Source organism: Vipera ursinii, assembly GCF_947247035.1.
Source record: "Vipera ursinii genome assembly, chromosome: 2".
Classification (NCBI taxonomy): Eukaryota; Metazoa; Chordata; class Lepidosauria; order Squamata; family Viperidae; genus Vipera; species Vipera ursinii.
Genome location: NC_139513.1, coordinates 117,832,974 through 118,121,331, shown reverse-complemented (window position 1 = coordinate 118,121,331; position 288,358 = coordinate 117,832,974). Strand labels below are relative to the sequence as shown.

At 40.4% G+C, this 288,358-nt stretch overlaps 7 protein-coding genes and 1 long non-coding RNA gene across 28 annotated transcripts; 3 read left to right on the top strand and 5 right to left on the bottom strand.

Moving 5' to 3' along the window:
• Window positions 1-2,708: 2,708 nt before the first annotated feature.
• On the bottom strand, window positions 2,709-25,611 carry ST6GALNAC1 (ST6 N-acetylgalactosaminide alpha-2,6-sialyltransferase 1; the record flags this gene model as incomplete). Its single annotated transcript, XM_083354985.1, has 9 exons — window positions 2,709-3,432; window positions 5,247-5,346; window positions 8,559-8,645; window positions 10,313-10,416; window positions 10,630-10,768; window positions 14,034-14,205; window positions 16,543-16,711; window positions 17,931-18,702; window positions 25,499-25,611. 9 exons carry the CDS (start codon window positions 25,609-25,611, stop codon window positions 3,262-3,264), a joined length of 1,827 nt encoding a protein of 608 aa, XP_083211111.1. The 3' UTR covers window positions 2,709-3,261.
• Window positions 25,612-48,009: 22,398 nt separating this feature from the next.
• Window positions 48,010-55,333, bottom strand: LOC310636832 (uncharacterized protein). 3 transcript variants are annotated; one of them, XR_014491805.1, is made up of 3 exons: window positions 54,451-55,333; window positions 49,673-50,617; window positions 48,010-49,596 (listed from the first exon to the last, which is right to left on the bottom strand). XR_014491805.1 is itself a non-coding variant. In XM_083356943.1 (2 exons), exons 1-2 carry the CDS (start codon window positions 54,764-54,766, stop codon window positions 50,022-50,024), a joined length of 912 nt encoding a protein of 303 aa, XP_083213069.1. In that variant the 5' UTR covers window positions 54,767-55,333; the 3' UTR covers window positions 48,010-50,021. The 3 variants fall into 3 exon arrangements, 1 of the variants encoding a protein (XP_083213069.1); XR_014491806.1 differs by having other exon boundaries at window positions 48,010-49,591; XM_083356943.1 differs by having other exon boundaries at window positions 48,010-50,617.
• Window positions 55,334-67,960: 12,627 nt separating this feature from the next.
• Window positions 67,961-120,811, bottom strand: MXRA7 (matrix remodeling associated 7; the record flags this gene model as incomplete). Of its 4 annotated transcripts, none has more annotated exons than XM_083354989.1 (5): window positions 120,024-120,811; window positions 91,461-91,515; window positions 82,153-82,249; window positions 69,343-69,737; window positions 67,961-69,209 (listed from the first exon to the last, which is right to left on the bottom strand). In XM_083354989.1, the coding sequence occupies exons 1-4, from the start codon at window positions 120,600-120,602 to the stop codon at window positions 69,698-69,700; spliced, it is 771 nt and encodes a 256-aa protein (XP_083211115.1). In that variant the 5' UTR covers window positions 120,603-120,811. The 4 variants fall into 4 exon arrangements, with proteins under 4 accessions (XP_083211115.1, XP_083211116.1, XP_083211117.1 ...); XM_083354990.1 differs by having other exon boundaries at window positions 67,961-69,229; window positions 69,347-69,737; XM_083354991.1 differs by lacking the exon at window positions 67,961-69,209 and having other exon boundaries at window positions 69,429-69,737; window positions 82,153-82,246.
• A 112-nt stretch (window positions 120,812-120,923) lies between these two features.
• On the top strand, window positions 120,924-136,286 carry LOC310635755. Its single transcript, XR_014491508.1, has 3 exons — window positions 120,924-121,046; window positions 123,128-123,462; window positions 134,333-136,286. It is a non-coding gene; the product is annotated as an uncharacterized lncRNA (long non-coding RNA).
• On the bottom strand, window positions 124,776-142,392 carry JMJD6 (jumonji domain containing 6, arginine demethylase and lysine hydroxylase). 4 transcript variants are annotated; one of them, XR_014491505.1, is made up of 9 exons: window positions 142,167-142,392; window positions 138,078-138,466; window positions 136,720-137,006; window positions 134,275-134,410; window positions 132,830-132,968; window positions 130,071-130,198; window positions 129,764-129,910; window positions 127,258-128,034; window positions 124,776-125,010 (listed from the first exon to the last, which is right to left on the bottom strand). XR_014491505.1 is itself a non-coding variant. In XM_083354986.1 (8 exons), the coding sequence occupies exons 1-8, from the start codon at window positions 142,293-142,295 to the stop codon at window positions 124,968-124,970; spliced, it is 1,398 nt and encodes a 465-aa protein (XP_083211112.1). In that variant the 5' UTR covers window positions 142,296-142,392; the 3' UTR covers window positions 124,776-124,967. The 4 variants fall into 4 exon arrangements, 2 of the variants coding, with proteins under 2 accessions (XP_083211112.1, XP_083211113.1); XR_014491506.1 differs by lacking the exon at window positions 129,764-129,910; XM_083354986.1 differs by lacking the exon at window positions 127,258-128,034.
• A 258-nt stretch (window positions 142,393-142,650) lies between these two features.
• METTL23 (methyltransferase 23, arginine) lies at window positions 142,651-151,331 on the top strand. Of its 3 annotated transcripts, none has more exons than XM_083352980.1 (7): window positions 142,651-142,689; window positions 143,820-143,907; window positions 143,986-144,161; window positions 146,155-146,259; window positions 149,817-150,054; window positions 150,897-150,981; window positions 151,140-151,331. In XM_083352980.1, exons 3-7 carry the CDS (start codon window positions 144,051-144,053, stop codon window positions 151,306-151,308), a joined length of 708 nt encoding a protein of 235 aa, XP_083209106.1. In that variant the 5' UTR covers window positions 142,651-142,689; window positions 143,820-143,907; window positions 143,986-144,050; the 3' UTR covers window positions 151,309-151,331. The 3 variants fall into 3 exon arrangements, with proteins under 3 accessions (XP_083209106.1, XP_083209105.1, XP_083209107.1); XM_083352979.1 differs by lacking the exon at window positions 142,651-142,689 and adding an exon at window positions 142,755-143,000; XM_083352981.1 differs by lacking the exons at window positions 142,651-142,689; window positions 146,155-146,259 and having other exon boundaries at window positions 143,372-143,907.
• Window positions 151,332-151,709: 378 nt separating this feature from the next.
• SRSF2 (serine and arginine rich splicing factor 2) lies at window positions 151,710-155,101 on the bottom strand. 10 transcript variants are annotated; one of them, XR_014491250.1, is made up of 5 exons: window positions 154,175-155,101; window positions 153,578-153,887; window positions 152,577-153,314; window positions 152,421-152,465; window positions 151,710-152,123 (listed from the first exon to the last, which is right to left on the bottom strand). XR_014491250.1 is itself a non-coding variant. In XM_083352983.1 (3 exons), exons 1-2 carry the CDS (start codon window positions 154,534-154,536, stop codon window positions 153,584-153,586), a joined length of 666 nt encoding a protein of 221 aa, XP_083209109.1. In that variant the 5' UTR covers window positions 154,537-155,101; the 3' UTR covers window positions 151,710-153,314; window positions 153,578-153,583. The 10 variants fall into 10 exon arrangements, 2 of the variants coding, with proteins under 2 accessions (XP_083209109.1, XP_083209110.1); XR_014491253.1 differs by having other exon boundaries at window positions 151,710-152,465; window positions 152,577-152,687; window positions 153,211-153,314; XR_014491254.1 differs by lacking the exon at window positions 152,421-152,465 and having other exon boundaries at window positions 152,577-152,687; window positions 153,211-153,314.
• Window positions 155,102-161,333: 6,232 nt separating this feature from the next.
• Window positions 161,334-191,304, top strand: MFSD11 (major facilitator superfamily domain containing 11). 2 transcript variants are annotated; one of them, XR_014491243.1, is made up of 15 exons: window positions 161,334-161,500; window positions 161,625-161,798; window positions 163,091-163,146; window positions 164,064-164,171; window positions 169,581-169,660; window positions 170,782-170,878; window positions 173,750-173,808; window positions 177,244-177,382; window positions 178,020-178,060; window positions 178,459-178,524; window positions 180,662-180,787; window positions 184,198-184,372; window positions 186,073-186,208; window positions 187,934-188,412; window positions 188,549-191,304. XR_014491243.1 is itself a non-coding variant. In XM_083352915.1 (14 exons), the coding sequence occupies exons 2-14, from the start codon at window positions 161,703-161,705 to the stop codon at window positions 188,087-188,089; spliced, it is 1,335 nt and encodes a 444-aa protein (XP_083209041.1). In that variant the 5' UTR covers window positions 161,334-161,500; window positions 161,625-161,702; the 3' UTR covers window positions 188,090-191,304. The 2 variants fall into 2 exon arrangements, 1 of the variants encoding a protein (XP_083209041.1); XM_083352915.1 differs by having other exon boundaries at window positions 187,934-191,304.
• Window positions 191,305-288,358: the final 97,054 nt, after the last annotated feature.

The window sequence follows — 288,358 nt, the reverse complement described above, 5'->3', positions numbered from 1 at the left end:
TGTTGAGCTTAGCTCTGCTGCCCAGTGGAAATGTCCGTCTTTAGAATCAGGTTCACTATATTCTCTTTGTCTTCCTTCCCTGCCTCTCTGTTCAATTTAATCATGTGTTCTTGGGCTGTTTATAAAACCCATTTTTCCTGCATTTTCATAACAAGCACTAATAAAATACCCAGAATCAGAAAGGTCATCAAAGATCATCGAGACCAAACATACAGTAGTGCAGATAGTCTGCTGCAATAGGATCTTAGATTGTCAGCCTTTGCTTGAAAGTCTGTTGAGAATTCATCACTTCCCTGGGCAGTGGCTGGATTCCTGCATCATGCTAAGGCATATTGGGTTTAAATATGGTTTGTACTGTTGTGTATGTTGGAGTTTTAATTGGTATATGCTTCCGGAAACATACTGTTTAAAATTTCTATCAAGGCTTCAGTGGAGCAGATGGGAGAGTAACAGACTAACAGAATAATAAAGTTGGAAGGAACCATGGAGGTCTTCTAGTCCAAACCCCTTCTAGGCAGGAAACCCTATACCATTTCAGACAAATGGTTGTCCAGTCTCTTCCTATAAACTTACAGTGTTGGAGCATTCACAACTTATGGAGGCAAGTCACTTCACTGATTAATTGTTCTGACTGTCAGGAAATTTCTCCTTAGTTCTAGGTTGCTTCACTCTTTGATTAGTTTCCATCCATTGCTTCTTGTCCTGCCTTCAGGCACTTTGGAGAATAGCTTGACTCCCTCTTTGTGGCAGCCCCTGAGATATTGGAACACTGTTATCATGTCCCCCTTCATCCTTCTCTTCATTAAACTAGACAACATCTTTTTTACATCGTGGTAACCAAAACGGGATGCAGGCTTCCAAGTGTAGCCTTGGAAGGCTTTAAAAAGTGGTATTAACACTTCTATTAACTAATGTTCTTTGTCATGTGCTAGACTACCTATAACTGGATAATACATGTATAGATTAGCCCAGAATACAAATAGAATATATATTTTTACTGATTGTGAAAAAATGGGGATCTGGCCTTGGAAAGGGGGAGGAAAGCAATGAAATATTAATGGAGAAGAAACAGCAATTTAATTGTGAGAAAAATTCAAAATAGCCCCACTTTGATTCTGTTTCATGGGATAGAGAGAAACTCTGACAAACTTCAAGATTCTGTCATTAGTATACCCTAGAACAATAAAATAGCATTTTTAAAATCTCCACCGCTTGTTCTTGACATGGCAACATGCATGGACTGAAATTGAGTAATGTATCTTCAATAACTAGTGATTTGTGCTGCACTTATTTCTGTCTGTGCATTATTGAAGGCCAGTAAGTATATGCAGTATATCCCAGGTACCTGAAACAGGGGTGGGTGGGTGTCTCTTTACACTGGACTGCAGCAGATGGGCAACCAATAGGAAGAGTAAAAAAAAATCTTGATTGAAAATCTCTGCAAACACTGTAACCATTTGTAAACCTGGCATGCAATTACATGTTTGGATATGACCTCTTGGTAAATTCAGTACCCCTCTTATTATAAAATAGAATCTAACTATCCCCAATATCAGCAGACTGTTTGTGACATAAAATTTACAGAGTTGACCAAATTTCCAATTTTACCATAAAGATCAAATTTATGTGATATTTTAACTGTTATGAGATCATGATTTCTCTTCCATTAGAGCTACTATTCTTGATCTCAAACCAATTATGTGATCTTGTATGAAACAATATAGAGATGGTCTGGGGCCATTCAAATCATCTTTGCTCATGTTTCTGTACTCTTATTTATTCCAAGGTTTGTAAATTACTTTCTAAAGGACTTTTCCACCATCTTCCATGTTGTGAAGGAGACTAAGATTAATGCCCTCTCTGCAATGGAAAAACACAAAGGAGAAAGGGGCCTCTATGGAGAAAAAACATTTGGGGAAAAAACTTATTGGGAATTGTAAAGGTCCTATTCAATCTTGAAGAATACCAGGACAGAGTTGTCACTTAGCAACCTAGAGCAGTATGGCATGATTTGGATTCCAGAGTGGGAAGGTAAACAATAACTCCTTGCTACCCTACTGAGAACTCAAAAGCTTGAGGCTCTCTTACTCTTGAGAGCAAGCAACCAAGTGTGAAGGATGGGGTAATCTCTTTCTAGAGAACAGTGGAGAGATGGCAAACATAAGAAAAGGTTTTGCAAATTCCCACCTCACAACCCCAAATATCAGGCTTTACTGTACTGTTGTTGTTTGCTGTTCTCCACTGGAAATCAAAAAGTTAAGCAAATCTAGAAAGTTACATTAATTCCCAGTAGCAAGAAGAGAGAAATAAACTTTAGTCCTCTCTTCTCTCCAACATAGGAGGGTCCCTTAATTTAAGTAGGGCTTTTGGTCATCTTGCTCAGTTTTGGTCATCTTACTCAGTTGTGTCTATTCTGTTAAGCAGCAGCTTTGCAGGGAGTCATAAGATAATTTTTTGTGGTCTCTTAAAACTCCAGGGATTAAATGACACCCTTTCATGTGCAAAATATGAGAGCCCCTCTGTGAGGGAGATGAGTGGTTAAAAAGTTTGATTTATATAAATAAATAAAATATCTGCTTCACCATTTTTTCCTAACTTGATTCTAGAGTAAAGACAGAGAGAAAGAAAGAACACTCTTCACAATCTACATATGAAAATTTTTCTTTACTGTTAAACCAAGTCCATTTTCATATTAAAATGTAATGGGTTCACATTAAAACTAAACAATAATGGTTCTTGTTTCTCTACTGAAAAAGGAAAAAAAAGGCTCACATTTATGCAGATAGGGTTCAAGACTAGTATTTCAGGTAGGACAAGTATATCAGGGCTCCAATTATCGGGAGGACCACTAGGTAGCACCTAAGAGTTTTCTGTATCCCTTTGTTCCCATTTAGTGGTTATCTGGACTCAGGCTTAATAGTTCTAATCTCAAGTATCAAGAATTTCCTTGTCTGAACGCTTGGAAAAAAGTGGTCAGACATCATAAATTGCCTGTGACACTGCATTTCTCCTAAGTGTAATAAAATACCCAGGATTTAATTATTCCTATATTAAAATATGCTCTTAAGTTGCATAACCTTTTTTGTATCTTTTTGTTCCTAAATGGATAATAAAGTTTATGGTGTGCATATTTTTGGAAATACCTTAAGCCTTATGGAACCATTTTAGATAACAGCATGTCCAAATAACATCTATGATTTCCGAGTTTCCGTGTTATAGCAGAACAACCTAGCCCAGTCAGGAGTTCATAGTCTGCTTCTGTTAGGTTCGTTGGTAGAGCTTCATAATATTTGCATCATGAAGTTGTTTCCATACCTTCCGTTCCAGATCAAAGTCATGGTTGGCATAAAAGATTAAACGCTTCCAATCTTTATCATAATAGTGATCTGAATACTTTTGGTATCCTTCGGTGATATACCCATAAGCGCTTACCTGGGAAAGCAAAGGGTTATCATTGGGGAGGGAAATAAATCTGGTTGATTTGAAAAAAGCCTTTCATGAGAAATACTTAATATATAAATCCATGAGCTCACTGGATTTACTTAGCTTCTTCATTATCATTATCTACCAATAACTCCATGGGAAGTTTTTTTGAAGGCTGGGGTAGCAATTTGCTCTTCCTCTCACCCTGGGGTAACAATAATGAAGGAGAAAAGGCAAAACTACAATAAATGCTATTCCTATGGGGTTGGGGCAGGAGATCAATCCTCTCCAGAGCACTGGCTCCCCAGTCTTAAAGGCAGCTCTTATAACGCAATGAATAAATTGCAAGAGATGGTGTAGAGACAACTGACCTAACCAAGTATGGCACACATTATTTATTTATTTTTATTTATTTTAATTCCATTTATATCCCACCCTTCTCCGAAGACTCAGGGCGGCTTACAAGCTTAGCAGTAGCCTTCATTCTATGTATATGGCTGCTTATTAGGGCTTTCACACACACACACACCAAGCGGCATTATTACAAAGTCAGCTTAATTGCCCCCAACAATCTGGGTCCTCATTTTACCTACCTCGGAAGGATGGAAGGCTGAGTCAACCTTGAGCCTGGTGGGATGCGAACCTGCACTAATTGCAGGCAGCTGGTGTTACTTAAGGAGGCATTAGCCCACTGCTCCACCAAGGCTCCCTCCACAGACCATAGAGCTTTGATTTGAGAAAATGGAGAACTACTTGCTGTTTAAAGGCAGTGCAGATGGATGAACACATACACATAGATATATGCATGTTTGTTATCAAGATAAAACATGCATTCCTTAAACACCAAGAACTACGAGCTGTGACCAAAAAGCCAATATTTTAGGAATAGTCAATCATAAGCTTTAATATAATTAAACCATTAAGATGTTATGTATTCTTATATCTCAGTGATTAACTAACTGGACAGCATTCCCATGAGTAATGTGGAAACAGCTAACTTCAAACCAGCTACAGTATGTAAAGCAAGTGGGGAGAAATATCTGTGCTAGGACAATTATTCTTCTGCAACTGAGTATTGTGGCTTGATTTGAGGAGATGAGGGGGAAGGATAGCTCATAACCTTGGGAAGGGTACTTAAGAATTGATATTTGAAAGAGAAAATGGAAGAGCAAAATGGCAAGATTATTTTAAAGCCTTTTGGAAGAGTGGAAGATGACTTTGTCCCTATATGGATATGGTGAATTAACTCTGGAGATGTCAAAGGAATCCAAGAATTTCCGAAGCTGGAGAGGAAGTTGAGGAAAGAAATGAGCTTATCTCATTGAAATCTGCTATCCAGGAAGCCTTGGGCATATCGGGACTTTCAGAGTTCCTTCAAACATTTTTTTTACTGAAATTAACTTCATTAAGGCATGCAACAGAAAAGGTTTAACCATAAGTTAGGCATTAGAACTGCATTAGGTGGCTGGCATGCAGATGTGGCGTTCATGAAGTAAATCAGTGTCAGGATAGCTCACTCAGGCAGAAAGGGTTTTAATTTGAGGTTTCTGTTTTTTTAAGTCAAGAAAGGAAGGGTTGAAAGAATATGATTAAAGGAACAGCAGCACAAAATGGTCATGCAAGGGGACAAGGACTAAAAGCATAGGGCCCTGTCCTGAGGCATTTCTCTAGTGAAGTAGAGAAAAAACAAAAAAACAAATGTAATACCAGCAGATCCACTGATTGCTAAATAAGTGTTCCCTAAACGGTGGTGCAAGAGACAAATGTGTCTGTTAGCTTTGTGGCTCACCTTTAAATTCTATGCAGCATCTTTGAACCCTTACCTGATCACAGAGGTGGAGTGCAGTCAAAAGAAGGAAGGCACCTGTTGTAGGTCTATAAATGCGCCAGTAGGGCTTTTCTAGACTTTTGGACTTCAAAAACCTGGGGTGGGTTATAAAATCAGTTTTTAAAAAGTAGCTCAGGGGGGAAGTGAAAGCTGAGCAGGTCTCTCCTCTGAGGTGTTATCAAAACATGAGCTGCCATTCAGCACTCAACAAACAGGTTGAAAGGCATTTATGAGGCATTCTTAAAACTGGCAGTAGATGTACACTCACAGTGAATTGTGTCTGGTTTTAAAGTTGCTTTGGGTTCAATCTGGTAAGGGGTTCTTTACCTTTAAGGCTGTGAATGAGGAATACTTTCAGGAGACACACTAGTTTTTCACAGCTACATTCCACACAAATCTTGCTTAATGCCAGTCTGATTACTCAAAGCCCAGGAATCCCATCATGAACTGAATCCTGCAGCTGGGGATGGCAAAAAGTTCCAACCTTGGAACAAACCAAGCACAAAAGAGCCATTTCAATGTTCTGAGTGCAGGTGCCTTGAGAAATTTATTCTGCACGTGAAATAAAACTCCCACTGTTTTGTTCCAAGCGAGAAAGAAAACCCAACAATTTCAAGAGGCCTAGTTCGGACGGTCCTGATTGTTCCAAACACTGGGATGGAGTTGCTGTTTTGTGGCTTGTGTTTGGGCTTCTTCCTTCGAAGTTTCATACTGGCTAGTTCAGAAGTTGGAACTTCTCATGTTCCTGCTATTGTTGTTTGAGAGTGGATGGAGGGGATGGAGCAATATGAGAGTGGAACATGAAAGGAAAAAAAATACAGGTAAATACATGGCAGAAGAAGATGGCTGCCCAGGGTTGCCTGTCTGCCTTCCAGATTAGTATGGTTGGTTGGTTTTTAAAGAAACTTTGTTCTGGGGAAGCTGGAGTTCATGTAGGTGGACTAATCATCCTATGGGAACAGAGCATCCCCCCACCCCCACCCCTAGGGAAATAATGCAAAGGGAAGATACAGAAGTTTGTGTCATCTCCACAAGAGTTGTTACTGTACTGCTCCTGAGGTGTAAGTATAAAGGTTAGTAATACATGATTCGCATACTGAACGTTCTGTATGTGTATGTCCTGTACATGCTCTCGTATCTGATCGTAATATTACAGGATTATTCTTCCAGTTAGGAAGCACCAAAAAACCTGCTGGTTCATCCCAAAATGGAAACAAAATCATCAGAAAATCATAATGTTGCTTTTGTTAGGTTTTCACCTGGCCAACAGGCTGAAAAATAAAAACAAAATCTGTGCCTTCTGAAACTTGGCTAAGGGAATGTAAACAAAAATATAAACAAATTTTAAGAGAACAAATTAATTACCAAAGACTGAAAGAAATGTTAGAGAGCTTAGTTGCTTTCTTCATTTCCTAATGTGGTAAATGACCCTGAAGGTTAACTTAAAGAAACTGAAAAAAGATTATTATCTGTTTTTTTCTGTTGAGACTGAGGCGGGGGAGAGGATAAAGAGTTGATAACACATACTAATCTAAATACCATTTTCAGATGTTTTTGAAACTTGTTTCTACTCTTTTCAGCAGAGATTGGTTGTAAAAGGTTAATGTTTTTAAAATCACAAGTTTGGTCAAATGTTCTTCCAGTTGAGCGTTGTGGAAATTCTTTTGTTGCAGCATCTGCCCTGTGGAACAGCCTTCCCCAATTTAGTTTGTCACCCTTCAAGATGGCCCTGAAGACAGAGAAATTCTCCCTTTAGGCCCTGGACCAGGAAGTTGGAGGATCCTGCTGTGCAACATAACACTACATATCTGGTTGCTGATATAGTGTGTTTCACATTGTATTTTATATTTTATCATTTTCCTTGTCCTAGATATTTGTAATCCTTGTTAGCCACCCAGAGTCATTTAGCAAGAAGGTAACCATATAAATACAGGTAATCCTTGACTTATAACAGTTCACTTAGTGACCATCTGAAATTACAACGGCACTGAAAAAAGCGACTTATGACGATTTTTCACTTATGACCATTGTAGCATCCTCATGGTCACGTGATCAAAATTCAGGGGCTACCTATTTTCACATGTGGTGGACTTGTAGAAATATAAAAGCTTTTTGGATCAAAATTTGGTGGAACATTCAAAAGATTTTTAAGAGAAAGATAAAGTTTTCCCCGCAATTGTTTTTATTGGGCATTGTTGTAGATTGTGATGTTAAAGAAACTAACTTGATGTTGAACATGATAACAGCAGCACGGTTACTGGTGGGACAATATTGGAAGAAGGATAGTTTGCCCACTGTAGAAGAATGGGTGTTTAAAGTTTCGAATCTTGCAGAAATGTCTAAGATTTCTGCTTATCTGAAGGATCATTCACAGGAAAGATATATTTCAGTTTGGAGGAGATGGATAAATTATATTCAAAACAAATATGGGACTAAAAAGTACCATTTAGCTTATGAGTAGATTTTAGTGGGATATTGTTATTGTTACGTTGTTTGTAGTTATGTTAAAAGAGAGTTAAAGCGCATTATGAATTTGGTTAATTGTATATTATGCATAATTTTTATTTAGAATATGATTATTGTAACTATAATCCTGTATTTAGCTCTGGGAAGTGGGGGGGGGGAAGTGAGGGGGTTTGGGGTGGGAGGGATTTGGGGATATATTGTAAAATTTTGTTTTTGTAAAACTCTTTAATAAAAAAAAAATTCAGAGGCTTGGGAACTGACTCACATTTATGACCTTTGCAGTGTCCCAGGGTCATACAATCACCTTTTGCAACCTTCTGACAAGCAAAGTGAATGAGAAAACCAGATTCATTTAACAACTCTGTTACTAATTAACAACTGCAGTGATTCACTTAACAACTGTGGCAAGAAAATTGATAAAATGGGGCGAAATTCACTTAACAAATGTTTCACTTAGCAACAAAAATTTTGGTTGTAAGTCCAGGATTACCTGTAGTTTAAATAAATCATTGAAATACCACCAACACCAACACCACCTTATTCTTATAATCCTAGAATGAAATAAGGCAGTAGCAGCTGGCTCCCAGTTCTCATTGTTTCCTATAGTCAAACACAAAATATTTTGGGTTTTATTGTGACAGATGTTGAATGCTCAACCTGTTTTATGTTTCATTCCAACAGAATACAGGCAACCTGTAATAATTTTGACCAAATGTTTTGTTTTGTTGCATATTTAAAACAAGACATTGTTTTGTTCAGCTGTCCATACTGCCAACACTGCTTATGTAAAATCTTGAAACTGTTCCTGATGTTTGAAATTCACTTCACTTATGTCTCTTACCTGTTTTTAGTGTATCTGAGAAAGTCTGGATGAATCACAAAGTACTGATCCAAGTTGAAATTGTCAAATTTATCCCGGGGCCTTGGTCTATAAAAACAAAATATATCTTTAGACAAACTATGTAGAGTTCAAATCAAAGCTGGTTTGGCCAGCTTTTCTATAAGTTAGGGTGATGATGCAAGGTCTTGTCTTTTCACACACTGTATCTAAGATCAGAATGGGGAAAACTGAGGATTTGAAGTGTGCGTATATTCTTGGACAGTATTCTTAAGTTAAAGTCACATTGCAGTAAAGTAACATCTATTATTAAAAGGAAATGTGAGAAAATGTAGTGGGTTCACAGAGAGACTTTTTTGAAGACAAAAGAGAGAAGATGGAAACAAAATTAAGGAATGTGATTGTTTAAAAAGGGGTCAGAGGCATATGACAAAATGTGTGTGATATAATACATGTCTCGGGATATATGCATTTAATGGCAGTGTTTCGATGATGATAACTTGATGTGCATTTTGGCTTCAACAACCTTTATTTGTGTGTTTGTGTGCTTTTCCCCTCCTTTTTGGAATGATTCAAGTTGTTACTGTGATGGTAGTACCTTTGATCTTTGACAGAATTGTGGGGGACTGAAAATTGTAGGCAAAGAAACTGGACCATTCAACAAAATGGAAATGGACAATTGAATAAGAGGAAGGATCCCAGTCTTTTATCTTCCTCAATTCTGCAAGTATTCATTTCCAGGCATTTCACAACATACATCTTTAACAAGAAATGGGGAGGGCCACTTCAGTGGGGAAAGTCAGCTGGGCCACCAACTTCAAAATGCTCTTAAAGCTGCTGGTCAAAGTACCATATAAGTCCCCAATGGGGGAGGGAAAGGGCACTTGAGGATAAGAAATGGGACAGTGGTTTTCAAAACAACACGCTTCACTCCCATTGTAAGAACAGGAGAAAGCACATCAGAACAAGGCTGTAGGGATCAGCCCTACAAAAGTCAATAGAAATTGTTATACTCAAACTCTTTTTTTATCTCTTTGCCATTTATTTTCATTAAAAATTAACTGATGAGCCACCAGAGATTCTTGAAAGCAGAACTCACAAAATTAATCTAAATTTTGCCTAGTTTATCTCCTGATTATTCATTAAAATATTGAGGGTGGGGGAATGTTTTCAAAGTTCTTATTTAAGAATGTAATATTTCTGTTAAGCCAGTTGAGATGTGGGCACGCTGTACCAAAATGTTAATAAATTAGGAAAATGCAGCCATCCGTATTCATTAATGTTGTACACACAGTGTTCGCAAGGAGTCAGCAATGCAAGGTCAAGAAAAACTCCACACTGCTGAGGCAGAAAAATTGAAAGATATTAAAGAAAGGCCCACTTTGTCTAGATTCAGATATACTTTGGGGCTGATCTGAACGTAACCTGGATAATATATATCTAAATAAAGGCAGTACATATAAACCTCTGTATCTGGACCTGCTTTCAACCGAAGATGTCTATTATGCTACATTATTTTTATGCATTTCAAAGGTGCATTTTCTTCCCATATTCTATTCATATACATTTCTGCATTTTCCTCCTCAGCAGCATCCGTAGTAAACCCCATAATGACACGGCAGTGTCATCAGGCATATCTAATACTTTTATGTACTTGCAGTCCAACACCTGAGGTTATGAGATTATGCAAATCACAACATGCCCCCCCTTGCCTTCCATTGTGGGTGCCCTGATCCAGAAAGCACAGCACTACTCACCCATAATAGTCCAAAAATCCTTTCCTGACATTGGTGTTCAGAAGAAGAGCTTTCAGCCATTCATAATCTCTTGCCCCTTCCAGGAAGTGCAGATACTTGATCTCCTAGGAAAAATGCCACAGATACATTTGGAGCGAGGCACAGCAGATGGAATGCTACAGCATAAAAGATAGGGCTGGGCTGGTCTTAGGTGAAAGAGGGATAAATCAGAGTTGGGTTGTGAAACTTGGTGGAAGGTTTAAAGTTTTCTAATGTAAGTTGCTCTCACAACTACTGTTCAACTAGGAGGAGGAGAAATATAAGGATATCTGCCTTACTTTTCCTTCAGGGATCTTCTTGAATCCGCGATTCCCCAGAATCATAACTGAAGTCACTAAGGAGAAGGCTGTGAATCCATAGAAAGAAGTTCTTGTGCCCACATCTTTCTCGTAACCCTTGATCACAGCTCCACTCACTCTGGTGAAAGAGACCATATAAAATCACCAAGTTAGGTAGGTGGAGCCACTTCAGGTACATATGCATACTTTGTGAGATTCCCAGGAAAAATAAATAAATTAGTGGAATCCTGATTTTGATAATCAGAATTCCAAATTGGCTTTGAAGCAGAAAAAAAATGTTTTTCTATCATTTTAGCAAAATTAAGAGTCAGTACTCAAAACATGCAATTCTCCGGCAGATTCCAAGGGAATGTTAAGATACATTCCACACATGCATAACCATCAGTTGATGAGTGAGAATTGCTGTCATAATTCCAACTGGATGTAGGGAATGTCTTCCCTTTAAGCTTTTCCCAGAGCACTACTATGGGCTTCTTTGCTCCTCCAAACACTAGCAACAATTCCCCCCCCCCACTATCTAATTTCCCCAGTGTCTTCCAATAAATCATCCTCTGGTGCCTCCAGCTGGCCAATGGGAAAAAACTAAAAAGCAGCTAAACAGCTGTTTGATGTGAAGAAGAAAAAAATACTCCAAGCTAGCCAGTCACTGTGGACAAATTGTCTGGGAAGAAGATGGTGCCACCTCTTAGGATGCGGGAGGAAATCGTAGGCCCCAGGGAGCAGAACAAGATGAAAGTTTCCACCAAAGGGAATCCATCTTCTTTGCTGCTCTAGGAGGAAACTTGCAAAACTGCCCTGCTCTGGATAAAGAACTGAGCTGATAGTTAATCAGCTCAGTGTCCCAAGGTCTTTGCCCACAGGGATAGGTATGAAAGAAACTTCAGCCTATCAAATAGTACAACCAGAGTAATAATCACTTTGTTTTTCAAGAAAACCTTAAGAAAATGTATTATTGTCAGTACTATATTAGTACTGACAGGGTAGAACTTAAGCTGGCTCCTGTTTGGGTAAAACTAAGGAATCACCTGGACATCTTGCTTGCCATGGCATGAAGAAATCCCACTGTTTGGGGAGGATGAGAACACACAATATTGTCTTCAGTCTATCTAGTCTGCCCCTCTGCAAAGGCAGCCCCTGCTTTTCCTTCAGTTGCTTCAGGTTGTATTTGCCAGCTTCTTCTACCAGTAGCCGTGCACCTGGACTGACAGACTGAGCATCAGACTAAGGTAAGATTAGATGCAGGGACTACTGGCCCACTGAAGCTGCTGAAGACACAAAGACCTTTCTCTGGTCTTTGGCCTCTGATTTTCAGCTCCTTTTGCTTTCTGGCACTGGGAGAATCACAGCTTCCACTCTTATGCTAGAACACCATCTCTCTCACTTCTCTTAATAATAATAAAAAATATCTCCCATCTTTTTAGTAATCAATAGGTGACCAGCAAAGCAGAAAGAGGAGGAGGAAAGTAAGTATATTTGGTACCAGTTCTCCTGGTCCCCCCAAAACATACTTCTCTCCATAGACTGGAAAATGAAGAGCCATTTACCAGTTCTGTTCCTCTAACTCAGACATGTCAAACACGGGGGCCGGGGGCCGGATCCGGCCCACAAAGTGGTTTCATGTGGCCCATGAACCCATCCTGGAAACAGTGAGGGAACGGCCCCCGCTCCCTTGGCCCCGGCCCAGGCTGGCCGGGGGCCAATGTACAATTTCATGGTGGCCATCTATGCTGAAATACATTCAGTCTTAGCTCCACAAGGCCGTCTGGAAACAGCGAGGGACCGGCCCTTGCCGCATCGGCACTGCCCCCTGGGCACACACTGGGGAGGTATCACCCTTTGCGAGGAATGAAAAAATGCACCATCGCCTGGAAGTAGCCAGCACATGGCCCTGCCTACTTTGGGCAGCATTGCACTTCTCTTCAGATCCATGCCACCTGGCACAGCCTCTCGGCACTGTGTGGAGAGCACCCCACTGCCTGCCAAAATCGGGCAGGTTGGGGGCTGGGCAGCATTGAGCAGGTAACATCGACTCTCATGCTGTTCATGGCATCCCCTCCAGAAGAGCCCACCAAGCCGGATATGTGAAGTAGGTGAGGGCCATGTGCTGGCCACTTCCAGGCGATGGTGCATTCTTCATTCCTCACGAAGGATGACACTTCCCCAGCTGTGTTTCTTGCCTGTTTTTCTCCCTCCCTCATCTCAAATATTTTCCCACCACTCAAGGAAGGAAGGAAGGAAGGAAGGAAGGAAGGAAGGAAGGAAGGAAGGAAGGAAGGAAGGAAGGAAGGAAGGAAGGAAGGAAGGAAGGAAGGAAGGAAGGAAGGAGGGTCTGAGGGAAGTCCTGCCCTTTCACCATCCCCTTGCCCCTCCTCCTGGCCTATCTTGGTGGGTCTCCCATCCTATTGCTAAGGAAGCTTTGGATACAAAGCCAGGTCTCCTCACATGGAGAGGGAGTGGGCTTCCCTCTTGACTTTGCCCTCGTACCCATCATGGGCAACCTGGATAAGGAGAGCAAGCACAGCAGCAGCAGCAGCCTTGAGAAGGAGGTAAGTGCTGCTGGGCACCCCCTTGGGAAAGTGGTGCTGGGCTTAGTGCTGTAGGTGCTTGAGGGCTGGGCTGGGCATTTGACCTCCATGCCACCATCCAGTCCCCCTCCCCCCACCATCATGGCCTGAGAGAAACAGTGAGGCTCCTCCAGTGGACCATGCCTTGGCACTTGCCCTGGTCCCATCTCCTTCTGCCAGAGACCCTCAGATCTGTCCCATTCCTGCCCAGGCCCCCACAGGCACCCTTGACACGAACGATGTAGAGCTGGCCATGCCCACCCAGTAGGCCACACCCACTCCAGCCACGCCCACCCAGTAAGCCGTGCCCACCCTGGCCACACCCACCCAGCCCCCCAAGGGCAACCGCAATGAAATTGAGTTTGACACCCCTTCTCTAACTGGATGTAAGAAAAGTGGGGTGGAAATAGCCAGCACCTCAAATCTTGCTGTAGCACAGAATACAAAGAGGATCAATACAGCTATCTACTCCAGTAACCTTGGGGAGGGGGTGGAGGTGGGGGTTGCTTTTTATTCCTGAGTCTAGCAGTCTTCTGAAACGGGCCTGGCTACCTGAGTAAAGAGTCCCTGCTGTGATATATACTGCTCAAAAAAATAAAGGGAACACTTAAACAACACAATGTACTATATTTAATAGTAGGATGTCTTATCTTGTGTTCCCTTTATTTTTTTGAGCAGTATAGATGATACAGCAGCTAAGCTAGAGGAGAGGAGGTAATTTATGCTGCAGGAATGACAGCAGAAGAATTGTGACTGTGCAGGTGGCATCTTAAAGCTCCATACAACTTCAGGCCTTTGCAGAACTACAGTTCCTCTTACCGGAACACATAATCATGAGAATCAATTTCCTTGCCCATTCTTGAATTATTCAGTATCCCTCCATTTCCTACAACTGCACAAGTGATGCACTTGGAGGTCTGACTGTCATTCCTTGCAAAGAGAATGTGATGGTAAGGTTTAGGAGGAAGCATGGATATCACTTCTTTTACCACTGGAAAGAAATGAGACACAATTATTCAATGGAAGAGGCTAGCAGGTTTCATAAAATAAGACAGCTCCAAACTGGGTAGGACATAATAGACAATTCAGGCATAACACAACAATTAAATTAGAATATATTACATTGACTATCTTGTCCTGGCACTGAAAGTTCAGTTGTGCATAGAGCTTGTGATCTTCTCTGATATAAATTGAATTTGGAATTGTCAGTGCCCCTACATGGGCCTGACCAGGAAATAAAAAGCTAAAATGTCTTCCCTAAATCACTGGGGTATAGGACGGAGAAAGAAGTGCGACACTGACAGACATGCAGGATTCTATTATTATACAGGCAGTCCTCAGATTACAATTGTTCAGCAGCCACTCAAAGTTACAACGGTGCTGTATGAATGGTACTTACAACTAGTCCTTGAAAATTCTGTCCAACCTTCTGCAGTCATGTGATTGCGATCTGGGCACCTGTCAATCAGCTCCCACATTTAAGATGGTTGCAGTGTCCCATGGTCATATGATTGTCATTTGTGACCTTCCCTGCCAGTTTCCCACAATAAAAGTCCATGGGGAAGCAGGCAGAGAAGACTGTAAATCACTCCTAGTCCCACTGCTTTTTCTCCCAAGGAGCCTGGCTATGGTGTACGAGATTCCAGGAGACTTGTATTTCCTAGCTTGTAGCAGTCCCTCTGCCTGCATTCTGTAATGTCTGTCCACAGATGCCCAAAAAACCTGAACCATTTGCTTGATACTATCATGTGCATAATTATATCATTACATTGTAATGGACCTTGGTCCATTGCATGCCAGGTCTATTACATGGAGGCATCACTCTATTCTGAATGAAAGCCAAACACCTTCATTAATGTGCTTCCTATGGAGTATGTTCCTTAGCCTGGTAACCATGTAAGAGAACGTGCTTTTCCATAGTTCCAAAAGTTTATTTTCTAGCAGCAGGACCATCTTCAGATGAGGTTTTTTTCCCAGCTGAGTAAGTAACCTGATAAGTTCATAGCAGAAGCAGTGGTCCTACAGATAATTATGCCCTAAGACATTTAGAGCTTTACAAATTAAATTATACCTAGCAGATAACTTGTAACCAGGGCAAATCTTTCAGCAGAATTTTATTTATGTCCATCTTTCTCAACATATGAGTCTGGGCAGCTAACAACAATTCAAAGCAGCAAAAATAATGATAATAAATAAAATAATAGTACATGTAATATCCAAATACTGCACAACTCATTGGGGTTTAACTAAAAAAACCCCAACACTGAGGTGGGGTGTTTCCATAAAGTAGGGACCATGACAGAGAAGGCATACTTTTGGAGTCCCATTACTCTGTTTCATAGACAAGACTTGGAGCACCCCTGCTGTGTCAGATCAGGTGGGATGGGCGGAAATAATTGGAGATAAGTGGTCCCACAATTAACTTAGTTCTGTGCCATAATCATATGAACCCATACCTTGCTTTAGTCATCAGGGCAAATACTACTATTTGCCCTCATTGTCTTTCCTTACTATTTTTCTGTATGAAGGATCCTTTTCCACTCATATGTTGTGTTGTATTGTACTTAACCCTGAGGATCAGTAATATTGCACCTAGGTTTTAAAGCAGAACACCACTGGGAGATAAGACAATTTAAGCCATAGAAAAAGGCAGCACTCTCTATAATTATTGGCATCAGTCTAGGCTGCATATTTACACCGATCCTATTATTGCCAATAAATTTTGTAGTAGATATTAATGCAGTCACATGACATTAATCTAGGGATTTTTGTTTCTCCTTTTCTTGGGTTCACGCTGAGACTATGGACTTTTCGCTTATCACAAGATGAGGAAACATGGAGCAGGTTTTGGGTGAATGGACTGATAACTGGCTCAGTATATGACTTCTAGTAACTTCTACCAGAAGTAGTAGTCTTGCTTTTAACCCATACTATGCACTATATAAGGGTCGTGGTGGCTCAGTGGGTTAGGACACTGAGCTTGTCGATCAGAAGGTCGGCAGTTTGGCGGGTCGAATCCCGAGTGCCGCGTAACAGAGTGAGCGCCTGTTACTTGTCCCAGCTTCTGCCAACCTAGCAGTTCGAAAGCACGTAAAAATGCAAGTAGAAAAATAGGGACCACTACGGTGGGAAGGTAACAGTGTTCCATGCGCCTTTGGCGTCTAGTCATGCCGGCCACATGACCACGGAGACGTCCTCGGACAAGCGCTGGCTCTTCGACTTTGAAACGGAGATGAGCACCGGCTCCTAGAGTTGGAAACGACTAGCACGCATGTGTGGGGTAACCTTTACCTTTACCTTATGCACTATATACTATAGAGATGCTCACATGAGAAATTTAGCTCCATGAAGCCAAACGGTGGAGCAAAATGGTCCATACGCTTCCATTCACTGTCACTGAAGTGATTCCTGTCCATGAAGACTGTGATGTTGGGTAGGAAAATATCATGTAACCAATCAGATTTGGCAGCCTTGTTCCTCAGAGAATCTGGGCAGGTCTAAGAAGTGGAGAAAGAAGGGAAGAAAAGTGATGAGACAACTGTTTGAAAAAAGAGTTTTGTCCAATCACAGCAGCTTTCCATTCTTGTTGACTATTTTACAGAGTTCCAACAATAATAGATATGAATGAGATCTCAAAGTAAATATGATCTGCAAATTGTCAGGTATTCTAATAAATAATCCTAAGGCTGTATTTTTAAAAAACTAAATGTTCTCTTGCTGATGTTTCTCCCCTATGGAATGTTCCTTTTCTTTTTCTTTTTGATGATGGCGGTAGAATATTTCCATATATTAAGTTTTCCTTAAAGAATTCTATGAGGGGGTCGAGATACCACTCTCCAGTTGTAATCTTCCAATGCTCTTAATATTTTCCTACTCTTCTCTTAGCAAAAATTGATCTGTTAAAAGTAGCAAAATTCCTTGAGACTGGTAATACCAGAAACCATCTGTCTGGGAACACTCTTGGTTAGGCATCAACTAGAATCAGTGAAATATTTGAGAAAATTGATCTGTTAAAAGTAGCAAAATTCCTTGAGACTGGTAATACCAGAAACCATCTGTCTGGGAACACTCTTGGTTAGGCATCAACTAGAATCAGTGAAATATTTGGGAAAATCTGTGCAAGGAATCCTAGTGTAGATGCTAGATTAGAAGAATATTTAATATTCATGTCTGTATATGGAAAAATCACTGAATTTCTACTTCTCCCCAGCATGGTAGAGCACAACCACAACAAGAACTAGTCTTCAGATTCATCATCTGTGGATATTGTTACAGCATATCTTTAAGAAATATTGCTCTTTTCCCATTCCATTAGGTCCTTTGTAACCCTGTCCAGAGTGATTTACTGTAGATAGCTAGATGGACAATGCTTAAATCTGATAAATAAATACAAAATTAATTTGGATTATTTGGTTGGAGAGTTGAATTCCAAAGCTGTCTGAAACCTGGAACATGTGGCAGGCAACCATGACATTTACTCTGCTAGAAGTTAAGTTAAGCCGACGTTGCAGCCCAGAATGGGCCTTCATAATATATGGTTTCCAAGAAAAATTAAGTGAAATTAAGTGAAAAGAACAGGAAGCGTCATGTATCATAATAAAACCTACCCCTTGTTTGATTATACCACAGAACATAATTGTTAATATGTGTGTAATGCACCAAACGCACATGGTTGTTAAAGGAAATTTATGGTAAGATCATGCAATGGTTACTTACTGACAGTGGTGTTGAATTATCCAAGAGATAAATGTCATCAAATTTCCAGCGGGGCTCAGATTTAAAGTCAGCTGCTTTTAACCTTTTAGGGGTTGTTGCTGGAGGAGCTGGATGTGTGACTTGTTGCACATCAGGCACCGATGCCTTGGCAGAGTGTTCTTTAATTAGGTTTATTTCGTTGGATTGTTTCCTCAGGTGAGTTTGATTTGTTGTAGAGGGCAGTGTGGCATTTTCACCGTGAAACTGTCGTTGTTTGGCTGCTTTTCCTGCAGACTGCTTTCTTGGGGGTACTGGTGTCACACGTTTAGCCTTTGCTTTCTCCTTTTCTTCATTGCCCGGCGCCATATATTTTTTGGTTTCTCCCTTTTTGTTGGAAGCTGGTGTAATACTCTTCCCATTAGATGACTGGGTGTCAACCAAAGATTTGGCATGGTTTTGACTTGCTGCAGGTATCTCCTTACTGTCTTTGGTTTGAGTTTTATTTAACGAAGGCCTTTCTTTCTTCTCGGCTGACTTTTGACCGGTTTCCACTATGATCATCCTACTCCTGGTCTGCTTTTGAAGTGATGTTGATGCATCTTGGAACTCAGCCTGCCTCTCAGGGGAATTGTAATTTTCCAGTCTGTTCACAGGATCTTTCTGCAGTGAAGAGCTGCCTGGTCCCGCTCTTGTATCTGGAAGCTCTAATGGGTTGGCAACTACAACTTCTTGAATATCATTTTGGATGTCAAACAGAGGCACATTTTTGATAAATTGAAAACTAAAGAAATGGCTGAAATGCAGTTAAAAAGATAACTTATGTTCAGAATGTATTTAAAGTAGTCCATACGTATGACATTTGGAATGCAGATGCTTACATATCATAAAACCAAAAACCTAAGTAAATCTCTCAAACCCACCTGGATTGCAGAGTTCCTATTCAGTTAAACTTCAGAGATATTTTGGAATTGAAATGGCCGCCTTTAAGTCACCCTCTTTAATCATTTTAAATACTGCACCTGATTACAAATTTCTGTAGGCATAATTTTAGTATCTAGTTAATTCAAGATAATTTCTTTAATTTTAAGAAAAAATACCCATGAATGGTATAGACTAGAGAGAGCATATGGAGCAAACTATCTTGGCTATTAAATTTTACATTCTCTCTTTAGGTCACTTGAAAGTACTTGGGTATCTCCTTCAGAGCCAGAATAACTTGGCATTTATTGATTAAATATTATTATTTTTGTTCTGACTTCACCTACTTTTTTCATTTATCAGACTGTGTTGGCTTTTGGTCTTCTCCTGATCATTCCCACATATCATTACCTCAGCCTTGGTACATGGCAGCTATATTAGTAATAATCACTAATAGTACTTTTGCCCTTTAAGCCAGTTATATTTTGATTGGATTGGCTTTGCAATTTGTTGTATGTTGGATTTGGCTTTATTATGGACAGAAGAAATAACTAGTAAGGGTTTTGGTTTCCCTATGAATCCCCCCAAAAAAGCAGATAATGAAGAAGAGATAGGAAGAGGGGTACAAAAGCTTTTCTTCATTCTTATTTTGACCCTTTCTTCAACTATCAGAATTTGGGTTGCCCTATTAAACTTGCCCTCTAGATTTGACGTGTGAGTGGGATGGAATGAATCAGACCTAATTTTGTCTGTTTTAAAATATGACACAGAACTTATTTAAGCTGGAGCGTATCGGGAAGGACTATCATGTGTATCTACCACATTGACTTTATATCCCACATCTACTGCTGGACATGTTCCCACTCCTCAAACCACAGCAAAATAAACTAGGGCCCAAACACAGCTAGCAGCCCAAAGCTCACTTATGGAACAGACCAATTCACACTCAGTCAAAAGTAGTAATTTGTTGAAAGCATTTACAAATGATTAAGGATAACAATGGAGAAAAGTGGACTACATTTTCTATCCATTGGAAATGCTTTGCAATCCAAACTGATTGTAGCAAGGAATGGATTTCTAAGATCCCTTCCATAAGGTTCTTTCTTTTCTAATCAAGAGGCCAGACCTGTAAAAGAATTGAGAAATCACGTTGGGGAGATGGAAGGAAAGAACAAGCAGTTAAGGAAGAACTTTCACAACAGATTACATGGAGTGTTGAAAGAGGGAAGTTTGAAGAAAAAAATGGGAAAGATAGAAGAGGAGGATTGCCAGCAGCAAGATGGATGGACCCAATTACAGTGATGGTGAATGTACCAATGGAAGGCTTGAAGCATCGAGTCAGGAACAGATTATCATAGAGAAAAACTAGCTATGTGGTCATTAAGTCCATAACACAATAATAGCATATAATTAATAAAAAAACAGCAATGAACATTCTTGGAATCCTTACAGTGCCAGTTTGAGTTCACAAGACCACTCAGTAATGCATTTTGTACTTGGCTTTAGAATGCAAATGTGAGGAATGTACCAAAAGATGTGATAATGATATATTTCCTGGGGTTCTCCACCATAATTTATAGGGTGGATTTTCATTTAATTTAGTCGGTGGGAAAGATAAGCAAAACGTCTACTTTTTTATAGTGACTATAAATTTGATACATCAGTATCTCGCCTGGTAAGAAAGCATAATCAGACCAACTCTCCAGATACGTTTATATAAATATATTTAGATATATGTATCTATATTACCTAGATTTATTTATATGCAGTAAATTAACAAAAGGCAAAAAAACAACCACCCAGTGTACAAATACTGTTGCCAACTCTACAACAAACCTGGCTGCAGCCATTTTGCTGGTTCTAGGTTGCCACAAGAACGGGAGGGGGTGTGGAGGATCTCTACTAGTCTAAACATTTTACTATCCCGTGGGAACCAGTAATGGTCATTTCTGTCAATTAGATGGGGGTGGGCATGAGCATTTAGTTAGAAAGCCCGCCAAACTCTTCTATTGGAGAATGTAGCTGATTGCATAGCATTGGGATGGGAAGTTCAACTTTGTAATATTGTCTCTCTTTGAAGGGAATTTCAGACTTGGTTTCACTTTTGACCATGCTGATACTGTGTAACCAATGAACATGTTCTTTGAGGAAATCTCAAGCCTCGGAGTTCTGATTTGTTTGGTTTTGTCTATCGGAACCTTGACAACTGTCTAGTAGACGGTTGTACGTGATCTACAAAAGCAGTTTTTCCCTCTTTTATAATTATCTAGGATTGCCATTGCAGCTCTTAAATGACATTTGAAAAGATTTATTAGCTAGACCACAGGTCTGCAACCCGCGGCTCCGGAGCCACATGCGGCTCTTTCAGCCACCTCCTGCGGCTCCCAGTCCTCTGCCATGTGCAGTCCCCCCAAAAAAAGTGGGACTAAAAAAGTTCAACCAATCAATTCAAATATGCAGAGTAGGTGCATATCTCGCCTTGGCTCCACTTTTCAAACCCTGTTCTACGCATGTGCACACATTTTTTGCAGCTCCCAGTTTTTCCTTTTGTGAGGGAACCGGTTCCGAGTGGCTCTTTCACTGTTTCAGGTTGCTGACCCCTGAGCTAGGCAAAGGGACAAAACCTGATCTTGATGGGAAATAGTTTACAATGATTGACATGTTGATATAAAGTTAAAGAAAATCCGGTCAACAACCAACAGTGTTTTTATGCCTCAACTACCATGGTTTTGAAAAACAGGGTTATGATGATATACCCATTTATCATTCACATAACTGCAATGAAAACACATTGCTAGTATTTAATAGGCTGAGGGGCTGGCCTTTTTGAAAATGAATTCTGTGAGAATTGTTGGCCTCTCCCTCACTCACAATCCTGTGCCTGCCTGTCATGAATTTTCACCTCCACTGCGTTGTTGCAAGAATGCTGCCTTGATAATACACAAATCCAGTGCTATGTAGTATACTATTTTTTATGATATGGGAAATTTAAAATACTGGGATGATTTAAAATATTTGGATATTTAAATATAATCAATTTTGAGAACATTATAATTGACAAGAAATATTTTGATTACTGAGGGAAAATTAAGCTTAAATAAGAATTCTGAAAACAGCACCTATAGCGATTTACATAAGATGATTTTTTGCAAACGCAATTGTAAAACAAGCTGATTAGAAAAGATGCTACATATTGATGTTATTGTTATTCGTATAAATATTAGAAAAATCTTTATATTCAACTTTATATGTATTGAAAATACTATGCTATGCTATGCTATGCTATGCTATGCTATGCTATGCTATGCTATGCTATGCTACAAATAGGCTTATAGAACCCAAAATATGCAAAACAGAGGAACTTTTTATGTGAAGTTTTCCTCCTATATATGCAAGAAAAAGATGGAGGCTGACTGTTCGGACCACGGCTTCAGTTTTATTTTTCTTGGCAATTTGCTTCTGAGTTCAGAAATGCTGAACTGTTTCCTAAAAGATTATTATTCTGAAAGCAATGTTATTGCTTTCTTTTGTTTTCAATTCTTCTTGGACATGGTCCATTCCAACCCCAAGTTCAGTACTAGACAGAGTGCTATTTTCATGCCAAAATAGTACAGTAGTGGTGGAAATACTATTTTGATCCAAGAGCATTTCCTTTGTGTTTTGTGGCAAATTCTGTAGAGCAGGGGTGTCAAAGTGCCAGGCTGTGGGCCAGATGCGTCACGCTGAAACCGTGCCCACCCCATTGCTGGCAATGGGAAAAAAGTCATGATACGTTGCGACACATCACATGACGTCGCGAGTTTGACACCCCTGCTGTAGAGGCTAAACTCTACAACAGTTGTTTCCCAATGTGAGAAGTCAGCCCCCCGCCCAGAGAAAGAAATATGCCAAGGGCAGAATATTATATTTCCTTAAAGGATCTTAAAGAAGCAGAAAAGCATGCCTAGTTTTCCTTAATAGCCCGAAGTCTGACTTCTCACACCAACCATGCCAAATTTAAGACATGTGGACTTCAGCTTCCAGAATTCCCCAGCCAGCATGCTGTAAAGTATAATCAAATTGTAGAGACAAGGCATTATTGATTTATAAAGAAGTATTATTTCTTCACTCTCTGAAGATCATGCTACCCTTCTTAAACCTTAAGCACACACTCCTTTAGATCACAAAGTTTTTCTAAACCAGGGGTCTTCAAACTTGGCCCTTTTATGACTTGTGGACTTCAACTCCTAGAATTCCTCAGCCAGTTTGAAGACCCCTGGTTTAAAGGAATGGAGGATCTTAGGGATACTGTTAACCAACTTCAAACTTAAAGATACCAACTTTTAAAACAGGATACAGGATACAGGTATAAAAGCTTCTAGTTACACATAGGCATACCTTCAATTATTAAACACGTCTGGAATATTTAGTAAATATTGAAGCATCATATACAAACAGATTCAAAGAACATACAATTGCTCTCTCTGCCAGTCAGGTGAAATAGTAAATATTGCAGCCAAACATTGCAAGAAATAACAGGCACGAGTAACACTTCTTCCTCTTGTGGAGGCTAAAAAATTGGCTGTTGCCTTCTTAGAACAATGGAAGAAGAACCTTCTACAGCAAGAAGGAGGAAAAGGTTTTCTATGCACTTTAAATCCTGTATTTTCTGGCATCACTGAGGCTTGCAATATGTCTATCTCTATTGCTATCTCTATAATTAGATTCCACCTTTACCCCTCACAAACTGTGAATACAAACTGTTTCAACTTCTCCCCTCAGGATGCCACTATAGGGCATTGCATGCCAAAACACCCAGACAGAGGGACAGTTTCTTCCCCCATGCCATGACTCTGCTAAACACCTAATTCCCACATATGCCTAAGGATATCTTATGCCTAAAGATATCTAACCACATAGTAGGGCTGTATTGCTATTATCCTTCTCATCTTTTCTATTCCATACTGCTATTGATCTCTTATAAGTTATCACATTGTTCTTGTATCTTATGATTTATGACTGTATCTTATGACTTATGACTTTGTTGCTTGTATGTACACTGAAAGCTTATGCACCGGAGATAAAGTCCTGTGGTGTGTCCAGTCACACTAGCCAATCTATGCTGTTCTGTTCTTGCCTATGCCTATGTCTACAAATAACTCCAAGTGGTGAACATATCCAACACTACTACTTCTGTCTTCTCCACAACAACAACCCTGTGGAAGGGGTTACTAGAGAGAGAGTGACTAGAGCTAGATGGACTTTACAGCTAAAGCAGGACTAGAATTGCTCCCAGGTTCATAATTCTTGACCTAATGGGCACATTAAAAGATTTTCCTGCTTTTTAATCTAACAACCAATTCCAGCTCATTACTTAGAAGAGTTATACTCATGCTCATTATTTGTTTCTGACTGAAAATATTCACACCTGAAAGTGCTATACTTTTATAGTTAGGAAACTGCATCTTTTGTTTTGTTTCAAAAAAATATTGGGATGTAACCAGGGATCACTACCAATAGTCTAGGAAAATTAAATGTCCTTTCACTTCATAGCTGCAGAACATATTTGGGTAAATTATACTTGCTGCACTCTATTATCCATTCTTCTTTTGAAACAAAGCTTATATCCATCATTTAGCTCAGCAATCTGGTAAGCTACATAAATTCTACCATGTCCCTATTGTTTAAGGAATATGTTACAAGTAGGTGAGAGCTTTTCAATTAAACATGTAGAAATACATACAGAATGGAGACTGACATATTTCTAGACCTAATCATTCATATACAAATTGGTAGCTTTGTGTATACCCCCCCACACACACATACACATTTTAATAAGTTTTTACATTTCTGCTTTCTCTAGAATTGTGTCTTTATTTCTGCCCCAATAAAAGAGATTTCAGGAAAGACACAGAAAAGCAAAGCAAGAACTGAATCTCTCCAAACCCCTTTAAAAATGACCACAGTGATATTAATGATTGGAAGATGGCCACTTTCAGCCCATGGGCAGAGCAATATGATTTTCAGGGACATTCATGGACTGAAAGAGAGAAGGGTGAGGTAGAAGAATACCTCTGGGAGCAGCATTATTTTTACTGATGTTTTATCTATAATTATGGACAAATTTGGGGAAGGGATTGCAAAGTTTGGGAGCAAAAATTACTCACATTGCTGGGACCTATCCTGATAATACAAAAGACACAACTTGCAAGAAAAAACTGACCCCACGGAAGATATTTTGTAACTTGACATGTCACAAGTGCTTGCCTGGAGAACATATTGCCATATCCACAAAAGAGAAGGTATAGATAGATAAGTACGACATACAGTAGAATAGAATAACAACTTTATTTTCACTTTGAATGCACACTAATCGGCATATATTAAAATGAAATTTCCTTGCATACAGCTCTCAGAGGGTCACCACCACCAATATACACTACATAAAGAAGACAAAAATAAATACAGAATTATGCATATCCCCAGTTATATTATATGACACAGAGAAACAACAGTCTTAGTTCGGGCTATGTATACATGTGCATGGTGAGAAAAAATGAATCTTGCGAGTTTATCAGACAGATGGCATAGGGAACAAAGCTATATAGTGCATCTCAATACCCAAAGACCAGCTGATCATGTTAGAGCAAGCAGTATATAATTTTCATTTGAGAAGATGAATTTCTTCTTACCTGTATGGATATTTTTCAATAAAGCCAATGTAAGCAGAAAATGACAGAACGAGTAACAAAAAGCCTAGGAGAAAGAGATGGGATGATGTAGGAAACTTCCCCCCTAACCTCATGGTGTTATCTTGAACATTCAGGATCCCTCTACCTGTCCTGGCTCCAGATACAGTGTAGATTGGCTAAACCCACAGTGTTATTCCTCTGATATCACCTGGCTAGGGAGGCAGGGAGGGAGGGGGAGGGAGGGAGGGAGGGCAGGCAGGGTAGAAGCTCCCTGCAGAATTTCTAAACTTCATTCCTTCGCCAGAAAGACAGAGGAGACTACTTCCTCCTATTAGAATGACTGTTCTTGGAGGCAGACTGACCAAATGGAAAGACTCCCACAAGTTAAATAAGTAGGTGCAAATATTTGCTTAACTGACAAAATGTGTGTAGTTAAGATGAATGAGTTGTGAAAGGAACAGGGCTCCTTTGCAAAGTTGCAAGAGATGCAATTTCCCCCCCCCCAAAAAAAAACTCTGCTCAAATAAGATGCACCTGCCCGAATCCTCTCCTCTAAACACAACTCCTTTTCTGTTATAAGCAATGACTCCTTTCTGATGACTAGAAAAAAAATATGGGGAATTTTGTTAAGGAGCTCACCAAGGCAACTGCCACAAGCCTGGAAACTACTGAAATCCTCAATTATACTGAAAACTACAAGACATGAGCATGAAGACAATCCTCTTCCCCCTTCCATTGAACAGAATGCTGTAGCGGCAACAGACAATTTCTTAGTTGTCACAGAAGAAAGAAGAGTAATTTTTGTCCACTGCTTCCTGCAAAGTTTGGATGCAATATATGACCATTCAACTGATTTTCCTCAAGTACTGGCTCCGAGTGAGTATGTGAAAGAGAAGGAGGAGGAGGAGGAGGAGGAGGAGGAGGAGGAAGAGCACAGGTTAACATTTAGCAAAAATGCATAGGGTTTTATTATGCTACGATGCCATGCACATTTTTGGGGGAGTAGGACCCACCCAACTCTTTACTCTTTCAAAGTAAACACGAACAGAAAGAACCAGGGAACACTTTCTACTTTTACTTGAAAGAAATAACTTTCTATAAAATAACCTATTTTTTAAAAAGTCAGTATTTACTTTTCTTGAATTGCTGTTTTAATTAACAAAGCCTATTTTGTTTTGGATTATTTCTGGGTTCATATTGCACACTGACTAATAAATGGATAAATAGGCTGGGTTCTTATTAATATGGCAGGTGCATCCCGTGTATACAGGCTTTATTTGCACTGAAGGTAATAATTTTGAGGTAGATTTCATTACAGACAAGTTTCATATTAATGTACACTAGGGAAGCTAACATACACAGCCATGATAAAGAATAGATTTTACTAAAACATTCTTTAGTCTCATCAATATAAACTGATGGAACAAAACTATTACATTTTTTCAAGAAAGAAATTACAATGCAAACTTCAAGATGAGAAAAGCCAAGTGTAATGACAAGGCTAAGCCAAGTCCCTGGCCATTTGCTTAAATCTGTCCTTTTTACAGCCCTTTTCTAACCACACTCAATTCAGTGAGGCATATCATCCAAGGTCTGAAGGAGTCCACTATTTTTCCTCCTGCAACAGAGCAGAGAACTAATCTGATTGAAATACAAGCAAAATAAATCCATGGCCTCTTGTGGGGGGGGGAGGAAATACATATAATACAAATATCTCCCCCATACAACAGTTTGCTCAAGCCACAACATTTCCTAGGGATGCTTTGCTCAGTTTTTCTTGGACATGAAAGTTGTACTTGCCTGAGGTGGTTACTCAAAGATAATGTACTGAGTAAGGTGTTGGAGCTAGGAGCAAAGAGACCCAGGTTCTACTCTTCCTTTAGCCATGGGAACTCATTGATTGATTTTGGACCTTTTCTCTCTGCCCCACCCACCCCACAGAGTTGTTAATCTGGGGAAAAATTGAGGAGGGTGTTCTACAAGTAAGCCATCTCAAGTTTCTTGAAAAATGGTGGGCTCTAACCAAGATGTAAATAGTTGTAGTAAAGTTGTAGCTGAATAGTAAATATTTTTGGGATTTGTATACCACACTGAACCATATATTAACCATTTGGGCTAGAGTTGTAAATACCACTTAGGCCAAAATATGGCTGACTGGTTCAGTATTTGCTATGTCATTCAGACAGAAGTATTATGTGTTACGAAGAGAGAGCATTCTCTATGGAGGAAATCCTTCTCCACTGAAGTGCAGTTGGGGATAATTTCACAAGTTTTCCACTTCAGATTAAAGCTTTATTTAACTGATCATAGTCGAGTTGGTCTTTTTGATTTTACTTCTTCCTAAACTGCATACAGTAACTGTTCTGGCTTTTTTTTGTTATTGTATTTCAGAATCATAAGTTGTCAGTGAGGATATATTTACCAGATCACTAGAGAGTTTTTGGATTAAAGGCAACTGAACAATCTAGTAAGAATAGCAGAAGAGCTAGGGGATAGTGGAAAATGGGATCATTTCTGTTTTTCAAAGGAGTATATTTAACTCCTTTCAAAATTACATTTTGCACCTTATTTTTTCAGTTTGGACAATAGATATTTTAAATTTAAAGTGTTTTAGCAGGATGCATGCATAAAAATGTCTATTGGGGAGGAAAGCAGGGCCAAGGTTACTGTCAATTACCATAAGTGAAGATACTATAGTCTTAGTATGTAGTAGGAAATTGTTTTCCCTAGGACCGTGATGGCGAACCCATGGCACGCGTGCCACAGGTGGCATGCAGAGCCCTCTCTGTGGGCACGGGCACCGTCGCCCCAATCCTAGGCTTTCAGCTGGGTTTATAAAACCTTTTCGCTTTAGGCTTCCACCGCCATGTGCAAAAAAAAAAAAAGGTTCAATCAATCAATCAATTTCAACTTCTCGTGGGGAAAAAAAGATCTCGCAAAGTTGGAATTGATTGATTGAACTTTTCAGTCTCACTTAGTCTGCCATTACCACCACAGCCATGCCCACCCAATGAGCCACACCCACCCAATGGGCTACACCCACCCAATGGGGCATGCTCACCCAGCACCCGACGATATATGTGGGTTTTGGGTTGCAGTTTGGGCACTCCGTCTCTACAAGGTTTGCCATCACTACCCTAGGATAATTTGTCCCCCACAAGGTTGCTTTCTCTTTGCATAACTCGCTTCATTCCTAAAATTCTTTTGTTCTTCAGAAGTACCGGTATTTCTTTTTATGAGCCTGAAAAATAAATTATGTCTCTGATAAAAGCAGTTGAGCAGCATCCTAATGCGTAGAGATGTTCTCACTAGGTAAAAGCCCTTGGACTGTGTTTGTCTTGTTGTGAAATACTCTTGCTGAGCAGGGTGGGCAGGAAACAGCCTTCAGTAAGCTTAGCTAGTGATCACAACACGACAAGACCAAGACCGGGTTCACAGATTTCAGGGAGATCCTGATCTGGGCTACTCATCCAGTAGGGCAGGGGTGTCAAACTCAATTTCACTGAGGGCCGCATCAGCATTGCAGTTGCCCTCAGGGGGCCGGGTGGGTATGGCCAGGGTGGGCGTGGCCTACTGGGTGGGCATGGCTAGAGTGCGTATGGCCTACTGGGTGGGCGTGGCCAGCTCTACATCGTTGGCATCAAGGGTGCCTATGGAGGCCTGGGCAGGAGTGGGACAGATCTGGGGGTCTCTGGCAGAAGGAGGGTCTCTGGGCCAGGGCCAGGGCCAAGGCAGCGGGGGCCGTTCCCTCACTGTTTCCAGGATGGCTTCGCGGGCAACATGAAACCAGTTCACGGGCCGGATCCGGCACCCGGGCCTTGTGTTTGACATGTCTGCAGTAGGGTGTTGTTGATACCTGCAAGCAGTAAGGATTGGTCTTCCATGTAACAGTATTCTCCTATGTCTATATTCAGAGCTTTACCTTCAGGCTGAGAGTAAAAGCCGCCTTGTTCTTCCTAAAAATAAGTGAGATGCTATGGGAATAGGATGGGGGGGAAATAAGCAGCTGTTCATAAGCATGGCTATTCTAGAAAGAACATTTTATCCATTGTTTTTATACACATCTTTGTATTTTATTTCACAATCTGAAGAGCAACATGGAATTACATATTTCTGTTTATTTTGAAATACCTTAATACTTTTTTTGTTCACACATTGATGTGATGTATCTGGAAAATGGATACCCAACATTTTAAAAGATAAACCCAGAATCTGTGCTCTACATGTCATGGATGAGCACATGGAGATGGAAATTATTATTCACTCCACTCCCTGCTTCTGTTTTGGAAATTAATTCAGAGCACATAGCCATTTGTGTTAACCATTTGCCTCGTTATAATGTTTGATTAAGGCTCCCTGAGGCTTATAAGCAAGGATTCCAAACAATTGCAATTGCAATTGCAATTATAATACAAACTTGGTTCCAAGGCATTTGTTACAGTTAATTGCTCTGCCCATTTGTCTCCAGCTTTCCTTGTTTGCTTGCCAGTTTGCTATTACATTGAACAAAAATAATTTAGCAGGACATCCTTGACCCAAGAGAGAAAAAGGAGGGCGGGTGCCGTTGGAAGCTTAGGAAAAGCATCTTTCGCTGCTCCAGAAACTGCTTATAGAAGCTTTCCATGTTCTTCCTCTGCGCCAGCAATTAGAGGTCTCTTTTGATTGCTAGGCTCCTATAGATAGCAAGCTGATCCGATAACTCATAGATTATCCGATAATTCGCATGCTAGAACAGGAGCATATTACTTTGGGGGAGGGGCTGAGGAGTTGCATTCAGAAGACTGAGTGAGGCCAAAACAAAAAAAAAGGGGGGGGGGCTGCAAGGATTTAAACTAGACCTGCTTTAATTTAAATTTTTAGCCTGATTAACATCAAATTGATCAAGTGCTGTTAATATGAGGCTGCCCCAGTTATTTCAAACTCAAATTCTTTATTACAGGCCAGGGATCCAAACTAATCAGAACGTAACTAAATAAAATCTACGAAGTGGAACATACAAATAAGGTATGCAAAATAAAAATATTTGCAATCACGTTTGCGCTATTTTGCCAACAGCAATGCACAAGTTTTACAAGCCATGAGAATAAACCTTGCAATGAGTTCTTATCAGCTAGTAAACACTGAACATAACATTGTTCAGTCAGTCCCGGAAATGTTGTTAGAAGGAGTGGTAGGAGTTCTTTGCGTGCATCTCAATAGATCTCATATCGCAGAATATGAGTTTGTGTTTCTATGTCACTATCTTTACAAGACCAAGCCTTTCAGGATAAGGGATTTTACAGAATTCTCCCCCAGCTCTGCTGATGTGTAACATTTAACTGTAGTAATGTAATACTCACTGAGATGTGTGTGTATAAATTAATACAAATTTGGAGGGTTTTGTTTTATTGATTAAAGCTAGCTGTGTCAGACCTTGAGGTTTTTAGCTGCTATTTAAATGCATACCCATATTGTTTTTTTCAGCTTTTGTTAACCCTGCCCTCTAATGCAGGGCAACGTTAGGCATGTGTCTTCCCACTTAGAATAGCTTTCTTAGGAAATTTGACTGCATCCTTCTCAAAGTTTGACAATTAATTCCTAGATAGAATTGGGCTCTGTGATTTGGATAATAATAATAATAATTAATAATAATAATAATAATAACAACAACAACAACAATAATAATAATAATAACAATAACAATAACAATAATAATAATAATAATAATAATAATAATAATAATAATAATAATAATAAAGTTGGAAGGGACCTTGGAGGTCATCTAGTCCAACCCCCTGCTCAGGCAGGAAACCTTATAACATTTCAGGCAAATGGCTGTCCAGTCCCTTCTTAAAAACCTCCAGTGTTGGAGCATTCACCACCTCTGGAGGCAGGTTGTTCCACTGGTTAATTGTTCTAACTGTCAGGAAGTTTCTCCTTAGTTCTAGGTTGCTTCTCTCCTTGACTAGTTTCCATCCGTTGCTTCTTGTCCTGCTTTCAGGTGTTTTGGAGAATAGCTTGACTCTCTCTTCTTTGTGGTAGCCCCTGAGATATTGGAACACTGCTATCATGTCACCCCTCACCCTTCTCTTCATTAAACTACACATACCCAATTCCAGCAACCGTTTCCTATATGTTTTAGCCTCCACCCCCCTAATCATCTTTGTTGCTCTTCTCTGTACCCTTTCTAGAGTCTCGACATCTTTTTTACATCGTGGTGACCAAAACTGAATGCAGTATTCCAGGTGTGGCCTTACCAAAGCATTGTAAAGTGGTATTAGTACTTCACCTGATCTTGATTCTATCCCTCTGTTAATGCAGCCTAGCACTGTGTTGGCTTTTTTGGCAGCTGCAGCACACTGCTGGCTCATATTGAAGTGATTGTCTACTAAGACTCCAAGATCCCTCTCACAGTTACTACTATTGAGCAAGGTACCACCTATACTATACCTATGCATTTGATTTTTCCTGCCTAAGTGTAGAACCTTACTTTTTTCACCATTGAATTTCATTTTGTTAGATAGTGCCCAGTGTTCGAGTCTCTCCAGATCCTTCTGTATCTTAAGCCTATCTTCTGGAGTATTGGCTATTCCTGCCAGCTTGGTGTCGTCTGCAAATTTGATGAGTTCCCCATCTATCCCCTCATCCAAATCGTTAATGAAGATATTGAAGAGCACTGGGCCCAGAACAGAGCCCTGGGGCACCCCACTGCACACTTCCTTCCATGTAGATGCGGTTCCATTGAGGACCACACGCTGAGTACGGCCTGTCAGCCAGCTACGAATCCATCTGGTGGTAATGCTATCTAACCCACATTTTTCTATCTTATCAAGTAGTAAGTTGTGATCTACTTTATCGAATGCCTTACTGAAGTCCAAGTAAATTATATCTACAGCATTCCTCTGGTCCACTAGTTTTGTCACTTGGTCAAAGAATGTAATAAGATTTGTCTGGCATGATCTGTTTTTGACAAACCCATGTTGACTTTTAGTGATGATTTTGTTTGCATCAAGGTGTTTGCTGATTTGTTGTTTGATTATCTTTTCCAGAATCTTCCCAGGTATTGAAGTCAGGCTGATAGGTCTGTAGTTTCCTGGATCTATTTTTTCCCCCTTTTTTGAAGATGGGAACTACATCAGCTCTCTTCCAGTCCTCTGGTAGTTCCCCAGTGCTCCAGGATCTTTGAAAAATATAGTTCAGTGGTTCTGAGATCACATCTGCCAGTTCCTTGAGAACCTTGGGGTGTAATCCATTTGGTCCTGGTGATTTGAACTCGTCTAGGCTGGACAGGTGCTCACTTACCATTTTCTTGCCTATCTTAACTTGCGTTTCTATTCTGTTTTTTACGGCACTGGTTTGGGTAGGTTGGACTGTTTTTTCCCTTTGTGTAAAGACAGATGCAAAAAACGAATTAAATAGTTCTGCTTTCTCCCTGTTGCTTGTCACCTTCTTGCCACTTTCCCCCACTAATGGACCAATCATTTCCTTAACTTTTTTCTTGTTTTTTATATGTTGAAAGAAGCATTTTTTGTTATTTTTGACTTTGGTCGCAAGCCTTAGTTCATTTTGAGCCTTAGCTTTCCTCACTTCATCTTTGCAGGCACGGGCTATTTGCTGATATTCTGACTTAGTTATGTGCCCCTCTTTCCAATTCTTATACTTGTCCTTTTTATCTTTCAATTTATCAGAGAGTTATTTATGCAGCCATGCTGGTTTCTTTTGAGAGCTGTTATTTTTCTTCTTTGCTTCTTCTTGGCTCTGAAAAGCTTGAGGGCAGCTGATATGCACTGGACACCTCTGTAGAAGATGAAAGAAGGGATTGCTGAGGGACTCTTCTGGGTGTTTGAAGCAACCTGAGCAGTGTCCATATGGTGCCTCCCAGATATTTGAAATCAGAGCCTGCTCTATTTTATATCCTCCAGGAGTCCGATGCAATTTTTAAAAAGCCCATGTAAAACACACAACCTTTGTGTCTATGGAGATCCTGTCAGAGCTGAAGAAGCTTCTTGGATGAGAAGCGAAACGTCTTTAAAGAAAAACAAGAAAGTCCAGTTGCCTCTTGAAAAAGCACCTTTGTGGCAGCGTTTTTTCATAATTTATCAGATAATAATAATAATAATAATAATAATAATAATAATAATAATGAATAAATAAATAATAATAATAATAACAATATAATAGAAACAGCTAGAAACAATAATGAAATATCATGATTTACACATTGAAGTTGAGTGATTGTGGAGGAAGAAATCAAAGGTTGCACCACTAGTAATAGTTGCCCTTGGAACAATACCCAAAGGGCTGCCTAGATACATGGAAATTTTGAACTCATCAGACCTGAATATTCTGACTTTGCAAAAAACCACCCTACTTGGAACTCCCTATGTACTCAACCGTTACCTTAATACAGTAGCTCTTAGGTCCTTGGTTAGGACTTGAACTGTTAAGTTTTTATCAGTCCCAGACTGTGAATTGAACTGAAGATTAACCAATAATAATAATACTTTTTATTGTAGTCATAGACCAGCATTACGAGTAGGAATGAATGTTTTATACAGAAGTGGGCCTGCATTATCTGCATAAAGCAGTGCACATACAGGTCTTCTGTCCAGTTTGGGAGGGATGAAAATCTCCCTTAACGATATTAATCATTGTATTGATATAATAATTCAAGAGTAAAGGAGCGAGGATACACTCTTGTTCAATCCCCTTGGGATATCACTGCGTTTGAGAGATGCCCAGCTATGCTACATTCCCCACCCTCAGATTGGATGATTCATGATAGAATCAAACACTTGCTTAAATTCAGCAAGTAGGACATAAAGAACCACTTTTGTTGGCTGAGTGTATTTCTCTGTCAAGCAGGAATCAGTCCTTGATCTCGTCCAGAGCAGCCTGCTTAGAATCTTCCCTCTCCTGCAGTGAGGAAGCTCTCTTTCTCCAATCAGTCTAAACATTTCCAGTAGATGAATCTGGCATAGGTCTATTTATTTATTGCTTTTAAAATAATGACAAAAAAACGGAAAAACAAAACAAACCGCACAGATAATTATGGCAAATATATATACATACATTTTATTTTATTTTATTTTATTTTATTTTAATTCCATTTATATCCCGCCCTTCTCCGAAGACTCAGGGCGGCTTACAAGCTTAGCAGTAGCCTTCATTCTATGTATATGGCTGCTTATTAGGGCTTTCACACACACCCCCAAGCGGCATTATTACAAAGTCAGCTTAATTGCCCCCAACAATCTGGGTCCTCATTTTACCTACCTCGGAAGGATGGAAGGCTGAGTCAACCTTGAGCCTGGTGGGATGCGAACCTGCACTAATTGCAGGCAGCTGGTGTTACTTAAGGAGGCATTAGCCCACTGCTCCACCAAGGCTCTTTTTATTCCTTTGACAATTTGTGTCTGGCGTATATCTTACTGATTACACTCAGAAGGCTCACTGGGTGATAATTTGTTGGTACATCCGTTCTAGATAGAGACAATAATGCTTTTGCCCTAGTCATTAGGAATAATTGCTATTTATTGATATGGATAAAAAGAGAGGCCAAGGTCCATCAGTCAGGATATTCATTCCAGAGGTATTAAATCCTTGCACGAGAACTTTCCAGGTTTAATTGCCTTATTAATTCATGCATTACTGACATTGAAACTGGGAAACAATCTGGTAAATGTGTCTCCACCCCCCCCCCCAAACCCCCCCCCCAACAGTTAACTTTTATGGTTTTCTTTCCAGCAATACAAAGCCCAAAAATAACTCTCCCAAATCATTGCAGGAGTAAACTTCTCTAAGGGGAAGAGTTAAACTTTGGGCCTCCCCCAATTAAATGCCAAAATTTGGCAGAATTTGTTGCTTTTTGCCATAAAATGTGTTCAGGCTCCATGAACAGCCATTTTCTTTTGAGAGAAATTATGACTTTCTTCTTAAAAACTTCCATTGTTGGAGCATTCACAGCTTCTGGAGGCAGGTTGTTCCACTGATTAATTGTTCTAACTGTCAGGAAAATTCTCCTTAGTTCTAGGTTGCTTCTCTCCTTGATTAGTTTCCATCCATTGCTTCTTGTCCTGCCTTCAGGCGCTTTCGAGAATAGCTAGACTCCCTCTTCTTTATGGCAGCCCCTGAGATCTTGGAACACTGCCATCATGTCCCCCCTCGTCCTTCTCTTCATTAAACTAGACCACAGGTCTGCAACCCACGGCTCCGGAGCCACATGCGGCTCTTTCAGCCGTCTCCTGCGGCTCCCAGTCCTCTGCCATGTGCAGTCCAAAAAAAAAAAGTGGGACTAAAAAAGTTCAACCAATCAATTCAAATATGCAGGGTAGGTGCATATCTCGCTTTGGCTCCACTCTTCAGTCAAACCCTGTTCTGCACATGTGCGCATGTACACGCATGCGCACACAGTTTTTTGCGGCTCCCAGTTTTTCCTTTTGTGAGGGAACCGGTTCCGAGTGGCTCTTTCACTGTTTCAGGTTGCTGACCCCTGGACTAGACATACCCAATTCTAGCAACCGTTCTTCAAGTCCCCTAGTCATCTTTGTTGCTCTTCTCTGTACTCTTTCTAGAGTCTCAAAATCTTTTTTACATCATGACAACCAAAATTGGATGCAGTATTCCAAGTGTGGCCTTACTAAGGCATTGTAAAGTGGTATTAACAAAACATAACATGTTCCCTCCCCCTGGTCATGATGGGCTTTTTTTGTATGCACTCTTATTCTCTGGGGACATGAGCAAAGAACCTCTTAACTCCACTCCAACTCTGAATAGGGTGGCCATTTGTGCCTGACCAATAAAGTGTGTGTAGATTTCTCCAAATTTTTATACAGTATACTTATTTACACCAATATGTTCACTGAAAAATCTTTCCCCCACTTTAATAGAAACAGTGTTCATTTTATCATAGGGAAGGCTGTGATCTGTGCACCTGCTCAGGTTGAAAGGCAACTTCAGGTGTCTGCCTCCTCCTTCTAAGGGCTGTTAAGAGGACCATTCTTGGAGACTCACTTAGTAATATTTATATATTTATAGTTATTAAATTTTTATACCGCCCTTCTCCCGAAGGACTCAGGGCGGTGTACAGGGCAATAAATATTAAAAAACAAAGTACAAAAGTTAAAAAACAATTAAATAATTGTGCCCGATATATACTATAATTAAAACCATGTTAAAAACCCAACCCCAAACCCATCAAACCAGGCGGGATTGCTCAAATAAGTAAGTTTTTAGATCCCGCCGGAAGGAGCGAAGGTCGGGGGCCATCCGGAGCTCAACTGGCAAGTGGTTCCACAGGTCTGGCGCGCCCACCGAGAACACCCTCCCCCTGGGGGCCACCAGTCGACATTCTCTGATCGGAGGCACCCTGAGGAGGCCCTCTCTGTGGGAGCGCACTGGACGGAGGGAAGTTGACGCCGGCCGTAGGTGCTGCCGTAGGTAATCCGGACCCATGCCATGTAGGGCTTTGTAGGTCATTACCAGCACCTTGAATCTCACCCGGAGGGCAACCGGCAGCCAATGCAGCTCGCGGAGCAAAGGTGTAACATGAGAGTATTGGGAGACTCCCAACACAACTCGCACGGCTGCATTCTGCACCAGATGCTTCAGGTGCAGTTGCAGCTCTTCAACAGAAAATGGCCTTCCTTAAACTGTATCCTGGCTAAGGGATGCTCCTTTCCCAACAGATGCAGACAAATCACTAAAGGAACAAGTTGCTTTTGTCATTTCAGTTGCTGGCCTCTTTGTTACTGCTGTGCCTTCCTATTCTGTGTCTCCTATTGAGAGAATTTGCGATTGCCTGTGTGCCTTGAGTCTGCCAGTAAGAGTAGAAACAATGCGCAGATGTTTATCATATTCAAAAAAAATGGCACAGTGTTCAGCATTTAAAGTTTAATGAACAGTTTTTAAAAATCCAGGCAAGTGACATTGCTGTAAGCTTGAAAGAATGTGAGTGGATGGTGACTAGGAAAAAAAATACTATTATGCTTGGCAGGGCTGAGACAAGTAGAAGGGCAAGACAATTGATCTTACAGAAGAATAGGAAGAAAGAAATCGCAGGATGTCTTGGGAAGAGGGACTAGTTCTTATTAGAAAGTGGCAAACAGTTGACCATGCTGATATTGTCAAGGTAAAAATCACCTTAGTAGAGGGCGAAGGACCGTGCTTCAGAGAATGCATGATGTGCATGAAGGAAGGAAATAAAACACGACGCATAATCTTACTAAATACCTTTTAATTACAAAAATATAAAAACTAAAATATATATTATAAAGAGAGCTAGCTGATTACATCCTAACGTAACAGACAGTAACAGCAAAGTGAAAAACAAAGAAAACACTATGAGAACTTTTTCTAGACATGCGCACTAAACAGACTGAAACCATAACATAACTAGTCATATGGGATTCACTATGGTTACGAGATATGTTATCACAACAGGTGCAGAGAGCAGGGGAAATGTACAGTTAGAAATGAACTTTTCTGACGAACAAAAAAAACAACGTGCAGTGACATTCCCCTTCTTTCATCAGCAAAGTGAAGACTCAAGTAAGGCACATCTTCTCACGCAGATACTCATGCTGGGCTGTAGGAAGTGGTTTGTTCAGCATATCAGCAATTTGATCACGTGTAGGCACATACTGTAATGTCACAAAACCTTGTTTAACCAGTTGCCTTATGTTTTGATATCGGATGTCAATGTGTCTGGACCTTGAACCTGTAAAACGTGTTTCAGAAATATAAACCACAGATTCATTATCTTCCATCACAGTGATCGGTCAAATCGGATGTGTCCAGATATCTGTGACTAAAGCATCAAACCAGGTTAAAGAATTGCATGCATCAGACACACAAGCATACTCAGCTTCTGTAGAAGAACAAGAAACAAAATTCTGTTTACGCACATGCCAGTAAACAGGACATCCATTTAAGAACATCATGTAACCTGATGCTTTAGATACCTCAATAACTTTTTAACACATGTCCAATGAAACTGTTTTGCCTTGCCTACATGTCGTGATAAAAGATTAACACTAAGTGCAATGTCGGGTCTAGTCCAACTACTAGTTGGACAGCAGCAGCGACCCAATGACTGAGCGATATAGTGTTTGATCTTCGAACTCAGGACTTGGTTCATGTGCCAAAATATGAAAGTCAGTTTGCATGGGTATACTCACAGGCTTAGCGTCCTCCATGTTACAGTGATGTAACAGTTGTTCAATCTTCTCTTCTTGTGTGAGACTAAACCCCTTCTGAGTTTTGACAATTTGAACACCTAAATAAGTGTTAATACATCCTAAAGACTTCAATGTGAAAAACTTTTGTAAAGCTTTAGCAAAAACCTCACTCATCTGCTTATTTGGACCAATGTAAACAATATCATCGACATAAACAAGAATCATCTCATACCTATTATCAGATCTTTTAGTAAACACGCATTCATCTGTTTCGGACGTAATAAAGCCCATTGAATTTAGTTTGTCAGAAAGACATAAGTACCACATTAAACCAGACTGTTTCAGACCATAAAGACTTTTGTGTAGGAACCAAGTATCCCCTTCTTGCTGTCTGAAACCTGGAGGACCTTTCACGTAGATGTCTTCATCAAGATCAGCATGTAGATAAGCCGTTTCAATTTCAAACTGGAAAACTTCTAGACCAAGAATAGTTGCAGTGGCTAAGGCGATTTTCACACTCTCAGTCCGCACTGTGGGTGAGTATGTATTTGTATAGTCCTCAGGATAACGTTGAGCGAAACCCTGGGCTACAAGTCTGGCCTTGTACAACGAGTCACCATTCGGCTTCTTTTTGATCCTGTAGACCCATCGAGTACCAATAACTTTCTTGTTTGCTGGTGGACTTGCAGGCGTAAACACTTGAAGTTTCTTTAGACTGTCCATTTCAGCCTGCATTGCCTCAAACCATTTATCTTGTTCTGATTCAGGAAGATGTTTGATCTGTGTGAACTTCTCAGGTGGAAGTGTAACATTACAAATCAAAGGTACAGGTGTTTTTGTTACTTGCCACGAATACCGTTTTGGAGGGATTCCCTTTGTGGTCCTCTTGGAACGTCTCGGGCCAACCGTCCATTCTTCTTCCGTGTCCTCATCTTCATCATCGTCGCCAGCTGAAACATCGGTGGCTTGCGAAGACGAAACAGTAAGTTGAGAAGAACTCGTGGAAGGAACATTATCCTGTGAATCTTGATCATCAGGTTGTGTGGCATCAGCAACATCATCTCTAGGAAAATAAACTCCAGGATCGTTAGAATGAATCCTGGACCAGTCAGCATCTTCCTCAAAAGTAGCAGATTGTGAAACCACAATAACATGATGAGAGTCAATGTATTTGCTCCATTTTGAATTATCATCAATGCCCATAAATCTAATCCTTTTTGCTGCAGGACCCCCTTTCTTTCTTTGGGCTAAAGGAATATTCACCATAGCATATGAACCAAAAATATGGAGATGTGAGAGATCAGGCTTGTGTCCATACAACATGAAATAAGGGGTCTGATTTATCACACTACTCCAAGTGCGGTTGATGATATGGTTAGCATATTTGATAGCTTCACCCCAGTATGGAAGACCAAGGTTGGCATCTTCAAGAAGGCAACGCATCATGGTTTGCAAAACCCCATTTCTGCGTTCTGCCACTCCATTTTCAGCTGGAGTATAAGGAGCAGATGTCTGATGTACTATCCCATTCTTACGCATCCAGTCCTGGACACGCTGAGACATGAATTCAGCACCACGATCACTCTGGATTCTGGCAATGTTGACATCGAATTGGGTATAGACAAGACTAGCAAAGTCTTTAAAGATCTGAAAGGTCTCAGATTTTTCTTCCATAGGATATACATATCCATATCTAGAATAATTATCAACAATTGTCAAGAAATATCTTTTACCACCAAGTGTTGGTGCAAAAGGACCAACTATGTCAGTGTGTACCAAATCAAAAATGCGTGTTGACAGGCGTGTAGCGCGTTTTGGAATTGCTGCTGCCTTGGATTTGGCTTTCTTGCAGACAGCACAGTCCAAGAACACCTTACACCCCTTTAGATCCAAACCTCTTGCGAACTCTGGCATCTTCTTCAGAACACGGAAACTGGCATGACCCAATCTTCTGTGCCACTTATGGATACACCGGGAATGCAAAGGTTTACCTGTTAGTGAATTCTCAACATTAGCATTTTTATTAGGAACCCCAGGCTTGCTGTGAGCAAACTGTGTCTTTTTTGTATCTTTATCATTATTAGGAACCTTTGGAGTAGCAACAGGATCTCTCTCTGGGACGTCACTCTCTGGGCCTGTGCTTTTTGGAACGTGTATACTTTCCTGCTCTTGCTGCTTAGACTTTGGTTTTAAGTAATAAACACCACCAATCAACATGGTTTCAGCAACAATATCTCCGTCTTTGACTATATAACTTGCTTTTTCAAGATGGTGGACCGGAAAATGAGAAAACCTAGACAAATGACTCTGACTAAGCAAGTTACTACTGGCAGACGGAACATAGTAAACATCTGGAATGAGAGCACCGAGCTCTTCAATATAAACAGTTCCTTTTCCCATGACCTGAACAGGATGATTGGAAAAAGAGTAAAGTTCACGAAGTTCAGGTTCAGGCTCGTGCATCTCTGTGTAAAGCTCTTTTCTGTAGGTAACATGTAATGTTGCTCCGCTGTCCAAAGTCGTCGTCTGTCGTAGTCTGGTTGAGGCTGTGGATCGTTGGTCACAACCAATGTGACAAGTGGAGCTTGTGGATCACGCCTGGAACGACGACCACGACCTTGTCGTCCGCCTCTACCTCTGCCTCCTCTGGAATCTGTTCCTCTGGGCTGGTATGTGACGGGCGCTGGAACTCATTGGGGACAATCCCGGGTGGCATATCCCACACGATTGCAGATGTAGCATCTTGGCATCCTTGGAACATAGGTCCTTCCACGGAAGGCACGCCTCGCTGAAGCTCTTGATGCAGGTGGTTCCCTTAAATGTGGCGCAGCTTGCATAAGTGCCTCTTCTTCGGTTAAAATTCTGCATACATGATCCACTGTGCGTTGAGCAATAGGCACTTAATTGATCTTGGAAATAGCATCTTTCCACTCATGATTCAAAGAATTGATGATAATGCTGATCATTTGAAAATCATCAATAGGATAGCCTTTTTCACCCAGTTCTTTTCTAATACCTTTCATTTTAGTCAAATGTGCTCCAATATGTTCACCAGGTGACGAACAAAAAAAAACGTGCAGTGACATTTATATTATAAAGAGAGCTAGCTGATTACATCCTAACGTAACAGACAGTAACAGCAAAGTGAAAAACAATAAAGAAAACACTATGAGAACTTTTTCTAGACATGCGCACTAAACAGACTGAAACCATAACATAACTAGTCATATGGGATTCACTATGGTTACCAGACAAGTTATCACAACAGGTGCAGAGAGCAGGGGAAATGTACAGTTAGAAATGAACTTTTCTGACGAACAAAAAAAAACGTGCAGTGACAGATATCTGGAATCAAGAGGACTTAACGGCAGGAAGAATAATAGAGCTGTGCTTTGAAAAAGAAAATGAGAGGAACCATACTTGATAGCTGGAAGTAGTTCTAATAAAAGTTCCAATAGAAGAGAATATCTGCAGCTCAGGATTGAGCTGTGGAGTCCTGCTCTCTGAATTTGGTTGGTTTCTTCCAGACATTTCATTACCCAACTAGATAACATCAGCAGCGCTAACAAGTGTGGGTTTTGCTTCTAGTTTATATACAGTTGCTTGCCTTGTTAATGTTGGTGAGGATGTTATTTAAAATATAAATGTATAACATGTTCTGAAAAGGCAACGTCTTGGGTTCTCCTCAACTCATCCGGTTTTACAAAAGAAGAATCTTTGATTATTTATTTACTTGAAGAATTTGCTTTCAAAGGCCCTGCCAGTTTTTTAGAATTATGTTTTGCCATTATACATGTTATGTTTTTATTTGTTCCAAAATTTTACTCATGCATTGGGCAGGCTTTGTAGAATCTTCCTAGGATCACAGCTGGAAAACTCTTATGTTATCAACGATAACTGTATGGCCCATATGGTTTTGTGAATTGTTTCTGCAGCATTGGAAGAGCATGAGGGAAGTACAACAGAATAAAACTGCTTGGATAGGTGGGATGGAAAGCTGACACAATGCTCAAGGTTGACTCAGCCTTCCATCCTTCCGAGGTAGGTAAAATGAGGACCCAGATTGTTGGGGGCAATTAAGCTGACTTTGTAATAATGCCGCTTGGGGTGTGTGTGAAAGCCCTAATAAGCAGGCATATACATAGAATGAAGGCTACTGCTAAGCTTGTAAGCCGCCCTGAGTCTTCGGAGAAGGGCGGGATATAAATGGAATTAAAATAAATAAATAAATAAATAAATAAATAAATAAATAAATAAATAAAATTTACTGTCCGCTGGTTATTGTAAGTTTTCAGTCAGAGCAGCCATGCTTCTTATTTCTTCATAACAAACAAGAACTTAGACTGGCACAAGACCTTTCCCCACCATAAGTTAAATTGCTATTTACCCATCTTTGAGTTGATAGAAAGAGGTACCAGCATAACATTTTCTGTTGATTCATATCTTGCCTCTATTGCCTCTATTTAGTATGCTTTGATTGTTCACCTTTCATGTGTGCCGGGCATGATTAGTCAAGTGATTGGTTTAACCTCTGCTTTTGTTGCCATCCCTAGCTTTGAGGATCACCTGCTGATAGGAAAGAGCCATCAATCCCAACAATGGAGGGATGGAGTTGGATTTTGGGTAGGAAAGAGGTTTTGCCTTGACTTGCTTTGTACTTTAGCAAGCAGACTTAATAGAGTTCAGTGGGCAGAAGGAAGTAACAGGCTTTTACAGGTGACTTAATCTGCATATCCTTGTAAAACAAGACAAGCATCCATCTATCTGACAACTGTTCAATGGATTTATGAAACTGGAGTTGCTAAAAGAAAATATGTTTTCCTTGCTTTCAAAACTCAGCAACCTCGAGCTCTATGCCTCAGTAAGGGCCAAAAAAAAAAAAGCCTAACAGAACAGTGGTATGCTTTAATATAATCTCCCTCTTTGAGGGAAATGGGAAGTTCAGTAATCTGAGAAACAAACAAACAAATGGTTTCCGGGGACTGATCCTGACTTCTGTGGGTCACTTAGCTGGACTGACACCATGGACAACCCAAGTACTCTGTTTCCCAAAATTTGAGATCCGGACTTATACTTTTTTTGCCTCCAAAAAAGGCAGTAGATTTTATTTGGGGGGGGGATGTCTTTTTTCCCAACACCTGCCTCACCTCGCGGCAGTGGCACCAACAGTCCTGTCCAGCAGGAGCCCATGTGGCTGCTGGCCCACTTCTGCAGCTGCTTGCGGCAGGAGGCCGCAGGGCCCACCACACCATGCCACCGCCATGAGGCGAGGAAGGTGGGGGAGGGGGTAGAGCTGCCCCTGGCACCCAATAGGCACCCAAACATTTTTACCCAGAGAGAGACTGGAAGCTTTGTCTGCTTGCAAATGGGTGCTGAGAAACCAAGCAATTTGCTCCATCTCCAAGCGCCCCATTTGCAAGCAGACAAAGCTTCCAGTCTTCCTCTGGGCAAAAAGTGTGCATTGCGTCCGGATTACCTGTCTCCACCCCTGCCTCTGCACTTGGAATTACTTGCCCTGCACCAAGGGGCTGGTGCTGTGGCTGCTACCGGACACCTTCAGCCCCCACACACTCACTGCCGCTTGTGCTGGCCACGCCCACCCCGGGCTGATTTTTGGGGTGGGTCTTATTTTCAGGGAAACACGGTATGTCCCTTTCAGCACACCTTAAAATCATGAGAAAACTTAATACAGTAATGACAAATGTGGCCAAAACAATTGTAGTTTTGAGAACAGAACAATGCTACGGTGCTATTCATTAGAAAGCCCAATAAGATTGGCATTGTATGCTAAGCAAATTTGTACTTGCTTGTGTTCTGTGCCAAGTAGATTATTAAACATCTGGTGTCATGTACTGCTCAAGATCTCAGGACCTTTGCCCTTGTAACAAGGCAAGGAAAGAAAACCCTCTAAACAAAGTAGTGTTCAATGAGTCAAAGTTATTAATTGAACATAATGTGCCATAAAAAGCTCTCTTGTGCTCTGAGGCACCCTTAACAAAGAAGAGAGTTTTGAATGCTTTTTGCTGCAACAAAAGATTTCTGCTCAGTTCAAGAGATTCCAAGACTACAATCATACCTGATAAGGAGAAAAGAAGTTTTATTTTCCAACCTTTAAATTTGTATGGAAGGACCCAGGGTGAAGAGAGCTGTTTGGGCTTGGTGCAGTATTCTGGGCGCCACAAGTGAGTCTCAGTGCCCTACATATTTGCATACTATTTTGGTCATGTAATCTTGTGACCCAAACCATACTTCTGGCTTACAATCACTGTCTAAAATATACACTTACCAATCTAGCACAGGCTGATTCTGTGAGTACCATTCATCGTGTCATAAATGCTAGCAGCTTGCTCCCAATCACTGTGGAATCAGCCATTTTATCCTACTAATAAAGAGATTTATCAGGCTGACTTCCAGGTGAACCTACAGGTAGACCTCGACTTACAAGAGTTCATTTAGTGACTGTCTGAAGTTAGAACAGCCCTGAAAAAAGTGACTTATGACAATTTTTCACACTTATGACCATTGCAGCATCCCCACGGTCATGTGATCAAAATTCATTCCTCATAATACTATTAAATATTTTCCTTCATATAAATATATATAATAAAATACATTATTTTAATATAATAAATGTCAGGGGGTTGAATAGATCTGTAGCTTCAAGAAAGGTTCAATAAGCTGAAGACTTTGGGGACCCTGATCTAAACCATAAAATATCAATGTTGTATGTTGCACAGTATTTATTTCAATAGGGTTGTTAATCTGAGTTGCTAATTGTTTTACACTGTCTTGGTTAGAAAAACTATGCTGTATTTTTTACTATTCATTTTCATTATTGTATTTTAAGACAATAGCTGAAGGAACCCTTCATTTTTTAAAAAAAATCAGTGCTTTTATATGGCTTCTCCACTCAATGAAAAGAGAAGGCGTATGCTTACTGTTTATCAGAAAACTCCCAAATCCTTTTAAAAGCAGTAATATGTGTGTGTGTGTGTGTGTGTGTGTGTGTGGATCAACACTCACACACACACACACACACACACACACACACGGTTTTACTAGAAGCTGAAAGTCAACATGGTTCCCTGTAAAACCACATCAAACACATCTATGGAGATTCTCAGTCATCCAGTTCATAGTTGTCACAAAGATGCTTTTTCAAGAGGCAATTGGACTGAAGAACTTCTTGGATGAGAAGCGAAACGTCTTCAAGGAAAAACAAAGAAAGTCCTCTTGAAAAAGTATGTTTGGGACCATATCAAACTCATTACAAAGTATAAAAATGTTTTGTATCTAAAAGAAAGATGTTATTTCAGATGAGTAAAATATCTATCTTTGTCTTAACAACCAACAACAAGTCTTATATAGACCTTGTTACCATAATAACATCAGGAGGTAATTAATATATGTTATAAGCAATGCATGTAACTGTAATAAATCGAATTTTGGGTGATATTAACAAGAAGTATCAGGAGCAAATCATGCAAAATGCATTTATTTAGAATTAGCACCATCCAGTGGACTAGGAAAGTCATATCAATTTAAAATGTCTGACCGACTATCATCAAAACTACTTAGGAGTTACGATCCTTAGACGACTTATTCTGCACATAAAGCTTTTACTACTTGGGACTTCTTAGGCAAAATGCAATATGTACTAGTGAAGCTACTTCCTAATATATGTGGATATTAGATTGTTTTTTCAACCCCCAATATCCACAGCATTATTACTAAGTGAAAATTACAAGAGAGCAGCTGTGTGGGTGAGAAGAGAAATGCTTTTTTATGAAGTCACTATAGAAGCTAATAATGATACAGTTGAGGGACGACCACAAGGGCTGAGGATAGCATGTCTACTTGCTTATTCTGAAGAAATCTGCAGTCTTTCCTGATGAGATGATGAGAAGGCTGTGGAGAGGCCCACAGTACCCAGTTCAAGCAGCTTGGCCAGTGAAAGAAGTTCTGAGTAGATTCCCAAGGCCTTGTTAGTACTTGCTAACAAGAAGCCACATCCATTGTCTTTTTGTTCACTGCGATGCACATACTAAGTCCACTTCCTTCTCCCTGGAGCAAGTACAAGGGGTTTTCTTCCCTTCCTTTTTTATGCATCATGAAATCAACACCAAATATTGAACATAAAACAAATGGTGGGAGAGAGAACTAACATCACCATCTCGCATACCATCAGACCCAAGCACAGGCTAAGCACTGAATAGTTCTGCAATAATGTTAAGAGCCAATGTGTTTACATAAGATGGCCTTGCCCCATTCTCTCTCATTCCCATTGAGCATTGGGGTGAGATGTTAAGCGGCAGCCCGGGTTTCTCATGTGGCCCCTTTGGAAAACTGTGCTCCTCCCAACGATACAGGCAGGAAAGGATTTACTTTGTATCAATCTTTTATCTATCATCACACTTTGTTTTAAGAGATTGCTAATTTCAGATCATTTTCTTCTGCTTTCTTCACAGATATACACACACAGAGAACATGCTCTTAGACTCTCCTTATGATATAGTTAGCTAGGTGCTGTCCATGTATTTCTTGTAAATAAATCCGTTGTTATAGAACCCACTTGAATTCTGTAATCAATGCTACAAATCGGACTCTTGTTCTCAAAGCACTGTTGCTGTTGTGATTCCTCACCAGCCAGTGGATCTAGCAGCTGAGTCTGAGGAATCAAGATGAGGAGGAGGGGCCTGGAGTGACATTAGAGTCAGAGGAAGGCTCTGAGGAGCTCCAAGACTTACAGTTGGACGAGGAGCCTGGCCCCTCTACTCGCACCCAGGCTGAGACACAGCTGTGCTGGGAGCCTGAGTTGAACAGTGATGAAGAATAGCTGGGGAAAAATCCCGGATGCACGAATGCACAGGCAAGAAAAGCAAGTAGGACACAGGAATGCAATGGGGTGGCTCCAAAGGCAAAGGAGAAGGCATTAGGAAGCCATGCCTTGGCTGAATTATAAAAGGGAAGGTGTGGGAGGTGCTGGTTGCTGGTGCTGGTTGCTGAAAGCAACCGTTCATGTTGAGGATTGAGTTTCTGTGGACTGTGTTTGTTTGCCTTGGACATTGACTCAGGTTTGTAAGAATAAAAGGGGTTGGTTGTTTCTTGCAGTTCCTGCCTGTTTCTTGGAAGAGGGGTTTCTCCTTGTGAGCATAAGAACTTACGTAGGCTAGGACAGAACAATTGCACCCATATAGGATCCAGGTTCCTGGCTGATTAGAACTCCCCTACTCCTAGTAATTATGTTTATGATTGCAAATAAGTAAACATACAATCTTACCAGTGGTAGTCAAATACGACAAAGCTATCAAAAAAAAGGTCTGACTGAAAAAATACATATTTGTATTCTTTTGTGCAATAAAAATACACTCTTTATTCCCAGAAAAATGCATGTCAAATAAACGTTCAAATAATTGCATTAAAGACATTAAGAGAGAACCACTAATATTAACCTAAATACTATACATTTTTAAAAAATCTATCAAGGTACACTACTCTGTAAAAATCACTCTGCATTATTTTACATTTTACAGAAACGTTAAAGATGTAATAGTATTTGGATGCTGCTGGAACTTCTGTTTACATTCCATAGTATTCCTCACACACATCTATATTCCTCACAGATTATCATAATTGCATTCCTATAGTATTAGTATAGTATTAAAACTGTACAAGGATTAGGAAACATTTGTCACAGTCAATTCATAGATAGATGAACCTATTATACTGTAAATCTGCTTCATCTATTCTGGACAATGCCATGACTGTCAAAAGAATTAAACAGTGATGGCTTCTGATTGTTAACGCCAGTTGTCCTACATATATATTGATAGGTGGCATATCAAAGTTTCATAATCTTTCTGGAATATTTTTCCCCAGTGTTTGACATCTGCATGGGAACATCATCAGTCTAACTAAATAAATGCTAACAAATTGCTGCACACATTTTTGGCTATTATGTAATCTACAGTATATTCCAAATTCTCCCAATGAAATTTGTAGAGTTATAATGAAAGTGATAAAGAGGGCATACATAACCTGATGATTCTTATAAAAACAACAAACAAAAGGATGGTTTTCCTGTCATTTCAACTAACTATGGAAATAACAGCTGCAGCTAGCTTTGAATGCTATCAGATGAAATTGGCAAGATGGAGGGGGAAAAAAGAAACAATGTAGTACCCTTTTAAATGCATATCCATTTTTACCAGCAACATTTTTTTCTTTTTCATTTTTTCTCCAGCTTAAGGAGCAATTATATGAAATCTGAAAGCTAAGTCACTATTACTAAATTTGTAGCTTTAGTTGCTGTAGCTATTTGTATTTTCTTTGACAGGCCAAATAATCCACTTGGATTTCTTTTACTTGTTATGGGTGTTATAGCTAGAGATTGTTTTTTTAACCACTATTACTGATGAATACAGTTTATACAGAAAATTCCTAATATTAAGCATTAAGAAAATAGAATCCATAGCCTTAAAGTATTTAATCTTATAAGCATCCAAAAATAAAATGAAGTAAAAAAGTAAAACATATGGGATTTGGTAGCATATTGCCCTGTATAATTTTCTATATGTGCCATACTAGAAAATAGCTTTTGTTTGGCATCATGGCTATTGGTTCAAGTCATCTCTTTTGAAACAATGCTGCTGGTTTTGGACAAATTCCTAAATGTCTTTCTAGGTAATAGCCTTCAACAGCACTAGGCTCTTGGATTAAGCCATTTGTTAACTGAACTTCAACAGGCATGTTAAATATACAGTATCTTGAAAGAGTTCTTTACAAAATATTATTTCATGATGATGAACCTCAGCCATTTCTTTCAGATATTAATGGAAGAAAATCCCCTAATCAATATGTTTCTACATATGTCATGATATATTAGTTAAATAGCATAGGAACTGCTTCTTTAAAGACTAGGACAGGGATGGGGAACCTTGGCTCTTTTATGACTTGTGGACTTCAACTCCCAGAATTCCTGAGCAAGATTCCCCACCCCTGGACTAGGATAAGAAACAAGGCACAAGCAGGTATAAGATGTGTGATGTTTTTCATTACAGCACTTTACATTATGATGTTATTTTACAATAACCATTCAAGGGAATAAAATACCCAGTTTCATTAACACGAGGGCACACATTTGAAGTCTTCATAATGTCAGACAGACCCATTTTTTCATTTGTTACAGAAGACCATCATCTCAAAACTTATTTATAAGAACAGATCTATTAATCTGTGACATATCTGTCAGAGAAAATGTTAAGCTATATTGTATATAGTCAGCTCGTGTCTCCCTTTTTTAGGTAATAATAAAATCAATCTTCCCAAACATTATATTACACTGCTTTTCAAAAACTCTTTCCCAGCTACTGCATAATCTCATACAATCTTAAAACTTTCTTCAGATCTGCTATGAAAATATCAGCTCCCTCATCAGATAGATCATTGACATCTGGCAAGAAAAGGTTTGCTTTATCAGAGGTAATCAAATTATGTGACAGAAAGTGCACACCAATTTTATTGCAATAGTTTACCATTACCTTGTTAATATCTTTTTGGACTCGTACCATACATTCAGGCTTCTGATTTTTTCTCCAATTATGTCTTGGTAACAGTGAAGACCAAACTATAACAGTATCTGGGAATGCTCTTTTAAGAATGCCTAAATCATTTCTCATTGAGATAATGAATGAAGTATTATTTGAGTGACACAGATCATCTTCACCAAGATGAATTATTACTACTGATGGAGGAGATCGGAGATGATAAATTTCATGCAAAAGAGGCATAAGCTGATTCCACCTCATGTTCGGTATCCCATGCCAAAACACATTCGCCCGTGAAGTTGAGATGCCCAACTGCAATCCATGAGGGTGACTTTCCGCTCTTTTCTTCAATGTCAAGATCACAGAATTCCCACATATCCATATTTCCTTTGGTGCAGGTTGCAAATTTGCAATACCTAAAGACAAAATACCACATTAACTCCTTTAGTTCAAGTTCTACATCATTCCAACATCAGAACAGCAATAATCCCCCACTTCCGGTTTGACGTCATGGCAGGACGGGTGCAGGAAGACAGGGTTCTGTCTTCCGCTTTCGATTTTGACCCGCTGGGGACCCTAAAAAGGGTTGAAAGTCACCCTGAAGAGGCAATGAGCAAGGAGGGGTCCCTCGTTGATCGCGGGAGGGTGGCAGCCTTTCCGTTTGATCCAAGGAAGCCCTCGAAACCGGTGGGGGAAAGACTGGCTACATTCGTGTAGCCAGTTAGAAGCTGCTGACAACCGAAGAAAACAAACACCAAGTAACTCTTCAGCAACATGGATGAGACCTTATCCTCTCTTTATGATTCCAAGACTTCTTCCTGAAAAAACTGCCCAAAGCACTCCCGAGAGGCAAGGGGAATTCTGCCCAATTCCCTCAGTCCCTCAGGAAAAGAAAAGTGTCTGCTTTTCATATATATATATATATATATATATATATATATATATATATATATATATATATATATATATATATATATATATATATATATATATATATATATATATATATATATATATGTTTTCTGAGGTTTTCGCGGGTGCCTGTATGTGGATCCTTGGTTTTTCGGGTTTTTCCCCACGTAGAACTAGAGGTGTAGGCGCAACGTTTCGACGGAATCCCATCCGTCATCATCAGGCTTTAGCTTCCTTCTTCTGGGAGAAGCATGTGGCTGTTTGTTCCTCTTTTTTAAACTGCCAGAGGGGGTGTGTTCTGTGGAGGTGTGCTCTGATTGGGTAGGGGACCAAGTGTGTTCTGATTGGGTGGGAGTGTGTTTTGAATGGTGGGTGTGTTCTGATTGGGTGGGGGGGTGTTCTGAGTGGATGGGCTGGTCTCAGCTGCCAGCTCCAGACCTGAGCTGGTGAGTTGTGCTGCTTTTGTTCGGCTTCGTGTTTGTGGTGGTGACATGTTTTTATAGTGGGTGTCAGTTTGCTTATTGTGTGGTTTGGAGGGGTTTAAAGTGGCTGATGTTGCAGCTGTAGTTAGGTTTCTGTTTTGTGGTTGTGTGTCTTTATCGTTGTGGGTTCGGATTTGCTTTTTGAATGGTTGTGTGGTGGTGATGTCATGTGATGTTATCATGAGTTTGGGTCTGGTATCATTCTTGGTGGTTGGGCCTCGTCTGTCAATCAAGGCGGGTTTCCAAATGGCTGGTAGACGAGAGGTATCATCTCGTTTATTCATGCTGTGGGGGCGTTTTTCTATCTCAATGGCTTCTCTGATTATTCTGTTGTTAAAATGTTCAATTTTGGCGATAGTTTTGGTTTTTTTAAAATCAATTTCATGTCCCGTGGCTTCAAAGTGTTGGACCAGGGATGAAGTTTGTTCTCCCTTTCTGAGTGAGTTTTTGTGCTCTTCAATGCGTGCACTCTTTAGTTAGTTCCTCTTTAGTTCTACGCGGGGAAAAACCCGAAAAACCAAGGATCCATATATATATATATACATACATACACATACATACATATACATACATACATATATACATACATACATATATACATACATACATATATATATATATACACATACATACATATATACATATATATACATACACACACACACACACACACATATATATATATATGGCTCTGAAATTTGGGGACTGGGTGTTTTTAAGATCTTTTTTTTTAAAAAAAGACTTGAAAAGTTTGCAATATAAATTTGGATTTAAAAAGCTGAAAAAGTGTTAATGACATCTAGTGGTGAGCTATGGCACTACAATTTATTATGCCTAAAAGAAACCTGGCTCAAAGCCCAGACCTATATAAGACTCTGGCTGGCCACAGGTTAAGCATCGTCATCACCATTAATTTTTCACCCAGTAGCAACAATAATATATAAGCAAGAAAAGTTAAAAGAGCAGTGCTATTCATAGATTGTGATCTCTCATAGTGCTGTCTCCTATGGAACAGTCTCACATCTTTCGAGATTTAAAGAATCCAAGATCTCTTAGCCTTTTAAAAAAAATGGCCTTTCCCATACACATTACAGCCAGGGCCCCCAAAATATGTATATTCCATATAATGCATCGATGGTTTTTCTATGAATTTATTTTTAATATTGATCATGGAGTTTTTATAACAGCTTTGTTCCATATAGAACCAAGCTTGTTAACTGTCAAGATTCTTTTTCCCTCTATGTATACAAAATGGACTGTAATTAATATAGGTTTTGGTGTCATTTTTGTAACTTGGCATTTTGGTGCTGCTGCTATTATATTATTATCCTTGGGATGGTGACATTATTCGGTGGATGGCTTTTCACTCTTTTGAGAATGAATGTACATAGTACATTAGAATTTCATTTTAATATGTTCCATTGTTTATACAGGTAAATGACAATAAAGTCTAATTATTTTTTGCACTGCTTGCCGCCGAGAATTGTGTATTTAAGATGGGTAGTCAGCCATTTTGAGACCATCATGTGTGTAAATGTAGGAAAAACAGTTTAATCTGAACTAGAGAGAACATCACAGCTGTATTTGTGGCATCTCTCTGGGGCTCAAGAATCAGAAATTCCCAGCTATTTTAATCTGAGCTTAAACTGTGATTGTTTCACTATTGTAAGAATCACAGAATCTCCACAAACATGTAAGAATCACGCTGTCTCTCAATTCTGAAAAGTAAGATGAAGGGGCAGGATTAAAGTTTGAAAAATGGTGGTGGGGGGGACAAAATAGCAAAGATCCAGTCTAGCATTAGTATCTAGGAAGATTCTATAGCAGATCACAAAATATCTGATTTACACGGACTTTGAAAACTACAAGAATTATGGTAAGTCAGCAAGAATTTATCAAGAACGAATTTCCTAGAGTAACCATGCTTCACCAAACTCTACTGCTTTCTGTCTCATTCTGAGCACCACACTTGAAGGATTAGGAAATATCAGGAAAAGTTCAGAGATGGGGGACAAAGATTATCAAGGGACTATAATATAAGGTTATGAAGAGAGATTGAAAGAGCTGAAAAAAAGACGACCGAGGTCAGTATGGTAGTACTCTTCAACTAAAAGATCTGAAAAGATGCTACACAGAAAAAGATCAAGACCTTCTTGCTTCAGAGTACAGGAATAATAGATTTAAACGACAAGGCAGGTTCTGATTAGAAAAAATAGATATTGGGGGGAAAAATCATAGTATTCAGAGAAGTGGTATGCTCCCATTCCTTGGCTACATTAAAGCCAAAGCAGTCATTTGTCGGAAACAGATTGGAGGACCAAAATACCCCTTTCTAACTCAATGATTCTAACTCTCTGTATTTCCTAATCTTGGTAATTTAAACTGAAGCTGAAAATATGATTGGTGGGGGAGAGGTGCAGTTTCCAGATTATTACAATTAGTTACATATTATCTTGCCTTTTCAACAGGTATTGCTTATCAAAGGACTAGAATCAAGTCACCTCACATATAGGAATGTATGGATTGAGAGGTTTTTCTATCCCACTAACTCGTGCTAGTTTTTCTGACACGAGATACGAAGTCAACAGAAGTCCTTGCACATTATCATGACAAGGTATAGAGATTTCTGTACAAGAGAAACACAAAAGATTGCCAGACTCACTGGAAAGGCGGTCTCAACAATTCTAGTGCAGGGGTAGGCAACCTCGGCTCTTTTATGACTCGTGGACTTCAACTCCCAGAATTCCTGAGCCAGCTTGGCTGGCTCAGGAATTCTGGGAGTTGAAGTCCACGAGTCATAAAAGAGCCGAGGTTGCCTACCCCTGTTCTAGTGGGTCGCCTCATTTTTAACTTACCCTCCTCCGCTGAGCACACGACAGTTATTACCGCACTGCGGTTCTCATTGACTACCTTCTTCCTTTTGACTCGTCTTGCCGGAAACGAGTTCTCCAGAGTAGCTGCTCCATTGCAACCATCCACGCTCGACGCCGGGACACTTTCAGCGGCTACCCTGCCCGCTGGACCTAGCAAGCCCTGACGACCAGCTGCTATAACCGCCTCCAGGGCTTTCACAAGGGAGGGGTTGGGCGGGGGGCCCTTGGGATCAGGGGGCTGCTTTCCCACGGCGTTAGGGACACCGAGGCTAGCGTCGTTGGGCCTGATGGGTACCATGGCAGAAAAAAGTCAGGCCGCTCGGGACGATTGCAACTTTACCGGCGGAAACAAAGGGACGCTTCCCCGCCCCTTGAAGTTGCCTTCCCCAGTCCAAGGACCGTGCTTAGTAGTTAGATAAAGGCCGACTTAGGCTGGAGAGGCGGCGTGAGCGGACCAAACGCTGCAGCCAAAGTCCTGGCCTCCACCCTGCGACTCCGGGGCTTCTCTGGGAGGACAAGGCCCCGCTAGCATCAGCCGTTCCTGCTAAGATGGCGGGGGCCGGAGGAGCCCGACTCCGAAGAGCTTCGTGACGGCCGAGTCTCTGCCCGGCAACTTTGGCGCGACAGGGACTTCTTAACAACGTCCTTTCCAGCGGCTGTTGCAAAGGTCACTCAAAGCCGTGTCTCTCCATCGAGTCGTCCACGCCGCGGGTGGAGTGGGGGGGGGGAGAGCGGTGTGGCCAAGCACAGCGGTCCGTTACCCTGGAAACCACTCCCCGGTTACGTTCCCTCTTCTAATCCCGACCGAGCTTTTTAATCAAGAGCAACAAAAGAGAAACAGCGGGATCGAGAGGAGAACGGCTCCGCCCGGCCGCCGTAGCTTTAAAAATAAATAAATAAATATCTAGAGCAGGGGTAGGCAACCTCGGCTCTTTTATGACTCGTGGACTTCAACTCCCAGAATTCCTGAGCCAGCCATGCTGGCTCAGGAATTCTGGGAGTTGAAGTCCACGAGTCATAAAAGAGCCGAGGTTGCCTACCCCTGGCCTAGAGGCTCAGAATTACACATGCGTATTAGCTTCACTGGGTTCTAGAGATGAGTAAAATAGAAGCTCCCAGTTTCTTTAAATCCCATTGTCTCCTGGGAAGAATCGGGCCCTGTAATAGAAAAAACAGCGGACCAATCCAGAATTTTATTTTGTTCTTATTATTGCAAAGCAAATAGTCCCGCTTAAATTATGTGAAGCAGTTATTTACCACAGCAACATTAGCTATGGTGCTTCGAATTTTTTAGTCTTAGAGGAGATATATAAGCAGGGGAAAAAAACCCCGATAAGTTGAACGTTGCCCAAAGCCAGCAAGCAGCAAAACTTAACTTCCGCAAAGAGCATTATTACTTGCTGGGTTTAAATATGTTTAAATATTTCTAACATTTTTAAGAAATCCAAACACCAAAACATGAAACCCTAGTAAGAAATGACGTGACTCTTCCATCCTTTTTAGCTAGTTTATGGTTTGTTTTCCCCGTTTCTTAAGAGCAAATCCCACTTCTTCTAGAGCAGCGTTTCCCAACCTTAGGAACTTGAAGATGCGTGGACTTCAACTCCCAGAATTCCCCAGCTGGAATTGAAGTCCACGCATCTTCAAGTTCCTAAGGTTGGGAAACGCTGTTCTAGAGAAGAGGAAAATTGAGTAAACGACCATCTTAAAGCAGGAAGTTGTAGTCGGTGGGTTGTTCTTCATTTTCTTAGATCTACATTCCGCTTTCTTTGAACTCCGGAAACATCCGCTGCGCGCCGTTTCCCATGTGCAGATCAGGAATCGGCCTGAGCGCTACAAGAAGGTGCATGCGCAAAAGGAAAGATCGTTTCAAAGAGAGAACGGTTTTTTATATATTGCATCCTTTGCAATATATAAAGTGTCTTACTGGAGTTTAGGCTAGCTGGATTCTTTTTTTTTTTTGGTGATACTGTGCCAGCATATCTGCCTGATTCACAAACGCACTAAACTACAAAGATTGTGTTTGCATGGGCATCTTATCCTCGATTAATTAATCTCAATCTGATTTTAATTGAACGGAAAAATTGTTCCCATTACATAACAGAATAAAATGTTACTGGCTACTTTATGGCTCTGTATTCGGCAACCTCTGCTCTGAATAGGTGAAGGCTTCAAGTAGTTGTGACTATAGCCTTCCTTGGAATTAATTGGGACCATATGGTTGACATTAACACTTATGCCATCTCAAAGGCTAATTGCCTTGGTAAAAGGGCAAAACTTAATTTGACTCTTGCCTTCAAAAGGGATTTGTCAAGGTGAAAAAAGAAATCTTTAGACAAATATTTAGGAAATATACACTACTGCAATTAAAAATTGATAGTAAATTCCACTCTGGCTGTAGCATATAACAATGAACTGCAAACTAAGCAGCCTACATTTGGCCTATTTTGTGGGGCAGCCCATCTTTTATATGGTTGATTATTCTATATGTTGTATGAACGCAACTAAAAAGTGATGCTTTTTGAAAAACAACTTTACATAAACTTATCTGGTGGAAAAAAAAGCAAAATCAAAGAAGTGATGGAAGACACTGAAACTGACTTGTAAAAAAAGAGTAGAGTTTTCATCACAACATTGTAAAACTTGCCTTTTTTGATCCTTTCCCTCACTTCCAATGGACACCATTTTCTTATAATGTACAAACTCATGCATAGATGAATCATAATTTTGTCTTTGTTCACTACACTACCAACCTAAGGGACTAATATTTAGACTAAAAAGGCAGAAATATATATAATTAATTCAGAGGCATTAAAATATCTTAGTCATTTTAGAATAAATGTTATAGATAAAATAATTACTGGAATTTTTTCCCCTTTCTCATTTTTTCTCCTTCAGTGTTTCCCCTTCTTTCTTTTCTAATGCAGTCAGTGCCTAGATGAGTGATTAGGCTTAGCAATGAGTTATTTCTTCATAAACATGTCAGTGTATTGGTAAGTAGAGTGAATGTCTTATACATGATAATTAAGTGGGGTAGTTTATAACCCAGAAGACAAAAATAAAATTCAAAACTATTTTAATATATTTGGCAAATGGGCTAAAATATCATTAAGAAATCTAGCAAATACAAAGTGGTGTACTTCATATGCAAAAAGCAAATGCACAGGGTCAGAATGGGAAATATATGGCTTCATAAGTAATATTACTTGTGAAAAAGATCCCGAAATAATATTTGATTGCACACAAAATAGCAATCAATTCAATTCAATTTATTTGTTTGCGGTCACAGACCAAAGTACAAATACAACAAAAGAAAAACATAGAAAAAGTAAAATCATAGACAATTGGATACCAGAAGCCTTGGCTGAGGGGAATTACAACATTCTCCTCTAATAGTTACAGCTCTTAGAAAAAATTTAGAGACCTGAGAAGTAATATATGAGGAGCCATCCCCTAAACAATATTAAGACCAAATTGCTAGCATTGGGACCAGAAGGGTCTATTTTAAGGAGAGACAGTAATTTAGTTCTGCCTGCGTTATACATAGGGCAGCATAAAAAGACATGCTCCACAGTTTCAACCTCAGCCCTATCACAGGGGCATAATCGCTTGCTAATCGGGAGCCTCCTAAATCTCCCGTCCAGTAGTGCTGAGGGCAAGACATTGAAACGGGCTGAAGCCATCCTCAGTCCATAATTATTAGATTGGCTGAAGATCAGAGGGGAGCAGGGTTTGTTAGCTCTGGCTCTTAAATATTGCAAATCTATGTCTACAAGCCATCGGACTACCCTAGATTGGGCATCCTTAAGGCTATAATCTCCCAAGGCATCACCCGAAAAACCTAGCAGGTGGAGTTTCTTCGTCAGCTCCCTCTCCCAACGAGAAGTATGAGGGTCAGCAAACACCAGGGAAAGGTAGCTACCAGGGACTGCCGAGAAGAGCACCCAAAACCACCATTTAAAGGTGTTGATCCACGCCATGCATTCGATTGAACGAATGCCCAGTTCGAGGTACATCAGAGCAAAGCCAACACAGGGAGGGAGATCCAGAAGTTTCCTAAGAAAAACAGCCTGGGTTCTTTCAATACGATCCTTGAAGCCCCGTATCCATATGGGAATTCTGTAAAGAGTTTGGGCCAAGGTTTTGGCTTTATATATACGCAGAGCAGAAGGGATGAATGCCTCCTTGAGTAAAGAAAAATCTTAGAATCTGTTGATGGCTACAGGAAGCCAAATTCAGCACCTGGGTTCGATGTCTGGTCCAGGCGCCGGTATTCTGAAATTGAATACCTAAATACTTGAAATGGAAGACCTGCCTAACAGCATTACCATTAATAGCCCACTTGTATAACTTCCGGGTTCTAGAGAACACCAATACTTTACATTTGTCGTAATTAATGGACAAGTGGTTCTCGGCACAGTAGGACCCAAATGCAGAAAGTAATCTTTTCAGTCCTAGTCTTGATAGTGATAGAAGGACCGCATCATCAGCATATAGGAGAAGCGGGATCTTCATAATTGACAGCTTTGAGGCATGGGACTCAATACGTCCAATGTAAGAGGCCAAATCAGATAAGAATAAATTAAACAAAAGAGGGGCCAGGACACAACCCTGCCTTACTCCGCTCTTAATTGGGATAGCATTTGAGAGTTCTCCCTGCAAGCCGCACCTGACCTGGCTGGAGGTCTGATTATACAAGGATCTAATTAGGAACAAAAGACGTCTATCGATGGAACTTTTGCAAAATTTTGACCACAGCAGTTCCCTAGGGACTGAGTCAAACGCTGCCTTTAGATCAATGAAAGCAGTGAAAAGTTTGCCACCCGGTATAGCAATCAATACTGTGAAAGGGCTTCAGTGATGGTAAAATCCAATTTTGGACATCAGCAAAAGCATAGTTTCACTTTATTCTGTATTTATTGTACCCACCTCAATTTAATGTCCAGTAATGAGCATCACACTTTTAAGAAAAATTCAGACAAACGCCAAATGTTTCATAAAACATTGAACATGTAATGAGCATGGTTAAAGGAATAGAAAAATGTTAGGAAAGTTTGAACAGTTTAACAAGAAATAGTGTACTCCATCAGATCTGTCCAAGCAGAGGTCAAATACCTATTTGTCGTGGTATTTTAATTTAGATTCTTTCATAGAGTAGACAATTGGATTTGAGGTCACAGAGCCTCTTCTGACTCTGTAGTTCTTTGATTTCATAATATAATTTACATTATTTGAGTCCAACCATTGCAATTTAATAACCCATGGTTTATGTCTTAGTCTGGCATATGAATTCAGTTGGTTATGACTTCATGTGATTTGTGAACTCAAGTCAGTTTAGGTGGAACTTACAATGTCAACTTTAGGACTGGTGTAGTTTAAAGCTTTAGGGATTTGTACATGGAACAAAACAGTTCACAATCCTGTGGTTCAATGCCCTTTTCTGATATGACTCATTTGCAAGGCTACTGTCACCAGTAGTCCTAAATTATCCTCCTTGAGAGTTGAGGAACCTCCTTTAAAACATTTTTTCTAGCTGCCTGGCATATAAAACACTAGTACTTAACTACAAAGTCCTCATATGTGTCGTGAAATATTGAGCTCTTATAGTGCATCCTTGGTGCTATCAGGAAAGTAAGCCTGAAGTAAAAAAAAGGGGGAAAAAAAGCCAAAATGCTGATTTACTCAAAGCGGTAAATTTAGGGCAATTTCTGTGTCTGTGCAGTTTTCAGTTTCTCTTTCCTTACCTTAAAGAGCACAAAGAGAAATACCAAGCTTGCCGGCAATGGGGTGGGCGCGGCTTCGGTATGATGAAACGGTCCGCGGCCCTGGAGTTTGACAGCCCTGAAGTAGATAGTCAGTTGGATAATAATAATAATAATAATAATAATAATAATAATAATAATAATAATAATAATAATAATAATAATAATAAAGTTGGAAGGGACCTTGGAGGTCATCTAGTCCAACCCCCTGCTCAGGCAGGAAACCCTATACCATTTCAGGCAAATGGCTGTCCAGTCTCTTCTTAAAAACCTCCAGTGTTGGAGCATTCGCCACCTCTGGAGGCAGGTTGTTCCACTGGTTAATTGTTCTAACTGTCAGGAAGTTTCTCCTTAGTTCTAGGTTGCTTCTCTCCTTGACTAGTTTCCATCTGTTGCTTCTTGTCCTGCTTTCAGGTGCTTTGGAGAATAGCTTGACTCCCTCTTCTTTGTGGCGGCCCTTGAGGTATTGGAACACTGCTATCATGTCACCCCTCACCCTTCTCTTCATTAAACTACACATACCCAATTCCAGCAGCCGTTCCCTATAACATATACATATCATTTTGCCACCAGTCTTGAAGTATGTGTAACAAGAATTCTTTTATTTAAGAAAAGAAAAAGTTCCAGAAATAATTAAAACAACCAAACATTCTTTCAGCAGCATACCTATTCCCCATTGTAGTATAAATTGTTGGAGAAATACTCCTAGATCTAGAGAAACCCACAGGGCTCCTCTGTCTTCTCGGCCACCTGGGTGATGAGGTTTGAATCTGTTCTTCTACTGCCAGGGTACAGCTCAAAATCTCCCAAACTTTATTAAGAATCTGCACAGTCTTAGACAAACAAGGACTTGTTTGGTAAGTTTCCCAGGTGAAAGTCCCTGAATCTACATACAACCAAACTTACATAGTAAATTTCATACAAAGCATTTCAAATGGTGCCATAGCATTGGCTAATTTACATTTGATCATTTACACATTTCTAAGGAAGTTAAAAAAAAATCCGTCAAAAGTTTACATTTGACAATCTATCATAATTAGGGCATTTCCAAAGCAATCTTCTAGAGAGATTATTTGATTATAATAACAGCCATTTGTGATACAACTTGCATCTCCACTGCAACCTTGAAACTGCATAGTCAGAGTACCCATTTGCTTTTCTATTCAGGGCTGTTTCAGCTAACTTCGCATCCTAATAACAAAGTCCTTTTGGCCTCTTTATTAAGACTAAATTCCTCATTAATTCCTCCCCACAATTCCTCTGGGTCCATCCATCTACTACAAAAACCAGTTATTAAATTATCTCTTTAAAAAGAAAATAGAAGTATTTGCTGTTCTACTTCAGCAGATGGCAGCACCAAATCAACTTTGCTGACCTTGGATGTTAAGTAAATTCCTGGGCTGGGGAGTGCCTTCCAACAGGGTTGACTCCTGCTGACTTCCTGGACTGCATCTGCAGTTTTTCTGGCAAGTTTTTCAGAAGTTATTTGCCTTGCTGCTTCTTAGGACTGAGAAACAGGGACTAGCACAAGATCCACCACCACCCCCACTCCTTGGCTGTTTTTTCCGCCTAAGGTGGGACTAGAACTTAGGAGGCACTACACCAACCTGGCTCTCAAGTAGGTTTGGCCCTGGGTTTTACTTTAATTGCTTTACTTTAAGGAGCCTGGTAGCACCTTTTCAGAGTAACAGAGCTTTTGTGAGCTACGGCCTACTTTAACTCAAGTCAGTAATAGAATCAGTAAAAGGGCTTTTTGTTAGGCTGAGAAGCTGAAAAAACACACACCCCACACTAAGGCAATGCCACTTCTGTAATGTTGCTTTAAACACTGTGGATGCAGTAATCAGAAATCTTAACAATTCACACATTTGTCGTCCATAATCCCTATCCAAATATTTCAGTCAAAAATGTATACAAAACTATGTAACTTCTACAGTTGGACACTTTTTATCTTAAGTATTTACATAGTTAATCTAGAACACAAATCTCTTTGAAAACAAAGTTGAGTAAAATGACAGACTGCTTACTTGTTTTTAGATTTATAGTAGTGTTTCTGATATATTAGCTCCATTTATCAGACTCCCGTGGTTACTTATATTTTATCAAGACAATTCTTTTTGAAAATGTCTCCATCATGTTACTGATAAGTTCAAAGACAGCTTGTCAAATATCATTCGCTGCCTGTAACATATCTGCCAGCAATAGGATATTTGCATTCAATAACAGTGTAAGGTCATTGTAAGAAATTACAACAGCATTTGGTATATTTTAGCTCCTTAAATATTGATTTCACACAAATAAAAGACTTTTATTCTTTCTAAAAATCATTTTTATAAGATGAAATACAATAAAAAATATTGCATTTTCATATACAATATATTCTAATCATGTTGAAAACTACAGCGTTTACACCTTTAGTATACTGAAAGGGGGAAAAAACTTACAGTCTATATGTCATAAAGCTTAAGTTGTTCTTTGATATCAGTTTCAGACATCTCTCCAAAAGTGTCTGACTTTTCCTTTAGAAGGGTGAAGATGGCAGCCAGCTGCTCTCTCTGAACTCTGCCAAGAAGAGAAAGGAAAAAAAATGGAGATACTTTTGTTCTGAGAAAGATAGTGGACTTTGACAAAATAGCTTACAGAATGGGATATTTCCTGTCTGAAATTTTAAAAAACGTATTTATTTATTTTATTTATTTTATTGCATTTATATACCGCCCTTTCCCTGAGGACTCAGGGCGGTTTACAGGGAGTTAAAAATCAACCATACAAAAGTTAAAACCCAATTTAAAAAATGATGGTATGTGAATAAAAGTTTTTTTTTCACCCTATGAATAAAAGACTGCACACATTTGATCAGAAATGCTGGCAATCTTGGTTCTGAATCTCCCATCAAGAATGCTTATTTATGTGGAATGGCCCCACATACTTTTATACACACATTTTCACTTCTAGCAAGCTACCCCTTGTGTGGATTCCTTGATACCATGAATTCCAAGTATTTTGGGTTGTGAAAAATTACACAAGACACTAAGACTATTCATCTACAAATTAAATAATTTAAATGGGTGAATAATCTCTTCTAGTGAAAAATAGCACATTGTAAGGATCATTTTCAAGAACAAGCAACATCTAAGACAGGGATGTCAAACTGCCGGCCCATGGGCCGGATGCGTCACATAGAAGCCGCGCCCACTCCAGATCCGGCAAAGAGGGGAAAAAGTTGCGATATGTCAAGACACATCACGTGACATGGCGAATTTGACACCCTGATCTAGGATACAGTATCCAGTAGGCTTTACAATGTACTAGTATTGTACTACCACGTTATCACTATTTTCTGATACTATTAATAAGGAGATCCACCAACTAATCAGTTGAAATGTGGACACAATTAGAGGCAAATGAGGATACTTGTGCAGTACTGTCATTCAGTGGATGTGGGCTTGAATATGACATTAGATGGATCTCAGTCTGGGATTATCTTACCTACCCTCTTAAGAGACAGCCTCAGTCCATCTTCTAACAGGTAGCTCTCAACTTATCACTATAACTGGGATCAGATTTTCCATCATTAAGCTATGGAGTCGTAAAGCATAATGTCACACTGCATCACTTTACAACAGCAATACCAGCAGTCCTGGTTGCTCCAGATGTATGGGTTGTTAAGTGGGAAGCAGAGGGAGTCCATAAAGAGGATGGGGCTGCTGCAAGGGGGTGGTTGAGGCCTAGCACAGGCAAGCCATGCATGAACTCAGGGAGGCCAGGGAGAGAGTGTATGTGGTATGTGAACAAGTGCGCAAGCACAGGGAGGCTGGGGAAGGAATAGGGTGTGGTTCAGGAGACTCTCAGTCTGCAAAAAGCTCCTGAGCCATAGCGCAAAGCCACAGCCAGCCCTGGAAGCCTCTGCTGACCCAGTCCAATAGTGCTACGCAAAACCATTATGCTAAGGGAAGTGCCAAGAGCATGGCGCAAAGCCACAGAATTCCAGGAAGCGTCAACAGCAGGGGTCTTCAAACCTTGCCCTTTTATGACTTGTGGACTTCAACTCCCAGAATTTTTCAGCCAGGCATGCTGGCTGAGGAATTCTGGGAGTTGAAGTCCACAAGTCATAAAAGGGCCAAGTTTGAAGACCCCTGGTCAACAGCATGGGGCAAAGCCACTGTGCCCCAGAAAGTGCCCAAGACGCAGCCACAGTTGTCTTTGCCACTCTCCATTCCAAGCCCACCCCCCACCCTTCAGTCTGCTGCACCACAGAAAGCACCAACAGCATGGTACAAAGCCACAGCGTCCCAGATATTACCCCTGCTGCACAGCTGCCCCTGAACCCCACCCACAAAAAGAGCTAGATGGGTAGGGCGAGGTGAAGCAACCCCTGAGGCTGTAAGTGCAGGCAGGCTGCCAAGTCCCGTAATTTGACTGTGAAGTACTACAACAACCATAACTGTTAGGTCCCGAAAGAAATGTATTGCTTCCTTTCTTATAATATACTTGCTTTTATAACCATTTTTGGGGTCCTGCCATTCTGTTGGGAGGGGGCAGTGGTGGGATTCAGCTGGTTCGCACTACTTCGGCAGAACCGGTAGCTAATTTTTTGTTGCCCAGGCCCAGAATGGACTTCCGGAAGCAGCATCGACACAGAGAACAGGTTGTTCACATATTTGAATCCCACCACTAGAAGGGGAGATGTCTTGGGGATGCTTTGCACTGTCTGGCCACTATGCCCTTCCCCCAGGAGAAGGAATGCACCATCCTTATCTAAGAGACGGTTGGCACTTGGAGCCAGAAGGAAATGAAAGCAAGAGAGACCTTGAAGAGCAAGCCGTCAGAGACAGTTACCAAAACATTATGCCACCTGTGGATTGGCTGGAATTCAGACCAACACTGGGACTCTGGGGAGAAGAGTAATGAATAGTGGTTTTAATAAACTGCTTGCACGAGTTTTACCTCAGATCTAACCTTGTTTTCCTTGCTATCACTAGCCCCTAATAAAAAGTTCCTTTTAAGACAATCCCTGTTTCAAGACTTCTGCTTTCTTGGGTGTCTTAGCTGAGGTAGGTCCTTACAGTAACTTTGGGGACTGATTGTCAGTCACTTTTTCAGTGCTTCCGTTCCTTCAAATGGGTGCTGAATGAATAGTTGTAAGTTGAGGATCGCCTGTACTGTTTTAACATTAAAAGAAACATTTTTACCCAGGGCTTAGAAAGTATTTCCCTTATCTTATCAAGAGCCTTGGTGGAGCAGTGGGCTAATGCCTCCTTAAGTAACACCAGCTGCCTGCAATTATTGCAGGTTCACATCCCACCAGGCTCAAGGTTGACTCAGCCTTCCATCTTTCCAAGGTAGGTAAAATGAGGACCCAGATTGTTGGGGGCAATAAGCTGACTTTGTAATAATGCCACCTGATATGGGGCCGAAAGCCCTAATAAACAGGCATATACATAGAATGAAGGCTATTGCTAAGCACATTGATTTGTGCTTTAAATTGTAAGCCGCACTGAGTCTTCGGAGAAGGGCGGGATATAAATGGGATTAAAAATTTTTAAAAAATAAAATTAAATCTTAGTTTCACAGGGGGGATTCTTGGCTTTCTTTATTTTTCCAATGTTTGCTTGTTTCTGCACTATCTGCTGAGTACTATATATGTGTGGCACAGTATTCAGGTTTGCTGCTAATGCTGCCTTAATTCTTGAACAGGCTGTGGCCTCCTGAGCCCTTTTTTGCATTCACTAATGCTTGTTAGACCTCTTATAAGTAAGAGGGTATTTTTAAAGTTTCTGAAGTTTCTCTCTGATCTTTGGGTTTTTCTCTGGATGGCCACTGCTCCCTTTGATGCCCTTCTTCCTACTTCCATGCTGACCAATGCAGATCCTTACATACTTGCTCTCAAAAAGCGCAGGCGTCAAGTTGCAGATGCTCCTAGGATACTTTTTTTCTAAATGCTTATGTGCCTATAGCATCATACCTGTCAGTCCACCAAGAAGGGGGGGGGAGGGAAAAAAACCCCCGACAAAATCATGCCAAGTCATAATGTGGCATATCTGGTTTTTTAACACAGTGTAAAAATGTCATTCCAGTTGCCCACATAGGTAGGCAATTTTTCCCCTTGATGTCTTCTTTAGCAGTTAAAGATAAAAAGTAAAGGTTCCCTCCCTTGCACATGCGTGCTAGTTGTTTCCGACTCTAGGGGCCGGTGCTCATCTCCATTTCACAGCCGAAGAGCCAGCGCTTGTCCGAGGACGTCTCCGTGGTCATATGGCCGGCATGACTAGACGCCAAAGGCGCACGGAACGCTGTTACCTTCCCACCGTAGTGGTCCCTATTTTTCTACTTGCATTTTTTACGTGCTTTCGAACTGCTAGGTTGGCAGAAGCTGGGACGAGTAACAGGCTGAGCGCCTGTTACTCGTTACGTGGCACTCGGGATTTGACCCGCCAAACTGCTGACCTTCTGATTGACAAGCTCAGCGTCCTAACCCACTGAGCCACCGCGTCCCTATCTTTAGCAATTACAGTGGTAGAAATTATGCAGATGCATAGAAGCAAACTGTGGTAGAAAAAGTATTCTCAGTGGTTTACCCACCAGTGATATGTAATATTAGGCTGAAGATTTAGGATTTAGGAACTGACATTGGGAGGAAAAAAAATCACTGGAAACCCTCTTCCTTTTTTATTGCACTTCTAAAAAGACTTGGATTGTCAATGAGCTTGGCTCAGAATTACTACCAGCTGTGAAAAATGGCCAGCAAAGTTTACCTGTATGCAAACATTCTTAGTTAGGATGGTATTACTCTTGTAATTACATCTATACAGTTGTATGCAAAAGTTTAGCACTCTTGATCAAACTGTGTTTCAATGAATCCCTAAGTGAACAGAAGCTAACAGAACCCTTACATAGTACAAAATTAAATTTTCTCTGCAAATTTGAATGCAAGCTTACTATTTATGTGTAGTTAATAGATTCAAAACAAAACAATGGTGAATATTACAGGTGTGAAACATTTGGACACCTTTCCAATCAGTATTTTTAAAACCTCCTTTGGAAGAAATAAACATTTCCAACTGTTTCTTGTAGCCACCTAAGGATCTTTCTATTCTTACTTTTTAAATGTTTTCTCACTCTTCTTTGCAGAATATTTCAAGCTCAGAAATAGTCATAAGTTTCTTTGCATGCTTTGCTTGATTGGGATCTCTTTATAAATTTTCAGTAATATTCAATTCTGGGGACTGTGAATGACTTCCTTTCTTGTAAGAATTTAAAGTATGGTTTAAGGCAGACATGTCAAACACAAGGCCCGGGGCCCAGATCCGGCCCTTGAAGTTGTTTCATGCGGCCCGCAAAGCCATCCTGGAAACAGTGAGGGAACGGCCCCCACTGCCTTGGCCCTGGCCCAGAGACCATCTTCCTGCCAGAGACCCTCAGATCTGTCCCACTCCTGCCCAGGCCCACATAGGCACCCTTGATGCGAACGATGTAGAGCTGGCCACACCCACCCAGCAGGCTGTACGCACTCTAGCCATGCCCACCCAGTAGGCCACGCCCACCCTAGCCATACCCGCCCGGCCCCCTGAGGGCAACCGCAATGCTGATGGGGCCCTCAATGAAATTGACACCCCTGGTTTAAGGCCAAGCAATCAAATTTTCTAGTTCAAATTTAAATCTGAATTTATTGAAAGCAAGAGCTATCTGTATACTATGCATATTTACAAACACAATGACCAGTCATGAAAACTATTTAAATGTTTATTGGACTGAAAAATGGCAATATACATTTTGAAACTGCTAGAAATTATATAATCCTTTGTACAAGATCTACCTTCATATTTAGAAAAACAAAAAAACCCCACTCAGATAGCATTATTTGTCATTATTGACGAGATAGCTTTGCTCATTGCCACTAGGCATTTTCCTTATATATGTATTGCTGCATACTGAAAGATTATATTGTATATAAGGCATTCTTTGCATAGTTAATGGTGTTTTGAACACTGAGTCTATCAATGTGAATTGGAGGCAAAGTGGTTGCTAACAAATATCTCAAAGCAGAGTGTCCTTATATGAATGGGGTTGCAAACTGTACTATATTAGTGAAAAAAGATATAGGAATGGAAGCTTGCCATTTAAAAAATAATTATGTCAAAGCTTCCTGCTGTTTCTTAAATAAGCCTGGCCTTGGGGGGGGGGAATTAGTCTAGAGAAAACAGTTCTTAAACCTATGTGTCCCAAAGAATGACTGACTAAATAATTTCAAGTATTTTCAAATAATTAAGATTTTGTTTCAAAAAGTAACTGGGGGTGGATTATGAAGCTTTCCCTCAAAATATAGGAGAGCAACATCAAAAAAAATATCCAATCTATCAAACAGGAAGTGATTATCAGTAAAACATCAAAATTGATGCGATGACAGAATAGTGACACAACATAAAAAATGGATATATCTTTAATCTTATTTAGGAAATGTAAAATTGGTAACCAAAGGGCCATTTTACATTCTATAGCTCACATTTTCAGATTCCATTCTTGGGAACAGGCTTGAAATGTCAAGTAAACAAAAGAATTAGCTAATGAAGTGCTTTCAATCATTGTAATTAAAATTAGTCACAAACTGTTATACTAAGACTGCAATCCTATACTCTTATTTAGGAGTACACCCCACTAAATTCAGTGGGACAAACTTCTAAATGTATGTGTATATGATATAGGATTATAGGGTAAATCTTTATTGTTTCTTAGGACTTCCTTCTATCCAAGATGAAATACTGTTTCATTTTCAAGAGGCCAGAGTCTGTATCATGCAACCAGGCTTCCATCTGTGGGTGGAAGGAACCTTCAGAAGGTTTTATATATTACAGCTCTGTCTTCAAATTTATCTAGAAGGTGTTTTGGTCCAGGACAGGGTGGTGAAAAGGGGTCAACTCTAGCATGTTCTACCATCCAGACAGAAAACAGGTCCATTGTACAATAACTGATCACTTTTGTCTAGGTCAGGGGTAGACAACCTCGGCTCTTTTATGACTCGTGGACTTCAACTCCCAGAATTCCTGAGCCAGCCATGCTGACTCAGGAATTCTGGGAGTTGAAGTCCACGAGTCATAAAAAGAGCCGAGGTTACCTACCTCTGGTCTAGGTTATCTAGTTAATCTTTTTTCTTTTTGTTTTGTTTGGGGGAGGCAGCAGATATGGAGTACCGAACACAACAAAGTCTGCTTGTTTTATTCCCCCAGAGGTCTTACTTTACATCCAAGAACAGAACCCTCACAATGTAGTCTGTTATTTTCTCTAGTCATACAATTCTCCAGACCAGACACCCCAACTTGTTCCGATCTTGATATTACAAGGAAGGATTCTGAGGAACTCAGCTTCAGCCAAACAGAAAGTCTTATATTTTGAGGGATACTTTTCGGTTGTGTTTGGGGTTTGGCCCTTTTATTTTTCCTCAAGCCTTTAAAAATGCCAAAAGATAAGTCTTAGGAAGAGTCTAGGGATAACTTCATATAGTCTTCAGTTCTGCAAAGAAAAACAAGAAGAAAATAAAGAGAATACATTTTAATTGTGCCACCTTGGGTTAGTTATATATTACTAATGCTTTTATTTTTTTAATAAGAGGAGAATAACTCAGTGCAGGGAAGGAGTTTTAAGGAAAGTTTCTAGACCTTTTGGGCATACACAAATAACATAAGGATGCCTCAAGTTTTAAGAGGTTACTTCATCATTTGCAGCAGGATAGCCTATGCCAAAGAACATGAGTATGTTATCTACATCACCTCTCATTTTCCATCAGGAACATTTCACATTTCTTTCTAACCCTATCAAGTGAAAACTGACAAGGATCTCTTGGACATTTGGGGAAAGGTTAAATACAGAACTGTGTCTGTACTAAGTACTACCTTCTTTAGCAATCCCATGATTTGTTGCTCAGATTCATGAACCAGCCCTATGGGTTCAGATGTGGGGATTAAAATATGACCTGTTCTATTTGTCAAAAACCAGTCTTGCTAAGCCCAGAATTGGAACTTGCAATGAATGGGACTGTCATACTGCACAGCTATCAACAAACTCCTTTTTGTACTGGTAGCAAACACTTTCCAAAAATGTATCCAGTCTAGGAATGCTACTTTCATTTTCAATTGTGTGTTTTTGTAAGTCAAATACTAGGTTCATAAATATTAAGAAAACATATGCTTGGTGAGGATCATTTGGTGATGATGTGAAGACTTGTAAACCATTTATCATAGACTGCTACTGAAATGGCTGCTGATTGTAAATAACATCCAGTTCTTAAATATCAGGCAATGCATAAAATGTAAATGCTGTACTTTTTAAGTTGCAAAAAGTCTTACTGCTGCACAACCTTTTTTCTCTTTCAGTTGAGGACAGCTAAAGCAATATTTATGAATTAATGACCATCTATAGTTATGCAGCTCCTTGGCAGTTAATGAGATTAAAACCTAAAATGGACAATCTGAAGCTCCAGGAACAGATGAAGCCTTCAAAACTCTCTTCTGCACACACACACACACACCACCTCCCAACAAATTTTCTTTGTCTATACAGTTGCTGTTAGTTCCTTAACATTTTGAGGTAGGAAACATGTGGACATGAAAGTATAAGATCTAAAATAGGGGGGGGGGGAAGGCCACAGACCCAGGGAGAAGATTGGTTCACATGGATGACAAGCTGCTACTAATCTCTTTGGTCTTTTTCTTTTTCTTCCCAAGAAGAGCTATTTCAACAGTTAGAACTGAAGAAGCTTCTTGGATAAGAAGCAAAACGTTTTCAAAGAAAAAATGAACAAAATCTAGTTGCCTTTTAGAAAAAGCACCTTTGCGATATTTCAATAGACTATTGCTAGTTGCTAAATTTTATTTTAATAGATGATGGATATTAAAAAAATGGGCCATCCAAGAGTTCCAGCTATAAGTAATCAGAGATTAGCTCTGTAAAAAAAAGTGGCCAACTAAAAACCCGCAGCCAACAAGCTATTCTATACTGTACTGTTCTGATATCCCTGTGCTTATGCTTTATTTTTAAGTGATATATAGTGTGCTTGTTTACTGTTATATTCTGAATGGCCCATTTTGTAAAGTAACTTTGGAGCAAGCAGATTGAGTAACATTTGGAAGTCATTATTTTTAAGCTGTCATTAACATTGTCATTACATTAATAGCTGTGTTAAAGCTTTTTTAACTCCATCTATTTCAGCTGAAATATTTCTTCCCAGCACATATTATAACATCAGTTGAGAATGCAGGCAGAAGGAACTCACTTGCTTTCATATGTTAATTCAACAACACTACAACAAGTCATTGGTATGCCAGGTTGACATCCTAATACTTTAGCCCGAAGCTACAGAAATTTTTGGAACCTTCAGGTCATTATTGTTTACTATTATTGCAAACACAATACCATAGTAAGAGCAGCAGAATTCTCTGACTGATTTTGGGCTGAGAGAGGGGGAATATTTTCCTTGGACATGTAAAGTTTATTTTCAGATTTAATTTACCAATTTCCCCCCTAGGTTTGCTGTTAATTTGCTGCTGAATTACCTCAGTGATCTGAAAACCTTCAGGGCTGCAAAAACTATAGTTAGGGGATCATGCATAGCTTGTAGTTTACACCCCATCTACCATCACTCCAAAATGTTTATTTTTGCTAACAATTATTATTTAAACCGGTGGCTTTATGTTTTACCTGAGAAACCCTAAAATTGTCTGGAGTAATTCTTCGTTATAGAACTGTTTAATATGATGGAATATTATCTAATTCTTATCATCTCTTTTATGAGGACATACTTAGAAAATACAGGTCAAAGCTGAGAGCTGACTTTCAAACTGAGAGCTTCCAAGTTTACATCTGGAAAACAAATTCATCCAACTGCCTTCAACATTCCATGAATGAAACAGGGTGGTAAAACTTTCATTCATACAGTCCCATGGCAGATGCTAATTTTCAAATGTCCTGATAGTTTTCTGATTTTGACTCGCCTTTTATCCCTTGCTATCAAAGAACTGCATCCACAACATCTAGCTGCAGGCAGAAAATGGCTGACTATGACAGGGTCAGAAATACGAATAAGGAGACAAAATTCCTTGTGTGTCCAATCACACTTGGGCAATAAAGAATTCTATTCTATGAAGTATAGAAGAATATACTGTGAAAACTGCAGATAGGCTAATGAGAACTAGAAGCTGAGCAAAAATGGAAAGCAATCAAGGACTCAAAGTAGCTTTCCTTGTCATCCTCCAACCCACCCCCTTCTCTTGAGCAGAATACTGTAGTTGTAGAGAAAAAAAGAATATCCATACAATTCCTGTAGAGACTTATGGAGATGGTCTTGAGGGGAATATTCAGCAGCCATCTCTCAGACCCAGAAAAAAAAAAGACAGAAGCAATCCTTAAAGTATGGGGGAAAAGGTAATATTTGGAAGAGATTCAGGCTGGCTCCTCCTGGACTCACTAAGTGGGAGGAGAAGAAAAACACAACCAGATTTGCAAGGTTCTGTTAATATAGCTTATTTCTATAAAGCTGACTTCTAATTTTCTTGTGGAATCTGTTTCCTGATCTAGACAACCCGAAAAGGCTAGAATTTTCTCCAGTGTGATTTATTTCTTAATATAATTTTTTTTTAAAAAAAATCCAAGATCAATTCTATGCCAGGCACATTTAGGAAATGTGTCACAAAAGAGAATCAGGTACAGGCATTAAAAAAACCATCAAATTTTTATATGCCAAAATACAACATCAGACTGTACTTACTACTGCTTTTGAAAAATAATAGCAATTGTAAAAGCACAGAGCAATCAGCTACTTTGTAGTCCAAAGCATCTTTTTGATTTGCCAGTTCTTTCCACACAATGTTGCTGAATTTTTCACAAGGTGTTCTGGTGCCCCAGATAACTGCTAGAAGAACTACGTCTTGCTGCCAGAAAATATTGGGTGAGCCAGATTGCTGATATTTGAGAGATTATAGCTGATCTGCTTTTTCTATCCTACTTCTTTAGTAAATAAAATTTACTAAATGTATATTAGGCTATTTTCACAAATTATACCTGCAGCAATATCTGGGTCTTTCTACTGGTTGGATCAGGTCATTGCTAAAGTTACTCAAAATCACAATCCAGATGAAATAGCTTACTGAAGCCTTAGTGAACCTATTGGACAATGCATGGGATTTCACTATGACTGGAAGGCACCCAGGTGAAAAAGCTGATTTATGAAAAGTGGTCTGGTCTGGAAATCTTTCATGAGTTAACAGGGAGGTCCCCAACCTTTTGGGCATCAGGAACCAGTTACGTGGAGAGAGGTTTTTCCACGGACTGGAAGGTGCATAGTTTTGTGTGCTGCCTGCATCTTGCAGATGGGGCTTTGCTTCTTTGTGCAAACCGGTGGCTGGCATGCCGTGGCCCAGTACTGGTCCACGGATCGGGGTTTGGGGACCGCTGGGTTAACAGACTGAACAGCATTTAAACTTAATTTGAAGAGTAACATTTCCTACCCTCATACCCCACAGAGGACAAGGGTAATAACTGAAATTTGACAACAATACCTGTTGCCCCCAATCTGGTTTGACTGGGAATAAATAGTAACTGTATTCCAAGACATCCAGAAACACCCAGGCTGGGGAAAGGTACACTTGGCAGTTTTATTGAGTCCACCAACTCCCCCAAAGTGTTTGTCCATCCTTCTTGCCCAACCTTCTATCGTGCTGCAGAAGATGAAATGAAAAAAAGGAGCAGAAACTTACCAGCCTCTCTTATCCCAAAGAAGCACCATGCTGGATAGGAAAGCAAAGGAGTGAGAGGAGGAGGAGGAGGAGGAAGAGGAGGAGGCAAGTGTAGAGGAGGGAAAGGACATGAAGAGGTGAAAGTATTCACCATCCCAAGGCAACACATAAACACACACCGTTTCAGCAAGCAAAAATTATGGGGAAGTTAGCAGAAGAGCATGCACTGAAGAGCAGGATTAGCAGATGCCAAGGGGTAACTGTTCCAAGAGATCCCCACCCTTATGAAGGCTGGTGTTTGGGAAAAGGGAAACTGGAAAATTTTTTGGATGCCTTGATTAATCTTCTGCTCCTTTGGCTTATATACAGGAGCTGTTATGAATTTCCAGTCCAAATTTAAGTATAGCTTACATACTGATTTGTTGTTATAAGAAGACAATCTTTTTCTTTTTTTAAAGAAAAGAAGAAGCAGACCTCAAATGGAAAACTCTGCCCTCTCTTACTGTACCTTCTTGGATTTCACCAAGGGATTATGGCCCAATAGCTTTTAATGACAGATGTTGTTCTTTCATTTAGGTGATTTGAGTTTCAGATTGTGGTATCCAATTTGCTGCAAGCTTTTCTCATCGCTGAAGTTTAGATGAAAGGCAAGGACAATTGGAAGAGCATCTCTGCCTTACTTTATATCTCACTCCTTTCCTCGTCTGATAAATGAATGCCTATTGGTAAGCAAGTATTTGTACATCTTCTCTCCCCCAAGTAGCTAACAGAACATGTGATACTGCTATAACGATCTTCATTCCATATTCCCCATCTCTGGGGGAATGGAATTAGGAAAGCATGATGACAAGGAAAGTTCCTCCATGCAATATAGAAGGGGAAGAGATCTACATATGTAATTATATTTCTAAGAAGCCACCTAAGCAGGATTTGAGGATATAAGCTCTCCCACTGTTAATTCCCAGCATCCAGTCTTCAGATGTATAAATCTCTAACCTGGAGGTAATACGCAAACATAATAATTAGCAATCATTGTTCACTTTCTTTTCTATTGATTTCTAATTTTCCACAAACTTGGAGGGTGTATTTGTGCTGGATGTTCCGTAATTGGGAGAAGCAATTTTCTGTCCGATTCTCAATTTCTCTCACCTACCCACCACTGAAAGAAAAGTGATGAAGTTTTGCAGCAAATGACTAGAAGTACACATTCGGTTTGTAAAAACAGGTTTCCCATTCTAAATCTGTTGTATTATTGTTACTTTAGCAACAGGTAGAGCATTTACAAAGCTGGGAAACTTCAGTTCTATAAATGTTGCTGAATTACAACTCCCAATATGTTCCCTTCTCCCATTTGCCCTGGGTAGGTCTAGTGAAAATGGTTAAAAAACAAAAGCGCTTAAAGGACCACAGGTTCCCCATCCCATCGAATAAATATGTACAAATCTGTTATGTTCTCAACTTCAGTAAGGAACAGCAGTTGGGGAGATTTGTCTCCCCTGTTGCTTAAAATAATACTAAACACCTTGTATTAATAGCAATAGCAGTTAGACTTCTGTACTACTTCACAGAGCTTTGCATCCCTCTCTAAGTAGTTTACAGAGTCAGCCTATTGCCCCCAACAATCTGGGTTCTCATTTTACTGACCTTGGAAAGATGGAAGGCTGAGTCAACCCTGAGCCAGTCAGGATCCAACTCCTGGTGCTGAGCTGAATTAGCCTGCAATACTGCATTCTAGCCACTGCACCACCACAGCTCATAATACCAATTTAATCTTCAACAATTTGCCAAATAAGCTAGGAAATATACATTTGAGAAATGTTATGAAAGATACAGCAAGCCACTCCAAAATTACCTATCAAGATTCCTCTGGAAAAGGCTAGTTACTAAAAACTGAAGGAGATGTGCCCAAATAATGCAATTTAGCAAAAGGGATTTTGTTGGCAATTTCAAGTAAGAAAACATCTTCATCTTATGAGAGGCCTTCATAGTGTTGTCTTTCAAGGAAAAATGAAAAATACAACATATAGTAACTAAAAGATTAGAATTGCAAATATGCAGGAAACCATTGTTCAAGCTTCAAAGCGTGCATTAAAATTGTTTTATAAATAAATACATAATACAGGTCCTATTGGAATTAATTGGATGTACATTTGTAGGCCTGGAACTGACTCAACTTGAATTTAACCCATTTGGAGTGCATTAAATGTCTGCCATTTAATGAAAAACTGCAGCTCCTACCTATAATCTAAACATTATTTATAGACTTGACTGAATAGGCTGAAGCTGGTGCCTCAGTAGGGAGCTATGAATAATCCTTGGAGCCTCTTTGACTGACTGCTCTCCCTCCCTGTTGTTTTTCTCCCTCTTCATGTTGCCCAATTCCTGAAGGAGTACAAGCAAGCTTGGAGAGGAGCAAAAAGAAAGAGCAATATCCTCACTTTTTCTGGAAGACCTGCAACTCAAGCAAAGAGCTTTCTCTGTAAGTGGGTAGGGGCAGCATGTTGACGAAGCAGGACAATTTATTCTGATGCCTATACAACACACTAAGGACTATTATTCTCTGGTGTCTGCAAAGCCCTTATAAATAGGCTTATAAATACCGGAGGGAACATGGCAGACACTGTATTTTGTCAGGCAAAATATCAAAAACCTACAGTACCATCCATGGTGCTCAACAGATGCTAATTTAAACAAAAGAGATTGAAGCATGTGCTTTGATTGATTATGCCACCGATATGTCACAGTAGCTAAGAGCAGGACCTTTACATTGAAAAACAAAACTTTTCTACTGATATCAATGTACTGACTCTCAAGCAAGCCACTCTCTCAGCCTTAGTCTCCTCCATAGAAACTGTGACCTACGACCGATTTGGACAGACAGTTCCTCCAGGCCCAAAAGTAGGGAACTGCCACCCAGTACTCACTGAATTAGCCAAGTTGCCCAAAGTTCAGGTTTCAAATTGGAGGGACAGGTTGGTCCCCTTAGCTAAAGACTGTGGGTGAGGTAATAGATGGGAAAGGCCAGCAGCATATGTTCCACTAGGCAAAAGTGCACCTCTTTGTTTTTCCATTGAACTGTGGTGCTCCTGATAAATGAAGTGGGGCACAGAGGAGAGGGAGACTTAATTTATTAGTTATGAATAGGGAGAAGGGGAGGAGGTGCAGGGGGAGGGGGAAACACGGTCAGCTTTAGTTTCCAGTCACATTAGCAGAGGTTATAGGTGGAACCACTACTTCTAAGAAGTATCGTCTCCTTACCAAAAAGATTTGCAAGAAATGTTTGTGGCCGAGGACCTAAGGTACTTGCTACAGGGAGGTGAGGTCAGAGGTCAGCTCAATCCTGCAATATAATAAACGCAGCAAACCTGGGTCACATCAAAATGGCAGCAATGCCAGGCAATGCCCAACAGGAAAGAAAGAAAGAAAGAAAGAAAGAAAGAAAGAAAGAAAGAAAGAAAGAAAGAAAGAAAGAAAGAAGAAAAAGAAAAAAGAAAGAAAGAAAAGAAAGAAAAAAAGAAAAAAAGAAAAAAGAAAGAAAGAAAGAAAGAGAAAGAAAGAAAGAAAGAAAGGGTGCACACGTAGGCACATGGCATGAAGAACCAAAGGCTCGAAGGGCGGATGGCATGGCTTTCCTCAGCTGATTCAGTGTAGCTCCTTACCTGAGGGCAGCCCTGCCCAAAGAAACCACAACAAAGGAGGAGGGTTTGGAAAAGCCTGAAATGGAAAACTGCTGGTGCCACCACCAGCTCTCCGAGGGAGGGGGGAAACAAAACAAAACAAAACAAAACAAAAAAGCTGGGAGAAACAAACACAGACAGACAGACAAGGTCACAATGACAAGAAACAGAGAAACCGTTAGAAGAAATGCAACAGTCTGCCAGATGCCCATTAGGACAAGAGGTGGTGGGGGGGGGGAGAGAGGGAGAAAGGAATTTGCAAACAGCTCTGCACAGGCCAAGGCAGCAAGCATTAAGTAGGGAAGGTGAATTTGGAAAGTGGATAAAGGACACAGGAAACCCTGGTCGACGGTGTAGCTGCAATCAAGGTGTAGGTGGAAAAGGTTGTTACAAACCCTTTCTTTCCTTAGGAAAGTGCTGTCCTAGGAAGTTACTCAGCTTTGTGTCAAGTAAAAGAGGAGTTTGGGTTATCTTTAAACACTTGTGTAACAAAGGTCAGGGAACCCTGCTTAGTTATCGTTGCATTTGTATTAATTTTATTTTACAAAGCCGCCCCAAGTGCAACCTATTCTGAGGGACTCAGGATTCCTGAGAATGTGCCCGATAAATTAACATTTACACTTGATTTCTCCAGTGTGTAATTCTTCAGATGTGCGGGATACAAACCCTTAACATTTCCAACCAAGGTGGCAGATGGAATACATTTGGAGGGCACCACCATCAGAGAAGGGCCGATTTGCACAATTGTCAAAGCAGGCCTGCGTAGCACAGTGTCTGGAACTGATGCAGCATTTGTAGCTGTGCATTTAGTCCCAGAGGGCTCAAAGTGCGTTTACTGGTTTGTTGTATAATGAGATGAAATATTTAATTCAAATAATAGTCATATTTGATCAGCTGCCTGTGGTACACAACTGGTTAAGTATTGGCACACCGGAGCATGCTGGGCATGACTGACTGCTATAGAGCCACAGCATTAGTTTATAGCTATAGCCTCTAAAGGCCCATTGATGCCACTTTTCTCATAGTGCCCAATAGAACCAAATAAATAATCTAATGCCCAGGAAGACAGTTTCTAGTCATGACTAGTCAAACTAGAGTCATCAATAGGCAGAGGAAATTGAGAAAATAAATATGAATCACACCGTTCACAAAGCAAAAATGAACACAGCAATGGGATAATTATTTCTAGACTCTCTTTTGCCTGCCAGCGATGCCTCAGTTAAAAACTAGCTAATAATTCTGGAAATGATACTGTATTGGTATCAGTAATAATGATAGGAGTCCAGCATATTGGACTCTGAGAACCGTTGAATATTTGATAATGGAGGAATGCTCCAGGAGCCTTGATTTGTTGGACGGTGCAGCCTATAATTACAGTTTTTACAAAAAGTACAATTAAAGGAATGCAACTCATTTGGGATTCATACATGAATGCAAATATGCCCTGTGCCCTGAATGTTGTGAGTGCAATGGAAGAATGGGAGGTAAATAATACTGCAGATGGCTCACAGTTTTGATGGTGATATACAATAGCCTTATTTAAAATGTATACCAAAATGAACATTGATTGTTCAGAGATGAACCTCAGCAAATAATTAAAGTTTGTGCATTTGTATCTTTGCTGTACTGTTAAAATTACTGTAAAACTCTCTCCTAAGGAAACATTGCACTAACAAATGTCTGAAGGCATTTCAACAGAACAGGGAATGAGTTTCTCTTTGATCAAAGAGACCATTTGTAAGACATTCAGTGGAGCTGAAAAGATGACTCCCGGTCTCTTCCTGACCTACAATTCAACTGATAAATGCACTACACCCATACTTTAGGAAAGACTGTTTTTTTTCCATTTGTCTTAGTAGTACACCCTTCTCCAAATTAGGACTAATAAAAGGATTATCTCTATACTTAAACTGAATATATACACTTTTAGAGAAAAAGTTTTCCCCTGCCCAGTCATGTTCAACTCTAGGGGAGCAGTGCCCATCTCTGTTTCCTAGCCAAAGGAGATAGTGTTGTCGGAAGGCACTTCTGTATGGCCATCATGGCTATATGCCAAGGAATGCTGCTACCTTTCCATCAAAGTGATACCTATATATCTACTTGCATTTTCATGCTTTTGAACTGATAGGTTGGTAGGAGCTGGGGCAAAAATGGGAGCTCACTCCATCATGTGGTACTTGGATCTCAAACTGCCAACTTTCCGGTTACCAAGCCCAACATCTTAACTGCTAGGGCACTATGCCTCCTATACAATACACACATTTAAAACCTGCTAAAGTCACTCACAGATTCCCTTGTTTTCTCTACATGGTTACGGTACATAATTGCTTAGCCCTGCCAAAAAAATCCACAGTATAAATGACTAACCACCAGTTTATATTTTTGGGGTGAAGAATTAATTTTGTTTGTTCGTGTACATCTTAGATCAAGAACTGGGTAATAGGAGGCACATATGCACTGACAACTTGACGTTCCTAGTTAAACAGGAGGAACATTGGTATAGGCTACTTCTCACGCTGCAGCACTGAAGTGTTAACAAAAACTGCCTTGCCTGAAATTCTACACAGCTGTTCAGCAGAAAGAAAAACTCATCCGTTGGATTTGATCCTTCCTAGTAGAAGTATGCACAACTCATGCCCCAGATTTACAAGTAATCCACCCCCAAATGATAGTAAGACTCCAATTCCTCCCTAGTTTTGACAAATACGGTAATTTTTAATTTAGTATATAAAACCAAATACACAGTAATAATCATACTATGGCTTTGTTTAATTAATGGTATTTAATTTCAATTAACTTTCAATTAAACCAAATTCAGTTTTGTGTTTCATGCACCCAATTTTTTACCATGGCCCTTTCCCCATCCAAATCATGTTACTCAAGAAACGTGCAGCTTTCTGAGCAAAAGAAAGGATCCACAAAGGAGCCAAATTATTTGTACTGAAAGCAACCAAATAATACTGAATTTAGCGGCTCATCTAAATCTAAACCAAATGGTTTGATAAAAACTTATTTCCTTAAATGTTCCACAGAACTTTTATTTTGTGATGGTCACATTAGATTTGATTACCTATTTTTTTATTATTTTAATTCCATTTATATCCCGCCCTTCTCCAAAGACTCAGGGCAGCTTACAAGCTTAGCAGTAGCCTTCATTCTATGTATATGCCTGCTTATTAGGGCTTTCCCCCCCCCAAGCGGCATTATTACAAAGTCAGCTTAATTGCCCCCAACAATCTGGGTCCTCATTTTACCTACCTCGGAAGGATGGAAGGCTGAGTCAACCTTGAGCCTGGTGGGATGCAAACCTGCACTAATTGCAGGCAGCTGGTGTTACTTAAGGAGGCATTAGCCCACTGCTCCACCAAGGCTCTTGGCTATTATAATTATGAGTTTATATGTTATTTCAACTTTTTTCCCCTTATCAGAACATTCTATTCCAAAACATACAATTTTTATAGATTTAGTAGAATTTTCAGCTGAACTCGGATAGATGAAAGAACAATAGTTTTACTTTTGTATATCCTAATAGTTTAGAAGTTTTATTACTGAAGAGCTAAATAATGCAACAATGGAATTGTTGTAAAGAACGTATTTTTAAAGTAAGGGTTGGGCTTTATGGGGTTGATTAAATTTGCAAGAACATGAACCTCATCTGGTCAGATCATTAATGGATCAGACTTTGGGTCTCTATTTAGAAACACATTTTTTTTAGCTCATAGTAAACATAATGGAGCAAAATCTGTAAGCAAATTTTAGCAAAAAGCTAAGTAACAATATAAGCCAGAATTGTAAGACCTTTACAAAAAGGAATACAGTGTTAATCTATTTTTTAAACCAGAAAAGCAATGTTCTAAGCACATTCTATCAGTATATACTTATTCCTAACTGCATCTGTGCTGCAATTCTTCTACCATACGATTCCTAAACAATTTCTGAGATAGCAAGTAATTTATGGAACTTATTGCTGAATAACCAAATGTCTGCAAGTCAGGAAACCATTACAGTTTTCTTAATGGTAAACTGAAATATTTGACCCGGGTGCTTTTTGGCATTTATGGTGAGTAAAAACAATTTTTGTAAATGTTAGAATTGGAAGAAATTGTCATTTTTTTATGAGGGACATGAAGACTTGTACTGTCATCACTTTAATGTGCTTGGTAATCATAATAAGGACCAAGGCATAGAACTACAAGATTTATGGTGAGTTTTGTTTAAACTGAGCTTACTTAGTGGTTTTGGCACCAGATCATCCACTGTAAATCTTGCTACTTTGACAAATGCTCTGTGAAATAAGTAGCAGCCAACAGATCCATTTCCAAGGGAGTGGGCAAGATTCTCCATGACTGAGACATCACCCAAGAATTAATCTTTGATTATTAAGAAGACTGTACTGGTTCAACTGGGAAAGCTAAAAAAACCTAAGACCAATTATACTTGATATGACACTGCAACTTAGAGGAAACAAGAGGGGTCAGAATCTTGAGTGATTCTGTTGAATTTAAAGAAAATCCAACTTACCTTTGTTCCTCTTCAAGTTCGTCTTTGGTCATCATTGTTTTATACTGGTTTCCTCTCAGTTTGCCAGGGCTATATTTAAAGGAGAACTTTTCATCTGCTACAAGAGAATGAAAGAAAGAAGAGAAAGGCTATTTGCTGTGGTAAAGTCCAATGAAATAGACCTTTAAAAATTTAAAAAGCTAACATTGGCCATGAAAAATTAATTGTTGGAAAGGAAAGGGGTGAGAAGACATGGAAGGGCTGATCAAGTGTGAACAAGAACTCCACTCCTACGTTTTGTTGTATAAAGCACCCAAAGGCAAGATGAGAAACAATGGATGGAAATTACTCAAGAAGAGAAGCAATCTAGAACTAAGGAGAAATTTTCTAAAGGTGAGAGCAATCAACCAATGGAACAACTTGCCTTTAGAGGTTGTGGGTGCTCCATCACTGGAGGCTTTTAAAGAGAGACTGGAAAATCATTGATCTGAAATGGCATAGGGTCTCCTGTTCAAGCAGGAGGCTGGACTAGAACAGGGGTAGGCAACCTCGGCTCTTTTATGACTCATGGACTTCAACTTCCAGAATTCCTGAGTCAGCTATGCTATGCTGACTCAGGAATTCTGGGACTTGAAGTCCATGAGTCATAAAAGAGCCGAGGTTGCCTACCCCTGGACTAGAATATCTCCAAAGTCCCTTCCAACTCTATTATTCTATGTTCTGTGTTCTAATTAATCAAGTTCAGTCATCTGCAAGGCTCTGTACCATTTCAGCCCAGATTCTCAGAATAAGCTTAAGGTTTATTACAGACCATTTACAAAGTTTCTGATTCTCCTAGCATGATTTTGTACAGTTTGATTTATTTTAGGCACCACGTGAAAGTCCTTTAATATGCCTTTTTATAGTAGAGTTTTAGGCTGTAAATAATACAGTGTAATTCCCATTGATTCATATAGGCCTCAGTACTGAATTGACTTGGATTTTTATCATCTGTAAATGGCTTCCACAATTATTTTAATATCACTGTTCTACATCGTTTGAATTTCTAAATGGTAGCTTTGTTTAAGGATGCTGCAGAAATAGCAACAATAAATTTGTGGTGTCTTAAAAAACAGGAGTGTGTAAAACATTCAGACTTTGAGCTGCTTCATTGTACAAAACAGGCTGTTCCACTCAGATGGGAAGGGTTCCAATCTTAAAATAACTTTTAAAATAATGGTTAGTCAGAACACATCTAGTGAAACGATAACAATTTGATTCAAGCTTAGAATAGAACTGAAACATAATGTACACCTCTCCTTAAAAACAAACTTTACTGCAGATTTATTAGAGTATTATAGCCCATACAAATGGGCAAGTACATACAAATATCTTATTGTGTGAACAAAACAATTGTTTGTTAATTTGAGTTTAGGACATAGCACAGGACAACCAATAATTTCTTAGCCTCTTTTTTATGGCCTTTAGAACTGAAGGATCACTGAACGAAGATGGTTGAGGTGATTTACGGTAGTCATAGAAAAAATGAACGACGGCAAATATACATGTCCCAGGATAATGTTCAACCTAATCGATCCAGATTGGATCTTACAAAATGAACGAGTACTGAACTGTAAAACAAAAAAATGGAAAAAAAAAGGTTTGAAGAGGTTTGAGAAAATCAAGTTGGATAGAATTAATTATATTAATTATATAATATAATTATATAATTATATATATATATATATATATATATATATATATATATATATATATATATATATATATATATATATAAAATATATATTCTAAGATCTAAATTGTATATTCTGGCAGAATGAACTCTGAATATGGCATCCTTATCCGCTATTTGAATAAGCCACTATTGAGTTCTTACAATGTGCTAAGCCAGAATATATAAAATATGATGGCTAGATTTTATACAATGTGGTAAAGGCAAAACAGAACAAAGGAGATTATGGTTTGTTATGAGTTGTGAAGTAGGCATATCATAACTAGGTTGCAAAAATCTAGATGACCACTAAATGGATGCAGATACTATTGCTCTGGTGTCATAGTATGGTTATCTAAACCTCTGCAGCGCATACATAGTACAATTACTAGGAATGGAGGCATTTTGACTTTGAATTATAGGAGCTGCAGTCTAATACATCTTGAAAGCACCAGTTGAGGAAGGCTGATGCAAATGAAATAGATACTAAAATGTCAGATGGAATTCAACTGTATCTGATTTTGGCTGGGGAAGAATCATGTCTCTAGGACTCGGATGAATGATGGCAATAGCTGTATCAAAGTGCTGATCGTTTTCCATCTATCACCCCAGCAACTAATTTTAACACAAAATTAAAATACAGTCCACTTGTAGAGCAATCAGTCAACATGGAAACAATTTAAATTACTCCAGACCCTTTTAAATGTATTGAATAGGTTATAGGCCTCTTGCAAAGCCTGTTTCTAATTTAACTCCATGATTCTCTTTCTCTTTTAATATAATATGAAAAAGCTCCCATCTATGAACATCACAATCCCACTTCTACCATTTTGTGCAAAGTTGAAATTATCCTTCAAGGACATACAGGTTGCTAAGTTTCGTTGATGTGCTCTTCAGAGTTGGTGAAGAAAAGGCAAGGGAAATATGCATTCAGGTCTTGCCTGCATCTAAATTTCAGAACCTCATTACAAAGTCTGGACTTGGTGTATGTGTAATGGGAGTGAAATGACCTACTTTAAACAAAGCAATCTGGAAAGAGACATTTTTAAAGACATACCTACCCTCCATTCATTAAAAGCCTGCAAGAAGATGCATCACTCTTTCAAAGATCATTTCCTTGCAGCCATTTTTTCAACAAAGAGCTTCAGTTGAAAGACTTTTTACTCATTGTACATTATGCTATTAACGCCTAGTTACTCAGAGGTAAGCCCAATTAAATCAGCAGCACTGATACAGACTGTTCTATAGCTTAAATACAATTAAGCATGTAGCTATAGCTGTGATTTTCTAAAAAAAAAACCTTTTGTGGATTTCTTCTGTTGAAGCTGGACTCCAGCTCATGTTCAGAATCAACCAAGATAAAAATATTCCATTTTAAAAATAAAAACTAACAAATTAAAACAAGAACAATCAGGCCACATACTTTAAAGACAAAAATAATAGACAGATTCATTTAAAACAGATGCTTACTATTGTGGCTCCTGCAGAAATAGACATAAAATGGATTAAGGAAACACTACATTTGCTATCTCACCATGTGACAGCTAAAGACCTCACTTTCCTTGTCTTACCTTTGAATGTGTCTGAATTGTGTAACTTCTCACTTGAGGAATACATCAGCTGATACAACTATAAGGGTAGAGTCCAAAGATTTGATAGGATGTCCAGAAAACAAAGCCCCTGAACACATGTTCCCTCCACTACTTCACACCATCAGCATCACTTCATTTATCCTTTGGATAAATTATCTGATGCTGAGCTCTGGTAATCAAAATTAGATGTTCTTTGTTTCATTGCATCTCAAGTAATCAGTTCCAAATGTAGTCTTTGGAATCACATCTTGCTAAACACTATGTAGAAGTGGTAACAGAAGAGAATATTTGCAGCTTAGGGTTGAACTTGGGAATCCTTGGTGTTCTTTGAGCTTGATTGTTTGCTTGCAGACATTTCCTTACGCAGCTAGGTAACTTCATCGGCAGTGGTGAATGTGGCGTTTGTTCCCCATTTACGTACAGTAGCTTGCCTAGCCTGTGTAAGTGGGGGTGTGGTTTTCACCTTGATAGTTCCTTGATTAGGATATTGTTTAATTGTTTGTCCTTGCTTACAGTATCTGGGTGTTGGCTGCTAAAGAGGACGTGTTCTGGTCTTTTTTGTTTTCTTCTTAGCTTTTTTAATTGATTCTTTTGAATGCTGTGTGAATGTGGTTTATCTCTTATATTTCTACTGATGGCTGATTTGTTTGAATGCCAAGCTTCCAAAAATTCCCTAACAGTACTGGACTTAGCTTGTCAGTAAGATGTCAGTTTCCCAATTGAAAGCATGGTTGAATTTGGCCAGTGTTGTGAGATCAAAGTGTTTTTATCATGTCTTCTGAATTTTAGTTGATTTCATGGGTGCCTTCTGCTAGTCTCCTGCTTATCTGTCCTACTTAGAGGCTATTACAGTCTTTACACTGTATGTTATAGATCACTCTTGTTTTCTTTCTTCTTGAAACTAATGGATCTTCTGGTTTACTTAAGACAGACATGTCAAACTCGCGATGTCACGTGACGTCGTGCAACGTATCGGGACATTTTGCAATTGCTGGCAATGGGGTGGGCATGGCTTCTGCATGACACATCCGGCCCATGGGCTGGCAGTTTGACACCCCTGACTAAAGATGTTTTAGAGGCCTTTAGTTGATTTGAGTGCTATGGTAATGTCATGGGTTTGTAACAGTCTGCTGGTTATTTCTGAGATGTTTTTGATTCATGTCAGTGTTAACTTTTTCATAGCTTGCATTGATTGTACTGTGGTGGGTTGAGTAGTCAGGCATTTTTGAAAGTTGCAGGGATATCAATTTTGTTGGAAGATTTTGTATAGGTGGCCTGTTACCTTTTTCTGGTGTTTCTTGAAAGGGATTAACATCAGACAAACAATCAAGTAGAAAACAATACGCTGATAAAGGAACTGGCCAAGAGAAAACCATACCCTAGCAACACTGGCAAGGCAAGCTACTGTATATAAATAGGGATCAAAGCCTGTACTCACTTGCATTGATGTTGTTACCTAGTCAGGTAATGACATATCTGCAAGCAAATAATCAGGCTCAAAGAATACCAAGGACTCCACAGAAGTGGAAATTTTGGGAAATTGCAATTCTCACATCTGCAGGCCAGGGATCTCTAGACCAATCAAGCCTCTTCAGTTCTGAAATCTTCCAGGAATCTGCTGAACTACTGAGTTCTGGCTCCTTTTTTTTCTAAATTAAAGGTTGAGAAGGTAAGTGTGTTTCAGTAAGTGTGGTTTTTTTGGGGAAAGGAATGTGGCTCAGTAGTAGAGCGAATATTTTGCACGCATGGCTGAATATCCTGTTATATCTGCCAAGTTATTAGAAAGGCTGGATCTCATAGCAGACAATAGAAATGCCTTTACTGAAAACCCAGGAATTAGCCCATGGAAACAATTCTGGGCCACAAGATAAGCAATTGATTTCTTCCAAATGCCATATGGATTCTTATATCTTATTTAGAAAAATGGTCTTGCACTTTTTCTTGCTACATATGTATACTTTCCTGGCTTGGAAATGAGAAATATTACTTTGCTCCTGGGTATCAGAATGAGAATTAAGATATATGAAGATGGTCAGTGAGCAAAATGGCCATTTTTTCTTCCCTGTAGGATGGTCTTGCTATAGGAACTGAAGCGTAGACTGTGTTCCTCCTCTGTAAAACAGAGAATAGATATGATGGGATGTGGATGAAGGACCGTTTAGAAGCGTTAGAACTGTAATCTGCCTGAGCCATTATGTTTACAGCCTTAAAATACTGCAGGAAAGTGGGACAAAGGAGCATAGTTCCTATCTGTTATTCTTCCACCTCTTTCTGTGGGAATCCCCCCACATTTACAATACAATAATTTATCAATCTTTTCAGCTAGGACTTAGAAATCTGTTTCAAATGATTGGCTTGCACTGAGGACTTTTGGTTCATAGCATAAAGCTTACAGGTCAGGTCCAACAGAATAAGAGAATTGCCCCACTCATCTGGTGATGGCTGCCACGGTAGAATGTAGTGCACTGGGTATCACACACAACTGGCCCTGAATCCTTAAATTAGGTTATTGCTTCAAATATGATGTGTATACAACATAGAAGTGGGTTTGACTTCCCATCTGGCAGGCTTCTGGGTACAGCATACTGATGAGGAACTCTCTCGTCCTTTTGTTAAATATCCCTGGTCATAAGTGCATGATATATGATTCCTTTACTGATGAACATGGCTGTATGCATCACCTCTGGGTCTCCTTACGAAACTGTATCTGCCCAATCTTCTAACTGAGAGATCGTAGGACAAACTGGCGCACCTTTGTGACTACGTTTTATAAATTGACTCCTGTTTCCAGGACAGTGTCCTGCCATTTTTGTTGTGTGCCTCTATCTTTCTCTTCCTCTTTTCATTTATGGTTCCTTATTCCTTGCCCTTTGCTGTCTTATTCGAAAGTTGTAACGTTTGGCATTCTATGGGTGTACTTATGTATCCTTTCCTCTTTCTTTCGGGGGGAATTTAAAATTAGGGATCTGTGAACATTTTGTTTTCCTTTCCATCTATAGTTGGCAACCAGAAGTCTAATGCTTAAGGTACAGAGGCTTCATACAGTAATGTTAATATGGAGTCAAAATGAAGGCTCCTATGCTATGCATACAATATCGTTGTGATTGGGGACTATTTGAAAGATAACATTTCTTCCCCTCTCCAATGGGCTAAACTGAGACTGTTATTTTTATAACTGGCGGTAAGACATCCCCAAATCTTTCTCACATATCTGGGGTGACGCCGAGACATCTGCTCCAACCATGGAGATTTTGCTTCACTCTTCATCAGCTAAATGAAATATTTATACTGTGCCTGATTTCTTGTCATTCTTCATTAATTCTTTCTACTAATTTCTATAGTAATTTTAGAATTATATGCACACTTTTATGTTTCCTCTTTCTCATAAAATAGTGGCAGCCTAGGTAAAACTAGAGGATCCTTCTCATATCCTTTTCGGTCAACCGATTCTGTTCATCAGAAAGCGGAACTAGTTGAAAGCTACACACTGTCTCCCTCTGAAATTGGCAGTCCATCCTTCTTACATGAATCCACTGACCTCTTCTAAGCTGATTTTGTTTCAGTCAGCTTGCTGCTTCAACAGTGCTTGCGCTGCCGGTTGTTCTTGAAAGAAATTCATTGGGCTAGGAACTGACCCTTGTCAGGAGGTTGTAGGTAAAAATCTTGGGTGTTTCCCATAAAATGCTTGGAAAGAATTCATAACAATTGAGGAATGCACAGAACTGCTATATGTATTCCTGAGGTCCAGCTTTGTAAATATGCGAGCCTTCTGCAACTTATCTGGTATATGCACTATTAGAGGAAGTGGATAATGATCCTGGACTGTGATCTTGTTGAGGTCCTTGTAATCATGGACTGTGCACATGGGATCTTCCCCTTCTGGGTTTTGAGCCCCAGCTGCTTGTGAATCTGGCTGCTTCTTAGGAATGAAAAACGTAGGTGTAGAAGATCATGATTTCATTGGCCTAATAAACCCCTTCTTCAGATTAATATCCATATACAGTTACAACATCGCTAACTCCTTGGTTGACATTGGATGCTGCCTCTTGGCTGGGAACTTTGCCTTTGGATTCAAATCAATAATACAATTACAGTCTATGCAATGGAAGAGCTGAGGCTTCCTCTTCTCCAAATACACCTGCAAAATCAGCATAGTTGGCTGGCAACTGTACACTCCCTGCTTGGAGTCTAATAAGGTGGGAATCCTTATTGTTTGCGCTCTATGATGCTGGCTAACTGGAGAGGGAAAGGAGAGGGTTCCCTTCTCTCAATCCACTGAAGGGTTATGAAGCCTTAGCCACATTGATCTCAATATAACTGAAATTGTGGGTTTGTGTGATGTGAAGAGGTAAAAGCTCTTTGTGCTCCCCAACAGTTACCAACAAGCGAACTGTGGACTGCTTGATGGGACCCTCCTATGATGATTGTCCAACTATAGTCTCAACTTCCATGAATCTTGGCAAGTCTACTATAGGCAGCTACAATCTCCTTAAAGGTTCTAGATATATAAAGTTTGTGGTTGCTCCTTAATCAGTTAAGAGCCTCCAGCAGTTCCTCAAGCTGTGATGCTAAGGATAATGTGATGAGGGGGTAATGAAAATACATGTTGATTACCTTATATTTGAGCCCTTCTTAGTTGTTGGATGACCCCTTCTGCAAGCTCCTGTGAGGGAGACTGCTGGAACAAGCAAGCATTTCTTGGCATCTTGACCAGAGGCCCTATTTCCTCCCTATAGATCTCTGGCTGAGCAACCTCTGACCTGGATCTCCACATTAAAATAAGGACCTTGATCCCGTTACCTCTGCCTCTTCTTGGAGAAAACTGCCTCTAACTGCACTGACTCTCCCACTCATGGGTCTCTGTGTGAATTGTTAGGGAAGGCCTGCCTTTGCCCTCTTGCTGTCTACCAGGCATTCTAAGCTTCGCTGTCTCTTTGCCCGCTGGGAACAGCCCCTCCTTCCTGTGACTCCATTCCACTACAGAATAGCATTAAAACCATGTTTGAAAGGAGCCAAACCATCAAATGATCTCAGCTACTATCCTGGCTCCCTCTTAATACAATCCCCTCCAAGCATGGGGGGCAAACAGAACAAATTATCAGTTGGCCAAATTTACTATTTTAGTCCCCAGCCAAAACTTGCCTTCTCTCCCATCTCAGCCACATTCTAGGAATTTGAGAGCAATTGATGGATGTTTTTCTACCACCTGTAACCATCAATTGAAGGAAAAGTGAAGCTATTACTTTCCTTCATTTGTTCCACATTAAAAGTATAAGGGAGGGGTCTTCAAACTTGGCCCTTTTATGACTTGTGGACTTCAACTCCCAGAATTCATCAGCCAGTGTGCCTGGCTGAGGAATTCTGGGAGTTGAAGTCCACAAGTCATAAAAGGGCCAAGTTTGAAGACCCCTGGTGTAAGGAGAACAACACTAACTGGTCTTATCATTGAGGCAGGGTTGGAATCAGCATCAAGACTTTGTAGTTCATGCAAGGATGACTTAATCTTCCACCAGATTAAGGACTGGAGGAAGCACTTTAACACTTCCTTTGAGAAAAAGTCTATACTAGTATTGCATTCTTCTTAAAATTGAGAATGTATCTGCTCTTAAGTTCATGCTACATAATTCAAGTCCAAATATGAAGGCTGTTTTTCTAGGTTTTTTTCCATCATGTATTCTCTAAATGAATGGGTGGATTAAGGAATGACAAAAAATGGCTTTTTTTCTTCATTAATAACATTAAATATCAGGGCTTATCTTGGGTGTCTCCCATACATGCTTAGAAAGGGCATTCATAACAATTAAGGAATGCACAGAATTGTTATATGAATTCATGAGATCCAGTTTTGTAAACATGCGAGTCTTCTGCAATGTATCTTCCAGTAGATTCAATATTAGAGGAAGTGGATAATGATCCTGGACCATGATCTTGTTAAGGTCCTTCTAATTGTGGACTGTGCTTATTTGTGTTAACTGTCACCTCCCATGTCTGACAACATTCTAGATATTACAAAAACCAAAACTTACCATCTTCAGGTTCCTTTACCACTAGTTTCTCATTTTCTGATTCTTGATCTTCCTCCTGAAACAGAAACATTAAACTATTGCTTAGCTATTAGCAAGAAAACCTCCCTTCAAACCAACCCAATAGAACATCACCCAAAATTATGGAAATTTTTAAATTGGAACTCAAGAAAGGATCCCACAATAACTCTTGCTTAAAGAAACTCTGAATTTGCCTACATTTCCCCCCCAGATGTTCTTAGGGACAAGAGGAGTGGGCAGCTGCAATGTCTATTTATGCTTCTTTCAAATTTATGCTTCTTTTGAACATATTTTTTCAAAAGAAGAGGACTCTAAGGGTAAACATTTAGTTCTGCCATATTTTCACACCTTTTTTGGCTGACATGTACGTTCTTTTTCTTTCTCAAATTGTCCTGCTTCACATCTGCTGTTATTATATAATAATATAATATATATTATATACCGTAATATATTGTTTTTATTACTTTTATTGTTCATCTGTAGACCTTCCTTCCTCTGTACACCGCCCCGAGTCCCTCGGGAGAAGGGCGGTTTATAAAAACTAATAAATAAATAAATAAATAAATAAATAAATAAATAAATATGCATCCACCTTTGCTCTTCAATTCTTAGTCCCACCTTTTCTACTCTGGGTTGTTTGGACCAGGCTTTTCCACTTAAATGTATATACATTCCCCCTCCCCATATATACATATACTGTACTCACATACTTCAGGAATTTAGGATTACTTCTATTTTTTCTCCTCAACAAAAACAATCATTTGCAGGGGTGGGGGGAGACCAAGGTAGCATTGTGAACATTCAGGTGCTCGTGAGCATAAACTATGTAGAAGAACTTTCCTGTCTGTCTATATACTGACAAAGCACTTCCCTGTCTGTCTATACTGACATACTACTAGTGCATAAGGCAGTGCATTAGAACCAGGTTGGGGTCCAAAATTCATGATATGGACACTTTGTTAAAGAAAGCTGGTCACAATTTGGTCAGTTTGGGCAACAAAAGAGCCCAGACAGACCCTGGGTTATTTTTGGAATTCCATGGAAGAATGGTAAACAAACGATAATAATCTGATTAAGCTTCTCCAATCTGTCCCCTTCCAGCTGTTTGGGTCCAAACCTCCCAGAGCTGGAGCCAGCCAGCAAACTGGGCAATCAATAATACTTAATGCCCACTAAAACTACTCCATTGGTTGGCTCTAAACAATCTTCACTAGTTGTTCATTTATGCAACCTAAAAAAATATGCTTTAAAATTCTATGGGCATGATTAATAACTTCAAAAAGAATGAAAGCAGGGAAAAAATCAGCTTTTGAACAGCCTGGAAACTGAGGCACTTTGCAATTTTGTATTTATGCAGCAATTCACAATTATATTGTTTTGTTTTTTAAAAAAAATTCCCTTTCTTGTTTTTGGTTATTCTGGTTATTTCACATTACACAGATAGTTATTTCACATTACGCAAGATAGTTATGAAGGGCCATAATTAGGGTTAGGCCAAATGAAGAGTACATGCTGAAGATGGAAATTGGTTTAATAACTGAAGGGAAAGATTCTTCTCTTGACATTTTGGAATGGAGCAATGGCTCCCTCGTGGTATCAAATCATCTTCCATCATCCTGTGAATAGCTGGGACTCTATTATGAAGCATCTCTTCCCTCTCAGTGATGGTGAACCTATGGCACACACATCAAAGATGACATGCCGCAATGTTTTGGGTGTCACACAAAATTTACTAGCACGAAAACAACTCTTCTTGAAAGCCTGCCCTTTTTTGAGGGATTTTTGGAGGCTGGGGGGGCTGTGTGAGAATGGAGTATGTTCTCACATGGCATCCAAACCCACTGGAACTCGTACAAGAAGGCTGCACAAAGAGTACTGGAGCACTCAAAAATCATGCAAGGACAGAGTTTGAGGGTGAAGGTTCGTTCTCCCAGCTTGTGGGTTGGTCTTCGAATGTTTCATTACCAGGCTAGGTAACAACTTCAGCGGCATTTAGGGGATGCAAGTGTCAGTGCTCTTCTGTTTATAAGGGCTTCAGGTGTGGGTGTATCAAGTGAGGGTCTTGTGATGGGTCAGGTGTGAGTCATCAGAGAGAGGCTTGTGATGGGTCTTGTGATGGGGAGGTTACTTCAGGTTAGGACCATTGGAAGGTGAACTGCTGAGGAGGGCGAGGGGTCTTGCATGGGTCGGGGCTGTCTCTGGCTGGCTGTGCAGTTGATTTGGATTCTGAGGGGTTCGAAGGCTGGTTGTAGGTCAATGTGTTGAGGGAATTGTTTGTTGAGTGACAGGCTTCGATGAACTCACGAGTGTGGTGGATAGTAGCGTGGCCGATGATTTTAGTGTTGCTTCAATCAAACTTTGTTTGGTGTCGGTGTGGTTAGAGATTAAGGATTTGGGATCTTAGTGTTTGACTGCTAGCCAGTGTTCATGGATCCTGGTTTTAATTGATGTAATGTCAGTTAAAAGCAAATTCGCTTTCACGGGGTGCTTGGAGCCTACAGAGGCCTCAGAAGAGCATTCTCCAAAGTCCTTGTGAAATCCAGAGGAACCTTGGGTAGGCCTCAGTGGCCTGTCAACTGAAAGAGGACACCGCCTGAAGATAAGTGGCACATGGTAGGTCCTGTGGGATCACACACATTGATTGGACTGTACTTTTTAAAATAAATATGTAAATAAACGTTCCTCTTTTGTTTGGCAGTATGTGTGTGTGAGACACACCAGCAGTGTCAAGTTAGGCATTTTCTGAATTGTTGGCACATCCAGTCAAAAGCTTCACCCATCACTGTCTTAGGTTTTTCCAAACCTGAAGAGGTTTCTTCTTTCCCGTTTGAAATCTTTGGCTATTAGAGCAAGCAAATAAAGGCACAAAAGTCCCTCAATGATTGGGTGGTTTGAAGAAAAAAATAAGGGAGATAGGAAAATAATCTGAGCCCTCCAAATGTTGAACTGAAAGAAAAAGCAGAAATGATCTGTTTCCCTTTCCTCATTTGATAGATTCTAGATATGCCCCAGAACTATAGGGAGATGGGGCCCTGACACAACACCAACTCTCGGAATAAGAAGTGCATTTTTGAGAAGTACATTTTGAAGCTGTCTCTTCATCCATAGTGATCCCTAAAAAAATGAGAGCTACATAATGAGAACTATATAAGCATGAGATGGAAACTAGATATCACAGGATTCTTTAGGAAATGCTTCAACCATTTTAATTCAAAGTGGATTTGCATATAGTCTGGCTCCAAGTTTACAATCAGAGCATCTCAGCAGGCCAATCAATTCATTTTTTTATACTTAACACAAAACACATAGGTAAGGGTATGTATGCATGTATACACATTCACTTTTTCATTGGTACCTAAGTGCCACATTGCAAAATAACAAGGCAGCAAGCTGTACTCATTTTTTCTGGAAATGAGAGGAAAATAGAGGAGCAGTCACTCAGATTCCAGACGATGGGTGGGCCTGCTTCTTTCCCAACACCTTGAATTGCCCTGGTTGGGTTCAGGGGGGCCTGACAGCTTCCACCAGTTCCTATATTTATTTGTACAGGAGGGTGTGCACAGAGAGGGCCACCAGAGGAGACTGTCACTTCCAGTTAAGAGGACAAAATCAAGATGAAAAAGAAGCTAAAAGCAGAAGGGAAGGACCCTGCTGTTATCAAGATGCGATAAAACAGACATATTCTTTGCATCAAATGTCTTGGGAATTTAGAAAGTAGTTGTATAAAAACCAGGGATCCCTGTTTATCTGCAGCTCGGAAATCAGGGTGAAGGGGGTCACGAGGAAAGCATTGCACTGAATGCTCCCCAACTCACCAAATCCAGCATTATTACTACCTATATACTGTACACGTATCAATTTTCATCAACATTTTCAAAACCAGAAGCTCTTTTTGCCTCTTCATTAACTTCTTATGAAGCCCATATTTGGGGGAAACAAAGTGTTACCCTCCCCTAGCTGCCTTTGTTCAGAGGATGTGCATTACAACTCCTATGATTTCTCCTCACTACGGTCAGTGCCTTTCTTGGGAGCAATGATTGGGTAGTGGCTCCACATTGGGAAATGGGGGTTGCTTTGTACTGAGTTGAGCTCAATTCTGTTGCAATCTTTATAGTTCAAGGCTACAGCCTTTCCATCCTTACCTGGAGATGGCAGTGATTGACAGTGGGCTTTTCTGCATGTAAGTCACCCAGGCTATTCCTGACCTAGAATGAAAATTGTCTGGGGAGAAGTTTCAGATGGGTTCTTGTTATTATGCATACCTATTTTTTATTTATGTATTGAATTTATATGGTTTATATGGCCACCCACTCAACTTCAGTGACTTCTAAGCAGCTTAGAAAGAATAAAAACTCAACATACAAAGAATAAAAGAGTATCTAGGTAATGGGAAAAAAAGATCTAGAAATCCTATTAATGGTATACTGAATATCCCTCGCCTTATTACAAATTTGTAAAACTAATGGTCTTATTAATTTTGATAAATTATGAAGCTTTTAAAAAAGGAAGTGGTTGGGCTAGCTCAGGGGTCGGCAACCTCGGCTCTTTTATGACTCGTGGACTTCAACTCCCAGAATTCCTGAGCTGGCTCAGGAATTCTGGGAGTTGAAGTCCACGAGTCATAAAAGAGCCGAGGTTGCCGACCCCTGGGCTAGCTGAACTAACCATTAGCTAACCTCGCCTGGCAGGGCCATGAACAAAGCTTTATGGTTAGTGGGTCTGTTTTGGAACCCACTTAATGGGTATAATAAGAATTTGGGTTCACTAACTAAACTGAACCCTTGTAAAACCTTTTTGACCATATTTGTTCCAGCCGGTTCCCAAATGGATGACAACACAGCAGTAGCCAAATTGTTCAGCTTCTCTTTGTGGATTAATCTTAGCAACATTCATATTGGAAGCCTGAGTCATCTGCTTATAATTTCTTCCTCTGCCTGTTTTGCAACAAGTCATAGATATTGCTGCAGAACTGCCAGCTGAGCCTATTTGAGTAGTTATCTACTTTTGTAAAGGGTTACCTCTTTTCTAAAAGTGTTTTAATCCACCTATCTCCTCTTCACTCTTAGTTCAGTCAATTCAACCTAAAATAAGTGCTAAGTCAAACCAGATTTCCTTGCAGAGGCTTTAATTATGTTTCAGGTTCAACTGCAATAAACCAGTTATATTGGTGAGTATAAAATAAATTCAGTGAAGCTCAGAATATACAAATTCAAAGAGTCTTGTTAGTAAATTCCAAAGGGGGGGAGGAAGAGGATCCCGCATATAAAACCTAATTATCCTTGGAATTCTTTGCTACCAAAGATGATGATGGCCTCCAAGTTGGAAGAGTTTAAAAGCAGATTGGATGTACATAGAGAAGACCAGCTTAATTGAGGGTGATTTCTCTTGAGATTCATTGTTTTTGGGACTGGGGGCAGCTGGCCTTCAAATCCTGACTTCACAGATTTTCAGAAAGACAGGGCTACCTACATCTGGACCTCCTGCTTGCAAGGACATCAAACAGGCCATTGTGAGAAATAGTAGATTACGATGGAATTTGGGCTGATTTAGCAGGGCTTTTATCACGTTCTTATAGCAGGGTGACCATGACAAGTTTCAGCCTATTGCTGACAGATCCGTGGCTCCATTTTGCAGCAAAGTGGTAAAGCTGCCCTAAATTCACTGCAGAAGGAAGACACACGAGGGAAATGAAATTTTCCTCCCACATTGCTGTTTACACACACACACACACACACACACACACACACACACACACACATTCTTTCCCCAATCTATATCTATATACGTGTATATGTGTGTGTATATGTATATATAATGAAGTTGCAATGCTGAATACAGATATAGATTGGAGGAAGAATTTTGCAAGCTTTTTATCCCAGAGAAGGGGTGTGAAAGGAATTTAAACCCTGAGCTTGGTAAGTTTTTTTTTTTTACAAAAAACAAAACAAAAAAAAACCTACAGGGTGGAAAATAACTCTTGGCTATCCTTTCTAAAGTGTGTCACATGTTGCCATTTAAGGCTCTGCTTTTTTATCCTTGCCTGATGCAAGACACTGCAAGAGGGAAAAAAAAAAGGGGGGGGGAAATTAGCCTGAAATAAAGCCCTGCCCCACAAAGTCAATGACATCATTTGCTGTTCCCTTTCAACCAAATCCTGCTTCTTGAACTCTTCATCATTGTAATGAAGGAAACAGCTGCTAAAGCAAACAACTCCTCGGGACTATTGGAATAATCAGTGCTAATCTGGGGGTGGCTTGAGGCTGGGTGTGCCTCTGAAAAGGGATAAAGACTTCTGCCTGCCAAGAAGTCGAGACTGTTATGCTGTTATGTACACAGACAGCAAAACGAAATGGAGAATTCAAGTGAGAGACATCTGCAAGTTGGTATGTTACATGCCTCGTGCCTGAGTAGACACACTGAAGTGAGAAGAGAGTTTTTGGTATAAACTCATTGCTATAAATTAATCAGTTATATTCACTGGTACAAGAAATAACCAGTATCAATCAATTGGATATTGAGGATTTGTTTTTCAAAAACAAATAAGGGCATTAAAAATGGTCACTCTTGTTTTACTTAATCTTATAAAAAATATTATCTTAGAATATTAAGGAAAACAAGAATAGTCAAGTTTTTAACATAAAAACAGTATTGTACATAATTCTTCAGAAAATACAGCATGTTCATTTTTTAAAGAATCCAAATACGTCAATTTCATTGTGAATTAAAAAAAATATTACAGTGGCTGTTTTAAGGAAATCTGTTGTGTTAACTAACATTGATAAAGAATTCCAGAATAAGCTTCAAGTTACCGGACTTCACATCAGCCTAAGTGGAATAATTACCATGACACCCCTGAAAAAAAATCTTAATTATGAAGTCAATCAAAAACATTATAGGAAACCAGCAATGGTGACAACAACATACAGCCAAGAAAAATAGAGACATTCAGCAAAATAACTAAAGTGTAGCTTAAGAGGGCAAAATGAATTTAAAAACATTTTCTACAATTCTGTAGCAGACTTTGTACTCCCCAAAAGTAGTTGCCTGTCCACACCAGCTGGGGCCACTATTAAGAGCTCTGGCCTCATATTTATAGTCTTAGTTGTGCATGCACAAAAGTTTTTACAGCAGCAAAAGTTGAGATGATGGCTGAAACCTAATGAGTAAAGCCACATCGCTTTATAATGTGCGCTGTGACACACATAAAAATGGGCAGGACAGCAACTGCAATACTATGGACACCTCCTTGAATTTGTCCTTTTATAGTAGGCTGCTGCTGGAATGTAGAGCAACGTGGTTAAGGTATTAGAATCTTGAAAGCATGTGAAAAGTTCTACTTTAATGGGAGTGGTTTTGCATTTCTTTTTCTCATGCTTTCTACTTTCCCAGGACTGAGAAATCTTTTTGCAATGGCTCCACATTTTTCTATCATTCAGCAACATCATCCCAGCAATGCCACCTCCTCCTGCAAATGTCACAGCCACTGTCAGACTTCCCCGATAAGGACAGAATCCCAGAGAATTCCCAGATTGTGCACAAAGTCCTGCAGGATGTATGCAGATCCAGTTAGTTCTAAATCTCCATCCAGACTAGTTGACACCCTGACATTTATTCCCTAAACTACTTCTAAACACTAGCCCAAGATCTTGCATCAGAAAGAGGCAAGCAAACAAATATATTTTAAGAACGTTTTCATCTCTAAATCTTTTTTCTTTGTCTTATCTGACAAGCTCCAGCCTGGTACTGCTTCCCCTGTACCTATGGAGCTTGAAACATTTCTCCCATCCCAAGATGTTATTCTTGAATCCAAGGCAGGTGCTGACCTTGGAGAAATTATGAAGAAATGGTTACAAAAGCTAAATTGAGAAGAGGGAGGGAAGGGAAGACACTGTTAGGCTTTCAGGATTATATAACTACAACCTATATACATTATTAATACAGTATAATTATATTCAAAGTTGTAGAATCTGTTTCCTGGCATTCCTTGAAGGGCTGACGGGTGAGGAAAGGCTCTCTCTTTCCACAGGCATCCTGTAGTCTCAGTGCCCAATATCTATACAATAACTTTTTGACAATCAGATTTTTTCCCAACTTGTTCCCGGCTGATGGCATTCCATGTGTGGAAATAGGCTGGAATACCATCAACTTATACTCTTTGATCACCACCATTTCAGTAACTCATTAGCTAGAGGGCTGGATTTACTTGAGCCCATGTCTCTGTTATTATAAAATTTTTGGTGGGTCAGAAAGCCCCCACTCCTTCCCTTCTCTATACAGTGCATAAAGGCTTATTTTACTGTCATGTTATATCAAGGAATGACGGCCTTTTCAATGTTGCTTGCTCAAATAACAGATTTTACAAACAAAACTGAAATACTATTTCTCCCAGGAACTATTATCTACAACTGCATCAAGGTGCCAGCATTTCCTAGCTGGGTAATTAGAACCAATTCTGGAGAAATTATTTGTTATCTAGTAAGTATACTATTTCTTCCCCTTCTATATTAGTCTCAACTCTCTATGCAGTAATAAGGAAAGGAGCTGACACGGACTTCTGGGCCTCGCCTAGCCTCTTGAGATGCTTTGCAAGCTTGTTTGGGCCTGCTGTTTTTAACGCATTTCTAATCTAGTTCATTAACAGCAGACCTCCAACTGCATTTGCCTAATGATAAACATCATTTCACCTGGGCATTGATAGCATAAATATATTCCACGTCAGCTTAGAAACCAGAAATTGCTGAATTCAACCACTCAGGATTGTGAGTCCAAAAGAATCTACCTTCAACTCCTAGATTGGCTGCTTGGTGACTGACTATGTTGCCTTGAAGATTTCCCACCAATATTCTTTGTCTTTATTACTTTTAACTGAGAAAAGCTTTCTGCAGATATCAATGGATAAGCCTAATTCTTCTTGAAGAATCTGTTTCTTTTATCCAGGAAGTCCTTGACTTACAATGGTTCATTTAGTGACTGTTCAAAGATACAGTGGCACTGAAAAAGGGACTTACGACCATTTTTCACACTTACGACCATTGCAGTATCCCCATAGTCAAGTGATCAAATTTTGGGTGCTTGGCAACTGACTCATATTTATGATGGTTGCAGTGTCCCGGGATCATGTAATCACCTTTTGTGATCTTCTGGCAAACAAAGTCAATGGGGAGATCAGATTCACTTAACAACCAGGTTACTAACTTTAACAACTGCAGTGATTCACTTAATAACTGTGGCAGGAAAGGTCGTAAAATGGGAGAAAATTCACTTAGAGTTTCACTTAGCAACAAAAGTTTTGGGCTCAATTGGGATCATAAGTTGAGGATTACCTATAATGTTTGAGTGCTAGCAGTTCAATATCACACATTCCTTTTTAACACATTGGTTACTGCTCATCGAATATTTTTTCTTTGTCTTCAAGACCTTTGCAGAATCACAAGCAATATTTCCATTTTATACCCAGAAAAATACAGGTTGTTCACATATAAAATATTATAGGATGGGCTGCAATTTCACTTTGTAAAGTCAAATATTTAGATTAGGATTCTTGTTTTCTTTGAGAAAGGATATTCATGTCATAATCTTGCCAGAATTCAGTGTTTGGTTGTTTTAAACCAGGTGTCTTCAAACTTGGCCCTTTTATGACTTGTGGACTTCAACTCCCAGAATTCCTCAGCCAGCGTGCCTAAATTCCTAAATTGGGTCTGAATTTGGTTTGAAGACATATCATGCACCCCTTGCTAATGGTCAAGAGGGTTGGATTTAGTTGGCATGTGGAGACCTGCCTCTATTTCTTCTTGAGCTTCATTGTGGAAGGAAGGCAGAAATATATTACAGAAGGTGCCCTTTGCAACAAAGGGTTAGTGTGTAACAGCTGGCTTATATGAAACTCCCAAGTGCACTTCCACAGCCCCGAAACCTTTCAATATTGGCTTTGTTTCCTAATATAAAAGCTGGTCCACATTTTCCCAATGTATTCAAATGTGTAATATTTTAGAACAGTGTATTTCGACCTTGGCAACATGAAGATATGTGGTTCAGGGACATGCTGGCTAGGGAATTCTGGGAATTGAAGTCCACGCATCTCCAGGTTGCCAAGTCTGAGAAACTCTGCTTTGGAAGAACTACATTTCTTGCTTTCAGGTGATAGGATTTGGAGAGATAATTTGGCAGTGCAGACCCTGGGATGCTAATTTGGAATGAACGTTACTTAATTTAGGAAAGCGAGCTAAACACAATAGTCAGATACTTGGATTCATTTATTATTACTTTCATTAGATACAAACCCTATCACTTTTAGCATCAAGATGGAAATTGTAGTCATCTATATTAAAAGCTGCTTTGTTGAAAAAGACTACCTTAATAGTCTTATATAGTCATGTTAATTTTGGAAAATGCCTGCAGGAACATGTGGCTTGTTTCCCAGAGATGTTGTGTTAGGAGGAAATCAAGCATTATTTCCTATGTACACAGGGACTAGGTTTGCAGAGTTTCCCAGCCCCTAAAAGAGAATGGACAATAGCTTATTAAGGCCCATCTAATTGGACTCACTGCTGGCATCTGGCATCCATCCTAGCTGCTCTAACAAAGGAAGGCATTACAACAGCCTGGATGTGTGGCCTGATCTCATCATTTTATATTTGGGAGGGTGAGCTACTGAGTCTAGCCCCATTTGCTATCAAAGATTTTAAAATCTTTTTGAGAAGTATGCAAGTATGCCTACAAAAACCATCCAGTTCGTGAAGGCCGAGAAGAAAAAAGAAAATTAAACAATTGACTAGAATTGGAGTGGTACTGAGAAGGAGACCACAATTCTGGTTATCCACTATCAAAATTGCTGAAATGCAGTTCTCTTTTGCCATACCTTTTGTATTTACTGTACCTTTTGTAGATAAACTAAACAATTCTGCAATGCCGAAAGATGAATTTGCTGTCTTTTGTAAGTATTCATCTATACATTTTCACTAAAATCACACAGGCTCTGTATTTTCTTGTTAAATGGAATATGCATGTCCAACAATACCCCAATTCTTAATTGGACTTCTCTCAGCTGAATTATTTGATCATTTCTCTTATTTTTTCCTCTGATAATCCATGTCTAGTTTAATGCTCAGTCATAATTCCCAAAGCTCCTCCCTACTAGAATGCAAGTGAAAAAAAGGGCTGTGTGGAATTTCTCCCCCCCCCCACCTTTTATACAAATTTCAGGCTGGCTGGCTATTGTGATTTGAAATGAAAAGATGTTTAGAAAACAAACATTCTGCAACCATCACTACCACCACCCAGCATAACAAAGGTTTAGATATATTAAAGAAAGGACTATCTAATATCTCTGATTCTTAAAACTCCTTCCTACCCCAAGGAGAGACTCCTTTAGAGCAGCTGGAATAACATCTCCCCTTTGCTCATTAATCAGAACCTTGTCTCCTTGAAAAGCAAGGCAGCTGACTCTGCAGGGGGGAAATGTCAGTTTATTGGAAAATGAGACTGCTGTTGTCTAGCACAATTCATTTTCCACATGGCTGTGCCTGTCAGAGGTGGTCTCTGCCTCTGAGGGGCTAAGGCTGCCTGCTGCCCTGCATTTGGACATCTTTGCTTGGCTAATGACAGCCAGGCACCATCTTCCAGATCACTTTTTAAAAGGAACCCTTGGCAAGGCAGAGGGCTAACTAATGAATACTTCCCTCCACTCACATGTGCATACAGCATGCACCCATGCATAATTTCCTCTGGGGGCAAAGTGACACCTGCCTGTAATGTTTGAAATAGTGAACTGCCCTTGTAGAAGCTGTCACTGGATATTACAATCCTATGTATGAATTAATCTAAAGTCGCATTGATCTCATCCATTTAAAAACCTCCTTTGGTTTGTTTCGGATCAGGTTCACAATCTCTCTAGGCCAGACATGTCAAACTCGCAATGTCACGTGAAGTGCGACCTATCAGAGCTTTTTCCCCATTGCCGGAAATGGGGTGGGCATGGTTTCGTCGTGACACATCCGGCCTGCGGGTCGGCAGTTTGATACCTCTTCTCTAGGCCACGTGCAGCTTAGTGTATTTTGTGAATCCAACCACGGTGCTACACTTGAATTCTGCAAATTGCGGTTTATTCAGTAAACCATAATTAAAGCAAACCATGACTTAACAAGCTGTAGGTTCTTAGCCAAACCCAGAATGAGCCACAATGCTTAGACACAAGAGTTACTCTGCAGTCTACAAAATAACTACTGAAATGTGAAAGGTGGAAAATGGTAAAATAAAATTAAAAAATGTTGCAATGCCAAACTGAACAACATGAGGGGAAGACAAATTGTTTCATTGGTAAGAAAAAACAGTGGGTTCAACAAGAGAAGTGCCTCAGAAGTAATCAGTGAAATTTGATTTTCATTCACACATTCTATGAAGTATATAAAATGTTTCTCTCTGACTACAGTACCCCCAAATACTTAGTCTATAACTCCCATCATCTCAGATTCTGACAACGTCAGTTGATGGAAATTGAAATATCCAACCTTTGGAGAGATCTAGGTTAATGAAAAGTGTCATTCATTGGAAAGTGTATCAAGCAAAATCTTTCTGGTTGCATATCTTCCTTTCTCTGGTCTCATGTGTCATTCCATTTTGGAGAAAGCCTTGAGGGAAGGAGAGACAAAAATAAGGTGAGGAACAAGTCTCTCCTTGGATATACTAAGACAGCTAAATCAGGGGTCCCCAACCCCCATTCCGTGGACCAGTACCGGGCTGAGTCATGCCAGCAACCGGTCCACACAAACAAGCAAAGCTCCAATTGTGGGATTCAGGCAGCACACAAAATCATGCGCCCACCGGTCTGTGGAAAAACCTCTCTCCACAGAACCGGTCCCTGGTGCCCAAAAGGTTGGGGACCTCTGAGCTGAATAACATTTGAAGACTGAGCTGAAGGACAACACAGTGCTTCCTTCCCAGTCATTTGTATTTCAGTGCAGGTGATGAAACATCCGACTGTGTGAGAGGGCAGGACAAGCCATGTCATATACAGAGCCCTCTCCCTCAGCACTTCTGAGGCCACCTTATTCTTCTGAATGTTGCACTGCCCTCATCCTAAGCAGCAGGAAACGGTCTCACCTTGCCTAATTGTAGAGCCAGAACCTTCCTCACTCTGCTTTGCTGGATATATAGTGGCATAAAATCAACCAACAGTTCCAAATGATTGAGGGACATTGCCACACTTCTTAAACTTACCATACTGTACATGTACAGAATGCTTCTAGATGCAAATATCATCAATTTATATCAATTCTGTGGTGGCACAGTGGTTAGAACACAGTACTGCAGGCTACTTCTGCTGATTGCCGGCTACCAGCAGTTTGGCGGTTTGATTCTCACCGGCTCAAGGTTGACTCAGCCTTCCATCCTTCCGAGGTTGGTAAAATGAGGACCCAGATTGTTGGGGGCAATAGGCTGACTCTGTAAACTGCTTAAAGAGGGCTGTAAGGCTCTATGGAGTGGTATATAAGTCTAAGTGTTATTGCTATTCTTGGAGGCCTTGGGCTTAAAGAAGGAAGTTCATTCAATTCATATTTGTACCCTTTCTACCTGCCTCCATATTCACATCCTATCTTAAACTACATTGGATATCTCATTGAGATGAGTAAGGTTTCATTGTTGTCCTCTTTTTAATGATCCTGGTACAAGATGGTGTCTTTGCATCGCATCTAAAAACTTCTCCCTTTGCAATGGGAAAAGAACAATATTGAGCAGGATTGTGCAGGTTAGATATGGAGCCTCATCCAAATCTAACTGTTCTAGTAATCTTGCGCTAGGTTACTGAAATTCAGCAGGAAAATGCCTACCAATTTTCTGCGCTCTGCTACAAGCTGACAAACTGAGCAGCTGAGATATGCTTCCCAGGGGCCACTCTCTTCCAAATAGGGTTTATACAATCAGAATCACTAATTTGAGATGGGCAAATTGAATCAAATCATAAAACCTGAGTTTGGATCTTAGAGCGTGTCTTGGTAAATATCCTTTACTCCAATGTTCCAGCTGTTTCCTCACTCTGAAAAAAGGACAATCTGTCCAATTCCTTCATAAGGAAGTGATGAAAGAGAAGGCTTTGTGTAGTAGTATATTTTAGGATTTACATAATTTATGTTGATTTACAAACATATAACAGTCTGTGGCCATATTATGCTTAGAAATATCAAATGTCACCAGATGGCAAGCAAAGTTTTCACATTCAAGGCAGAACTGAATGGCTAAGTAGTTAAGCTAGGCCTTGTAGGAATCTCGAATGTATTATTCCTGCCTCTTGTTTGGTAATATACAGGTAGTTCTCGACTTAAAACTGTTCAAAGTTACAACGGCATTGGAAAAGTGATCTATGACCATTTTTCACACTTTCAACTGTTGCAGAAACCCCTGCTCACGTGATCAAAATTCGGATGCTTGGCAACTGATTCATATTGCGGTGGCTTGGAGTCATGTAATCACCATTTGAACCCTTCTGACAAGCGAAATCAATGGGGAAGCCAGATTCACTTAACAACCATGTTACTAATTTAACAACTCTGACAGGAAAGGTCATAAAATGGGGAAAAACTCACTTAACAACTGTCTCACTTACCAAGAGAAATTTTGGGCTCAAGGTTATACGTTGAGTACTACCTCTATGGCCAATGATGCCGAGTAGAAAAAAAGCAATATTGGTAAAGCATTGCAAGCACTTTCCACCAAGGTAACTTTTATCTGGTATATAAAATGACAAATAATCTTCTGTTTCAAGATGGAATTCAGAATTTAAATAGGTGTTTCCTGACCTGATGCTCACTTCAGCTAGGCTGCACTTTGGTTCCCATTATCCCGTCAGCACTGCCATCATTACAGAAGACAGTAAGTAGGAAACACTGTTTTAAATTATTCTATTTATAAGAGTGAGCGCCTGTTACTCGTCCCAGCTTCTGCCAACCTAGCAGTTCGAAAGCACGTAAAAATGCAAGTAGAAAAATAGGGACCACTACGGTGGGAAGGTAACAGCGTTCCGTGCGCCTTTGGCGTCTAGTCATGCCGGCCACATGACCACGGAGACGTCCCCGGACAAGCACTGGCTCTTCGGCTTTGAAACAGAGATGAGCACCGGCCCCTAGAGTCGGAAACGACTAGCACGCATGTGCGGGGGAACCTTTACCTTTACCTATTTATAAGAAAACAAATCCCATGTCCACATATGATGTGGATACCTTTATTAGAACCAGTTGAAAGGCTGCAATTAGCATCCCACCTCTTTCCAGAATTTTTCATCAAACATGCTGATAAATGAAGTAAAAAACAATGTAAAACATTGAGAGATTGTGGGGAATGGGGCAATGGCTAAAACAGGGTCTCTGTTTTGTTAAAACTACAATATGCCTCTGAAAGCTGAAAGATTACACGAGTTATGACATACACACTCTCTATCAAAGGCACTTTGTCAGAAGAGGACATGAATTCCCCTGCCAACTGGCCACTTGGCAAAGGTGAACTGTATTTTATTTCTGATTCAAGGTAAATAAACTATTGGGAGGGAGGGTAGGTCATTCATATAGTATTCACTAGCAGATAAGCCAATATGCATGCAAAAAAACAAAATGCCATGAAAAATACAGGTCAGCTTATCTGTGCATGGTGTATTTTTTCACAGAATTTTGGATAAAAATTCAAGGATTAGCTTATCCACAGATGGGCTTCTCCATGAGCATATATGGTTCATTCAAGGAATTGTGTCTATGCATATTATGTGAATGGGCCACCACAGTTCAAACACCATAAATAGAGCTCAAATGCAGTACTTTTCAATAGAGGCAACTGATTTACCAGTGAGTCATCTACTCTGAGTCACTTGATGAGTTTTAGGCAACAAAAGAATGTGAGGCTACACACTGGCATATAAACTCAGCCAGAATGAATCATACACATGATAAACATGCAAGTATGTTGGAATTTGTCCTGAATACCGAAGCCAGGCTTCAGTATCCTGCATTCATTGATTTTTATTCTCACATGTCATTCTCACTTATTCAAAATCCATTCTGATTTACTCAGATCCCTGACTTAAAATTATGAACGGACCCATTTGAAAAATATTACCTTTGCTGAAAATCAGGCAACCAAAGTTCATTGGTAGCAACGGGCCTTTAATTGGGTTGCATGATCACACACGTGTCATGAAGCCAGGCTTACTTACTTTATATGGTGATATCTTGATAGACATGTTTTGATGCCACCATGCCTTGTTACAGGTTCCAATGCTGGTAGTAGCTTATTCAGGCAGACCATTATTTTCTGTTGCTGAACATGGCAGCATCTGGGCATGGCCTCTTTTGCATGTCTGTTATCTACATTGCAAAGTACTGCACTTACAACATTATCAAGTACAATACAGGTAGTCCTTGGCTTACAACAGTTCATTTAGTAACCACTGAGAGTTACAACGGCATTGGAAAAAAGTGATTTATTTCATGGTTGCAGCATCCCTGTGGTCATGTGATGCAAATTCAGATGCTTGGCAACTGATTCATACTGATGACAAGTGCTGTCTCTCGAGATCATGTAATCACCTTTGGCAAAGTCAATGAGAAAGTCAGATTCACTTAACAACCATTTTGCTAACTTAACAACTGGAGTGATTCACTAACCTGTGGCAAGAAAAGTCATAAAATGGGGCAAAATTCACATAACAAATGTTTCACTTAGCAACATAAATTTTGGGATCAATTGTAGTCGTAAGTTAAGGACTACCTGTAAAATTGTAAAAATATGCACGGATAGCTACCCAGTGGCGTAGCGTGGGTTGTCAGCACCCGGGGCAAGGCAAGCCTTGGTGGAGCAGTGGGCTAATGCCTCCTTAAGTAACACCAGCTGCCTGCAATTAGTGCAGGTTCGAGTCCCACCAGGCTCAAGGTTGACTCAGCCTTCCATCCTTCCGAGGTAGGTAAAATGAGAACCCAGATTGTTGGGGGCAATTAAGCTGACTTTGTAATAATGCCGCTGGGGGGGGGGTCCTGAAAGCCCTAATAAGCAGGCATATACATAGAATGAAGGCTACTGCTAAGCTTGTAAGCTGCCCTGAGTCTTCGGAGAAGGGCGGGATATAAATGGAATTAAAATAAAAAATAAAAAAATAATAATTTGCGCCCCCTAACCTGTGGATTTTAGCACTCGAGTCTCTTCCACTAGCTCAGGAATTCTGGGAGTTGAAGTCCATGAGTCATAAAAGAGCCAAGGTTGCCTACCCCTGAGTTAGGTTCAAGGCAAAAAAGGGTCTCTGGAGAAGAGGGAAAATGCTAGTTTAACACTGAAACAAGGCAACTTTAAGGTGCCTCAGCTGTGATTTAGGATGAGACAAAGAGAGGACATGGCGTTGAAAATGGTTAATGGGGCATGTTTGTTCCACTCTTAGTGGACGTCAGGATAAACCCCACGAGAGAATGACCTTACAACAGATGTGAATAGGCTTGGACTACGTTTGTAGATTGAGTGCATACATCACATGGAGCGATGATGGGCTTCATCAAGATTTATGATCCCACAATTGGCTAGTTTTCTCCATCTTGTCCTAAACCCTGGATACCAACCACGGTTTATGGCTTAGCATGTGGCGTGGGGTTGACCCAACATGTTAGGCGACAAACAATGACTTCCAACTTACAATGCCTCAGCTTCCCAAGGTTATTCCAAAGCCGGAAACGCCAACCAACCCACCCTGCAGCTTTGCCTGCTTAGGCTGAACCCCAGGAATTCATACTTGCTGCGGCGCCCGACCTATTTTCTGCCCAGACGCTGCTTATCCAAGCCAAGCCGCCTCCTTCTCTTTGGCACCTCACCCCAAAGATTCGCCGGCCTGGCTGGAAACTCTCGCTGCTGGCGACGTGTGTCGGGGGGGGCGGTCCCGATCGCCGATGCACGGTTGGATCGGCAACCTGCCGACGCAGCTTTCGTTCCAGAGCAGGGACCCCCGGAGAGACGCTGCAGCGATCCTCCCCCCGCGGGAAATCCACCCTCTTTCAAGCCCCGCCGCGCCTTTGGCAACCCCGGGAGCGCCTTGGGAGAGCCTCCGCAGCGGAGCCCCAGGCTTGCAGGAGGGCCGTGCTCTGTGCACACTCAGGAGCCGCCTTCTCCTTTGCGGGGGGGGGGGGGAGGAGGGAGAGAAGGCTTCCGTCCAGCGCCGGAGCGAAGGCGGAGCGGCCCGAAGGAGGAGTCACACTGTGTGGTTGTGTGTGTGTGTGTGTGTGTGTGTGTGTTGCGCCGTGGGGCGTCAGACCCTTCCCGGCTGGGGCTCCGGTGCCTCCGCCCTGCTGGATCCCGGCGCCGTCGAGCGTGCCCCCCCAGAAGTTGCGGCCGGTGCGGCCGGCCCCCCCTGCACCCCCCACGCTACGCCACTGTAGCTACCCTCAGCTCCTTATATATGAAGAAGGGTGATGCTAAATGTATACATATGAGCAAACTCTTTATCCATAAATTCTGGAGATTAATAGTTAATATTTGTACTGGATTCACACATATCCTGATAAATGATACCTCCAGCCTGTTAAAAGGAAAACAGACCCATTGTTTTGTCTGTCTCTTCTGATATAATAACAATCCAATTAAGAGAGACCATCTGCCTGTTTAGAAAAGCACTGATATTGCTGGAGAAAGGACCTTATGGCACTCAGGTATCTAAAAAGTAATAAATTATTATTGTAGAATATTCCTGAATAGATAAGGTTCTTTTAATGCAAATCATGCCTGTCTAGATAGATTACAAATTGGCCAGGAGACATGCAATGTCATTATACTTGCATAATATACAGTACATTATACATGTACTGTAAATCTTTCTCCAATCCTTTCATAGCCTTCAGAAGTAGTTAATGTGGTCATATTTCTCCCCAAATAAGACCTAGATGACAAAAATTTACATTCCTCCTTTGGGAGCAACTTTTCTGGCTCCCCCCCCCAACATTGCAGTATCTGACTCACTTGTGTACCATACTCCCTAACCTGTCCTCCCAATATGATTTTTTGTTTTTTGTTACCTTTGTCGCTACTTATTTATTCTGAATAAATAAGTATTTTCAAAGCTGTAGAAGCAATTTTATAATACTGTAATTTTTGCCGTGAGGCAGACAGCTTGGGCAAGGATTTTGTGTCTGTTTTCCATTTCCTCTCTTTGGACAATGTGGTAAATGCTCAGCTATTATTTTATTTTAGAGGAACCTGATTCTCAATTCTTAACTATAAAGTTCCTGCACTGTTTTGCATGTGTTTATTAAACATTAGAATGAAGTGAACAAACTGTGATGTACCCCTTATTTTTGTATGCTTATAATGCTAAGTATAGTCCTTTATGAAACACATCTCTGAACATAAGACTTTCAGATTGTGCCGAAAGTCTATGTTCAGAGAGATTCAATCCTGACACATCTCTTCTTCCATCTCTCCTTTCTCAAGAATCAATGTGTACTTAATTTTTTTCATAAATTTCTGTTAATAATGGTTTGACTTGACATGGCAAGGAATACATACCTCTTTTGTGGAACTAAAAACAGAAGTCCACACGAGCAAACATGAATCTACCCTTTTAAATACAATTAACTTGGAGTGCCTCTGTCTGGATTCCTATAATACTATATGTATTTACTCAAAAATCATCCCCACTGGTTTCAATTGCGATTTATCCTCAGATGAATTAGAATAGGACTGCCGTATAATATCTTCCCAGAGGTTATCGACCTTACAATGATAACAATAACATTAGCACCTATTTGCATTTTGAAAAGGCTTCCAGAAAATGACCGCATGAAGTTGATGACCCAGTGAAGAAATGCAAAATTAATAACGTTGGCCAAGACAACATGACATAACTACTCCACAATGAAACTAGGCCTGAAAGGAAGAATGAAGATCATCTTTCAGTAGTTCTGCAAGCATAAGATCCTAAATTTAATCCTTTGCATGTTAAGATAAGAAAAAGCTGCCAGGGATTGGAAAGCAACTACCAGCATGGACTAGCTTTGTGTCCTCCTCCAAGACAACAAATTCCTGAGATCAGGCAAATAGATTCTGAGGAAATTGGGTTGAGATAGACTGCATTGGAAAGACTGGTGCAAAGCAATATGTTTCGAGTTTAGAAAATTCTTCTTCAGCCTGTGGTCAAAGATTATGACAGGAAATCACAAAGAAGAGGGAGCCAAGCTATTCTCCAAAGTGCCTGAGAGCAGGACAAGAAGCAACGGATGGAAACCAGTCAAGGAGAGAAGCAACCTAGAACTAAGGAGAAACTTCCTGACAGAACAATTAACTAGTGGAACAACCTGCCTCCAGAAATGGTGAATGCTCCAACACTGGAAGTTTTTAAGAAGAGACTGGACAGCCATTTGCCTGAAATGGTATAGGGTTTCCTGCCTGAGCAGGGGGTTGGACTAGGTGACCTCCAAGGTCCCTTCCAACTTCTTCTTCTTCTTCTTCTTCTTCTTCTTCTTCTTCTTCTTCTTCTTCTTCTTCTTCTTCTTCTTCTTCTTCTTCTTCTTCTTCTTCTTCTTGTTGTTGTTATTGTTGTTATTGTTGTTATTGTTGTTATTGTTGTTGTTGTTATTATTATTATTATTATCTGTTCCAAGGCTTTAACATTTCAACTATTTTCTTTAAAATAAGCTTACTTTAGCTCCAGCTAAAAACATTTGGGATGTCAAGTTTCTAAAGGCTAAAGGGCAGCTCCACTCCTACAGTATTTTGACCAGAGCCACCAACTTTGAGCTCACTTTACAGAGAGCTAAACAAATAGCTTGCTCAAGAAGACACTTGGCACGTGCCAGCTCACACCGAGCCCCACCAGCCCAAACCTTTCAAGCACTTAAGTCAATACAGAAAAATGTTTCTCCCTCCGGATGCTGGTCAGGCACAGCCTCCCTCTAAAGGCAGCCAAGAAAAGCCAGGCAGATGAAGGAATTTAAATAGGGCTATTATTCCTACTACTGTGGGGGATGGCAGAGAAGGAATACATCCATTTTTTTCTTCCACTCCTGCTTTTGAATATACAACGGAGTGGGATAGAATCAGAAGGGGAGACTAATGTTTAAAACTATCTTCTGCTATTTCAATCTAAGTTGTTAAAAAAAATATTTAGCAATCAAATTTTAGTGGCAATAGCGAAGGGAAACACACCCCAGCCTCCTACCAATCAGCAGGTTTTTAAGCCAGCACATTCCTTTTTTCCCCCAGCCCTTTGATCAACAGCCTTGAAAAATCCCAAAGAATGTAGGCTGAAAACTTCAGAAAGAAGAAGGTCTGGTTTAGCTATATGTTGCATTCCCTTGGAGTACGATTTCTAAAATTGTAGCATATCCTTCATAGCCCAGGACTTTTTTCAGAACTTTGTTCTTTTAATACATTTGATTATTCTTTAAAATAGATTTTGAGCAGTTTAGACGAAACAGGGACAACGCCAACCAGTTAAACCAATGACCTAAATAGGACTGGATTAGCCTAAATCAAAATGTTCTGATCCCGATTCCAGCCAAGCTCGTTGCTCATTCATCCCCACAGGGCCTGGTTCTTTTACTCTGGTGCACATTGTTCCTCTGATTCTTCATATCATAAGTCTGCACTGATTTTTCCTCCAAAGTGATAAGGATACTACATTTCCAGATCCAGATTCTCTTTTAGTTGTTCTGAGTCACACACCCTCAAGCAATAACTGTTGAGGCCATCCTGTGAATTGCTAAGTTTATCCAGATATAGTGGTAGGTACGGATAACATTTATTTTCCCCTTTCCCCCAAAAGCAGTATGCAACAGTATGGACAGTGATTTTTTTTGAAAATGTACTCCTGATACGAGGCTGCATAAAGACTGCAGGCTACGTGTGGAATGCCATTCCATACCCATCACCTTCCAGATGCATCGGAATACACTGTAGACTCTAAATAGCAGTTTTTTTCATCCCCACTAAGATCATTTGGGATCTCTGGTATTAGACTAAACTGGAATAGAGCTTATTCTGGAATAACCTGGATCAATTCACTTGGAGAAGATAAGTCCCTAAGCCAGCCCACAAGGTCCATTTGGTCTAGCAAAGGGGATGGGCAGCTTATCTCATATGACTGCTCACCAAACCTAGTCCTATTTTGGTACAGTCTCCATTGCTGCATAAAGTGCAACTGACTGCATTAAGACAAGTGAATTGTATTAAAAATAAAAGGAATAACTGAAGGATTTGGGGATTTCCTTTTCCTCCTGGCCCGTTCCACTGCTCAGCTTTAATAAATAGGGTTGATAACGAACAAACAAGGCTCCCAGCCTGCAACTGGCTCCAAGTCCCAGACTCAACTTTCCTTATATGGGAACCTTTTGAAGGCTGGTTACAAGCTTTGGCTGATGGCAAAAAACTGCACTGAGGCTTATTCTTGGGGAAGAACTGGTGGAAGAAGACAGTAGAGTAGCACCCTGGGGTCTCACATAACTATTGGTGGGGGCATTTCACTCCTAGGATTGATCAGGCATTATTTTTAGGCTTGGTAATAGCCTTCTCCAGTCTGGTCCCCTCCTAACAGTTTTAAGTATAACCCGTCATCAATAGCTAATGGACATTATAGCTGGAGAAGGTGGAAGCCATCTGAGACATTTGGAGGCAACCAAAGCAAGCAAAGCTGCCCTAGAATGACTAGTCCCTGTGCCCTCTATGGGGTGGGTGGGTCATCTGGTAGACTCCTGTTCCCACTGGCCAGCTTTAAGGATGCAGCTTTTTGGTGCCTGGATAAATCCCTGCAGTTTTCTTGGCTAGATAAGTGGTTTGCCTTTGCCTTTTTCCTGGGCAGAAAGGGAGTGACTGACCCAGCTGGCTTTGTGAAAATGGGTTTTAGGCGAAAAGAGCAATCAGAGATCTGATGTGATATGAAGAAAATGCTATTTTGGACATGCACAGATAGAAATTAACAGATAGCTTTACTTTATAAAACACAACTTTTCTCAAAGAACTCTCGGTCATAATGCTGAGGAACATCTTTTTGGAGGGTTTAGGAAAAGAGATGTGGTTTACTTAATGAACCCAAGTTCCTTAATCTACCCGACATCGTGAACCTTAAATTAATCATGGGACTGGATACGTAATGTACTAGGCTATAATTTCATGAGTTAGTCTGCAGGGGTGTTTAGACTTCAAACTCAGACAAAGATCACAAAACAGTCATTTCCACTCCAGTTTTGCTTGTGAAGAGAAACTCAGTAGGTTAAGAGACAAGGTAAATACTCTTTCAGTCTGCACCAATAATCATATAACAAGTTATAGCAGCAACCTACCAATATTTTCATTAAGAGGTAGTAAATATTGATCAATGTTGATACCATAGAAAGTCTACAGGGAGGAGGGAGGGAGGAGAGAAGAAGAAAAAGAACAGTCATTCTTCTAAAAGGAATATATGTTACTTCTGCTTCTCTGAGATTTTTGCAGTCATTGCAGGAGAGAGGCTCCACCTAAGCATTTTTTTACCTGGGGGGGAGGGGCTGCTGGTTAATGTGTGTTACAGGCTCTGCTGTGAATTTCCACCTAGGGAGGCTGGTCCATGCTCTGCACCTTGCTGGTAGCTTCAAGCAGTGCTAAGAAGACCAGCTGGCTAATGGACAGCTTGACCAGCAGACTTGCTTCAGGCAACTTTTCCATGTTACCAATGCTTCTCCTGGGAAATTATGCAAAGATAAACAGATCCCTGAGGCAGAAGCACAAGGCTGGGGTATGAAAAAAAAATCATTCCAATTATTTTTGAGATGGAGCAATTAAGGGAGAGGAATTTCATTTTCTTGCACAATAGGGTCTGGAGCCAAGCAGCATGTTTTTAATGCAACTGGCTTGACGCTCATTCTAAGAAAAGCAAAATAAGTCTTAATCTGAGCTGAAAAGCCATTGCTTAAGTCAGGGGTGTCAAACCGCCGGCCCACGGGCCGGATGCATCATGCTGAAATTGCACCCACCCCATTGCCGGCAATGGAGGAAAAGTCACGACACGTCACGTGACATTGAGAGTTTGATACCCCTGGCTTAAGTAGATTGCTTAAATAGATAGCCATGTCTGGGCTCTGATATTAAACTGGTTTCGGCCTGGTTATTAGTTAGATGGGAGACTTGTAGGGATTTCCAGGATTGCAGGCAAGATGGGAAAGTTAATAAACACCTTACAGCAGTGTGGACTTCAACTCCTAGAATTCCCCAGGCAACATTCCCTGCCTGGCTGGGGAATTTTGGGAATTGAAGTCCACACAGCTTAAAGTTGCCAAGGATGAAAAGCATTGCCCTGGAGTAAGGTGATGACAAATCGCTTCCAAGTTTTGCCAAGAGAGATTCATAAGCTTCTCCATTAACAAAGCAGATGCTGAATTCAACTGGAAATAATTTTAACTTATTTATGTCAGGCTTTTTCAAGCACAGCCTTAACATCTTTTTCAGTTTCTTTCAAACACTATTGTGCTATGATTCCAGATCTCAAGAGCCATCCACCTCTTATTCTGGAACAGGCTAATCAGCAGAAGTCTCACAAACACATTTGGCTAAAATAGTTTCTTTACTGCAGCAATGAAGTCATAGACACACAAAAGATCTGCCTAATGCAGAAAACAGAAATCAAAGTCTAAATATATCTCTGCTCCAGAATTTAAATTCTAAGCCTTTTTTCTTCCAACTTTATGAATCAATGGATATTTGGTCTTTCTTTTCATGGCCTCAAGACTAGGGAGCACCTGCTGAGTTCTGACATAACAATTCTGTCTGGCTTGTGAATCACTGATTCCCTTTTCATTAGCCTCATTTCTGCTGTTTTAAAATGGGGGACCCCCAAACTCCAGGCCGTGGAGTGGTACCAGTCCGCGTGGCCTGTTAGAAACCGAGCCATGCAAGCAAGCAAAGTTTCATCTGCACATGCGCAGGGTCTAGATAGTGCATGAAACACACGCGCACGTGCACACACACACACGTGAGGATTATTTTTCCATAGAACCGGTCCCTGGTGCCCAAAACATTGGGGACTGCTGGATTAAAAGATGCTGAAGAAGCAGGGAAGAGAAGTAGATGAATCGGAAACAAAATAAAAATAGCAAAATGGATGCAAGATACACTGCCAATAGACTATTCTTGACGTTGCTGTCCAAATGGACTTTGGATCTCTGCAGATCTTTTGCATTAAGCAAGATCCCCCTCACTCTTATTGCTGATTATGTTGTCATAAAGCTGAAGATCTAAGCTGAATCAAAGTATTCTGGGACGTGTCTCAGTCAAGTCTCTCATTAATTATATCCCTCAAACATCTGACAAAATCACATTCAGATTTCAAGCCCTGCTAATAAAGATAATTTGGTATAAGTGTAATAATATGGAACTCACATTGTCTACAATACAACACTTCTGGCAACACCAATATTTCCATATAGTTGAAAGATCACAGGATGAATTACTTTTATACAGTACAGATACAATTTCACATTTTGTGAGGGCAGAATTCAGGTGACAGAATCTGACACCATTTCTACTGCAGGTATATAATAATGCATAATTATCCTTCAGAAAGTACAGGGATCATTGGTCTCTTACAAATGGAAGGGGCTCATGTCACAACTGTTTCACGGAGGTGAACTCTTTGCCACCTTCTGGATCTTTTTATTGCTGGCTTCTGATAATGTAGCTCCTTCATGGAGCTTAAGGTCTAACAGATATAATTAAGTTTACCTATCTCAAGAAGTTAGCTCCATCTATGTTGTAGCAGACTAAGACTTAATTGTGGCATAAGAGCTTAGATGGTTAAAAAATATGCTTAAGATGGTGTACATATCCTATGCCAAGCTTTCACCAGTGGTAGTATTGCAATTTTTGAAGGCCGCATAGGGTGGGGCTTCTGGAAATTTCTCTTCCAACACATCTTGAGAGCAACAGTTAGGAAAGGTTGCTTTAAGCCTACACAGAGATGTTTTTAAATGAGGGAATTTTCTCATGCCTGATATTTGAGGGAGGCCTATATCTATATTGTCACTTTAATGACATATAGGGCAACTATACCAACAGAAGGGAGGGAATTCAAACATTTACCTTCAAACTTCTCAAAATCTTCAAAATGGCCAGCCTGGTTCCATCCAGTGTGTTATTTGTGTATATTTATAATTATCCTGGACCTTAATCTTGACTTCACTCTCTTAAGCATGGCTTCCCCACCCCAGTTAACATGGCACCGTTCATTTACAAGAGAAAAACTATTAGGAGGCTATAATACTACTCTCTGCCATCCACAACAAACAAAAAACCCATCCCAGTATAGATTGAGCATGCTATTCTCAAAACAGAAAAATAAAGATTTGAGAAAAGAAATGGCATATTCTGAAAAGGGCAAGGCTGGCACTTTGAACATCAGGATTTGAGCTAGCAGAGACATGTATTTCAATGCAAATCCAGAAACATGTACAGTAAGGGGACAGAGGTATAGAGAATGAGAATTCATCTGAACTTGTAGAAAGGAGTCTATTTAATCGTCAATGCCACATCTGAGACCAATACCACATTCAGAGGGATTACACTTCTAGAATGTTTGAGCTCAAACATCTATATAAGTCTCAAGTGCTTAGAACTGTTAATATTGAACCTTTAAATACGTTAGCTCCTCTTAAAATGAAATTCCATCCTTTTTTAGAAATGCAAAGAGAACAGAACTGTGCAAGCCACCAAAGATGGAAACATCGTGGGAAGATATCTGTGTTATTCTGTGATGGGGAAAAAAAATCTGGCAGTATCTTTTCTGACTAACAAGTTTAAATTTAAAGTGCAACATTAGTCTATAGCTGCTTTATGCTTCTAATGATGTCTTTTAATAAAAGTTGTCAGCTAGAAAAGTGCTACCAAACTCCTGTGCCACCCAAGCATATTTAGGGTAGAAATGGTAAAAGTCTGTTTGTTGCTTTGTGGAGCTGGCCAAGTATAGCTAACTTGGTGGAGCAGTTAGCAGAGCCTTGGTGGAGCAGTGGGCTAAGGCCTCCTTAAGTAACACCAGCTGCCTGCCATTAGTGCAGGTTCGCATCCCACCAGGCTCAAGGTTGACTCAGCCTTCCATCCTTCCGAGGTAGGTAAAATGAGGACCCAGATTGTTGGGGACAATTAAGCTGACTTTGTAATAATGCCGCTTGGGGGTGTGTGTGTGAAAGCCCTAATAAGCAGGCATATACATAGGATGAAGGCTACTGCTAAGCTTGTAAGCCGCCCTGAGTCTTCGGAAAAGGGCGGGATATAAATGGAATTAAAAATAAATAAATAAATAAAAAACTTCCGTTCTTAAAAACATGGCAAATCTAGCATTTCAGCAAGGCATTCCCTTTCTCCCTTTCAGGATTGCTAGTTTCTTTTTAAGTGGTTACAATTCAGCGCTGCACGTTGTAGAGGGTATTGATAACCTTTTTTTTTTTGAGAATGCTGTTGCCAAGCTAAGCCAGGGCACATCCCTGGACTGTCACGCACTTCCTCAAGTATGAGAAAAAATACTAACTGCAGCAGGGAGATGTAAGTTCTCGAGGCCAGAAGGGGCCACCAGAGGGGATTTTATTAAAAACTATTGCCAAAAGGCAGAAGGGAGATTTCGAAGTCCTTCCCCTCCCCCCTCCTCCTCTTTGCAATTTATCTTGGAGAAAACTCTAGGCTCCTCCTAAAAACAGGATTCACTGAAATTAGCCCAAGCCAAAAAAAAAAAACAAAACACCAACCCAAAAACCACACCTTACTGGGTATGCGTATTTCTGTTACACAGGCAAAGCCGTGCTAATCATCCCCCCCCTCCTCCCTCCCCAGCTAAGTTGCACGTCTTTTATTTCTTCCAAAGGGAGGAAAGACGGGCTGCGAGGAGGACTTCCCAATCCAGCCATTTTTAGAGCATTCCCTCGTTCCCGTCTTCTGGAACAACAGGTGGCTTTCCTGAGCCGGTTTCACAGCAAACGGTGGCGGGGTAGGGATAGACTGCAGGGGTCTTCAAACTTGGCCCTTTTATGACTTGTGGACTTCAATTCCCAGAATTCCTCAGCCAGCAAAGCTGGCTGAGGAATTCTGGGAGTTGAAGTCCACAAGTCATAAAAGGGCCAAGTTTGAAGACCCCTGGGATAGAGGACAGCAACGGACAGATTGGAGGGGGCCGTTGGGTGGGTGGCTGCCGTGGCGCCTGCCGAGACAGAGCAAGGTAGTAGTAGGCGAGGCTGGAATTAAAAGCGACCAAATCCAGCCTGGCTCTCAAAGCCTCCCTTCCCACTCTGACGCAAGAAGCCCGTGCGACCCAAAGTCCTCGATTAAGAGAGAGGAGCTCTCTAGTCTACAGGGCTGTTAAGCGCGGGGGGGGGGGAAAGGGGAAATGAGAGCATCTCCGCCACCTACTACCCCCTTCCCGGGATTTTTCCACTGTCTTGCAGAATTTGCTTGGACGGGTCGAGCGTGCTTGTCCTCTCTCTCTCTCTCCCTCCCTCCCTCCTGGCGTGCTTCGACGCAGACGCGCGTAGCGCCGCGGGGCCTAAGGCAGCAGCGCCCTTGCCCGCTGCGCGGCATCCTTACCTTGCTCTCATCCTCCTCCTCGTCGTCGTCGTCCTCGTCCTCCTCTTCCTCCTCGTCCTCCTCCTGCTCTTCTAAAGCCACCGGAGCAGCGGCGACCGCGTCCCTTTCCTCCTGACCGGGCACCTTCCGCTCTTCTTGAACCTGACTCCGCTGTTCTGCTTTCACCGCCTCCGGGGCAGCTTCGTCCTCGCCCTTCTCCTCCCCGAGCCGTTCTTCCTTTTCTCCGTTCGTCCCCTCTTCGGCCCTTATTTCTTCCACGGCGTCCCTTCCAGCTCCTCGGCTTATTACCGCCGCCTCCTCCTCCTCCTTCTCCTCCTCTCCTTTCTCCTTCCGAGGCTCCGCTCCGGCCGCCTCCGGTTCCCTACCATCCTTCTGGAGGGCTTGGCCGGCCGTCCGCTCTATCGCAGCAGCGCTCGCCTTGGCTTCCCCTTCTTCCTTTGCTGCTGCTGCTGCTGCTGGAGGCTCCGTAGCTTTGTCCTCTTCCGAGGACCTCAGCTTGACAAAGACCGACGCTAGAATAACAGCCAGGACCGTGAAAAGCAGCGGGACTGCAACGTACAAGTCCACCGCTACATCCATGCCTCCGGCGGCTCTGCGACCCGAGAGCGCTGCCCGCAATTGAACCGGGGAGCTGCGATGGCGACTCGTTGCCTTCTCGTGCTTTTTCTTCCTCTCCGCTTTCTTGCCGTCGTCGCCGCCGGGCAACTGAGCAGCTAAACTGAATTCAGCTGCCTGGAAGCGGCGGTCGGTTAAATCCCTTCTCTTCTGAAGCCGAAAGCGGGATAGGGTTTCACAACACCCGCGTCACTACGCCGGGGCCCGCCCACCTCGGCCTCTGGTGCCACTCCCGGCAGGCCGAGGCCGCCGGGATGGCCGTTCCCACGTACGAGTCTTAACACCGGGGAAGTGGCGGGGGAGAGAAGGGAAGGAAAGACCAAAGGCGGGAAAGGAATATTTGTTTTGAGAGGAGGATACAAAGCCATCTTCAATAATATTGGATCGTGCAAACTTCCCAGGGAAAAAGTGAGAATTGGGTTACAAACCGTGGTTTGTTTATATATATATATATATATATATATATATATATATATATATATATATATATATATATATATATATATGTGTGTGTGTGTGTGTGTGTGTGTGTGTGTGTGTGTGTGTGTGTGTGTGTGTGTGTGTGTGTATATATGTATATATGTATATCACTCCACAGTAAAGCCAAACATTTTGGGTCAGGCTAACCCACCTGCCCTGATCGTTCTCTTAGAAAGTAAACACTTACTTCTCTATTATTTTTCTTCCTTTATATTTCAAATGTGTAAGCCATCCAGTTCATAGCAGCAATCAATGCAACACAAAAAATTAATAATCTAGAAATCAATATACTAATTAATAACATTCCCATAATTGACTCGTGTCTTAAGTTAGCATGTGGGGCAAATATTTGGTCTTTAGGATGGCAGGATGGGGTGACCCAAACCTCAGTGGGGATCCTTTTCCAGAGGATAGGCTCCATGACAGAGAAGGAATGACATCCAAGCCCCATCAGATGACCTTGTTTTAACAATAGGACTTTTCAATAGTGCAGTTTGAGCAGCATAAGTTATTAATTGCAGTGTATTGAGATACATCCGTAAGTGTTTGTGCTGCTATAATCTGGACCAGTTATAGCTTCTGAGGGATTGTCTTTGTTGATTCTCAGTCATCCAGGTCATGGTTATCCCAAAAAGCTTTTTCAAGGGGCAACTGGATTTTCTTGTTTTTCTTTGAAGACGTTTCGCTTCTCATCCAAGAAGCTTCTTCAGCTTCGACTGGATGGTGGGGCATGGAAGGATTTATACTCCTTGCAGGTAGCTGGTCATTTGCATTCTTTTGGAGTCATTGAAGTCACCTGAAGGCTTATCTGTGTCAGTCAAGGTCACTGAGAGGTGCAAATGGGTTTGGAGCCTTTTTGGAACTGTTGAAAGGACTGCGTTGTAGGCTGGAGATAGATGATGCTGTATCTTTCCCCCTCTGTTGAGAGAGGTTTATTCAGTTTTGACATAGATGGCCTCTTTGACCCCCTTTTCAAACCAGTGGTCCTCTGTCCAAAATGTGGACTTTTCTGTCTTCAAAAGCCTTTGTCTTTTAAATACAGATGAGCTGCTGAATCTAGTCCTATCTCCAGTCTACAACACAGTCCTTTCAGCAGTTCTTAGAAGGCTCCACCCCCATTTGCACCACTTGGGTGACCTTGAGGACACAGATAAACTTCCAGGTGGCCTCAAGAACTATCTAAAACAGACATGTCAAACTTGCAACGTCACGCGTCATCATGCAACCTATCGGGACGGTTGGGGTGGGCATGGCTTCCATGCGACAGCATTCACAGGCCAGCAGTTTGACACCCCTGCTCTAAAAGAATGCAAATGACCAGCTAGCTGCAAGGAATATAAATCTTTCTATTCCCCACCATCCAATCAGAGCTGAAGAAGCTTCTTGGATGAGAAGCGAAATGACTTCAAAGAGAAAAAAGGAAGTCCAGTTGCCTCTTGAAAAAGCACCTTTGGGATTTCTGAGTGATTGTTGAGGGCAGCCCCATATGGAATACATTTCCGTAGTTGATATGTGAGGTAATTGCAGCATGAGAGACTGTGAGAAGGATCTGAGAAGGGTTATCTAATCTAGGAACAGCTTCAATTGGGACACTAGGATCCTTTCCGCTCATATTTCCATCTGCTTATGGAGCTGCAACTGTGAACCTACTAATTTCCCTATTGCTTACTGTATCTGTCTGGGGAAGAAGAAACTCATCCAGAGATGGGAGTGGAAAGCCCTTGCTGTTGAGAATCCAAAACGCATAATCACCAAGTCTTGTCAGAGTTCACCTTTAGCTGTTCCCTCCCCAGGCAGGCTCCACCATCTTCAGACGCTAAGAGAAGATTTTGAAGGCATTAATGGGTTAGCCTGTAATTCAGTTGAATATCATCGACATGTTGTTATTTGACCCCTGGCCAATGGATGAATTCACTCAGTGGCTTCACGTAGATGTTCTAACAACAGTGTTGAACCTTTGAAAATCACATACATAAAGAACCTCAATCAAGCTTGACCTCTTTCCCCAGCAATACCAATTGGAACCAGCCATGAGGAAAAGAGAACACACTGCCTGCTAATCCCTGCTTTGCCCTAGTTCAGGGGTAGGCAACCTTGGCTCTTTTATGACTTGTGGACTTCAGCTCCCAGAATTCCTGAATTCAACATGGCTTAAATGGATACCATGATTGACGATACCGAAGGCTGCTGAGAAGTCAAGAACCAGAAAACTGAATACAAATCTGCCAGAATTCACCTATAATAAAGATCAATGCCGCTTCTGTGATGAGTTATGGCCTGAAATCCAGCCCAAAAGTATTCAAATAATCCACAGTGCATCCAGGATCAAGAGGAAGGTATCAAGGTGACTGGGATTTTGCTTCGTTTGCTTAGTACCTAGCATTTTCTACTTAAAACAATGTGATGCTTTATGCTGCAGTGACAACTTGTGAAACTTGCTGATTCACTAACTGATCACAAGGATTAAAATCATGAATCTTAAAGAGAATTTCTAGACAGGTTAGAATGTTAGAGGTCTTTGCCATTGAGGGCTTGAGGGCTCACAAAACATATATTTTGTGAGATAATTTTGTATGATTGCTAGCCAGGGGGAAAGGCCACCATCAGTAATATGGAGTGATGTGTAACCAAGCTATCAGGTAGCACTGCAGCTACTATATTTTTATTAAGAGTTAAACACACACACCTGAACTACATTCTTAATCACAAGTTTGAAGGCACAAATTGTGCCTTCTACCCTCAGCTGTTAAAAATGCTGGGCTTTTCAGCTGGAAAACTGACAGCTGAAGTTTGAGACCTGAGCACCATGCAATGGGATGAGCTCCTTACTTGCCTCAGCTTCTGCCAGCCTAGTTCAAAAGCATGCAAATGTGAGTAGATAAATAGCTATGCCTAAGCATAGTCATGCTGGTCACATGATCACAGAAGCATCTTTGGATAATGCTGGCTCCCTCTGCTAAGAAGCTGAGATGAGCACCACCCCCTAGTCAGACAGGAACAGACAGGGGAAACGTTTACTTTTTTACTACTTACTTTTACCTTTATAAAATAAGACTTCATTCTCAATGGTCACAAGCGCACCCAGCAATGATTTCACAAAGGTCACTTTTAAAATATTGGTTCTGGAAGAGTCCTGCCTTACTGAAACTACATTTCATTTTCAGTTGATTTTAATTCTGCAATGTCTCAGGTCAAAAACTGCATTTATGTTGCTTGAAGTAGATGCTGGCAATTTTTCTCTTTGAAAAACCTCTTTCCTTGTTGCATTCTTGTGTTTATTCAAGCTAAAGCTTCCTGTAATCCAGATTTCTCAATTTCTGCATTTTGTTCTTTCTAGATATTGCATTTCACCTCTTGTAATGTACCACCAAACTCCTCAAAGTCTCTACTGCATCTATAGTAGCTGATACTCATAGGATATTACTAACAGGCATTATCGTGCTATTTACTGGATGATAGCTAAGCATCTATTTGGCAGTGTCCGTGCCTATTTGGAAGTAGTTGTTTACCTTCATGTGTGAAATACAGCACATCCTATTACTTCTATATTAGTAATGGGAGGCTACCTCCTCACATTGCACTTTATCTAGCATTCCAATTTCTTAAAATTTTTGACTATCATATAAAGACATGAAATTTAAATCAAAATATGTTAAATAATAGAAAATAAAACTTTTATTCTATTTTGTTAAAAATCAAAATTCAGAGCATTGCTGGTTCCACTCTTAGGATGGATTTCAATACAAACCAGGTAGTTGGGCTTCAACTTTAGAAGTGCCAAAAAGATTTGGTAAAATGTGAATTAAGCTCTATGGAAAAGTCTAGGATAAGTTGACACAATGTAATGAACTAGTTGCTCAGAACATGTATTTTCTCAGGTAACTGGTGACTTCTTTAAAAGAGAAAACAAAGTGGAAATAATTACCAACTAGAAATTAACTTTGCAGCAAAAATTATTTTTAAAAAATTCTAGGACTGAGTTATTATACGTGTGGTTCCTTCAAAACACGTATCTTCCTGTGATCCATAAAGATAATTTACAAGAGCTACTATTCCAAACACTACAAAAGCCCATCTTAGTGTTTAGCCTAAATACATTGTTTAGAGGACCTTCTTATAACTTGGTAGCCTGGCTTTAGCTTAATAGGATAAAAATATAGGAGACAAAGCACAGCTGAACCAAATTAGTCACCACATAAAGCTATAATTGTTAGAGTATTGGAGTCAAATCCTAATGTAAGTTTCTCTCACGTACAAGTATGGCCAATTTTATAAATAAAATTTAATTTTTTTTAAAAGAAGGAATAACCAAGTTTATTTATCAATTTGGGAATCTGAAATATAAAATGTAACATCAGAAGCAAACAGCTGTAAACAAACCTCATTATTAAAAGATTTAAAAACTTATAATGCCATTCCACTACTGTCTGTGGCTACTATTGCTAAGAATGCCATTATTAATAAATTTTCATGCAAACTGAACAAAAAAGCTTCAGGTTTATTTCTTTGCTTTGAAAAATCAGATTCCATTATATAAGAAACTCCACAAATGGAGGGTTAATTTTTGTGTGTGTCAGTCAATGCTCATTTCTTTCTTTCATATTAACTTCCTGATTAAAACCAAAATAAGAACCTACGACCGAATAGATCTATCTGATTCCTTGTCACAAATATACCAGCTTTCTAAAAATGGAAATGTTTCTGCCTACCTGTGTGCAAAGAACCTGCAAACAGAATATTTAATGAATCTTAAAACCCAAGCCATAGTTCCTTGTATCAAGGTCTAGTCAAACAAGATTTAACTGTATTCAGAAACATAATGGGATGTTCCAGAACATCTTTTCTAAAAAGTAAACTCCATTTGCAGAGAGAAATGAGTTTTTAAAATGAAGTTCCTACTTGGGGGAGGAGAGAGAGAGGGAAGCAATTTTTGAAAATTCTGTACACTACTCCTTACTAGCATTTGGAGCATCTCTTCATAGGGAACATTCACCTAAAATTGCCACTCCTCCCACACCCTAACACCCATAAAAGAAGTGAGCCATAATTATGGCTCAAGTTAAGGTTGGACCCCAGCCCTAAGAAAAGCCATTACTTAGTTATTTGGGATTTGCCCTATCTGGGAGTAGATGGATTAAAACTCAGACTGACGTTTCTTATGTTCTAAGTCAAGTTGCAATAGAATCAATATCGGTAAGAATCTTTTGCTGTTCTTCTTGTTGATAGCTGTAACTTATCTTTATAATCTGTATCTCTACATTCTGCCAAATATCACACTCACCTGTCTTTATAATGCTGAATTCTTGGTTCTAAAACCACACTGATTTGTAAAATGTTACCTTCCATTAAGCAAATAAAGGTACACAGTGGAAATGAATGCAAAATGTCTACGTTTGCAAAAACCATGCCAATTTTACAAAAACATTTATGAGGAAGGATACTGGAAAAGTAGGTAGTCAGTCTTTAATGCATTCATTCCCCTCCCCCACCCCCCAGTTCTTTCTGCATGCATGGAATTAAGGTGGAAAACTGACATTTGAATCCCTGAAATTATTGGTAACATTTTAGCAGACACTGGAACTACTGAAGACAAGTATGTGTTGTATTTCTTATCTGGCCAGGAGTCAGTCAGTAAATGGCCATGCATGAGCTGATTTCACATTCCACCATCCACTTAAATGTGGATTTTCTTAGGCATCTTTCACTGTCCTGTAGAATAGAATTAAATAACCTCCCCTCCTTACCCTGAAATGTAAGAAAATCTCAGTAATCACTTATTGCATTCTCAAAGGTGATCAGCATTCAGAATATTTTCATTGTGCCGTATCTAAACTTTTCAACTTGGAATGGAATTACCTTCATAAATGGAGATATAAGCACACCTCAGAACAGAATATCAGTCTGCTATTGACAAAAGTGCCATTGAAACAGCAGCATACCCTGAAATAATCCAGCTGTCATGACAGACATACAACCACATTCAGGACAGAATACACACATCTCAAATATCTAGAACACTAGAACATCAGATAACCAGCAGAAAGTTTGTAGGCTCCCAAAAAGCAGTTCCTCCTTAAATAGGTATTTTATTTATATTTGTTCAGACTCTACCCACTCCTTTTAGGGGAAAAAAATCTACCTTCATGTTTCCAGAAATTCCCACAGGGAGAGATAAATGAGGCAGCTAGTTTCTCCCATCTCCATTTGTTTCTGGGTTATACTTCCAAAGTGACCGCAAGTATCTGCAGGGTTTTTTTTTATTATTATTAAATAGAAAAAAAATGAAGCAATGAGGATGAACTGCTGGTTCAAAGAATACTTGAGAGTCTCATTACTCCATGGTTGGATTTGATGTTGCTGATAAATTCAGAATTATAAAAGGTGCTTTTACATGTAATAATTTACACAATAGGAGAATCATCGTGGTTCGCTTGTGCTATTATGAAGGATCTGCTGGCCAATTGCAGACTAACGGTAGCTTGTCTGAACCCCGGTTGTAATGCACTAGAATTCATCTTGTAAACATATGACAATATTGGAGCAGGGTTTGTTTTCAGGACAGTTTTGTTGGTAGGAATTTGCCATTTCCTTTGTTGACTGTCTAGTGTTGGAAACCATACTACGACGTTGTAGACATCAGCAGCGCCTTCTGTTTATTTCCGTTGTCTGGTAGAATATGGAAAAACAAATCTTGAGTGTTCTCCTTTAGTTAGCAAGATGTCAGACTTTGTTAACAGGGAACCGAAGTTAAAACTTAGAGGTTAAGATTTAAAATTAAAATTGGAGCGGGGAAGTCTTCAAAAGCTTCAAGTATACAGCTGGTGGGAGGAAGAAGACATCCGGCTGGTCGCAACTATCTGCAGAAGGTCTTGTTGTCTTTCATGGATGAGCACGACTTCCACAAGATTCCCTAATTCTGTCAAAAATAAAAAAAATGTAACTGTCATGGCAAGTTTCTTGTAACTTATGCTAGTGACAGTACAGACTTTCCTCGGAAAACTATGCATCTTAGACTTCTTGGAAGTAATCCCATTTTCTTCAACATCAAAGGAATCTTTTTCACTGTGACAACAAAGGAAATCAGAAGGAACTAGGGCAGGGGTAGGCAACCTCGGCTCTTTTATGACTCATGGACTTCAACTCCCAGAATTCCTGAGTCAGCTATGCTGACTCAGGAATTCTGGGAGTTGAAGTCCATGAGTCATAAAAGAGCCGAGGTTGCCTACCCCTGAACTAGGGAAAGAGCCTTTGATCATTCAATATTTGGTGAGAACTTAGGTACAAAAAAAGATGTTTACCCTGAGATTTTGTTCACAGAAATACAGCAGGAGTAAGGTCTGTGTAACTTCAAGATTTTCTCCTAAGCAAAAACTAGAGTGCCTAGAATTCATTAACTATATTTTATTTATTTGCTTTCTGCTTCTATTGGTTTGATTTATAAAGAATGATCTAAAAAAAGACAGTGCTCCTTTCCTACCTGACTCTGTCAGCTGCTTTCAGACACTTAGTAGCCCAACCAGAATCCCCTAGCTATATTAACACATGCAACTTTAAAAAGGAAGATCTAATACAAATAATCATCTTTGAGGGAATATAGTTACCCTGAAGGTATGTCAGGCAACAGCAACACAGGAAATTAACTATATAAGACATTCCATTATATAACTGCCCACTAAATTCTTATTCCTCCACTAATTGTAGCATTTTAAAGTCTTTTACAAGTGTTACATTTGATCCAATACCTCAACAATAGCATTTTCAATTGTGTGCATTCGGTTTATGTGAAGAGAATAGTTTGACAAAAGACTTAGAATTAATGAGTGAAGAAAAGTCTTCCTCAGGACTTTTGACAAATAGGGAAAAAAATCAGTTTAGAGCAGGGTGTCAAACTCAACTTCATTGAGGACCGCATCACCATTGTGGTGCCCTCAGGGGGGCCGGGTAGGTGTGGCCTACTGGGTGTACGTGGCAGTGGTGGTCATGGTTGACTGGGTAGGCGTGGCCAAGGATGTGGCCACCTCCACGTTGCTTGGGGGGAGATGACTGTGGGGGCCAGGCAGGGTTGGGGGAGATCCAGGGGGTCTCTGGCAGGTGGAGTGGCAAAAGGCCACCCCGAGTGGGGAAAGCCGGATCCTCATTGGCACCATGGCAGCCCAGTCCCAGCCAGGATTCCACGCCTCCCCCCCCCCATCTCTGCTGGGCCTGGGTGGCCATGACGCTGATGGGGATCCGGCTTTCCCCGCTCGGGGTGTACTTTTGTCTACTGGCCCTGGGCATACTCTACCACCTCTACTCGGAGCTTCCTAGCTGACCGCTTTGCCTCCTTCATGCCGGGCAGGCCTGCAGCTCTGGATGGCAGCCTAATGGATCTGCCACAGCTGCGGTGGGTACTGAGGTGCGGGAGGGGAATGCGCTCCACCCATAGGCCAAGGGTAAGACCTGTGCGGGGGCTGAGATGACCAGTGGCGACCTGCTCTCCAACCAAAGAGATGGGACGGAGTAGGCGTGTCTGGTGGTTTGCATCGTGCCCCCCCCACTCTGTGTGCTGCCATTGCTGCTGCCGCGCTGCTGCTGGAGGACTGGCCGGTGTGACAGCAGGCTACGCAGCCCTTGCTACCAGACGATCCCGGCCCCTGCGCACTTACCGCTTCCTGTGCATGTGCCTTGGGGGCTGCTGGGCTGGGGCCAGGCTGGTGGGGACCAGTCCCTTGCCGTCTCTGGGGCATCCCCGAGGGCCAAATATCGGCCAATCGCGGGCCGGATGCGGCCCACGGGCCTTGTGTTTGACATGTCTGGTTTAGAACATTAGAAATGGGATATCTGGTTACATATAAAGCTTTGTTCTTTACAGATATTCTCCATTCTCTAATTTACTGCAATATACAGTTTAGTCCATAGCTAGAGATCTCACTAACTTTATCACTGGTTGGTAAAAAAAAATTGATTTAATACCTGGAAGAGCTACGCTCTTTGCTCACACAGTCATCGTGAGAGGTAGTATCACCATTTCCCATCATGCTGCATATTCTCCGCTTTTTTCTTCGATGGACCATTCCTTCGGTTTCAGAGCTAGAATCGCACTAAAGAAGAAATAATGTCCTGAATTTCAAAACTGCAATTTTTAAAAGGCTTCATCAGAAGAAGCATCCAGTACTAGTCCTCACTTAACAGTCATAATTGGGATAAGTAGCCGTCATTAAATGAAGTGTCATGCAACTGTTCCACTGAGCAATATATGTTTTGGCGATCCTTGCTGCTGTTATTCAATGAATCCCACAGTCATTAAGAGAGGACTCACAGGCTCCAAGCCATTTCTTGGAAAAAGGTTAGGGACTGCCTCTGCTTGAACTCCCCTCATCCACCTATCTTCCCCCCTCATCTCTATCCATTTGGCTGCCCATCTCCCCTACTGTCACCAGCCCTGCCTGTCACACTGCAATTCTACATGAACAGAGAGGTTCTGGCAAATGCATGAACAAAGGCCCCAGAGCAAATGAAGGCCCTGGCTGGTACAGCAGCGACATGTGTTGTAGTGGTGAACAGGGCCAGATGGTAGTAAAGTAGGCAGGCAGCCAAAAGGCAGTCATAAATGTGGGTGGCATTGCAATGGCCAGAATTCAAGGACCAGTTAACAGCACCACTGTTAATTTTGAATGGTTGCTGAAAAAATGGACATTAAGCAAGGAGTACCTGTATGTTTTTCTCCATCCAGAAACAAAACAGGGATGGTAGAAAATCCTTCATCTATAATTAGTAGCTTTGTCTTGCTAGAGTTTAGTTTGAGCCTGATCTCTTCCATGCAAAATCACACAACCTCCAGGCTATGGCAGGACTTCAAGAGTGTCTCTGACCTGGAGTTACAATATTCAGTTAAATATCATCATCATAGTGATAATTCTGGACTCCAAACTGTTGGATGATTTCACCTAGCAGCTTCATGCAGATGTTAAACAACAAGGGAGAGAAAAATTACCTATGTGGCATCCCATAAAAGAGCAACCACAATGCCATTCTCTCCCTTGCAACTACCAACAATTGGCATTGCAAAGGAAGCAGCAGAACTACTGCAAAACACTGCCTCCAATCCCCATACCCTATCTAGAAGAACACCATGGTGAACTATACTGAAGGCTGTTAAAAGGTCCAAAAGGACCAAAAAAAAAGCAAACTATCCATGTCCAGGTACTGATATAATTCCTCAACAGAGCAACCAATCTCTATCCATTGCCAGCGTCCGAACCCTGATACCAAGTCCAGATAACCCACTTCTTCCTCCGTGCTCTGTAGTTGATTCCAGACAAGTGTCTCGGTACCTTTTGTCACAAAAGTAAGGCTGGAGACCAGGTGATAATTATTTAAGACCTTCAGGTCCAGAGAAGACTTCCTGAGGAGGGGGGGATGACTAATACCGGTACCTCCTTAAAGGCTGCCGGCATGAAACCCGCCTGCAAAGAGGTGTTCATAATTTCCCAGGTCCACAGAATTACCATGCTCCCCAACTACACAAAGAACCAGGAGAGGCAAGGATCCAGATCACAATAGCTCAGGACATTATAGAGAGAACTCTGTTCACTTTGTGGGAAGTAATAGGATGGAAAGAAACCCAAGTAACTTGCCAAGGTAGTCCAGATTAGAGGCAATTTGAGGCAAATATGCTGCAAAGTGCAAGCCAACTAGCCATAACAAAGAACAGAATGGCCCTTACCCAAAAGGGAGTCGGACATCCAGAAAAGGGCAATGCAGTAAGAGAGAAGACATAATGATATCCTGCCTGCCCATAACCAAATTGTAGGTGTCTTATTATAGGTGGAGCTGGCCTTAACCAGTATCGACTTAAAACCAGCTGCCTCAACTAAGTCCCCAAGTAGAAGCAGCCAAAATGGAAGAAAGGATCACTAACATACTGTAGGCCTCTCTTTCCCCAACTTTAAGCTTAATTCTCAATCACTCTTTTGTGGTCTATCAATGGTTTACTATGGGGGAGGGGGTGGAATGAAATAACCTACTTGGAGGAGGCCATAACAGAAGTATGAAAGCCATTTAGACTTAGTCACGTGCAGTCTGTCTCTAAAATATTTCTTCTAAATAGGCTAATTGGTGGTACCATTGGCAGAAGCAGAATTTGCAACCTCAACTGAAATAAACAGCATGCAAAGATAATGTCCTCCAGTAGCACGCAGGACAGGCAGATCCTTCTCAGGATTTCTTAAGATTCAATTCATAATGTCACAGATTTTGGTTGAGAATCTTCTCTCTCCTCTTTTATGGACAGTTTTGATTTTTGTCATTATGTACGGCTATAAAGGTAAAGGTTCCCCCGCACATGCGTGCTAGTCGTTTCCGACTCTAGGGGCCGGTGCTCATCTCCGTTTCAAAGCCGAAGAGCCAGCGCTTGTCCGAGGACGTCTCCGTGTTCATGTGGACGGCATGACTGGACGCCAAAGGCGCACAGAACGCTGTTACCTTCCCACCGTAGTGGTCCCTATTTTTCTACTTGCATTTTTACGTGCTTTCGAACTGCTAGGTTGGCAGAAGCTGGGACGAGTGACAGGCGCTCACTCTGCTACGCGGCACTCGGGATTCGACCCACCAAACTGCCGACCATCTGATCGACAAGCTCAGCGTCCTAACCCCTACGGCTATAGTTTGGGTTAAACAGCAGGTGTCGTTTAGTTCCTATGTAGGTGTACCAGCAGCAGCCCAGTCCTTACCTCTGAATCAGAATCTGAAGAACTGGAGCTGGAAGAACTAGAGGAATCACTAGAACTGTCTGAAGCAATGCCCGTTGATTCTTGTAAGTCAACAGAATCAGCTAGTGCAGCTAGTTCAGGATGTTCCTGCTTGAGGACCCTTGGGATGTATAAATAGAGGATAAATGCATTACGTTTTAAAGAGATAAGGAGGGTAAATGCCTTTACTCTTTACTTCATAGGCCACCCCAGAACATTTTTACAGCATAACAAAATATAATAAAAATATGTCCTGCTCTCCTCCTCAAAACAATAAATTAAAAAGAAATGACTTGGTAAATGCTCGATATATAAACCGGGGCATAAAAATCTTTGTTACCAAAGAAAAGAAGAAGCAGTTGTCTCAAAAATGTTTGCTTTGCCAGATCACTATCCATTTCAGGGTAGTTTTGCTTGAGACTTTGCCATGGCATCTTCCCAGAGATCTGCCCAGTTGGGGCTCCATAATGGATGGCAGCTTACTCTGCTGTCTCAAAATTCAGCTTTCACTGCCCATTTTATTAATTTAGGAAGCAAAATATTCCACTGGTGAAATCAGCTGGTTTCCCCCCCCCCTATTGTCCTCATTTCAGGTCATTTTTTAAGGGTTTCCCTAACTGTTTAATTGGCATTAAATCCACCCCCCACCCCATAGGAATTGGCATTTTCACACAATGTATGGAATATCAAACTACTACAGCTATAAAATATTGATTAGGTATCTCAGGTAGCTAAGTGAAATCAGTAATGGGATACACAAATTCTGTTCTTAAGACATGACCCAAATTAATCCAACAGGATATTAATATTATTATTAAAAAGTATGAAGCTGCTTACCAAAAATATAACAAGAGAGGGCTATTGCCTGCATGGGCCTATTGGTTTCTCAAAGACCAGGTGACGAATTGTTATGCGACTGTAATGCCTAGACCTTTGGTTTGATCCAGCAATGCTCGGTAGGAGACAAAAGACTATTCTTCTGTGAAAGTTTAGAAATGCTGGAGCTAGTTGGGATGCCTTTATATACGCAGTAAAGTTAGGAAGTTTCACCTTTAATTTTATTGATTTAATTAAAACATTAAAATAACTTTAATCAGTAATTACTTTAATATTACTTTTGTGCTTAATAACTGAGTGATCAAACATTCTCAGCCTTAAAACTATAACTTTTAAATATATAGTTGAGTCACCTTAATGAATCTTGAAATCCAGAAGCCTAATTCTTCTTCTGGACTCCATGGACCATGTTGCTATTACAAGCCAGACTGTCCAGAAAGTCTTTCCAAAATGCAAAAAACTTAATTAGATTTACATTTCACATATTACATTAAGCATTATTCCAGGTGTCTGCATTGCTCTAGGAAGCAACAACTGGCTTATCCAACCAGCACCTGGGAAATCATTGAAGTAACATCGATTTCTCTCACCTGTACCATTTTCTGGATAACTTCGGTCTTCCCCTCACTGTCTTGTGCCACACCACAGGGAAGTTTGTACAGCTGGCAAAATTCTGAGTGACAGCAATAGTCGTGTCAAGATTGAGAACAACATGCCACCAGCCACCTACAAATGCAACACTGTAGAAGCTTATGATCATCAACAGAAGAAAATGCATAAATCACTGTTTTAACTAACTTTACAATCAATAGCTTGCTTGTTTTACACGTTTTCTTTGTAATACATCCCGAAGATGTGATCATCAATAGCAACTAATTCTGTGTTAAATTAAATTTCCAACACAAGTTCTTCTTTTAGTTTTCCTTATATTGTAGACAGAGAATGTAGAATTGGGCAGAGAGTGGAAGAGATAAGGGGAAAAGGCTGTCAAATTTGTACTTCTTTTTATGTAAAATCCCAGTGCAAAACAATAGGTGCAGGCTGAAATTATCTACATAGAAAGGGGAGAATATCGTACAACCTTTTCCACCCATGTTTATCAGACGACTGAATTCTCTAGACAATGGGACTTGGGGATTGAGACTAGGGAATATATATAAACACAGGTTGAGCCCTCAAGCCCCCTTAAGGATTTTAGCTCAGGAAGCAGGTCACAGAAGAGGAGCAGAAGACAAGAACAAATGGTTGACATATCAGAAAGTATTGGAAAACCATCCAGGGGAATGAAAGAAGATTATAATGTAACTTATGAGAGAGGTTAAAATATAATTGCACTTGTAACCACTGTTTGTATTATTTCCCCCTATTTTTCATTTTTTTCCCTTGCATTTCTTGCCTCTCTTTTGTCTCTTTATTCCCCGATTTATATTAGTTTGCATAATTTTTCTTTTTTCAATTTTTTTTATAAAAATTATATACAGATGACTTTTCTTGACAGTAGATTAAAATGTTCATAGGATATACCACACTTTCGTCTGATGAAATTGGTTAATATTACATATCACTACATTTTCCAGCTTTTAATTATCTTTAACAGATAATGCCAGTGAAAATGTGGTGCTGGAATATTCTGAGTTTAAATAAAGGTGGAATATTTTGTTAAAGCACTATTAAAATATAGTTAATAAAATAAGCAAGCACTAACACAGAACATGACTGAAATCCACATTCAGTTTCTTGTGAACTGAAGATATCATGCATCACAGTAAACATTATTAAACCACAACAAATTTTTCAGTTTTAAGCTGAAAATGTGTGACTGCCCAAAATAACGCAATGAATTTCCATGGGTAAGTGTGGACTTGAGCCTGGGTCTCCCTGGTATCATAACAACATCACAATGATTACACCATTTTTAGTAAGTAAAATTATTTAATCAGATTATTGGCCATAGGGACTTTATTTCCATTTCATGAAATTCTGAAAGGACAAGGGAAATTACTTCTCCCAACTATGTAAGACATCATAAAATGAACATCTACTTTGCACATGTAGCTGTATTAATGCATCGAAGTAACTGATTTTAAGGAAATTATTTAAGAACAATTATCCTGTCAGTTCTCTGATTGCACTAATTAAGGTGTCTGTCACTCAGAAGACATTATTCATGGATTTATTCACCACAACTTCCATAACATTCTAATTGTTTAGAGTCCCTATTTCAGTTTCCTTTCTGAACAACTCACTTTATATTAGGTTTATTCATCTATCCACGTGTCATGTTTCCTTTATGTTCATTATACTATTGTATATATAAAGAGAAGCCTTTGCAGCTTTTCTAGATCCCTTGATTTTAAGGAATGGCACCTGTGTTCAAAGGCTTAGGGATCTTCATAAAAAGATCATCTCATTAGAGTATGTTCTTCAACAGGAGAGGTAGACTATCTTTGATCACTTCTTATGAATTTAATTAGAAGTCCTAAGGTCTGCAAGTAAGCAGTGATTAATATATAGCTTGCCTCCCAAGACAAAGGTGCTCCTGAGCTTATGGTCTTTTAAAGGTTCGTGAAATTCTGGGTCTAAAAGAGCTTTGGAGATTAAGTGTACACATTCTTTGTCACCAGATTGATTTCTGCTGTATTATGATACAATATCATATGACCTTATTAGAGACATAGTAACAATATGCATAAAAACGTAAAAAAATAATTATACCCCCAGAGTCCTCCAGGATATCCTGGTTAGATCTACAAAAGAGGAGGGTCATGTCACATGCTTATAAACTCATACTTGTCGTTCCCCACCCCTCTCAATCTTTGTTTTGTGAGTATTAGAATTTTTATCTTTTTCTCCTCTAAAACTTAATTTGGAGCTTAGATGGTTCACCATCTCAAAGAAATACTTGGACATTATCAAAATGCAGTGACAAGAACGAAGAAGGCAGTGGAGGCTGCCAAAAAAAAGGACCACAGAGTGATCATCCTTACTCTAGAATAAAATAGACTTCAACATAAGAGTTTAACAAATACGCATACCTGGCACAAACACAGTCTCTCCAGGTTTTTGTACTATTTCCAAAGGTTTGAACTCTGAAGGCCAAGTGGGAAGTTGTGTTCGGGGGTATATTACTCTGAACCAAGTGATGGCTTCATCTTGCTGATTGCCTCCTTCTTCGCGAGTCACTTTGATCAGTTCTCTGGGAGTGCTGGTAGGAAAGAGACACCAGCGCTTATGTCCATGGACTAAGGCATTCCATGCACTGGTTCCCAGAGGGTCAATGTGAATACCTGTTCCTGAACGAGGTGGGCCCATCACAAACCACCTGCAATATTAGAAAACTTAATTATTTTTCTTGTTAACATTTCCCCAAAATAAAGATTTCCTTTTTCTAAAGAAGATCCATTCTGTTCCATTTACAAATACTGTATGTATAACACACACACACACAAGAAATTGTTCTTTGTAAGTTAGGCTGTTGATTTATTTACCTTAATATTACCCATATAGTGAAAAAGTTTTCAGGAAGATTATTTCCATATTTCTGGATAAAAAAAATAAAAGTCTAACTCTGTAATCCCCTTCCTAATGAAAAATAAAATAGCATTTCAAGACAGCTACATAAGTCTGGGCAGTTTATTTTACCAAATGTGAATCTTGACTGTGTGAGGAATGGTTTTCAGAATGTCCCATGAACATTCCACTCTATGAAGAAAAAATTTCAAAATCTGGCAGTTTTTAATGTTGGAGAATAAAAAAGAAAAGAATGCAAAGCATCATTACTAAAAATGACAATGTCAAGAATGGATAGAAAATGTTATCCTACGTTCCTTTTTAGCAATCTAACACAATCATCCAAGAGTATGCCCTAGCAATTATCTCAAAGATGAATAAAGAGTTTTATTTTCCTACTGACAGAAGAACCCAACTATGGACATTGTTGTCTCAACAATATAGTCCAGAACTGCACAAAAGATGCATTTAAATAGTAGAGCGACCATTATCAATTGGGTGCTATTCATGTATTCAGACTGCATTTCCCAGAATCTGTACTCCGTATTGCCTTTTGACCCCCTCAGAGAGTGCTTTATTGGCTAAGACCAATATTGGTAAGAAAAGCAAAGACACTGACTGCACAAGTTCACTCTTCTAAAAGCCCTTAGATGTTTTTAAAAAACATTTTTAACTTTATCTGAGTTTTAACTGGTTTATGAGTTATAGCTTAAATGTAGCTGCTGTTTGGAAAGCCATCCTGTTTTACTGTTTACCTCAAAAAGTGTAAACAACCCTTTTAGTCTTAGTGTGCCTGGACTGAATGTGCAGGACAAATGAGAACAATGGACATTCCACTGGTCTATAAGCCAGACTTTTCGTTCTTGGGTTAGCTAGTTTATACCTGTAAGGTGGCCTTCTTTTCTCTCCTGCATATTTGAACAGATCGTCAGTGAAGAATTTGGGTACCCTGTAGTCCTCCAAAAGTTTTTTGCGCTTTGGATGCTCCCCATAACTGCTGTCAAATATATAGAGAGGACTATCATCTCGTGTAGTCTCCATGTATTCAATGTAATATTTCATCTTCATTTTCACGGAATAACCATCGTTGTCCTCCCCACACTTGAATTTCTGGTTCCTGTATTTGCGCTTCAGACGTTCCAGAGTCCACTTCTCTTGGGCTGACCACCCTGCCTCAGCATTTAACAGGACAACAGGCTTATATGGTTTCTCATATCTTTCAATGAATTCTTCCACTGACAAATGGAGGGCATCTGCTCTTTCCACATTATCCTACAAGAATGAAGAACTACCTTTAAAACAAAGTAACAGAGAATGTAATACAGTAGAACATTAATGAGCCTATTAGCCCCACAGAATGAGACCCACAAAGTCAACAAAAATGCTTCAAAATTATGTTAAATTCTTGTTTTCCTTATAAGTTGCATAAAGATATGCAGGCTTATCCAGGTATTGCTAGATGAAGTGGATTTTATTTTTTAATTTTGAAATAGAAGTGTCCGTAATGTAACTTGGGAGATAATTTTTACATGAGGCCATTCTACTGTACTTCCATTCTTATAAAAAAAATCTGCCATTTTAATCTTTTAAACTATGGAATCCCACAAAGAACTACTATTAAAGTTAAGAGAATAAGCAAATATATAATCAAAATCTTAATGTAAAATGTTTTAAATGATAGCTATCAAACTGATCATTAGTTTTTGCCGTGACAGACAAATGTGTGGAAAAAAAATGCTGTTTGATATGCATTTCAAGTATCATACTATACTTCTAAACAAACTTGCGTGCAAGGTAAATTGGAATTTTATTTACTCTTGCTCATCAGGAAGAAGGCGCAAAGAACAAACCTATCCCATTATTGGAAGAACACCTTAGACATGTGCTTTGAGGTAATGCTTCGCACTCAGTCTGAAAAGAGCCCTTGGGAGTGCACTGAGGGATGATCACAGAAATTTCCTGCAGCTGTTTAAAGCAGCCACACAAACCTGGAAAAGACTCATCTGCTTTAAAGAGCTGCAGTGAGGTATTACATTTGTGCACATGATCCAAAGTATTACACAACTCCACCCTGAAAAAAACTTCAGGAACAAGTAATGGACAAGGAGAACAATAAAGAATATTTTGCCATCTAATCTAAAATCATTTAAGAGCCTTATCACAGCTCTTATCCTTAGAAACAGCAAATGGTAATGGAGGTTTTCACAGATGCAATAGATTTTGAAATATGTGTCAGCTACCAAAGTAGCAGATAAGAGTTTTAAATGGGAAAGGAACAGAAAAATAAGGAACAGTAGGGTATGAATTTGCTATTAGAGGTAATCCTCAACTTATGACCATAATTGAGTCTGCAATTTTGATTGTAAGTTTTGATGGTCATTAAGCAGATCACCATGTGACTGCACCTGATTTTATGACCTTTTTACCACAGCAGTCATAAAGTGAGTCCATTATTCACCGTGGAATGTTTTTTGCCAAAAACTGGAAGTAAATACACATTTCTGGCAAAAACATTGTAAATCCCAGTCATGTGAACAATCCAATTATGATGCTTCAGATGGACCAAGTGCCCAAAATGTAGTCACATAATTGCAGCGGAAGGAGAGGAGTGGGTATTATAACTTTGAATCCAAGTGATAAGTAGCTTTTCTGGTGTCTGTTGGAACTTCAAAGGTCTAGTAAACAATTGGTTGTAAATCAAGGACTATAGTTTTAATCCTAGTAAATTTGCAAGATAAAATCTTAAAATTAAACAAAACTTATGACGGGAGATGGGGCAGTCAAAAGGAATAGGGAAGAACAGTGTTTTCTAAATGTCAGCAAAGTATAAAACAATCTACTGGTTGATCCCCGGTGATGCACAACACACCCACTAAGACTCTGACTTCTTATTGTTTAATAATACCAATAATCCCAACACCCCTCCGCCTCCCCTTTTCAAAAGAAAATAAAATCAGATTTGTGAAGCAAACAAAGCTTGAAGGAAAATCAAGAAAAGTCTGATGGAAAAGAACGGCAGTTCTAACCGCAGTCCCAAAAACTAATTTCTCTGGTTGAGAATGAGGTAATCTATATCTGAAAATAAAATGGATCCACATCCATACCTTCACCTTCCATTATTTTATACTGAGATATCTATCTCACTGACATGAAATTTGCTTAAACACACATATACTGTATTTAATAAGCTGAATGGACAAGTCCATTAAGTGACCATGAGTTAAACTCAACTTGAATTAGATTTTACCAACTTTATTTGTAGCGTACCACATTGTTACTTATGATAAATTCATTTCCTGTCCCATTTAAAAATTGGACATAATTTAACTCAGCACTGAACAATCCAATTATTGCTTAATCTTATTTACAGCTACTGAGAATTACATCATATGTAATTAAATCCTTGCTATTCTTACAAGATCTACTTTTTATAATTTACCTTTTCTTCACTTTCTATATTTTATCTAAACTAATCTCTACCTACATATATTCTATGAAATCTGCTTTACATAAATAACACCTCTTTTCAGCATATCAAAAACATCCTAAAATAATTATCTGCTATTAACATTTTCCTTTCCTTTTCCCCTTTATCAACCGATTCGTATCTATAATTCTGGTAATTTGTGTTTTCTCCTTTCCCCAAAGGGCAACTAGCCTGTGTCGACAACAGGTCTGACATAACTTTATTTACTTAATTGCAAATCCTATTCCATTTAACCTGACTTAATTCAGAGGAAATACATACAGACTGCACTACCGATTAAAACAACAGCATCATGTTAAAAATACACAAGTGTAGGTTCTCTCTCACAAACATTCTTTTTCTTGTCCAGAAACAGTTTCCACAGCAATGAAGTCCCGCTGAATTAACACATGTGCATCATCATACTCGGCTGCTTTCCCCCCACTTTAATGGAAACCCAAACCGTACAAAATATAAGCCACGAGGGGGCTTTCAGCCAACCTGCTAAAGACCCTCCTCACCTCGAGACCGTTATCCTAGCCAAAGGGGTCCCCCAAATTCTTCAGCTCTGCGACCCCCTTCCGTGAAGCTTCAGATTGTTTAATTAATAATAATAATTAATAATAATAAGTTGGAAGGGACCTTGGAAGTCATCTAGTCCAACCCCCTGCTAAGGCAGGAAACCCTATACCATTTCAGACAAATGGCTGTCCAGTCTCTTCTTAAAAATTTCCAGTGTTGGAGCATTCACCACTTCTGGAGGCAGGTTGTTCCACTGGTTAATTGTTCTGACTGTCAGGAAATTTCTCCTTAGTTCCAGGTTGCTTCTCTCCTTGACTAGTTTCCATCCGTTGCTTCTTGTCCTGCTTTCAGGTGCTTTGGAGAATAGCTTGACTCCCTCTTCTTTGGGGCAGCCCCTGACCGCCAAACTTTATATATAAAAAGTAATTTAATAATTGCTACTTTAACTAAGAGTACTACGAATAACCATGGCGATAATAAAGGATAGCCCCATCGATCCCTCGGGATCGATACTGACCACTCCGGGCAACCCTGGAGCCGATACAACCCCCAGACACAGAGGGAGTGGTTAAGCCCTTCTCCCCTCTCAGAGACCAACCTACCAAGCCGGCTCTCGATGTCGGGAGGATCAACCGAAGAGAGATCGGTCTCTCTAGCCCAGCGTTTTCCAACCTTAGGAACTTGAAGATGCGTGGACTTCAACTCCCAGAATTCCCCAGCCAGCATAGCTGGCTGGGGAATTCTGGGAGTTGAAGTCCACGCATCTTCAAGTTCCTAAGGTTGGAAAACGCTGCTCTAGCCAACCCGCCTCGATGAGCTGCTGGAGGAAGGGGGTTATAAAATCTTGATGCGAAAGCCGAGCCGCCTCTCTTCTCAGCATCCCCGGCAAGGCGATTCGATTCCCTCCGGTCCGGCTGCGGCTTTCGACGGCCGCCCTTTCCCCGCCACCCACCTGCCTAAGACTCTCTCCCGAGTCCCGCTCACCTTACAGCCCGCCGGGTTCAGCGGGAAGCTCTCGCAATAGTTGTGGCGAGTCCAGTCGAGGGAGTCCTTGAGTTCGGGACGGGCGCTCCGCTTCGCCTCGCGGATGCGCTTCTTGCTTTTGTGGTTCATGCTCCCCACGCGGCTCGCCCTGCCCTGCCCTGCCCGGCTCTTCCGGCTACGGATTCCGCTACGGCGCCCTCCCGAACAACAGCGCCCCGCCGCTTCCAGAAATGTCACCTCCGCGCCGACTCAGCCGCCCCATCGCGGCCTCGAGGCGACCCGCCTCGGTTCAAGCTCCGCTTCCTCCCATTGGCTGGCGCCGACGGGATCACGCCGACGGACAGCTCTTATTGGTCTTTCCAGCCGCGGAAAGAGAGGCGGGCGGCAGCGGAGTGGAGGAGGAAGCGCTTCGGCGCCATCTTGGGACGTCACGGCCCCACCGAGAGGCGTCGCTGTTGCGCAACGCGAAGGGCGGGGGCGGGCTCTCCGCAAAGCGCCCGAATTAGGGCTGCTGGGCTGCGAGGTGGGTTGGCGGGTGCTTTGTAGTCCAGGAAGGCAGGTGAAGAGAGGGAACAAACGCCGAAGCGAGGATCGGATTGTTGCAGTGTAGCTGCATTTGAGATAATTGTTGGTCAGCCTGGGTGGAAGGGGGTGCCCGTTGGGAGGGCTCTTTCAAGTAATGATATTTTCGTTCACTTTCACAAGAAGCTATTCTGTTCCACGGGTTTAATTCCAAGGTCGTGTGCATAAACAGCAGCTTGACTGACATATTGGACTTTTATTTCGGGTTAGCAGCGCACGCTGAAGGACGGTGGTTTCGAACTGCACAGAGAAGTTCGTTCATGCAACAGGGAGGCGCTGTTTTGACTCTAGATATCGGTGCTCAGTGGGTTAGGACGCTGAGCTTGTCGATCAGAAGGTCGGTAGTTTGGCAGGTCGAATCCCGAGTGCCGCATAACAGAGTGAGTGCCTGTTACTCGTCCCAGCTTCTGCCAACCTAGCAGTTCGAAAGCACGTAAAAATGCAAGTAGAAAAATAGGGACCACTACGGTGGGAAGGTAACAGCGTTCCGTGCGCCTTTAGCGTCTAGTCATGCCGGCCACATGACCACGGACAAACGCTGGCTCTTCAGCTTTGAAATGGAGATGAGCACCGGCCCCTAGAGTCAGAAACGACTAGCACGCATGTGCGGGGGAACCTTTACCTTTTTTATCGGTGTAGAACAGGGGTCTTCAAAACTGGCCCTTTTTATGACTTGTGCACTTCAACTTCCAGAATTCCTCAGCCAGGCACGCTGAAGTCCACAAGTCATAAAAGGGCCAAGTTTGAAGACCCCCTAGTGTAGATTTTTTTTAAAAAAAACTGGTTTAGTGGAATACGGGACTCTGATTTTTAAATATAATTATATGAAATTCAGATTACACTAGCTTGCAATTAAGTTCAAGTGGCCTGAATGGATTGCTCTGTAAAGAGTCTCTATGGAGATTCTCAGTCATCCAGGTCATAGTTATTCCAAAGGTGCTTTTTCACAAGGCAACTGGACTTTCTTTGTTTTTCTTTGAAGACGTTTCTCTTCTCATCCAAGAAGCTTCTTCAGCTCTCTGTAAAGAGTCCTAAAGTGTGAAATTAAGCTCTATTAACATTTCTCAATAGGGTCAATTTACCCTGCAGGAATAAACCATTTTTACGTGAGAGAGACGTAAAAACATCCTTCTGACTGCAGATAAAGTGGAAAAGGAAGGTAACTGTTGGCGCCATACTTGTTTTCATAATTCCACCCTTACTAGAAATAGACGTTAATTGGCTGTCTCGTCTGCAGACGTGCTGGAAGAGCCTGACTGCGGATGGCCAATCGGGTCCTATTGATCCTTTGCCAAACCCGGCATGTGCGAGATAGCGTCCAACTTGACTGTGAAGGAATACCGGTTTGGAAGGGATCAGGAAAAGGGAGACTGGGATGACCACCCCCAGGAGTTGGTGGTGATGATTCCTGAGGTACTATTTTTATGATTATGGTTTGTCACCCAGTCAGCCATATGTTCAGACTGGATTTGGCATTATCCACCTATCCAGTTCTTATTATTTGCTGAATAAGGTTTCAACCTCAGGACCTTGAAACATAATCTAACAACTTTGCATTTCACAGAAATTGCTCTTGAATAATTTTGAAATATTTTTTCAGGTACAGATGCTGTACTGAAAATTGGTTTAAAATAGTTTGATGGACATTGTTTCTTTTAAGTTTTCATCCTACAACTTTTCTAAAGTGGGTCCATGTTCTAGTTGGATTTTGGTTTTTCAAACTATTTTGATGAGTTTACATTAAAACTTAAATTGTTTATTTCTGCAAGTGAGATGGCAAATTTAAAATGTCAGTAAAGGACTATTCTGTTTCAAATACAAATCTGACAATAGAAACAGTATGGTACCCTATATGCTTCTTCAATGTAAAGCTTTTAGACTGCAATGAGGCATATTTTCAAGTGATCATAGGGTTGCAGATTTATTAACATGCTACCAGAATATTTCAAAGTTTGGTATAGTTAATTATATTGAATCACTTCCCAATTTTTATCACTTGTTAGTGGTCTGATAAATCCTGAAGAGACTTCAGGCCTTATCCTGATAGCCTTTATTTATGAATTACTGAAGTAAGGATCAACAAATCAATGAGTGAAGAATGTTTTCAATAATGGGTACAACAATTTCTTAGGTTTAAGAATTTAAAAATTCTTAAGTTAAAATTTAAAAAATCTTAATGCTCAAATTTATTTTTGTGTACACAAGCATGTCTTATTTCAGTGATATGCCTAGTTGGGTTAAAGCTTCATAATATTTTGACATTTGACTTTTTAATAAGGAAATGTGTGCCACTTTGTGTGCAGGAAACAATGTATATATATTGCTCTCTTAATGCTTTATAATTTGGCTTCCTGACTTTATAGATTAATCCCTGAATATAACAGACGTTTCTGTAATGTTTTTTTCTTTTGAAATTAGCTGTAAGTACTTTGATGTAATGAGAGCAGAAGGCATTTAAATACATTTAAACTCATTATGTTGACCGCTGCAATATGTCAGTTCCATGATTTGTATTAAAACAGGCATTCTTGTAACTACGTATGTTACATTCTTCCAAAGCTAAATCGAATCTATCATAAAGTCATATTCTGAACTGGTATCTGTCTTTGTAAGCCTTGAATAAGATTAGGCAGATAGAAAAACATGGTTTATTTGCTTCTAAATAGAAGTGGTTAAGAAGTTTAGTGTAAATTTCTTTTGTCAATTGTTAGGCAATACACACACACACACACACACACACAAATATAAAACAGTAACTTTGGTGTCCTTTCTGGGTGAACCTATAACCATACACTAAGATTTGAAGGAGGAAGTACATCTGTCTGCATTTTTTTAATAGGCTCACATGCTGGATTTGATTTGATTTGATTTCATTGTACTTAGATACAGTGTTTTTTTTTGTAAAAAAAAAGTGCCAGAACTCACACATGTCACACAACCTGCCTTGCCTACCCTACAAGGTTCCATCCAAAGAAGGTGTCGGAACTCCGTTCTGGGTGTTCTATGACAAAAAAAGCCCTGTTTAGATATATAGCTGCATAAATAGTCTCAATCGATCTTGAAAAGATTGATTACAAAATATAAGTGTTCCAATGAGTAATAATTCTTTCAACAGATACCTAGTAGAAAATATACAGCATGTTCATTGCTCCAAATATACAAGTAGATTCCAGCTTTCTTTGACCTGCGATTTGTATGCAGTTCTAGTGTCAGTGCTGCAAACATTGAAATGTTTTTGCACAGACAATATAAGACAGCCTTTTGACATCTAGTACATTAATAGTATTAATAGAATTATTTTAGAAACTACTTGAAGCCTAAGAAAACAGGAAAAAGCTATATATAATTTAAATATTTTAAAAATTCTTTTAATGCTATCTTATTTTTCAACACAATCTTTTTTTAGGTTCTTGATCCTCAGTATGGTATGTATGTTTGGCCTTGCGCAGTAGTTTTGGCCCAGTATATCTGGTTTCATAGAAGACTTGTCTGTGGCAAAAGAATACTAGAGGTAAATGTCACATTATTTTCATTCAGCTATCATGGAATTAGAGCCTTAAACATGAAGGAAAAAAAGTTCAGTTGGATTAACTTGGGATGAATATTGTACATTCACCCATAGATCTTTTTTTTGGAGGGAACAGAGAAACAAGGATTATAAATTAGATAAATGAAATGTGAATGGTTAGATGAAAATTATATGGAAGGATTATTCATCAACAGTAACATTCTTGTATTTACACCAAAATATATGATGCAAAAATTTTACTACTGGTAATTCTTGTTTAGCAACCATAGTTGGGGACTGGCAACTTGGTCAATAAGCAAAGCAGTCACTAAGTGATCTTGTGACCAATAAGCGATCTTGTGACCAATAAGATGCTGCATCCTTCATAAATGCAAGCTAGTTGCTAACACCCGAATTGCTGGACTGTAGGGTGGTGTAGTTGTAAAGTCACTTGTTTCAGTTGGACTGTGCTATAGGACACTGTATGCCAAAACAGCTACTCGGGGGTTTTTTCCCCCTCGTGCTATCACTCTGCTGAACACCTAATTTTCACAGTGCTAATGTTTATGTAGTGTGGTTGTAGTAGTATTATTCATCCTTATTATCCTCTTTTCTCTCCCTTTTATTGGTATTGTTCTGTTGCTTTGCAATGTACACTGAGTGCTTCGGTACCCGTGATAAATTCCTTGTGTGTCTAATCACACTTGGCCAACTGAAGTATTCAGTTCAATTAAACTCAACTCAACCATAGTATTAAACAAATGACTATTTTTGTGTGTGCAGAAAGAGAAACAGAACACACAATATCTCATATACACATACGTACATATGTAAGTATATAAAAGGTTTATATGTAAGTTTCAAAATAAGATTGCATTTCATTGTGCCTATCTTATGTCTTCTATGATTGGAATTAAGTTATTTCTAAGCAACTTTTTCAATCTACAATATTAAGTAATAACTTACTTTCCAATGCAATAAAGGCATGAAGAATCATTTCTGTTGTCCAGCTATCACTTTCTATGATAGCAAGTATAAAGATCAAAAGAATATAGGAATCTGAAAATATTAAAACCTGCCTAAAATTTGTAATTTCTCAGATATTTTACAACAGACCAAATGGTTTTTTTTACAAATAGTATTGATTTTCTAATATTATATTCACATATTTGAAAAGCAACGTGGTGGCTGGGTAGTAGTAATTCAATTACATGCAGATATCATTAGTACAGATTTCAAATTGCTACCATAAATATTTCCTCTCTTTTTCCCTTCATATATACTGTCTATTTGTAAATTAAAATACAAGTTTTATCCTATCCATCACATAGAAAATAACTTTCTTAAATATATCCATAGTTTTTAGTTTACACATATTCTAATTGTTTTAACATACAATCTTTTAGACAATCAATGACCTAATAGATTTTTCAATTTTAATTTCCACTAACATTTAGATTTAACGTTTGATATTTATCATTGCCAAGATTTTTAGTATACTCCCAATTCATCTATCACCATTTCTCACAAAATTAATATTCAAAATACACATCCTGTTTACTTAACTTCTCACCCTGTCAACAAGGATACAATATATCCTTCCTTTTTGCTAATTTTCAGTTTTGTTTTTAAGTAGTAATCAAAATTTATTTTTATTTCAATGTTTAATGCTTCCTCTCTTCCTCTTTATATCTACTATCTCTTGCTTAAACTGATAATTTTTGTTTTTAACATTCCATATAGACCTATTTTTTACTTTCAACAATAGGTTTTTAGCTTATCTACATTATTCACCTTTACATGACCTTTATGCACAAATCAATATTCAAATTAGCTATTAGTATTTATACTGCTAAATTTTAATGGCCATTTTTTTTCTTTATCTCAGTTCATAACAATGTCTTGTGTTCAACATACACACCGTATCTAAGTACATTCTGTTTCAGATTTCAATAAGATGGTCGAAACTCCATTCTTCTTGAATCTTATTCTACCTTTTTTCCTTTGCCAAATCATCTTCCATGTCCTTGTTTTTGGGTCATCGAACCAATCTCCTTGTAATATCATGTATATTAATTGATATTGGCAAAACCATCCGATCGCCATTTTTTTGAGAGGACTTGTAGGTCTAGTGGGTCGTCTCTTTATTCTTCATCGACGTAGTTGTTCTGAATTGTCTTCTTATCCAACTGTTCTTTTTCTAGATCCTCTAGTTCCTTCTGAGTTGTATAAGAAACCTTTTCCTTTTTCCAAGTTGTCAGTCTTTTCTGGATTTTCAAATATCAATATTTGTTTAATTGTCATGGTACTTGAATGTTTCATTTTTTCTATTGTATTTTGTATAGATGATTCTTTAATTGTGGTCAAAGTTTGGGCTTTCAATATCTGGGCTGTCTTATTGTTCCTTCACATAGCCTCTTAGTATTTCATTGGTTGTGGTAAGAATTTGGATTGTTTTCAACATAGCAAGAGTTTGTTGATCATCATCTATAAATAAATTTTGTTCCTGGTCTTCTTCCATGTTAGTATTTTAAACTAAAGACTTTACAGAGGTTTTTTTTCTAGATAGGGAACACAAAGCCTTTCACAGCTGTTGTTTCAAAGCTCTCAATGTTATGTATCTTATTTCCCTGGACAGTCAGCCAGGCCCCTCTTAAAGTTTCCCTTTGAGTCCCAAAGTTGTCTTAATCTTTTCAGTTTTTCTTAATTTTTTTCATAAGAATCCAGATTTACAACAGAAGTAGACAATGAAAAATAGGATATAAAAAAACTTTCAATCCACATGCTTTGAGAAATAAAGTTCCAATTGGGATCCAGTTATTTTTTCAACATTTAATATGCCCCTGGTATTTGGGTATTTAGTCACCCCTCTTTCTGGAGGGAGGGCAGAAGTCCCCCTTCCCTCACCGCAGGGGAGAAAATGCTTAGCAGCTTAAGGAGGTACAGAAAGTAATTAGGGTGTAAAAGAGGTAGATATCACCCAGTCTCTTCTGCGCTGCTTTAAGAGTTGCCTGGTGGAAAATGTGACTTTGGCTGTTCACAGCCTAGGGACAAGCCATAATGGCAGGTCTAATGGGAGAATTGCGGCTCTCCTGCGATCCAGCAAGCACCCCTCCTTGCTGGTCATCTCTTCAGAGCGACTTTTGGCCCTTTTCAGGGCCCCCCAGTGATGCAAAACTGGACAGGGGAGAACAAGTCTCCCAGCCGTCCATAGCAGCTGCGTGACAAACCGGAAGTCTAGAACAGACCAAATGTTAAGTGGCTGTTATCACCATGAAATTTGGACTGTCCATCTCAACCATATACCATTCATGCTGATCCTGAATGGCTTGGATAGATTAATCTGCGTATCAGATATAAAGTTGTATTTTCTAGCCCAAGTTTTTCTTTTGAATAATTAAAAGCAATTTGATCTCTTATTTAGAATGCAAACATTTTCAAAAACTTAGTAATGTCATTTGACAATTCTAACGAACGTAGGTGGGTGGGGAATCAATTTGAATACATTCTATGAATGTGCTTTGTATTAGTTGTCACAAATAAGGTTTTATTTTGTTCAGATTGGAGCAGGCGTAAGCCTACCTGGAATAGTGGCAGCAAAATGTGGAGCACAAGTAACATTATCAGATAATGCAGAGTTCTCTGAGTGTTTGGACAACTGCAAAAGAAGCTGCCAGATGAATAACCTCTCTGGGATGTGTGTCATAGGACTTACCTGGGGTCATGTATCACCCAGTCTATTGACCTTAACCCCAGTTGACCTTATTTTGGGATCCGATGTATTTTTTGAACCAGAAGGCAAGTGGTTCTCTTAATATTCATTGTCGGAACTATTCTAGGTGTGTGAATAATGGCAATGAAAAAAACTATTTTTTGTAAACGACTTTGTAGTTCCTACTTATATCAACTAAGCTAATGGGGAAACAAATTGCTCAATTTTAAAAGGGTATGCAATTCTAAGAGGATGTTGCTTTTAGAAATCTTTGTGGTGCCATTTATAACTTCAATTACTATTCAAGGATTTACAGCATAAATTATATGTCCTGTTACTACTGGTAAAATTTGAAAATGGGATAACTTGCAGTTTAAATTTTATGAAGCCAACTCTGCTTGCTTAGTTATAGTGTGCACATAGTACTCTTTCTTCTACTTATTCCACATTTGGCTTCAATACCACAGCAAGCAAAAGATGGATCTGAATTATTTCAAATACTTGTAATTCAGCACTTTTACCATGACACCAAGCTAGTTTTTAAAGCCATAGAAATATGGTGGAAAATAGAATTTTATCATCTCTGTGCTGGAGTTAAGATGGTCCCTTATTTTGATGAGCAAGTTACCAGGTAGATTTTTTAAAAAGTGCTTCTTTATGATGGTACTTTCAGGTCCCTGTTATTTTACAGATAAACTGTAAATGCTTTGTGATTTAGGAAAACTTGCCCCAAATTTGTAAACCTGCATTTGAAAATCCCTTTTGCGTGTTCAGTGTAATAAACAGTGTTGTAGGGTTGGATAGGGAAGACTAACTGGAAATTTGACATTAAAAATACAGTTAAAGGTCAAAAATCACAGGACTGAAGAAATGTAAAAGCAATATATAATTTATTCCTAATCATACCAAAATGTTAACTTTTTTTAAGACTTTGAAGATGTTATAAGTACAGTGCACTATTTAATGGAAAGGAACCCTCATGCCCAATTTTGGACTACTTACCAAGTCAGAAGGTATAGTTACTCATTGATTTCACATATTTATGTTCTTTGGCACTAGAATTAGCTCATTCCAACTCTCTAAGTTGCTCGCTATTAAGAATTTTCAGTTTCTAAATGCTATTGAAAATCCAACCTTGTCCCAAAGCTTTTAAAATTTGCTTTTCCCCCAGTGCCAACTGGTCTATTGAAGGATTACTATATAAATGGGAGATGGAAAGCACATGTGTGCCATTGCAGTCATTTGAAGCCAACAAGGAACAACTTGCAGGATCTTCTCTTCCAGGGATGCACACTATTCAAATGATGGTTATCAGTAAAAAAAACAAAAAACAAAAATAAAGGACTGAAACCTTAGAAACATTCCTAATGGATTTTTAATGAAAATGTATCAATTGCTTATTTGATAGCTCCATGTCGCCTGACCACCACTGGATACAAATCAGCTTCTCAGCATTTTTTAAGAAGTAATTTTATTCATTGTTCATGCCAACACTAACTCTGCTGCATGTTTCCTTTGAATTAAGGATATATACGCATTTCACAGGAATACCAAAAATGTGATTTGAGGCTACAATGTTTTAAAAACAATCTTTTGTTATATAGGAGTAAGTCCCATTAAATAGGACTTATAGGAATGAATTTGCTGGATGAGTGTTATTTAAATTGCAAATTAATATGATCTGTCCTAGTCTAACAGACAAAACTGACTCAAACCATCAGTTTTAAAAAAAAAACCTGAACACCAAAAAAGTGTTGCTTTTATTAAACTACAGACACAGAGGTTATAATACAGAATGTTTTAAGAGATACTCCAAATCAGTACTTAAAAGGAATGAATCAAATGCTTTAACATTACATTTTCATATGCAAGTTCACATATGTAGATGGTCTAATTTACCATTCTGGAAAAATAAGGTGTGTATATCACCAGCTAGATGTGCTCACTGTATGCTCCATTATTTTAATGCAAGGCCCGGGTGACTGGAAGTGCAGTTGTCAGGCAATTACAATTAACTGGACAGCCATTTGTTTCTGCACGACAAGGCATCTTTACAGGAGCAATCAGGAGAAAACAGGAAACAGCCAAGCACTCTGCACTGCAACACGCCACCTTAACAGCTAACCAGCATTACTCAACTGCTACACAACTGCGCCTAGTGCACAAAAATACATAAGAGAAGAGATTAGAATTTTGTCTGATAAAAACAAAATCTTTCAAATTAATTTGTCAGCTGCAAAGTTTAATGTTTGACTTGAAGTATTTGCATATGTGCTTGAATTTTAAAAAATCGGAATTGGGGGAACAAAGGCAAGAATTGAACATCTGGACAGCATAAAGCTTTTCAGCATACTACAGCTGCATATTTAATATTAAACTTGAGGCTGCAAGTTAATTATCAGTTTAATTTGCAAACAAGTCAGCACTATATGAACAAAAATGAAGTTTTTACCTCAAATATCCAAGCCAATAATGAAATCTGTAGTCGTTCACATCACTAAATTACAAGAAATTTGAATAATAGCAACAAAATGGCACATAAAAGTAAAAGTCTGCCATTTGAGGCTCAAAACAAAGTAAAAAGTTAGACAAAGTGTTACAAAATAACCTTTTCAACAGCCTGTTGCTTGTGCAGGAGTCTCCAGAGGACTGGAAATTCAGATGATCATTTCTCCTCCAAAGGCATCCTTTATGTAGATTTCTCATCCGTTTGCAGCACCTAAATTTGAAAATGATAAATGCTTAGGGTATTCCTTGTATGCAATCTATTGTTTATGGATACTTTTAAGTACCTACTTGTATTGGTGTTTTAACATGTTTCCAAGCAAGTAAAATATCTCCCTCCCACTACTGCATTGATACCAATGTAGCCATAGCGTTTTGGAAAACTGGTCCAATCTATGCACTAACCACATCACGTTCTTTAACAACCACCCCTAATCCAAATCCAACCTGAATCTAATTATGCATTTATCCTTATTCAAAATCTTGTTATTGGTCATTATCCTTAACAGTTCTAGGCCCCCTTCATCTGAAAAAACAGGACCAAACAATTTGAGGGAGGTTAAAGACACACTATCCATTTTCCCACCCAGCATATTATAAGCCCACAATTGCACCAAGGACACTGGTTTCCACCAACTTTTGCATTTCATTTCTAAAAGTGTTTGCTGCTCTTGAGAACTGTATCCATCGAACAGATTCTTAACAGGATAGTGTATCTTTAACATTTAAAGACAAACCTGCTCCAATACACGCCCACAGAAACTGGTCCCTGGAGGATCAGCCAAATCAGTTAAAATCTGCAATACTGGCCAATATTCTTTAAGCAAACAGGAGACCGCAGCTTTAAAGGGGAAAATGCAGATGTTGGATAAGAACAGTAAGAAAATAGTCAATTCAGAAATAGGATGCGTCTCAAACAATAGATATTAAAAAGCAAGCTATTAATTGCAACAAAACATGAAGATGTTTATTAGCTGTAAATTAAAACACCCTTTTTAGAAATGAACGTGCCCCATTTTCTTACTCCAGAATGCTTAAGATCCCAGTGCCTACTAATTTCCTACAGCAAAGCATGCAAGTTCAGGAGAATACCTGATATTTTACCTTTTTTTAAGATGACACAGCACCTTCCTCTTCAGGAGATTTAGGAGGGCTCTTAGACCGAGATCTTGATTTCGATTCCCTCTTAGAGACAGGTGGAGGGCTTCTGGATTTGGACCTGGATCTTGATCGGGAACGAGATCTGGACACAGACGAAGACTTGGACTTCGACCTCCTGGCCGATCTGGACTTCGAAGTAGAACGAGAGCGGGATCGTGTGCGGGACCTCGATTTGGAGCGGCTGTATCGCGATCTACTACGAGATCTGGATCGGCTCCTGCTTCGGGATCGGCTGCGACGCCGCCTTCTGGGGCTGGGTGGAAGAGAGAAAGAGACGGGCGGTTGGAAAATGTCCAGGAAGTAGAGCTCTTTCTCTTTCGGGAATTCGCTCAGAGCCAACGGCTGAAGAGGCCACCCGCCGCCCATTCAGTATCACGTGATTCTCACTTTCCCGCCGACCTTCCCTCCCCAACCAGTACGCTTAACTTATTAGCCCGGGCCCTTTTTCTGCCTCCCTTATACCACATCCCGGTTTAAAAACTTTCCTAGGAGCAGGAACCGACCTTCTTTTGCCCGACAGGCCCTGTCTCCTAATCTCACCTTCTACTGCGACGTCCATAACCGCCGCTTCCGTACCGGCGCGGAGGGGGCCCTCGTCGGCTATGGTGCGAATCCGGAGGTCGGCCATAGCGGGCCATCTGGACCCGCAATTCGCGCCCATCAAGCACGGCTCCGTCCATGGCGTCCATAGCGTCCTCGGCGTCGCGCTTGTCGTGGAAACGCACGAACGCGAACCCGCGACTCTCCTTGGTGTAGCGATCGCGGGGAATGTAGACGTCCCCCACGCGGCCGTACTTCTCGAAGACGCGGCGAAGTGTGTCTGGAGAAGTACGGTATGTCAGGTTGTCCACCTTCAGGGAGGTCATGCCTTCTACGTCTGGCGGCGGCCGCCCGTAACTCATGGTGTCGGGCTGAAAAAGACGGAAAAAGGCGGAGCGGACGAACTGGCCCTACGGATATAGAAACGGCTGCTGCGTTGGGCTCGCGTTACTACAGCCTGGCCGTCGACTTAACAGCGAGGCGTGCAGACGAGAGCTCGCTCGCAAGCGACCATCTCCGACTGCTGCCACGAGCAAGTGAACGAGGTGCCGCCCTTCCTCAAGTATTTAAGCGCCACAAAATGGCCGTCAATGCCCCGGAAACAGTTATCGATTCTACCTCCCCCCCATGTACCGTAAGCCATTCAAATTTAAGTTCGATTTTTGTTGCTCCAAAGGAAGAAGACGATCTTAAAAGGCACTGACAAAGGCAACTAACATCTAACAAAAAAAAAAACCCAAAGGGAGAGATAGGCTCCTTATCGGCTGCGAAAGCTCATCTGCCTTTTAATGTGGAAACCCGGAAGCGATTGTTTACGCTTCTCACGCGGAAAGCTACAGAGCGTTACTTTGCATTCCAAAATTACAATTCTGTAAAAGGTATAACCGCCTTTGCTCGTTATAATTTAGTCAGCGTGTCAATTTTTACAAACCGTTAAGCGTTTGGCGTCGTATGTGCTTGCTGAAAGACGAGAAACTCAGTTTTTAAAATGGCGGCCAAGACTGAGAGGAAGCTGACTAATAATACGCGGGAGTGCGCACGTAACGTGCCACAGGAGCGCGCGAAACGAAGGGAGCGAAGATTGAAGCGCGAGGCGCAGGGGGGAGGGGTGGCTGAGAGGGACGGTTAAGGGTGCTTTCTTTGCTGTGCTTTCGTGCTGAAGGGGAGGCCGGGCGGGGGGGGGAGGGGGACGCTGTCTACTTGGGGTGGCTAATAGATTTTCTTGCAGTTTGGGGCTGCACCATGCTAAGGTTTTCAAAGCCCATTATCAGGCCTAACTATCAGCCACACACTATGGGTCAGAGAATAATTAATAATAATAATAATAATAATAATAATAATAATAATAATAATAATAATAATAATAATAATAATAATAATAATAATAATAATAATAATAATAATAATAATGTTGGAAGGGACCTTGGAGGTCATCTAGTCCAACCCCCTGCTTAGGCAGGAAACCTTATACCATTTCAGGCAAATGGCTATCCATTTAAAGTGGGGGTGGGGGAGGACATTGTGCTGTGCAGTATTTTGCACCTTTACTCCCAAGGATTAGTACTGTGCAATGGGGTTTTTTAGGTATAAAAAGGTAGTAAGCTTGTCTCTTGTTTTCTAGGTGTCATATAAAACAGTTTACCCTTCTAGGTGGGTTCCCCCCCCCAACCTATAGTTTTGGGATTTCCTAGCGATGTCCGTATCTAATACCTGGCTTAGATTGGTTCCCCTCCTCCCCTGCAGCCAAAGACTTGGTGGTGTCGGTTACTGTGTGCTGACTTTCTCTGACAAGAAATTTGTGAGCTTTTTATTCAACAGGCTTGATGTATGAAATATTTCTTGCCACCTTGATTTGTTTGCAGACAGTTTCTCTTCTTAATCCTTTGCTGTGGGGCATAGCAACATAAATTGCTTCTATAACCCCTCTTTGAAACCAGTGGTCCTGTCTCTATCCAAAATGTGAACTTTGCTATCTTAGCAGATGGACTGCTGAATCTTGTCCTGATGTCCATCTGCATTTGAGAGACATAGGTCACCGCCAACAGACTACTACAACCATATGGAATCAGCATTATACCCAAGCCAACTATAGCCCTTCAAACCATCCTAAGTAAACCAAAAGACCCAGCAACCCCAGAAGAAAAAAAACAGAAGTCATCTATAATATACAATGTGATGACTGCAACAACCACTATGTAGGACAAACAGGCAGAAGACTGGCAGAATGCATCCATGACCAGAAGACTTGATGGAAACTTAATTTCACAACATAATGACAGACTTAAACCATATTGGGGATATGTGACCGTTCTAGACCAAGCTAAGTCCAAAAATCCCAGTGAATTTTTAGAAGCCCAGCACTCTGACAAAGTAGGCATCAATAGACACACAGACATTAACAACATCTATAGACTACACAAAAGAGACAAGCAATTAGCCAAAAGGGGAACAAAAAGACCTAAGCATCTCTCCATCAGCACCCAGATCAGCGTAGATTAACTCCAATATTAACATCAGACCAACAATCAAGTAAATACTTCAATCAAGAAACTGTCCAAAAAGCCAACAATAAACAGCCCAGCCAAAGAATCTCTTAAGACCACCCTCACCAATGCTGACGGGCAAGCCACTAGAATGTAAATTGACAGCAAACTGCACTCCTTAGTAGCACTGATAATGTTACCTACAGTAGTTTGGATAATGAAACATCTGCAAGAAAATAAGCTCAGAGAGCAACAAGGACTGCTTAAAAAAATTGATGGGGAGATTGACTTTTGCACACACTTTTTTACCTTTGTTTTCCTATATGTTGTTTGTAGCCATCAAAATGTGTGGGAGATTGGTTGATGTTTAAGCAATTTTATTTCCAGTTTCTCTTTCTTTTAGTCCAGTATTTTATATATATTAGGGCCTTGGTGTACTTCTCTCCCAATTTTGAACCATTATTTTGAACCATTAAATGGCTTCTATTCTAACTCTACTTTCCTATTTTTTCGGCTTTTTAAAAAAAGAAATGCCAACAGTCAAAAGCTTTTGTATAATTAAAGCAAAAATAAATGTCATTTTCATTATCCATGGGATGTTAACATGATCTCTGTTGTCTGCCTCTTTTGAATTTAACTTGCACATCTAACAACTCCAAATTTTGAACTCTGGATTGTTAAATATTGATCACTGGCTTTCCTGTATGTGAGAAGAGCAAATATTTGCCATTTGAGCTTTTTTTTTTTAGCAATTCTCTTCTTTTTTTCCTATTGGTATATACCGATAAATCAATTATTCCTTTAGCCACAAAATATGTTTACTACTACACTAAACTCATGTGGTGATTAGAAGTAAAGTAATGTTAAAATATTTAATAATAATAATAAAGTTGGAAGGCATCTTGGAGGTCATCTAGTCCAACCCCCTGCTCAGGCAGGAAACCCTATACCACAGGTCTGCAACCTGCAGCTCCGGAGCCGCATGCGGCTCCTTCAGCCATCTCCTGTGGCTCCCAGTCCTCTGCCATGTGCAGTCCAAAAAAAAAAGTGGGACTAAAAAAGTTAAATCAATCAATTCATATATGCAGGGTAAGTGCATATCTCGCCTTGGCTCCACTGTTCAGTCAAACCCTGTTCTGCGCATGCGTGCATGTACGCGCATGTGCACACATTTTTTGCGGCTCCCAGTTTTTCCTTTTGTGAGGGAACCGTTTCCGAGTGGCTCTTTCATTGTTTCAGGTTGCTGACCCCTGCCCTATACCATTTTAGACAAATTGCTGTCCAGTCTCTTCTTAAAAACTTCCAGAGTTGGAACATTCACCACTTCTGGAGGCAGGTTGTTCCACTAGTTAATTGTTCTAACTGTCAGGGAGTTTCTCCTTAGTTGTAGGTTGCTTTTCTCCTTGACTAGTTTCCATCTGTTGCTTCTTGTCCTGCTTTCATGTGCTTTGGAGAATAGCTTGATTCCCTCTTCTTTGCGGCAGCCCCTGAGATATTGGAACACTGCTATCATGTCACCCCTCGCCCTTCTCTTCATTCAACTACACATACCCAGTTCCAGCAGCCGTTCCTTATATGTTTTAGCCTCCAGTCCCCCGGTCATCTTTGTTCCTCTTCTCTGTACTCTTTCTAGAGTCTCAGCATCTTTTTTACATTGTGGTGACCAAAACTGGATGCTGTATTCCAAGTGTGGCCTTACACAGGCATTGTAAAGTGGTATTAGTACTTCACGTGATCTTGATTCTATCCCTCTGTTAATGCAGCCTAGCACTGTGTTGGCTTTTTTGGCAGCTGCAGCACACTGCTGGCTCATATTTAAGTGATTGTCCACTAGGACTCCAAGATCCCTCTCACAGTAACTACTATTGAGCAAGGTACCATCTATACTATATTTTTGCAGATATTCAGTGAATTAAATCATTTTTTAAGTCAAAGCAAAATAAAATATTTGAAAGTAGTATTTAATGATTTTTTTGAGTGAATACTGGGAAATGTTTATTTGATGAATTAATAAAACAGAACAAATGTTAAATTTACGGAATAATTATGAAATAGAATAGGAGATGTACAAAAAAAGTGAGGGAGATGATTTAAAAGAATAGTTTCCAGGTTGATGCATAGATAACATGCTGTCTGTAAATCTGAATCAAAGTATATTCTTATTGAACATGATTTGCTCTGTTGTCACCATATTGTTTGTGGGAGATATACTTTTGGTTTATTTGAACCAATGTTTAGTTCAAAAATTGATAATGTAATTTTTTATTCAGTGGGAGAATATAGCAATAGTGCACATTATCCAAGCACTGAAACATGAAAAATTTATAGTCCATAATGTAGAAAGTAAATGAGGAGCCAAAAGTCTGTGTTTATTTTCTTGAAAATATATGTTCAGTGTGAGAGGGACCCGGTGGCTCAGTGGGTTAGGACGCTGAGCTTGTCGATCAGAAGGTTGGCAGTTTGGCGGGTGCCGCGTAACAGAGTGAGCGCCTGTTACTCATCCCAGCTTCTGCCAACCTAGCAGTTTGAAAGCACGTAAAAATGCAAGTAGAAAAATAGGGACCACTACGGTGGGAAGGTAACAGCGTTCTGTGCGCCTTTGGCGTCTAGTCATGCCGGCCACATGACCACGGAGACGTCCTCGGACAAGCGCTGCCTCTTCAGCTTTGAAACGGAGATGAGCACCGGCCCCTAGAGTCGGAAACGACTAGCACGCATGTGCGGGGGAACCTTTACCTTTTTATGTTCAGTATAACTAATACATATTTCAGAATTCTAAACTCATAATACTGGGAAAGCTGCCCTTATTTGGATTTTAATTTACAATGACTAATAAATTTTGAATGTCAAACTTAAAATACCTTATAGGTGTGTAGAACTTATCTTACTTATATGGTTAGTGTTAACTAACTACAAGTAGTCCTTGATCTATGATCACAACAGAACTCAGATTTTCCATGGTAAGTCATGACAGTTTTAAGTCAAATCAGCCCTGATTTTATGACTTTATGGCAGCCATTAGCAAGCATTGCAGTTCTCAAAAGAATTTAACAGTTGTTAAGTGAATCCATGTATTCCTATGAAATTTTTTGGGCAGAAACAGTAAAAAAGCTGAAAACTGCAAAAAAAGTTATAAATTGTGGTCACAAGACTATAGAATCCTGTGAGTGTAAATGTGAGCTGGTTTATTTATTTATATTTCCTATTTCTTAATCTCCCATCTCCCTCAGAGGTTGCCAAGCACCCAAATGCACTTGTGACCGTGAATATGTGCATGTGCAGCCATCAGAATTCTGGAACTAGATCAGGGATGTCAAACTCAATTTCATTGAGGGCCGCATCAGCATTGCGATTGCCCTCAAGGGGCCGGGTGAGCGTGGCTAATGTGTGTATGGCCTACTGGGTGGGCGTGGCCAGCTCTACATCGTTCGCATCAAGGGTGCTTATGGGGGCCTGGGCAGGAGTGGGACAGATCTGAGGGTCTCTGGCAGGAGGAGGGTCTCTGGGCCAGGGCCAAGGCAGCGGGGGCCGTTCCCTCACTGTTTCCAGGATGGCTTCGCGGGCCGCATGAAACCACTTCGCAGGCCGGATCTGGCCCCCGGGCCTTGTGTTAGACATGTCTGAACTAGATTGTAAGTAGGTTTTGTGTGTGTGTCAGTGTTTGCCGTAACTTAGAATAATTACTAAGTGTCAGACCCTAGCCCAGGGGTAGGCAACCTTGGCTCTTTTATGACTCATGGAGTTCAACTGCCAGAATTCCTGAGCCACCTGGCTCAGGAATTCTGGGAGTTGAACTCCATGAGTCATAAAAGAGTCAAGGTTGCCTACCCCTGCCCTAGCCCAAAGACGATACAGTGAGATACAATAGAGTCCAATACTTTATTTGCTTATACCCAGTGAACAGAATCTTACCATTTAAAGCTATAACTTTTGACCTATTAGATATATCATGAGATATTCTAGGATGTGGATATCCTGAACCTCTCCCCCTCTCCATCTCTTTGTTGCATCACACACACATACCACTTCTCCAGATGCACATTCAGTATTGAATCTAGCATTTAGATGTGAACATTTGAAATACATTAATATAATTGGATTTAGTTCTTATAAGATTTGTCTTATATACTACAATTATATATTTATCTAGGATGTAACCTTTTTTCTTGAACTGCATTATTTTAATGATTATGATAGTAACATTTTGATTGGGAGGTCACATTATTATATACTTTATATTATTTATAATAAAAATTTGTTCTCATCGATTGCAGGTTGCAAGTGCCATCATAAATAACAATGAGGTTTATAGAGTCCATTGAATTAAGTGGGATTTTAAAAAGTATTAATTTGTGATGTACTCCTTTCTGACAAGCTTACGTTTAATAACGATTCAAATTAATTCAAGGTTTTTCCTTTATCATATACCAGATTATTCAGAATTAACTTTTCTCAAAATTTCCTGGCAAATGAGAAAAACAAATTGTGCAGTCATGATTATCTAAAAGGTATTTTGTTCATGCTTACAGATATCACTGAATTTTTATTCTGTTTCATTGTTTAGAAATGTTTTCTTTTCCTTAATGTATAGCTCTTTGAACTCCATTTCCCAGAATTCATGAGGGCTTTTTTTTCCTTCCTCATTTGATCAGCTGACTTGATTTGTAAACTTCTTTATTTCCTGTCTGGCATGAATGGAAATAATCTCCGTAGCTGTTCCTTTTGTCAGATAATTGATGACCATGTCAATATCTGATTCTATGACATGGTAGATAAGTGAAGATCTGGGTCAGAATGTGCCTTCTTTGCTTCTTTGCATCTGCTGCTGTTCTGCATTTGAAAGGTAGAGAGTCTTGATTTTTTTTTTCTCATTTCTGTTGGCTGGTATTTTCTTCATACCTTGTTTTTTTCAGAAAACAGTTGGTAATTCAGTAATGCAAAGTTATTGTTTTTTGTTCCTTTCTCAGAAACTTAAAAAAAGGAAGAAGCTTGAACGACAGATGTTAACCTACGTTTAGTCTAACAACATTCTGATAAAACACAAGATGAATTCTGAATTAAAAAAACAGTTGAACATCATTGTTTTAGGAATAGCATTCATGTTTATGTTCACTGCTTTCCAAACATGTGGAAATATAGCGGTAAGAGCAAATGCTTTTTTCTCTATGTGCGTTGATTGCGTTGAAACAAAAAAATAGATATTTAAGAATGTAATATTGTTTCTCTCAATGTCTGCAGCCCTTTTTTTGCCATTTGCTTTACCTGTTATTATAATGTATGGAATTTCCTGATTGCTTGAAAAGCGTAATTTTAAAAACGGAGTCCTCTTTCCCTTGTGCTGGGAGTAGTGGTAATTCAGACTGCCTGGAATGTCCTTCTTTCTTGGGTTACTTCTAAAACATGTCATGATCAGCTGCCACCAGCCATGTTAAACACCCCGACACACCCATTCTGCCAAGGTCTTCAGTCTAGCTCTAGAAAAACAAAGGTGCCTAGCTTTTAGCCCAGAGATTCAGATCTTATGGGAATCCTGAAACATGGGAATTAATTGTACAGTCTTCCATATAGGGAAACCTTTAATGAGAAAGTATCTTATTAAAACAAGGAACCTATATCTCTAGATATAAAACTTCATTGGGAAAAGGGGAACAACGAGCAAATGTAATTGGAAAGAGAATACCTCCTGCTTAGATGTATTTAGGCAACCCTCTGTTCTTCCTTCTTCTTTTCCTTTTTGTCTTGAGCAATATGGAGGATAAGGCCAGCCTTGGCTTTGCATAGTCAAGCTAAATCTACCGTCTTTGATGTCCTGGGTCTCGCCAATAAATCAGAACATTATCTAGAAGTTGGAGTTATCTTCTTTTTGAGTCTAATGATGGAATGATAAAAGGCGTAGTCTAGTTTTACTATTGTATAAAAAGATTTTAGGTAAGAACATTTTTTGGGGAGGGGAGTATGGAAACAATTTTTGTCAGTCAGGCCTCTAAGCACGGGATCAACTTACATGATGGTTTAAGGGTATTACAGTGCTGTACCAAAAACTAAGGATTTATTACTTGCCACATCATGATTGTTGCTACAGATGCTCCCCATTTTATCTTCTGTAGGCAGATGCAGATTTGGGCACGCTGCTTTATCAAGCAATATGATGTTTTGTCCTTAACAGAAGGAGAGTCAATATTAAAACTATAGTTAGATTTTGACTTTTTTTTACTTCCTAATGTAACATTCTGTAATGCAAATTTAATTGTAAAAAATTGATTTACTTAGGATATTATTTTCAAATACTTTGTCTAAGTAATCGTAAGTAGGCATATTTAATATTTGTATTTATAGTGACTTGCGGGTCTGTTTTGTATTTTAAAACTTAAATACATTTTTAAAAACAATCTGGATAACAGTAATCATTTTAATGTATTTTAATGTATTACAGCAAACTATTATTACAAATTTAAACAATACTGATTTTCATGGAAGTGGCTACACAAGGTACTTTACTCTTGTCTTTTTATTATTCATTTATTAAATAGATTTATTTGCCAGCCTAACTCAGTACCTGTAACTCTGGGCAGCTTACTGCATTAAAAATCCAAAACATAAAACCCCCATACCTCTCTCACTCATGGCAGCAGCAATACTTTATCATTTATTGAAAATCTTAACTTGTTGCTTTTGAGCTACATTTTATGACTAGGTTCAGGCATAATGGAACAGCATGAATACTTCCTATGAGAATGAGGCATGATAGGCGTATCAATTCTTCCTCATTTTCCTCTTTTGTGTGCCAGTTTTCAGAAATTTTGGCTTTCAGTTGTAAATTAAATATCCCAGTGAAGTTGAAACTATGGTTTGAATAAGACAAGCTAATGAACAATATACTGCTTTTGGCTTGTTTTCATTAAACCTAGTTTAAAAGAACTTCCATTTGGAGACCTGGGGGAATTACAGTTAATTTTACTATAGATGAAGACAGTTACTATCATTTGTGACCTCACCCTATTATTACATGCTGTACTTAACCATTTTTTCCTTTATTGTTTTTATTAAACCTAAAAATCGGTAGAATTCTAATTTGTCTCTGAAATCTCATCTTCAGAAGAAGATAATATAAAATAAACATTCTATACAAATAATTCCCACAAATAAAATTTGTGTATGGGAGGGTGGAGGGTAGGGAGAGATGTAAAAGAAGGTAGCTTACATCTCCATGTAAAATAATTTTAGATACAGCACCTATGTGAATTAGTGTAGCAATGTGGTAGTACCATGGTGCTTGAAAAATTGTTGTGGTTGACAGATTTTACCTTGTGCAACTTTACACAATTTTTTCAAAAAATAAAACTGCTTCTTATTGTTCTCTGTTTTCAAGGACATGATTTACTAATCATTGTTACTCCTTTGTACAGTATGGCTGTTATTTATGGAGTGTTTTCAGCATCAAATATAATTTCACCTTCAGTGGTTGCAGTCATAGGACCACAACTTTCCATGTTCATTAGTGGTATATTCTATAGGTAAGTAAAATTGCTTCAATTCCTAGTATATAATTTATGCTGATTTCCTTTTACTTAGCTGTAACTAGAAGACCTGCTCTTGTTTTGTATATAATTGACTGATGGGAAATGTATGATATGATATGATACGATATGATATGATAACTTTATTGTCACTTTGAATGTACACCAATCGGCATACATCAAAATGAAATTTCGTTGCATACAGCTCTCAAAGGGTTACCACCTCCGATATATACTCCTTGTTCGGGGCCCGCTCAAATTTCACATTGTCCATTTTAGTCTCTAGGGAGTGAACGATGGCACACAGGACAGATGGAAATGGGGCTCCATGTGGATTAGCCCTCAAATTTGCTTGTATTCTGACAACCTTGCCTTCTTTCCTTTTTCTGATCCTGACTCTTCCACCTTTTCCTTTAAGAGGCCTTGCTTCTTTTCACCCCTGGAGCACGCTGCTGCCGCCGCCACCAACTCCTCCAAAAGCCTCTCTCTCTTCCTCTGGGCCTGCCAACAGCCTCATCCATTTCCTTCGCTCCATAAGCTCCAGGTCCTCTCCTCCTCTGCCTCTCTGGAAGCAGCCCTGATTTGCAGTAGAATCCATCACTGGGCCAGCAGTCAGATCTTGATGCTGGTAGAACAAATTCAAACAGCGCCAATGACTTTTAACGGTCTCACCTGTTCTGTACCAGCCTGCTACCGGCCTTGCAGAAAGGCAACCCCTGTACAAACGGCAGAGGCTGGAGAGCGTCTGAGGCTGGAAGGCGTCTGCCAAGATTTATTACACAAACAACAGAACAAGAAACAAAACACCGGAACTGTGATCCTCAAACGGAGCGGTTGCTTTCAGCAACCAGCCCTTCCCCAAACACTCCTTTTATTAGAGTTCAGGGCGTGGCCTCCCTGTGCCTCCTTCCGAGGAGTCCCACAGCCTTTCTCTGCTTGTTCCTGCTTGACTGCCTCCTGCGTCGGGCGTCCTTGAACAGGGCCAGCTGTGGGTCATCATCATCCGCACTGTCGGCCTCGCGCAGCTGAGAAGAGGGCCCTGGCTGGGGGCTCTGCGAAGCCTCCAAGCCATCATCAGCACGTTCGTCTTCAACACCCTCCTCCTCCCCCTCGTCTGAGCCATCCGAGACATCCGAGCCGGCTGCCGGACCCACAGGCTGGCCCTGAATCACAACATCACCAACAGTTCCAAAACAACTAGAAACTCACCAGGCCAGCAAAGATTGTCGGTCGTATGTCGTATGTTACCTTAGTTCCACTATGATGCTCAAACACATTAAAATCTTCCTGATCATGTGGCCTATAGCCCTTACTATCCCTCCCAAAACTATTCACCTTCAAGAGCCAATGCAGCCGCAGCCATTCCAGGCACCGCCATCTTAGAACTATGACTACTACTGTTCTAGTGGCTGGTGTTAGAATACAATAGAATCATAGGGATGGAAGGGACCTTGGAGCAGTTCTAGTCCAACTCCCTTCCCATGCCAGGAGATCTTATATCAGGCATGTCAAACTGCCAGCCCACGGGCCAGATGCGTCACACTGAAACCGCGTCCACCCCATTACCGGCAATGGGGAAAAAGTCACGAAATGTCACGCAACATCACGTGACATCGTGAGTTTGACATGCCTGCCTTATATCATCCCAGACCAATGTTTTCCCAATCTTTTCTTGAAAACTTCTAGCGATGGAGTACTCACAGCAGTTCCATTGATTAATTGTTCTCACTCTGAGAAAATTTTCTTAGTTGCAGGCTGGATCTCTCTTTAACAAGCTTCCACTCATTACTTAGGAGCTTTGGAAAATAAGTCAAATTCCTCCTCTCTGTGGCAGCCCCTCATGTACCGGAAGAGAGCTTATCATGCACTTGTGACCTCCCGGTTAGACTTCTGCAATGCCCTCTACTTGGGGCTGCCCTTGAGGACCACTCGGAGGCTTCAACTGGTGCAGAATTCAGCCGCGCGAGTTGTGATGGGAGCTTCCTGATACTCCCATGTAACACCTCTTCTCCGCGAGCTGCATTGGCTTCCGGTTGCCCTTCGGGTGAGATTCAAGGTGCTGGTAATGACCTATAAAGCCCTAAATGGTTTGGGTCCGGACTATCTAAGGGAACACCTGCTGCCGGCATCGTCTTCCCATCATCCTGTGCACCCCCACAGGGAGGGCTTTCTCAGGGTACCGCTGGTTAATGAATGCTGGCGGGTTATTCCCAGGGGAAGGGCGTTCTCTGTGGGTGCGCCTGCCCTATGGAACCAACTACCCACGGAACTTAGGACTGCCCCCGACCTTCGCTCATTTCGCCGGGACCTGGCTCTTTGAGCTGTTTGGTCCAGACTGTGGGGTTGTTAATTTAATTGGGTTTTAGATTTACTTTTGGGGCTTGAATTTAATTTAATTGTTTTAATTGATTTTGATTTTGATTTTTGTATTTCATGGTTCTAACTGCCCTGTAAACCGCCCTGAGTCCTACGGGAATAGGGCGGTATACAAATTCAATAAAATAAAATAAACAAATAAATAAATTATATCAGCCCTAATTCTTCTCTTTGTTAGGCTAGACCAGGGGTGTCAAATTGGATGCGTCATGGTGAAACCGTGCCCACCCCATTGCCGGCAATGGAAAAAAAGTCACGATACATCATGTGACGTTGCAACTTTGACACCCCTGGGCTAGACATACCTAGTCCATTAACTGTTCCTTGTACGATTTATCCTTGTGGATCCCTTATTATTTTGATTGCTCTTCTCGGCATTGTTTCTAGGGCCTCAGCATATTTTTTTTTGTATCTTGGTGATTAGAATTGGGCATAGTATGCAAAGCATGGCCTCACTAGTGCATTATATAGTGGTACTATCCCTTCTCCTGATTTTGATGTTATCCCTTTGATGATACAGTCTAGGTCTGCACTGGCTTTTTTTGGCAGCTGCAGCACACTGCTGGCTCATACAGGTAGTCCTCGACTTACAACAGTTCATTTAGTGATTGTTCGAAGTTACAGTGGCACTGAAAAAAGTGACTTATGACCATTTTTCACACTTATGACTGTTGCAGCATTCCCCCATGGTCATGTGATCAAAATTCAAATACTTGGCAGCTGACTCATATTTATGACGGTTGCAGTGTCCTGGGGTCATGCGATCCCCTTTTGCGACCTGACAAGTAAACTCAATGGGGAAGCTAGATTCATTTAATAACCGTGTTCCTAATTTAACAACTGCAGTAATTCACTTAACAAACTAGCAAGAAAAGTCGTAAAATGTGGCAAAATTCACTTAAAAATGTTTCACTTAGTAACAGAAATTTTGGGCTCAGTTGTAGTTGTAAGTTGAGGACTACCTGTACTTAAGTGATTGTTCACTAGGATACCTAGATTCCTCTCACAGTTACTACTGTTGAGCCAGGTACTGCATACTCTACACCTGCATTTGATTAGAATTACTTAAATCTGAAGTGAAGTGATAGGAAGAAGGAGAATTAAAAATATTTTTGTCTTTGGTAGGAAGAAACCCAGATTCAGGTCATTATTCAGCCATTAAGCTAGACGCTAACCTATACCCAGTTTAAATTAACTTCCCAAGGCCTTTGGGTATACAGATCTACCCTGAGCTTCTTCTTAAGGAAATATGCCTTTCAATGTAATGAATATTTTTATTTCAGATATGCTGTCCTCCCAGGGTTTTTTGGTTTTCGCAATTTAACTAAGATAAATAAATGTTTTTAGCCTAACCTACCAAAACATAACTGTAAAAGACAGACTAGGAGTACAAATTAAAAGATGCAGGAAAATGGTAACAGAACATCTGTCCACTCTAGACGAGTTCAAATCACTGGGACCTGATAGATTACATCCCACAGTTCTGAAGGAGCTGGCAGATGTGTTCTTGGAATCATTGAACCATGTCTTTAAAAGATCCTGGAGAACCGGGGAACTACCAGAGGATTGGAAAAGAGCTGATGTGGTTCCCATCTTCAAAAAAGGAGGAAAAATGCAGATGCAGGAAACTGCAGACCAATCAACCTGACATCAATATTTGGGAAGATCCTGGAAAAGATAATCAAGCAACAGATCTACGAATACCTAGAAGCAAGCAAAATTATAACCATATGCCAACATGTGTTGATCAAAAACAGATCATGCCAAACAAATCTTACTTCATTCTTTGACAAAGTGACTAAATTAGTGGATCAGTGAAATCCTGTGGACATAGTATACTTGGATTTCAGTAAGCTAGAAAAATGTGGGATAAACAGCATCAGCACTAGATGTATGCTGCCAATTCACACTCAACATGTAGTCCCCAATGGAACTACATCTACAAGGAGGAAGGAAGCAATGGGGTACCCCAAGGTTCTGTTTTAGGCCCAGTACTTTTCAATATCTTCATAAATGATTTAGATGAGGGAATAGGAAGGGAACACATCAAATTTGCAGATGACAGTAAGCTGGAAGAATAAACAGCACCTCAGTTGATAGATTCAAGATCCAGATGGAACTTGACAGACTTGACACTGGCCCCTATCCAACAAAATGAAATTCAATGTAGAGAAAAGTAAGATCTTACACTTAGGTAGGAAAAAGCAAATGTACAGGTACAGTTTAGGTGAAACCTGGCTCAATAGCATTAAGTGTGAGAGGCATCTTGGATTCCTAGTGGACAATCACTTAAATATGAACCAGCAATGTGTGGCAACAGCCAAAAATGCCAAAGCTATCCTAGGGTGCATTAACAGGATAGAATCAAGATCATGTGAAGTACTAGTACTGCTTTATAAAGCCTTAGTAGGACCACACTTAGAATACTGCATCCAGTTGATTAGAGCAACAAGGTTGATTAGGGGCCTGGAGGCTAAAACATAAAAAGAACAGTTGCAGGAATTGGGTATGGCTAGTCTAGTGAAAAGAAGGACTAGAAGTGACATAATAGTAGTGTTCCAATATTTGAGGGGCTGCCACAAAGAAGAAGAGTGTCAGTCTATTTTCCAAAGCACCAGAAGATAAGATAAGAAACAACGGATGGAAACTAATCAAGGAGAGAAGCAATCTAGAACTAGGAAATAACTTCCTAACAGTGAGAACAATTAACCAATGGAATGGCTTCAGCCTTCAGAAATTATGGGTGCTCCATTACTGGAGGCTTTTAAGAAGAGACTGGACAGCCATCTGTCTGAAATGATATGGGGTCTCCCGCTTGAGCACGGGGTTGGACTAGACCTCCAAGGTCTCTTCCAACTCTATTAATCTGTTAAATATCTGGTAAGTGGATAAAGATTGGATTTAGAATTAATTGGGAGAACTAAGAACATCTGAAAATTATCAAGTACAGATTACTCCCAAGTAGTGATAGAAATTATTTTACAAAGAACTATGAGCATGGCATCATGAATATTAAAATTTTCTTTTCAGCTTATATATTGCCATTTTTATCCAGCCTATTACTTGGAGTTTCTACACAGCCTCAGTTTTCCTTGGAATAGCAGCTGCTGGTAAGCTCTTTCTCTCAACCTGAGAGATGCTCTCCATTTTATGAAGGAATTTATCTTGCCTTTTCTCTTTTTCATTTGGAATTAGGCTTTTGGTGAAATCAGTGAGATTTGGGTGAGGGACTGAGTGTCTAGGTTGATTCTGAGTAATATGGACCTTTTTCCAGTTTGCTTTCCCACACTTTCTCATTTTCCACTGAGGGGAATGCAAGCAATGTGTCCCATTCCCCAGTATTAACAAGGTAGTAAAACTGTTCTTAACCATTAGAAACATTACATAAAAGGTTAAGGTAAAGGAGCCCCTGTGGATTTTACTCCACTAATTGTTACCAACTATAGTGCTCATCTCCATTTAGAGGTTATTGAGCCAGCACTGTCTGAAGACATTTCTGTGGTCATGTGGCCAGCAAGATGTCACGGAGCACTGTTATCTTTCCACTGAAGGGGTACCTATTTATATACTCACATTTGAATGCTTTCACACTGCCAGGCTGGCAGGAACTGTGGCAAGAACATTGCAGGGTGCTCAGGTCTGGAATCTGGGCTGCCAGCTTTCCAGCCAACAAGTCTTAATCGCTGAGTCACTGTGCTACCCCAGAAACATTACATAGAGAATGTAAACATACATGGATATTCCTTGTGAAGAAAAGTTCAATGCAACTTGGAATTACTTTTTTCCCTCTTAAGGCACATCTTAGCGTATTAGCTAAGAAGTTGGTTCCATGTATTTCAGATTTACTAAACACCTCTTTAAATTGTCTTTGTTCCCAAGATTACAATAATGACATTCCAGCTAAAGTGGCATTCACTTTGAACAATGCCGTTCATAGTTTATAAAATACATAGGTTTGTTGTTTAAAATGTGTAGTAAGTATCAAGGAGATTGCTATTCCTTAAAAGTTTGTCAATTATTGGAATTTCAATTATTGAAACAGTGGCTAGAATACCATAATATAATTTTTAATACTTAATATATTTTTGTTATATCCATATAATCTGTTTTATTTGAATATTTAAATAATATCAACTGTAAGCATTTGTGAGATGCATCCAAAAATACAAATATGTTATTGAAACATTTTCAGAAGATTTCTTGTTTACAATAATTCTTACTACACTTTCAGTACTGTGGACTGCTCAAGGAAATTGCCTAACAATAAATTCAAATGAAAACACAATTGGCAGAAACAGTGGAATTTTCTGGGCACTATTGCAATTCAGGTAAATAATTAAACTATTGCTTTTGGTTAGATCCTGTGCTGTGAAATGAAATAAAACTGCAATGGAGTCTTCTCCTTTTTGCATCTCCCAATGGATCCCTAATTTATTCTGGAGGATTGGGAATTCACTAATTAAACCATTTTTGAGTTAATTGGGAGCTAAGGGAAAAAGAAATACTTGATTTTGCCAATACCAGAAATTGGACAATTGATGCTAATATAAAAAACCCTTTTTGGGAAACAAATGTGTGATTAGGCTGTTGTTCTCTAGATATTTAAAGCAAAACTGTGGAAGCACAACTCTCAAACTGAACTGTCAGTTTTGGTGCTTACACAAAAAATGTGCTTTTTGGAATCACATTTCCCTTCAAAAGTTCTGCTTTCCATGTCAATTATCATTTAAAGAGTCCTAAATGGGAACAAGAGTTTGTTCTAAATCTACTGAGTCACTGTCTCATCTGTATCATAGGAAAATATCTGAGGGCATTCAGAATTTTCCATGATTTTATTGTAAAGCAAGTTAGGGAGTATGAATAGCATGTGCAATTTAGAATGTATTTTGTGTCTGGATTGCTTAGAATCTTAGATTGTTTTGACCTAGATCAGAGAAATTGATATTCAGCTTCTACTTTAGCCAATGGACATTGGTCAAGCATGGGACTAGTCCCTTATTCTCTATCTCTTTTACATGATTCTAACGAGGATGTTCTTGGGTTGGAGTTGGGAAACATGTATGATACCTGGTGCTTCCTGAAAGGAAGCTTATAATTGATTCTTTGCTTTCTTATTAAGCAAAATAGGCAAGACAGACAATAAGCATATTTACATAAATAAATAAATATAATTAGAGGAGCTTCTAATAAAGATGAAAACATAAAAAGATAGGACAAAATAATTCAAAAGCAACACATCAGTTAAAATAAACCAAAAAACAGAGGTCTGTGTTCAACACACCACCATCTTGACAAAAAGGCAGTATCCAGCAGTACCACCATTATAAAAGCAGCAGACATCACCGCCCAGCAGTTAACCAGATAAAAATGATCAAACAATCATAGATTATGTCCTGTCCAAAATAAAATATTATTTATCAGTTTGCCGGCATCAACTTCCCTTCGTCCAGTGTGCTCCCACAGAGAGGGCCTCCTCAGGGTGTCGTCGGTCAGAGAATGTCAGCTGGCGACCCCCAGGGGGAGGGCGTTCTCTGTGGGCGCGCCAGACCTTTGGAACCGTTTACCGGTTGAGCTCCGGATGGCTCCTGACCATCGCTCCTTCCGCTGTGACCTAAAAACTTATTTATTTGAACAAGCCGGCCTAGTCTGATGGGTTTGGGGTATTTTAATATTAATATTAATTAATTTTTATTGTAATTGGGCTTTAATATTTAATTTTATCTTAACTTTTGTATACTGTATTTTTATTGTATTTATTGCCCTGTACACCGCCCTGAGTCCTTCGGGAGAAGGGCGGTATAGAAATTAAATTATTATTATTAATTATTATTATTATTATTATTATTATTATTATTATTATTATTATTATTATTATTTAGAAAGAAACAAAAGTTATTATTATCAGTGACCACTGACTGCCATTGTGGCCTTGGGGAGACTGTACAGGCAACACACGAGCGTAGTGCCTAGAGTTCTGATTTTAAAATTCTATGAATTCTCAGAATAGGATTCTAAAGACACTGTAGTTAAACAATGTTTAAGGTGAGATCAACTGGTGACTTCAGTTTGTGTAGTTTTCTGAGGAATAATACCAATTTATTTCCTAATACTTCTTTAAAGATATTTTTTCATTTTCCCAGTCTAGCTTGCAACCCTCTGATAGTTTTCTGCCCAATACTTAAAAGATCTAAGCCTTTTCAAGGTTAGCCAAAGTCAGCTAGGTTCTGCCTCCCTGGTTCATGGATAAATTGGTAGTTTAACTGATCCCAGAAACAAATCGGTTTCTTAAAGCAACGAGATCTGTAGAGGAAAAAAAATGCCGCAATGTGAAAGGGGCAGTAGAATAACCAGGTTGCAGATGGAAAGTCGTGTTCATTTCTACTTTTAATTTTCAAATCAAATGCAGAATTTCCTCTTCAGTTATTTTAAACTTTGCAGTTATGTCTTGCTTCCATATATTGGAATTGTTGTTGTTTCCGTCATTGGAATCCTAGGCTGCTTCTTATTGAGCCAAGATATTTGTCTACTTCAACGTTTATGCTGTGAATTTTCCATGATTGCCATATGGAGCCTTCTTTGTCTGGTATGATCTATCTGTGTTGCACTTCAGTTTTCATCGTTGCTAGCTGTCATAACCAATAGTCCTATTGACAGAGATTATGGGAATTAAAATCCAAGCCGTCAGTGGCTATTAGTTTGAAGAAGGTTGATGTAATGAAAGAAAAACATGCATATCTTGGGAAGATGAGGTCTTATTGGCTAGATATGTTGGAATCTACTTGCAATGTCAATATAATTTCACATCATACAGAGAAAATCCTTGAGATTATTTGTTTATTAAGATTTCAAACTTGTTTTGAGCTACAATTCATCTGCCCTCTGGAACCAGCTGCCGGTGGAGCTGAGGACTGCCCCCGACCTCCGATCATTCCGCCGGGGCCTGAAGACCTGGCTCTTTGAGCTCTCAGGCCCAGGCTGAGGAGAAATTTTTAATTGGGGTTTTAAGTATACAGGGTCAATTTAATATTTTTTAATTTGGTTTTTTAACTTTTGTATGGTGGATTTTTTTAATTCCCTATAAACCGTCCTGAGTCCTCAGGGAATAGGGCGGTATATAAATGTAACTAACTAAATAAATAAATAAAATCTTTCTTATATGACAAATAATGCATTAACCATTAGTTATCTTCTGTTTACAGCTTGTTTTTTGGAAATATGTACATATATTTTGCCTGGCAAGGGAAAACTTACATATCAGGTTGGTATTGTTCATAAAATCTTTTGAAGCTGTGTATTCAGCCTACTGCCTCAGTCTTTGAGTTTTTACAATATTTCACTGAATAGCATACAAATCCCATTTTAAAATATGTTGTGTTCCTTGATCCTTAATCACCTACACCCAGAGAAGCAGAATAATTCACTGCCTCAGCAGTTAGATACCAGAAGGCAAAGTTTGTGTAGAAGTATTTTTTTTTGCCTGATGTGGACAAGCAAATGCTTTCCCTCTCTTCTATTTCCATTTCCATTTCACCTTGATCTAGCCAAGACAGCTGGATGACTTTGGGCAAGTCACTCTTTCTCATCCCAACCCATCTCACAGGGCTGTTGTTTCGGGGAAAACAGGACGAGGAAACAGTGTTGAATGTATTTGCCACCTTGAATTATTTGTAAAAATAATGAAGGCGGGATACAAATAAGTAAAATAAAAAATTAAGCTACAGCAGTGACGTTCACATTTTGGCTGGGGTTGGAGATAGAAATAATTGTCTCATGCTATGTTATCACCTGTGTATTGCACAATGATTTAAGATATTTAACATATGTACAGGTTGCTAAGCATTTACGGTATTTGATCAAGTTTTTGCCATTTTCCATTTAAAAAACTATTCTGTATTGACCCTGGTTAATGCGTGAAACCTTGAAGTCTAATGCCAATTCTTATAATTCCTAGTAAAACATTAATTTAAAAGGCATCCTATTGTTTCTTATTTTTCCTCATTCCCTAGTCTTCATTTTCTGCCTTGTGATGGTTCTTTGTGTTCAAAGGACCAAACACAATTCAGTGAAGCAAAACTGTACACAGTGCTTTATTGCAACACATGCCTTCTCATGAACAGGCGATTGCTCTGGATCAACTCCACCCTTCTGGGACTTGCAAGATAATGTTGCTATGTAAATACATCTTTAATGCTCAGTTATTTATACTCAGTCTTTTAATACTCAGTTCATACAGAAGTCTCAGAATCTTTTAAATAGCATACAACTTTTGCCTCTTCCCAAAAGTTCCCACGTTACTGTTTTAGTGCAGATGCTTCTTTCCTAGTTGCTATTGAACTCCAGACAAAGCTCTGGGTTCCAGGCATGACTCCCACCAGGATCACTTATCACCTTTTCTCCTGTCCCACTCTTCCCACTCTGTCTTAGTATCTGCTTTCGTAAGCTCAAAAGACTGGGTGGGATGAGGCTGCCTCTAGATGTCAGCATGTTCTTGAAAACACCAGGGTGTGGGTCAATTAACCAGGCATTTTGAACATAGACGAATGCCTGTGAGTACTGTTCTGAGGAAGTGGATGGATGCTTGAGGAAAGTAGTAGTAGTAGTAGACTTTATTGTCATTTCAACAATATACAGTACAGTACACAGTGAAACGAAACAAAGTTTCCCCAGGACCAAGGTGCTACATCAGACGACACGAATCAAAAGAAGAACAGAACACAAACTACACATAACTCTAAACTAAAAACTTAAAAAAACTACAAATACAAGTATTTATAGTTCTAATTTCTTCGTGTTGAGAATTCTAATGACTTGTAGGAAGAAACTGTTACACAATCTGGATGTCCGAGCCCGAATGCTCCTGTACCTCTTTCCAGATGACAAAAGAGTGAAAAGTGTGTATGAGGAGTGTGTGTAATCAGCCACAATGTTTCTAGCTTTACGGATGCAACATGTGATGTAAATATCCATGACAAAGGGAAGAGCAACCCCAATGATCTCTGCCATCCTCACTATTCGCTGCAGGGTTTTGCGATCCGAAACGGTGCAGTTTCCAAACCAGGCAGTAATGCAACTACTCTGGGTGCTCTCAATAGTCCCTCTGTAGAATGTGTGTGTGTGTTTGTGTGGGCTTATCTGCATGACTGCAGCTACTTTTGAAAAGAGCAGAGAGCAATCCCAACTTCATTCCCTCAGATTATTATCGCAGTGACACATACTATTATATTGTTGTTGTGATTCAGGGTCAGCCTGTGGGTTCGGCAGTTGGGTCGGATGACTCAGATGAGGAGGAGGAGGGGGGTGTTGAAGAACTTGCTGATGATGGCTTTGAGGCTCCGCAGAGCCCCCAGCCAGGCCCCTCCCACCTGGTGGAGACCCAGCTGTGTGAGCCTGACAGCGTGGATGAAGATGACCCACAGCTGGCCCTGTTCAAGGACGCCCGACGCAGGAGGCAGTCAAGTAGGAGTAAACAGAGGAAGGCAATGGGGCTTCTCGGAAGGAGGGAGAGAGAAGCCACGCCCTGAACTCTTTATAAAGGACTTGTGTGGGGAGGGCTGGTTTGCTGAAAGCAACCGCTCAGATAGTGTTTCAAAGCTCCGGTATCTTGGTTCGTGTCTTGTTTGTTTTTGTAATAAATTTGGCAGACGTATTCCAGCCTCTTGCCGTCTGTAAAGGGGTTGCCTTTTCTGCAAGGCCGGTAGCAGGCTGGTACAGAACAATTGTAATAAAAAATGTGTATCTATTTGGAGGTGCCATTCAATTCATCTAGGGCTTAATCCTAGAGCCACAGTACCTTGGCTGATCTTAGAAGCTAAACAGGCACATCTGATCAATGCTTGCATGTGGAAATAGCTGAGAATTCCAAGACTGTTGTCTAGACTGGGAAGTGAGAAAAACCTTGGAGGATGGTAGCCATAAACGTCTGTAATGTTGCCAAGCAAACCGAATCTAATTCAGCCTACACACACACACACACACACACACACACACACACACACACACATAAAGCTTTACATTCTGAATAACTGTAAAACCTGCATTCCTTACTGACCAATGAGCTATAGGAAGCCAAAAGACAAGGCATAGAATCTATGCCAGTGAAGAAGAACAGACAATCAGAGAAGGAAGATACAGTCACACTTCTTTGAAGACTGAACTTTTAAACTGATACCTCTATCTCTGTCTCTGTCTCTTATTTGTTTATATCTCTATACACACACCCATACCCTCTGTGTATGTTAGCATTTATTTTTGCAGTTGAGAGAACTAGACAAATAATTTGTGAAAGCTCTGCATTTGGTAAGATATTTTCCTCCCTATGTTATTGTAAACAGGAATTTAAATACAATTATTATGCCTATTTAAAACTATCTACCAGCATATTTATGCGGAGAGCTCTTCCTCTGAATATATTAGATACCGTAGGTTTGAATGCTTTTCTGCTTGATTTCCTAATAATTGTCTAAGTGGCCAACTGCATGGCCATATTAAAGCAACATGTTAATATGCATAGCTATCTTCAAATACAGAATCTTGGTTTGATTCATGAAAATTCACTGAAATTAGTATGAATGTAAATTTTGTTCTGTACTTTGTATTTTGTTTCATCTGAGAAATATCCTGAACATTTTGGCAACTTTGAATGAGTGCACTGTTCGTTGCACAAGGTACAACGCACTATTTTTCATTTTCACAGAAAGCGATCGTAGGACTGTCTTCATCTCTCTGACAGTGATCAGTCTAGTGGGCACCGTTTTGTTTTTTCTCATTAGAACTCCAGAAGAAACAAATTCAGAAGAAGAGGAAACCACTGCTGAAAATACTGTACCTAGCATGTAGGTGCTAAGGGCTGATTTTTTGTTATATCAGTATATTCTTAGTCAACTATTTCTGCTCCTTTTTGAATAAGAAAAGATGCCTGTATTTAATGCAGAGAGGAATTGTAACTAGAAAACAGTCCATTTGCCCCAGTTATTCAGGGTAGGAAGGATGCTTAGATTTAAACTGTACAGCTACAAGATAATGTACATGTAACTATATATATTATTTATGTAGGAAAATTAATTTGCATTTATATATTTTTAAGCTGCATGATACTGGGCAGGCCTAATTTAATGTGGAGGGCAGGGTGTCAAACTGTCAGCCCGTGGGCCGGATGCATCGTAGCGAAACCGCGCCCACCCCATGGCTGTCAATGGCAAAATAGTCGCGATACGTCGCAACACGTCACGTGAGGTTGCGAGTCTGACACCCTTGGTGTAGGGGGAATTCATGAAAAAAGTGATGGCAAAAGTTTAATGCACATACAATTTAGGTTAGTGGTTTATTTCTGAATATTTCCTATTTTGATATTTTAAAATTTGTAATGACAAGTGGTGCTGAGTAAAGGAAAACATTGATCTTGACATATGATCATTATTTTCTTAATGTTTTACTAATTTTTTAACTTTAAATAAATACTTGTTTTATCAGGTCTGGCCAAAGCAAAATATCAAGGGCCATGGATGCAATAAGTAAGTAAAAGTACCCAGGGCATTTTGGCATGCTCAGCAAGAGTCAAATACAAAATTCCTTGTTACAATTCCTTGTAGCTTCTTTCTAATATTTCCCTCCTCAGGGAAGTAGAGGCATAATATTAGTAGCAACATTGCTATGAATCTTGTAACATTGCCTATTTTAGGTGCAGCTAGACTAATTTCTTATCCTGCTTTGGCTCACAAAGTTGGTATAGTCCACTGATTTGTTAAGCTCCATGTTCAAAACTGTGTGGGTACTAATAGAGAAGAGCTCATTTTTGAGGGAGAAAGGGCTATTGGAATTCCGTTCAGTTTCCCATTTTTGAATTACAAATCAGTGAAGATTCCCATCAGATCAAGTTTAATTAAATATTTTCATTTTGCCTTCTTCGTAGAAAGATCGTTCAAGTTGTGTGCTACAAAACAGATTTTGCTACTTAGTGTCACAACAGCCTATACAGGTAATGGAACAAGAGTGCAAACACCAATCTTGCAAGTTTATAATGTATAGATATTTCTTATGTCTCTATATTTTTTCTAAATGTTTTCAATCCTGCCCATTGTCTTTGGTTTCTTCATGAAAATCAATTAGTGATATTCCTTTCTGACATCATTGCCTTTGTAATGTCATTGTCATTCCATGGGATTGTGAGGAAACTATAGCTAGTCCTTGACTTACGACTAGTCGCTTAGTGACTGTTTGAAATTATGGCAGATTTTCAAAAAATTACTTTCCGCCTGGCCCTGAAGTTATGGTCACTGCAGCTCCCCCATAGTTATTCACCCCTACAATCAACCTCAGGGTTGCAGCAGCGTCCCGCCTATTTCTTCTACCAGATTCCTCCAGGTCCTGGGTTGTTTCCCACCCCATTAGGCCTCACATCCTCCTCCTCACTTACTGTTGGAAGTTCTCTGTAGCTCAGGTTAGGGAAGGAAGGAAGGCTGTTATTGCGGGGCCACGTGATACAATCCTGGAAGTGGCCACCATTTTCCAAGTAGCTGCATTGAATTGCTGCCACTTGGAAAATGGTAGTCACTTCTGGGATTGCACCATGTGGCCCAGCAACAGAGCAGCTTGCTTTGCTTCTCTAATCTGAGCTCTGGAGACCTTAAAAAGGTAAGTGGGTGACTTGGAGTGAGGAGGATGTTGTGGGGTCTGGAGCGGTGGGAAGCCGGGCCAAGGTCTGCAGTAATCTCAAAGGGCAGGAAGTAGAGTTTGGGGTTCCTTGGGTGAGGGGAAGGCCTTGGGAGCCCAGGGCAGGGCCTGCGCTAAGTCTTCCAGGGCTTCCCTCAGGATCCCTAAGGCATCTCCTGCTCTGGTTTATGACTTCGTTGGGGGGAAGCAGGGCCGGAGGATTGTAAGTGAGGCAGTTACATGGATGTATTTCTTAATAACCAGCATGACTTTCAACTGTAATGGGCAGATTCCATTATGGTCATGAGTCAAGGACTACCCACTTGTATAGAGAATGTTCCTAAGAATTCTCTGCAGTTAAAAACTATTTTTAAAATGAAGTGCTATTGTTAAAAGTCCTTTTTTGGGGAGAAAATTTTATGATTCCTTTGCATTAAAACACACTAAGTCAACTTGACAATCCCAACACCAATGCTTCCTTACTATCTACTGCTTCTTTCTGTAAAATACCACACTGGTTGATTTTGTCTGCACTGTGGCATAAACTAATAAAACATCTTTTATACTGTAAATTGCATTTTTATCATAAATATTCCCCAAATATCACTTTCTTTCTTTGTTCCCTTTGTACAATTTTATTTTAAACTGAATTATAATACGGTACTTTTTATCTAGGATCTTTTTACATTGCTGAAATAAATCTTTGAAATTAAAGCAGTCTCTTAATTTTAGAAAGGCATAATCTAGCTCCTTGGTAATCCAGGATATTTTATACTTACAAAGATATTGAATTAAGAATAATGTTATAATTGGTCACATTAAGTAGCAGCATCTACTTAATGGTTGATTCCAAAAATGTCAAGCTGGATTGAATCTGATTTGAACTTGGATAAGAGTCTCCAGGAAATGACAGAGCTGCCTTTGACTGGGAAATTGAAAAAAGAAACATCCTGTATTATTGCCAAGTAAACTTCATGGACATGTTCAAGTAGTCAACATGTAAAGTTCAACTTGTGGAAGTCTTTAATTCATTTTGGAATTCAGCTGTTGAATTTGGGGAATATTATTGGTAAAAATGCAAATAATTCTAGTCCTCATGATCTGTCAGGTTACTATACAGTTAACAAACAGCAGGGATAGTCATTTTCTTTATTCAAAGAGGCCTATCCTATTCTGAAGATTGTAATTTGGGGACCATAAGATTTTGATCCACCTATACAAAGACAGTTAATGATCTATCAGGTGGCATAAAGACATTACGTACATTGAATGCACTTGAATCTACTAATATGTTACCTATCTGCAAATTACAAATTACAGTCTTGTGAGAGCTCATTGGGATATTGGAATTTTGCTAAATAATTATAATTGAAATAATTATTGAAAGTTCCTTTGAAAGGGTTTTACTTAAGGATAAATACTTTCATATAATAATGCCTGAAATAATGTTTTGGTTTTTCAAGGGCTGGAATTAACATTCTTCTCAGGAGTATATGGAACTTGTATAGGTGCTATAAAGAAATTTGGCGCTGAAGAAAAAAGTCTTATCGGACTCTCTGGAATTTTCATTGGCATTGGAGAGATATTAGGTGAGTTCAAACTGAGCCTAAAATAATGAAAAAATATTTTCTGATATTTAAATAAATAAATGTGATCAATAAATATGTTTGTATAATATGCAGGTGGATAAAGTAATTCAACAAAGAACTAAGATAATAGGTAGTTCAAAATTAATTGTTAAACTTTCAGTGTAGAGGAATGACCAAGTAGGCAGGTTCTCAGTTGTCCTCACAACCTTACTATTTCAAAACAAATGAACAAAGACTAAACAAGACTCCTCAGACCATTTTTACATGATGGTTTTTTTGAGGTTTTTTTTTTGCTTTAAATTCATGAACAAAGTTGTCTTACATCCTTATTCTTTGCATTCTTTTTTTGTATCTCTACAGAATATGTGAATTCAGTATATTGTTTGTATAAAAATTAGTTTAGTTTAGTTTAGTTTAGTTTTTATTAAATTTTTATACCGCCCTTCTCCCTAGGGACTCAGGGCGGTGAACAGGGCAGATAATAAAAATACAAAACTACAAAAGTTAAAATAGAATTAAATTAATGCCCAAGATAAAACAGTAAAATATACAAATATTTAAAAACCCAAATTAACTCCCCATCAGGCCAGGCCAGCTTGTTCAAACAGGTGGGTCTTTAACCCGCGCCGGAAGGAGCGGAGATCCGGTGCCATCCGGAGCTCCACCGGCAGTTCATTCCATAAGGCCGGGGCGCCCACAGAGAAGGCCCTCCCCCTGGGGGCCACCAGCCGGCATTCTCTGACTGGAGGCACCCTGAGGAGGCCCTCTCTGTGGGAACGCACAGGGCGGAGGGGGGTTGACGCCGGCAGCAGGTGGTCCCCGAGGTATTCCGGACCCATGCCATGTAGGGACTTAAAAACCGTCACTAAGACCTTGAACCTCACCCGGAAGACAACTGGTAACCAATGTAGCTCGCGGAGCAAAGGTGTAACATGGGAGTACCGGGAAACTCCCAAGACAACTCTCGCGGCCGCATTCTGTACCAGTTGGAGCTTCCGAGTGGTCTTCAAGGGAAGCCCCATGTAGAGAGCATTACAGTAGTCAAGGCGAGAGGTCACGAGCGCATGAGTGACCGTACACAGGGCATCCCGGTCCAGATAGGGCCGCAACTGGCGCACCAGGCGAACCTGGGCGAAAGCCCCCCTAGTCACAGCTGCTACATGATCTTCCAAGGTAAGTCGTGAATCTAGGAGGACTCCCAAGTTGCGAGCCCTATCCACGGGGGGTAACAGCTCACCCCCCATAGAAAGAGATGGAACAATTTGAATGTCCCGGGATGCCGGAATGTACAGCCACTCAGTCTTGTCCGGGTTGAGTTGAAGTCTGTTCCTCCCCATCCAGACCCGAACCGCCTCCAGGCAACGGGACATCACAGCGAGGGCATCACTGGGGTGGTTTGGGGTAGAAATAAAAAGTTGGGTATCATCAGCATATTGATGATACCCAACTCCAAAACCACGAATGATCTCACCCAGCGGTTTCATGTAGATGTTGAACAGGAGAGGCGAGAGAACCGACCCCTGAGGAACTCCACAAACGAGAGACCTAGGGGCCGATCTCTGCCCCCCTGCCAACACCGACTGCGAACGTCCCAGGAGATAGGAGGAGAACCACCGAAGAACTGTGCCTCCCACTCCCAATCCCCTGAGACGCCGCAGCAGGATACCATGGTCGATGGTATCGAAAGCCGCTGAGAGGTCTAATAGGACTAGGACAGAGGAACATCCCCTATCCCGAGCCCTCCAGAGATCATTCACCAGAGCGACCAATGCCGTCTCCGTGCTGTACCCGGGCCTGAAACCCGATTGGTACGGGTCCAGATAATCCGCTTCATCCAGGACCAGAGGGAGCTGGTGCGCCACCACACTCTCAACAACCTTCGCAAGAAAGCGAAGGTTGGAGACTGGACGAAAGTTGTTCAACACAGCTGGGTCCAAGGCAGGCTTCTTGAGGAGGGGTCTCACCACCGCCTCCTTCAAGACGGTGGGGAAATTACCCTCACTCAAAGAAGCAGATATCACCGCCTGGAACCAGCCTCGTGTCCTCTCCCTAGCTGCATAAACCAGCCAGGAAGGGCACGGGTCCAATAAACATGTGGTGGAGCTCAGCCTCCCCATAATCCTGTCCACTTCATCAGGGGTCACAGAATCAAACTCCTCCCAGATAACATTGACAAGACCGCCCGTGTCCTGATCGTCAGACTCTGCCCAGCTGGAGTCCAAACCGGTCCGAATCCGAGCGATTTTGTCCGACAGATGCTGACCAAACTCCTCGGCACGACCCTGTAAGGGATCCCCCCTCACCTCCTGATTAAGAAGTGAGCGAGTCACCCTAAACAGGGCGGCCGGGCGATTATCTGCGGACGCGATGAGGGTGGAGAAGTAATTACACCTCGCCACCCTCATCGCAGCGAGATAAGACCTAATATAGGTTCTTAACCGCAATCGGTCGGATTCGGATCGGCTGGACCTCCAGCAGCTCTCTAGGCCCCGTTTCCGACGCTTCATCTCCCGGAGCTCCGCGGAGAACCATGGAGCTCGTTGGGATCTGCGCCGGGTCAGGGGCCGCAAGGGTACAACTCGGTCCAGTGCCTCAGTGGCTGCCCTTTCCCAGGCTTCCACTAAGGCATCCGCCGAGTTGTGAGCGACGGAAGCAGGTGGGGATCCCAGCACTGCCTGGAACCCATCAGGGTCCATTAAGCGCCTGGGGCGGTACCATCTAATTGGTTCCGTATCCCCACGGCGGGGGGTGGTAAAACGGAAGACCAGCCGCAGGAGGTGATGATCCGTCCATGATATATTGTTTTGGTAGAATGACATGACTCAAGTTATTCCAGTGTAATGCTATTATTAATATAGCATTGCTCCAGTTTGCTATGACACCAGGCCACTTGTTTACCAATATTTCAATTTGTTGTGACAGCAGTCTATTTATAACGCAACACTGTCAGGGCAAAGCACTGTTTTATCAACAGAGAGCAAATCCCACTCCCATTTAGCAATCATGGTGTTACCTAGTTGGGTAATGAAATGACTGCAAGAAAACTACAAAGCTCAGAGAGCTTTAGAGATCTTGCTTGACACATACTAGTATGCACTTACTGAGTCTCCTTAAAGAGACAGTGCCACCAGCAGATTACCATGGCTGAAAGCACCTTCCTTGTGGATGATGGTTGGCAACAAACTGGCAACTACTGGAATTTTGTAATACTGCACTGCTAAGATAGGTTCCAACTGTTCCAATTAAGATACTTCCTTAGTCGCAGCAATCCTAAGAAACTAGTCTTCAAGAAAACAATTTCCTTTTAACATTTTCAGTAAAAATCTTTTTCCTCAATTTATCCTGTGAGTGTCTGTATTTAAAAAAAAGCAATTTTCTGTATGATAATAATTATATGTTCACTGTTACAGGTGGAGGAATCTTTGGCCTCCTAAGTAAGAACAACAGATTTGGCAGGAACCCAGTGGTGATGTTGGGCATCGTGGTCCATTTCATAGCTTTCTATTTGATTTTTTGTAATATACCAAATGATGCACCTATTGCCTCTATGGAAGGAACAGACAGCATTGCATTCATGGAACCAAGGTATGTATTTTTGCTTCTGCTGTTCAGATTAAAAGATAAATACTGTATACAGTATATTTTTCTGCAGAAGTAGTAAATGAAAATGTAGCTAGTTCACAGAATCTGGAATTATTGCCCATTTGTGGAAGTTTTTTTTCTTCTTGGTCACAGTCATGTTTGCTATAATGAATTACCAGCATTTGAAGATCTTTTTGTATGTTTTTATTGTCCAGATGAAAAATCTAACTTTCAGGTTGAAATTCCTGTACCCTCTATTTTTCTGCATTTGTGTTTCCCTATTATGGAATAGAACTAGACATTTTATAGACTTTCATAACTGGAAATTCTTCAATCATATAAGCTCTGTTTGAAGATAGACGGTGTGTTTGTGTGAAGCTTTTCTCAGTTGAAACTATAGCTAAATGATCCCTTCAGGTACTTTAAGCTAATTTCTCCAGGCCATTCTGAAATGAATTATGAATCTTGATTAATATGCAGTGTATGGTTTAATGGTCAAAAACGGTAATTTAATCAAATGATAACAGACTCAAAGTATGGTGTCTATATCACGTGCACAGATCCTGAAGTGGCACAGGATAATTCAAGGTAGATTTGCTCTTTTCTGCTGCAAGATGGATGGATCTGAACCCATTTGGTTCAAGTACTGGAAATCTATAAAGTTACACTGATCAAAAAAGGCACCATAGGAAAACAACATCAATCTTTTCCTGTTTGACATAAAATGACATGACAGTGTTATGAAGAAGAAGCATGTTAATTTTGATGATTATCAGGCCTTACCTGAAATCAATGACTCTAACAGAGAACACTATTAATAGTCCCAATCTCAACATATTGAAGGTTGGAAGAATTATAAGAATGGAATTCCATTGTTGTCCACTATTTTGTAAATGTATGTCAAAGGTTATGTACAAACAAATGATATACAATTCCTGAGAGAAGGTGGTATTAGAGAAAAGTGGCCCTATAACATTTATTCTGATATCTGTGCTAAATAAACTGTAATGTGTGGTTTTAATGGCTTTTTTATATACAGTATTTTAATTATTTTTAAACTGCAGTTTTTAAAATAGTTTTGGTGTTTTAATATTTGTTTATCAGCCACCCAGAGTCACACATTTAATACAGGTGGCTATATAAATTAATTCAATGATTAAGTAAAACGTTTTCTCCAATTTTGCAGCATAAAAATGTTTTGGGAATACATCACACAATGAAAGGCTGGATTGGGAAAGGCTGTTTTAAAAAATATCATGTTCATATAAAATATATGTTTACTAATCTTCTGTGATTGGCCACTTTTCTGTTGTATTTCTTTTTTTTTATTGAAAAGTTTTACAATACATTTTGAATACAAAAAACTCCCTCCTCCCCCTCCCCTCTCCCCAACCCTCCCCTCTCCTCCCCTCCTCCTCCCCGACTTCCCAGAGCTGAATACTGGGTATAATAATACAAACATAAGCTAAAATATGCTAACAACAAAAATAAAACATTAAATTCTATAGCACTTTAACTCTCCGTAATCATAATATTAATAAAATAACAATAAACTAATTATACATCATAAAAATCCACTACTTATTCAAAAATCCACTACTTATTTCTCAATCCTGAAAAAAAATCAGAAATGATAGAATTGAACATTATACTGTTTTTCAGTTATAATTTTGAGTTTATTGTTTACTGCTTCTTTATTTTAGCAAAGAAGTGGCCATTTTTTGCAGTTTCTTACTGGGCTTTGGAGACAGCTGTTTCAACACTCAACTCCTTAGTATTTTGGGATTCTTGTATTCTGAAGACAGTGCACCTGCCTTTGCAATATTTAAATTCATTCAGGTAATATCTATTTCCAAGTGGCAGAACCAGATGGTGATGATGTTCAATGCCTCTTTGTCAGTTTTTGACTCCTAGCAATTGTCTGGACTACAGATAGCCCTCGACTTACAACGAATTGTTTAACAAATATTCAAAGTTACAACAGCACCAAAAAAAGTGACTTATAAACAGTCTCCACACAACCATCATAGCACCACCACCCCTCATGGTCACTGGCACTTAGCAACTGGCATGTATTATATAAATTTGGGCATGACTCCCTTATCAACCTCCTTGCTTAGCAATGGAAATTCTAGTCCCAATTGTGGTTGTAAGTCGAGGACAATGGTAATCCCTTGGCAAGATTTTTTGGAAGTGATTTTCCTTCTTCCTATAGCTGAGAAAGAATAACTGGTCCAAGGTCACCCAACAGGCTTTGTACCTAAAGTGGGACTAGAACTCACGGCTTCCCAGTTTCTAGCCTCATACTATTAAACCCAGAAGAGGAGGGACCTAATAAGTCTTCCATTTCCTTTGGGTAAAATGTCTGAGCAGGTCATAGCACTTAGCTGACCTTGTCTCACTTGATTATTAAGCACAATTAGGCGTGATAATATTTGGCAAGGAACTACCAGAAATCCGTATAGACTGGGCTAACCCCCCACCCACAATTACCACATTCTGGAAGTAGTACCATACTATATTGCTGTACAGTTGCCAAAGAATTTTATGGATCTATCTAGTCACCAGAAATTGAGCATGGCTTAAAGGAAACTTTGCCCTTTGTGCTAGGACACAGGTCTGCAACCTGCGGCTCCGGAGCCGCATGCGGCTCTTTCAGCCGTCTCCTGCGGCTCCCAGTCCTCTGCCATGTGCAGTCCAAAAAAAAAAAAGGTGGGACTAAAACAGTTCAACCAATCAATTCAAATATGCAGGGTAGGTGCATATCTCGCCTTGGCTCCACTCTTCAGTCAAGCCCTGTTCTGCACATGTGTGCATGTACGCGCATGAGCACACATTTTTTGCGGCTCCCAGTTTTTCCTTTTGTGAGGGAACCGGTTCGGAGTGGCTCTTTCACTGTTTCAGGTTCCTGACCCCTGTGCTAGGAAAAAGGGACAGTAGAATTAATTTCTGAGAAAAGTGTCTGTGATATTATCAAGTATAAACTATAAAGGAACAGTTGGGTTATGGTAGTAAAGAGTACATCCACAATAGTATATTTTTGTTTATTGTTAGATATATAGCCTGACTTTTCTCCATCAAAATTATCCTGGAGTTCAAGGTGGCATGTTTATATAGAAAATATATTTTAGTATTTTTACAACACTGTCTTATTCAGAAGTAATTTCTACTGATCTCACACACTCCAAATTAGATATAATCCATTAATCCATTAAATGATATTTTAATGAAATGCAAAATTGATGGATATCAGTAGTTCAATTTAAAAAGCAAAATGGATAAAATTGAAATGATAGAGTCAAAATACTAGGCCGTTCAATCTACAATTTGAAATACTGTGCTGGATTTTGTGTACACAAACATCACTCTTCCCAAAAGTAATATGTATGTTGGACATGTCCAGTTTGGAATAAGTGTATTTGCTTCTATAAAGAAATATGATTAGGAAAGTTTATGTTCCAGTAATTAAAAGTGGAGGTGAGATGGCATTAAAAATCAATGCCTATAACTCGGTTTGTCATTAAGATTGCATTTACAACGTGGTTTTTTCCCTCTCCTTTTCAGTCTGTCTGTGCAGCTGTGGCTTTCTTCTACAGCAACTATTTGTTTCTTCAGTGGCAACTTCTAATAATGGCAGTCGTTGGATTTTTTGGGACAATTACGTTTTTCACAGTGGAATGGGAAGCAGCCGCCAAAAGTATAGGTTACCGCAACATTTGATAACTGCAGTGTGATCATCCTGAGGCAGTAGTCACCTTTCCAAACCAGAAGTTGATTGGAAAGATTATGGAATACAGATATATTTAAAACCACAGTTCTAAATGGTTTTATTCCCTTATCAATCAGTAGTGATGCAGATCACAGACTACAGTGTGGAAAAAAAAACAAAAAAACACTGTAGAGGGGACAGAGACGCCCTCTATTTTAATCAGGTCTACTGGAGTTTAAGAATAGACATTATGGAAATTCTACTACATTGCTGTTCTTTTAATACACACATGGTTACTCGAACCCTAATCAAATTCACTGAGACTTGAAATAAGGTATAGGATTGCAACCTTGCCATATGTATTTTTTTCTGTAAAATTCATTGTTGTGCATTTCTAGTAGGAGCATATGGAAAATGGAAAGTGAATTCCTAACTGAAATAAACACATTGTATTTTACATGTTCTGACAGACAGTTCTGAATAGATTGGAATTGGTGGAATTGAAACCTGGAACACTCTGATTATTCTGGGTTTGCGCTGAGACAATTCTGGAAGGGTCTTACAATCTCAAGCATTTTGCCCAGGTATATTATTCTCTTTCTTTGCATAGGCTGTAAATTAGCCTGGTTGCTGATTTTCTCAGGGTATTCCTTTTCCTACTTACCCTTAGATGCCCCTGATTTCTTTTTCAAGTGTGATATATCTATTCATAGGATCTCCCCTTGCTTACCTCTCCTAAATTGATGTCACCAATATATCTAACTGGTCTGCTCACCCAACCATCCACCCATATTCTTAGTTACTTCCTTTCCCTACCTCCCTGCCAGACACATTTGCTGATGTCATTACCTTTTTCCTGTTACCTGTCTCTGAAACATTTCTACCGGAACATGCGTGTTCCAGGTCTGAATGTGGGCCACCCAAAACAGAACACTCCATAAATGGAATGTATTGTATCTACTTACTTTGTATTGATTTGCTGAACATCATCAGAGGAGCCAAAGTATAGCACTAAAGTGCAAAATAAGGATGCTTTGCCTTTTGGTTGCTGGTGTACGCTTAATGTTGATGTCTGTAAAATAGGTGGAACCGTATCATATGTAGAGTTCAGGGGAATATTTTTGTTATATGCATATTTTAGAGCTTTTTAATATATTTCTGAACTGAGAATAATGAAAACTGCCATCAGTTTTCAGAAGTCTTGAGAAGAAAAGACTAAGAATCACAAAAAGAGTTCACTTGAAGGCCCGATCACTTGAAGGCTGTTTATTGCCCATCCAGAACAGGGACAAGTATGATTCTTAAACATTTCATTAGAGGACCCAGATTGTTGGGGGCAATAAGCTGACTTTGTAATAATGCCGCTTGGGGGAGCCCCAAAAGCCCTAATAAGCAGGAATATACATAGAATGAAGGCTATTGCTAAGCACATTTGATTTGTGCTTAAATTGTAAGCCGCCCTGAGTCTTCGGAGAAGGGCAGGATATAAGTCGGATTTTAGAAAAAAAAGATTATCAGTTTATAGCTTCAATTCATAATACACTATATTTTAGTGCCATATTTTCATTAGGGAGACAAGCAGTCAAATGTTATGAATGTATATCTATTCTACAATATCTACAAATATTTTTGTCAGGTACTAAACTGTGTAGCACACCTGAAATGTTTGATTAATCAAGATGATTTTTCTTTCAATTCACATGTATATGTATATTCAAATTGCAATCAATATTCACCTGGGACTGGGAGCAAACTTTAGTGAATTCAGAGGAGCTTCTTAGTTAATTTCATGTAGGACTGACTGTAATCAGTTAAAACATTTAGATGTTCTTTGATTAAATAGTAGACATAAATTCAATTCAGCTTTTTGTATGGAATGCACTTTGCCTCCAAAGAGTTATCTAATCTCTGGGCTACTTTCACAAATAAAGAATAGACAATGATACAATCGAATCCTCTCTGCCCCTCTCCCCATTGCTTTAATTGAGGAATATCACAATCTTATATAATTATGGAACTCATAAGTCAGGGTTTGGCATTCTCAATGCAGAACATGTCTGAAGTCAGCTATAAAGGAACATAATTGTGATCAGTTCTAGAAAAATGTGGACACAGAACTGCATCTCAGTTTTGAAAATAGCATGCTTCAAAACCTCATTATTTCTAATTTGGATATAAAATAATAATATAGTATATACACAAAATAATTTGTGTATAAAATAATATTTTTGCTTACCATTCTGTTGAAACAGTACTATGTGGAGAAACAGTACTACATAAAAACAGTAAATGGTTTCTGTGTTCAGTATATACTTTCTTATTTGTACATCTCAGATCATGGCAGCATTGATACTGAATGTCATTTATTTGGTAGTCTAACAACTAATCACTTTTAAGAGACATATCTGTCAATAGTAAGCACTCGGGGAAAGTTGACCATTTAGCAAGGCAATTTTTATTAACAGATTTCAAAGTGGTAGCTTATATACAGCAAAAAGAATTACAGAATTGATTTTACTTCATAAAACCAGGAACATTAAAATCTTTCCAATTCTGCTCCACGTGAAGGTAACAGATGATAGGTTTAATTTATTTATTCCTTAGATCCAAACACATAATTGCCAAAAAAACTAAAGTAATTTTAAGCCAAACTATTTCCTTGTAAGCATCTCTTTAAGTTTGTAATCCAGTGTCATGTTTGTGGATGAGAGAGCTAAGGATTGTCAGCATAAGTTATTCTGATTAAAAAACAAAAACAGTTTACCTGTAGATTGGCCTAGAAGTGGTTATTTGTGTCCTTGAAATACAGTTTTGATTCTGAACATTGGCAGAAAGCAAAACTACCAAAGACTCTAATGATGCTCAGCCTTTGTAAAGGTAGAGAATTAGTGCCAATATTAATTGCATCTATTCAGGTGATAGAGATGCTCATTAAGAGAGGCTGGGATACTTAAAAAAACCCCACTGACAGAAAAGGGATTAGTTTGAGCAATTAGATACTGGCATATTTGTTTAGCTGTTCCAAATGGTTATGTCCAGCCAAATGATTTCATAAACTAGCCATTTTGATTTTGTTAATATAGTTGTGTTATCTCTAGATGTTTGTCATTTTTTAAATTATGAAACTATTCTGAGTTACATGTGGACTGAAATAACTTTAAAAATTAATACTGCTTATTTCTTTTTATGATTACAGAAATAAAACTGAATGAGATCAATAAATAATTTTTGCAAAAAAACACCCCTTCAGAGGCTTTTAATATATTTGTACTGCATGCGATGATTATGCACTTTTTAAGAATGTGTGGTTGTTAAAAAATAGCAATGTAACTGTGTTGTAGTAATAACCTGTTTCACCATGTATTTGATAATAGCATTAATTGCCCTTAATTTTATGCTGGTTTTATACCTTTTTATAAATACTGCTAATGGTAAATGGAATTCTAACACACTGGCATTTTAAAAACTCATAACCTTTATTTTTCTAAAACTGAAAGTAGCTTATAAAACATTTATGACATAGAGTAAAAATTGTCCTGAAGTCTAAAGTGAAGTCAATATACTATCTCTCCCTACCAGAAGAAGCAGTAGAATCTGACTTTTTTTCCCCAAGGAATGAAACTAACATAACACAAACTCTATTCTTATCTGTATGTGCACACCGTATCTACCTTTTATTCCTATCCCATAAGTGAAATAGGTTTACCATTGTTAACACTTCCAGTATTAAAAGTTGTGGGTTGTTTTTTCCCCCTTTTTTATTAATGGCTCTTAGGGCAGCCCCTAGTAGTAACAGCTACATTGGGATTTTTTTAGAGTTTAAAAAGGAAACACATGGTTTGGAATTATGTTGAGATTATGTGATTTTTATTTACATCTTTTGAGTGTGCAGGGAATAGAGATGATGTAAACACACACATCCAAGACAAGTAGAATTTCACTTCCCTTTTCCTGTTCACCCAAACTAACCCAGACTAAGTCTGGGGTTGCTGTTAGCTGATAAAATACAACAACAGCTGCCAGGTGCATAAAATCTATTGTGTTTTGCTACCCATTTCACAGAGATAGCTGAGGGACTAGTAATGGGTGGGATAGGGTGTTGATACCATCTGTTCCAGGCTAAGGTAAACTCACACCCCTCCCCAATGGGCCATGACAGCCTTGCTTGTTGTCACTCTGCTACCAGCTGTCTATCAAAACTGCAATAGCACTAGGCTGCTAGAAATCCTCTAAATCAGACATGTCAAACACAAGGCCCGGGGGCCGGATCCGGCCCACGAAGTGGTTTCATGTGGCCCGTGAAGCCATCCTGGAAACAGTGAGGGAACGGCCCCCACTGCCTTGGCCCTGGCCCAGAGGCCCTCCTTCTGCCAGAGACCCTCAGATCTGTCCCACTCCTGCCCAGGCCCCCAAAGGCACCCTTGATACGAACGATGTAGAGCTGGCCATGCCCACCCAGTAGGCCATATACACTCTAGCCACGCCCACCCAGTAGGCCACGCCCACCCTGGCCATACCCACCCGGCCCCCTGAGGGCAACCGCAATGCTGATGCGGCCCTCAATGAAATTGAGTTTGACACCCCTGCTCTAAATCCTACTACATCTACATGGAGGGAAGTGGGGTGCCCCAGGGCTCTGTTCTGGGCCAAGTGCTTTTCAACATCTTCATAACGATTTGGACAAGGAGATAGATGGGGAACTCATCAAATTTGCAGACGACACCAAGCTGGCCGGAATAGCCAACACTCCAGAAGATAGGCTTAAGATACAGAAGGATCTGGACAGACTTCAACACTGGGCATTATCTAACAAAATGAAATTCAATGGTGAAAAAAGTAAGGCTCTACATTTAGTCAAGAAAAACCAAATGCACATGTATAGTATAGGTGGTACCTTGCTCAATAGTAGTTACTGTGAGAGGGATCTAGGAGTCCTAGTGGACAATCACTTAAATATGAGCCAGCAGTGTGCTGCAGCTGCCAAAAAAGGCAACACAGTGCTAGGCTGTATTAACATAGAATCAAGATCAGGTGAAGTATTAATACTGCTTTACAATGCCTTGGTAAGGCCACACTTGGAATACAGCATCCAGTTTTGGTCACCACAAAGTAAAATAGATGTTGAGACTCTAGAAAGAGTACAGAGAAGAGCAACAAAGATGATTAGGGGACTGGAGGCTCAAACATACAAGGAAAAATTGCTGGAATTGGGTATGTCTAGTTTAATGAAGGGATGCGGTGGCTCAGTGGGTTAGGACGCTGAGCTTGTCGATCAGATGGTCGGCAATTTGGCGGGTCGAATCCCGAGTGCCGCATAACAGAGTGAGCACCTGTTACTCGTCCCAGCTTCTGCCAACCGAGCAGTTTGAAAGCATGTAAAAATGCAAGTAGAAAAATAGGGACCACTACGGTGGGAAGGTAAGAGCGTTCCATGCGCCTTTGGCGTCTAGTCATGCCAGCCACATGACCACAGAGACGTCCTCGGACAAGCGCTGGCTCTTCGGCTTTGAAACAGAGATGAGCACCGGCCCCTAGAGTTGGAAATGACTAGCACGCATGTGGGGTGGGTGGGAATCTTTACCTTTTTAGTTTAATGAAGAGAAGGACGAGGGGTGACATGATAGCAGTGTTCCAATATCTCAGGGGCTGCCGCATAGAAGAGGAAGTCAAGTTATTCTCCAAAGCACCTGAAGGCAGGACAAGAAGCAATGGATGGAAACTAAGCAAAGAGAGAAGCAACCTAGAACTAAGGAGAATTTACTGATAGAACAATTAAATCAGTGGAGCAACCTACTTCCAGAAGTTGTGAATGCTACAACACTGGAAGTTTTTAAGAAGAGACTGGACTGCCATTTGTCTGAAATGGTATAGGGTTTCGTGCCTGAGCAGGGGGTTGGACTAGATGACCTCCAAGGTCCCTTCCAACTATATTATTATTATTATTATTATTATTATTATTATTATTATTATTATTATTATTATTATTATTATTATTATTATTATTATTATCCTTGTGGAATTGAAGTGGCCCCCCATTTGTGCTCTCATGTCAGATCCCGGTCATTTGGCAAATCCTCTTCCTTTCTTTTTCTATGTAATAATGCTGACTTTCCGTATTTTTATGTAATTCAGTTGTTTGCTATATTGGGTGGGGGGAGAGGACAGAACATTTCCTGATTTATGTTTTTAATTCCTTCTAATGTATAGTCAGTGTGTCCATTGCTACTCCATGTTGTAGCATATTTTTTTGAATCTTGTATAATTTTATGCTTTCCCATTTCTTCTCTATTATTTCAGTCGGTCTCTTTGGCCAATTGAAAGGCCCTTAATATTTTAAAGTAGTCAAGAAACAAGATCTTTCTGTCAAGGGAATTGTTAATATTTCTATTATTCTATTATTTTTCAGTCTCATTCATTTCGCCAAAATGTTGAGGTAATAAGAAAATTGAGAACCAGTTTGGTTTAGTGATGAAGATGCTGGCCTTGAAATTAGGAGACAGAGAGTTCTTGTCCTGACTTAGGCATTAAAAACTGGCTGGATGGGCCAGTCACTCTCTCTGTCAGCCCAACCTACCTCACAGGGTTATTGTTGTGGGGAAAATAGGAGGGAGGAGTATTAGCTGTGCTGACCACCTTTAATTATATATAACAAAAAAAATCATATAAAAAATCTTGAAAAAAAAGTTGTGGAAATGTGATCCCTCAACTGCCCTAGTTAGAAGTTTCTAAGCCTCATCCACACATGTTCTTTGGCCCAGTGCTGAGATGGTCTGCCTACCATTTGAGGATATATCATCACATCAGAGCCTCCATCTTGATGTCAGTTGATGAAGGCTGAAGCCGTATCAAGATGGTCCAGTGTTTTTCATAAAACAAAACAAATCCTCACATGCCAAAATCCAGATTATAATGGAAGACTCTGAGAGAGATCAACATATCTCTCTCTCCTTCCTTCCTACCAGCTTTCATGCCTTCTTTCATCCCACCGCAATGTCCTCTATCAATCAAAATCACCTCTGACTTGATTTCAATTATATTAATGCTTTTACATGATTCAACAGGAAACCAGTGTGACCAGGGCCAGTTATTCTTTTTTTTATAACTCAACTGAGCATTTCTGATTGATAACTGCATCCAGTTCCATATATCTTTCAACCTAATGACAAATGACGTTGAAGGCAATATTACAACATTCTCTCCATCTAATCTATTTGCAGTGTTTTATGATGGGGAAAAATGCCATTCCAGCTGAAATGCCTTTTTTGCAACCATTCTGAAGCTGATTTCAATATAATCAAGTCTATGGCAAAACAAAAATATAAAGCTCCTGTCTTACCTCATAAATCTTCATATGACCAGAGCAATGCCACCTGGGTCCTTCCCTCTTTCCCTGCCAGTTGAAAAGTTTCCTCTAATGAAGTTAATGCCCACCAACACTGACAGGGCAAGCCACCCTAATATAAGCTGACAGAAAACTGCACTCCTTACTAGCACTGATGATGTTACCTACGGTAGTTTGGGTAATGAAACATCTGCAAGAAAACAAGCAAGCTCAGAGAGCAGTTTCCTCTAAGTCCCCTCAGTTTCCTCTAAATCTGAAAAATCATTAGGCATAGGCCACTATTGAATTATCTTTCTGTTTTAATTCATGGATTGGCAAATGACTCTTCCCTCTGCTGCTTCTATTTTAATATTATTTTAATTTATATTTTAAATTATATATCACTAAATTGGAATCATTTTACTAGCCAAAGAGAAGATAGTGAGTGGCAAAACAGCAGACAAGGACAAACCACTTCCATAATCTTAGTTTATAGTCCTAGTGATAATGATTGCAAGCAAACAACTATTTCTTCATAAAATCTGATTGTTTTGTTTGGTGATAATAATGTAGCGTTCATGGTTGTACTCACTATATAAAGGGAAGCAATCAGACTGTGGGCATAATCTGGGTTATATTAGAAGAGACTTTGCTTGAATGATACACTACAGCACCAAAGCAGAATTCTGTTTTACCAGCTGAACAGCAGTCTGTGCCAGTTCACCAAAGGGAAAGGATTCAGACTAAGCCAGGGGTAGGCAACCTTGGCTCATTTATGACTCGTGGACTTCAACTCCCAGAATTCCTGAGCCAGCCATGCTGAGGGGAAAGGGAGAGGTTTCCAAGCTGAGCCATGCTGGCTCAGGAATTCTGGGAGTTGGAAGTCCATGAGTCATAAAAGAGCCAAGGTTGCCTATCCCTGGACTAGGCTCTTCTGACCTTCATTCGTTCTCCTGATACCATGGAAATTTTCCAGTGTGTCCAGACTGTATGAACATGATTCAGCTTTGTTTAATGTATAAGTTCTGATATTGTGCCATATAGCTGCAATTAGTTATGAAAATGGCTGCAGTGGATAATGGTAAGTCACAATCACCTGGATCCAAATCTTGCATTCTATGGGACTTCTTGATTTTCATGTTAGGTACGAATATTTTCATGAAAGATCCTTTGCTATTTTTATTGTACATAAAGTATGGGATATTGAATTCTATTTGGGTTCACCCATACTGAGGTATGTGTTTTTGTTTTAACAAGCCCTAATGGCTATATTCTCATATAATGCCATGAACCGTAATTTACAAATCACAATGGGTAGATTCAGCAATCATCCTTAAACAAAACCAAACAAATATGATAACAGTGTTCCAATATCTCAGGGGCTGCCACAAAGAGGAGGGACTCAAGTTATTCCCCAAAGTGCCCAAAGGCAGGACAAGAAGCAATGGATGGAAACTAATCAAGGAGAGAAGTAACCTAGAACTAAGGAGAAACTTCCTGACAGTTAGAACAATTAACCAGTGGAACAACCTGCCTTCAGAAGTTGTGAATGCTCCAACACTGGAAGTTTTTAAGAAGAGACTGGACTGCCATTTGTCTGAAATGGTATAGGGTTTCCTGCCTGAGCAGGGGGTTGGACTAGATGACCTCCAAGGTCCCTTCCAACATCATCATCATCATTATCATTATCATCATCATCATCATCATCATCATCATCATCATCATCAAAAACTAGTTATACTTCTTATTTCAGTAAGTAGAAGGACTTGAAAAAGATGTTCAAGTGCCATGACTGTCAAAGTGACCTACAAAATATCATGTGGTGATCCCAACTTTTTCTCACTATTTTATCAGTGGTACCATCAATCAGCAGTGTTCATAAGAAACCACAGTGATGTGAAAATGACAACAGGCAGCAATTACATCACCACAAATACCATAATTACATACCTGTGTTACACGCCTAATGTGAATATGCAAGACACTGCATTTGCATGATTACATCATCATATTTGCATTATCATTTCCTTCCTTTTCCCGCTCCTTTGAAGGCACCAGTGGCTTCCATGGAACCATCTAAAGCAGTATTTCTTTAAAGTGTGGTTCCCCCAAGAGTCTTTCAAGGCTCCTCTAAATCAAAATTATATCCCAGCCTATACTGTATTTAAAAATAATACAATATTAAAAGCCCACCCAACAATCATGGGAAGTGGCAGCAACGAATGTATCAATTTTTATGTTTAATATAATAATATATAACATATATAAACAAAAGCTGTTTTGAGATCCTCCATATGGAGAGTAACCATTTTTTTAAAAATTAAAAGGAATTTGCCGGTAATCTGCCTTGTGGGGATATTAGTAAGTCCCAGCAGCACACTGGGGTAGGAGGAAGAGTCAGGAAGCCTTGGAAAGCATTATTTGATAGCAGGCATACCATGCACATGTTGAGCATCTTAGTTTGAAGTGAGATAATAATATAAGCCAGTTTGGTCTAGTGGTCAGGCTAGGAACCAGGAGATTGTGAGTTCTAGTCCCGATTTAGGGATGAAAGCTGGCTGGGTGACTTTGGATCAGTCTCTCTCTCTCAAACCCAACTCACCTCACAGGATTGTTGTGAGGAAAATAAGCAGACAACAGAGTATTAAATTTGTTTGCTGCCTTATTTATAAAAATAAAGGTGGGAAATAAATAAAATTTTAATAAATAGTTAAGTATACCTGGTGTCTCAAAAAAAATCCTTCTCAAACCATCTCTTGTCATGCTAGCATTGTGGGCCTGATGGAACCTTGGAGTAGTAGCAGTGATGTGGTTTTTTTATGTGCAAGGTGGATTATTTGTGGTAGAAAAAATGGTGAGATAAGGTTTCCAGAAACATCAGGCTAAAGAGAACATAATGGCAATATGTCATTAAGATTTCCCTACCAAATGTTTTCCCAGACACATTTGTCTAGAAAGGCCTGTAAATTTGGAACCTACCTATTTTTCATCTAACCACGGCAGATGGCACTGTTTCACACTGTTACCTCAATTCTTTCTCACACTGTGCAATTGTACATGAAAATCAATTTCAGGAGCAAGGTGGGTTTTCTTGAGCAGAAGGCTTGATTGTGATTAAGATACGAGATGGAACAGAATCATTTGAAACGTAATAAGCTTTTCTAAGTTCCTAGGTTTATTTAAAAATTAAATAAAACTAAGGAAAATACAAAACCTAATTTTGTGCCAATTTTGAATGTTTATTTAGCAATAGCATTTAAGCTTATATACCACCTCATAGTGCTTTACAGCACTGTCTGGGTGGTTTACAATGAAGAAGCATTATTTGCATATTGCCCGCAACAATTTGAGTCCTCATTTTACCGACTTCGGAAAGATGGAAGGCTGAGTCAACCTTGAACCCCATCAAGATCAAACTCCAGGCTGTGGGCAGAGTTAGTCTGCCATACTGCACTTTAACTACTATGCCACCAGGGGTTATAGTCAGGAAGAAGAGTGGCATTGCTGTTGAAGGAACCTGGGCCTGGACTTTGTCCTCTTCACTGTACTGAAAAAGTCTGTCCATGGAGGAAAAGCACAAAGACCCATTCGAATGGAAACCTGTGTGTAAACAGCAGCTTTGTAGGGTTTTTCCCCACACTACAATCCTTGTGCCCTTTCCTATCCCAGCCCTCTGAAGAATATCCCCCTGAGATCAGGATAGTCCCAATCCTTCTGACTTTTAGAAAAGAAAGCCTTACAAAAACAGGCCCGGGATGCTTTGTGACTGTGTAGATGAAATGAGATGTGTGAATTTGAGTGGGATGGGCTGGGTATTTTCCTTGGTATGGTGTTTCATACTGCTGTCATTATTATTCATTTTCTTGTTTGTTTGTTTAAGGTGGGGGCAGCTTCAGAGAAGACCCATCTCCAAGGTGCCATCAAATGAAATTATCATTGGGATCTGGAGCATGTTAGTCCTGCCACATTATCTGTATCGGCAGAAACAGTTGAAGAAAGTCAGTCCTATAGACACTCAGGCCTTGAGCCATGAACTGATCTGTATGTTTATAATGGTGGTGAGCTGCTGCTTGCTTTTTCTGCTATATTGTGACCCCCTTTTTTAGGTAGGTTTCCTCCCCACTTTTTCTGTTTTTGCCATGAGAGTTCCAGCTCATCTCCTCTTTCAATGAAACCTTGAAACTGCAAGAAAAAGCACCGAGAACTATCTCAGCGTTAAGTCCTTGACAGTTGCATTATGTGATTGCTGCCCAGAAAATAGGTCAGCTGAAGAGGTGATTAGATCTTCTCCTTGGCCTAGAAGTGGCCAAACAGCCACCTTGCAATTCAGTTATCCATCTGCCTTGTGGTATTGTAGATATTACATTCAGCTTTCATCTCAGTGAAGAAAGGTTGCTTTTGAAAAAAAAATGCCTTTGGAGAGGCGGGATCAATGAGGCTGTACTTTGATGGATCACATTCCTTTTCAAACGTTGACACATTTATTAGAGTTTTATTTCTTTGAAGGATTGGTTTGAACGGTGTCAAAACTTAAAATGTGCCAGAATATTCAGATAAATCACAATAAAATGATTGCCTGAAGAGGCAACCAGAAAAGAAAAAAATATATGAAGAAGAAAAGGCATAAAAATGACTTAAAGATGAAGGGGAGATTACAGATGTTCCTTTTGTAAATCAGAGGTGGGAATTTTTGGTGCATCAAAGTTGCTGACACACTGTCTTTCATAAAATGAAATTGAATAAAGAGAACAATAAATAACCTCTTCTTAAATCAGGCAAGTTCATCTTTATTATTTTCATTTTTTTCTATGTACAGGCATCATATTAAATTATGAGTTGTTTAGTCATGGGCTATTAAATATTGTACTTATTGGTTGCATTCACCTAATTTACAAAGATAAAACCACAGTTAACAAGCCACCCTGGGTGGATTCATCAGGCAAGCTACCTTGTTGCTTCTCATGATGTACGAGCCACATCAGTATCGCTAGAAGTCTGAATTGAGAACTTTGCTACTTGTAGCTTGAAACTTCCTTAATAAGGCCTTTTGGTCATATACTGATGGTATGCAGATTTTGGTTCCTAAAATTTGTGGTGGTGATATGAAACAGATTTGAATCCTTTGCCCAAACCTCTATGTTCAGAAGAGGTTTGTGTTCTTCCTATCTCAATGGTTCATTGGCAGAAGAACATACTCTGGATATAGCTTTGTGCTTGGCTCTTTCCCGTTGCTAACTCAAAGACCAGCTACCAATGGCCTTTTTAGATAGCAGAAAACTCTACAAGCTTGAACTTGGCTGTCCCATTGCTGATCCCTTTTTGCTTCTATTTCCAGCTGCCGCCAGTTACCCAAGGAAAACAGAAGTTCCCTCTACGACAATAAAGCCCAACAGGTTTTTACATTTTGGAATAGTTCTTTAATGTTGTAGAAATTATGGGTGAAAATCTAGACCTGATTATTTCTCTACTGGTCCATTATGGACTAGTAGGAAAAAAAAATTAGAAATGTTCTTAAAAACTTTTTAAGGTCATGAGGATTATGATGACTATGTTGATTGGTGAGGCCAGGGAGAGAAAAATGAATATATCAAAGAATCAGAATCTGAAATTATGTTTTTTTGCTTACATAAGTAAGATTAATGTTAGATACTGGGTTCATTGCTTGATTGACCAGATGAGTGAGTTCAGCAAAGATCATTGTTTATTTGGTTGCAGGAACTGAACTGAGAAACAGGGCTGTGAATGCAGCAATTTATACCCTGGCCTCTAGGCGGCGGCCAATAAGTTTAAAGCAACCTATTACCCCCCTAGAAGCAGCCAATGACAGTGCTGGAGACGGGTTGTCTGAGGAGCTGGGAGCCGTTAGCCAGCTTCCCTGCTTGAGCAACCTTCCAGCAATTAACCCCACGTGATATTCCTTAGCAAGACAAAGCCCAATACATTACAATTAACTCAGGAGTCCAAGATTTTAAAGGTGACATCTGATGGGGTCAAATTATTTGATTTGGTTCAGTAGAAGCTTCTGCTAATAGAAAACAAGGAAGGTCCTATCAAGCAGTTTTAACTGTGGTGGAAAACAGAATCAGAGATATTTCCTCTCCTTGTAACCAAGTCCAATTGCATTTGAAGCACCACAGGATTCAACTCCTTGCTCCAGCATGGACCATTTTGTCACTATTCTCCTTTCTCTATCCCAATATTGCTTAAAGGCTAAATTTTCAGGCTGATACCAACAATTGGAGGCGCATAGGGCTTACGTTTAGATACCTGACTGTTATTCTTCTCAAGGAGGAAACTGAGAAGAAAACAGAGTCAGAGGAGAACTAGGCATCTTCTTTCAACTTACATCTCTGTGACATAATGGATGGTTCAGCTCCAAAATTCTCCACCTAATTAAAGCACCTGAGAGCAAGACAAGAAGCCATGGATGGAAACTAATCGAAGGGAAAAGCAACCAGGAATTAAGGAGAAAGTTCCTGACAGTGAGAATAAACCAGTGGAACAGTTTCAGAAGTTGCGGGTACTCCATGACTGGAGGATTTTTAAAGAGAGACTGGACAGCCATAAGTCTGAAATGGTATCGGTCTCCTGCTTGAGCAGGGGGTTGGACTAGAGGACCTCCAGGTTCCCTTCCAACTCTGTTATTCTGTTCTGTTCTGTTCTCGGTGTGAGCCTGAGCCTGGCCTGAAATGTCAAGGAATGACAGTGCTCATAAGGTGACACCCCTTACGGAGAGGGATGTGCGCATGTCACAGAATGGAAAAAGCAGCTGAGTTCCATGAACAATCACCACCAAGGTGGAATATCGTAATTATCTCTCTCTGCTCCTTTTTGTTTGCATCCTGGGCAAGCGGTGATCTCTGTTTACCGAAACCGACCGGCAGGGGGCACTCTTCCCTCGCTTCTGCTTCATATTGTTTCCTCTCCCACTTACCCAGCGTCCATCTCCAGCTTCACAAGTCACTTTGCGCTATGCCGCCGCCGCCCTACGAAGGTGACCTTTCTAATATCTCACTCCCACTGCCAATAGGAGACTTTCAATTAAACTTAGCCCAGGTCGGATCTGACAAGAAGCCTGTCTCTTAAACCGCGAAGGTTATCAACTAGTGTAGGTCTGAAATGCTGCTTAAAGGAAGGTAGGGGTGGGAAAGCTTTGTCGCGTCTCACGCTCTCGTCCTTTCTCTCTTAGCTGATTGCTTTCTCATCATCCTCACGTGCACCCGAAATATATTGGTTACTTCAAACGAACGTTTTAGAGACTGTCTTTTCTAAGCACCTCATTCATTCTAGAAGGGCTCTTGATGCATTCAGTGTTAATTATAGGAAGGAGTTCCTTTTTTTCTTTCTCTTCCATCTTAATGAAATAAAGGAATATATGATCATTTTAAACATTGTCCCTTTTCCTTCGTATCTGCAGAGTAAGGCATTCTGCATGAGGCAGCCAAATGAAGATGGCAGTGATTAAAATATTATTTGATTTAGGGAACAATTCAAATCCCATACTAGTTGTGTTTTATGGTAGGGAGAAACTCTGCCACACAATTTGCATGCAGATTACCTTAAGAAATTGAGCTTATATACATAAATATCCTTAGAGTTAAGTTTGATTTTTAGTTGTGTCAGGGCAACAAATTTAGAAGGTGCTTTCCATTTTCTTCTTCCAAGACTTTTTTTGGGGGGTAAATTTCCAGCTTACTAGACCTCAGGAAGGAGACTGGACCAAAACTTCCTCTGTTTATGGACTGCAGAAATCCAGACGTACACTAAATCAGGGGTTTGCAACCTCGACAACTTTAAGATTTGTGGACTTCCGCTCCCAGAATTGTGGGAGCGGAAGTCCACAAATCTTGAAAGTTGTCAAGGTTGCAGACCCCTGTACTAAATGGTAGCAAAGACATACATAAAACTCAAATCTGTTTCCCTTGCTGAGGCATTCTTCTGAAGTCACTGAAAAATGATTTGGATTAAGGTTTTAGCTATGAAATGTCTTGTGTAGTGGGCAATTTTTGAACTACTGGTAGTTTCCATAGTGCCCGAAGTTATGATATGCTTAGCCATGGTTTATTTGAAGAAATCACAGTAGGCTTGGTTTGAATTGCACAGTAAGCCACAACTTATGATTAACTTACAAACTACAATCCGTGGGTTCATAAACCAAAACCAACAGCATTATGGACGATGTCTGTAGCTGGTATTTGAAGTCCCCAAATGAAGTCAGTTCTAGATGCACTGAGGTAATTTTTTCTCTAATATGTCATGAAGTTGATTAGAAAATCAGGGCCTCATTTGCTATACAGGTAGTTCTTGATTTACAGTCATTTGGTTAATAACCATTCAAAGTCACAGTGGCACTGAAAAAAAATGACATATGACGGTTTTTCACACTTATAACTGTTGTGGCATCCCCATAGTCACAGATCAAAATTTGGGCACTTGGCAACCGGCATTTATTTATGATAGTTGCATTGTCCTGGGCTCATGTGATCACCAGGTGTAACCCTTCCAGCGAGTTCCGATAAGCAAAATCAATGGAGGAAGCCAGATTTGCTTAATGACAGCAATTGCAGTGATTCGCTTAACAACTGTGGCAAAAGGTTGTAAAAATGTGACAAATCTCACTGAACAATTGCCTCATTTAGCAATGGGAATTTGGGGCTCAGTTGTGATAAGTTCAAGGGCAACCTGTATTGTGAGATGCAGCCTATGTCAGGCCCACCAGCTGAATTGTCTCAATTCTTGGCATGGCTCGACTAGGGCCTAAGTTCACATCCATTTTTAAGGCACACAACTTGGCCTACTTAGTTAAAGAGTCTTTACTGGAAGAAAACACTGGTACAATGGATTGTTACTCTGCCTACAGCAGGGGTAGGCAACCTCGGCTCTTCTATGACTCATGGACTTCAACTCCCAGAATTCCTGAGTCAGCTATGCTGACTTAGGAATTCTGGGAGTTGAAGTCCATGAGTCATAAAAGAGCCGAGGTTGCCTACCCATGGCCTACAGGAAGATACAGCTGCTGTTTTAATTCCAACAGAAGTTTAATTTAGGCGTTTGACACTCCCATTCCCTCCTATGGTTTAACAGGCTTTAGCTTTCTTAGTCTTTTTTTTTTTGGAAAAGTTTTACAAAATTTTACTAATAACCCCCCCTCCCCATCAACCCTCCCCCCTTCCCTCCCCCCCACTTCCCAAAGCAGAATACAGGGTATTACATATAGCAATCTTATGTAAACATATGCTAGATATCTATTACAACGTTAACAAACCTTCCCTTATAACAAAACTAAAGTAATTATAATAACACTTCTATAATTAATAACAGCAGCCAGACTGTTTGTTGGTGGCACAACATTGGAAGAAAGAAGATTTACCTACAATAGAACAATGGATACTTAAAGTAATGGACGTAGCTGAAATGGCAAAAGTTTCAGCATATTTGAAAGAACAGTCACAAGAAAAATATATTTTGGAATGGAAAAGATAGATTGATTATATTCAGAACAAATATGGGACTAAAAAGTTTCAAATAGCATATGAATAATTCTTAACAATTATAGAAGCTTTCTTAGTCTTGATGCTGCCCCTCCCCCCTTCTGTTAGGTGCGAGGAACAAAAACTAAAAACTCGCACAGGTTAGCTGATCAGACTCGCACAGGTTAGCTGATCAGAGTGATATGTTCGTTGCTGCTTGCCTAGAGACAGGAATCTCGCCACACTACAAGACTCACAACACAAGTACTAGATAAACAGGGCAGCGTTTTAGAGAGGCCCTGCTTTCAGCCTCTTCCCATCAGTGCCTCAAGGCCAGCCAGCCTTTTCACTCCCCTCCTCAGTTGAGCTCCCTATTCTACCACAGCAAATGTTGATTGTTGCCATAACTATCATTTCTGCCCTGAGAAACTGACTCTCAGCAGCCACAGTTTATATAGAAAATTAGCTGAGGTCACACAATCTGTCCCACCTCACCCCACAGCCTGGCAGGTTTTTTCTTTGTTTTTTTGTGGTGCAGGAATCTTGCTGCTGGCCCTCTCTTCTACAGACGCAGCTGCTAGTTTGTATCAGCCAGATGGCTTATTTAGTATGGACAAAAGTCATTAGTGAACTCAATTTACCAGGACAGAATAAAAATGTCCAAAGTCTGTGATATGATCCTTCATTTTAAAAGGTTGGAAACATTGTGAGGTGATTGTGAGGGTATTCTGTCTGCACTCAGAGAGAACAATGGAATCGAATGGAGTACGCATTCATCCACCTGACTTTGCTTGCTTTCTGCTCAGATGTTTGCTTTTTTAAAAAAAACTACTGGATTGTTAACGTTTCCACTATTCATTTTTTCAAAGCAGCCTATTCCAACTGCAGTCTGGATACATCTAATCAGATTGGGAAAGTCTGTCCCAAAGGGTGTTATTGAAAGATCTGAGCTAAGCATGTTTGGTTAGGAATGGAAAAGATGAATGTGCTCCAGCTGTGGTTCCAGTTCATTTGGCACAGGTGGGTTTTTTTCCAAGGAATTCTGGAAGTGCAATTTCGTAAGCAAGACATCATAATGGAACTACAGCTCCCAGAATTCTTTCCAAGAGGTCATGATAGGTAATTAAACTGGTCTCAGATCAAATGAGAAATTATCTATAGCTGTTCCAGACAGCTGATTTGGTCTGCTTACTGACCATTTTCATGATGTACAAGACTTCCTGTAAATAACTGATGCATCTTCCTCCCTCCCTTGGCATTTCCCCAGTAATGGAGAGCCAATTTTCTCTTTAAAATTTGCAAGGTGATCAGCATTGTTATTGTCCTGGGCGTCTCTGCTATTCTTCTGAAGTCCACAGGCATGGTCTGTTTTCCATGCAATGAAGTTTCTTACCACCTTCTACCACCAGGTCTCTACCCAGCCTTCACTGACATCTGAAACCAGGGCAATACAGCAACTGCACTTAACCCTCTTTTACCCCCATCAGTCCATCCCACAGGGGTTTGGCAGTTTAGCTTCTACGGATACGGTGATCCTTGACTTAGAACAGTTCATTTAGTGACTGTCTGAAGTTACAATGGCACTGAAAAAGTGATTTATGACCGTTTTTCACACCTGTGACCTTTGCAGCATCCCCAGGGTCCTCTGATCAGAATTCAGAACGTTTGGCAGGCGGCTCATATTTATGATGGTTGCCGTGTCCCGGGGTCACGTGATCACCTGCACTTAACAACTCAGCCACAGAAATTTTGGGGTCAATTGCGGTCGAGGACTACATGTATTTAAAACATTTGCGGCATCCCTGGGTCATTTGTTTTATCAACATCATAGGATAGCTTCTCAGAAGATTAAAAATTAAGGTTAACGCTAAGGTTCAAAATTAAAGTTAATGCTAGACAAACAAAGCCAACTTTATATGAGAAGTATTTAGGGGTAAGGGAGGATTAGTAAGGATTTTTTTCTGTTCATGGAAGGGAATGATGGGATCTGTATTATTTTGGCTCTAGTGTTGGGGTGGCAGAGCGCTCAGTTTTTGGCTAGCTTGCAGGTAACTAGGGCAAAAAATGATTTGGCATCTGCTGCAAAGCCACAACGATGTCAAAACGGCATGTGCATCATGACATAATTACATTTACATGATGACATAGTGATGCACATGCCATTTCCCTTCACACACATACACACACCCTCCCCGAGAGGCCTGTGGGCCTATAATTATACTATTATAGCTATAGATCTAAAGAAAAGCTTAAGACAATTTGGAACTATTCCAAAATTCCTTCCAACCTGCTTTAAAAGTTCTGAAAAGTGGATGGGTTGGTATCTGGAAGGCCTTGCTTTATCAAGTAATGGCAGCGAAGCTTAGTTGTCCATAAGCTCATTGAAAAATTAAACATATGGCAATTCCTGTGTGCATCTGACTGCCTCATTTTGCTGAATAAGCTATTGTGACCTGGTTCATGCCTAACACTGTGGAGGTTTCATTCATATAATACTTCGTTTATTTGCTTTCAGAAAGACCTCGTTCTTGGTTTAAAGCAGAGCTGTGTTGCAGAAGATTTGTCCTTTGAAATAAAGGCTCTCTTTCTCTCTCAAGGGAAGACACGTAACAGAAACCACAAACTGTCTTTTCTTAAGATGACCCAAATGGTGTTAAAAGAGGAACTATGCAGATACAACCCATGCCATTTCTGCAGAACCCATTTGTGATATCTGGCTGGGTAGAATCTTTAAAATGTAAAGGCAGGGGTCTTCAAACTTGGCCCTTTTATGACTTGTGGCCTTCAACTTCCAGAATTCCTCAGCCAGGCACACTGGCTGAGGAATTCTGGGAGATGAAGTACAGAAGTCATAAAAGGGCCAAGTTTGAAGACCCCTATGTAAAGGAATGCTGGGGGGTTATAGTAAGGTCACCCCCCATGTCTATGGAGATTTTCAGTCATTCCGTTCACGGTTGTCCCAAAGGTGCTTTTCCAAAAGGCAACTGGACTTTTCCTTGAAGACAAAGATGAGAAGCAAAATGTCTTCAAGGGAAAACAAAGAAAGTCCAATTGCCTTCTGAAAAAGCACCTTTGGGTTTCCCCCATATCCCTTGTCAAGAGGATCCCAATGAAAGAGGGCGTTTAAAAGGATTTTTAATTCCACTTTTATTATTTTTATACAATTGTCCTCGACTTACGACCAATCGTCCAGTGATTGTTCAAAGTTACAAGAGTGCTGAAAACAAACCACTATGTATGTCCTTGCACTTATGATTGTCGCAGCGTCCTTTGATCCCCTGGGTTCAAAATTTGGATAGTGGGCAACCGGCATGTATTGATGAAGGTTTGCAACTGCCATCTGCAACCCTTTCAGCCAGCTTCCGAAAAGCAAAGTCAATGGGGGAAATCTTGATTCGCTTTAACAACAGTGCAATTCGCTTAATGACTATGGTGATTTGAATTAGAATTAGAATTTATTAAATTTATATGCCGCCCTTCTCCCTAAAGACTCAGGGCGGCTCACAACAATAAAAAGTTAAAAAACATAAAATACAAAATTTAAAAAAGAATTAAATCATAAATGTAATAAATACATAACAATTAACCCAATAAAATCTAATTTAAAACTATAGTCAGTCCAGGCTCGATTGTTGGAACAGCCATGTCTTCAGGTCACGGCGGAAGGACCGAAGGTCAGGGGCCGTCCGCAGCTCCGGAGGCAACTCATTCCAGAGGGTCGGCGCGCCCACAGAGAAGGCTCTCCCCCTGGGGGTCGCCAGCCGGCATTGCTTAGCCGACGGAACCCTGAGGAGGCCGACTCTGTGGGAGCGAACCGGGCGATGGGAGGTTGACAATGGCAGCAGGTGGTCTCGCAAGTACCCTGGGCCTAAGCCATGCTTAGTGATTTCAGCAAAAAAATGTCATAGAATTGGGTGCCAGCCCAGTCAATAACTTTCTCACTTAGCAATGGAGGTTCTGGTCCCAGTTGCGCTTTTAAGTCAATGACTTCCTGTAAATAACTCAAAGTGGCAAATGTATCCAACACACCTTCCTCCTCCTATTTTCCCCACAACAACAACCCTGTGAGATGGCCTGGGCTGAGAGAGAGAGAGAGAGAGTGGCTGGCCCCAAATCACCCAACCATATTTCATTCCTAAGGCAGGACTAGAACTCACCTTCTCGTGGTTTCTAGCCTGGTGCCCTTTTCCTTTATCTTATGTAGTGTCACGAATCAAACGTATATAATCTGTAGCCTTGCTTTGATCATGGCTCTTCTGCAGTGCTTTTGGGGGAAGCCAGGGGATCCCCTATAGTTGTGCAGGCTAATAAAATATACTTTGCTGCATCTCTAGTAGTTGTTTTGAGCCCTTATTTAAACTGGATATTTTCTGCACAAAAGCACTAAGACATAAACCATGGTTTAATAAACTACCCATAGGGCTTGTACACACAGTGGTGGGATTCAAATATGTGAACAACCGGTTGTCTGTGTGGATGCCGCTTCCGGAAGTCCATTCTGGCCCCGGGCAACAAAAAATTAGCTACCGGTTCTGCCAAAGTGGTGCGAACCGGCTGAATCCCACCACTGCTTGTACATCTCATTAAAAGCAAGTCTACCTAATGTAAGCCTAGAATTACTTATGAACCCAAGAAAGAGTATTCAGTACATCTTATTCTTAAATAAGCGTAAGATTGCAGCTCAGATGAATTAGCAATATGCAGTTTAATCCTCTACAGAGGCCTTTAAATGTATATCTCGGTTAATTAAAGCAGAATCCCCACTATTGCCTTCGAGCTTCTTCTAGCCACCACGGAGGCAATGTCAAGTCTGTCCTCATTATAATTATTTTGGCATAAGGAGGGTTGGATGACTGTGGATGATGCTCAAAATTGCTTCTTATTGATATTAAGGAACAGGATGGGATTTTGCAGTGTTTGCACTTACTGAATTTTTTCCCCACTGAAAAAACAAAAAGCAAAAATAGAATGGATTTTGTTATGTTTTTCATGTGGATGGCCATCTGGCTGGATCTTTCATTCTAAAGAAATGGAATACAACAGCTATTTGATAGACTTAAATTGTAGCACCTTGCAGAGAAAGAGAGAGAGAGAAAATAGAAAAAGAACAGTGCTTCTAGTATTCTTGGGCAAAATAGCCTTCCCGTCTAATCAAATCAGAACAAAGGGTGGCAGGCATACATTTGCTTTTTGTGCTGGAAGTGTGGGGTGTGTGTGAGGAGGGGGTCTCAGAGGGATGATTTTACTAGGTTAGATCACAGAAATACATCTGAAGGCTCTTTTAATTTTAAAAGCTCTTTATAAATACTAATGGGTAAACTGACTATTTCAGATTCCTCTTTTTCAAATCTTAAACTCACTGTTCCATTTCTCCATAAGTTTGACAATGGTTAAAATGCCCTCCTGGAAATTCAGTGAAACATTTGTGTGTGTGTGTGTGTGTGTGTGTGTACTTCTCCCAAAGTGCGTACTTTGATAGGCAGACATTTTCTGCAAGGAAGGAGTTTTCTTGCCTTTATCTACACCCCCTTTTGGCACCCCCTTTAAAAATTAAATGTCACCTCTTTTGGAAGCGTTCCTGCATCCACATGAAGAAGCTACATGGTATAATGTGAGAAGCGATGGAGTTCAAAGAACTGCCTTCCTGAAAATGTGAAGTTTGATAGGATTGAATAAAAAGAGGAGGGGAAGGGATTTCTCTGCCCTCCCTGTCTAGAGTTCAAAAACAGTTTGCTCCTTTCCTAGTAAATCTCTGTGAGTAAAAAAAAGTTGTTGGGTCAATGTGGAAGTGGTTTCTCATTCTTATTTTTTTTAAAATTCCATTTATATCCCGCCCTTCTCCGAAGACTCAGGGCGGCTTCCAAGCTTAGCAGTAGCCTTCATTCTATGTATATGCCTGCTTATTAGGGCTTTCACACACACCCCCAAGCGGCATTATTACAAAGTCAGCTTATTGCCCCCAACAATCTGGGTCCTCATTTTACCTACCTGGGAAGGATGGAAGGCTGAGTCAACCTTGAGCCTGGTGGGATGCGAACCTGCACTAATTGCAGGCAGCTGGTGTTACTTAAGGAGGCATCAGCCCACTGCTCCACCAAGGCTCTTATGAAATGGCCTTCCTTCCTTCCTTCCTTCCTTCCTTCCCTCCCTCCCTCCCTCCCTCCCTCCCTCCCTCCTTCCTTCCTTCCTTCCTTCCTTCCTTCCTTCCTTCCTTCTCTTGAAGGAAAAGTCTTCATCATGATTCACGCAAGCCGGGAATAAACAACATGGCCACTGCTTTAGAAAGAAGGTTGCAGTTTATTGAAAAGGAGAGCCAGACAGAAAGATGGGTCTGGAAGAAAGAAGAGAGCACATGTGGGGAGTGGGTTTTTATATCCTCTGGGGCTCTTGAGGTTGTTTCCTGTTCCTGTTTGAGGCTTTCTATTTCCTGTGTTACGTATTCTGACCTGAGTCTGGGTGTGCCCTTCTGGTATTCTGATGGTTGTGGGTTAATCCTATTATGTCCCAAGGGTCATATCCTGCTTCCCTGGGGCTGTGGCTGATGTTGATCTTTTTTCCTAATCCCAGTTTCCTGACAAGATTATCACATCTTGCATTCCTGCAGAGTTGGTTTCTGCTTGGGACAGAGAGACTTGGGGGCAGGGTTGGTTTCTGCTTTTAAAATCCTTTAGGGAAATATATTCTACCCTTTTCATATTTCCTTCTTGGGGGGGGCTTCCTTCCTTCCTTCCTTCTTTCCTTCCTTCCTTCCTTCCTTCCTTCCTTCCTTCCTTCCTTCCTTCCTTCCTTCCTTCCTTTTCCCAGTCACTGTGGTTATTGAGTGTACTGCACTGTGTATTGCAGTTTTGCTAGGTCCTCTGAAGACCAACTAGTGCTGAGGAGTGCCATGCAACTCTAATGCTCAGACACTCAGTGAGTTAATCTTGGAAGGATGGCTAAGCTGTTTCTCTTGAATTGGGCTGCTAAATCACTCTGGAAGATGGAGGTACCCCTAAACCAATGCCTGCTGTTAGAACAAGTTGTTGTCCTTTCTCCCAGGGGCCAGTCCTTTCTGATTTTCATTTTTAGCTTTAATTTCACTTAAGATTTCGGACACCCGCACTCATTTCTCCAGGGTCTTGTTAATTTCCTGTGGACTGCCCCAAACTAAGCCCCACTGGAGCCTTTTAATGGCTTTGCTTCTTGGCCAGTGGTACTCCTGCCTTTAAATAATAGAAGGTATTTCTGCAGCATCTTTCATTTCATCTGGCAGCGCTTCTGCATGGATGCCTGCCAAGGCTGCTCATCATCTCAAATAACTTTAGATATCAATCTAATAGCGTACTTTAAAGAGGCAGACTTCCACAAACAAATGGAAGCTATGTGGAAGGCAGAGAGATTAGAGCCCCTGCATTAGAGGTGAGTTTGTAAACCTGTAATCCCATATCCATTTCCCCGGGAATAGGTTCCATTGATTTCAGTCATTAATTTCTAAGTAAATCTACAGGATTGTGGTGTTCAACTACAATTTAATGAGTGGAAGTCCCATTGACCCAAATCAGAATTACCATCTGAAGTAAATCCTGCTGAGATTGGTGTAGCTTGCTAATGTATTTAGGAGTGCAGCCATTCTCTCACAGAATACCTCAATGCCTCTGATACTGTCTATCTAATGTTTCATTTCATTTCATTTATTTATAAATATCCTGCCTTTATTATTTTTTATAAGGAACTCAAGGTGGCAACATACCGAATATTCCTTCCTCTTCCTGTTCCTCCCATAACCACATTCCTGTGCGGTGGGTTGGGCTGAGAGAGAGTGATTGGTCCAAAGTCAGACAATCAGTTTTTATGCCTAAGGCAGGACTAGAACTCGCAGTCTCCTGGTTTATACCCTGGGTATTTTAACCACTGCACCACACCGGTTCTAATAATTTACATTATCTATCAAATGCCTCTGACACTAACTCTCTCTCCCCCCATTCTCTCTCTCTCTCTCATAAATATTTGTTTAATAAATATATATGGCTACCCATCTTATATACATGAGTGGCTAATAATTAAAAACAAAATAAAAACAGGATAAAAACTTAAGATGTTTTTTTTTTAAAGTTCACATCGGTGGCTGAAAACATTAATAGCAGGTCTTATTCAAATCATGAGATAAGCTCACCCGTACCACCAGGGTCCTAGGTTAGATGGTTAACTGACGTTTTAAGGCCTTGCAAAAGTCAGCAGGGTCAGAGCAAACCTGATCCCAGGGTGTTTGACGTTCCAGAGGATAGCAAAGGCTCTCGTCCCGAGTCTCGCTGTATGGCACACCTCCGCTGCTGGATCTAACAAGGATGGGCAGTCTCATAAGTAACCCAGCCCCAAGCCACAAAAGTAACCCCCAGCACCTTGAATTGTACCCAGAAGCAAACTAGTAGCCTGTGCAACTTGTGGAATAGAGATTTCGGATGTGCTGAAGGACTGGCACCTGTAAGTGCCTCTGCCCCAGCCTTTTTGCACCAGCTGAAGCTTTTAAAAACTCCTTAATTGCACATGTCGAATGTGTTGCAGTAATCTAATTGGGACATGGCTAAGGCCTTAATCACTGCATGAATACTGCAATCAAGTTTTGGTCTCCACACTATAGAAAAGATGTTGAGACTCTAGAAAAAGTGCAGAGAAGAGCAACAAAGATGACCAGGGGACTGGAGGCTAAAACCTAGGAAGACTGGGCATGGCTAGTCTAGTGAAGAGAAGGACCAGGGGAGACATGATAGCAGTGTTCCAATATTTGAGGTTCTGTCACAGAGAGGAGGGGATCAACCTATTTTCAAATGCACCTGAAGGCCAGACAAGGAATAATGGATGGAAACTGATCAAGGAGAGATTCAACCTGGAAATAAGGAGAAATTCCTGACAGTGAGAACATTCAGCCAATGGAACAGTTTGCCTCCAGATATGGCAGTTTTCATCACTGGAAGCTTTCAAGAAGAAACTGGACTGCCATCCGTCAGAAATGGTGTAGGGTCTCCTGCTTAGGCAGGAGGGGAGGGGTTGGACTAGATGACCTACAAGGTCCCTTCCAACTCTTATTATTCTAATTCTAATTCTGTGTGCACTGTTTGTGGGTAGGTAGGCAAAAGTGTTAAAGAGCAATTAAGCCAATAACAAATTAAAATGGTCTAATCTGAATTCAGACCAACCCATCTAGGTTAGTGGTCATCACTGTATCTGATGGAAGAAGCAGTCTTACAGTCCACAGAAGGAACATGATCGCTGCTGTCATGAATCAGGTATGGCTACAAAGGAACTTACTGAATGTGTATTTGTTTTGGAGACCTGTCCCAGAAACGTTAAAATTTCATCTGAGTGCTGACCTATAATTAAATTCTGGGCCAAAACTACCGGTATATGTTGGAAAGAACGGAAGAGTAGTTTAGGTAGGATAATAAATTGTTGCTGCTTCAGAACAATCGTGAAAGGTAGCAATTCTCTCCAAAGTGAGGCTGTCTGGCTCTCTTGTACATATTTGTGTAATCTTCAGTCTGTGAGCAATTGTTTAGTCTTTCTTGTTATTGAAAGGGATAGAAATCCATCTTGTAAATGCACAATTTTGTCATTTCAAGTTCTTCTGGAAAGAGGCCCAGAGAAAGTTATAAAAAGTAAGCGAGAGAAAAAAAAATATCAGACCACAGTATCGACTGCAAATAAGATTTGGATGCTAACTTTCAGTGTGTAAAAATAGCAAAGAATATCTTCCTCTTCCCTTAACATTTTTTCCTTCTCAGCATAGAAGCAGGATAAGGCAGTGACCAACATACCAGATAGCAACATAATCCAAGCGGCTGCTTGGGGAAAAAAAAAAAAAGCCAAAGGGCTAGCCAAATTAATCTTGTGTCAAATCCCACCTTGCAATTTTTCCAACTTTTTCTTCTTCTGTGAAAGAGGCTCTTGTTCTTATTTTTGGGATGCTCAATAATTTATTTCTAATTTATGCTTCATGATAGGAGGTATTGGAGGTTTTTACTGCTATCATTGTTTTCCTATTATGAATCTGTTGAAGGGTCCAGTCCAAGCTGGGAATAATCAAAATGGGTGTAGTTTATTGAAGAGGAGAGCCAGACAGAAAGATGACTCACTGGAAGCACATGGAGCAGAGTAGTGGGCTTTTATATCTTCTGGGGCTCTTGAGGTTGTTTCCTGTTCTTGCTTGAGGCTTTGTATTTCTTGTGTCATGTACTTTGACCTGAGTCTGAGTGTGCCCTTTTGGTATTGGTGGGTTAATCCTATTATGTCCTGTCTTAGAATTTGAGTAGAGTATGTAGATTTTAAGGGTCTTTGTCTTCCTAATCTCTTCAGCTTCTAGCTGGAAGGCTCCAACCTTCCTGAATGGATTATTATATCTGCATTTCTAAAAGCTGGTTTCTGCTGAGTTGTCTGGCTGGGGGAGTGAGGAGGAGAAGTTTCTGTCTTTTTAAGGATCTTCTCCATTATTCCTCTGGGGAAATATATTCTGCCTTTTCAATATTTCCCAAAATATTTCTTTCTCTGGATTCTTCCCACACATCTTTCCATCACTCTGAAGTGTCTCAGTCTGAATAAAGCCTCATGGGCCACCAAGAGTACAGCAGTATTTCTGAACCTTAGCAACTTTAAGATGTGTGGACTTCAACTCCCAGAATTCCCCAGCTAGTATAGCTGTCTTTCATCAAACTGAATGAGATTACAAATTTAAGCTCTTGACTTAAACCATTCATTTAGTGACTGTTCAAAGTTACAAGGGCACTGAAATAAGTGACTTATGACAGTTTTCCACATTTGCGACTGTCACAGCATCCTCATGGTCACGTGACCAATATTTGGATGCTTGGCAACTGGCATGATGACAGCTGCAGTGACTGGGGGGGTCATGTGATCACCTTTTGTGGCCTACTGACGAGCAAAGTCAAAGGGGAAGCCAGATTCACTTCACAACTGTGAAAAGGAAGGTTGCAAAATGGGGCAAAATTCAATTAACAGCCGCCCTGCTTAGCAATGGAAATTTAGGGCTCAGTTGTGGTTGTAAGATGAGCACTACCTGTACTTTAACACAGGGGTCCCCAACTCCTGGTTCGTGGACTGGTACCGAGCCGCGGCATGCCAGCAACCGGTCCTCACAAACAAGCAAAGTCCCATCCGTGGGATGCAGACAGCATACAAAAAAACCATGCCCCCTCCGTTCCATGGAAAAAACCTCTCTCCATATAACTGGTCCCTGGTGCCCAAAAGGTTGAGGACCTCTGCTTTAATAGACATAAAATTGTAAGGGGTTTTTTTTGGCAGGGGCACAGGGCATGACACTCTGCGAGAAGACTTCTGGCAAAACAGGAGTCTGCCTGATAAGAAAGGAAGAAACTATATTTATCTCAAGGGAGGAGCTGGAATCACCACTGAGAAAGTCCCCCCCCCCACAGACACACTCCAGCAACTGGATGAGCTCCTCATCTTATTTAAATGTTCCATATTCAGAGCAAAGCGTTTGATGTAAGTGAAAGCCTGTGGGATAATGTCACATATAGAGAAAGGCAGTTCTAAGATCAGTTATATTATTAAGATAGTCGCGCATTTTCCCCAAAGGAAACCACATTGCCTCCCCCCCCCAAAAGCAGAAGATATGTTTGTATAAAATTTGCGCACACTAACTTTATCTCAAGAACAAAGTTAGAAATAATTACTGCCGATATGCTAATTGGCTGTTTTGTTCCCTTTCTTTTGATTTCATTTCTGGTTTTATTTTGCTAGTGTGTATGTGTGTTTTCTAAACTGGATTTGGAACTGACAGTCTTGATATATGAACCTAAAGATGTATCTGAATGCTACAGTTTTCTATGGAATTCATCTAAAATCCGAGACAAGGAATATATGTAGTATTAAAGTTAGGCTGGCTCTACCCTTAGTGCTTACTATAACAATAACCTATCATTAGATTTAATAACAACAGTGAATAGTTAGTATATTACTAGGCTTAATTGCTCAAAATTAAGGGGAGGACACTCTGGAAAAAATCTGTGCCTATTTTCACATGAATCAAGTCTTCAGCTGAGAAATTTTCTCCACTGAAAGTCTATGGAGATTTTGTCATTCAGGTCATATTTGTCCCAAAGATGCTTTTTCACAAGACAACTGGACTTTCTTGTTTTTCTTTAAAGACATTCTACTTCTCATCAAACAGTAACTGCGAGAGGGACCTTGGAGTCCTATTGGATGATCCCTTGACCATGAGCCAGCAGTGTGCAGCAGCCGCCAAGAAATCTAATACAATCCTGGGTTGTATAAACAGAGGGATAGAATCAAGATCATGTGAAGTACTAGTAGTGCTTTATAAAACCCTAATAAGACCACACCTGGAATATTGCAACCAGTTTTGGTCACCATAGTACAAAAAAGATGCTGAGACCTTGGAAAAAGTTCAGAGAAGAACAACTAAGATGTTCAAAGGCCTGGAGACTAAAACCTATGAAGAACAGGTGCAGGACTTGGGTTTGGCTAGTCTAAAGAAAAGAAACGGGTGACATGATAGCAGTATTCCAGTATTTGAGGGGCTGCCACAAAGAAGAGGGCATCAAACTATTCTTCAAAGCACCAGAGGGCAAGACAAGAAACAATGGTTGGAAACTGACCAAAGAGAGAAGCAACTTGGAATTAAGGAGAAACTTCCTAACAGTGAGGACAATTAACTAATGGAACAGCTTGCCTTCAGAAATTGTGGGTGCTCCATCACTGGAGGTTTTTAAGAAGAGGCTGGACAGTCACTTATCTGAAATGGTATACGTTCTCCTGCTTGAGCAGGGAGCTGGACTAGAAGACCAGAAGTAGTGGGATTCAAATATGTGAACAACTGGTTCTCTGTGTGGATGCTGCTTCCGGAAGTCCATTCTGGGCCTGGGCAACAAAAAATTAGCTATCATTTCTGCCGAAGTGGTGCGAACTGGCTGAATCTCACTACTGCCTCCAAGGTACCTTCCATCTCATCTCTATTCTATTCATCCAGGAAGCTTCTTCAACTCTGACTGGATGGAGGGGAATGGAAGGATTTATACTTCTTGCAGACAGCTGGTCATTTGCATTCTTTTAGAGAGTTGAGGCCACCTGGAGGTTTATCTGTGTCATCAGGATCACCTGAGTGGTGCAAATGGATGTGGAGCCTTCTTGGAACTGCTGAAAGGACTGTGTTGTAGACTGGAGATAGATGATGTCGTTTCCCTCCCCCTCTGTTGAGAGACAGCTGTTCAGTTTTGAGATAGATGGCCTTTTTGACCCTTCTTTCAAACCAGAGGTCCTCTCTGTCCAAAATGTGGACTTTGCTGTCATCAAAATAGTGCCCTTTGTCTTTTAAATGCAAATGGGCTGTTGAATCTTTTCCTGTTGGGTTTGTTCTCCTATGTTCTCCTGTTAAATCCCAAAAAAGACTCAACAGGCGCTCCTCCATAACAGAGAAAGAAGAAAACAATAAATGAAGTAACTGCTATACATTGCAGGAATATTGGAAAACTCAGGAGGATCTTCAGCTAACGCAACATATGTGCACACTTCAAACCCAAGAATACATTAAGGCAGAAGCTTGTCCACCCCAAGGATAAAACTCCCAGACACAAACTGAGCAATGTGATATATGCAGTACAATGCAGTGAGCCATGTGCAGATCTGTACCTTGGGAAACAAAACAACCACTTCATAAACACATGACACAACACAGAACAAACCCATCAGTACAAGATTCAGCAGTCCATCTGCATTTAAAAGACAAAGGCCACTCATTTGAAGACAGCAAAGTCCACATTTTGGACAGAGAAGACCGCTGGTTTGAAAGGGGTTAAAGAGGCCATCTATGTCAAAATTGAACAGCCTTCTCTCAACAGATACGGCATCATCTATCTCCAGTCTACAACACAGTCCTTTCAGCAGTTCCAAGAAGGCTCCACACCCATTTGCACTACTGAGGTGACCTTGATGACTCCAGCTGGCCTCAATGATTCTCTAAAAGAATGCAAATGACAAGCTGTCTGCAAGGAATATAAATCCTTCATATTCACCATTATCCAGTCAGAGCTGAAGAAGCTTCTTGGATGAGAAGTGAAACGTCTTCAAAGAAAAACAAGGTAGTCCAATTGTCTCCTGAAAAGCATCTTTGGGATCTCTACTGAAAGTCATTTCAGCCACCCTTTTCTCCCAACAGAAAAGCTGGTGAGGGGTCCTTGGTGCCCTCTGAGCTTGGTTGCTTTCTTGCAGACATTTCATTGCCCAGTCATCTGTGTGGGTAATGAAATGACTGCAAGTAAGCAACCCAGCTCAGAGAACACCAAGGACCCTTCATTTCAACCCTGAGCTACAAATATTCTCTTTTAGAGAAGCTGATACCTGTGAGATCCACCTCCTATACATATCCTGCAATTTTTCATCTCTGCTTTTTTTCCATCTCTCCATCATGGGTATCTTCCTTGAAGCAAACAGCTGTTTCTGAAACAGAACCTCATAATAATAATCTTCCTCTTCTTTGGGCTCACCCCCATAAGACATCTTCTCTTACCTGTTGTCAATGAGCCCTTTGGCTCACTAGGAAGGAGAAGAACGCTCAGATCAAAGGGAATCTTTTTCAGCTGGTCTCGGTGCTTGAGATCAGCCTCCTCAACAACTAAGAAATGCCTTGTAAAGTCGCGTGCTTCACATAGAGACGGACACAGAGCTGGGGTAAAGATGAGTTTATTCTGAACAGAACGAACTGGGGAAACAGGGAAGCCTGGCATCTATTTGTACCTGCCCAGGTGGATGGCATCCAATCAGTTCAAACCTGGGCTTCCTGCCAGTGCAGGTGACAATGGGTGTAGATCCTGGCTTCCCACCAGGCTGACCATGCCTGGGGCTGTCAACAGCTTAAGTCATTAGGCTTATCCTGAGTGAGCAGTTATCGCCCGGAGCTGTCCAGCCCCTCTGCTGATCTGCACCATCAGCCTCCTGCTGTGCTGTCCTTTGTGTATGCTGGGAGGCATACACTGCATGCCTATAGAAACCCCTCCCCCCAAAAAGATTCTTGAGACCTGGAACATATCACCATGCATGCAAGAACTTTCCTTCTGGAATCTGCCTTTTTCTTTCCCTAATTAGGATGAAGAGCCATTCTCTTCTTGGCCCTTATAGGCAGCATCCTATCCCTTCCAGAAGGACTACAAGCTGGCTGAAAAGGCCCAACATTGTGGTAAGAAATGAACACCAGGTGCTTTGTCAATCCCAATTCAATTTAGCATAGTACACCTTGGCTCATACGCACTCATAACCAGATGCGGCTCTCGATGCCTGTAGAAGAAAGGTTGACATATGCTGAAGTGCTCATTTTGGTTTATTTAGGGATTTCACAAATATAGCTCGCCTGCAGCTCTCAGAGGCGTGGCAGCCATTTTATAAACAAAATCATTTGCATCTTGATTGGGAGCAGAAGTCCCCCTGAACTGTCAGGGAGTAAACATACATATTAGGCCAGGGCTGTTGCCAAAATGGGGGAAAAAAAGGATTGAAATGTATAATTATGTTACAGCGTGATGTTGTTTTGAAAGAGCAGGTATGCTTGCCAAAAATCTTCAGGCAATACGGGGAAAGCAGTGGCAAGAGAGAAAAGAGCCTGCCTTCCTCGCCAATTCTACATGCAAAATCAGCCTTCCTGGGGTATTTTTTGCTTTAAAAAAAACAAGCAAACAAAAATGAGGTGGGGAGAAAAAGAATTATCACATACGGATAGTTTTTGGTTATACATGTTTGCATATACTGTAAAATCAGATGTTCAAGCATGGCTGTTTTTCTGTTCTTGTGCCGTGCGATGTCCAATTTATTCATGAACCGGTATTGTATTGTAATATTTAATTGGTTCAATGGATTAAAATACTTTGATAAAAGTGCTATGTATGTATGGGGTTCCTCTCCTTATCTCACTTGCTTTGGCATGGATACAGAGCACCAGCTGTTTTTGGAGAACATGAACACGTGGGGCCCTCAACTGGCCCCAGCGCTTCATCAAGGTAACTTTCGCCCATCTGGCTCCATGACCAAAATAGTCATTTTCCCTCCAACTTGTGCTGCCAGAAGACATGCCTGCCTTTTTTCACTGAAGGCAATTTTCCACTCCAGTTGGCTATTGCCGCCATGTTGGAAACATCTGCACCATTCCACCCTAGTTTGGGCCAGTAAATGTTTACATTGCCCCCCCCTTTTTTTTTTTACAGAGAAACCTTTGAAACTGTGAATGTCTAACTGTGGACTAGTGAAAGGGGAGACTGTTTTCTTTTTTTTAACAGAATCACAGTGGTTGTTTGAACAGATGCACAGCGGATCAGTGAAAGTGTGGATCTTCCTGCCCCTTCCCTGAAATTAACAACTGTTGTAGCAGTATCCCTTTCTAGCACATGTGTCAGGAAGGAAAACAAAACTGGTCTTTCCCCCCACTTTTTTTCCTAGTCCACTGATGAATCAAAAGACTTCAAGTACAAGAGAGGAGGCCATTATGTGTGTGTGGGGGGGGGGGAGGGAAGGAGAGAATTGTTGGAATTTTATTTATTTTATTTTTATTTTAATTCCATTTATATCCCGCCCTTCTCCGAAGACTCAGGGCGGCTTACAAGCTTAGCAGTAGCCTTCATTCTATGTATATGCCTGCTTATTAGGGCTTTCACACACACCCCAAGCGGCATTATTACAAAGTCAGCTTAATTGCCCCCAACAATCTGAGTCCTCATTTTACCTACCTGGGAAGGATGGAAGGCTGAGTCAACCTTGAGCCTGGTGGGATGCGAACCTGCACTAATTGCAGGCAGCTGGTGTTACTTAAGGAGGCATTAGCCCACTACTCCACCAAGGCTCTAATAATTGTCGGCAAAGCATTTGGATAGCAATCTGGGCAGTAGTTTTGTATACCAGTTTCATTTCCAACTGGTTTCAGCATAGAAGTCAAGCAAGCTTAAGAGTGCAGCGCTTTGCAGTCTTTGCTTGAGTAGCTTAAGCAAGCTAAAGACTGCAGTGCTTGATGTATCTAGAAACTTCAAAAAATCAAGGAATTGGTGAAATGAAATCAATGGCATTTAAATTAATCATAACCACATCAGTGACACTTGTGACACATACAAATTCTAGGCTTAAAACTATCTTCCCCCTTTTGTTTCAAAAAAAAAAAAAAAAGGAAGAGGATGTTTGCTAGAGATAATCCTCACCCCAAATCAAGAGAGATCTTATATTTAATCAAACATTAAGCCTGTATAGGTTCCAACAACAAGAGCCCCTGCCAGCTCTATTCTAGGATCCCCAATCTCTTCTTACTACACGATGCAAAGGGTTATCTTGTATGCAGTGGTGGGATTCAGATATGTGAACAACCGGTTCTCTGTGTGGATGCCGCTTCCGGAAGTCCATTCTGGGCCTGGGCAACAAAAAATTAGCTACCGGTTCTGCTGAACTCGTGTGAACTCGTGTGAATCCCACCTCTGCTTGCATGCAAATAGAAGCCTCTGTGATCGCTAATTGCAATATAACAGAGTTCCTAATTGCGCTGATGGTTCTAAATGCATTCAGGCAAACATCTACTAGGTAAACCCAGGGGAGCCAGGGAGTTTGCCTGCACAGCTAGCTCCCACAAAGATGGGCTCTGTGTCTCTTACATGATGTGCTCAGTGGTGGGATTCAGCTGGTTCGCACCACTTTGGCAGAACCAGTAGCTAATTTTTTGTTGCCCAGGTCCAGAATGGACTTCCGGAAGCGGCATCCACACAGAGAACTGGTTGTTCACATATCTGAATCCCACCGCTGGATGTGCTGCTATATTGTATTTCGGTCAGGTGCTGGATTCACAGAAAGAGCTATTTAGACAGAGCTGTCTTGATGAGAATGTACAGTCAAGGACCTTTACTGATTCTTGGCTCGTTTCTCCGTACTTCTTTGGGTGGAATTCTGTGGAATTCAGTCTTTTTCCAAACAAGACCAACATTGATTGTCAGGTGGAGTGAGACCATGCAGCAGCCTTCCTAAACCAGCATCCTCCAGTGTGCTGGCTATGCAGAGAGCCATACTGGCTGGGAATTCTGGGTGAGAGAGAGTCCCAACACATCTGGAAGGTAGCTGATTAGGGAAAAAGTTATCTTACAAGCTGTGAAAGCTGGATGCACTTATTGCTATTCTTCCTGTTGCCTTGGAAGCAGCTTTCTTGTGCTTATGGAAGGATAGAAAAATGGGTTCCACAGCACAGAGATTGTTTTCATTAGATCGGAATACACTGAGGTTACTCCCTAAAGGATGGCGATTCAAATACAGAACAAAGTGAAGCACTTGGCCAAATATGAGCGATGAATCTGAAAAACTCTTCCCCATGAGAAATATATCTACATAAATGGATTGTGTTTTATTATACCCTGTATTAGTCACCAGGAAACTAAAATATTTAACTTTGGTAAGTTCTACACCTATGTTTAAAAAAATCAACTCACCACCATGAATATATCCCCAAATGCGGAGACAAGAGCAATTTCTTCCGTGTTCCTTCCAGCAGGGAGATTAAATCCATGACCATCCGGATATTGCAACACTTCCCAGCACGTGTTGCCATTGGTGGTCTTGGTGGGGGCTGTTAAAAAACTGTAGTTTCATAAGATCCGAAAGATTCAGTTCTACCACTCTAGTGTAAGCCATTTTTCAGAGTTCCTGGCCATTTGTTTTCCCGCTCTTGGAAACTTTTGCCTTTCCAGCTAGCCATAGTTTTTCCCTTTTCCTGCTTCTATTCTAGTTGAAGTTCATCATTTAATTCTTGGGACATATTTCTTCCTGAATGCATTGTTTAGATTTTATCTTCCACCTCTCCCAATTTTGCTGCCATAGCAACATGCAGCTACGATCACAATATTGGGGAAAGTGCCTGTTTGCAAAATTGCCTTTTGAAACTTAACAGAGGAATGGCAGTAAAGTGGCTGTGGGGGGTGGGGGGAAGGAACCCTGGAAAATTTCAATGCATTTCTTTACACTTTTTACAGTAAACATTCCCACATAAAACTTCCCATCTTATTAATCTTTCAGGGTTTGTTTTGTTTCTACAACACATTAGACAAATGCATATAAACACAGATGGGGATGAGAATCACCAATTTATTCTACTTTCCAGTCCCCTCCCCCCTCCTCCCCACATAGAGTGGGAATGACAGCAGGAATTGTGGTAGTTCAGAAGGTAGGCACTAACTGGAAATTTACTGCATGCTTCTGCTAGTCAGTGGAAGGAAAGGTGGACCTCCTGGTGTTCTCTGCATTTCACAGCTGGCAGAGGCAAAGATAATTGCACCTTAGTTTCAAGGTTTTTTTGTGAAGGATTAAGGTGGAGGATTTGGGCAAAGGTCACCCAGCTGGCTTCACGCCTAAAATGGGAATAGAACTCCGTTTTTCAGTTTCTAATGCTTTAACCGCTACACCAAACTGGCTCTTTACCTGTTTTTTTTGGGTGTGTGTGTGTGTGTGCACGTTTTCAAGTCAGTCCTGTTTCCTGGTAACTGCTTGGACAGATCCTGTAGGGGTTTGTTTTTTTTCAAGATTTCAGAAGTGGTTTGCCATTGCCTCCTTCCCAGAGCTGGGAGAAAGAGGCTGGGCCAAAGCTGGCTTGGTGCCTAAGATTCATGGTCTCCTGGTTTCTAGCCTGGTACCTTAACCACTACATCAAATTGGCTCTTTATTGATTTAGTGGTTACTCGTCCCAGCTTCTGCCAACCTAGCAGTTCGAAAGCACGTAAGAATGCAAGTAGGAAAATAGGGACCACTACGGTGGGAAGGTAACAGCGTTCCGTGCACCTTTGGCATCTAGTCATGCCGGCCACATGACCACGGAGACGTCCTCGGACAAGCGCTGGCTCTTCGGCTTTGAAACGGAGATGAGCACCGGCCCCTAGAGTCGGAAACGACTAGCACGCATGTGTGGGGGAACCTTTACCTTTTTAAAATACGAAATGATAGAAGAATGGGGCCAAGCTCCTGCACTGCCCTCCCCCCACCAGAACACAGCACAAGAAATCTGGAATTTGGCATTTGTAGCTTACATAAATATAAAGAAAGGAAAGGAAGAGGCAAGACAATTTAAACGAATATGTCGCTTGTATTTCTGGTCTCTTGATACTTTTTATCTGTTTCTTGAAAAACTTAATTCATCTTAGTTTTGACAGGATGGATTGTAAGAGGAGGGCACAGAAAACAGACTAAAGAGGACTCCTGCAGTCAAGGCCTGTTCCATTCCTTGGCCAGTGCCAAGAGTTTCCCCATTGGCCAGTGACAGGCAAAAGAGGGAGGGCAACAAAGCTGGAGGAGTCAACCAATCCCCTTGCTTATTGCTGGCTGTCCGCACAAAATCAGGGTAGTTGAATTCAGCAGTAAGTGAGAACAGAAGCAGGATAAGGCTTGGCAGCAAAGGTTATGCCAGTTTAGTTTTTTGCAAAGGGCACTTTACCCATGAAAAAAAAGCCCACAATCAACTATCAAATGGTTATTGACGTGTCACCACAATACTCTGCCAAACATGATCTTCCTTTGTTATTTTCTCCATGGAAGTTATCCTCATACCTTTCACTGATGGGAAGCACGCTTTCTATGAAGAATTTTATTTATTGCATCATCTTTAACAATACTGTTTACCATATCCTGACTGAAAAAGGAGCTCTGCTTTCATATTAAGGTTCTGGGAAGGAGACCTCTGTGAACCACTGGAGGGATTTTCCATGGGGGAAAATATAATTCATCTGGAAACTGCCTTCAGGTGAACTGATAGCTGATTTCTTAGGTCTATGGCAGCTCCATGACATTTAAAATTTGGGAGGTGAAGTTTCTTCATCTGTTTCTCATGGAAAACTCTTCCTTCAGGGATTTCATGTGCTGGGAAGACAAGATGCTCCAGGAACATCAAATGGCCTTTTGCAACCTGTACAACGTTCTCAAAATGGCATCCTCCAGTTAAGTTGGATTAGAGTCTTCATCATCCAGGCCAATCAGATGGGACTGCCAACACATCTGGATGATGTGGCATTGCAGAAAGCTGGTGTTAGACAAAAATTGTTATCATCAGAGTGTGACATGGCAAGGAAGAGAAGGAGATAATGCTTGTTTGGCACTTGATGCAACAGCAAGGATGCTTCAATCTCCATGTTAAGCCATTTTGGATAGAAGAGGAACAATGTTGTGGTACATTTCCACAAAACCAGGAAGTCAGAAAGTTTTGGAGGTGTGAGACTAGGCTGAAGCTGCTATACCTAAAGATAAAATAGACACATAAGCAGGCTGGACAAAAGCCAGGGATCTTGTCTAGAAGATCCCTTCAGGGAGAGATAGTTAAAAAGGAACTGAATCATTAAAGAAACAAAGGAAAAAATGTCACTTGAAGCAGACAAAAGAAGCTGGTCCTGAGCATGTGGAACCTCCCCCCAAGTGCCATTAACAGCTACCAGACTTGTAAACCCACAAGGCAAGTGTAGCTGCCATTCCAGTGAATCAATAAAGCAAGGGACTTCTGAGGATAAAAAAATCCTGAAGCCCACATACTCTTTGAGTTATTTTTGGTGGCTTCCACCCCTCTAGTTAGTGCCTGGCTGTATAGTTGAGATAGATGTGGGTAAGTAAGATAGATGAGTGTGTATGTGAGAAGGAGCAAATTGTACAGTGTAATGAGTAAAGTTTTGTTATGTACTTTAAATTCACTGGGTGTCCGTGTATTCCAAAGAACCTGTTTGGCCTCAGTAGTGTGTGAAAGTTATGTAAATGTGCCCCTAATTATTTCCTGGTTCTTGAAATAATTGTGTGCTGTGTGTCTTGCCTTTAGTTGCACCTATCTGGAAAACCCAGGTAGAAAGCCAAGGTGGTCTTAACAAGATTCGTGTGCCTCAACAGACTGTGTGAATGTGTGAGTGAGCGATCATAAACTGAACTTGGGAGCACATGTAACAGAGTAAGTAATTTTAGATCTGCAAATTGCATCTTGCCAGTCCTAATTTATTCAGTCTTATTCTACCTGAGAGCTGCAGGTTTGTGTCAGCCATACAAGGTAGAACAGACATGTCAAACACAAGGCCCGGGGGCTGGATCTGGCCCGCGAAGTGGATTCATGTGGCCCGTGAAGCCATCCTGGAAACAGTGAGGGAACGGCCCTCATTGTCTTGGCCCAGAGACCCTCCTTCTGCCAGAGACCCTCAGATCTGTCCCACTCCTGCCCAGGCCCCCATAAGCACCCTTCATGCGAAGGATGTAGAGCTGGCCATGCCCACCCAGTAGGCCATACGCACTCTAGCCACGCCCACCCAGTAGGCCACACCCACCGTGGCCACACCCACTCGGCCCCCTGAGGGCAACTGCAATGCTGATGCGGCCCTCAATGAAATTGAGTTTGACACCCCTGAGGTAGAACATGAAAAACAGACTCCTCCTATGCCTAACACTACTTTAATTAAGATTGGCTATACTAATAGAGCCTGGAAAGTCTGAATGTGCTTCCTCTCCTCCCTTTTTAAAATCTTCTTGAGTTTTTTTGTGGGGCTGGCTGTCTGAGTCATTTTTGTAACCCTCCCTCCTTGTTTGAGCTTAAGCAATTTTTATCTACTTGTTGTCTTGGTAACAGTTCTTCCCTTTCTCCCTCAAATCACTTTCTTTACTTCTTACAGTTTGTTCCACCATCTCTCATGCTACATCTCTATGGTAGATTAGGCTGACTAAGGGTGACTATCCAAAATCAGCCATTGGCCAAACCATTGGATCTCCTGACTCCAAGCCTTATATGTTTACACACTACACTATTCTGATCAAAACATTACAAAACGATAATACATCAATAATAACATCAAAATCCAATGCAGGATATTAGCATATACTGCAGCATTACAATGTAGTCCCTCATATAGCTGTATTACAGTGTAGTTCCTGTTTCATCCTCCCCAAAGTAAACACTATTTTATCATTCCTAATAAAAGGATGATGATTATAAGAGTATGGCCTATTGAGAAAAGTTAGCAGAAAAGTGAAACACGATACAAAAGTTAGCAAAGAATAGAATAAATTAGCAACTCAATTTAATAAAGATGATTAGTATTTCTTTAAAAATGGGACTAACTGAAAAGTATTTTGACTTTTTTCATTAGCTCTACAGAACAAGCACTTGTGTAATTAGTAAACATTTAGCGAGCCAGTTTCTAATTAGTTTGAAAGGACATTGTCAAGGTTTATATAACCATCTGAGCATATTTTCTTTGAGGAGGTGCTCCTAAAAACCAGGAACCAGTTTCCTAGAGTGATATTTCTGACCTTAGCAATTAGAACCTTGTTTGATCCTGCCGAGGTTCCCTCTCCAATCCTTACCAATGTTGCTGAAATTTTTCAATTTTGTAGAATTCCTAATATGCAAATTGTTCAAGACAGGGGTGTCAGACTCGCAATATCACGTGACCTGTTGCAACGTATTGTGACTTTTTTCCCATTGGCGGCAATGAGGTTGGCACAGTTTTGCCATGACACATCCGGCCAGTGGGCCGGCAGTTTGACACCCCTGGTTTAAGAGATTTAGTTTCACTGCCTGGTCTCCAGTCAATCAAATCCATTTATACCTTAGGGCTACCATATCATGATAACATCTAGCAAAAAGTTAGAGTTTTTAGGTTCTTTCTGCTGTCACATAGTGGTCATCTAGATTTGTTTGTACCTCAGATGAGGTCGTTCTTCATTCACAAACTATTTCTACAGATACTTACTTCCCTGTGGCTGCCTTAATGTGCTTTCCACCTTTGTACTACTTCGGATGTTGAGGGGGATACAAACTTTAGTCACGAGGCTATCCAATAGTTCGGTTAGCTATTGTTATGTACATGGAGTTTACAGCATTGAGCACCACCAGGTGGTGACATACTCTATCTGGATTGGCTGCAAAGTCCATGGCGGGAAATCCAGATGAGGAGATTGGTCCCAGGTTCACCTGGCTAGGTGTATATGTAGGACCAACAGTGGCCTTTGTCTCAGTCCGGTGTGTCCATTCAATAAAGAGTGATCTGATGCTGTAACCTGTTGTCCGAGTCGTCCATGCGGTCCACGAGGTCCAGTCTAGCTATATAGCAGTGGCGATGAGGATGGGATACTGTTCCCATTGGCGCTAACTCAATAGCAGAAGTCTACAAAGTAGCATTGCTGGACCGGACGCATCATGGCAAAATTTGGACAAACAAACGAATTCCGCTTCAACATTGACGAGCCCGAAAGATGGGAAGCGCACTTGGGTTGGATCGAAGGGTTCCTGCTGATCAACCGGGTCATGGAGGACTGGATGAAAGTGGCAGCCCTGCTGTGCCTCAGCGGGCAGGATGTTTATGACATAGCCATCAGATTATGCGCTCTGACACCCATTGCGACCGTTCCATACGCGGAACTTAAGGAAAAACTGGCTGGCCACTTCATGCCAACGAGGGCTCCAATCTACTGGCGTTTCCAGTTTAACCAACGCATCCAGCATCCGGGGGAGACAACAGCACAATACGTAGCGGCGCTGAGACAGGCTGCCCGTTCTTGTAAGTTCGCTGATCTCGAAGATATAATTCGAGATCAGGTTGTATTCGGGCTAAGAGATCATCAGCTCTGTCAGAAAATCCTAGCAAAACCTCCGATGAACCTGCAAGAAGTCCTAGACGAAGTAATGGCCCACGAGACGGCCACCAGCCCCAGCAAGCCAACACACCGTTCCAGCAGCAGCCCAGGTGGGACAGTCCATTGGGAGTCTGCTGCGTTTGGCGGAAGCGGACAGATGGACGAAGAGGCAGAAGTAGATGCGGTGCATCATAAGCCAGGAAGACAACCGACATGGCAGGACATCGACGGAAGCCATCAAAAAACCCCAGCGGCCAGCAAAAGCACTGCATGCAGCTGCAACTGCAGCTGCAGAGAACAAAGACCTTCCAGCACCTCCAACCAAAAATGTGCCAGCTGCGGAGGGAACCATCACTGAGCAACATGCAGATTCCCCTCCGCGAAGTGTCGCTCCTGCGGCAAGATGGGGCACATCGCAGCCGTCTGCCGGAATTGCAACAGGGAAAGCCTGAACGAACTCCAAGCCATGGCATCAGCATTAGAAGGTACTGGGCCCCCACGGCGCAGGTCACCAAATTCAGGGGGTAGATGAGGAACCGTGTCGCACATGGACATCCATCATTTGCTCAAACCAAAAATCACAATAGAGGTCCATCTGCAAGGTGTTCCTTGCACAATGGAGCTCGACTCCGGCTCTGCTGTCTCAATAATCTCGTATGAGACATTTAAAGGCATTTGCAGCTGGAGCAAGCAGAGGGTTCCTTTAAAGCCCACAAATGTACAATTGTCGGATTTCCAGCATACACCCATAAGACTCAGGGGAAAGTCCACCTTGCTTGTGGGGTTCAAGGAATTCCAGGGTCCTTTGGACATCCTGGTAACTGATGGGCAAAGGACTAGTCTAGTGGGGCTGGATTGGTTCGATGCTCTGGGCATTTGGCTGGGGGGTGTAAATAGCATCCAGACCAAAAGCCTTGAATCCGTCTGCAAAATGTTTGCAGACATATTCGAGGACAAGCTGGGTAAATACACTGGCCCCCCATTAACTTCAAGCTAAATCCCAGTGTCCTACCAGTGCGAATCAAGCCCCGAAGAGTCCCATTCACTCTCAAACATAAAATTGAGAGCGAATTGGATAGGCTCATAGAACAAGGGGTGCTAGAACCCGTGGAAGGGGGAGAATGGGAGACCCCTATTGTAACCACCCTGAAGGCTAATGGAGAGGTAAGAATTTGTGCAGATTATAAGGCCACGGTAAACCGGGCCTTGAATCTGCATGCTTACCTGGTCCCAACGGTCCGACACGTCCTCTCTGCAGTTCAGGGCAGCGCCATCTTTGCCAAGTTAGATTTGACACAGGTGTATCAGCAGCTCCCCGTTACCAAGGAAACGGCTGATGCTCAGACAATAGTGACACATAGAGGAGCTTTTAGAGTCAAGCGCTTGCAGTTTGGCATCTCTGTTGCTCCTGGGATTTTCCAGGAAGTGATGAAAAGGACTCTGAAGGGAATTCCCGGGGTAAGTTCTGATTTTGATGATGTCCTGATTGCTGGAGAATCTGAGGAGATCTTGGCTGACAGGCTGCAGGCTGTTTTAAGCAGATTTAAGCAGACATTGCTGCTGAAACCTTGCCAGACAAGGTACTGTGCAGAGTCCTCACATGGGTGGCATCCGGGTGGCAAGAAAAGAGTCCTGACCCAGAGTTTCAGGCATATTTCATGAGAAGGCATGAGTTGTCTTCTCATAAGGGATGCCTATTGTGGGGCAGTAGAGTTATCATCCCAGAGAAACTGCGGCAAAGAGTCTTGCAGTCGCTACATGAGGGTCATCCAGGCATAGTCAGGATGAAGGCTCTAGCTCGAAGTTAGTTATGGTGGCCTGGTCTTGACAAAGCCATAGAACAGCAGGTAGCCGGGTGCTATACTTGTCAAAGGTCAAGGCCGGAACAGCCGCAAGCCCCCGTACACAAGTGGGAAACAACTCATACTTCGTGGTCAAGGGTACACATTGATTATGTGGGCCCTTTTCAAGGTCAGCTGTTTTTGGTAGTAGTGGACAGTCATTCAAAATGGCTAGAAGTAGTTCCTGTCGCTAGTATGACTACAGCTAAGACTATACAAGTGCTCAGGGGACTATTTGCAACTCATGGGTTACCTGATGTGTTGGACTCTGACAATGGCCCACAGTTCACATCTGCTGATTTCCAGGCATTCACCAGGGCCAACTTGATTAGGCATGTCACATCCGCGCCCTTCCACCCGTCGACTAACGGCTTAGCAGAATGAATGGTGAGAACGACTAAGGACGCATTGAGGCGCATCATCAGTGGAGACTGGCACCAAAGGTTGGGTCAATTCCTCTTAGCACAACACACCACATCGTGCACATCAACGGGCAAGAGTCCTGCTGAGTTACGTTGGGGACGTCGCCTCATCACTAAGTTGGACAGACTGCACCCGGACAGAGTGGCTGCACAAACGGAGCAACCCAACACTCCTAGAGAACTGCACATAGGTGATATGGTTTGGGTCAGGAACTATGGTCCTGGGCATGTGTGGATTCAAGGGGTGGTGGTTGATAAAACGGGCCCTGTATCATATATTGTAGAGGTGGAGGAGGGCCGCCAGGTCAGAAGACACCTAGATCAATTGAGGTGGCGGGCATGGGATCAGGGCAAAACTGGTGACCAAATGGCGGACCCGATGGACATGGACAAGGAACAAACACCAAAACGGTCTGCCAGGACTCATAGGCCACTGGCGTATCTAGAGGAGTTTGTGAGGGATTGAGGCAAAGGTTTTTGTAGGGTCCAAATAATCAGTTATACACTGTTGTTGTCAATTGTGTGTCTTTATTACATATGGGGGGAAGGGGTGTTATGTACATGGAGTTTTACAGCATTGAGCCACTGACACCACCAGGTGGCGACATACTCTATCCAGATTGGCTGGAAAGTTCACGGCGGGAAATCCAGATGAGGAGATTGGTCCCAGGTTCACCTGGCTAGGTGTATATGTAGGACCAACAGTGGCCTTTGTCTCAGTCCGGTGTGTCCATTCAATAAAGAGTGATCTGATGCTGTAACCTGTTGTCCAAGTCATCCATGCGGTCCACGAGGTCCAGTCTAGCTATATAGCAACTATGAATAAGTATCTTCTTCTTTACTTCCTATTTTACTACTTTGGGTGTTGAGGGAGATGCAAAGATCTGGTTCTTGCTCTTCTGGTGACCTTAACCATTAATAATTGATGCTGTTGTACTGTGTCTTTGATGTTGTCTCTCCATCTCCTTCTGGGTTTGCCTCATGTTCTTTGACCTTCTCCTCTTTTTGTATATGTCTTGTACAGTATGAAATCCCACAACATCCTCTCCAGGTAAGCAAATTACTTTATTTGCTGTTTTTGTATGTAGTTTAAGATTTGTTCTATGCCAATTCTTTCTCTTCATTTCTAATTTTATCTCTTCTGGTCACTCCAGCAGCTTTCCTCAAACATCTAATTTCTGTGGTGACTAACTTTTGTTTATGTTGTTTATGTAAGTGTCCATGTTTGGCACTGATAAGATAGAGTGGGGATGAATTTGCTTTGTATGCGATGCTTCTTTGTGCTGATACTTACAGTATATTTATGAATAAGTATGCTGTAGAAAAAAAAGTTCTTGAGCCACAAATTAGCCAACTGCAAATTAGCTTAAGTTGCTTAACATAATGTGTGAATCCAGCTTTGGATTCATGTAGATGTAGTGTATATGTAGATGTAGTGTATATGCACACTACAAAATGCTATAAAATAAATACACAAATGTATTATTAGATCAGAATGGGCAAGCCTATAGCCCAAATAGTAATTCTCCCAAGATGGAAAGTGTGTTTCTTCACACAATATCTTTTGTAACAATTGTTCTCAATCAGCTGGAATTTAACCACCTGTTATAATGGAGGTAGATACTATTCTGCCTACAGGCATCAGTGTATCCTCAGACATACAGTATGTTTAGCAGACTTTGGATACATGGACAAAATTTTCATCTGAACTTCCCTATAAAATAACAGATGTCCATTAGACTTGAAGTAGCCAGGATGAGGCAATTAAAATTTACTTTAGATTACATTATATTTCTAAATTGTATATGAAAGTATGTACATTTACAAATAGGTAAACTGATACAAATAATGCAAAGATAATGTAGTTAAAATAGGTGTTTTACTTTAATATTGATCAAATTGTTTGTACCGTTTTTCCAGGCACCCAGTTTAAATTTTTGGCTTCAGATTATTTTGTGATTATATGTCTAAATTTATTTGAGTGAGATTATTTGGTCTTCTGTTAATTCTCCCCAATGGGAAATAAAAGAATATATACTCCATTCTTCCTTACAAATGCACTAGTTTATTTCCTGTGATTTTTTTCTTCTTTGATACCTAAAGTTAAAGCAAATGTAAAAAGCAAAGAAGGTGACCTCGATGGAGATAAACAGGTTTTGTTGCCTTGGCAAAAGGCACTGAAGCATGTTTAAAGTCCTGAACAGCCAGAAAACATTCGGGGGCATCTCAAACAGACACCTCCCTTAATTCATTGGAGTATAAGAAGGAGAAGGAGGTGCAGCACAACTAGACTTAAAAGATTCTGTTATTGTAGCCAATAAAATAAAAGCAGTTTTAGCTTTCCTGAGGAGTGGATTTCTTACTCTGTCTATTTAGTGGGCCTGACAGCATTTATAGTTTAGAATTATGCTTTCATATCTCTTACAATTGTATCTGACAAGTCTTTAGAGGTATCTAGGTAGTTCTGAATACAGTATAGTGTTGCTGAAGGATAAAGATTTCCTTAAGGGAAATGGAATGTGAAATTAAAGGGGTTTTTGTTACATTAACAAGTACTCAATTATATTGCTGTCTTTGATAGGGATACCACTAAATCACCTGTTCTAGGGCAAGTAAAAGTACCCACGTCTTATCAAAAGAAGTGAAACTAGCTATTGATAAACCTTAGAGGATAACATTAAAGATGGTTTGCTTCTTTATGCATCTTGGTTTTTGTTAAATATAAAAATCATGCTCCTCCAGCAGAATCTTTATTGCAATGTAAAAGTGAAGACGGGGGGGGGGTGCGATGGCTCTCTGTTAAATATGCTGAGCTTGTGAACTGGAAAGCTGACAGCCCGGGTTCAAGACCCAAGTGCCACCCAGCTCCTGCCTACCTCCAGTTTGAAAACATACAAGTTCAAGTAGATAAATAGATGCCACTTGGCAGGAAGAACTTAGCATTCTGTGTACCTTCGGCATATAGCCATGCTGGCCACAGGACCATGGAAGTATCTTTGAACGATGCTGGCTCTTTGGCTGTAATTGGAGATGAGCATCTTCCCCTAGCGTTGGATACGAGTGGCAGAGAAACCTTTACCTTTACCTAAAAGTGAAGATATTCTCCAGTCAGGCTTGCTGTTGAAGATGACAGCCATGAGGTTTAAGCAGCAGCAGAGTTATGGAAGTGTTTTGCCACTACCTTCTTCGGGAATGGCCTTCTATTCATTCCTTCCTTCCTTCCTTCCTTCCTTCCTTCCTTCCTTCCTTCCTTCCTCCATCCCATCCCATCCTCCCTCCCTTCCTTCCTCTCCTCCTCCTCCTCCCTTATAGCCCTAAAACTCCCAATTTGTCCCATGTCAAAGGAGAGCTTCTCTCAACTTCCGAGACGAACCAAGATCATCTGGTAACAGCTACGGTACTGAGGCATCCAGGGAACAATGCAGGGGAAAGAAAGAGAAGCCTGCTAAATTATTCATCTTCAGGCTCAAATCTTCAGGCTAAATTATTGATCTTCAGGAGCAGTTTAATATGGTACCATCAATCTAGGATAGACATGGGAAAGTGTTTATGGATTCTAGGTCTTTTAATCTGCTTTTGCTGAACTGGATTTTGTTTCCCGAATAGTTCATATTTCAAATCTATTAATAACAGTGTATAGATGCTTTTATTTTAAAGAAAATAAGGTTACCACAGCTACCACGTTACTTTTACGACACTATTTTTACTGATGCTAAAAATCGGTTTACTAAGCCGGGTAAGGCTTCTGACCTTGATGGTTTTCTACTGTTTTGGTGCAAAACTGTACTGGATTGTTATCTCCTGTTTAATTGGAGTTACTGTATAGAAAGGCCTTCTTTTTAAATACACCCTTATGTTTTAGCTTTAACAAGGCAAACAACACAGTTTTTCTTAAGTCAGTTGAGGATACTCCTCTGAATTTTAATTATAGCCCTACAGTAGGTTTTGATAAATGTGAACGGTGAGATTTCAACAACTATTTTGCCCTGTAAATTATAGCTTATGCTGGTGTCTCTAATGCACAAGGTTGGATTTATATAGGGCCATCCAACCTCTGACAATATCAGAGCTGAATTGATTGCAATTATGCTGCTGGATTTGCAGGTTGGAGGAAGGGATAAACTCCAGCAGCATAATTGCTTAGGAAGCTAAGAAATCCATTGATGTGGTTTCTTGAAAATGTTGAGGCTGATTTTGAGTTGTGCTGCATTTCCCCAAGCAAATGGGTATAGTATATTCAGCTCCCAAGTCATAGGTTAGAGAATATTAATAGAGTGTCTTCCCTCCCCCGCTTTTTTTTTAAAAAAAAGTGGCTGTAAAATCTCATTCTCAGTTCCAAAGAAGCCATTCTTAAAACTTTTGCAGAATTATATATTTTGATCGATCTCAGAGTTATTCTCGAGAGACTTTATTCAACTCAGGTTTCTGTTATTCTACCTATTTATATAGATGCTTGTCGCATCTGTATAAATAGCTAGTGCAATTATGCATTATTTATTTATTTAGAAGATTTATTGGATATCAAAAAGGTGAACATTAGGAAAGATGCCAGGAAAGATGCTTACAATTAATAAAGATTTATTAAAATTGTTCCTATATTTACAGTGTTGGAGAATCACCTCCTCAGAGCACCATGGTAAGTCTGGATTGTGACTCATATGTAGTCCATGGACATTTCTCATATAGAAGTTTCTTTTGTTGGGTAAGTTTGTAGCTTCTCCAACTTTCCTCTCTGTCTCTTCCCCCCAGTTACTTAGCCTATGCATCAGCAAGGGAAGGTTACATATCAATGAAGATTAGTTGGATTGCTAAGTGTCTGGCAGGTATTGGGTGCCTAGCTAAGACAAAGGTGGAATATAATTATCTGCACTCGTGACCTCTCGTCTGGACTACTGCAATGCTCTTTACATGGGGCTTCCCTTGAAGACCACTCAGAGGCTCCAACTGGTACAGAATGCGGCCGTGAGAGTTGTCTTGGGAGTTTCCCGGTATTCCCATGTTACACCTTTGCTCCGCGAGCTGCATTGGTTACCAGTTGTCTTCCGGGTGAGATTCAAGGTTTTGGTAATGGTCTTTAAGTCCCTACATAGCATGGGTCCGGAGTACCTCGGGGACCACCTGCTGCCGGCATCAACTTCCCTCCGCCCTGTGCGTTCCCACAGAGAGGGCCTCCTCAGGGTGCCTCCGGTCAGAGAATGTCGGCTGGTGGCCCCCAGGGGGAGGGCCTTCTCTGTGGGCGCTCCGGCTTTATGGAACCAGCTGCCGGTCGAGCTCCGGACGGCACCGGACCTTCGCTCCTTCTGACGCGGTCTGAAGACCCATTTATTCGAACAAGCTGGCCTGGCCTGATGGGGGATGTTAAGGTTTTTAATGGGTTTTTATATTGTTAATGTTTTATCTGGGCGATTATTTAATTCTTTTTTAATTTTTGTATTTTCTATTTATATGTGCCCTGTTCACCGCCCTGAGTCCCTTGGGAGAAGGGCGGTATACAAATTTAATTAATAATAATAATAATAATAATAATAATAATAATAATAATAATAATAATAATAATAATTTGGGTCAGAGTAGGAAGTTTGTTATCTCACAACTTGCCACAATAAATAGGAAAAGCTATCTTGTCTAAGCAGCCTCTGTTCCAGGTGTTAATTAAGAATGGGAGTCAATGACAGGACCATGTGAATCCTCCTTTGGACAGGATGTAACTCTTCCTACTAAGTAGGAAAATAGACATGAGCTGTGAACATGCTTTCTAGAATGGAAGGCTTGAATGTCCTTGTAAAGGCATGGAGGGTGACTTTGTGTATCATGAAATTAGTTTCCTATGATCTTAAAGTGAGGTCAGTACAACAACTAAACATATATTATGTGTACATTGAACACCTCAGAAAATATTTGTATCGTTACCAGGAACCTAAACCCTAACCCAACTTTGCTAAAGAACTGACAAATAAGCTTGGACACCTCACAGAGTATAAATACTGCATGAACTATCCACTATAGTGACTCCAAAGGATCAAAGACCTGACCATAGATGTAGATAAAATTATGATCTCATTTGATGTTGCAGCAGTCTTCACGTTCACAGAACTAGCATTGGAACTACTGTAGCAAAAGAATCCATGACACCGACCTAACACCTGACACAGCACACCTGACGTAACCAAATACAGCAAGGTTGAAACATCTAGAAACATGAACCTTATCAACCTTTGCCTGACCACATACTTTCAGTTTGAAGACAAATATATCAACAAATCAAAGGAACTCCACTGATGATGTTAGCTAGTTTGGTAATAAATGCCTGCAAGAAAACCAACAAGCTTGGAGAGCACCAAGGACCCCACAGAAAATATTTACAAGTAGTTCTCAACTTACAACCATTCATTTGGTGACCATTCTAAGTTACTGCGGCACTGGGGAAAAAGTGAGCTATGACCATTTTTCACACTTACGGCCATTGCAGCATCCCCACGGTCACATGATCAAAATTCAGGCTCTTGGCAACTGGCATGTATTTATGACAGTTTTGGTGTCCCAGGATCATGTGATCACCATTTCTAACCTTCTCAGCTGGTTTCTGACAAGCAAAGTCAAGGGGGAAAGCCAGATTTGCTTAATTCATTTAACAACTGCAGTGATTCTCTTAACAACCATGGCAAAAAATGTCACAAAATGGGGCACAACTCACTTAGCAACTGTCTTGCTTCTCAACAGAAATTTTGGGCTCAGTTGTTGTAAGTCGAGGACTAGCTGTAATAAAGACGGTGCTTTGAGGTGCAATTCAGAAGTTGGTCAGTTAACTCATATGGGCTGGATTTGTGGCAAGAAAAAAAAAGACTCTCAAACAGCACAATCTTCTTCTTCTGCTCATGATTTTCCAGGCCTCATCCCCTCACCTTTTACTATGAATATTAATTTTAATGTTATATCATTAACACAGTTAATAGTGCATGCTTCCCCCCCACCCCTTCTCTTACTTAGTTTGACACGTCAATCAATCTATCTCTCTTATTTATTTATTTTATTTATTTTAATTCCATTTATATCCCGCCCTTCTCCGAAGACTCAGGGCGGCTTACAAGCTTAGCAGTAGCCTTCATTCTATGTATATGCCTGCTTATTAGGGCTTTCACACACACACACCCCAAGCGGCATTATTACAAAGTCAGCTTAATTGCCCCCAACAATCTGGGTCCTCATTTTACCTACCTCGGAAGGATGGAAGGCTGAGTCAACCTTGAGCCTGGTGGGATGCAAACCTGCACTAATTGCAGGCAGCTGGAGGCATTACCCCACTGCTCCACCAAGGCATTAAATCAGAATAGAGCTGGAAGGGACCTCGGAGGTCTTCCAGTCCAACCCCCTGCTCAAGCTGGAGACCTATACTATTTCAGAAAAATGACTGTCCAGTCTTTTCTTTAAAATCTCCAGCAATGAAGCACCTGAAGGCAAGCTGTTCCACAGGTTATCTTCAGAAGTTGTAGGTGCTTCATCACTGGAGGCTTTAAAGAAAAGACTGGAGGGCTTTTTAATAAAATAAGCCTTTCCTTTAATAAAAATTAAAAGTCTTCTTTCTCTGGCCCAGGAGCATTACTGAAAAGGACCTTCTGGTTCTCTTTGTAAACTGTTTTGAGAATTCCTGGCCTTCAGAGGTAATTTTTTTTAAAAAAAAATATCAGAAAAGGCTGAGTTCTGAACAGCCTGGAGAGTTGGATTTCAGTGGGGATAGATTTCATTTTTCTATTTGTTTGCTTGGGTAAGGGTGTTAGACAAGACTGAGATGTTTTGCTAAACATCCATATTAGCACTTTAAAAAAAAAAGAAAATGCTTGTATAGACAAAAAGAGGGAGCTGAATTTTTATTTGCATATCATATTTTAGCATTGCATATCACCCCAAACATTAAGACTCTGCCTTTTTATTTTACATTTCATGTTTTTCTCATCCCTGTATATAATAACCACAACAATAATGTTGTCTGTGGACTACAGCAAAGTAACAACTCAGGATTGCTAGAGCTCCATACTTTTCCATCTTGAGGATATTACTACTTGAGTTCACATGAGTTGACCTAATGCTCATCAATAGCATGGACTAGATATTGACTGTATGCTGAGTGAAAGTTTTTCTCTCTGAGTGCTGCATTTAGCAAATTAGAAAACAAAAATATTTGCCTCACAGGCATCTGCACTGGGCCAGTGATTAGAATTGTATTGAGACACCATCCCGCAAACCCAAAAGGGTGAGTGTTTTTTGGGTTGCCAAGATTGGACACTCCTGTTATAAATGGTGCTTCTTACATTGGTAGAGATGAAAGCAAGAAAATCATTCAAGCTGTAGAACATAGAAAGCAAGCTAATTTTTTTTGCCTTGTTCTTATCAATAGTATTTTGGGAAATCCTGGAGAATCATATTTATGGCTTTCCAGTTGATCAGACATGCCCAGTAACCTGTCTGAGATGGTATAGGTTCTCCTGCTTGAGCAGGGGGCTGGACTAGAAGACCTCCAAGGTCCCTTCCAGATTCTATTCTATTCTATTCTATTCTATTCTATTCTATTCTATTCTATTCTATTCTATTCTATTCTATTCTGTTCTGTTCTGTTCTGTTCTGTTCTGTTCTGTTCTGTTCTGTTCTGTTCTGTTCTGTTCTGTTCTGTTTTATTTTTATTTTTATTTTTATTTTTATTTTTATTTTTATTTTTATTTTTATTTATATCCTGCCCTTCTCCGAAGACTCAGGGCGGCTTACAAGCTTAGCAGTAGCCTTCATTCTATGTATATGCCTGGTTATTAGGGCTGTCACACACACACACCCAAGCGGCATTATTACAAAGTCAGCTTAATTACCCCCAACAATCTGGGTCCTCATTTTACCTACCTCGGAAGGATGGAAGGCTGAGTCAACCTTGAGCCTGGTGGGATGCGAACCTGCACTAATTGCAGGCAGCTGGTGTTACTTAAGGAGGCATTAGCCCACTGCTCCACCAAGGCTCTGTTCTGTTCTGTTCTGTTCTGTTCTGTTCTAGTCTAGTCTAGTCTAGTCTGGTCTAGTCTAGTCTAGTCTATTGAAACCTTTCCAGCATTTGCCGGCAATTATGACAAGTGACACAAATGTGAGCAGGTCCTCTTCTCAATGAAGGGACCAGGCAGCTGTCCTGAATATTTTTTTTCTCTATCCCTTCTCTCTCTCTGGACATGTTTCCAGCAAACTATTCCCCTCCCCCCCAAAAGAAAGCAGGTCAAAATGACAGAACACTAGTCAAATTTCAAGCAGAGAGCAAGTGCTCCATCACTGGGGGTTTTCAAGAAGAGATTGGACAGCATTTGTCTGAAATGGTATAGGGTCTCTTGGTTGGGAAAGGGGTTGGACTAGAAGACCTCCAAGGTCCTTTCCAACTCTGTTAAGGTTATGCCTTGACATTGCGACACATGTTTTGTAATTTGGTATTATGCTGGATAAGAGCAGTTGCCTTCAATCTGCTTCCTGTAGAAACTCATCTGCTGCTATTGCTGCATTCCCAGCAAAGCAAAAACTATTCTCCCATTTTAATGAAAAAGTATTGGGGAGAAAAACTTACTCTTGCAGAAAAATGCAGAAGGGGGGGGGGAAGAGGAGGATAAAATCATCACCATAAGGTTAATTGAAAGGAGAATTGTCCAACTGAGAGATTTGCCATTATCTGCCTCTAGCTGAAATCATTTGCCTTGCGTGAAAGCAGGCGACCTCCAGTGCATGATTTTCACTAAACTATCGAAGTGTTAATCAGAAGTTGTTAGATGGTTTCATTAACAAAGTTACTGAAAAAGGGATCAGAAAAATAAAATGTGAATCATTCATTATGGCTTTTGCTGAATCTGAACTGATTTTATGCTTCTGGAAAGATACAAATGGATTGCTTTAAACACACGCACGTACAAAGCACATAATAAAGTAGAACTTTATTTGACTGTTTTTGAAATTTTGCTTAGGCTGATTTTATTTGATAATAAAGTTTTGATAATAATACCTTATTTTTGAAACAATGTTGTACATTTTCTTTTAAAAAATGTAACAATCCAACTGTGTTATAATTTTTATACTATAGTTCAGATTTTTCAGAGTGGTTTTATTATACTCGTTCTATGCTTTAATTTCTGTACTATTATATATTTTTTAAAAATTATAATAGTACACAAATTAAACATAAGATGAGACAAATTAAACCACTATTAAAAATATAGAGACTTTTTACCATTGGCTATGCTTAGGAAAACAGCAACAAAATGGTTCAACAAAAATGAATGGAGATCACTTCCCATCCTCTTCACCCTCTCCACAGAATTCAACCTGGGCTATCCAACAGGACCACCATAGCTTAGATCCAAGAAATATTGGAATCTATTATATGCCGGATCAAATAATTGAACTGTCTAGCTTAGAATAGGGACGCGGTGGCTTAGTGGGTTAGGACGCTGAGCTTGTCGATCAGAAGGTCGGTGGTTTGGCGGGTCGAATCCCGAGTGACGCATAACAGAGTGAGCGCCTGTTACTCGTCCCAGCTTCTGCCAACCTAGCAGTTCGAAAGCACGTAAAAATGCAAGTAGAAAAATAGGGAACACTATGGTGGGAAGGTAACAGCATTCCGTGTGCCTTTGGTGGCGTCTAGTCCTGCCAGCCACATGACCACGGAGATGTCCTCGGGCAAATGCTGGCTCTTCGGCTTTGAAACGGAGATGAGCACCGGCCCCTAGAGTTGGAAATGACTAGCACATATGTGCAGGGGAACCTTTACCTTTAGCTTAGAATAGTTTACACTGATTGGCAGAAGCTTAGAATAGGGACGCGGTCTAGCTTAGAATAGGGACGCGGTGGCTTAGTGGGTTAGGACGCTGAGCTTGTCGATCAGAAGGTCGGTGGTTTGGCGGGTCGAATCCCGAGTGACGCATAACAGAGTGAGCGCCTGTTACTCGTCCCAGCTTCTGCCAACCTAGCAGTTCGAAAGCACGTAAAAATGCAAGTAGAAAAATAGGGAACACTATGGTGGGAAGGTAACAGCATTCCGTGTGCCTTTGGTGGCGTCTAGTCCTGCCAGCCACATGACCACGGAGATGTCCTCGGGCAAATGCTGGCTCTTCGGCTTTGAAACGGAGATGAGCACCGGCCCCTAGAGTTGGAAATGACTAGCACATATGTGCAGGGGAACCTTTACCTTTAGCTTAGAATAGTTTACACTGATTGGCAGAAGCTTTCCAGACATTCAGTCAAGCTTTATTTATCTTTATTCAGAAATGGTTGAACTTTCCAAACTTTCTTTGGATAGGCCAGTGACTTGAACCTGGGTCCTTATTAATATGACACATACTCTGTATTCTGTCCATCACTCAGCTGCTAAGAGGTCAGAAAATGGTCTGGAGCTTTTATAGACATTGTTGAAAGGCAGGGAGAGATGCCTCCTCCTCCTCCTCCTCCTCCTCCTCCTCCTCCTCCTCCTCCTCCTCCTTCTTTCCTCAACCACTGGTGATTAAATCTCATGTCCAAAAAGTGTTGCCCAATGGTAAAGGACTTTGGCCAAGCAGGTCCTGTGGCCTTTTATTAATCAACAACTGAGTTCCATGAATAGAATAGATAGATCATGTAGCATGTAGGTATTCTTTTTGTGAGCACAGAACTTACTTGGAAAGCAAAAAAGAAACAAGAGTCCACAGAGTTGTTCCAAGGACTGTTCAAGGTAGAAGGATATTTTAGGTGGAAGGCATATATAAAGGTTCCGCACATGCGTGCTAGTCGTTTCCGACTCTAGGGGCCGGTGCTCACCTCCGTTTCAAAGCCGAAGAGCCAGCGCTTGTCCGAGGACATCTCCGTGGTCATGTGGCCGGCATGACTAGACGCCAAAGGCGCACGGAATGCTGTTACCTTCCCACCGTAGTGGTCCCTATTTTTCTACTTGCATTTTTACGTGCTTTCGAACTGCTAGGTGGGCAGAAGCTGGGACTAGTAACAGGCTCTCACTCTGCTACGCGGCACTCGGGATTCGACCCGCCAAACTACCGACCTGATCGACAAGCTCAGCGTCTTAACCCACTGAGCCACCGCGTCCCTAAGGCATATATATCCCCTTCCAAATAACTTAGGAAATGTAGGCTTAACAGTGCGAAACACTTGAACAAATGTCTGCAAGAGAAGACCTCCCTCCCAATCAATCAACAGCCAATAGCATTGGATCTTCATGGAGAAAGATTATAAGAGCCTTCAAACATCTACCTTGCCCTATCAGAATTAGCAGAACCATGCTAACTTAAAAAATAACCAAAACAATAACCCTTTACAAAACTTTTTATAACATGGACAGAATTAATGCTGAAGGAATTGGTGAGCAAATGAAGCCCTCCATCAATTTGCTCAGATTACCAGGAACCAAGCGGCTACCTCCCCATTAATTCAGTACAAACAAGGGATGCATTTATAATACTTGAATAAATATAAATGCACTTAGATTTATAAGGAAGTGGAGTGGTGGTGGTTTGTTAATTATTAGAAGTCAACAACAGAATCTTTATTTCTTCAAACACCAAGTGATGAAAATTGCATCCAGACTGATCCCTTTTCCATTGTAATGGAACTAGTGCGTGACTGTTGGGGGGGTGGGGAGAGGAAGGGGCAGGAATGGGCAGCTGTTGGTAAGGAAGACAAACAATGAAACATTCAAGACGTCATCGTGCAAATGTTATAGTTTAGTCCTTTCATGATGGAATATATATAATGGTGGGCTTTGCATACTGACATCTCCTCAGGCATGTAATCATTTTGATCACGCAGATGCCACTGGCTGGAAATAGATCAGCTCAGTTGCCAAAGACAGAACACTGGGATCCGGAGTTAATCCAAGAGCAAAGCAAATCCCTTTTGTGAAAATGCCTTCTGTGTTCTAAAATATCTTGTGAGAAATAGACCTATTCTGGGAAAGGCTTATTCTCCTATTCCAACCATCAGTGCTTTTTTTGTAAAAGAAAAAGGTGCCGGAACTCACACATGTCATACAACCCGCCTTGCCTACCCTACAAGGTTCCATCCAAAAAAGGTGCCGGAACTCCATTCTGAGCGTTCTATAAGAAAAAAAGCCCTGCCAACCGTTATCTTTTAAGGCTCATTAAAGTTGCTTAAAAACCTTGTGAGACCATCTAAAAATTAAATAAATAAACCCCCCTCTGTTCTGCAAAATGTTTTCAGTCTTGAACCATTCAGTGGCTTTGTATAAACACTACTCTCTTTGCACTGTTTCTAGACATCCACATTCTTTAATTAACAGCTTGCTGTCCCCCCGCCCTCTTTTCCTAAAACAGGTCCAGCTACATCTCTGCGTGGGGTTCTAATCTACGTCTGGCTGCAGAAGGTACTTGCCCACTAGTCATGCTCTATGCAAAGCATACTTGGGTGAGGGTCAAAATAACCTTCTTTTTTCCTGCCTCTGTGGCTTCCAAACCCCATTCCGCTGCATAAGCGCAGATGGTTGGTAAGTGATAAATGAGGCACGTAGGGAGGAAGCATCCCTCCCCCCCCACCCCAATCAAGCTTTGTCTGCCTTTTCCCTCCTAGCTAGGAATTTGATTTCATTATTTTCCCTCTTCAGGAAGACTTCCCTAATTGAAATATATGAGCTTGCTGGAAATGGCTGATAGAAGGTCTGTTGCTAAACAAGCAAACTCAGGGATGTGGAAGAAAATGGCATGGAGATAGTCCAGGTATCTGTCTAAAATGGACAGATGTCCAAAATATTCCTTGGCTCTATATTCTTCAATAAGTCAAGGATTATTTTTTTTGTCCAGTGACCTGTGGCATCACATGATTAGTTTACAATAAGCAGACACCTAACAAGTCAGTAATAATATCTTAAATATTTCAGTTTTAGGATTTGTGAATTTTAAATGTTAAAAAAATGAAAGTATGAAAAATAATGACATCAAATTCATTCTAATAGGCCCTCAAAGTTTTACAGACTCTAGGCCTGTGCCTTGAGAAAGTCAATTGGCCAAGCTATCTCCAACAATGAATGTTCTTGCAAAGATGTTTCCCAGCTGTTTTGCAGCTTCAAGTGCCTCTTCAAAACAAAATGGATACAGCTCATAGCCAACAATCCTGCCTAGTATCAAGAATCTAACATTTGGGGATCCACAAATCTGATAATGACAGTGGGCAATTGATTCAATCTGACTGAAATGTGTGGAAGCTGATTCAGTAATAATTCCTGCACTTGGTTCGATTCAGCATTAACTGGAGGATTGGTTCATTTATCTTTGTAGTGTAATCTGCAAGCCTCTGCATTCATTGCAAACTGCATGGTAGACAGAATCCATGGCTGCCTACATTAGCTTCTATTTAAGCCATTATCTGGCTCTGTGCTAGACCCACTGCTTGCACTTGATACCTTCCACCCATAAACCCTTCTTCTGCATTATGGATTGTTTGAGAATGTAAAGCTACAAGCTGACATTCACAGCTAGTCAACCTGCCAGACTGGCAGAGAAACAATCGAAATCTTTCCAGAGGGCAGGATGTTCAGACACAGAGGAACATCCCTCTTGGAGATAGAAAGTATGAATCATTTTTAAAACAAGTGAGAATTCAGAAGGCTGAACTGGAAGAGAAATCTGAGGAATAAGCTTGGTTCTGAAGCTGAGAAAAGGATTTGGATTCTCCTCATCTCTCCAGTAGCTTTGGATTTAAGGTGGAAAACTGCCCAGGTCCAATCGGATCTCAACTATCAGGGGCTAGAGCAAAGACATTGGGCAGGGGAAGAGCAGGGGAAGAGACATAATTGAGCCATTTGTGATTAGATACCCTTAGAAACTGGAAACTCAAATAAACACAACTCTGTTGAGAATGGAAAAACCCGGAACTCCAGAGGGATTGAAAAACCATTTAAAAGTGGGATTGGGGAGAGAGGAAAAAGAGTACCTTTATCATTTTTTGAGAGATTGAAAAATTGAGAGATCAAAGAGAAGGCCCCCTTCTAGTGCATCCCATTGAACATTCCCAGCTAGTTCTGTGGAATGGTCCAGAATCCAAAAACAAAGAGAATCTTGACCTCTTTCTGGAACTTTTGTACTTAAATAGCACAGAAGAAAGATAATCCCCAGGAGCAACACTGGGAGTTAAAAGGAGAGGACCAGAGCCTATCTAACCTCCAGGAGAAGTAGAGTACAACCTTCAGCAAAGCTCAAAATATCAGACTTATCAAAAGGCCTGTTGTGTTAGGAAGAACTCCCACAATGGCAGGAGGAAGGGTATATCAGGGTTCATCATACTGAATGCTGACTGTTTACACAGTATTAATCTAGTGAAAGGCTGCAAAAACAGAGAAAACCAGATGGATACACTTAGTGGGGATGTGTTTAGGACCTGACTGAATTCCAGGTTGAAGTAGGCCACTTTAGCGAGATGCTGTAGTTCTTGGGGGTGAAGGAAGTTCTTTGGAAATGGTCCTCTGGCATATATGGTGACCACTGAACCATATTGTTCAGAGACCCTTGAGCACTGGAGAACTATAGAGCCTTGGTGGAGCAGTGGGCTAATGCCTCCTTAAGTAACACCAGCTGCCTGCAATTAGTGCAGGTTCGCATCCCACCAGGCTCAAGGTTGACTCAGCCTTCCATCCTTCCGAGGTAGGTAAAATGAGGACCCAGATTGTTGGGGGCAATTAAGCTGACTTTGTAATAATGCCGCTTGGGTGTGTGTGTGTGAAAGCCCTAATAAGCAGGCATAGAATAGAAAAATAGAAAAATGTGGGATAGACAGTACTATCACCAGATGGATTCATAACTGGCTGACTAACTGTACTCAGTGTATAGTCCTCAATGGAACTACATCTACACCGAGGGAAGCATGCAGTGGGGTACTCCAAGTTCTTAGGCCCAGAACTCTTCAACATATTCATAAACAATTTGATAGTTTATGATAGAAGGGGAACTCATCAAATTTATGACACCAACCTGAGGGGAATAGCTAACACTTTAGAAGATCAGCTCAAAATCCAGAAGGATCTTGACAGACTTGAACACTGGGCCCTTCCCATTAAATATAATTCAATGGTGAGAAAAGTAACATTTTACACATGGGCAAGAAAAAAGATGAAAGAACTAAGTATATCTAGTCTAACAAAGAGAAGCAGTTTACAGAGTCAGCATATTGCCCCACAACAATGGGTCCTCATTTTACCGACCTCAGAAGGATGGAAGGCTGAATCAAGAACTGGCCAATATAGAACTCCTGGCAGTGGACAGCCTGCAATACTGCATTCTAACCACTGCACCACCACGGCTCTGTGGGATGTTCCACGTAAAATTGGTTGCAATCATTACAGTTGATTTTGTAGATTACATTGTTTCTTTCATCTTTCTGTATCTTGTCTTTGGTTCTGTATAAATCCTGGCGGAATGTGGCTGTGGGTTTGTGGGCTATTGCTATACCTAGGGGTTGGAGAATTCTGGCTGTCATTTCTGGCACCCCTTTTGTGTAGGATTAGTTTGCTATAATTATTTTCTTCCAAAGGGCTTATGAAATTTTTCTTTTAATTTTGGTTTGGTATAAATGTGGTTTATTTATGTTCAAAAATTGCATTTTTAAGTTTCTTTCTTTCTTTCTTTCTTTCTTTCTTTCTTTCTTTCTTTCTTTCTTTCTTTCTTTCTTTCTCACAAAACAGCTCTTGGTGGTGTGCATTTTTGCATGGTAACTCTAGTTTTCTCCTTTTTTACTGAATGTTAGCATGTGATGGCTAAGAACTAGCCCAAGCGAACTCACAGGAGATTTGTAGAGATATAACTGAGACAGGGCTTCCTTGGTAAGCCTCTATGAACCTCTATGAACCACTGGAGAAAAGATGGGATACAAATCTGACAGTAAATACAAAAGACTGCACTTTCAAAGGATGAACTCAGAGGTTAAAGTGAATAAAAAGACAGGATCGTGATAAATACTTTCTGTTGCAGTAGTAGGGCAGTGAATGTGTCAAAAATGATTCAGACTTCCCCACAAGAACAGTAGCTGCTCATTAAAGCAGCCCAACTTTGTGGCTTCTATTCAAGACTGAGAAAAGTTGATTTATAAAATCACTCAGTGATATGATTTGGATTTTTGTTTCAGCTTCATGCACATCTCTGGAAAAGATATCACTTTATTTGCTACCCATAACTTTCAAAGGTAGCAAAAGGAAAGGAACATCTGCAGAGCACATGTTCTGATACCTTCAAAAGCTGTGTGCATGTGTGTAAATAATAATAGCCACCAGGTTCTCTAATGAGATTTGTAGCATGGATTTTTGTTTCCAAGGAGACTGACATACCTAGCATATCAGGTCAATATCTTTTGCAATCTTGTTTAAAAAAATCCTGCAAGGCATAATAATTCCATCAAAAGCCCGAAGATAGCAAATTCCAAGATTAAAACAATGCTCTGGCCTAGTATCTGATCCACAAGTGCAAAGCAGATCCACAACCCCTGATTTGTTGTTGGACATAGAAAACTGGGCATCCAGGCAGTGGTGGGATTCAGCCAGTTCACACCACATCGGCAGAACTGGTAGCTAATTTTTTGTTTCCTGGCCAGGCCCAGAATGGACTTCTGGAAGCGGCATCCACACAGAAAACCGGTTGTTCACATATTTGAATCCCACCACTGTATCCACGGATGGGCAGATGAATACATGTGCAGGCTGACATCTTCGTTGATTCCACACTTACGTGGCACTTCTGGTGGGGTGTAAAACAATTTGCCATGGCCAACTCACTGCAACCAACTCGCCATAGAACAACTCGCCATGGCCTACTTACCTCAGGAGTTTCACTAATTATCAATGAAATGGTGGGATAGAATCATTAAAGAAAAGATGCAAACAGAGGGACAAAATGAACTGTGAATGACAATATTTTAAATATTTTTAAAATTATTTTAAATAATTAAATTGGATTGTTGAATTTTCCTATAGCAAGTTATTCCACAGCGAGTTGTCCCATAATGAGTTGGCCATGGTGACTTGGCCACTGTGAGTTGGCCATGGTGAGTTGTCCTATTCCACTTCTGATAAGGCAAGGCTCCTGACCTTTGCTCCTTCCGCCGTGACCTGAAAACTCACCTATTTGAACAAGCCGGCCTGGTCTGACAGGTTTGGGGTATTTTAATTGTAATTTTAATTAACTTTTTTATTGCAATTGGGCTATTCTATTTAATTCTTATTTTAACTTTTGTATATTCATCGCCCTGAGTCCTTCGGGAGAAGGGGGGTATATAAATTTAATAATAATAATAATAATAATAATAATAATAATAATAATAATAATAATAATAATAATATTGTATTTTTATTGCATTTTATTGCCCTCTACACCGCCCTGAGTCCTTCGGGAGAAGGGCGGTATAGAAATTAAATTAATAAAATAAATAAATTTGTTTTTCACCTCCCCACAAATTACCAATTCAGTTATGCCTGGAGTAGAAACCCAACCATGGGTTCAAGGTTTGACCAAACCTCCTCTTTTTAATCACTTGGGAGTTTATTGTTTTGCGGTCCCTCTTTAAGATTGAAAAAGCTTCAGAACTACAAGGCTATAAAGTCACTGGGCGAGTTTCCCTGTTTAAGTGAAAGGAAACATATCTTTTCAGTTTGCTAATATTTTATTATATATATTTTTTGTAAATGTTTGCAATATACAGCAAATGACGGATTTTAGACTTTAGAGTTATTTAAACAGTTTAAATGCTAAGGCTTTGTGAGTGGATTTAAAGAAAGATTTTGAAACTAATTAGAAAGATCTTCTTGTGTGGGAAAAATCTGTTTTGTTTACATTCAATGCAAAACAAGTCTTTGAAGGTTAATTACTAAGGCATATGAGGGCTACTTTAAAACAAAGTTTTGATCTGTGAGCATGTGAAGTGTTTGAGCTTTTTAACCATTTACTGGAACTGAAACCTGAAGATGAACAAATGTCTTAGAGGCTGATCAAAATGGATTTAAAATGGACTTAAAAATTACAACATACAATACAGAGATAGAAATACTAAATTTACAAATAAAATTAAATGATCATTTAAAAATAAACATTCAAATAATTTACCCAAAGGGTCATGTGGACTAACCTTTTAAACTAAAATATGAGAGATTTATTGGAATTATTTGATGGAAGCTGACTTGAATAAAGATAAGAACTTCTAAAGAAGAGTAAAAAAACTAGAAAAAGAAGAGTTAGATTTTTATCTATGGGACTTAAGTATGGCTGGTGGAGGAAGTAAAAAATTAGAAATTTAGTTTCTTTGACTGGTAAAGTAATGACTTGCTTGCTTTGGTGATGTTGGATAGCCAGATGTTTGGCATTTTTATACACCTATCAAGCCTTTCTCAAGTCTGAGATAGGCAGATGTTTGATGGTATTAAAAGCATCATCACAGGATTTAAGCTGTTTCACATAAAGTTGCCTTTTGCAATTGACAGATAATGATTTTGTTGATGCTGATGGAGTTCAAGTGGTGCTCCAGATATTTTGGGATTGCACCCAAGACATTTATTACTATTTTCTTCCGCCACAGTCGTTCTATTTCTATTTGCAAGTCTTTGTATTTTGTATTTATAATGCTATGCCTTTCCAGGTCTTTTTTCTATTCCCCATTTGGACTTATTTGAAGGCCAGTTTGGTATTTCCAATACTCAGTAAGCCTTCATGATGTATAGTTTCAGTGCATCGTCTTCACTTTCCTTCAGTTATTCTTCCAGTGCTCTTTTTTCTTATAACTGTGTGATGTACTTGCAACATTCCATACCTATTTTCCTTGATAAATAGAGTCTATCAACATCACTGCACCAATGAAGGGCATGATTCATTGTCATTACTTTTCTGACCTTCCTATCCTGGGGTTTTAGTTCTGTGCGGGTCCAGGGCACTTTTGCAGTAATCTAACAATTGGAATTGCCCAGTTGTCAATTTCCTTGATGATATTTCCTGTATAGAGGTTGGACTTCACTCTCATGATGTATTCAATTCTAACCTTCTTCTTGACTTCAGTGGGATTGATGTTGTCGTTTTGAAGGATGCCCAGATATTTGTAGTGAGTGTCTTCATCCAGACTCTTGATGTTATTTCCATAAGACATCTTGATTCCCTCTGCTTTCACTATTTTTCCCCTGTTGATTGTGAGGGTGGCGTATTTGTCCAGTCCAAACTCCGTTGCAATGTCTTTGCTCTCCGAGTGAGTGTTGAACAATGGTTCTATTTTAGATAGTATTTTTCCGTACAGCTTCTGTACACCACTGCAAGTGGTGATAGTGTGTCTTCTTGAAATATTTCTTTTTTGATATTAATCCTTATCAATCTATCACTATTGACCAGCAACCATGATTTCCATTATGCCATTGATCTCTGCATAAGGTTTCTGATGTTCTTATTATTTTGTAATGTTTAACAGTTAAGAGAGGAATGAGAGGGGTTTAGATTAAATGGAAAGGAACAAATTATATACTTATGTTACTAAGCATTTTTGTTAATTTTTATTGGACCTTTGTTGATCAATAAATAGAGATGAAGATTTAGAGAAAAGTTGGTAGAAAAATAAGGTGAAGTACAGAATGAAGATGTATTTGGTTGTAATTTAAGATAAAATGATAAATGTTAATGTTGAATGTGCTTGCTATGGATGAAGGAGGAAATTCTGTTTTTTACTGTCTTTTGGGGGATGGATTTTTTTCTCCCACCACACGTATATATGTATGTATATATGGCTGTAACACTGGGAAAGATGGAAGGAAATAGAAAAAGAGAATGAGCAGTAGCAAGATGGATGGACCTGGTTATAGTGGTAATGGTTGCACCATTGGAAGACATAAAAGACCAGGTTAGGGATAGATCAGGGGTAGGCAACCTCGGCTCTTTTATGACTCATAGCTGGCTCAGGAATTCTGGGAGTTGAAGTCCATGGGTCATAAAAGAGCTGAGGTTGCCTACCCCTGGGATAGATCATGTTAGAGAATATCTATATGATATCTAAAAGTCAACAACTTGATGGCACTTAATTAAACAATGACAATTTTGTATACTCCTATGAGTTGATTAAAGCAGAACTCCCCAAACTTTCCGGCTTGGCAGCCCGGAAGAAAAGGGAGGAGCATCAAAGTGTGTGCGCACTCATGTGCAAACGGGTTTGTGCATAGTGGCAGTGCTAGTATGCATGTGCATGCACAAGCAGCCCATGCGCATGCGCAAGCAGCCCATGCACATCACAAGTGGCCCATGTGCACCCATGACATTGCTGGTGGCGTGGCGGCAATCACACACATTTGCAAATGGGCTGCTGGTGCCTGCGTGATGCTGGTGGCAGTACTAGCGCCCCTGCGTATGTGCAAATGGGGCTGCTAGTGCCCACACAAGTAGGGGGCCGTGCGCACTCACTAGCCATTCCTGCTGTCCAGTGGCCAACAGGCCATGTTCCAGTATCAGGCCTGAGCCCATAGGTTGGGGACCCCTGGATTAGAGAATATTGAAGTAGTTCATTATGATTTGCGTATTCTGTCAGGGTTCTAAGCTTGGCTGAAAGGAAGGTGATTGCGAAGTGTGCCTTGAAAAGAGTGTAGAGTGGAAACAGAGTCATGTGGAAGTGGCCTAATAGTGAAGAATTTCCCCTCTGCTGTTGAGGGAGAACATGTTTTGTCCTGGTCAGAGGAAAGATAGTCATTGGATTTTTAATGATGGTTTATTGCAAGCATCCTTTTTTTCCAGTCTCATTTTACACTTCAATTTTCTAAAATAGGTTTGAAAGACTTTCTCCAGGAAGATCCTTCAGATCTTCTAATGATATATCAATAAAAGGTAAAGGTAAAGGTTCCCCCGCACATGCATGCTAGTTGTTTCTAACTCTAGGGGCCGGTGCTCATCTCCGTTTCAAAGCCGAAGAGCCAGTGCTTGTCTGAGGACGTCTCCGTGGTCATGTGGCTGGCATGACTAGATGCCAAAGGCGCACGGAACGCTGTTACCTTCCCACCGTAGTGGTCCCTATTTTTCTACTTGCATTTTTACGTGCTTTTGAACTGCTAGGTTGGCAGAAGCTGGGATGAGTAACAGGCTCTCACTCTGTTACGCGGCACTCGGGATTCGACCCGCCAAACTGCTGACCTTCTGATTGACAAGCTCAGTGTCCTAACCCACTGAGCCACCACGTCCCTTTTTGATATATCAACAGCTCTTTGCAAATGAGTCCATTCACCTTGCTGCAGGGCATCTTCTCTCTCACCTTTCTTCTTCCCCAGAATTCTAATTTTCCCAAGAGAAGTAGGTCTTTGGTAATATGTCCAAAATATGAAAACTGACCCTGGTCATTTATGCCTCAAGTGAAAATTCTGGGTTGATTTGTTTGTTGATTTGTTTATTTTCTTGGCTGTCCATGATATTCTCCTACACCAGAATTTAGAAGCATCAATACTCATTCTATCTCACTTTTTCAAAGTCCAAGTTTCATTTCCAGGGAGTGCCACAAGGAGAACTATTCTGAACTTTGTCATTTGCTACATTGGAGGCAATGGAGGCTGAAACAGTGGGTGTCAGTGATATAAAGATGTCTGAATAGATGGTCTCTTGGGTGTATACATGTCTGTATTTTAATGCTTGTCTCAGTCAGCAGACAGACGAAAGTTTCTCTGTGGGTGGATGTGTTGCTATTTTGAAAGTTCATTTTATGCTATTTAATCTTGAGAGTTCCTTTTAAAAATGCTCTTTTAATTTTCTTGAGCTGCCACATGGTTTTATTTTTATTTATTTTTTAAAAAACTAATTTTACATGTTGGGGAAGGATCTCTCAAAGAGATGTGATGAATTTTGCATTTGGATTGTTAATATAAAAAGCATCAATGTATCTCAATTTTTCCAATTATTCCAATACAAAATCAAATTTACAGTCACACTGATAGTGTCAGGAACCCTTCATGGTTTGAACTGCGGATGGAACACACTGTCTTTATTGTGTCACATTCTTGATGCTTCAGATTATTAAAGAGGCACATTGCATAGTTTGGCTCCTATGTCTTCTGCTTCATACTAAAGGCCCTTGCTTGATAGACTGCTACTATTCCTATGTTCTCTTTTTTTTAGTTATAAGTTTTTTATTAATTTTCCAATATTATGTTCACATATTTGAAAAGCAATATGGCGGCTGAGTACAATAATTCCATTACATTTAAAAATCATCTGTATAAATCTCAAAGTATTACAGTAACTAGTCCCTCTCTTCCCCCCTTGATATGTACTGTCTTATATTCAGATCAACACAATTCTTATTCTATCAATCAAACAGAAAATAGTTTTCTAACATTCATCAATAATCTTCAGTTTATACATATCTTAATTAATTTAACATTCAATCTTTTAGACAGTCAATGACCTAATAGATTTTTTTATTCTAATTTTCCATTAATATTTTAAATTTAACATTTAATCTTTATCATTTCCCAATTTAAATGACCCCAATTTCTACCACGGTTCCTCCACAGTTTAGTATTCAGAGTACATATCTTATCTGTATGGATTCTTGCCGTCAACATCAACAAATTAATAATATAATACAAATTAATAATACAAGGTAATATTCTTATTTTCTAGTAATCCTCAAGTATCTTAAAATCTCAAATTTAATGACCCAGATTTCTTTTATTTCCACGTTTAGTATTTTCTCTTTTTTCCTCTTTATGTCTACTATCTCATATTTAAGGCTAATATTTTTTACTATTAGCATTTTATACTTCTAAATTTTACCTAACCAAAATTTTTCTCTAAGCTCATAACAATCTTATATTCAAATCTTAGTTGTTTTAACATTCAATCTTTTAGCTGATCAGTAATCTAATAAGCTTTTCCCAATTTTATTTTTCCCTAAAATATTTAAATTTAACGTTTAATATTTATGTTTTCCAAATTTTTAATTGACCACAGTTCCTTTATCACAATTCCTCACAAAGTCTAATGTTTAAGATACACATCTTATATATAGATTCTTACCATCTACCTCAACAAATTAATAACACAATATAATGTTCTTATTTTAGTATTTATACTTCTAAATTTTGCATGACCAAAATTTTCTTTTTCTCGTCATTACAGTGTCTTATGTTCAGAATACATGTCTTATCTATTTGAGTATATTCTATTTTAAATCCCATGTGTAAATCACAACCCCATTCCTTTTCAGTCTTATTCTAACTTTCTTTCTTTGCCAAATCATCTTCCGTGTCTTTGCTTTTAAATCATCAAACAGATCTCCTTGTATTTTTGTGGCTATTGCTTGGCATTGAAAAGGCCATCCAATTGCCATCTTTTTGAGCGGACTAGCAGATCTAGCAGGTCGTCTCCTTGATTTTCCCTCTCAACATGGTTGTCCCGAAATGTTTATCTTCTCTTTCATCTGCTTTTCTTTTTGATTCTCAGATTGCTTCAGATTTATAAAAAAAGTTCTTTCTTTTTTCTCTTTTATCAATTTCTTTTCTGTAACTTCTATCATCTATATTTGCTGAGTAGTTATATCTTCTGTCATAGTATTTGATTATTCAACTTTTTCTGTAGAATTCTGTATAGATAATTCTTTAGTTGTAGTTATAATCTGAGTTTGCAGGCTGCTTTCTTGTTTTTTTCCCTGCCATTTCTTATTTCATCACCAGCTGTGAGAAGAGTTTGAACAATTGCTTTTAACATGCAAAGAATTTGTTCCTGATCTTTCTCTATTGAAAAATTCCATTCCTGTTCTTCTTCCATTGTCTTATATTAAACTAAAAGCTTACAGTCAAAAAGTCCACTAAGTGAAAAGCAGAGCTGAATTTCTTGCAGCTGGTGTTTCAAGGTTGCTTGTATCTTATCTATTTTCTAAGCTTTCAACAAGTCTCTCTTAAACAACAACAGGTTGCAATTTCAAGTTTAGCCACACGTTGTCACCCTATAGTTATTTTGATCTTTTCAGTTTTTTCATCTATTTTAAAAGAAAATCCCCCACAGATCTTCAGTAAAAATAACGAATAAAAATCAGAAAAAATAAAGAGTAGAAAATTAAAAATCTTATAATCCACCAGTTTTAGGAAGCAAAGTTCCAATTAGGATCCCAGTATTTTTTCAATGTTTTAAATTCCCCTGGGTAGTCAGTTGCTACTGTTTATGAAGGGAGGGCTAAAATCTCCTTTCCCTCACCACAGGGAGGAAAGTACTTTAGAAGCTTATGCAGGTAAGTAAGTAATTAGGGTGTAAAAGAGGTAGATCTCATCCAGTTTCTTCCACACTGCTTTAGAGTTGCCAGATGGTAGGTGTGACTTCGGCTGTCTGCAGCCTTGTGACAGACCATATCTCTAAGGTCGGACTTTTGTCCGTCGGTTTGGAGGAAATTGCCAGCTCTATCGGGAGAGTTGCCGCTCTCCCACGATCCAGCAAGGGGCCCTCCTTGCTGTTTGCCTCTACGAGGCAACTTTTGACCCTTTTCAGGGTCCCCCAGCAATGCAAAACTAGACGGGGAAGATGAGACTCATCTTCTGCACGTCCATGGTGGCCGCATGGCAAAGCAGAAGTCATCTCCTATGTTTTCTTATCTACTGCGTATTTTACATCCTGAAAGCCACTGTAACACCTGCCCTGTCTGAGCCAAAGCAACTATCGGAAACTTGGTTGAATCCCATCTTCCCATCACATGGTAGGAGATACCAGAATCTAGTGGGGCACAACTGGTGGTAGTTTCCACAGATTCATTTAGAGTCAAGCATCAGATTCTCAGATTTGGGAATCAAGCTCTCCTGAGTGCTCTGAATGTTATTTTTTTTAGTTTGGGATGGATTCATATGAGCCCCTAATTCTGACCAACAGCCATGGCTCTGAGCTCAGCAATAGCACCTATCAGTTGGGGCATGTGTATACAAAATGCCTGCACTGACATGTCAGGGCATTTTTAAATAATAATAATAATAATAATAATATTACTGATAGTCTTGCATGGAACCACTATGAAATGTTTGCATAATACATGATTTGTGCTTGAAAATTTCCCAATTTGTCACGTTGGTCAAGCCAAAATAAACGTGCAGGAAAGCACCAAATATTGGATTATGCATAAGTCCCTGCATTGTCCTTAGCAAGATTTTCAGAAGTGGCTTGTCATTGCCTTTTTCCTTGGGCTGAGAGAAAGTGACTGGTCCAAAGCCACCAGGAGGCTTCCTACCTAAGGGAGGACCAGAACTCCTGGTCTCCCGGTTTCTAGCTCTGGCCCTTTAACTAATACAGTACACCAAATTCTCCCTCACCCCCTTAATATTAGAGCATAGCAAGTTAGGCAGTCTCAACTATGAGCTTGGCATGAAACAAACATGGGAACATGTTCTTAGGGAGCAGTGAGTGTCAGCCTTTCAAGACAGTCCAGACAAAAAGCACACCCAGAAGTAGCTTTAGCTCTGAATTTATTGTAAAGTTAACATAATGTCACATGTCTGAAAGTATGCTTCTCGACCCCTCCCTTTGACAGCCCAAGAAACTAGAGCTGAATTTCTGAGATATTTGACATACTGCCATAGCTTATGTGGGTTAAAGTGCCACTTGTCTGACTGACTCTTCCTCTTGTCTTCCCAGCTCATTCTCACATACCATTACAGTTAACAGGGCTTCTTCAAGCCACAGCTGAAGAGTTGTGTGGATGAGCAGTATGTCTCAGAAAGTTCATTCTCACATATTCAATCCAAACCAGAATAACTCTCCATCTAATAATGTCCACACATCTTTCATCATGCTCCTAAACAAAATGAGCTATAATAATAGAACAGAGCTGCATAGTGAACTAATGAGATGATTGTTATAAGCATAATATAAGCTGATTAAAAATGTTATACATAGATGTTATCATTAGCTGTACAGATATGAAAAAGGTCTATATTTAATCATTTACATATTGAAAATATTAAGAATTATATTTGTTTAAGGTTGAAGAAAGAGAATACAATTGGGAGAAGGGAAGATCAAAGAAATATATCATTAATTAATATACTAATTATGGAATTATCAAAATCAATCATTATTGACTGTTAATTATTATTGCTTCCCCAAAAAATATATAAACCAAGACAACATGCTGTACACCAGGCACTGGAAATTGTTAAAAACCAATATTTTTTTAAAAAAAACAATAGAAAAGAGCTGGAAGTGACCTTGGAGGTCTTCTAGTCCAGCCCCCCCCCCAGCTTAAGCAGGAGTTCCAGATCTATTTAGCAGCATTCCTTTCCCTTGTTTTGTTTTGTTTTCCCCGTGACATGGCCAAGGAAATGTTTTTGGAAAACTAGGACTCTCCATATCACTACCTCAGGGTCTTAATGCAGACCCTCAGCTATCCTTGCTCTCACCTAGAGAAATTCTCCTCTTCCATAATCTCACAAAAGTAGACAGCAGCTGACAGTCATTAGGCAATTTTTTGAAAAGCAATACTGAGCTGCCTTCCCCTCGTTTTTCCTCCTCTATCAAAACTTCAGACTGCACAATGTACTTGTGGGGTGGCATATCAGCAAAAGTGGTCAAGGCAGGAGTGTTTATTTCTCATCTATAAAATGGAAGAATAGGCTAAAATTGGCATGAATTATTCATGTGCACCTGAAGGATGGCCATTCTATTCCCAGTCATGAGAATATGGAGACGTACCTAAGCTGCTCTGTCTGGTTTACTGCTGACATCCCTTCCTCTCACTTATTGTTATTATTTTTGAATGTCCTTCCCTTTTAGTCTTCTAATGAGAGTTGCTTAATTGTTTAGAAGAGAGGTTATCTCAGTATAGGTGACTATAGTGAAGGAGCTATTGAGTTCAAATAAATCATTCTTTGGTGTGTTCCTGAAGTAGCAGACTGTGCCCAGGACACAAATGCACCGTCAGGTAAATAAATTAAAAACATTAAGTGTATTGTCATCCATCAGCTTCCATGGTTTATTGTCATGCTGTCAGCTTCGGTTTTTTCTCCTCATAATTCCCTGCAAAAGTTGAAAAATATCTTTTATTGATCTTGGTCTCCAAGTCTGATCCTGTGTTAGTACTGATATCATCTTGGTTGCAGGATAACCCCCCACTAAACATTCTACTCTTCCTTCTACTCTACCTTCCCTTCTTTCTCTGTTACTCAGAGTAACAGAGAACCTTTTATTCTCACATGTATGATATGGAATAAATTAAGCAGCTAATAGTGGACAGTGTCCTGTCCATGATTTCTGATTGGCCCTGACTGAGCTGGTTTCTGATTGCTGCAGGTTGGTGAGGGCTGGTCTCTGGTTCTTTCTTTGTGCCTAATCTCAGTTGGTCATTTTGGACACTTGACTATAAAGACAGGAGCCTAGTCAGTCCCTGTTCAGTTGCCTATGTCTGTTTGACAGATCTCTTTGCCTCTGAAGTTTGCAACCACAGTTCCTGGTGAAATATCAGGAAATCTGTTCTCTAGATCATGGCCACTAAACCCAACAAATATCAGCTGTGAAAACCTACACCTGTATAAACTGATAATGGTGCCGCTAGTACCTCCCAGTAAAATTCAGAATAAGACAGCACTTAAATCAAGATTTCTCAGTCCAAGGTCAACATTTTACCCATTTCATCAACCACACTGCCTCTACAGCAGGAAATAACAGAAAGACATACCTACTGCTGCTTCATAGCATGAAGAATATATGAGTACAGCCCTAACAAAGGAGAATTTCCCCTGAATCCGCTCACCTACATTCTGAGATCTTAACTAGAGGCTCTTCTTGATATTCTATATGGTAGCAGGCAAGCAAATCCTCTCTATGGTGGCATTCTGACTCCAGGATTTTGGTTACCCTAGGGCAGGGGTAGGCAACCATGCTGGCACATGAATTCTGGGAGTTGAAGTCCACGAGTCATAAAAGAGCCAAGGTTGCCTACCCCTGCCCTAGGGCCTCTCTCCCCCTCAAAGTATCACATGCCAATATATTACCCTAAAGTGGGAGGAAGGAAATTCTTTGGTTTATGAAATATTGATTTCAAGCTTGAATGGGGTGGGGGTGGGGAAACCATCTCCAACTCAATTCTACAAATACCAAGTGGCTGTGGTTGTTTGGGGCACCCAAATCTGGGAGATTTCATCTTTGACTTTGGATGGAATAGGATTTCCCCCCCTCAATGTTAGTATGCAATCTGGGGAGGGGGTGTCTTTCTGGACTCAAAGTTTCTGCCTGAAGAGCATTGCCAGCTGTAGCAAGCAAGACCTTTGTACAACTTTCCATCTGGTGTATAAGTTTCTCCCTTTCCTAGTTTAAGGGACCCTTCAAACAGTCACACATGTCCTAGTCACTTTGTGGCTTGACTACTCCAATGTGCTCTATATAGGGCTGCTCTTGGCTACCCCCTAGAAACTTCAACTGGTCCAGAATGCAGGGGTGTAAGCAGTAATGAGCATGCTTCAGTATGCCCTATAACAGGGCTTTTCAACCTTTTCATCCATTGTACCCCTTTTAGGATATGGCGACATCTGAGTACCACCAGTCACCTAGCAAGGTGTCAAAAACTTGATGACCAAAAAAAAAAAAAAAAGGAAAAAAGTGATTAAGTACAGGTAGTCCTCAACTTACAACAGTTCACTTAGTGACTGTTTGAAGTTACAATGGCACTGAAAAAAGTGCCCCCCAAGCCACAGCTGAGCCTGCCTGCCCAGCGGTGCTCTTCCTCCTGTCTGAAGTTTTCATTGTTGTGAGCATTTCTGTTGAGGATTGGCAGCAGGGGTGGGGTTGGGGGGGTGTTTGGTTTTTATCCCCCTCCCTCTGCTGGATGGTTGCATCAGGTTTTGGTCACTTCACATGACCCTGGGACACTGTGACCATCATAAATATGAATCAGTTGCCAAACATCTGAATGTAAATCACAAGACCCTGGAGATGCTGCAACATTCCAGCTGATCGGTGCTTCTTCTGGGTTCAGCAGAAGCACCAGGATCAGCACCAAGCTCCAGCTGGAGCCTGGCGCTGATTCTTGCACTTCCGCTGAGCCCTGACAGCCCTGCAGCTCCAGCCATCTCTCTCTCTCAGGCTTGTGTGGTGCTGTTGTGATTCAGTGTCAGCCTGTGCTCCCTGCAACTGAGTCTGAGGAATCTGAGGAGGAGGAGAAGGAGGAGGAGGTGTTTGGAGAGCCTTTGGTGTCAGAGGGAGGCTCTGATGCACTGCGGGACTCTCAGCCTGACCCCTCCAATTGTGTTCCTCATGAGGCTCAGCTGTGTGAGGAGCAAGTGTCGGACTCAGAGGAGTCACAGCCGAATCTGTTCAGAGACGCTAGAAGCAGAAAGCAATCCAGCAGAGCAGACCAGAGAAAATCAATGAGACAACTCAGTGAAAAGAGGAGAAGGTATTGAGAAGCCATGCCTTGGGACTGATAATAAAAGAGGAAGGTGTGGGCAGTGCTGGTTGCTGAAGGCAACCGTTCAGTGACGTTCAAAGAGAATCCTGGTCTGTTCTTGTTAATCTGTTTGACTCTTGTTGGATGTTTTGAATCATGTATTTTTGGTTGAAGAAAATATTCTGCTGCTTTTTTGTTTGAAAGACTTTATTATTTGGAACTGTAAATAAATTTGGGTTGGTTTTTCCCCAGCCTATTGATTGTTAAAAGGAAAATGAGGTTGTCCCTGACACACAAACAGGGCCGGTTGTAGGCTGGAACAGAACAGGTGCTGCCACTGGTTCAGCTCATTCCCCTCTCCTGCTACCACTTTTCTAGGATGGTCACGTACCACCTGCCAGGTGCCAATGTACCACAGGTGGTACCCATACTACTGGTTGAAAAGCCCTGCCCTATAACACTGTGCTTTGTGAGCTCCACTGGTTGCCAGTTTGCTTCCAGGTGCTGGTTGTTACCCATAAAGTCCTGCACAGCACAGGGTCTGGGTATTTGAGGGATCCCATGTTCCCCATAACATCTGCCCATGTGATTTGATCCTACAAGGTTGGAGCACTCAATGTTCCTCTAATTAATCAGTGGCATCTGTTGGGTTCTGAAAGCATGCCTTTCCCCCTGTAACAGCATCTGCCCTCTAAAATGAGGTTGCAGCTGAGATCCAGATGACCCTCCATTCTGCTGTTGTGTAGAAAAACTGTGAAGACAGAAGGAGGATGAGATTTCTTGCTTCATCGCACTTGCCATCTTTTATCTTTTATTGATTTTATTGCAGTTTCTTGTTAGATTGTTGCAAGCTGCCTAGAGTTGTTGACAAGTGGTGGCACACATTTGATGATGATGATGATAATAATAATAAAAGAAGCTGAACAAACAGTGAACCATCTAGTTAGCTGCTGCACAGACTGACTACATAAAACAGCATGACAAAGTAGCAAGAAAGATGCATTTTTCCATCTTTTTTTTTTCAGTTTTGCAAGAAATACCATTTGCCTGCAAGCAAGAACCGCTAGACCAAGTGATAGGAAAATGAAGAAGCTAAAGTATTCTGGGACTTTAGAATCCAAACAGACAGACACCTGCCACATAACTCCCCAGACTTAACAATTGTTGATAAGAAAGACAAAAAATCTGGATAATGGGTTTTGCAGTACCTGGAGACAGCAGAATAGGAGAGAATGAAGTGGAGAAAATCACAAAACACAAACCAGCAAACAGAAGTAGAATGATAGTGGCAAAAGAAAACAAAGCAATAAGTACCTTGGGTGCAATCCCAAAACATCTAGAACACTACTTAAATATCAATGGCATTGACAAACTCATTATCTGTCAATTGCAAAAGGCAGCTTTATTCGGAGTAGCTTAAATGCTGTGACAATGCTTTTAACACTACCAAATAACAACATTCACCTGTCCCACTTTCCTGAGGACTCATTTAATAAATAAATATTGCATTTAATATATCAAACCATTTTTTGAACTGTGTTTTTCAACGGTGTTGCATTGTTTAACTGTATTTATATTTATTGTATAATCTGTCAGTAATTCAGAAGATGACAAATATATATTTAATCTAATGGACAGTCAGAAGATCTCCTTGGAAGTTTATTATCAATGCTTGAAGTGTTTCTTGCTTATATTACTGTAGCAACTGTAGCAGAATTTCATCTAACCTTGAATTTGGGGCTTTTTAGAAAGTGGTCCATTAATAATCATTTTAAAATTCATCCAAATAGTTGGCAGGAAGGTTGCCCTCCACAGCCCGTAACACCAGCTGTTTCTTGGCTGAAATGATTATTTTTAACAGAACAAATTCTTTATGGGCTAATTTAAATGAAAAGTGGCAAAACATTTCTTTGAATTATTTGCCAGGCTCTTGCAGACATAACAATAATTACAGGCGTCTTATTGCTTGGATGGAGAACAGCAAAATAAAGCACCATATTTATTCTGTGCAAGAAAGCCGGGCTTGGAGAGGCTAAAATCTGATTGTGCACTCATGCATTTTTAGAGAAAATTATTTTACACTTTAGATGAAGCTCTGAAAGGTTTTTAAAAATTGTTGCAATCTGTCTTCTCTCCACTAGCCAAACCTTTTGATTTGACTGTACAACATTCTACATAATAAACAGGGAAACATTTATCACATCACTTTGTGCTAATGGGATATCTTATTCATTTATTTAGTTGCATCTTCCAGAACTCAAGACAGGCTACATAGCATTGACTCCCCAGTTTTTCCCCACAGCAAACACTCTGTGAGGTAGACTGAAAGGAAATAAGATCCCCTAGTTTCCTTCTACCTTTGTAGGTACTGGTAGATTTGAATCTGGGTGTCAGATTATAATTCAGCACCTAAACTATAATGCCCCTAGCTTTCTTTTGTTGCCATTTTTCCAAGACACTTTGGGATTTCCTTAGTGCTATCAGTAATGGAGTTCTGTGAGATTTTAAAAGTGTTTCTGATAAGGGAATTAACTGTAAATCGTATGCCTAACACGGGCCTCAGACCAGCACAGAAGACGGTGAGCAATGGCTATTTCTGCTAACACCATTAATAATCTTGCTAGGTGCTGCTGGAGGAAGTTGCCAATATCTGCCTCATGGCAGAGCTGTCCAGAGAATTGCTGCCTTCTTGAAGTGCTCATTTCCAGACTGTTCCATTCCTGCTGGCTACAGCAAAAATCCATGGCTAGATGTGCATTTTGTATCAAGGAGAAATTGTGGGAAATGATGTTCTGGGGAACTACTTATAGAAATTAGACTTTGCCCTTATGTATTTCATCGGTTGTTTCATCTACAAAATGAGTGCTTTTCTCAGGTCCTTACACCTACTCCTTTTAACTATGATGTTTTGACAAGGCTAATGTTTATCTCTAAGGTTTCCATCTTTGAGGAAGATGCCTGCCTATGTGCAAGACGATAAACACGTTTGAGAAGTATCCTGGAGTTTTGTATACATACAAAAACTAAGGGGTAAAAACTCCCCAATACATGTTGATAGATAGCCCTGTAAAATGTTATTGGAATATTTTTTTTAATTGAAAAGTTTTACAGTACATTTTATCTTTAACAATCCCCCCTCTCCCCACCCCTACCTAACACTCCCTATCCCTCCCCCCCATTCCGCCCCCCCCCCGCCGACTTCCCAGAGCTAAGTACAAGGTATAAAAACAAAGAACAATCATAAACATCCATATGCTAAAAACAATAAACTATTAACTCTATCGCCCTCTAGCTCATATAAAATGACTACAAGCAATACTAATGTTACATATAAAAAGAAAAAAAAAGAAAAAAGAAAAGGAAACTTATTCAAATGCTAAATGAAACTTTTTAGTCCCATATTTGTTCTGAATATAATCAATCCACTTTTTCCACTCCATAATATAACGTTCTTGCGAATGATCTTTCAAGTAAGCCGAAATCTTTGCCATTTCCGCCAGGTCAGAAACCTTTAGAGTCCATTCTTCTATAGTCGGCAGTTCCTCCTTTTTCCAATATTGACCTATTAATAGTCTTGCTGCTGTAATTAAATTCAACATCAACTTAATGTCCACAATAGTAGCATCTGTAATTATGCCCAGCAAAAACAATTGCGGACAAAACTTTATCCTTTGCTTAAAGATCTTCTGCATATTCCACCAAATTTTTATCCAAAAAGCCTTAACCTTTTTGCAGGTCCACCATATATGAAAATACGTTGCATCTTCGCCACCACATCTCCAACATTTAGGTTGATAATTCGGATACATACTTGCAAGCTTTTTAGGATCTAAATGCCATCTATAAAACATTTTATAAAAGTTCTCTCTTAGGTTTTGGGCTTGCGTGAATTTTACGTTCCTGTTATTGGAATATTAAAGGACTAAATAAAATGCCATGTAAATTTAATTTTGGTTTGTGTTTAAAAATAGCATTTTTAAACTCTTACTTTTCTTTTTTCTTTTCTCCTCTTTTCTCCCTTTCCTTCTCTCCTCTCCTCTCCTCTCCTCTCCTCTCCTCTCCTCTCCTCTCCTCTCCTCTCCTCTCCTCTCCTCTCCTCTCCCCTCCCCTCTCAACTCCACTCCTCCTCTCCCCTCACTTCTTTCCTCACTTCAAAACTTTCTGGGCAGGTGATAAGTTAAAATGAACAACAACTTTATTGATTAGCCCTTGGGCCATGTCAAAGTGTAAAGTTCCAGCACAAATTGTTACTAAAATTTGATAAAAGCAATTTAAAATGGAATTTGATAAAATACAATTTAAAATGGAATTAGAATAAAATACGATTTAAAATGAAATGGTAATAAAATACAATTTATTTATTTATTTATTTATTTATTTATTTATTTATTTGTTTGTTTGTTTTTATATACCGCCCTTCTCCCGAGGGACTCGGGGCGGTGTACAGAGTAAGGTAGGTATACAGATTGAACAATAGTGAAAAACAATAGTAAAAACAACTGAGACCCCAAGAGCTATCAGGCCAGGCCGGACTGCTGGAACAGGTAAGTTTTTAAATGAAATCTAAAATGAAATTGTAATAATGTACAATAATTTAAGATATAGATAAAATATGATAAAATTATATTTCAGAGTCGCCCTTGCAATCTACCCCAATCAGCCCCACATATGCAGATCTCAACTGGACCATTTTGTTTAGGTACTGTGCTACGTTAAATGTTATTTTCAAGTTCTGGCCAGACATAAGGTAAGTTGTTTTGATATGGGGATCCCAATGAGTCATTCGTTTGGTATATAGACCAAGATACCTGTCTCTCACCCTCTTATACAGGCAACAGTCAAATAGGATGTGAGCCAGGTCTTCTACTTCTGCTGCTCCGCAGATGCAGAGACGTTCATTATAGGGTATAGCATGAAATCTCCCATATCTGACCATTGTGTCAAGCTGTTCGAATCTCGCTCTCGTAAATATCTCCCTGAGATGTTTTGGGAGTTGTGACTTCAAATAACTGTCTACTTGAAAAGTACGTTTGTATTTACTCAGCCATTTCAAGTTACCCACCTTACCAAGGATAGCTATATCAGTTTGTGCTTCTATATCCTTAATTCTTTGGTCAACTCTTTTTTTCAAGTGTTTGTTCTAGGACTGTGGTTGAGTAAAGACCCCAAATTTCTGCTCCATACAAGCACATTGTGGTAACCTTCGCCTTATAAACCTTGATTAATGGGGCCCTGGGTAACTATGGTTCTTTAGTTTGAGCAGTAAATTCAAACGGGCTTTTGCTCTAAATGTACTTCATTGATGATGGCAGGCCCAAGATCCAGTCTTGGAAAAAGTTACACCCAAATATACAAAGGTGTTAACTTGTTCAATTGGTTCACCATCTAATTGCCACTTATGTCTCTGATGATTTCTTCCAAACACCATTATTTTTTATTTAGATTAGGGAGTTATCCTGGCAATAAGAGCTGAATCTTCTTAATAGCCTACATAATCCTACTTGTGAGTATGATAATAAAATCATATCATCAGCATAAAGCAAGCTGTTACAGTAAGTATTTAGGATCATCGGCATATGTACCATGGTATCCTTCATTAACCCAGGCAAGTCGTTGATAAATTAAATAATAAATGGGGCCAGGATTAATAATAATGGGGCCAGGATACACCTTTGCCTTATCCCTTTATTTGTGTGAATCCTGTTAGTCAGGGCCCCATTAACCCCATACCGCACCCTCAAACAGGTACTTGTGTAAAGGGCTTTAATCAAAGCCAGGAGTCTGGGTTGTATTTTAGGGGATGTCAATTTACTCCATAGTACTTCTCTATTTACCATATCAAATGCTGCTGTAAGGTCTATGAAAGCAGCAAACAGGGGTCTCCTCTTATAGGCATATTTGGCGATTAGATGGTTCAAAACAAAGCAGTTATCAATAGTAGACCTGTTTTGTCTAAAACCTGCTTATTCTTCTGTGAGGATGTTGTTTTCCTCTACCCAGATTTCTATTCTGTTCAAAAAGTACCTAACATATATTTTTGCTACAATGTCAATCAGGCTGATGGGCCTGTAGTTGCTAAGATCCTTTTTATTCCCATTTTTATATATGGGGACAACTATTGCCATCTTCCACCCGTCTGGTATATGGCAGGTGTTATTTATGTGTGTAAAAAGACCTGCTAATTGGGAAATTTCTTAAATAATTGGGAAATTTCTTAAATAATTCTGCTGGTAAAAAAATCCTCGCCTGGGGCTTTATTGCTCTTTGAGCTTTTAATGATGGACTGTATCTCCTTTTCTGAGACTGGTGGCCAAGGGGGAAGTTAAAATGATAAATGCAATGGTAAAATATTTTTTAGACACACACATTCACACATACTTATGGTGAACCCTACTGTATGGGTCACTGCAGTGAGATTCATTTATTATGTTTACTGTAATTATATTTCTGCTTGATACTTTTCCAAGGACAGTGACAGAGACCTAAGGAAGATGGGACTTTTCACCCCTGTGTTTGCTTCATCGCCTGCTGCAGCCCAATTCTAATGGAGCAGATGCTGTGAGTGCAGAAAAGGGCTTCCTAAAACAAATTTGCTATTGGTAGGTGCAGTTGGGAAAAGATATTGAGAAAGGGTGGTTAGTAAAATAGATGGTAAACCTGTTTTATGGTAAATCTTATTAGTAAAGTGAAATGGCAGCATCATCTAGCTGAGGATGTTAAGTTGTAGAAACAATAGTACATTATTATATTGGAACTGCAAATACATTAGAGTATTTGAGGATTTTATTGAGTTCATATAATTTTAATTGTTGCTAGGTTTAACTTTTAAGTTTTAATAATGGCTCTTTCCAAATGAAAGAGCTTCCTCCGTGGAATGGGCTACTGGATTTTATTCATTTTTACTGACAGTCTGAAGAAATATTTTTTATGGATTAGGACAATAGCAGTTTACAAAATAAAGATCAAACCATGTGGAGAAGGAGGAGAATAGAAGACATGGAAACCTGAATAGGGAACATCATACGTTGGGCACTCAAAGTCTGTACAGCTTATTTCCTAGCTACCTTCAGTATGTTAATAATAGAAAAGCAAGAACCCATGGCTCAAGTGCAATTATAGCTATATATCTTAGATCTCGGCAGCACTGTTTGCTTAGTAACTGAAATCAAATTCAGAGAGGTCTCTTCCCATTACTTGCTAGCCAAGGCAGAAACTGAAGCAAGACATCCGACTTGCTGGATTAAGAATTTAGTTTTGAATGCCACCAAATCTCTGAGGATAACAGGGTCTCATTAAAAAAATGTTTTAAGCAATATCTATGGCAAAGCCACTTTGATTACACTTTCTCAGCAGGATGGGATTCAAACATGATTGAGAAGATCTGTTAATACCAGCCATAGTAGACAGTCATTTAATACAATTGTTTTGGGTGTGCTTTATAACATATGGAGAACCAGTAGGGAAATTTCCCTAAGAGCAATACACCCAAATGGAATTTATTACATACAGTGAAAGGCCTTCTCCTTGCCTAAAGGCTCAAGGTTGACTCAGCCTTCCATCCTTCCGAGGTAGGTAAAATGAGGACCCAGATTGTTGGGGGCAATTAAGCTGACTTTGTAATAATGCCGCTTGGGTGTGTGTGTGTGAAAGCCCTAACAAGCAGGCATATACATAGAATGAAGGCTACTGCTAAGCTTGTAAGCCACCCTGAGTCTTCGGAGAAGGGCGGGATATAAATGTAATAAAAATAAATAAATAAATTACTTCATGGGTCTTCTACTAAATGCTTCCAATAAAAAGCTATGCACCCAATCTGCTGAGATAGCAAATCCTGTAAGCAGGGGTTCCTTATAGTCTTGCATCATGGTTGATCTTGAAGACCTGTATTGAAGACCATGAAAGTCCAGGGATATAAGCTAGACTAGATAATAAAAAATATTTCAAGAAGAAGGTAAAGCACTTCCACACCATTGTCAAGAAAACCCTATGGACATGTCCATGAACTCATAGGATGGGAGCACAAAGGAGATTTTGCTTTTTTTATTTTAGGAATGTTGTAAAGGCTCAGATTTAGAGGAGAGCATTCAAATTAATAAGATGAAAAGTCATGATTGATTTAGTACTGTTGATTTCAAGGTACCATGAAGTTCTGAAATCTTGAAAGAGAACCAGTTTAGTTAAGTGATTAAGGCACCAGGCTAGAAACCAGGAAACTGAGTTCTAGTCCTGCCTTAGGCATAAAAATTGGCTGGATGACATTGGGCCAGGCACTGTCTCCCAGCTCAACCCACTTTGCAGGGTTGTTATGGGGAAAATGGAAGGAGGATGAAGGAATATTAGATAAGTTTGTCTCCTTAAGATATTTATAAAAATAATACAGATGGGATTAAAAAAATCTTAATAAAAATCTATTCTAAGCAAACATGGGTAAACTGAGATTCAACCCAAAGATTTCAAAGCTTTAGTAGCTTTGATGATAAGAGACAATTGGTCGTCCAGGTTCACACTAGTAGTATATTCTGGATAATGTATAGTTTATAATTTTCAAGCCACTTCCTAAAGATCTATTCTTATGGTATTATATTATAACATCCTAAAGATTTATTCTTATGGTATTATAACATCCAATAATTCATGCTGATGGTCACTCATCATTTTAACCCACAAAACCTTTAAGCTACTATTTATTAAATAGACACAATTTTTCTGATTTTGTCCTACATGCTAAATCATGGCTAACAATAAAAATAGTTTGGGGGCTTATATAGCAATGCAAGTTTAACTTAAACAAACCACATTAGGGAAAGAAGAGCAACCAAGATGATTAAGGGCCAGGAGACAACAATATATGAAAAATAGTTGCAGAAATTGGGTATGGCCAGTCTAGAGAAAAGAAGGACTAGTGGGGGACATGATAGCAGTGTTCCAATATCTCAGGGGCTGCCACAAAGAAGAGGGAGTCAAGCTATTCTCCAGAGCACCTGAAAGCAGGTCAAGAAGCAACAGATGGAAACTAGTCAAGGAGAGAAGCAACCTAGAACTAAGGAGAAACTTCCTGACAGATAGAACAACTAACCAGTGGAACAACCTGCCTCCAGAAGTGGTGAATGCTCCAACACTGGAAGTTTTTAAAAAGAGACTGGCCAGCCATTTGTCTGAAATGGTATAGGGTTTCCTGCCTGAGCAGGGAGTTGGACTAGATGACCTTCAAGGTCCCTTCCAACTTATTATAATTACTACTACTACTACTACTACTACTACTACTACTACTACTACTATTATCATCATCATCCATCATCATCATCATCATCACTGGAGGTTTTAAAAAAGAGACTGGGCAATCACTTGTCTGAAATGGTATAGGGTCTCCTGCTTGAGCAGGGGGTTGGACTAGAAGACCTCCAAGGTCCCTTCCAGTTCTATTCTGATCGATTGATACAATGCTGAGCATGATCCCAGCTACTGTAATCCAAGTGGGAATCGTCTCTTTCTAATAAGCTCTATTATCCCATTTTAATGTTGTCTCTTTGTGTTCTGTTTTTCTGTTGCAGATTCAGGACAGATTCTTTATCTCTCTATTTTAAATCTTTTCAAAAGTGCTTTCATCCCCTTTAGAACTTGCACATGTCAAGTATACATTTGATAAGCCTCTACTCTTCCCTTTTTCATCTAGCAAGGCTTAACCTTGGACAAACTCTCATGGGGCTCTCTTAATCATCTTGCCCCAGTGACATTTATCCCCTAATTCTGAGCAATAAATTTTGAGCCACACCTCCTCCCTTTCCAATCAAGCTCCCTTTCATACCTCTTGACGAGACTGTCATGCTGGATTTCCATCAATGGATTTCCATGCTGGATTTCCATTTCCATGCTCGAGAAGATGAGTATATGTGTGTTTTATTTCAGGGCTTTCAATGCAGTCTTGACTCTGAACAACCACCTGGAGAAGTCTCTGCAGTTAGCAACATTTTTCAGCACTGGCTTGCCAGATGTTTCTTCCCGGGACTGAGATCAAGTGACCCACCCCAAAGTCCCTCAAGCTGGTTTCATGACTAGGGAAATCTAGAACTCACAGTTTCCTGGTTTCTAGCCTGTTGCTTTAACACCACACCAAACCCTACTTTTCAGGTAGGGTTTGGCTATCTGCAAATAAAAATAAAAGTTTGGTTTGTTAGGCAGTTAGATCGCAGTGGCACACTCTTCTTTCAAGGTGACTGACTAGTTGCCAGTTCAATCACATGGCATTAGTAACAATAGAGAAGGGTCCTTCACTCCTCTCAGGCAGGAAGTGTCCACACAGGTTCTGCCTCCTTATAGCTCAGCACATCCATCCTGAGGCTCTTACCTCTTGGAGTTATCTACTTTGTAGTCTTTAAAATGGATGGTTTAAATGACAAGAACTAGGTATTTATTAGCTCTTCTGATAGTCCCAATTTGGGCATGTTTCTTAAGAATTCCTGTATAGGACAAGTACAGGTAGTCCTTGACTTATGACCACAAGAGCCCAAACTTTCTGTTGCTAAGCAAGATAATTGAGTGTTTTCCCCCATGACATATTTTTTTGCCACAGTTGTTAAGTGAATCACTGCAGATGTTAAGTTAGTAACATGGTTGTTAAGTGAATCTGACTTTCCCCCATTGACTTTGCTTGTCAGAAGGTCGCAAAAGGGGATCAGATGACACCGGGACACTGCAACCGTCATAAATACGAGTCAGTTGCCAAGCACCCAAATTTTGATCATGTCACCATGGGGATGCTGCAACAGTTGTAAGTGGAAAACGGTCATGAGTCACTTTTTTCAATGCCATTACAACTTCAAACGGTCACTAAACAAATGACTGCGAGTCAAAGTCTACCGTAGTTTAATTTGCTGATGGTGTAAGAAGAAAATGCCAGGGTCACCCAAATCCTCCAATGTAGAACTGACAACGAGTCCACTCCATCTCTACTCCTCCCCTCTTTTTGTAACAATAAACTGGTTTTAAGGTAGAGGGGGCGGGTTTATATTGGCCTGATTTTGTCAAAACTAGACAAAGTTTCCCGGCCCATTAAGACACTAGGAAGGAAAGTCTGATTTTTAGCAAAAATATTTAAAAGCATTTGCTCTCAGGCAATGGAGGAGGTTGTGGGTCATTGCTGATGTGGCATTTGTGCTGCGTGCATGGGAGGTGCTGTGTGAATCTACGCACAGCTGAAGGAAGAATCTGCTGAGAAGCTAACTGGAACAAACAGGATTGGAGAGAGAGATTTGCAGAGTAGACTGTCTAAGTAGAAAAGACTGCTATGCTTGGAAGGGAAAGAGCAGACATCAGCAAGGAAATCTTAAAAGTGCTGGGTTCCCAAGTAGCTCAGGAAAGAGTTATTTTTTTTTCTTTTTCCACCTTTGCTCTAGGGAAAAAGTAAGCCCAAGATGTGAAAGTACCAATGTCTAATGGGATAAGAAGCGCCCATGAAAATCAGCGTGTGGGGGCGAGACAGTTAAGAAGTTATAAAAAGCTCCATATAGAAATTTCTGCATGGAAATGTCTGTATGGTTTGTTAAGCTATGGCCAGTGTATCTATTAGAAATAAGCACACATTATTTATTTGAAAAGCATTGTGGCAGTATGCGTGTAACTGGAAAATCCCTGTTCCCTTTCTTTGTCCACTGTGCTTGCCCTGTCGATCAGCATTGCCTCTAGGATTCGAAACATAGACTATAGGTCTGGAAGGGACCTCAGAGGTCTTCTACTCCAACCCCTATTGAATACAGGAGCCTTATACATCCTGAGTCAAATGATTGTGCAGAGTTGTGTGTGTGTGTGTGTGTGTTTTAAAACTCCAATGTTGGAGCACCCACAACCTCAGGAGGCAAGCTGTTCTATTGATGGTTCTGTCAGAAAATTTCTCTCTACTTCAAGATTGAATCTCTCTTCAACAAGCTTCCACCATTACTTTTTGTCCTGTCTTCTGGTATCTTAGAAAATAATCCCCTCTTCTTTTTGACAGCCCCTCAAGTATTGGAAGACAGTTATCATGTCCCTCTTACTCCTTCTCTCAGATAGGCCAGACATGCCCACCTGCCCCAATTGTTTGTCATATGATTTAGCCTCCAGACCATTTATCATCTTTGTTGCTCTTCTCCGCATGCTTTCCAGGGTGTCAACATCTTTTTGTATCTTGGTGACCAGAACTGGATGCAGTATTCCAAGTGTACTCTCAACAGTGCCGTGTAAAGTGGTACTATCACTTCTCGTTGTCTTGACCCTATCCTTCTATTGAAGCAGCCTAGGACTGCATTGGCTTTTTTGGCAGCTGCAGCACATTGCTGGCTCATACTTGAGTGGTGGTCCACTGGGATTTCTCTCACAGTCATTATGCTCCAGTCAGGTGCCACCTATTCTGTATCTATGCATTTGGTTTTTCTTGCCTAAGTGCATGACTTTAACTTTCCTCATTTCTGGACTGCATGCTACCTGTCTTTCAAAAGACTGAAAAACTGCTCCCAGCCCAGGCACTGAGTCAGGGCTGGGTGATGTGCCTGCCTTGACTGTTTCTGATTAAAGGGTCTGAAGTTGCCTCTGGCATCATGTAGTTTAGTATGTTTTAAAACCTTTTGGGCTTATGTATGGCACCTTAAGTTGCCTGTTGAGTGGGCAATTACATTCATTGTTTTAATAAGTAACACATCAGTAAACCAGCAAAAAAATTAAACTGAAAACAAATTTTGCCATCTCCATTGCCAGTCCCCATGGACTCTGCTCACTTGCAGCCAGAGGATGGTGTCTTGTTTGCTGCTTTCCATTGATTCTCCACAACACAGCTGGTGGGAAACATCTGTAATGTTTTTGACAGATTGCTAGACCCAAGGATTTAGTTATCTGTCAGCACTTACCCTTTTCATATCCCCAGCTAATCTCCCACTTGGAGATCTGTATCAGAGCAAAAAGTTGATAGGGATTCCTCTGTGTGTGTGTGTGTGTGTGTGTGTGTGTGTGTCTGTGTCTGTGTCTGTGTGTGTATGTATGTGTGTAGCTTGCATGAGCCAGTTCTCTCCCTCTGCTTTGTTTCTCACTGGGGTTTTTGAACAAGGGGAAGAGGAAAAGTGCTAAATGGGTTTCTGAAATCAGCCTGAACTACAGAGGATGGCTGCAGTTGTGGGGGGGGGGGAATGGGCAGTTTAGAGCCCAGAGTCATCGTATACGGGAGATGGGTGGCATAACAATTTAACTTTAAATAAAATAAAAATAGTCTCATAAAAGGACAGAGAAAACCAGAGGTTTTCAGATAAAGGCTGAAGCAGACTCAGACCAGAGTAATCCATGAGAATAGCTGTATACTGTACAAGAATCAGCTGCTCCTCCCACCAAAAATGAGACGTTTTCAGTCTTGTTAGGCTGCATTGGTGGGATAAAGAAGCACGCAATTAGAATCTTGATTCTGCTATATGTGACTTTTCTGCTATACTCTGCAGTTCCTGGATTTTCTCATTAGCAGCTTTTCTAATGCTTGCAATAAAACAGAGTTATGAAAAGTAGTGCCATTTAATTTGCTGCCTCTAGTATCTGTTGGAGAATAGCTTGATCTCATCTCTCACCTCCTCTGGCTAAGTTGGCCAGCTGCTGTTTTGGCTTATCCAGGTCTCTGAACTTGGGATCACCTCAGAGACCTGGCAGATACTGTAGAGAGCAAGAGCTTTGTTTGAAAGAACTGAACTTTCCCATTGCCAAAAAGCAGAATGACACTGGAGCATAGTGTGTTTCCTACTTCTGGTTTCAAATACTGACTCACACACAGTTGCTATGGTATTTCACACATTACTCATTAGTCAAGGTCAAGGAATTAACAAAAAAGATGCAAACCCAAAACAGTCTCAGACACTTGCCTGAATGATTTCCTTTTAAATAAGAATATGCAGAAGAATAGTCCAAAATTAGTCCACCTTCCAAGAGACCGGCCATGTTGGTGCCAAGTCCAGAGGTCAGGTTCAAGGTTCCTTATACAAGCAGGATTCACAGGAACATCATACGAGAGCTGGAGATCAGACAGTTTTAGCAAAGGGAACAGGTGTGAAGGGTGTCTCTTAAATCAGCTGCCACTAATAAAGAGATTTACTCACTTGTTTGGTGCCTCATGGAGTATCTCTTCTTTTTACACGCTGGGGAGCGGGCTGGTAGGCCTTATGTCAGGCTCTTCAAACTTGGCCCTTTTAAGACTTGTGGACTTCAACTCCCAGAATTCCTCAGCCAGGCATGCTGAGTTGAAGTCCACAAGTCATAAAAGGGCCATGTTTAAAGATCCCTGCCTTGTGTCACCTTCCTCTAACTCAAGGGTGTAAAACTTGCAATATCACGGGTTTTTTGCCATTGCTGGCAATGGGGTGGGCGTGGTTTTCCTATGATGCATCTGGCCTGCGGGGTGGCAGTTTGACACCCCTGCTCTAACTGTTCCAGCTGTCCAGGTGGTGTCAGTTCTTAATCAGCCTCATGTGACTCTTGGCTAGCAGTCTTCTGAGGCTAACACCCACAGGTTATTGAAGCAGCTTATTTGGAATCAGATTCAGAGTCTGAGTCCTGGGCCCTGATAATGTCCAGGAAGCAGACTTTATTTTATTTTATTTTATTTTAATTCCATTTATATCCCGCCCTTCTCCGAAGACTCAGGGCGGCTTACAAGCTTAGCAGTAGCCTTCATTCTATGTATATGCCTGCTTGTTAGGGCTTTCACACACCCTCCAAGCGGCATTATTACAAAGTCAGCTTAATTGCCCCCAACAATCTGGGTCCACTTTAGGAAGTATCTATAGCGGCTTAAAGTGGCCAGTAGATTTCTCACTTCCAAGAGATCATCTAACACAGGGCTTTTCAACTTTTTCACCCATTGTACCACTTTTAGGATATGGCAACATTCGAGTACCACCAGTCGCCTAGCAAGGTGTCAAAAACTTGATGACCAAAAAAATAAATAAAAAGGAAAAAAGTGATGAAGAACAGGTAGTCCTTGACTTACAACAGTTCGCTTAGTGACTGTTCGAAGTTACAATGGCACTGAAAAAAGTGGCCCCCAAGCCACAGCTGAGCAAGACACCTGCCTTCCCGTCTGGTGGTGCTCCTCCTCCTGTCCGAGGTTTTCATTGTTGTGAGTATTTCTGTTGAGGATTGGCAGCGGGGGTGGGATGGGGGGTGTTTGGTTTTTATTCCCCCCATCTGCTGTGTGGTTGCAGCAGGTTTTGGTCACTTCACATGACTCTGGGACACTGTGACCATCATAAATATGAATCAGTTGCCAAGCAACTGAATGTAAATCACAAGCTGAGCTCCAGCTGGAGCCTGGTGCTGATCCTGGCGCTTCCGCTGAGCCCTGACAGCCCTGCAGCTCCAGCCATCTTTCACTCAGACTTGTGTGGTGCTGCAACTGGTTCAGCTCATTCCCCTCCCCCGCTACCACTTTTCTAGGATGGTCACATACCACCTGCTAGGTGCCAATGTACCACAGGTGGTACCCATACAACAACACCATTAAGCTCATCAGATTGTAACCATGGTAAAACTCCTATAGTTTATTAGCTAATTAGAGCAGCGAAGAGCTCTAATTAAAGCTGCTTTAGATGTGCCTTTAGATGACGGTAATATCACAGAGACACTTCAGAAGGTCTCTTCCATGGTTAGGTGCAAAAGGAGCTAAGATTTACAATTTGGTTGAAATTAACCTTATTCTATGGCTATATTGTACACAGTTTGCTTGCTATAGAGTAAATATTCAGGGAATATTTCAGAGGTTTAAGAGCATTCATATTCCACCCACCTCCCATTAAAAGCTAAGCTACATAGAACTAACTTCTCTGCCCACATAAAATAGATTAAAAACTACTCTGAAAACATTACGTTCTGTTCTAATGGCAAAGTGAACTCTCTTCTTGAATGGTGTGCTGAAATGAATTGTGGCCTGTTTATTACCAGTGGAATGTGCAAAAGAGTTTTAATCTCTTTATTGATTCTTTGCCTTTGGGAAGAAGAATGGAGAGGGTGAAGGAGGTAAGGCAGGAGAAGAAGAGAGAGGATGGAGTTGCCTTGGACACAGCATAATAATCTGCTTTAGCATTTGATTCAGAAACTCTTGAAAATTGTGATGTTATCTACTGCTGAATGTTTCATATTAAAGTCTTTTAGAAAGTATGTTTGTGTGTGTGTGTGTGTGTGTGTGTGTGTGCCTTTGTGGGGAAGGATTTCTATTGAAAGGTTCAGCAGATATCAGTATGGAGAACCCCAGAATGCTTTGGCTTGGATGAATTCTAGTGAAAGAGGTGTCTGAAGACTTGGATAAAAAAATTAAAAAAATGGGGAGACAATAAAGGTAGTCCTCAACTTACAACAGTTCATTGAAAAAAACAGCAGCATTTGAAAAAAGTGACTTATGACCATTTTTCACATATATGGCCATTGCAGCATCCCCATGTTCACATAATCAAAATTCTGATGCTTGGCAACTGACTCGTATTTGTGATGGTTCCGTTGTTCCAGAGTCAGTGATCACCTTTTGCAACCTTGCAGCCTTTACAAGCAAAGTCAGTGGGGAAGCCAGTTTCACTTAACAACCACGTTACTAACTTAACTACCGCAGAGATTCACTTAACAGCCGTAGCAAGAAAACTCGTAAAATGGGGCATAACTCACTTAACAAACATCTCACTTAACAACCGAAATTTTGGGCCCAATTGTGATTGTAGGGTGAGGACTGCCTCTGCTTTTCTTCTGATTTCTGATGCTTAATTTTTGTACAATTCAGGGCAGTGTGTTGCAGTTGCAGTAAGCAACAGTGATCCGTAGGTTGTCACAGGTGTGAAATAATTTCCAGTGCAGCAGATTTTCAGCAGTTATACCCTCATCTTAACCACTAACTCATTATTGTATTGGAGTTCTTCTCTTTCACCTTTGCTCAGGGTTCATCCATTATCACCTGCTTCTCGGTGCCTGGTGACGTGGTATGTTTTTCAGGACAAGTTAGAACATGGAGAGAAGAAATAATAGAACTGATGTATAAAATGAATAAAAAGGCCGGCAAGAGTAGACAGTCACAACTTGGTTTAAAAGGGGCTTATGGAGCAAAGGAACTGGATGAGGTTGTCGGCAGGCCCAGAGGAAGAGAGAGAGAGGCTTTTGGAGGAGTTGGTAGCAGTGGCAGCGTGCTCCAGGGGTAAAAAGAGGCAAGTCCCCTTTAAGGAAAAGGTGGAAGAGACAGGATCAGAAAAAGGAAAGGAGGCGAGGTTGTCGTGCAGGAATACAAACTAATTTGAGGACTAATCCACATGGAGCTCCATTTCCATCTCTCCTGTTTGCCATCCTTCGCTCCCCTAGAGACTAAAATGGATGTTCTGAAACTTGAGCTGGCCACAAACAAGGCATGTATATCGGAGGTGGTGATCCTCTGAGAGCTGCATGCAACATAAGTTCATTTTGAGGTATGCCGATTGGTGTGCGTTCAAAGTGACAATAAAGTTGTTATTATTATTGTTAAAAATGCTACGATTCTGACGATCTATTTATATAACTAATATATATGATAGCATAACTTGTAAATTGTGACTCGGAGTGGGTTCCAAAGGATTTTAAAAAAAAGAAAAGAAAAGAAAATGACCCTGTCCCAAACCTACCCAACAGAAAATATAGAACAGAGGCCAACCACAACAATAATCTCAACCACTGCGAAATGGCCTCATCCAACAACCTGGTCCAATGCCTTGAGGAGTAGCCTGGTGTTCAAGGCCCTACAAAAATGTATCCTGGAGGGAATGTTGTCCCATAGGATTGGGACTACAACAGAGAAGGCACGCTTCCTGGGTCCCACCAAATGAAATTGTTTCTCCTTCAAGCAGGAGGCACTTTGGTACTTAATACAGACACACACACACACACACACACACACACCCATGCTGAAGGATTACCTCACCCATCAGCTTCATGTAAATTCAAAAATAAAGAGGAAGGGAGAGGATATAATAGCTTTAAGGAACCCCGCAGTGGGGCTGTGCATTCTATGGCCTCTCCCCAATCAAGCCCAGAAGAATCTTAATGTCTACCTACATACAGAAAGGACCATCTGCAAGAAAAGTGCTGCTTGTGATTCCATTTCTAAAACTTTATTGAGCTCAGTTATAATTTAGACTACTGCAACGCTCTCTACATGGGGCTGCCCTTGAGAACCACCCGGAGGCTTCAGCTGGTGCAGAATGCGGCCGCGCAAGTTGTGATGGGGGTCCCCCGATACTCCCATGTAACACCTCTACTCCGCGAGCTGCATTGGCTTCCAGTTGTCCTTCGGGTGAGATTCAAGGTGCTGGTGATGACCTATAAAGCCCTAAATGGCTTGGGTCCGGGATATCTGAGGGAACACCTGCTGCCAGCATCAAGCTCCCTTCGTCCACTGCGCTCCCACAGGAGGGTCTTCTTAGGGTGCTGCCGGTTAAAGATTGCTGGCGGGTAACACCCAGGGATAGGACCTTCTCAGTGGGAGCGCCTGCCCTCTGGAACCAGCTGCCAGTGGAGCTGAGGACTGCCCCCGACCTCTGTTCATTCCACCGGGACCTGAAGACCTGGCTCTTCGAGCTCTCTGGCCCAGGCTGAGAATTTTTAATTTTTAATTTTAACTGGGGTTTTTATTTTCTCTCAGGGTTTCATTTAATCTTTTAAAATTGTTTTAACTTTTGTATGGATTTTCTTTTAAATACCCTGTAAACCGCCCTGAGTCCTTCGGGAAAGGGCGGTATATAAATCTAAATAAATAAATAAACAAACAAACAAACAAACAAACAAACAAACAAATAAATAGAAGGAGGCATGGGAGGATAAGAAGAAACAGGAGCCTTGTGATCACTGACAGACTACTGTAGGTAGAAGTATGCCATTGCTGCACAGTACCACAATTTGTGGATGATTTTCCTGCTGGCTGGGGACCTGCTGTAGAGGAAATTCAGCGGTAGTGAGTAAGGCAATTGACTTTGATACAGATATGAAGCTGCCGTTGCCCTGGCAAAAAGAGGGGTGAAGCAAGAGCCTGGTAATGTAGCCATCTCAATCGAGGCAGTCCCAGCCATGCTGTGGAGTGGATTGCAGGATCTGGTCTACCTAGAGGGGTTGACCCCAACCAAGTAAGAGGAATCCTCTTTATCTATCATGTACTACACACCCAATTAAGGACAGCATCATTCAACAAGGCATAACAAAGGCAGGTAGAAAGAAAGAAAGAAAGAAAGGCAAAAGGGAGAGCAGATTTCATGGGGATAGTTTTCTGGCATGGCAGGAATGAGCGGATAGTGTTTTAAGGAAATGCCTATATTGTCTATTAAGAAAAAAAGTAGCCACATGTTATCATACCATCGTTGCACCTTGTAAAAGGCTTTGAAATGCACAAGGGACGGCCTTTTCATTGCTAGGGTGCTTCTTATCTTAGTAAATGTTTGGATATTTTTTTTTTGGCACGTAGGACACAAAGTGTAAGGAAAATATAAACAGAGGTGGGAGATACAATTTATTTTATTTTTGCATGGGGATGGGGGCAGGGAGATTTTTCTTGCCGCAGGCCTACCATTGTTTAGAGTTACCGCTAGAAAAATGTATTCTTAGATAGAATTGCCATCAACATGCAACAGAGTGCTACAAATTGGTCTCCTGGCATGCAGTATCTGTAACTGCTAAGTCATGGGTTTTTTTTTTTTCTTTTCCTTTCTCTCTCTTAAGTGCATCTATCTCCTGGCTTTCAGAAAAGCTATATTGTGTGGAATCTGGGGGAAAAAATGCCAAAATCAATAGGGATCTGAAAGTCCACATGTTTGAAAGAATTTACAAGTTTATTGGTTTCATCTAGATTTTCCCCAGAGCATTAATTAATACAGTTGAGCTATAGCGAGGGAGATTAGAGATAAAAAGTGTTCAAGAGAAATGTAATCCAGTTGCTTTCCCATGTTAAGAGTTACTTCTCATACTGATAAAAGGGTTATAATCAGAACAATGAAGAGTTGCAGAGTGGCCTACTTTCTCCAAGCTCTTCTGCATCAAAAGAGATTAGAAGACAAAACAAGAATTTTGATGCCTTAGCTCAGAGTTCCCCAACCTTTCTGGCTTTCCATACCGTCAGGGTGGTTGAGTGAGTGAGAGGAATGGTTCTGCCTGAGCACGGTAGGCAAGTGCAAATGGAGTGCACATTCATGCACTTGCCTGCTCCTCTTGCAAAAAGGGAATGCATGCATGTGCGCTCACCCATTGCTTTGGGCAACCAGTTTTAAACAGCTCGTGTTAGTGGGCCATGGCCCGGGGATTTGGGATCCCTGGTATAAAATAGAATAGAATAGAATAGAATAGAATAGAATAGAATAGAATAGAATAGAATAGAATAGAATAGAATAGAATAGAATAGAATAGAATAGAATGGGACCTTGTAGGACATCTAGTCCAAGTCCCCTACCCAAGCAGGAGACCCTACACCATTTCTGACAGATGGCATTCCAGTCTCTTCTTGAAAACTTCCAGTGCTGAAGCTCCCACAACTTCTGAAAGCAATCTGTTCCATTGATTGATTGTGCTCACTGTCAGAAAATTTCTCCTTATTTTTTAGGTTGAATCTCTCCTTGATCAGTTTCCATCCGTTATTCCTTGTCTGGACTTCAGGTCCTTTGGAAAATAAGGTTATCTCCTCCTCTCTGTGACAGCCCCTCAAATATTGAAACACTGCTATCATGTCTCCCCTGGTCCTTCTCTTCACTAGACTAGCCATGCCCAGTTCCTGTAACCGTTCTTCATATGTTTTAGCCTCCAGTCCCCTAATCATCTTTGTTGCTCTTCTGTGCACTTTTTCTAGAGTCTCATCATCTTTTTTAGTGTGGTTACTAAAATTTATGTATAGGTTTTTCATTGGAAAACAGAATATTTGCTGGAATTCTTGTGTTGTAATCTTAAATTTCTAACAAATACAAGTTCTTTCTATGTAAATGTAACATTAATTTTCCTTCTATTAAATCAGAGCTCTTAGATCTTTGATCATGTGAAAAATCTATACAAAATGAATTATGGAACTTTGAAGCTTTGTCAGTAAGTTTGCGGATTTTCAAGCTATTTTTGCATTTGTGATATACCACATATTCACTAGAATTGAAAGTCGGTGCACGCTGGATTGAATAATAGAGTATTTATCAACGATTTTCATTGCTGCCTAGAATTCAGGGTCAGTCACTTTTACACTGTGGATACTAGTGTGCTTTTCCTCTTTTGTTCCTAGAATGAAAAAGTAAAACAACTTTGTGGACAAAGTAGCTCTTGCCATTCATCAAAATTCCTTTGATATTTGTTGACTTAGCTGCAAAGCAGGAGTAATCAGACATCAAAATATATTTCTAATGTTACATGTTATTCAAATACATGTTTGCACTGTGGGGAAATGAAGTTGGGGTTGCTGCCTGCTCTTTTCAAAAGTAGCTGCAATCATGCAGACAAGCTTCTCCCCTCTTCCTCAGGTCTCCCTCCCTCCCTCCCTCCCTCCCTCCCTCCCTCCCTCCCTCCCTCCCTTCCTTCCTTCCTTCCTTCCTTCCTTCCTTCCTTCCTTCCTTCCTTCCTTCCTTCCTTCCTTCCTTCTGAACTTGGCTCACTGGCATTCAAGCTGGTGTTCTAATTGCCTGGCTAATTGAGATCTGGTGTTTAAGACAGAGTGGGAAGAGGGGTGTATGAGGAAAGGTAAGGAGGCAGAGAAGACATCTCAAAATGTACAGCTACTACAGGCAGGCCAGATGACTATCAGTCAACTGCCAGGACTAAAAGCTATGGTGAGCAGCATGCCCTGGTGGGATTTCTGCCTGGAGCTTGGCTTGGGAGCTCAGCTGGAAGACTCAAGAGAGAGCTTAGACCTTGGCCCAGAGCTTGGCAGCAACTAGAAGAGGAGCAACCAATTGAACTGATGTCCCAGAGGACATTAGGTTCTCTCAACACTCAGTTCAGATGCTGTTTGTCTGAATGTCCCAAAGAACATTCAGAACTGAAGAAGCCCTTGGATAAAAAGTGAAACGTTTTCAGGTAAAAACAAAGAAAGTCCAGTTGCCTTTTGAAAAGCACTTTTGGGACAACCATGATCTGGATGACTGAGAATCTCCATAGGGCTGACTATCAAGGGCATATTTAGGTGGCAACATAACCTAAGTCCTAGAAGTCCTAGAAGGGTGGAGTTTAACCAGAGCAATGTCAAGTACCAGGGAAATCAGGACATTCAGGCAGTTCAAATGAGTATAAAGATTTAATACAAGCTTAAGCTCTCTACAAGAATCTGACAAACTAGCGGTAAAGGGAAATGAGTAGGAGATAAGAGAGGCATTTGAGGTGGGCTGGATTGCAGGCATGCAGGGATTTGTGACTTCTGAAGCGTTTCCCTTGGGCTCAGCCTGGTTATCTCCTACAATAAAGTGTTGTGTATAAATTTGATATGCTATGTTATATCTAATCCTTGGAGACCGCATAACCTTCACATGTACTGTATGCAGTAAATAATATTGCTTTTGAGACAGATCTTCTATGAAGCTCATGCTACCATCTACATTTTCTGTTTGAAGAATTGCCCTCATGTAGTATAATTTTTTTTTAAAATCCCATTTATATCCTGCCCTTCTCTGAAGACTCAGGGCGGCTTACAATCTAAGAAGCACAAATCAAATAGTTTGCAATCATTTACTGATTCTATTAACATACTATCTGTGTGTCTATGTATCTGAACATATTCCTGGTCTCCCACATTCAGCTGGGAGTGGAGAAGCCTCAGTGATACAAATAGCTTTGTAGGAATTGCGTTCCTTTGTAAGCACTGTATTACTATGCTGGGGCACCCACTACAGGATAGGTGATAGCAGCACAGGCTTGATATTAGAAGATTTTGAGCCACTATGGGGTAGGCCAGGGGTAGGCAACCTTGGCTCTTTTATGACTCGTGGACTTCAAAATTCTGGGAGTTGAAGTCCACGAGTCATAAAAGAGCCAAGGTTGCCTACTCCTGGATTAGGCTATGAAGCCCTACTGCTGTACATGGCCCCAGTTTTATAGCATTTAATTGCTCTCTGATCTGCTAGATAGTGGATGCCATTTGGAGAACTAGTGGTTTCTGGGATTTGGCTCTGCCTGCCATAAAGAACAGTGTGGGTTGGAGTTTGGGCATTGGTAGAGGATATGGGGGGGGGAGATGGAATCTCACTATTACTTGGGAGTTGAAGTAAACTAGGAGGAGTGAGGATATGTTGGTGGGTGGGTGGTATACCAGTTTATACAGCAGTGCCAGACTACTGATCAGTAGGTAAACTTGGGTCAATACGTCTCAGCTGTGGTGAGTCACAGAAGACATGGTGGTAAGCTCTGGGTTTGCCATTTTGGGGGGAAGGAATTGAGGAAGAATGAGAATCTGATGATAATTTGCATTTCCAACCTGGTGGAAATGTCTAATTCTGCTGCTTGAAATGTGTCAGGAATCCAGAGACAGAGTATTTCTGTGCCATTTTCCTTTGTCACTTTTTGCAAATCCTCAGCTGTCAGGGCCCAGAGGACCCCAACTTTAAACTTCAGAAAGCAGAGAAGAGAGGAGACTGAAAGAAAGGAACAACAGTCACACTCTTGAGGAGAAGTGTCAAAATATATCATTACGTATCACATATCAGATGCAGTTAAGTTATTTAAGAGGGTAGAAACAGGCAGCAAGTTGTAACACAATGGGACTGTGTTGTCTGAGCGGCCCGTTCCATTTCTTAATTGCACGATTGCCTGACACACTTCTCTGCCTTTGTGAGTTCTCTATTCATTCTTAATTTGCTTTTCCTCCTTCTCCCTCCTTCCACTAATAGAAAGCGCTTTGTTGTTCAACTTAATTTCACTCTTGAATGCATTGAAATGGGCTTATTTTCTATGCAGCCTTTACATAGAAGAATAATGCAATAATAAAATTAATACAATTAAAAGCTATTCCTCGGGAGAGATGAAAATGAAAATGTCATTTTGTTCTTTATAGGTTCAGGGAGAAATGCCAGAGATCTTGAAATGTAGGTGAGTGTGACGGAGCTCTAATGCCTCTGGTTCCTTTTTTTTTTCTTTCTTTCCCCTTTTCTTTCTAGCAGTCCATTTTTATTAATTTATTTAAATGAATCTGAGCCCACTTTCAACTAAAAGTAGTTCCCAGAGTGGTGAAAAAGATTTTAAAACACAGCAATTTACAAAATTACATTGCCCCACATCCCCATCAAATAAAAACAGCAAAAAACAAAACAAAACAGGAAACATGGAATTAGTAGAATATAAATCACTCTCGGTGGAACAGTGAAACAGAAGAAACTGTTTGGGTGCTCAATTTATATCCAAGTCACTTCTCCCTTCCCCCCCCACACATATCATGACTAGGACCAAAAACTTAAATGCAAGAAAACCAGATAGAAATGTGGACTGGCCTTCCTCAATCCAGGTGCCCCATGTTGTGTACTGGGTTCTTTGCAGCAGGCAGGAGACGAGGCGAGAGAGTTCAGGCAGGAACATGCTTTATTGAATGCAGGAATAGAACTGTTAACCAAGGCTTCTACGCAGCTATTTATACTCTGGCCACTAGGCGGTGGCCAATAGGTTTAAAGGAACCATTGCTGCCCTAGAGCCAACCAATGGTGGTCCTGGAGATGGCTTGTCTGAGGAGCCAGTAACAGGGATTTACCCAACTCCCTGCTTAAGCAATCTCAACAGCATTCAATACCCACGTGGTACAGTTCAAGTAAAACAAGGCCCAATACATTACACCCCACACACATTGTTTCTCAGTAAACTCCAAGCAGGATGGCCACCGCTGCTAATTCTGGGAGTTGAAGCCCATTCATCTGGGCTGGGTAAGTCTGCTTTGGACCGGTGGTCAAACCTTTATTAGCGTACTTGCAATACCTGGAAAGTAAATCACAACAAAACTCACCAAGACAGTAGAAATTGTAGAGATAATCCATCTGCCCCAACAGCTTGTTTCTCAGAACTTGTTCTTTTCATTCAGGGAGGGGAAAAATTATTGGAAACAAAATTATTTTCCAGGCTTGGGTTGTTGAAGTCCAGAACCAAGAAAAGTTCTTATCTCCACTATACAGCTGTGGAGCCTGGTCACAGGATGGTATGTAGGAGACAGCAGGAAGAGCCACAGTCAGGGGAACAGTTGTTGGATAAGAGGCAGTTTAGCACCCAAAAGGAGGGTGGGTGCAGCAAATGTCTCAGAAGGGAATCTCCCTAGATTGTTTGGCTGTAAAGGTGACGTGGGAGAAATGTACTTTCAGACTTTCAAGATTAATGTCAGCCTTACAAGGTAGTCCAGAGAGGAAGCATGGATTAAAGATGGATTAAATCTACTTTATTGTAAGGTTGCATTAACAGAATCCAAAAACTGATTTTAACCTGGGTTTATGGATTGCTGTTGTAACAGAAGCAGGAAAAAGATTACTTTCTCTTTCATCAGATGGAGCTTCTGCAAAGAGTAATCACAGCTCTGGTTTCCTGGATGCTTCGCAATGCAGCAGAATCATTTGCTGTACAGAAAAGGCTGGAAAATATCCAAAGAATTTGATATCTAAATTAAAAAGCCACAAAGACATTTTTCATAACCAATCCATATCACAAAATTGTAGAGATGAAAAAAAAATATTACAATTATATATAGCTATCCAAAGCACTCTTGGAAATGTATTGCAAAGGATTTTTTTTTTAAAAAAACTAATCTATATTCTATTGTGGGTCCTCAAAGCAGGACTTTTTCTGTATTCAGTAATATTGATTGGAAGTAAATGTAATGCAGTAGCAGTAAAATGACTGCAAAAATAATAAGAAACCTGATATAGCTTAAAAGCTTTATCTAGTCCTTTATAGGCTCTTTGACATGGAAGCCCTTTGATTAAAAAAAAAATAAATAAAAGATAGATAAACTGCCTCTGAAATTTAACATGTTCTCAAAATAGAAAGATAACGAATACTCACAAGCATTCTAAATTTGGGCTATTTTAAAATGTTGACATTCTGATTTTTTAAAATAAACTGTATGTAAAATATGTTGAACAAGACTTTCTTGTTTTTCTTTGAAAACATTTCATTTCTCATCCAAGAAGCTTCTTCAGCACTGACTGAATGGTGGGGAATGGAAGGATTTATATTCCTAGCAGACAGCTGGTCATTTGCATTTTTTTAGAGAGCCATTGAGGCCACTTGGAAGTTTATCGGTATCCAGAGGGTCACCTGAGCAAATGGGTGTGGAGCCTTC

Coding starts and splice junctions, on each gene's coding strand:
- SRSF2 (XM_083352983.1), bottom strand. CDS start 154,536: ATGAGTTACGGGCGGCCGCCGCCAGACGTAGAAGGCATGACCTCCCTG. Junction 153,888..154,174: donor TATGGACGTCGCAGTAGAAG/GTGAGATTAGGA, acceptor TCTTCCACCCAG/CCCCAGAAGGCGGCGTCGCA.
- MFSD11 (XM_083352915.1), top strand. CDS start 161,703: ATGAATTCTGAATTAAAAAAACAGTTGAACATCATTGTTTTAGGAATA. Junction 180,788..184,197: donor TGGCATTGGAGAGATATTAG/GTGAGTTCAAAC, acceptor TCACTGTTACAG/GTGGAGGAATCTTTGGCCTC. Junction 184,373..186,072: donor ATTGCATTCATGGAACCAAG/GTATGTATTTTT, acceptor TCTTTATTTTAG/CAAAGAAGTGGCCATTTTTT.
- LOC310636832 (XM_083356943.1), bottom strand. CDS start 54,766: ATGGTACCCATCAGGCCCAACGACGCTAGCCTCGGTGTCCCTAACGCC. Junction 50,618..54,450: donor CGTGTGCTCAGCGGAGGAGG/GTAAGTTAAAAA, acceptor TTTTGTCTTTAG/GTATTGCAAATTTGCAACCT.
- METTL23 (XM_083352980.1), top strand. CDS start 144,051: ATGTGCGAGATAGCGTCCAACTTGACTGTGAAGGAATACCGGTTTGGA. Junction 144,162..146,154: donor TGGTGGTGATGATTCCTGAG/GTACTATTTTTA, acceptor ATCTTTTTTTAG/GTTCTTGATCCTCAGTATGG. Junction 150,055..150,896: donor TGTATTTTTTGAACCAGAAG/GCAAGTGGTTCT, acceptor ACTTTTTTTAAG/ACTTTGAAGATGTTATAAGT.
- JMJD6 (XM_083354986.1), bottom strand. CDS start 142,295: ATGAACCACAAAAGCAAGAAGCGCATCCGCGAGGCGAAGCGGAGCGCC. Junction 137,007..138,077: donor AAAAGAAGGCCACCTTACAG/GTATAAACTAGC, acceptor CTAATATTGCAG/GTGGTTTGTGATGGGCCCAC. Junction 125,011..129,763: donor AGGCACATGCACAGGAAGCG/GTAAGTGCGCAG, acceptor TCTCTTTTAAAG/AAGTCACCAGTTACCTGAGA.